The sequence below is a fragment of the Thermobia domestica genome, chromosome 12 (assembly GCF_964235325.1).
Source record: "Thermobia domestica chromosome 12, izTheDome1.hap1.1, whole genome shotgun sequence".
NCBI lineage: Eukaryota > Metazoa > Arthropoda > Insecta > Zygentoma > Lepismatidae > Thermobia > Thermobia domestica.
Window position 1 is genome coordinate 200,041,292 of NC_137465.1, and position 288,358 is coordinate 200,329,649.

At 34.7% G+C, this 288,358-nt stretch overlaps 1 protein-coding gene across 1 annotated transcript; it reads right to left on the bottom strand.

Annotated features, from left to right (window-relative positions):
- Positions 1-64,599: 64,599 nt before the first annotated feature.
- LOC145666236 (sodium channel protein Nach-like) lies at positions 64,600-200,721 on the bottom strand. Its single transcript, XM_081733302.1, has 9 exons — positions 200,690-200,721; positions 193,941-194,025; positions 181,392-181,674; positions 179,568-179,679; positions 142,354-142,460; positions 137,628-137,719; positions 74,985-75,097; positions 70,200-70,302; positions 64,600-64,620 (listed from the first exon to the last, which is right to left on the bottom strand). The coding sequence occupies exons 1-9, from the start codon at positions 200,719-200,721 to the stop codon at positions 64,600-64,602; spliced, it is 948 nt and encodes a 315-aa protein (XP_081589428.1).
- Between the last annotated feature and the right edge of the window lie 87,637 nt (positions 200,722-288,358).

Here is a 288,358-nt window from a genome sequence, read left to right on the forward strand (position 1 = left end):
TATATGTAAATAGTTCTTTACGGTTCTTAATTGTAGGCCGAAAAGCTATAAATTGTGCAATTTCTGTTCTAATTCTCTCAGTAGTAGCCTAGCCCAAGAGCCGAATATTTACTCAAGAGTATTCAGAAGTAACACATTAGTAAATATTCTAGATAAAGATAGATAGAAAAATTATACACTTATCTGTCGAGATTTCACCACTCTTCCATAGATTTAAGTAAGATCTTCACTTAACACTATTAAACTACACTTTAAACTACACTAGTAAACTACAACGTACAGCACGAACATTTGTTGAAGACACGGCAAACAATCGGACCCTTGCGTTGCAGTGTCGGAAATTTCGCGAGACGTGGCCATCTGTGAGCAACGCAAAGATGTCAATTCGTAGTGGAAGCTTCTCTTCAATGTTGTTTTTAGATTTTCCTTTTGTTTTTCTTTCTTTTTCTTCTTGTCTTATTTGTCGCTAAGTTTTGTTTCAGGAAAGAGGTATGTAGCAAATCTGAGAATTACTAGGTATAATGTATCAGAAGGAGTTGAATCTAGGCTTTTGTGTAATTGAAACGCATAAACCCAACAATGTACAGATGTTAAAGACATTTGATATAAAAGAACAATTTAGAAAATTTCCCCCAAAAATTCATACAAAATATGTTGTACACACATTTCCAATCGATTAAGATACTTCCCCAGACTTGGGAGCAAATCCCGCAAGTTGAAAACACTGATTGAGGAAAGAGTACTGTAACCCTCTCGTTTCCACTTCACCTCCCTGTGTATTTTTCGAAGGGTATGAATTTTTACATATATTGTTGGTACTGAAAGCTTTTACATGCCACGGGCGTTGTTGGGACCAGGACCTAAAAAACATAGTAAAACACTATATGGGATATCTTGGAAACTATTTCGTGTAAGCCACAGATGTCTCCACCATCGTCAAGAGAATTTAATGACAAAGATGTCCATGTAAGTTCAACTTCTCTAAAAGCATTATTTCTGGTCGAAGAGTTGGTCCCAACGAGGTCGGTTTGACAGCAAGTGACTGACAAGTTATGCGTTACGTATACGTGTGTATGTATGTATATGTGTGTGTGTGTGTGTATGTGTGTGTGTGTGTGCATACTGGCGTAATAATGGATAGCGATAAAACTTACGGAAGCAATTGTTGTACCACCAGTAAATGCATATGAATAAAGTACAGTGCCGAAATGAGTGGATTCTCCTCAGTACGGTAAGTTAATGTTTCCCTATTTTCCCATTTCATTCCATGTTTATTCATCTTTTTTCATTCTTAAAGGTATATTTAGTGCACTTTTTTATTTCTCTAAGGGTGCATCTTACATTCGAAGCTTTTTAATGCTTTTTCAAGTAGATTCAAAGGTTCACGGTTTTCCTTTTCATGTGTGGCTTTAAATTTATTCTTGCATGGAGCAAGCACTGCCGTATTTTTTTCTGTAGCACTATCTGAATAATTATTTCTTGACAGTTGTTGTATATTCGTCTCTTAATATGTAGTCGAATATACTACATATTACGAGCGGAATATATATTCTTCAATAGAGTACAATCCAAATAGTACAAAACTCGAAATCAACAAGACTAGGGCTGGTCAACATTATCTGCAAATCCCGAATCCATAGATAATACGAACATTCGGAGAAGCAAAATTTCCAAAATCTTGGTACAAACCAATCTAATTGGCCACAATACTTTGACGTTCCCAAATGTGTGCTTGAGGGAGGGAGGTGGTGCATTTCGCTATGACAAGATTTACTTCTCAGAGGCTATCCCGATCAGTTATTTATTACAATAACCCTGTTGCCTTACATATCTGGGATAGGAGCTTGTAAAGTATTATTATTGTATGTAGAAAATATAGCGATGGCGAAAAATTAAGCAGCAGCCTTAGGGGTACGTTTATTTTGATTGTTTCCACTCATAATAATAGTTGTCCAGTTGTTATTCTTCGACTTTTTTTAAAAAAAAGTATTGCTGCCAGAGATTAGTTCAGAACTGTTAGAAAAAAAAAAGTACAATTAAAAAAGAAGAAACAGCTAGGTTTTTGCTTTTCGATCATGTTTATTACAATTCTGCCGTAAACTGTGTGTATTTTAGAGTAGAAATTATTATTATTATTATTATTATTATTATTATTATTATTATTATTATTATTATTATTATTATTATTATTATTATTATTATTATTATTATTATCCAGTTCCAAATGTCCAAATCATCATAAATTATTGTGTATCCAGTTTTGATGAATCTGAATCCACGTATAGTAGAACCTTGATTATCGGACACAGTTTCTGGATTATTTCTCTCAACCACTCTCCAACTGATCTATTTCAAATTTACGAGGGCAAAACTAGATAGCCCTAGAAGAATACCCCCTGAATTTGGTACAAATCAGTTGAATAGGGCTGATAAATAGCCTGAAAACTTTGGTGGATAATCGAGGTCGTACACGGATTGAGATTCCTAATGTCAAAACTGCAAATACACATATACTAAATGGGTAAAACTCAATTCAAAGGTACACATCTGTTATCGTGATTTTCATCAGAAGATTTGCTCTTCCCTGGAGATCGTTCCACGTGAATGCCCACAGCACCCTCTGGTGAGTTCGTCATACTCGAAGCGACCACTTTCACGTGTTTGTCATAGTTGTTATCAGCACTTGCCCGCGGCGGTAAGACTTATACGACCCCAATTCAAGGGGATACATTATTAGAAATACAATTCTGAATTGGCAAAATTCCTATTTAATCTCTTTAAAATTGAAGAGGTAAAACGAAAGACGTGAGCGATGTGTTTTAGTATGAGTTTCATTCTAATATAGGTGCCGTGTTATTGAGTCTGTTATTGTTGGCCATGAATGATATTTTTTATTATCGTAAAAATTCGCTTTTGTAAATTTTCTTTTATAAAAACTACAAATGAAGGGATTTACCCTGAAGTCATTTTGTTCTTAGGGGCCGTGGTGGCTCAGTGGTACAGTGTTCACCTGTAGTACATGGGGTTCTTGGTTCAATCCCAGCTCGCGCCAAATGAGCTTTTCGGTGGACAAACACTGTGTGCCCAGATTTTCTCGGGTTTTCTAGTTTCCTCCTACTTTCTTCATTCCACCATTTCATTCAATTCTGATCATTAGCGTCTCCTTTAGCCTAGCCGGTATAATCGTGAGACGTAAACCTTAAAGATTACATTTCATTTTGTTCTGCTTAATGAGTTATATTTTCCCCATCTCTTTTGGATAATTAACAGATATTAATTCTACGCGTTGGCTACCAACGTCCCATATATGGGACACAGCTCATTTTACGAGGGACCGATTTATAGACATAAACCGCCACTATAGACCGGTCATAAGAAAATTACCTTACCCACAGAACATCTGCTAGAACGAGCCCGAGCGTCTCATATATGGGGCGCTGGTACTTGGTGAAAACCAATGCGTCCCAAATATATCTTTTGTGTCGGTAGCGAACTTGTTAAAGAGATAACATAATTGTTTTAGAAATAGGTATATTAGTGCGTACATTTAAAAAAAATCGTAAGTGAAAAACTAGATTCTTATCCGAAAGTATTATTGTAAAATTTGTTAATTAGATGCTTCTGTATTGTTCACGTATCACGTCTACTGGAACTCTTTCAGAGTATACGAACTAAATATTACTAATGAAAGCCAACTCATAGAAAAAATTACTCATATTCCGAGTAATTTGAATGGAAAAGTACTACTGCATCCGTGAAAAAAAATCAAACGATATATTTGTTCATGCTTCATACAAACTATATTTCTTTTTACAAGTTGACCTTTTGTTTAATATCAGGTATTTGATAAAGACTAGGAAATTATAAGTTACTTCTGAAAATCATTACGAGAGAAAGTCACTCATCGTTCTAGACTTATTTAATGAAATACTGCAATTATTTTTCACAACTGATACAAAATTTTCATTTTGATACACCTTATAAAATAAATATTATTTACAAAATTCTGCCTTATGTGAAGATCTTTGAAAAGCTACTTCCTATAATTTTTTCAGTAACATTATATTACAATGAATTACAATGTGCCATTATAGTGCAGTCAAATTAATAAAAAGTAAGGAGCAAATTAGTAACAAGCTAAAAATTTATATAGATGTTGGAAATGATGTTCTAGGCAACATACTAAAAGCTCCCTGCAATTCCACCCGATCTTCTTCCGCCATTTTGGAAAATGGCTGCTGGAAGTGTCAAATGAACACTACCCAGATAAAATAGCAATATCTTCGTTATCCTTGGATTGTGGTGGATTGTATATAATTGAATCACTGATTGGAAAAAGGGAATAAGTGCATCAGACCTAAGTTTTCAAAAACGCTAAAAAAACCTTCCCGAGGCGTTGTTTGTACTTGTTGCAAAAAGTGTATAATTGACTACTTGTAGCAAAAGAACTAACAACACTAAGACAAGAAGGAGAATCTTGTATTGTAGCACTCCAATTGGTTAAATAAGCTTAAAAATGGAAAAAACATTCCCTTTTTCCAATCAATTAGAGTTGGACGCAATTGTAATTGTGTGTAGGGCATGTAATGTGCAATTTATGATAGAAAGCTATGAAAATATACATGCTGAATACAATGTTGTATGTTAATCTTGGATATATGTATCCGAACTATCACGTATGTTAGGCTTCTAACACTGTTATTGTAACCGTTCGTTTTTTTTTTTTTTTTTTTTTTTGTAAAGCATATGTTATTCGTACAGCAAGAAAAGTAATACAATAGACAGCTGGAAAAATACGTAGCAAAATACGTTGTCAAAATAGAATGACTTTACATAGGGTCTTATCCGTCTGAATCTTCGTCTTCTGCAGTTTCTTGGGCAGTGGTTTTCCATGAACAAATCATCCTATAAAACTTTTTGTATTGGTCAGGTATGCATTTGATGATTTGTGAAGAATCGTTTATCTTTTTTCTGATTGATCGGGACTTGCCAATCGTATGCTTTTGACGTTGGCAGTGGAACTTTTGTGACATTACTTTTGAGTAATCGAAAAATATCAGTTCTTAGTTCATTGATAAACTTATGAGCTTGCACATAACGTAGAGATTCTGCTTTATAAACATTCTCTATATTTACTTACTTGGAATTTCACTGTTTTGTTCACAATGCTACCTGAAGATTTCTTGTAAAACGGTTACCACCAATGTTTAAAATCTAAGATTTCTTCATTGACAACTTCGTAAACCTGAAATGGAGTATCAGTATTTCTTGCATTGGTAATCATGAGGTTATACTGTGCTGGTAAATAAATGCGATTGTGTCGTTTGAGTTCTCGTTTGATTATAACAAAATTTCGGTCACATGGTAAAAACTGTGACCTCTGACTGGCAATTGTTGCTGTACAGTGGTAAAGCGTTATGACACGATCAGACTGAAAAGCATTAATGTCATTGTATGTTTCCAGTTTTGGTATTGTATGATCACCACTTGTTTCACTGAAAACACGTAAATCTGTAACTGATTGGGCCAAATATTTCTCTATAGATTGTGCAATGCGAAGATAATGCGAAGTATCGTAACATTAGCAGAGGGCTCTAATGGTTGTCTACATACACACAGTCTCACAGTTGTGGTGGTATCCTATAGTGATTGGAAGAATGAAATAACAAACGTAGTTATTCCCTTTTTCTAATCCGCGAGATATTTTGTCTTCTACATTGGTCATATAGAGTTGCCCAAACATTCCTATTTTCTACTCAACGATGTAACTATCTCAAAGGAACACATCTGCTATCTCAGGTTAAAATCGCAAAAAATTGTACTTATTCCCTTTTTCCAATCAGTGGTTCAATTATTGTTATCCTTCAAGTAGAAATAATATAGAATGGGAAGATGTATGCGCATAGGAAATACAAATTCAGAACCCAGTTATCTTCTTATTGCAACTTCCCTTCACACTGTACTCAAGCTTAGGACTAATTATGAATCAATTGTTTCTACCAAACTAGAAACAGTTTTTCCATTGGCGTGTTTAAGAGTTGCGAAAACATCTTATATCTTCTTGTCTGTATATGCTAATGGCAAAACAATTCAGATCCTTTTTAACGTAGCCTTCTTTTTTTGTGGGGGGGGTGGAGTTGTTAAATTCCTTGTCATTATTTTGTTTCATTTAGTTCATAACTTTACTGTGGATTGAAGTACTGCATGGCACGAAAGGAATCTGAAAAAAGTTCTTCAGTGTTGTAAAGTCTACTGCGCCATTCTCTTAAATTTGACTCAGTTCTTCTGATATTCATCCTCCCTATGGATCGTCGAATGTCTGGTTTTACTCTGGCTCAATAAAATTCAATCATTGATGGAGGTGTTGTATTGTCATTTGAATTAATAAAATTAATTTAATGCATTTATTTAACGAGTATTATAGATATTATTCTGAGCTACAATTGATGGCACAGCACCGGCACAGCTGTGATTTACTGTATCATGCTGGTATCCTAAAGCAGATATATTTGCTATATCCTCTCCAGCAATCTGTTTTTATAATTGTGATGGGTAAGACATGATTTGATATAACGTTTTCTAAAGTTGCGGCATTTCTTGCTTACACCAACACGATAAAAGCTCTTCTAGTTTGTTGGTTGATTCCTCCAACAACTCATTTGGTGCACATTATACAACCTCTGTTGTATTTGCTTTTGCCAAACACGCTCCTGTTCACTTCAACTTTGTGGTCCTTACCTCCAATTTTGGCACTGGTTTCTAACAGCCACATTACAAGGAGCTCTTTAAATTCATTTAACAGTTTTGAAATTGTATTTTGACTGAGACCCGTTTCACTTGTAATTACCGAGGCTGGGTATCGCAGAAACCACCCAAGTAGAACGTCAAAAAACAAGTCAAGTTTTACTTTGTTATCAAAACAAAGTGCCATGTCGAATAGAAGATTTCTTCCTACAGTTCCTATCTGTAGCTGAGTTCTTTACCTATTTTTTTTAAAGTACTGTAGATTGGTTGCTATTATAATTCTAAATTTGAGTTTTCTGTCGAAAAATTAAATATAGTGGTACATATGTTAAATATATTGACAAATATGTTATATTCAAAAAGAAAATACACCAGATTTCGAAAAGTAGTGGTGTTTCTACATTTATCTTTAGTTACTTTTTATAGTCACACATTTTTAAAGAACATGGTGGAAAATGAACTTTGTAGGTTATTAGAATATATATGAGGTCCTGGGTCTGGTGCTTGAGGTCCTGGGTTCGATCCCAACCCCCTCTAAATGAACTTTGTGATGGACAAATCCCGTGTGGGGTGGGGTTCTCCAGTTTCCTCCCACTTTCTTCAATCCACCATTTCATTCAGTTCTCATCATCAGCGTCTCCTTTAGCCTAGCAGGCATAACTGTGGAACGTAAAACTCAAAGATTTCATTTCATTTAATTTAATATTTTCCATAAATACTCATATGAGACCTAAAATAGCTCTCCATTCCCATTTTCAGAAATATTACTATTGCCTCTGCATGTACCACGGAACTTCAAACCTTGAATCAGATGCCATTTCAAAAGAAATTGTTTCAGTCCATAAGTGGCGATAGTTCTACATAGCCCTGTAATGCTTTTAAAGGTGTCCATGTTGACTGGCCTGTAAACTAGTTGACAACTGATTAAAATGTGTACCCTTGAAATGAGATCGTGTTAGTCTTACCGCCTAGGGGTTGGAGCTGATAACAACTATGACAACTGAGGGGGGAGTCACGTAGCATCTCGCGTGGGAAAATCAAGCATGACTAATTGGTCAGGTGGAACGATCTCCAGAAAAGAAGAAAATCTTCTGATGAAAATCACGATAACAGATGTGTACAGTTGAATTGAGTTTTATCCTACTAAATGTCTGATGGTTTTGGCATTTGGAACTGAAAAAAATCGTGTCAGATTTCCATGGCATTTAAAACAGCGATAAGCAAAGGTTGTAAGTGACACTTAAAATAAAGCATGGATGGTGAAGCTCGGCGTATTACAATAACGGGTGTACCCATGAGCGCTCTACCAATGAGCTTCATCATCAAGTTTGTATATTTAGCTGTAAAGAAGCTTCATACATCCATACTTTATTGTAAATGTCACTTGCACCGCCTTTACTTCTCACTGCCGAGGACGCCCCTTCCCAGCAGTGTCACATGAAGGAAATAAAGGACGTGAAAAATACGTGATTTACATGTGGAAATCACGTGGAAAAGAATATTTACACGTCATTTCTGTGACGTGTAAAAGACGTCATATTATGTGACGTGTAAAAGACGTCATAAAAATTACGTCATATTCCCGGACATTTCCACCTGGGAAAAGACGTGTAAATCATTCATGTTCGGTGTATTTTACTTTGTTTTACACCAAAAATAACACTTCCTCTTGACGTTGGTGTGCTGCTTGGCTGTCGATTTCAAAACAACACCGACAACATTTGGGAGGTGATTCCTGACACAAAGATAAGACAAAAAGCATAGGCTAACCTAGGTGCACAAATGCTTCCTTTCGGAGTTATAGGCTGCCTAAAACATGAAAAAAATTAATTTTAATGGTTCATAGCTCCAAAAATATGGGACCTACCGTAGTCGGGTCAAGACTGCACTTAGAAACTATTATGTGCCCTATCTAAATATCCATGTGTCAGAATCTTGCGGTACTTCTGCAACAATTTTTATAGAGGTAGTTGGTATGTACTTCAAAGTATATGCCCGTAGCGAAACTCACTATAATAAAAGTGTGTATGAAACTCACTCTGTTGCTTCAGTACCGCAGGATTCTGAAACATTGATATTTGGATAGGGCACATACTAGTTTCTATATGAAGTCTTGGCCCGACTACGGTAAGTCTTTTAGTTTTGGAGCTATGGACCTTCAAATTTCATTTTTCGTGTTTTCGGCAGCCTATAACTCCGAAAGGAAGCATTTGTTCACCCAGGTTGGTCCATGCGTTTTGTCTTATCTTCGTGTCGGGAATCACCTCTCAAACTTTGTCGGTGTTCTTTTGAAACACCCTATATACACACATACACACACACACACACACACACACACACACACATATATATATATATATATATATATATATATATATATCAAGGTGCTCTTCTTTGCATCATTAAAAATACAGAATTAATATCAAATTATTGAGATTTACAAAAGGAGTATTCTTGCTTAGGTGTTAGAAAACGCACTGAAACGAAGGCATCGTCAAAAAAGCATAAATGAGGGATTAGAAAAAAATCCGTTTTCTTTTGACGTAAAATTACTATCTCTAGAAATGTTCTAATCTATATCTTAATTAGCCTACTGAAATATGGCGGTAACAAAAATTTTCAGAGTGTGATTGCAGAAATATTCATCTTTTTTCATAACTCATGACGTTACATTTTCATCCTATGAAATTTAAGACACGAATAAAAGTGGGAAAATTTTCAACTACTGGATGCTGTTTAACTCTACATTCATAGCTCCAAAAAGTTTTTAAGGTGATTGAAGAGCTCAATTTCAAAAGAGTCAGACTAAAAAGTAAGGTTTTCAAGAGACGAATATTTTATGTGTGATACCATCCTTCTATTTTTGTAAAAAAGAAAAGTCATCTTCATAAAACAAAGTTGTTAATGCCTACTTTTCTTAAAATAACTGTGAAACAATCAGCTATAGCAAGAGATTTATATGTGATTTTAGGCATGCGATAGAAGATAAGGTCAGAGAATCGCCAGAGAAGAAAGGACAGAGAAGATAAGGTCAGAGAAGAAAAGGACATTTTGGAAAACAACGTTGTTTTCTTTTGCCTACAATTAAATTGACTTGTGGAGCTTTACGGAGACGCTGAAATAGAACTTAAAAGAACTAATATTTCAAAATTGACAAAAAATGACTTAGGCTCTTTTGTAATCCACCCTTCAATTATTAAGAGAAAATTTCGTGTGTCTTTGTAACCAATTCTGTTATAGCTTCTGTTCTGTTGTATGATTAAGGCCTTTCTGTAATTCAAATACAACTTTTTTTTTCTTTAATTATTTTAATGTATGTTGTAGTAAATGCTTATGTCGACAACTTATAAATTTCACCGTTAAATTTCAGGTGTTACCAGAGCCACAAATGGCAAGGATAGAAGCCTTATTAGGAAATTGTTACTAGTACGAAGAAGCAACATGAGCAACTAGTACTTTCGAAACGTCAAGTAACAAACTAGTTGAATTACATTTCATTCATAAGGCGAAAATGATGCCTGATTGAGAAAGAAATCAATCGACTCTTTCGGCTAGTATTCCATCAAATGACTGGGGTTAAATTCAATTATTATCAGCAAGCGACATTTATTCAATTTGGCTAATTGCTATAACACATATAGGTTTGGTGGTGTAGATAGTATAGTTCATATTGCTAACCTATATGCTCCAGAATCACGTAAATCACTCAGACCTACAAATAAAGCAGGAATTAGTTCCTTTCTAGGATTTCGTTTGATACCGAGTTATCCGAAATATTTAAATTCCTAGAATTTGAGCTCTCCTTTTCCAGGATGTGATGAAGAAAAAGATGCATCTAGGTGAAAAATGATAGGTTACAGTGAAAAGATACAAACTTATTGCTAAAATATTTTATACTTTTTTTTTGTTGTTGTTGAAGAACAATATCGTCTAACACTATCATAAGTAAGCATTTTGCACCTACTTTAGTCTGTTTATTCATTGGAATGGACATGTAGTAAAATGTAAATAAAAATATTTTCAATTCACAGTCCTTTGCATAATTTACAACTCTCTTAAATTCAGAAATCTGTTTCAAAGATTAGCAAAATGTCAGGTTTGAAAGCATTAACTAAATTATCATGATTTATTTTCGTTAAAATGGAATATCTTGTAAAGTGATTCCATTAGTTAAAAATTTTGATAAAGAAAAATATCAGTTTAAAGTGCTGAGAATCACTCACGCTTGTCGTGCTCTTGTTGGTTAAGATATGTCTTTTTGTAGCTGTTTCGAAGCACATCCTGTAGCACACTTGGATACAGAGTACAGAGTTCGAGAACCACCTTGAGTCATTTCTGTTTACTAGCTAGTCTGAGACTAAGAGTCATCTCTCTTTGTGTAGGCTGCTATATCTGAGTCTTCTGTTTGGTGCCAGTGCAGATCAGTCATTTAATCTGAGTCTTTGGTTTGATAGCAGAGTAGATAAAAATTCGAACCTCGGTCATTACTGAAGCAGCATCCAAATACAGATGATCTAAGTAATGAGCCGGGGATCTCTCACCTTCTAACTAGGACTAATCTCGTTAATAGTAGATGTACAATTATGTTTCGCTTCTCTGATACGTACAATATTGACAGCAAAAAATCAATACCCAGCTTTGCACATTGGTTTTAGGGTAGCGTTGTTTTCGGCAGTGATTATATGTAAACCGTGAATCCAAACCATATCAGCTCCCGCCGGGAATCAGACACGAGTCTCCCACGCCAAAGGTGCTTACGCTAAGCACATAGCCACGAGACAGCTCACTATCCAAGTTGGATTTCGTTATACTGGTTAACTGGAATGAAAGTTATTAAGATACATTTGAAGATGCCATATGTAATGTTGTTGAGTATCATTACATATTCTCTCTAACAGCGTACGTACATTACATTGCATTTAACATAACATTTAAGTACATTTAAGTAGAAGCATGTTTGATATTCTAGACAAGTATCTGCGTAAATTTTATTTCAAATTAAAACATTCTTCCACAATACCACGTTTAAAATCGAGATTTAAGATTAAAATATGTTGCATATTCAACTTCTTGAGAAAATTTTGAAGGTTTGAAAACATATTTTGTCGATACAAAGAACAATTCGTTTCCTAGCTGCTGGATTGAGGTTTACTAACCGTTTCAGGACCGAAATTGTATGAGACGTGAACCTGCAGTTCAACGTGATATCCAAGCCAGATAAGCAGATATCGAGAATCGAACCCTATTCTTTCGCAGCAAAGGCGAGTACACTAATTGGAGCCCTGAAATAACTTCACTACATCTTTTGCGGTTTTCGATTGTAATAGAAGATTCAGGGTATGCAGAGAAAGCCAACATATCATTGTAAGTATGAAATGATAATCGTCTTCACAGTTCTTTAATTGAGGTTGGATCTTATAAGTCATGTTCATATTGGTCATCAATATTTTTTAGTAAAACGACGATGTATTGATTGGTGCAAAGAGCAGGTTTTTTAACGAAATTTTTAATTTCCCGAGAGATACATATCTTTTCGTTGTTATCCATAATATTTCAGCTATAGAAAATGAAGTTGAATAGGTTTGATTATAAGATTTTTCCTGAAGTTGTTGCTCATCGTTTATAAGTTGACGATTTGGTAACTTTAACCTGCCTTCTTCCCTTTAAGTTCTCATCATTTTCTTGTTTGCAAAAAGAAAAAATAATAATTTTACTAGCTCAGGTATTACAATATTTGTTTACGGTTTAAAATATACGTGAGTCTTAGTGGATTGCAAAGAAGTTGTTGAGAAACAATGGACAATGCAAGGTAGTTTGAAAACTATTTCCAAGTTTGAGTATAAGTAAATTTGTTAAATCTAGTCACATCAAAAGTTAAATCTCAATATTAAATAACTATACTTTATAATTATTTATGTATAGCATTTCTCCTCTATTATAATACATAGTTGCAGAATGATATTTCAATTGATGAATTAATTTGCGCATGTTTCAATACATTTGAGAAATTGTGGTTAATATATTATGCTTAACAATATTGTCACCACCTCCAATTTTTATTGACTATGATGTGATTGAGGTTGTTAGTTTCTTTCCTTCACAGACTAGATGAAAATATTTTGTCAAGAATTCTATTGTAATTAAATTTTTATTCGTCACTCGAAAACATGGTTTTCGAAATGAAATGGGTTTACACTTTTCACACTGGGTGATACGTAATTCGTTGAAGTATTTCCATAAGAATAATTAATTTCTTGCTATCTTCCTTGGTAAGAATTTGATAAGACATTCATTATACAACGAGCAAATAATGCTCTTAAGAATCTGCCGTGGTTTGCTACTAAATGCTCCTTTCTCTTATGGAATGGTTTGGTTTTGACCACAAAGTAGCGAAGCGTGTTCTTCTAATGTTTGAATGCCATATATTGTAGCCTTTTAATGCTATTGCCATAACTTCTTATATTGTTTTACCAAGTCACATCATAGCTCACCGACAATATGTAGAAAATCTTAATGTTACCGAAACAAATATTTATAAGTAGGTAATAGTAATTCATAAATCAATGTATTTCTTTAACATCCGTTTATTTCAATATGTACAAGATTGTAGTATCTTATTTCAATAAAGAGGCTATCTGATAAACGCGTATGTTAAACAGTTAACAAAGTAGTCAATGCATAGTCAAAATACTTAACAGGTTCCACATTAGTACAAACAAATTAATCACAAGCTAACTCTGCTTAACAATCGATTATGTGTAACCAATGTAAAGCTATTTTCGCTATCTCATCATTCTCCTGGGGCTACCTAAAATGCAATGGAACATAATTACTAACATGCTTATTCAAGCCTTTTTTATCTGGTTGCAATAATTCTTAAGTTTTCTTTCTTTGTACTCAATATGCTCCGAAACCGTCAACATATCCAACAGTAACTAGTGCAATATATCATCCCTCTTTTTTTTATCTCTTCGGACAAATATCTCTCATTTCCTTTTACAGATTAGCTATTCGTTTTGTTTCTTTTCATCCTCAGACAAACATTTCAACACTTCCTGTTTACAGTTCTCTACTAACTCTTTCTCTCGAATTTGAACTTTCTCGGACGATAACTTGATGTTTATTTCCTTACTAGGACAATTATATTCACTTCTTCTTCTTCTTCTACTGATATTTGATCTCTATTGAGACCTTCTTCTTCAATTACCTTATCTACATGTACTCTATTATAGTTTTGGTGGCGCGGTGACTCAGTGGTAGAGCGTTCGCCTCCGGTGCTTGGGGTCCCTGGTTCGATCCCAGCTAGCGTCGTGTGGACTTTGTGGTGGACAAACACTGTGCTCGTGGGTTTTCTCGGGGTTCTCCCGTTTCCTCCCACTTTCTTCATTGCACCATTTCATTCATTTCTCACAATCACCGTCAATTTATCCTAACCGGCATAAGCGTGGGACGTAAAACTTAAATATTTCCTTTCATTTTTTCTATTATAGTTTTCTTTTTTGTTTTTTTGTTTCTAAATTTCATTTTTCGTTGTGTTTAGCCGATTTATTTCAACTGACGACAAAAGTTTACAATATTTAGTGATTTTTTATTGTTCGCGAACTTTTGAATCCTCTTCTTCTTCAAGGACATTGCAAGGTCTTCCTTCTTCCGTATACTACATTCTTGCTACTACGTCCTTCATCGTAAGTGAATGATCAATCTCTGGAACATAAGGTGGTAGTGTGTCCCCTAAATTGTTTACGCCTGAACCATGACATCTAATTTCTGAGCTGGATACATTGTCGACATTTCTAGACTATCGTTATATTTAACCAGAAGAATGGTGGTTATTAATTTTCACGTATTTGGTTGGTTATTAATGTTCCCATTATGAATAAAGTTATTAACTGCTACTTGAGATCTGTTAATATACTATATTCTTAACTGTGGCACTTTTTGCTTCTGCTAAAATGCAATCGGTAAATTTTTTGTCTGCAAGCTTGTGAGAAACGATTGTTCTTTTGACTGGCAAAACAGATTCCTGAAGACCAGGACATTGACAAAATTCAAGATAAGAAGTACAACGACGGAAGAAAACTTCTTACGTTTGGCCGCATTGCATACGTAGGCATTTTGTACCATTCGTGTCAAAGTTCAACATTTACGTCAAAGCTGTTGGTCTTAATAATCAGCTAATATCTTAATATAAAGTACTACGCAAAATAACAATAAAGTTCACTGCAGTAGTACAATGCATACCCTTATTTTTCATAGCAGAAGCACATTGTGAAAGCTAAACAACTCTTGGCAATCAACATATTTATAATCGAGTTACTTGATTATACCAAATAAATTAATAACACAATGCTACATGCTGATAATGTTGAAATCCATATTCTGAGGCTTGGTGCTGCAATATTTGTAAACATTTCATAATAATTTGTTCAACTTTCTGTTTCGGAGAATGAAATTAAATTCCATATTCAATTCAGTATATAAGGTGTTTCAAACCAACACCTACAACGTTTGGGAGCTGATTCCTGACACCAAGATAAGACAAAAAGTATAGTCCAACCTCGGTGCACAGGTGCTTCCTTTCGGAGTTATAGGCTCCCGAAAACATGAAAGAATAAACTTCAAGGATCCATGATTCCAAAACTATGGAACTTACAGTAGTCGGGTCAAGACTTCACTTAGGAACTCTTATGTGCACTATTCAAAATTACATGTTTCAGAACCTTAAGATACTCAAACAACAATTTTTATAGAGGTAGTTGGTGAGTACTTCCATTTATATGCCCGAAGCCAAACTCCCTCTATAAAAATTGTTGCGTGATACCTAAGGATTCTGAAACATTTATTTTTGGATAGCGCACATATTAGTTTCTACGTGAAGTCTCGACCCGACTACGATCGGTCCCATAGTTTTAGAGCTGTGGACTTTTAAATTTCATTTTTGCATCTTTTCGGAAGCCTATAACTCCGAAAAGAAGCATTTGTGCACCCAGGTTGGTCTATATTTATTGCCTTATATTGGTGTCAGGAATAACATCCAAACGCTGTCAGTGTTGTTTTGAAACTCCCTGTATACATACCGCAAATTGTCTTATACGCCAGTACTAGAAGCAACGATCCTACCGACTGGGCCATATTGTTTTGTTATTTTTATACATTCTGTCCAGGTAGTTTTCACAAAACTTAATCTTTTAACGCTTATAATGATTTGCCGAAATAGTTCACAAATCACCGTAAATATACAAACCAACGGCAAGTTACGAAAACAGCTATTTACAACTTGGTGATATTAGTTCATAAATCAATGCATTTCTTTAACTTCAATGTATTTTAATATGTACAAAATTATACTCATACTATCCACAAATCTTATTTCAATTTAGAAGTTATCTAATAAACAAGCACATTAAATATTCAAGAAAATATCAACACATAGTACAAATGTTTCCCTGGTTCCATCTTAGTACAAACAAATTCATCACGGAGTAACTTCGCCTATCAACTCATTAGAGAAAACTGAAACCAATTATGAATATTGCAGTAACAGTAGAGAACATTTATTCAAGTTATTGTGACCATTACATCAATAGAGAATCTACTAGAAGTTGTTAAGAATCTTACAACAGGAAAAACATAACTTCATATTTCCAAGAGTATTGCATCATTAGAAAAACCTTACACAAGTTATCAAAATGATTACATCACTAAATCACAGTATTTCAAAATCGTAAGGTTTTACGTCAATGGAAAACACTCTTATAAGTTTACAAGATTGTTTTATGTGTTGACATTGCTACTACAAGTTAAGATTGATACAATTTGGTCTTCGTACATTTTCAGCGAAATGTATAGACAATATCAGAAACAGTACACTACACTCAAATGCTGAGGTTTGAAACTTTGTGCCGTCTGTTGCTCCTGCAACACAGGAATATTGGTCTAATAAGTAAGAAGTAAACTATTTCACCCAAGCTAACAACACTAGCTCCAAGAAATAACGAAATAACACCGCCAAGGGATACTGTAAAAGAAAAAAATATAAGAGAAAAAATGCTAGACTGGTTCACTTCATTTGAAACTTATTTTAAGAATAAAGATATGTTTCTTTGAGTTGGAAACTGACGAACAAAACTCATGCTAAATCACTAACAGTGTCTGAATAAGATAGTAATGTTTGTGTTGTTTATGACTAGATGGTAATCTTTGTTGTTAAACTTTGTAGTTATACTTGTTTATGAGTTTACATTTTTAAAATATTTTATTTATCTGATGTTATATTATATGAGACTTATGAATAGAAAGTGAATTTCGTTTCTCAGATATACTTTTTTTTTTACTTAATGTGTTAAAGTCATATATATGCTGTAAAATAGTCACATTCTGGTCGCTCCTTAATGTGATTCAATTTAAACCTCAATAGTTCACGCCCTAATTAAGCTAGGAAGGTACTTTTGACATCAATGTGTTTCTGAAGGTTGAAGCTTTCGTCTTATATTTATTATTGTATGTGGACGGGAAGGTAACTACGTGTTTTTTTTTCATGAGGATTTTGGGGATAGCATTCCTTTCCACTTGGAAGTAAACTTATAAACTTTGGTATAGGAAGCAATAAAGTAGTCTACTATATGGTACCCCCAAGGTTGTGGCTTGATGATGGCAACTTGTATTCTTGGCTCTGATGATGCAAAACATTTTGTGTTCGCTGTTTAGCGATTTGAACAAAATCATAGACTTTCACGTTGGGGTCCCTGATGACATCCCTAATTACCACGAAGTCATGATTCATACAACGTTGGAAAGTTCATGGAACACAGATTCCAACAAAGTAACATTTTTGCAATTCTCCCCATATTCGTAGAAGTCGTCTTATATGGATACGCCCTAGAAAAATGTAATTTACGTCAAAAACTGATACTCAAAAAGTTGTCCAACTTTGCCCTTCACCCTCCTGCCCCATATAAGCAAGTAGTACACACACAGGGGTATTAGCATATAGTAAACTACTTCATTGCTTCACACACCAATTTTTATGAGTGTATCCCACTAGGGAGAAAGAATGCCATCACCAAAATCTTCATGCGAAAAACAAAAAATAGGTAGTTTCCCTCCCCCGTCTCCCAAATACATATCGGCGGAAAGCTCTATCCTTCACAATACATTGATATCAAAACTATCTTCCTACTTTAGTTAGGGGGTAAGCTATTGAAGTTTAAATTGAGTCACATTGAGAGGCCCCTGAACGTGACTATTTCACAGCATCAGACGGCTCAATGGCCATAACTATGTAACGATGCATTTTCTGATATATAGTCACATGAACCTTTTTGCTTGTCTACCCATAACGAAGCCACCTCTGAAATTTTGCCATGCATTTTACTATAACAGCCTATATATATATATATATATATATATATATATATATACAATTGATTTATGTTTATTTTTAAACTTTGATATCTGGAACAGCACCTCTAAATTTGGTACTTCATTCATATACATTTCTCTAGCAAGGTTAAATGTTAACAATATTAACTTTTTAATGTCCATAAAAATTACTTGGAAGCGATCACTGCTTACATTTTACTACTCTAAACCTTCCACAACATCCCAGAGATTGTAATTTCGCTCAGTAATTTGTCTATTCACTGACTCAAGAACCAGTGGTATATTGTAGTCAATAACTTCAAGTTCTGCATATGTGAATAAAATTATATTGTTCTGGAGAAATTATTAATGAAAAAGAGTAGGCTTTTACACGATTGAGATATATTTATTATCTTTGTAATTATTTTGTACTATAAACAAAAGGATAAATAACAAATTTATCAAGATCTTCGGTCCCTATAACCTCTATAAGGGAACTAGGTAAAGTACCCTTTCTTTACGCGGAGAGAATAGATTTATCTAAAAAACATGAAGTTCTTTACTTATTAGAAAATAATTTTCAATGAAAGGATAATCATGAAGGCCCCTAAGATTTTAGCGTATATTTCGAGCTCTTCTACACATTGGGATACATTCCTTAGTCAATATGACTTGAGAAGACCCTTGAGGCAGGAGTTAAGTTCCAAGATTCATTTCGAACTTTAAAGGTGTTTGGGTGCTTGCCATGACCCGAACACAAACAACAGACAACGTCTATGTGAATTTGGGGGAAAATAAATAAAGGAATTGCAACTTCTACCCCTTAAAACCGGAATTTTGGGAAATGCTGGTTCACGTGACCACTTATTAGTGTAAAATCATTTACATATTGTGTGAGATATTTGAATTGATGAGATAACCAGTGAGGAGAATAACCAATGTTGCCGTTGCTTAGCGAAAACATCGAAATTCATACCATCAACAATAATAATTATAACATAAAAGAATGAAAAAAGAAGAGCAAACTGATAAACAATAAAAGATGTTAAGGAGGTGGATACAGAAAATGATACCAATAAGAGAAAATTTGTAAGAGAAAAACTCAACTTGCTATTTACCACTTGCCACTAAAGGATCAGAAATTTCAACAAGAAAACTGGCTGAAATCTCTACTTTTTTCACGAGAAAAATAGCTTTATACAAAATACTTGAAAGGTATAATTGAACCCTTTCTCGCTCCCTTGGGATACGTATTTGAATTGTAGTGAACCAGCTCGCACTAAGTTTAACTACTTCCTTGCAAAATGTATCTTAAACAGTTCAAACACTTTTCCGTGGTCCTGAAGAGAGATAACTTTTTCATGTATTGACAAAAAATATTATAAAAATTGCCCCTTCTCTCCTACTCCTTACAAGCGGAATTTTCTGAAACACTGGGCACATTCACTTATTCAAGGACTTCATATTTGAAGTTTCAAATCTCTAAGTTCAGAGTTCGTGAGATGCTTTATTTCGGCGTACACTTTGAACCTTTACTTTCCTCTTAGGATACGCACGTTAGTCAAAGTGACATGTCAAAAATCCCAGCTCGATCTATACAAAGACTACTACAAGCTTTTCACCGTAGTTCTTATCGGTTCTACTTGTCGCCAACTAATTGCTTTACACGTAACTTCTAAATCCTTTCGAATCGTCTTATGAATGTTTAAGTCAAAAGACCCCATTCTTTTAAAATTCAAATAGACCAACGTCACCTTCCTGGTTATTTTAATCATTGGAGTAAATTTCACTGGGAATTGTTGTAAATTATCTTTAATAATAGTAATAATTAACACCACGATTCTTTGATAGTGTGAGGTCGCTAGAAGTAGGTATATCCTTCAAGTAGCTCATAGGAAAAATAATCACTTGGTGGTAAATTAGGGGAGCCTGAACGCTATTCAACGTCTTCGAAACTTTAGACTCCTCATAAAAACCATAAAATACGTGTCTCAACGTTTTCGGAATTATACTTCTAAGAAGGAAAGGAACAATATTTCCTAATATTCAAATTTCTTTCTTTTCTTTCACAACTTCCCGAATGTAAAGATTCACACATGTTAGAGGTGTGGAATTTTGTGTATCGGATTTTTTATAAAAACTGATGAAATATGTTTCAGTTTTTCATAAAAATCCGATTCTAAAGGTGCCGTTTCTGCATCTAAATTTCCCTTTCTTTGCTTTATTTTCAAACAACCGAAAGTAAGGATCCGTTTAAGATGAAAGTGTGAAATTCGGAACATACATTTTTAATTAAAAGAACAGAAATTTGTGTTTCATTGTTTCTAAAATTTTCCTTCTAAGAATGGCAAGTAATTCATTTCTATAATATCCTATAGTCCGTGTCATCCGAATTGGCGTGTTACAACAGCCAATAAGCTCGTAGAGTCTTGTTACTAATCCTTCAGGGAGGAATCTAATCATTCATATTTGATTTTAATCGTATTTGAGAACAATTATGAATAATTAGATTCCTCCCTGAAGGTTTAGTAACAGCGCACTGTGAGTATATTGGCTGATGGCCACAGGCCAATTCAGGTGTCGCGGACTATAATTTCCTTTTCTTTGTCCAGAAAATGATCAATCTAAGCATGCTCAATTTGGAGAATAAAGTTCTATATAGAAACTGTTTCTTTATTTCGAAAGTGCTCAATATTGAGATTAGCTTAACCTTGAACCTGCCGAGCTCTTTTATTCACCAATAGTAGGCGAGTGGCAGTAAATTCTCCCCCCCCCATTGTTATTTTACTTTTGTGATTAAAGTATTGTTCAGATTTATTGAGAAACTAATTTGTGGTATTATAAGACACTTAAAATAGGTTTTGATATAAAATATGCGGTAACAATGAAATAAAAAAAATAACCAAATTGCGTGACATTTTTTTATGTTTCATAGTTCTCACCAGGGGTAAAACCTACCCCACCGCGACCAGTTACGAGTTAAGTTAAAGGTATGCTCTTTGGTGCACAATCCACTCATTAAAGCACGTGGATCTCCATTAAAATATATATTTATATCATATTCGTGTACGCAGAAAGGCCACTTTTGTTAATATTTATTTTCTTACACAATGATCCCCCTTAACTGCAATAGTAACTCCAGGTGTTGCCAGTGGGGGATAAGACTCTCCAAAATACATAGCTTCACATTTTATTGAATGTATCCTTATATTATTGATTAATATGTGTATACTTCTTAAATTCGAGGCAGCAGTTGCCCGCATGTCCTCCAGAAATTATGCCCTTGGTTACAGAAATTACTTGAGACTTACTTCCTAGGATGAACATCTTTCCATATTTCTTTCTGTTCAACAGTAAACATTAGACTTAGGTGTATTCGGGTTTAGTGCCTCCTTCAACACCGAGGTTATATAAGACCAGGCCTATTAATTAACCTGAAATCCGAACCAAACGAGCTCCCACCGGCAACAGAAGATGGATCTCCTATTCCGGAGCAAACATTAGGGATGAGAGGAGATATAGTTTTAACTTTGCTTAATACATATTTTTAACGTACTATATTGCATAACACAAATATATATGTATCATGCATTCCGAAAAAAAATACTCTTTGCCAGTAAAATGTAGATTCCTTACTTACAAAAAAAGGGCTTGTATAGTGAGAATTCGAACCCATGTTAAAAATATATATTAACATACAAACCTATTGCATAATACACTAGTTCAAGAGAACATGATTAGTAACATTTTCAGTTTCATTCTGTTATTATTTTTGACTGTGTATTTGTCACATTGTTTAATCATGTGTTATGCCAGTTTTTACTTTTATCATTTTTTGTCATATTTAATAATTCTTTTCTACTTGGCATCTAAATATTAAGTTGAAGCCAATGTCCACGTTATCTATTTCTATTACGGAACACGTAACACACTGGAGGAAAAATATATTTAACTAATAAGGTGATCGGAGGGATGAAAGGATTTAACTTCAACTGTTTGAACTTAATCTTTGAAAGGCATTCCCACGTTTTGTGACCAGAAATGTACAACATTCTTACCGAATTTAATATGAAATCAAAGCTAGTTACATTAATAAAATATATTTTAATGAAACCAAAAACAAAACCAGAGTTCGAAAACACCTGTCCTCTAGTATTCTCAAAGACACGAGTTTTCACGATTATTATTAATTGTTTTCTGGAATACACTTATAGGAATATTAACGGTATCGACCAAAATATAGAGCTGAGTGAAACTCACAAAGTAGAAAGTGGATCCGATTGGCTAAGGTCGGAACCAAAGAGAGCTTTTGTAAACGCAGCGTTGAACTTTTGGATTCCATAGGCTAAATTGTTAGTTAGTTTGTATTAAAAATAGAGAAATATATATACATATTTACCAGCAATATCCAGTGAGTTTCTAATTACTCGAAGTCTGACTTTCTCCGAGCTTAATTTCATCTCAACTGACCATTTTACATGGGTAATACGAGTGTTTGGTTTAGCTCTGGAAGGAAATACATATATCAATTTTATAAAGATAGTAAATCAGTTACATATACTATGGAGTTTGGCCACATAAAAATGGTCCGGCGAGGTAATGCGGAAACATGTAAACACTTACGTTGCTGTATGTTACAACAGAAGCTGAAAGTAGCCATGGTTAACGTCGAGAAGTGTCAATTCATGTCAAAGCATATTATATGACAAAATCTGTATTTCTTCATGTGTGATGCTCCGGATTTTGTGAATAATATATGCTCCAGTTGAGCAGGGTATGTAAATTGTTACCATACACTGCTTTAAACATCTCCAGAGTGGGACACAATCCCTTGCTTAGCGTGTGCTCTTATGTAAACAGTTCGTGCACTAAAGTCACACATTCTTTCGAAGTGTTGTATGCCATTTTTCCGTCTTGCTAGAGGTAGTAGTATGATATTTCTTGTAGTGTCACTTCGTCAAAAAGTGCTGCAAATAGCCTCGAAAACTTCAATATCTACTGTTGAAATAAGAACACAAAACCCACTACACATATCCGCGAAACAGCACATTAAACAATTTAATTAATTAATTTTGCCATGGAGTGAATTTTCGTACAGGATATGTGGGTTCTCAACATTAATGCATAATCAAATGCACATTCACGTAACCGTTAATGGAGCAGTGCTTCATGTTACATGAAGTGCAACAGAGAGTTCAAACATGTATCTGCAAACATTGCAGTAAGCATGTACAGTACAGCTTCTTCAATTCCATGAAACATGTTACATATTATAATTTCAGTTTCAGAAACTTAAGCAAACGATGACTCGTTATCCGTGACAAACCTTACTGCTGCAATAGTTTCTAGGTAGATTGTCTTTCTAGTATTGTGTTATTTCCTATTAAACATTACAGATGGATAACATTTGGTTTTTGCATACCAATATTCACCCATGATACAGCTTGACGCCATATTTGCAGAAAGTTATGAAAATGGCATTTCGCAGGTAGTTTTGTTCACGGATATCTGGTAATAAAAATTTCTTATATATTCAAAATTGACTGTTTCCTCATATATCCTTCTATCAAAATTTGCTGACGTACAGAAGATAATAATCTCAAAACGACTTATCAGAACTTAAGAGATAAAGAATTCAAGCAAAACAACTGCACATCAGGTGGCATGCTGGTGTCACATTTCCGTACTAGATAGAAATATACCTACGAAAGTAAACTCAAGTGCGCATCGGGTGACACAGCGCCATCAGCAAGAATTATCAAGAGAAGTTAAAACAATAATTTTTCTTCTCTTATTTTACCCGGCTGGCTATTTTTATGTGGGTCACTCTGTTCCATATTTAATATTCTACTCTTATCTCATATCACCTGATAATAGACCTCTTAAAATAATCACATTGTGCGCTGACCTTCTAACTTAACCCCGCCATGGCTTGTCCCAAGCCCAAGCTGAGAAATGGAGAGGGACCCCCTCATCACACACCGGTTACCTCATGCCTTGCGGAGGCCAGGAAGCTTTGAAGGGGAGATAGGTTCGAGTGGTGGTTGTAACAGGTTACTATCTCAAATGTCCAACGTCTTCGGCCATACTTCCTTATAGACTGCCTTGTCTGTTGGACAACAACCTACTTGCGTAGGTGAGGCTTCGGCTATACCCCGAAATGGGTGACTAACTCGTGCCAATGGATCCGGGAGAGTACGTGTGACCTCATCACGTCCTCAATGAGGTAAGTACCTTTTGCTGTCGCCCCTGACGGCGGAGGTAAGGCTTCGGCTATGCTCCGAAATGGCCAATTACGCCGTGCCCTTGGGTCTGAGAAATAAAGCTACGTGGTACCTCAACAAGTATGAAAGAGTGGATAGTTCTTGTGTTCAAAGTGTGGGAGGATAAAACGCCCTACCGGGAGGATGATGTAGGTGCTACCCTGAAAGAGCGAGTAGTGCGTGTTCTTGGATCCGGGATGGGATACTTAGTATCCTAACGCACACTCGTGCCTCAGCAGTTCTGAGGAAATGTTACTCTTTGTCCCAGGTTTTTGTTGTACTCTACTAGGTGCAGGACAAACGACCCTCCTAGGGGATCCGCCGCTCCAAAATGGTCATTGACTTTAAGGAAAGACAGCCTACATCAGCCAATGGGTCTGGTAGTTACGGTGTACATCTACCGTAATTAGAGAAAGGTCTGTATTGTTTCAACGACCCTACCGAGGGAGAGTGTGGTGGTCCCTTCCAATGGTGGCCTACACGTAAAATTGGGTTCGGAATGTAGCTTAGTTACGACGTGTACGTGGTACTTAGACACGTAAAAGATAGGTATCCCCGTATTATTTGACCGGGCTTACCAGAGGAGATACGACTCCCAAATGACAATGTCTGACTCTAACAGACGGTCCACACCAGTCATTGCTCTGGTAATATACTGTGTATCTCTAACGTAATTAGAGGAAGTCCCGTATTGCTTGGACAATCCTATCAGGAAGGGAGTGTCGGATTCTTGCTGGATGAAGTACTGAACGAAGGCGGACCTCGCTGAAAGGAGGAAACTCAGTCGCATATGGGCCGGCACCAAACTCAGATGATGACTTAACACGTATCATGGAAACCAGGATGAGATACGGAAGTATTTCGACGTGTGCGTGGTGTCTCTACACGCGAAGGCGAGTACCAGGTGAACGTTAGAGGTAAGCAGGGCCAGGATTGAACAAGTTCCCTCGGACATGTCTGGGGCTCCCGGATTTGGGTTGGACTCTGCTGGGCTGTGGTCATACCGAGCGTTTTGGTACCACAAAATCTAGCTAATCCCAGGAATTGGAGCAACTAGATGGGTGTGGGGAAGGTGAGATTGCCTTGAAACGCTCTGGCGCCATACATGCAGAGTACAGTAGTACTGACTTGCTAGATGTATGACTCCACCAGTAAGTAATTGGTACCAATTACTTACTGGTGGAGTCATCCATCTAGCAAGTCAGTACTACTGTACTCTGCATGTATGGCGCCAGAGCGTTTCAAGGCAATCTCACCTTCCCCACACCCATCTAGTTGCTCCAATTCCTGGGATTAGCTAGATTTTGTGGTACCAAAACGCATGGTATGACCACAGCCCAGCAGAGTCCAACCCAAATCCGGGAGCCCCAGACATCTCCCTCAGAGAATGGGGATAACACGCTTAGCGTCAAGATTAGGGGAAAAATCCTGATGGTGGACATCGTGCACGAGGACAAAGGAGGAAAGCGGGTCGGGTGCATCAGAGCGGAACCGATCCCTTGAAATATGTCGAGTGGCGACAGCACTTTTTGCCAACGTGCGGTAAAGCGTGGAGGTAGACCATTAACTCTAATGTCCTTCCAGCTGTACCTTATTGAAATTGTTGTATTGCGTATATTCTTAGGATCTCCTTTCCTATGGAACTCTCCTAGAACAACTAAACCATTAATCTAGGTATAGTTTTATCTAATTACAATGAGTATTAGAAGGACAATTCTGTTTTGCAGGAGTATAAAATATATGCACGTGTTCACATTTCTATATTGTTATAACTGTCAAAGATCTTCCCACCAATATCTTGGAGCATGTGAGAAACTCTAGAGGTGGAGATTCTTCGTACATCAAACTTGTTCAAGCATGTACGGGAGACTCAGCAATAAGCTGCTAACTTTAAAGTACTTCATGTGTGTTCATCCAATATTGAAAGGAAAGTCGTCGAATTGCTCTTAGCCTGGACTGAAGGACAGTCTTATTTAAGATCGCAGGTGGAGCGACATTATTATCAACTTAAAAAATAAAAAGGCGCAGCGCATATTTGGCTTATTACTAGTATTTATACAGAAATCAATTTTGCAAATAACAAAATGTATATATTCGTATTTCATCTATACAAAAGAGGCTCACAAAAATTAATCCGATGTGGTGTTCGACTTTTGTTTACTTATCAACGTAGTGGAGATTTCTTCTGGTGTGTGTTATTCACTACGTTCACATGAATGTGAATACTTATATAACGTTTTCTCTCTCTCTCTCTCTTTATATATATATATATTCCTACAGTATATGCAATTGGATCTCTAATAGCTCAAGAATTAATTACAATAACTACAATGTATACGCAGAAATTGGCAAAGTACAAAAAAATAAAGTTAATATTTAATTTTAATACGACGTTGTGTTAAGAGTCCGATAATGATCAACAGTTTTCGTTATTGGTTCATTCGCACGAAGATTTACATTAATTTTAAAAATTATTATAATATTACGTTAATTGTTACCTGACAATAAAGTTTGATTGGAAGAATCTTAATTGATAGCTCAACTGATTTTATTCTAGGCTTTAGTAAGTCATATGTAGAACTACTAAATTATGTAAAATCTCCGTTTTGTTTTATACGTAGTTATCACTAAAAACAGCTTTAATAATACTATTACCAATAATAATAATAAATCGTTGGAATCAATAAGTAATATCTATAATATATAATTTAATGCACATCCTAAGAATTATTGTACTTCTTCTGGAAAATCTAAGGTGTGTGTATAACTCATGTTGTAACTACAGTTTATCCATCTTCATTTGAAATTAAAGTATAGTCCCTTAGTTTATACATAAATTGCATTCTAGACTTACGTTCGTAGATGATATAACAATAATAAATAAGCAGCTGTAAAATACAGTAAATCATGCAAATATTTTGTAAAGAATCTAACACATACGGTGTATGAGCTAAATGTTTGTGGATGTTTGTTTCTATGCATAGAAGACCACAACATATTTGAGTTATCACAGATATAAAAGTGTATAGTTATTCAAGGCCATATTTAGTTTTACTATGTTAATCAATTGAAAAACGGAAAATAAGGAGTTCAACACATTGAGGCTTTAGAAAAATACGTGTAGGGGAGATCAATCTTACTCAACAATACGAACGAACACATCCATTCCTCTTTTCTCCGTACAGCTTCTGGGGCAGTTACAGATAATGCCCTCTATTTCTCCATCGTTGATGTTCACTGCATTTAATTTATCTGAAATATACAATTATATTGTACATGGAAAAGAACACATCCCTTACGTATATAACAGCATTTGCAGTTAATTATATAGAAATAAGCGTGCGGCATTCCCTTTGATTCTCAATTGCCAAATTAATTACTTGTTAATATTTGATAATAATTTTGTCTCATGATGTAGAACAACTGGGGTTGTTCTTTTTATATTTATTACTTCTTTTCAAAATTTAAAATTAGGTCTAAATTAATAAAATTATGTAACATAAAGGTAAATGTCTTAAAATGACCTTAAGTTTGTTATATTTTTATATTTTCTTTACATTTACCCTAAAACTCGCTAATATAAATGTCAATAGAGACACAAGTATATATTACGAGGAATTATAATAAGTTAATTAGCTTTTATTGTTGCGTACTTGTCTTAAAACTAGATTCAATTTTTCTGGATCAAGCCTAATTAACAGAATGTATTACGTTTTGAACACAACTTCATGTTATAGTGAGATCTATTGTCAACTTTAATCTATTAGTCTTTGCTAAATTAATTAATTAAGTTGGTTCAAGACGGTAATTTGTGTGTTGTTTAAGAATCATAAAACTTTAATCATGTATTATACTAATACAGTTCTTCTCCATTTTTCTTGTCAAAGTTATCTTTTTCTAACGTAAGACCTCTGTTTCTTCTATGTTAAATCAATAGTATTTCAAAGGCACTGCTTGGAATTAACAATGCAATATTTATACAATAATGTTCATTAATTCAGATGGACGGTATGAGTTGAAGTATTTTTCAGTGATGGAAACAAACCAGATCAGTTATATTAATTCATGAGTAATTTGAAACACGGAAATTAAGGCTAGTAAAAATTGGTATTTAGAACTACTGCCATACTTGATGTTTGATATATTGAAGTCCTTTAAGCTTCAGAACAGTACAATATTGAATTAACATCTACTTACAACAATTGATCCACGTTAAATAATTTTGTTTTCTCCATTTGACTATACATATGGCTTGTATTTTTAACTACTTGAATTGATCTTTAAGCTTAAAGTAATTGGGATTCGGATTACGCAGCCAATGTAAAGAAACTAATTCTTTATGCTAAATGAAAGCAAAATCTTCCAATAACCATAAACTATAAGGCGCTTGACTTAGCAAATACATATAGAGAAAAGATTATTTACAATTTTCGCTGACTGTTTATTTTCTTTTAACACTTAAATTACCTTCAATCTTTCTTATACATAACTCGCCTTCTTTATTGCACTTCTTTTGATTCCCTGAAATATAAAATTATTTTATCAGGTTGGTTTGACCAATTATTCAACCATCCAAAAATGTTATTCCCCATAGATGTTTGAATTTCATTCTTAAAAAATTGAAAACAAACATAATTTTTTATTCCTTTATACTAAATAAACTGCGGCAAATACATATCAATCATAGAATCGACTTATTCGTTCATCAAAATTTTGTACTACAAAGAAAAATTCTGTCTCCAATTATAAAATTTAATCCCTTAATCATAATTAACATCAACTATGGAAGTTATCTGGTGAAATTTAAACCCTTTGTATGCAATAATTGAAATGTTTTTTTAAATCACAGCTTTAATCAGGTAAATATAAAATTCATGTATTCAATTCTATAATATATTTGATAAATGCAATATGTGTGTTTATTTATCGGATTTTATGATTAAATCAAATAATTTACCTGTTGAGTATCCAATCATTCTATCAGTGCAGTTACAGAGTTCCATCTTCTTTTCCACTTTGCATTGAGCGACACATGCAGTGTAACTATAGTACTCGAAAGCCCATAATCCTTCTGTTTCCTCTGGAAATTTACATTTTCTGGATTCAACCGGCATATTTCTGACGTTCTCATCAGAAATCTCATCAACTATAGTTGATAGGTAATACGATTCCGAAAGCTGAGGACCACCAGCAATATCCTCGAGGTGAAGAGGAACTTCTATTTCTGAATGTTGTGTACTCTAAAAAATGAAGAGTAAAATCGTCATGTATTAGAATGTTCTATAGGCCTTACTATCAACATGTTGCGCGCTAAAGAAAGTCATCTGATGTCACTACACATTTTATAAAATTAGTATACTTCCCTTCCACGAATACAAACAAATCTTAAAATAATATTTGTATTTATAATGTTTATAAGGTACGTACTACAGAGTTCCTGCTTAAGATCATCACAAACCTGATAAACGGAAAGATATAGAAGACAATGTATGAAAAATATTACATTTCTCAATTGTGTAGACGAATAACAAAACGTGCAAATCTAAATAACATGGTTGAGTGGCTCCCGGGAAGAAAATGGTAAGGTCTATCTTATCTGAAATTGGGTTGTTACCTGGAATTGATGGAATCAAACTACAACACTGTATGTAAGTAGTTTCAATTCCGAAATATACCACCAGATGGCAGAGAAAGTTTCTTTGGCATGTGACATTGCATTTTATTGCATTAGAAATCTTGAAATTTCTTTTCCGCTTTACTCGAAAGTTAGAAAAATGTAACATATCATTGTCTTTTCCGGAGCCGGTTACTTACACATTAATAATATTTAGTTTGACTATATTGTAAGGATCCCCACCTTCAGCGGAAGCACATGTTACAACAATATGCGCTATTATTTACAAACAGTACAAGCTGACGAGAAACTACAACAAAGACAATGGAGCCCGAGGACGATCAAGCCACCAAGAGACCATCTACAAAAGCGAAACCTGAAGAAGAACCAGATATCAGTTTGACCGCTGATCAAACAACATACACCTACTCCCGAGGTCGCTTTGGACTAAGAAGTTCACCTATACATAAATCCGAGGTCACTTTGGACTACGGATCCTAACCACAACTAAACCTTCCGAAGCTGCTTTGGGCTTAGGAGGTTTCCTGCAAGTATTCACCTTAATCCATGAAGATGTTCTGGACACTGCCATAAGCAAAAGGGACACCGTTCAAAACACCTTTCCCCTTCATCTTGGTCACTCATAAGGAAAGACAATATTAGATTGCTCTTTGTAAATTCGAAGATAACCGTATTTAGATTTTATAATAAAATTGGCGAAGGAGAAACACCCGGACCGTTATTGAATCTACCTCAAAGACGTTACAACATTTTCATATGCCTCAATAGATTATAGCTGTTCTTTATAAGCCAGAATATGTGACACGTGAAACGAAAAAAAAATATAGGAGACGAAGCAGATAAAGTACTTCTGCATCAAAAAAAGAGAAATATAAGATCCATTTCTCCTATAACAACGTTCGTGTGTTTCTGAACGTACCATAGTTACTATGTGTCACCTTTGTAAATCACGCAGAATTTGAGGATGAAAATGAAAACCTGTTAAAGAAACGAAACTAAAAATAAAAGATTAGTTGTCAGACATTGTTACACCTGAGCATTATAAACATGATTAGGAGCTCACTGAAACGACTCCACCAAACATTTATCAGAAAATGACCTTTAATATAGGTAAGCTCGCGCTTACGTAGATTTATTATTATTATATGGAAACAATAGAAGTATTTCTAAAATTTCTCACTTATCCACTCTGTTCGGCTTGGACTTGTTTTTGAAAATGTTGTATAAATATGTCCTTTGCATTATCATGAATTACAAATACGTAATAGACTATCGTAAAATATAAAATTGCTTACCACAATATTCCTTCCATTTGTTAGTACAAGAAACTCTAACAACACTTGGTCTTTCATTGTGAGATACTTTTCCATCATTGGTACCCTGAAAAAGATGCAAATATATATATATATATATATATATATATATATATATATATAAATACAAAAAAATGTACTCGTACGTCCTCTCTGTGGTCAACATTTTGTGGGTAATACTCGACGCTTTGTTTATTTCCCTGTGTTACGACCTATATTGTATTCTTGCACGTGAAAATAACATTTATTTTTGGAGAACAAACAGCTCTTAAATACATAATTCTATTCTTTCTATCCAATTTAAAGGAAGAGAATGAGAGATGAAAAAGTATTCGACCACTCATTCGGAGCAGATTTCCAAACATTGGTGTACGTAACAGGGAATGCAAATCCCGTGTTTCAAAATGAACCCTGATAACACATATAACATGTTTGTGCACCAGTTAAACTAATTATTTGAATTCTTTCTTCTTTCAGGTATATAATTGTTGGTATATAATTGCATGATGAAAGTAGAGGAAGCATTACCAAGTCCGAAATGCACATGAAACATTCGGAACATGTGTTGACCATGTACACAGAGTGCGTGTTGCGAGTGGAGTTTCACAATATTCCATATTTTACATAGACCAGCTTATAAAAATTGGTTAGTATATAATATAATTCTTTATGTCTTACATCTTCCAAGATATGATGAAAAATGAGAAAAAGTTTTTTTTTCGCTGTTCCTTATCTTATGAATTAAATTTCTCTCATACCAAATCTTATACTAAAATTCCAAGTTCTACGATCAGTAATTTCATGGTAATCTGATGATGAGTGGGTGAGTGATATATTAATCTATCAATCCTTTATAAATATATACTAAAAGATACAAATATACTAAATTGAATATCTTATATGCAGCAACAAATTGACGTTTATATTCTTAAAGTAACATCCTAAACGCATGCTTTTCCCCTTTTAGTTCTGTGCAGTTCTGACGGCAGTGTTGTAGAGTGAGTATGGCTATTTACTGTGAAGCTGAGTGGAAAGGGAGGACGTCATAATTCATCAAAGAAAGTTTGCAAATATAACGAAAAGAAACACACTACTACTACTACTACTACTACTAATAATAATAATAATAATAATAATAATAATAATAATAATAATAATAATAATAATAATAATAATAATAATAATAATAATAATAATAATAATATAAACCGAAACTTTTCCAGGCAAAAATTTTAAGAATGTTTTTTGTTCCTTCATTTTCAAATTTCGTATCTCTTCAATTATTTGTAATTGCATCTAACAAAAAAAAATAATTTCTCAAGCATATATGAAAATTTGCGTTTATTCATTCAGTTACAAAAGAAATAAAATATTATCGGTCACATCTTGAGCAATTTTACGAGATTCCCACTTTTTTTGATGATATAATAATAGTGTGTGTTCCTTCGATCTTTCAAAGTCCACAAAATTAATGTAAAATATTCCTTCTAGTGGAAGCCATTAGGCATTTCATATTATTTATTAATGTACGTTTGTCATATTGTTTTCAAATATCAAGTAAATTTATATAAAGTTATATAAAGTATCTAGGGATATTTTTCTTTTACAAAAGCAACAGAACTTATCTATTTTTTATTACTTTAAGTGTATATTTGCTGATCTCTGAAAAAGAAATTATTTAATAACTTTTGCAACAGTTCAGTAATTTACCGTTCTACGATTAAAAGATAAATATAATTATTTATTCACATTTATGATTAACTTAAGTTCAAAGAGAGTGTAAAGGGTTTACTTACCTCGTTTGCTTAGAATTAAATGAAAAACATGATGAAAGATCTGATGGAATAACATCAATATAAGAACAGCAATTAAATGGAACTCCATCCATAGAACATTTTACATAGACTTGTTGACAGGGCCTGCAAAACCAATATCAATTATAAGTCAGCAGGGTGAAAAAAAAACATAGGATCTTATTTTAGCTTTTCAGAGTACGCTAAATTTGAGTCTCTTACTAAGCAAATTTTCGCGTGTAACGCTGAATTCTGCCTGAAATATTTACAAAACTATTTCCTTCATAATCTTATTAAACACTTAAAGGGACGTGGATTTAGGAGTAAATACAGAGAAAACTAAATACACGGAAGTGCGTCGGGACCGTGATACAGCAAATTATGGATGCGCTGAAATATTAAATAATACTTTTGATAAAGTGGATACTTTCAAATATCTAGCCTAAATATTAATAGAGGAAAATAATATTAACGAGGTAATTAAATGTCGACTAAAAGCAAAGAATTCGTGTTATTTTCCAGTTCAAAATCTCTTGTCGTCGCGAATTGTGTCGAGGACTTTGAAGCGTAAAATATACAAAACGATAATCATGCCTGTTGTTTAGTATGGTTGCGAACATGGTCGCTTACTCTGAGAGAAGAACATAGACTGAAAGTATTTGAGAACAAAATCCTGAGACGAATATTCGGACCCGAGAGAACCGTTAATGGGGAGTGGTGGAAACTTCATAATGACGAACTACATAATTTATACGGTTTACCAAACATTGTTAGGGTCATCAAGTCTAGGAGGCTTAGGTGGGCAGGTCATGTAACTAAGATGGAAGAAAGTAGAAATGCCTTCAAAGTTTTGACTGGAAGATCAATCGGAAACGACCTTAGGAAGACCTAGGTGGGAGGGCAATATCAGAATGGATCTCGCAGGCAGGAATCCAAAATAGAAACTGAATAGATGGCTAAGGATATGAGTCTTTCTAATGGTCGTTGGCTAGGGATAGAAGTAAGCTTCATTGAAGTAAGCTTCAATGATGTGCTTTACCTTACAATCATTTCCGTATGTTACTAAAATTTATCTCTATTCAGTCAATAGGTGAAAAGGAAAAGAAATTCAACTTTTCTTCTAACTTCTTTTTTGTATCTCGAAAGTTAAACGATATGTTTGTTCAATTTTGAAGGAAAAATATGTAGGTTTTCCCATTATTTGTTTAAGGTAAGGTGAAATCCATAGAATATTCGTTTCAAGTCGACTATATACATTAACTGCTTTTTATGGTAATTGATAGTATCGCGGCCTAATAAATTTTCGTTCTTAGTATGTAATGCACACAATAGATGATTTTATTTCAAGCGTACTCATAAATCACTGCCTATTTTTTTTCACAACTTCCGGAAATCAAAAAATTTCTTAAAATATTATCCATGATATCATTTATTACTTAGCAAGCAAAAATTGTTTATTTTCGATTCGTTAACTGCGTCTAATAATGGGCTGCGGTGGCTCAATAGTAGAGCGTTCACCTCTGGTACAAGGGATCCGTGGCTCGATCCCAGCTCGCGCCAAGTGAGCTTTGTGGTGGACTAACACCTAGTGCGTGGGTTTCCTCGGGGTTCTTCCGTTTTCTCCCAATTTCTTAATTCCCCTATTTTATTCATTTCTCATTATCACTGTCTCCTTCGGCCTCACCAGCATAACCAACCGTAGGACGTAAAACTCCAAGATTCGATTTTTTCCTTTTTTGTGTCAAACAGTATGTCTTCAAATTACTTATTACATCGTGAGTCTGGGTAAGAACCAAGACCATTTGAAAAACATTGAATATTTTACTTAATGGTATATTTTGCTTACCAGAATATTGTGTAAAACTTATTAACGAAATATTGCTGTTTACAAGTTTGCATTTACTAGCAGAAGGGATATATCACTAAATTTAAGATTATGAACAGAAACTTACAAATTCATGATTTCTGGTTTGAAGTTACACATCGTTATCGTAGGCAAACTAGTGTTATAGTTGATATCATTTGTTTCTGTCTCATACGTTACTGCGTTGTTGTAATAAGTATAGCAGAGGATTCGGGTAGCTATACAACCAAGAATGAGAAATGTTATCCACATTGACATCCAAAAGATTCTGAAAAAAATATTAACTACGTTACAATATAATAACTAAGGCTAGAAATCATTGATTCTTCACCAACAGTAAGAGTTTCTGGAGTGTATCACTGAAATAATACTTCAAGTGAGTACATCATTTTTCAATATTAACATACAGAGTGGCCCAAAAGTAGGTATACAGTACCGTACTCCATCCATGACATTTATATCATTTACTTATTGTTGTCCATAAATATATTGACGTTGTTTCTAGTTATCTCCTCTTAATTTATTTTCATTTATACCTTAACGTTGGAACAAACCAAAGCAAATAAATTCATTGTCTTAATAAATTGAAATGTCGTACTTCATCGATGCTAGTGGTAGAGCGTTCACCTCTGGTGCTAGGGGTCTCGGGTTCAAACCCTGCTCCCGCCAAGTGAACTTTGTGGTGGACAAACACCGTGGTCGTGGGTTTTCTCGGGGTTCTCCCGTTTCCTCCCACTTTCTTCATTCCACCATTTCATTCATCTCTCATCATCACCGTCTCCTTTAGCCTAACCGGCATAACCGTGGGACGTAAAACTCAAAAATTTCATTTCATTTTTTCATCGATGCTAGTCTGTACACCTACCTTTGGACAACCCTGTATTTGAAATTCCTACCAAAATTGCCTTAATGAACAAACTCCGTGTCAAGAGCCTCTATGAACATCACTAAGAGAACATCAAGTTTTATCGAACAATTTTCAATTCACGTATTTTTTTATCTTTAGCACTTCGATCATCATGGATACGAGATAGAAAATTATGAGAATATTCACTTCAAACAACAGAGTAAAAATGTTGCTATAGTAGAGAAAACGTATAGTAAAATTTTCACTTTATCATTCATCACATTTATGCTCACTTTAAAAAAGAGAGCTCCTCCGTGGCTAAGCGGTTAGCGTACGCGCCTTTGGCGTGGGAGACCCGGGTTCAATTCCCGGCGAGAGCTCATGTGGTGCGGAGTCCACGTTAATCAGTAGGTCCACGTCTCATATAGCCTCGCTGCTGAACGGGACGTTAAACTCAAAATCAACTCAACTTTAAAAAAAGAATAAATGAAATTAAATTTTCTCGTTTCAGAAAAGAACAAAAGTCATTATTAATTTAAAAGAGATATTGCAAACTTATGATATTTCGGTCTTCTAGAGAAACAACTATTATATGTGTTCCTATATAGTAAATGATGTTTTTTTTTTTTTACAATTATTTACCGATTTTTCATCATGCTAATCTCTCTATCAGTTTCAATGTACTTCGATGATTTAACATCAAATTACTTATCAGATAGAAAAGTAGTCAAGAAATTGTGAAACGTGTTAAAAACAAAAAAGAGGTACATTATATCTGGCGTTCTAGAAATGACGCCCAGGGACCACAGAGTACTATTCTACAACTCAAGGTAAATGAAACACACACATACACACACACACACACACACACACACACACACATATATATATATATATATATATATATATATATATATATATATATATATATATATATATATATATATATTTGTATACCTTTCGGATCCTCGTCTGTTGACGCGCATTGGACTGTGTGGCAACGTCGCAAATGAAAAACATAGAGTAAATCTACCAATCTCTCAAATAGTTACATTGGTTCTTTCCAGATGGCAGTTAAACTCGATGTAACTGCATGGTGCATTCGTAGAGCAACGCTAATGATTCCTACTTATCCTGCGACGTTGCTACATGTTGAAATTTTATTTCCCATAGCTGTTGAAGGAAGCCGCGGAGGGTATAACTTCTTATAATAATTTCTCTTCATTTTACCTGTAGAATAGTGCTCTATGGTGCACTCGATATATATCTACAGTGGCGGATCCAAGAGGGGCTACAGGGGCTATAGCCCCCCCCCTCCTTGACGCTTAGGTATGCACTGGATAAAATGGGCTTCAATCCTGCTTTACACTGGATAAAACGGCAAAATGTTTTTTAGCCCCTCCCTTGATCATATCCTGGATCCGCCCCTATATATTACAATTTTATCAGATTGGAAGGGAAAGAGATGGAATGGAATGGAATTTTAAAACAGGTACCAACCTGGATGGTTTCAAGTGCGTGTTTACTTTTCCTTTCTTTTTTCATCTATTTTTTCCACACCCTATCAGATAAGTATTCCATCGAAAGAACGTATACCATATTTGTACATTGTGCGTGGTTATGCTTTGAAAACTCAGTGATGACTATTCATATTATAGATAGATAGATAGATAGATAGATAAATAGATAGATAGATAGATAGATAGATAGATAGATAGATAGATAGATAGATAGATAGATAGATAGATAGATAGATAGATAGATAGATAGATAGATAGATAGACACAATTTACTATCAGTGTACGTAAAAAAACATGTTCAACGACCACGTTTTCGCAAAATGAAATAAAAATTTCGTCCATTCTGCATAAAGAATGGAACGCGTTCACTTCAAGAAAGATGAACGTGGGAAGAACGAGAAAAGGATTTCTTTTTTTAAAAAAATACTTTTAATCTTTCATATATGAATATATATAAAAATTTAAATTAAGATATCTCCTTTCCTTTTATGACAGTTGAATCTACATAACCTTTTATATAACTGTGTGTTAGATGTTACCTGCCAATCCAAGTTGATGATTCACTAATATATTTCACTCCATCCATTGAAGAGTGAGAGAGACAGTCTTTTATTATTTGTCGGAGTATGTCATTTTGAAAAATATTACTCCTTGTCCTTGTCTTTTGTTTATGAAGTGTAGCCAAACTGTTAACAAAATACAAAGTTAGTTGATATTTTCCAATAAATATGAGAGTGATTTCGCTTAATTAATATTTATATCAAATGTATGTATGAAGTTGTTCAATCATTATTTTAAAGTGAAAAATAAAATAACGTTTAAGTAGAAAGAGAAGCGATATGATTTATTACATGTTTCAACAATCAACAGTATACGAAGAAGTCGCTATCATTGATAAATAAAAACGGATAATAAGTATAGCAAGATGAGTCCTGTGAAGAATTGAACAATTGGTCTAAATTAATAATATTAATATTAATTCTAAAAGTAATTACTAGGAAGAGCTACTACTACTACTACTACTATGACTACTACTACTACTACTACTACCACTAATAATAATAATAATAATAATAACTCCAATGTATCATTCTGTAAAATAAGTATTTTTGTTCTGGAACTAAGATAGAACACTACAAGCTTACAGTGTTTTGCAGTGTTATGATCGTCAAATAGGGAAATTAAGAACTGTGATGGCTAAATACTGTCATTAATTTAATTAATGGCTATTGGATTATACACATGTTTATCTACAGCGGGATTTGCTATGAACTCTTAGCTATGGACCCATAATGTAATTGAGGCAGATATAGAATCATAGGAGCTATATGGGATGCTACGACAGCATGAGTTTTAAAAGGTAACAACATGACCATTATTGCTTTCGTTATGAAGCTAACACTGTGAGATAATTGGGAAACAATATCCGTAAAATCTGTGAAATTAGGTTGTTACTCGGAGGTTGTGTTGAAAAAAGTCACATCAATGAAACGGACAGTTAATTTTTTATCACTATAAACTACGAAAAGAAACGTTCAAAAGGCTGTATAACAGAAAAAAATACAATAGGCAAGTTTCCTCCAGTAGTTTGTAACGACAAAATGTAAATTTTTACTGATGTGACTTTTCCCAAAAGCTGCTAGTGCTGTTGACCAATATCTTTATATGTAGATGGTGAATAACGTACATTCAGTATTATCCTAAAATTTTTCACAAATCGTTAACTTAATTTCACTGAACAAATGTTGAGTGCGTATTGCTTTTGTTGTATTGCAGTTTATCCAACCTGTTATTAATATTTTCCCTAAAATTTCTCTCTCAAGAGTAGGCTTGAAACCCACAATTCACATATGATACTTACCGTCTTTGATACCTTAGTTGTTCTCCATTAACGACTACAATCCTATTTTGAATGACATTCGCTTGTTGTCTTCTCTTTTGCACAGTGTCGGATATTCTCAAAGTTGCTTTTCTTCGAAACAGTTGTCTGACAGATCCAATGAACCCACATATACAGAAATACACTATTTCTACAATTGATAACAAGCTTCCTCCGAAGAACAGGGCACAAATGCCTCCGAAAGAAACTGAAATGAAACGAAAGGAGAATCAAGTATGGTGTTTCCATAGGTAAACATCAGAATGAAGTTATACAAAGCAAGGAAAGGCCAACTGATATTCAGCTAGTGAATAAGAAATGGTACATCCCATCTAATTTATATTAAATTACAGAGAATGCTTGCTACTTCTGTTTATTTTTTTTAAAAAAAAAACGTTTTACTTCTCTAAACCCATTTGTTTATATCTTTCAAAGTCCGATTTCATATCTTTTCGATTTTTTGATCGGGATGAAATTGTGAGCTAATATTACAATATATTATAATACTTTCAGAATATTATACTTTTATTCACAATAAAATAAAAACAAACTGAAAATTTATACACATTGATAATTTAGTATATGATTTATAATTTTAAATATTTTTGATAATGTTCAATATACACTCTTTGCATTGATAGCTTACTTCTTAAGTGTTTACAAAAATGCATATTTATAGTAAAAAAAATTAACAATTAATAATTTAAGAAGATGCAATTTCCTTACCAAGAAGTTCTAGTTTTCCAAACACTACATCTCGAATATATCTAAGCCGGGGAAACTTAAACATCATGTATGTTATGTATCTCTGAGACTTTGATCTGCAAATTAACGGAACAATTTATTAGATAAAGTATTCTGGTTTTTAACTTTGGTTTATTTAGGAAATCTCTTTAACTTTATGCCTGCTTAGTACCACGAATACATTCTTTGTTCCTTTCTTCGAATTTTACATCGTGATTTTTGTGAAGAATCGAAAAGCTCTCATAACGTTTCTTGTTCCGTAAGTGTATGAATAAAGTGAGTACCTAGCCAGCGGCTTGTTCTATTTCTTACTTTAAATTAAGTCACAGAATTTTTTATTGACCGACGAAAATCTTAAACTAAATAAGTAAAATTGTATGTAAAATTATTTGATGAATATATATATATATTTGGATTTTTATAGAAATTATGAATCTTAATTTTTGTACAATAATTTATTTTAATTTAAAAGTTTAAAATTTGTTAAATAATCTGAAATAATACAATATTTCTACTAATATAATGGAACCTAATCCAAGCCACTCAATTTTCAAATGAATCGCTGGTTTGAGAAACGTCATAAGTCAATAATATCAATAATACGGTTACGTCAATGATTTGATACGTTTCTCAACTCAGGAACACTTGTTGCAGCTCGATATTGCATGAACTATTAGCGTGACTTTTGACATATCACAACCCAACGGTGTAGCTATGGTTCAAGGATCAAAGCTGTACGCATACTCGTTTTCGGCATATGGCTGACTTACAACGTTTCTCAAATCAGCTATTCAAATGTGCTGTAAACTTTAACATGATACTCTTGTATGAACCAGTTAATTAAGCAGTTGTGCTCTAGCATCAAAAACTTAGATTTCATTCAAGTCTGCAACATAAGAAAGTTTCCTAATATTTAGGTCAATTTTGTGTTATGTGTTAGACTCTCCTACATGAGCTCGTAATATATATTTAGCAATTAAACTCTGCCTTGAGCCATTTTACCAAGAAACCTACACGTTATTCAACTTACTTTACATGAAATAAATTGATCTTCTTACTAAAAAAGAGTTCAATCTATTACAGATACAAGCTCGCAGTGATGATCACCAATATTGTATTCGGCAATAAAGAAAGTTAATGTAATAGCAAGTTATTTCACTTTCTCACTTTTTTGTTAGCTAATAGTTTCCTTTAAACATATATAGGTTTTCCCAAAGTCCTCTGACATAGGGTAACTTTGTTATTATCAGACTTACAACAAAATGTAAGAGGGGAAACCGTCTGTAGATATGATATTTTCCAGTTTGGACTGTACACTTTAATACGCCTAATGTTATTGGAAATTCAACGTTGCCATTTGCCTGAACCCACAACATAAATGATTCAAGTTACTGTTTTATTTACGCCAATGTGTCGATGGCCAGCCCCCATTTCAAACAGTAAATTTTCACTCAAGTTGCAGGATCAGGTAAATAGCAACGTATCATTTTCATTTAACATTTAACACATAAAGAGTGTGCAGCCCAAACGGCTCGTCAGATTTTAAAAAAATCTTGACTTTAGATTGAAAACATCATATTTGGAGACGGTTTTCTCCCTTACATTTTGTTGTAAGTTTGATATTAACAGAGTTATCCTACGTTGGGGTATTTTTGAGACACTCTGTATATAGAGGGGATGTCCGGAACATGGAAGTATTTCTAGCACCTATTGGAATTTTAAATAATTCGCATTTGGTTATTTCTTGTAATACAATTGGTTCTCATTTAACTAATGTGTCAACATTTTAAAATAATGTTAGTTTAACTTCCAAAAAATATATTGCTGTAGTAAGTTTTCTATGTACACTCATGTAAAATATTATTATCGCATATCTATAAATATGTTGTTGTAGGAATATAATTTGATAACTAATTTGGTCGATATTTCTTATAGTGTTAGTATCTGTATAATCGGGAAAGACATGCATGTGGGAAATTTCAAGTCGAAGGAGCAGTAAATAAGAATAACAAAATAAATAAATAAATAAATAAATAAAACTTTCTTGTCCATTTAGAAATATTTTGTTTTACTCATTCTAGTTTCCCTGTTTATAATTCTTTTCCAGTGAGAGTTACCACAAATATATATTTCCCGATTATACACATACAGTAGTATCAGTATTAAAAGTACCCTGCAAAATCATTATCAAATTATATTCTTACAAGAAGACAATTATAGATATGCGACAATAATTCTGAACATGAGTGTACATATAAAAATATTTTCCAAGTATTCTTAGCGATTTATTAAACAATAGCTCAAAATTTCTTAATATTATATAAATACATAGCTAGACACAGATGAAAATATAAAATCAGGAAATAATTTACTGTATTCTAATACAAATACTAATAAAATATAGTTTAAAAACGAAGAATAAAACTATGTAGCACAAATTATTACTACTTACTTATCTTCAAAAAATTGAGATGAACGTACGTTGATATAGTCACAAGTTGGAAAACAGTCGCAAGACTTTGTAACTATAGATAGTGCTGGAAATAATAGATACGCAATATGATTATCTACTTAATTTAAAATACAGAAGAGTGATATTTAATATTAACATATTATAACAACTCAAAAATTACTATTGTTAAAGTTTCAAAATTTGACTTTAGTACTTACTTCCAAGATGCCTAGACTGCACGGGAGAAACGGCATCAGTCAAAAATACAGGTTTTCAGGAGGTGATTTTTTATATTAGAAAACATAAGTATGAATCATTTATTCTAACAGCACCAAGACATGATTATTCAACTCAAGTGTGTAAGTGACTTATAACAAGCAGAAGTGGAGCATGATGCATGCATATCCAATTTTGATTTATCTCATTTTGACCAATTTCTCATTTATACTGTTTCTCCTGCGCAGTCTAGAATTATGAATATTGCGTGATTTAAAAAAAGAACAAAGTTGGAACCACTTATTTTCATTAAGGTTGATGATTCCATTTTGACCTTCAAAATATTAAAAGGAAGAAATTTCATTTAAAAACAAAATATATGACTTAATAATATTACCGTTAAACAATTAATTTGATAATTGATGAAATACGTACATTATCACGATATAAAAAGTATTCAAGAAATTGATTTACAAATAAAAATAAGGTAAGTAATATCAGATTAAAAGTATTCTTTGTTTTGGATTCCAATATTTTGCACATTGCAAACAATGGCAGAAAACTAAATATGTTGTGTATGTAATAGAGATATACATACCCAATTGTTTTGCGTAGCACATTATTCCACTTATTGTACACTCTTTATATTCCCCTAAAATAAAAATTAAACAAAATATGAATAATCAAAGTTCACTTTATATTATCTTGATATTTAATATTGTTATTGATCTTTAATATTATATGATTTTGATAGATAAAATAAATTTAGATAAGTGAACATAATTCACTTAATGATCTTGCGTACATAACGTTACATTTTACCTAAAGAATTTAAATTATTTTAGGCTCTTCAGTGCAGTGACTGATACAATTTTGGAATAAAAGCAATTTTATCTAAGAATGTTTCTAATCTCTCCCTTAGATTGAATATCGATAAATACTACATTTAATTTTACTTCATAATAGGTTCTACTTCTCCTTTAACGTTCAGAAATACTGCTTATGAGAATGACATTGGAAGTATAAACGACTATATAGTGGCTATACTATATAGTATAGTGCATGAAGTTAGCCGAATTTCAGCAAATATATTTCTGAGTAAATAAATTTCAATTATTCAATTTCCAATTCAAATATCTAATGTAATACACGTATAATATTTTATTATATTTTTATGTCTTGCAACAAATAATGAAATAATAGTAGATACAGTATGAAATCGTCAATATGCGTTTTGAATATTTTGCATTGTAAATATATTGTCTAATTATGAACAAATTCTTATTAAATTTACCTGAATCATAATATCCTGGCAAGTAACAAGCACATACTTTTATAACGTCTTCATATTTACATTGGATTTTGCAAGCTATATAGGAATATATACTGCTAATATCCAATGTGACTTCGTCTCTATAGGTGCAGCGTCGCTGAGTTACTGCAAGATCTCTAACTGAAGCTGTGGTCACCGTTTGAAACAATTCAAACTCAAAGGCGAATAAATTCTTATCTTCTTTATTATAGAAATAAGGAAGATAGTTACTCATTTCATTCGGTAATTCATAAGGTGAAGTCGGAAAAATCTAGAATGTAGACATAAATTTGTTTAGTTTTCTTTAATGCTGCAAATGTAAAACGTGTTTACTAAAAATTCAACAAAAGCCGTAGCTGGATAAGAGAGAGAAACAAAGTCATTACATAAATTTGGCCCATTTTTCTCTTTTTCTAGAAATATTAATCTTAGTCAAATGTTAGTTTAGAATTTCATGTTTTGGGGAAAAGAATTTTAAAAATTTGAAAGGAATTATTACTTTCATTTCTTTTTAACAAAAAAAAACTCTCAGACTCAATTCTTCGAAAGTTAATAATACAATGCTACTTAGTCTTGCCGTAGAAATGTCAATAGTCTCTTTAAGCAGTAAATACTCAATATATAGTGGAAACAAATTCGACACAAACGAGTTGAAAATGCTCAAAGAGCATTGTCAGAACAAATTTAAAATAGTTATTTTTTAAGAAATTTGTATACTATATAGTACTATACACTATCTAGTACTACCGGAGGACGTACTAAATTAGATATATTTAACTGTCACTTTTTATCCATGCATATATAGTGGAAATTAAGATATAATCAGCGGCCATCGATTACTATTTGATACCAAAATGTTCGTCATTCTCTTAGATATTGCTAAACACTAACATCACCCCTTATGATTCACGAGATATAGCTCCTTAAATGCCCCGAAATCCGAACACTTTTGGCCAATATATGAGGCAACCCTGCGAGAATTGGCCAGTGGTCACCGGTCACTATTTGGTAAGAAAATGTTCTCCATCCTATTAGGAAGTGATCAACACTAACATTATCTCTATGACAAGGTTCCCCGGGATATGGCTCTTTAAATCTCCTGAAATCGGTACCCTTTTGGCCAATATCTCGGGAACGGTAGGAGTAACGCGAAAAATTTCATGGTTTATTTGATATAGTTTTGTATCCTGTATCGAATGGAGGGCGCAAAATCAGGGGAGGATAACTTAACGTAACTGTAACGAAAATAGCTCGAACAAAAATTTGGTTATTTAATTTCGGTGGATGCAATTATATCACAAATTTTCGTTATGAATCAGTAACGTTACACGAGCGTGTAACGTTATTGTACCGTAAGAAATTGAAGAAACAAATCTGTTGTGGGTAGATCGTTTCACGCTTGTGGGGATAAAATCGAGAACTGGTACCACCACAATGAGATTCGTCTACGGGTACCTAAGGGAACGAATATGAACGAAGCAGATGCTATTTTGTTACAAACACTATTTGCCACCTGAGTAACACAGTTTAACAAACAGGTTTGGGAAAGGTATTGTGTTCATCAATTACAGATATTATCAGATCTTTGGAGAGCTCCTCGGACATGGTATCAATTGTATTGTTTTTCTGATTGTCATATTGAACATCGTTCTTCTGGTGGTGAAGCGGAACGAAATTTTTACTTTCATATGTTGTAATTGCAAATCTAAAGTAGAGACTGGGTGAAAAAAAAAACTGGAAGGGGAAGCAGGGTCAGGGGGTAGCATAGAGTGAGATAAAAGTAGCAAAGGGGAAGAAAAATAGACAACGTCTTTCGTTCTTTATTTTGATTTGTTTTTATAGCGCTTCTGTCCACAACAAGAATAGGATTAATTGATGTGAGAACTGTTCCATAAATGATTAACACAAGCCTGTGAAAATCATATTATTATTATTATTATTATTATTATTATTATTATTATTATTATTATTATTATTATTATTATTATTATTATTATTATTATTATTATTATTATTATTGTTATTATTATTATTATGTATAGTGAGCGTAGACTAGTGGTTAGCGTTCTTGCTTCACAAAAGGAAGATTCTGGGTGCAAAGCTTGTGGCCTGCTACCTTGACCGATTTCACCAGTTTTTTCGTTGTCCCACAAGCTGAATGTCAGGATGCTATCTTTAAGTTAAATCCTGCTTGATTTTCTTCTTCCTTCTTCCAATATTGATGTTAAAACATTCTATTTTAAATTGTCCTTAAAGGCTGCAAATGATATATTATTACATAAATAAATGAAGGTTAAAACATGCCAGGCACGCGCACAGATTTTTTTTTTTGTTTGGAGGGATTCGAAGATTTTTGCAGGCAGTAATTCTTAATTAGTGCATCCTATTAAAAATGTTAGGCTATATCAATTTTTAGGCTATATCAATCATTTCGATGTTAAACAAATACAGGGTGCGGCACGTAAAACCGGCCCGTAAAGTGAACACATAAAATGAAATGTAATGTATTGAATATGATTAACTACAACACATAAGTGAAATGTAATGTATTGAATATGACTACTCACCTTCACAGCAGGTGCTGAAAGTGTCCTCCGCCCACTTCAACACACATGTGAGCACGATTGAGGAGATTCATATATACCCTTGTCAGTTCTTGTGTTATAATGCTATTGGTGACATCCTGGATCCTGGTCTTGAGTTCTTCAAATGTGTGTGGATTTGTTTCGTATACTCTTCCCTTTAACAGTCCCCATAAGTAAGTCACACGTGGACAAGTCTGGTGACCGAGGAGGCAACAAGCCTTTGCTGATTGTCCTCTCTGGTGTAAACATCTCATGCACAAGGGACAATGATGCAGCTGATGTGTGACATGTGGCACCGTCCTGCTGAAAATAACATAACTGAGCTCCTCTTCGGTCAAGTGTGTATAAAACTCCTCCAGGATTCCCATATACACGTCACTGTTCACTGTCGTCTCAAAGAATATGGGCCCAATAACGCGTGTAGCGGAAATGGCACACCAAACACCAATCTTCTCATCATGCAAGGGTACCAGGTGGATTGCGAGTGGATTTTCTGTCGACCAATACCGGTTGTTTTGGGAATTTACGTACCCAGACCGGTGGAACCACGCCTCGTCACTCATGATGAGCATTAGTGGATCCAAGAAACCACTGGCAACATTGCTCAACAGCCATGGACAAAAATGCACCCTCTTCCGCAGGTCAGGCTCCTTCATTTCTTGCACAACACTTATCCGGTACGGTTTTAACTTCAGTCCCCTTAAAACACGTCTTCAACTTCTCTCACTCGCATAAACCTGTTGACTCAATCTTCTGGTTGACTTTCGAGGACTTCTTGTCATTATTTCCTCCACCTGCATCTTTAATTCAGGTGTGCAGACAGATGGTCGTCTGTTCCTGCGAGCATTTTGAACCGATCCTGTACGCCGCCATTTTTCAATCAATTCCTGAATGATGCTTTTTGCTGGCACAGAACGTCCTGGAAATTTCTCCCGAAACAAATTCTTTGTTTTCACAAAAGATCCAGTGAGAACGAACCCTTCAACAATGGCAACACGCTCGGGTATCGAATACGGCATTATCACACACTGACACTCACCCGGCTTAACACAACGAGGCCTTTTTCTCAACTGGTTTCGACAAGTTTCACTGGCTGCGGCTGCACGTGACTGCTGCAGGTCACGTAAGTCGACCCGACCTCGACACGCCATCTCTTGGTAGAAAGGTAGATTATTTAAGTATTGCCAAAAACACAATATACCAGAATATTATGACGGGCCGGTTTTACGTGCCGCACCCTGTATATTTCTATTAAGAAAGTTCACAAATGTTCGTCAAGTTACGAAGTTGGGGAGGAATGTGAATCCGGTGGATCCCCACGAAGGTACTGGTTTCAATTCCCATTGGGAGCTAAAGTATTTTTCGGTGTTGTCTCACCATCTTGAGACAATGGAAAAGCTTACGGTAGACGACCGGAGTTCTGTTACTTACTATCTGCTTTCATTTTACTTGCAGGGATAATGCTGTTGTTTAGAATTGCCACTCATCAAATATAAAAGGGAGAAAGGAGGTGGAGTTGGTAAAATCAATCTCATGTTGAAAGTTTAAACATGTACATAGAAGACAATATTTCAATATACATTATGTAAAATATTTTATGACAAAACTTGGTGTACATTTCCTTTGCCATCATGAACATCCCTCAGCTTGAAGTTAAATTCTGCCAAGAATAAAAGTGAAAGTTCACCTCTCCCATAAATTGATATATATATATATATATTAAGGTGTTCCTTATTTTTTATTTCTGAATTTCTTTTGACGAACCCAATAAAATGGTTCCATACAGTACTAAATTAAGTCAGAAGAAAAATTAGCTCCATTGAATAATATCAAATGGTGCTTCAAGCACCTTAAAGTTTTGAATCTGATTACAATACGTAGTATATGGGGAAATTCTGGAATAAACTTTTGTAACTTAGAAACTAGTTAAGGGAATAATAAGATTCCCTGACTAATGGAAATAGAGGAAAAACACACCTGATTTTTGTAGTAATCTCATAGCGGCCATCTTGAAATCCGCCATCCTGGATTTAGCTCAAAATTTTCAAATAGGAATGTCATGTGACATATCGCCTTGAGGTAGCGTTTCACCAGAAGCACAAATCTTTCACTTTGTTTAAGATAGCTTTAGTCGTGTAAGAATTATTACATGTAAAAAGATATATCAATAATTATTACAGGAGATGGTAATGAGAGGCTAATTGGAGTTCCCATTTTCTCATCATCAAGAGCAGAATATACTGCTTCTACTATAGTTCGCTTGAAGAATGGAACTTGGTCAAATTCGTGCAGGAGTTTGTTGTTGCACCACTCTGCAATATGGGTCATGTCAACGGTGTTTGAATTCTGCTATAGCAGAAGCTCCAAAATGATCTTCTATACTTTCCTTGCAGGCACCACATCTATAAATCGGTTTTAAAATGTGTATTTGATAAGTCTTGTGTTACGTTTGCATCTGGATCGGATGTTCCCCTATTGAAGCGTTTTCAGAACGAGTGACCTAAAATAGATTGCACTAACTTTATTCTAGGAACTAGGAACTGCTGATAATTTAGGAACAATATTTCCGATGTAAGAAATGAAGTGTTGAATTTTGTTATCAAACTTGTAGAAGCAGACACCGCAGAGAAGATTACAGGGAATTTCTAGAACTGACCATCTGCTGTTTAAAATATTTCTCTTTCGTCAACAGTTTCGTTTAACGAAGCAAATAGATACTTGTCTCCGGAGAGTATGCATTATTCTAATACGACAATATGTTCAAGCTTGGTTTAGGTATGATCAAGCATCCTATCCACCATTACATGACCTGTAATTTTTGAGAGGTTTGTAAACCTATAGACAAATATAAGCTGAATTATCTGACGTGGCTTTTTTCTAAATTTCCTCACCATCTCTGGTACTTAACAGAGGAACATAGCATTGGGATATTTTATGACGAGGTTAGCATAATGGAAAAACAAATAAAATTGGTTGAAGAAATTAAAACTGTAAGGGGAAACCGTGAAAAGGCAGTGAGCCTTGACGCAATATGTGATACCATAAAAATTCTTGTGAAAAAAGAAATCAATAATTTTATTACAACAAACACAAATTTTCCTCGGGAGATTTAAAATACCCAAAGGATTTCTTGAGTGTGATCCGATTTCATGGTCAAATAAGAATGACTATCTTCAAGGAAAGACAATAGTTAAATTCATCCACGTAACCAGCGATGCAGCAGAAAGGGGCGTGAAAGTAATACAAGAAACTGTTCCTTACAACAAAGTTCTTACGAAAAATGAGGAGCAGAAACAGTTTCTTTTGCAGATTTCGAAGGTCCACAGACAATCTTTTCCTAAATGAGACAAAAGTGAACTGTTTAGCAAATAAGATTTAAAACTTATCATAAAGCTACTACATAAATAAGGGATACTTCAATGACGTATGAGTTATAATTTTTCTTTTTCCTCATAATGGTCTATGAATCATCTTGAGGGAAACTTATTTGTAGTTCATAGCGAAACAAAGATTTAACTCTCTCTAGCAGTTTCTTTCAGTTTCTGTAAAAGACTTACAAAATTCTTACAAATCTGTGGTCTACTTTTTGTATAGTTTACAATAACATTACATCGAATAATTTCGTTTTTCAAACGTAATAACTCTTAAACGATTATAGGTAACTTGAAAATAATGCCAGATTTGTGCTTCTGGTGAAACGCTATCTCAAAACGATATATCATATGATCATCTTTCTATTTGAAAATTTAGACCTGAATTCATGATAATGCTATATAAAATTAGGTTGGACTCTCCCTCTAGTTCCATTATCCAAGATATCTTCCCATTCTCTTAAGCCGTTTCTAAATTAGAGGATATTATTACAGATTGCCCCATATACTATATATTATAAACGCATTCAAAACTTAGGTCGCTTGAGGCACCATTTAAAATTATTCAATGGATCTAATTTTTCTCCTGGCTTCATTTGGTCCCATATATAACCATTTTTAGGGGTTCGTCCAAAGAAATTCCTAATTTTATTTTCCCCACATAAATAATGAGTACCCTAATATATATATATATATATATATATATATATATATATATATATATATATGCTCAACGATAATATTTCTTAGAAAATATTTAATTTTGGCATAGTATGTTGTGGTTTTCTCTGAGGGTTCCCGATTATTCCTTATGCTGTGAGTTAACATCAGTAAGAAATAAGTTAGTGGAACCCCCTTGTAAAAGAACCCTTGAACGAAATGGCAATCAAATTTATGTGTTTTCCGTGATGCGGTTTCACGATTCTGTTCAGTGACAAGGGGCTGTGGTGGCTCAGTGATGAAGCATTCACGCCTGGTTCGTGTGGTCTTTGCTTCAATCCCAGCTCGCGCTAATTAAGCTTTTGTGGTGAACAAGCCTCGTGTGTTTGAATTCTAATGTTTCTTTCTACTTTCTTACGTTGAAGGATCCGCAGCGATAGTTTCTCCTTGACACAGAAAGATATGATTGATCACCTTTACCATAAAACATCATCATATCACAACCTTCTGCGGGTGGATGACAGGGAAGGATAGGCATCATTAGAAGGGCACGGGCGCTTTTCCCGACAAGGGCCATAAGCATTTCAATGTCACAAATCAAGTTGTGTAGTTGTCTTCTATAGTAATCCAATGTATTAACAATCAACAATTAACAAAATATAAACTTTTTTTAGTATATCATTCTGAATTGTTCAAAGTATTACAACAGTTCAAGGAAAACGTACCAAAATACAGAATTATATAGAATACCGATATTTAAAAAATAACTGATATTTTAGTGTATCACTTTTTGATGCTACAAGGTCTATCACTTTTCACATTCGAAATATTCTTTAGCGAGTTCTTTTCAAAAGACATCAACATAAATAATCCAAATGTTCCTGAGACGTGGTACTCTTTAAACTATTTTTAATATATTTCACCTTTGAAAAACTTCTTACACATATTAGTTCGTTTATGGGCAGTCAACAGAAATGTGTTTGATAGTAACAAATCTGGATGAGCTTTACTGTACAAATTATAATCCTGCAAAATTAAAAGCAGTATGTTGGATAATTTCTGCAACACGTTTTACACTCGCATTCCTTGTGAATAAATTATTGTTAAAATCCTGAATCACTTGCGCTATCAGCATGATCAGTCGCTTCCTCTCGGTTATACTCGTCAGCAAGAGTGATTTTCAAGGATTCTCACTTTCTTTATAGGTCTATAGTTCTTCTTTTATACGTAGAATCCTTGGAAACTTCTTTATTAAATTCTTTCAGAAGATGCTTAAGTTTATCGAAAGCCGTGCCTCAAACTTCTTACTTGGCTCAAATTTCAAGCATCCAAACAGGACAAATCAGCCGATAAAATATCTATCTTGCTTCTTGAATCTTGCAGATATACTCGAGATTACCGTATACAATATATGTTGAATAATTCGATGCTGAACATAGTCATTGGATAGGAAGCAGCTTGATCTGCACATTTATAGGAAAACATATTTTTCCATCTGCGAAGGAAAGTTGTCAGCAGGAAAGTAGAAGCAAAGAAATCACATTCTAATTCTGACGACCACATGTGTTAGATGATGAGGCCTGGAAAGTATCCACGGACGAGGACAGTTGTCTAACATGTAACGAACTGGCAGAAAGGTTCCTTCGTTCCACGGAAATAGCAGAATGCACCTGCATGGAATAGAGAAGTCGCTCAAGTCAGGGGTGGATCTAGGGGGCGATCGTCCCACCAGAATAGGAATCTTTCTTATAAATAAAACCCATCCCAGAGTTTGCAGCTTTCGGATAACTTTAAGTAGCACTATTACAACTCACCGCTTTCCCCAGAACTCCGCCCTGGATCCACCGCTGGTTCAAGTTAAGCAAGTGTGTACTACACACATTGTCGACAGCCAAGAAGGAACAACCAGTAACTTCCTGTTTGTCCTTGTTCACTCGGCAGCTAAACATACTCATTTTTGATCGCTGGCTCACTGGTGACGAAAACTGGGTCCTCTATGACACTCTCAAACGTACCAGGCATTGCCTCTTGCAACATGACCCTATTCTTCATACCTGCAGATCACCTCTCCATCCATGAAAGGTTATACTCTCTGTAGGGTCGAATTGTCACCAAATAGTGCATTAAAAACTGCTTCCACCTGGTCAGGCCATCACTATTTACCTCTACTCTCAGCAGTTGCAAAGTAAGCACAATAATGTCCTGTTCCTGCACATGTGGCAAAGAGGAACCGAGAAACCCTTCAGGAACTTGGTTGGAAGGCATTGCGACATGTACCATATTCACCGGAACTTGCGCCAGCATATCGTCTGTTTCATTTCTTCGGCAACCACCTCCGTGGAAGATCCATCACAAATAAGTTAAGTCTGCTGAACGCACTCACGGAATTGTTTGCATCCACGACTGCCAAGTTTTATCGTCAGGATATTGTGCATCTGCAGGAACGTTAGCAAAATGTGTTGGATGTTGATGCAGATTACTTCGAAACCTAAGGTTTGTACCGACCACTGTATTGCTCTTTGATTATTACAGCTCCAGAATGCACAACAGATGAAGAAAACAACTCCATTCGTTAGATACTAACGGGCCACCCAATAGAAACGAAGAAAGCATATTTCATTGTCTGTTCTCAGGTATCCAAAAATTAAGATTCCTGGAATAATTTTCAAAATAACCTAATTTTAAACGCAAAATAATATAAGAAGTTACGCTTACAAAGAGTCGTCGGAAGTGTTTGTGTTTACGGTCAGTATGGGCCTTACTTGAAAAAATGTTTCTTGGTTTCTACTGCACCTATTCTCTACATTTAAAAGTTGTTCCGTTCAGTTCGAAATTTGTGTTTATATGCCGCATCTAGAGGGCGCTTGGGTAGGGAGGCGCACCGGGGACTGTTTAGATTTAAATCAAATTTAGTGGCCGAGTATCCCATGACCTAAGGAATAAAGATCATTATATATTATGTCTGGACTCGGTCGGTGAGAGACTTGGCTCAACTTGCCTTGTATGTTGTATTTTACTTCTCGCTAACACTTGCCGTATATCATCGAAATTGGGTGGACAGGTAGCTCATCATCCAGAGAAAAAGGATTGCTATACTTCGTGGCATCGGCCAAGGACAGGCTCCGCTTGGCTCTCCTTGTGTATGTAACCTTATTTCTTAGTGGCTGCTGGCCGGATCTGCAGGAAATTTGGTGGACAAGTACCCCATCGTATATGAATAAAAATCACTTTATTTGGTGGTCAAGCCTGGCCATGTACAGGCTCGGCTCGGTAACAGAGGCTGTTTTCTACAGCTATACACGCTAGGAACTTCCGAGTTCGGATTTTGACTGTACTTCCCTTGTTATAATGTATCACAAAAAAAATAAGGATTAGTCATATTTAAAAAGATCCTGGAAGTTCTACATTTAACACTTCATAAAATTTCAATAAATTGTTATATTCAGTATCTATCAATCTCTTCTATCCTTTTTTTCTGTGACAAATGTATCAAATTTTACTAACATCGATTGCAAATAAAGAGCATTAAACAAAAAAATGTATGTTAAAATTAAATTATACCGTTTCTACGTTGCTGAGCTCCAGCTTAGCCGAATTGTTTATGTGTGCTACTTTGATGTGAAGGATCCATTACTCCTAGTGGTAACACTAAAATTATCCAGTGTTAGTTCAGTATTATGAGGGAATTGGGATGCTTTCTGAATCAAGAACTATCAAACTTCAGTCCAGGAATCAAAAATAATGGCCTTTTGGCGGTGATTGGCTAACTACGCATCACCGAGTAGATACAGCGCCATCTGGCCGGCCAGAGATTTTTACGGGATGTAGCGAAAGGAAGTTCATAACTTCCCTCTACCTGTAAGCAAATTTCATTAGTTTCTGAATACCGTGCAAGTAAAGAAAACTGAAAATAATGTTACTCTAGCCAGCCCTAAGGTACACATAAGTACCGGTGATAGTGGTCGGGCTTAACTTAGCGCCTAAGCTCCAACCTAGGGCCTCATATTTCACTCCCTCTCCTCCAAATTTTATATTAAAAAAGAAATTGGTCCATTTTACTACAAATTTCCTGTGTGGTGTTTCTGTATTACATGTTATAATACACTGTTATCTTATAGAGTGATCCGACCTAACTCATTCAAGGTGATATTTTCTGTAGTCGCGACTAAATGCAGAATTCATTGTGCCGACAATTTGATCATCGCAATTTACAACACAAAAACTACGAATATTTTCTTTGACGGAAGGGAGAGGGGCTGCAGTATAGTCTTGGGTATAAGAATTTATTCATTTGGTCCTGTACATGGCCAGTTATTCGCTTCAAACGCCATATTTCTGAACTTTTCAGGCCGGTATACATAATAACTTCTATATATTGCTTTGCTATATATTTCAGGCATGCGATGAAACCTGAGGTCTGAATCCAGTAACAAATGTTTGTAGCCAAACAGAAATATTCTGTCACCAATGGCGAACTGAGGATCAAAAGTTCGGACCTGGCGAACAATTTGGTACATAGGTGTACATGGTTTGGTCTTAAATTAGTTAGGCGTCAGATTCATATTTCTAGCTGTTATGGTGACCAGGCACTCCGAAATTTTCAACCCATACAAACACACACACACACACACACACACACACACATATATATATATATATATATATATATATATATATATATATATATATATATATATATATATATTGTGTGTGCCAGTCCCCTTGATGAGTTTCTCTCTACGCCACTGATGTCTGATATGTATTTGATCATGTATCTGAAAGATAAACTAAATTACTAGGAAGCAAATGAAATACCTTCCCCTCTTCCCTGGTGGCCAGTGAATGTGTAAATTTGGTGGATGTAGTCCCGGGTTTGATCCTTGGTGGGAAGTGAGCTCGAGCCTCAGTGACATTGGTCAGTGTAAGTCTGTTGTAAAATAGACATATCTGGCCACTACCGGCAGTGAGCCCCTTCGTGGCTAAGCGCTTAGCGTGCGCGCCTTATGCCTTGGAGACCCGAGTTAGATTCCCGCCGGAGCTCAATGTAGTTCGCATTCTCGTTAATCGGTATTTTTCGTCTCATAAAGCATCGCTGCTGAAAGGGACGTTAAACTCCAAATCAACTCAACTACCGGCAGTGTCACCAGAAGTAAATTCTTCTCAATAAGCCTAAGTTAAAAATTTCACTGTCTGATCATTTTCTTTTTCGTTTTTAAATACAGAACGATAAAAGCAATGCTATTCTCAAAAGACTTTTGCCCGGGGCCTAGTGTGTTCACTCAATCTTATGTATGAGCGGAAAGAAAGCAGACTGAGAAACCTGGAATGTACTTACTAGTATAATGGAGATTCTTTTTAAGCCCACCTTTGACCTCCTGTCACCAAGGATGTTTATAACGTTACTCAAGTGTAACTCCAAGACCATTAGAATTGAAGAAGAAGAAATACAGATACAAAAGGTACTCGAAAAAGGAAAGGAAATGGTACTCATTATAATGGAAATATGTCTAGTTACACAAGAATGTTTTACAGAATTTCAATACCTTTTATATCACTAAGATCAAGGAACAAAACACCTTGGATTCGAGAGAGAACTGGTATTTATTGGAACCAGTTTCATCTTAACAATCTCAAACAGGTACGACACACATTGGTATTTCGAGTAACGTTAATCCCTTGGTGACTGTAACTACAGTACCATATTGCAGAACGTTCCGGTTAATAACGTTATTCAGAGCATACCATTTTGAAAGTTACACTGACTAATAACATTTTTAACTACGTAATAGATAACGAATTGTAAATATTGCACATTTCGTTAAGTTATCCAACCTTGCTCAAAATTGAAAAATTCCCAAGTAACAGATACATACACACGCAAACATAAAGAATTCAGTATTGTTTGGTATTCAGGAATGGTATTGTTTTAATCAAATACTTATCGTATGTATCCCAATTATGTATAGCGAAAACCTCGAATTTCTTCAAGTATGCAACGTACGATTTTAAATATTTGATTAAAAATTAATATTTAAACTCATTGGCTTTTGAATGTGTTTCTTGGATTTCGTAACAACTCCTACTGTGCATGCCTCGCGTTAATTTTCAGCCACTTTCCAACTGTTACATAATGATTTACCCAACAGTTTTCACAAATAAACACTTATATAGATAACGGCAAAAGAAGGAAAATACAATAAAGTTCTGCTTTCTAATGCTTAATGTTTTCGTAAAATTTTTCACGTGTTTCAAAAGCAGTCTACACCGAGTTTAGCGGATGGCATGATTACGTGCAACTAACAACGTACAGTATAAGCAAACAAGCTACTCAAACACACAGTTAGCAGAACAACTCGGTTGCACAATTTGTGAAGAAGCGAACAGCATGCAACATATATGATAGAGTGAAGCATGAAGGACCTTAAGATATTTAGCTAGTGGCCCTTCGTAAATTCGATGGCCGTAATAAGAGATACATTTAATCTATAAAAGTTGAGTTTGCGAACCCTTCTTTTCAGCATTTTTACGTGTAGGCTTCGTATAAGTTTATATATATATATATATATATATATATATATATATATATATATATATATATATATATATATATATGTGTGTGTGTGTGTGTGTGTGTGTGTGTGTTAGACCTGCATGCGGAAAAACAATAATTGTTACCCAAAAAAAAAGTTATTTCTTTTCTTCTTCTTCTTTTTAAAGAGAAGATAATCTTAAATGTTTGTGTTGTACCAAAAGCCATTAAAAATTTACACTTAATAGATTCTTGTAATTACGATTAGTGAGGACAAATATTCAATTATTACTTTTGAAAATTTTGAAAGCTAATATTTTAAACTTTTCAAGTCTATAAGCAAACAGTTTACTGAATAAAAATTCAACTAAAAGTATCTTAATCTTTCTTATCTTGCTAATGGACTGTTATAGAAATATCTTTACACCATAATAACACGAACAACATATAGTGAAATTATTTAACTTTGATGCTCACAGAGACAGCCTTCTACTTTGGTATGAATGGCATCCAGGTGTTTACTTTTGTAAATTATCAGAAAACGTTTGATCGAAATTTGTGTTTCTAATGCAAGGTTGGTATAGTTAAACATATTATCCTAGTTCTAAAAATGATAGAAAAATGAAAAGGTAATTCAAGTTTAACGCCCCACAGTTGTGTCTTTCAGGATAAAGGAGACAGAATATTAGTGGAAGTGAATATTTATAAAATAGTTGATAGAAATATAATGTGGGACGAAAAGTGAAAGCCTATGGTCACACTGTTGTCCACCACAAACACTTGACCTAAGATCGAACCAGAACGCCTCGTACCACGGTTGAACGCTGACTATTGAGTCACCCTTCCCTTAGTAGTATTACTAATATCATCGGCGTAACCAATTGATTTGCTTATGTTGGCTGTTTAATTGATGAAAAAAATAGTGATTAAACAAAGAGAAAATACAAAGAAACTGTGAAACGAAGAGGTGCAAAATATACAAGTAAACGATTGCTAAATAGCGAGATTCACAGCTTTTAACAGAAGTTACTTGCACCGGTTACACGAATTGTTTCAATCACGACAAATGAAGTGGTAAAATAATACTGTACTAATTCGTTACTAGCATTTAAATAAAAGAAAGTCGCCGTTTGTAGAATGCGAATTTTTATTGCTTTCATTTCTTGTGAAAAATAGAAATAAATACATTATTATAGTGGGGAAAAAATGTAATAGTATTTCATGTATGAAGAAAGGAGAATTATAAGGACATGTTAAATGGTCATGTGTCGCCTTGGAGACATATATTTCCAGCTGACGAAACTAAATGCTGTCACTGTTTGTGGAACACACACATGCGTACGTGATAATGTTATGAGGAACATTAATCTGACGTAATTCAATGTTTTTGATTTTACACTTATATCCTTGTCCAAACAAACGATTCATAAACTTATCCTACATTTTGCTTTAAAAACGTAAATTATAATATTTTTGAACAAATTGTGTTAATGAGTAGTTCACTATTTACACCAATATAATCTTAGAAACTAATTTGCGTAGAAAGTGCGCTTTTTTCAACCAAATATTTTCAAGAATCAATAAAGTATTGTATGAATTTGAAAGTTTTCATGCAATTTCTAACAAAAAAAAACCTCATGTAAACAAAAAGAATTACCAGTGAGAAACAAAGATCAAAATTGACACATTTGAATATGAAGAGAAACATGATTGCATAGAAAATGAAATCAAATCTTTCAATTTACGTCCCACGATTACGCTAAAGGAGGCGGTGATTATGAGAAATGAATGAAATTGCGGATTGAAGAAAATGGGAGAGCCCTGAGAAAATTCACGAGCAAGGTATTTGTCCACCACAAAGTCCACACGGCGCGAACTGGGATCGAACCACGGACCTCAAGCACCGGAGGTGAACGCTCTACCATTTTTTTAAAATTTATTTCATGATGTTCTGAAATACAAAGTCCAGGTTACAATACTACATAAGAACCATGGGTGTTAAACCAGTACATAATTATGAAACTAGAATCTATACATGAGAAATATATGTAAATACAAAGAGTCAAGACGTTGTACTTGTATGTTCACACTGCTAGGAAAAAAAAGTTTACTAATCAAATATGACATGTAAAAAAATCGCGAAATATTTGTTTTTCTCCACCCGACGCCGTACTTTCCACCGGGAACGTTGCAAATAATCAAAATATTCAATTGCTGTACAGTGAGGTCTAGTGTGAAGCAAGTAATAGAGAGTAGTCCCGAGGAGCCAGGTAACGGTTGTGTTCCGAGTTGGCGGAAACCATTGATAGTCAGGGAAAAGAAAAATGTTCGCCGTAAAATACTGTTTATGTTTACGGCAGATGAGTGCCAGCCAAGTAATAAGGTGGTTCCAAATTGGTCTAGCATCTAAACATTCCGAAAGGCGATTGTGTAAGGTATCTCTGTGTCCACAAATAAGACATAAGTCAGTATCACTTCGATGAATAGCGTATAAGCGTTCATTGGTGGGAATCGAATTATGAATTGCTTGGTACCACAGACTCTTCACTTCACTGGTGAGGAGAGGATGATTCAAATTCTGCGAAATCGCGGGCCAGTTGTGGTGTGAATGGTGCATGATGATAGAAGCAGTTTCAGAATTGTCGTGCTGTTGTTGAAGTATGGTGTATAAAATGCGTGTATTACCAGCTTGTTCTGGGGACAAGTTGGGCAAATATGCCCAGTTTAAGATGAGGTCACGAAGATAGGATGGACAAAGATTTTCATGGCGTAAGTGAGGAGGGTTATTTCCATGAAGGCGGGCTGTCCAGCACGTTAACCACTGTGCAATGTGTGAATGTGCATTTAAAGACTGTACATGTATGTTTTTTAACAGTAGTGCTTTAGCTTTCTTTCGAATATTAACCAAATTGAGACCACCGTGAGCATATGGGAGGGACAGAACCGACCGTCGTACTCGGAAAAGGCATCCTTTCCATAGAAACCACCCAATGAGGGAGTCTATTTTCTTGGCATACATTTCTGTTAAAGGAAAATTTTGTGCCACATACCAAAGTTTGGAGCAAAGGTAGGCGTTAGCATACCATACCCGTTGATGCAAGGGAAGTGCGCGTGGTTTATCTGCTTGACTTTGTATACGCATTTTGGTTATGGTCGGGTTCCATACATGCTGCTGTTGATTTTTGACATCATTAGTGAATGTAATACCAAGAATTTTAAGAAAGGAGACCGACTGCACGTTCCAAGGGTTCGGCGGGGAATCCGGACATTGCTAGTTATGAAACAATAATTGCTTAGATTTATGTGTATTGAGCATTTGTCCACTGAGCAAGGAATACCGCTCAATATGTTGCATTGCTTTCTGAAGATGAGAAAATTCAGTACAGAGCATTGTAACATCATCTGCGTATGCTTGGATATTAAGCTTGTGAAAATCATGTAATAGTGGATCCTGATCCCTCGCAATTTTTTGTAGTAGAGGGTCAAGTCCGAGACTGAAAAAATATACCGAAAGTGCGCAGCCTTGTCTGATACCACGTTTAAGGTTTATAGCAGGTGACAAATGACCATTTAAATGAATTTTGGAGGATGCATTGTTGTATAACGTAGTAATGAGGCTGATGAAGGATGGAGGAAATGCATATGCCTTAAGTACCGCGTAGATATATTGATGGGTCATACTGTCAAAAGCTTTCCGAAAGTCAAGTGAGACTACACAGGCTGAGAGACGTTTAAACTGGTAATATGAAATAATATCTCGCAGTTTTGATAGTGCTGCTTGCATATTATACGTAAGATTGAGTGCAGCTTGATAGAGGCTAATGAGCTGACTACAGATGGGTTTTAAGCGGCTAGCAATCCTTTTGGTCAATATTTTAAGATCGGTATTCAGAAGCGTAATGGGACGAAAGTCCTCAAGAGAAAATCGTCCGGATTTTTTAGGAAGGAGTATCAAGATACCATCATTCTGCGGAATATTAGAGGCGTGCAATAATTCATTCATTATTTCAAGTACTGTCTGACCCACAATATCCCAATATTGCTTATAGAATAGGTATAGGAGTCCATCATTCCCAGGGCTGGAGATATTATGAGACTTCTTCAAAACACTCACCAATTCCTCGATCGAAAAGGGGTGCATGAGGGAATGCAAGGCGTCGGAAGGGACATGCGGTAAAGGAAAATCTATAAAGTCTTGTATGTCCATCAACGTATCCTGAGGTGTGTCATACATTTGCTGATAATAACGAACAAACTCATTTTGAATATCATCAAAATTGTAGAGGGTTTGTTCCCCACCTACATTAACACAATCTATATATTTGGAGGTATTACGGTAAACATTGCGCATATAATGATAGAAGGTGGTCTTTTCATTTTCCAGTTGTTCACCAAGATGTGTGCGGCTGTACAACTTAGAAAAAAGTTGATGTTCCACTTGACGTAATTTTGCTTTAATGTAGTTCATGAGAGTAAAATTTTCCGCTGTGCTCGGTTGTGACCATATGTCATGCAGAATTTTGTAATAATATTCCTGAGTATGGAGAAGATCGGTCTTTGTTTCGCGAGCTAGCCATTGAAAGAATGAACGAATTTTATGTTTTGCGTAAGCTACCCACCACTGATTAAGGCTGTGGTAATAGCGCTGTTGTTTACACTGCCACTTACGAAGGAACAAGTTTTTAATATCAGCGCGGTTTAAAAGTCGAGATGGCAATTTCCAATATGAGCGACCAACAGATCGACTCACAGCTTGTGGGAACTTGCAGGTAATGTATACGGCTACATGATCAGAAAAAGTGGGGATGAGCAAGGCCGCTTCTGTAATATGTTGCCGGCATACGTCTAATATATAGATCGTATCTAAACGTGATTGTACTCGGGCGGAGCGGTAGGTCATTTGTCGTTCTGCATGACATAATAACCAAACGTCGCGTAGATGAAGCTGTGAGATAAGAATTTGCATAGCCTTACATGGTATATAATGTCCTGACGTGTCTAATGGTGATTCCACCGCATTCCAGTCTCCTGCCATGATAAGTTTGTCTGTTACTACTGGTAACAACGGCACTATGTCTTCATTATAAAACTGCTCCCTGCGTAAGCGGTTTTGCGTCTCAGATGGTGAATAAATGTTAATAATTGTGAACCCCTCTGAGCGACAACGAATTGCCTGCCCGGAAGGTAAACATCTTACGTCGTCCACTTGTATACCTTTCTTGTACAAAATAGCAGTTCCCCGTTGATGTTCACCTTGATTAATAATAGCAGTATATGCCGGTAAAAAGGAAAATGAGGAGAATGCCACTTCTTGAAACAAAAGAAAATCGGCATCAATTTGTGTTACAAATTGTTGCAGTAAGCACTGATTTGAGAAGTTGGATATAGCATTTAAATTGAGTGTACAAAATGACCGCGCATTAGGCAGAGGCATATTACTGTTGGAAACAATAATACTACAACTGCAAAAAAAAAAAGATAAAGGCAGACAAATGGCTGAGGGTAAGAAAGTACAAGGCCAATCAACATATCGATGCACACTACTTAGAAATACGCTATGGAACTGACTCTGGACCCAGACTATTTTGTCGAGTAGGTAAATTCAACAGGCAACTGATTGGCATGTTTTTCTACTGTTTCCACTGATGATACTGTTTCTACTTGGTCATTAGATGTTATGGAGGAAGTATCTAAATCATAACTAAAAGTTTCGGTTACAGTTTCACACACATCACTCGAATGTAGGGAATCAGCAAGATTCGGCTTTCGTTTCTTACCTAAAGGCAGCGAATCAGCTTCCTCGTCTAATATATGCGTGGCACTTAATTGTTGTTCGTGGGTTTTAATATTTACTTTGTTTACTCGCTGGGAAGACGATTCACACATTTCACTTGTTTCAGAAGCGCGCACTGGCGAAGGTAGTTCTTGAGTAGGCCCAGAGATGGCAGAAGGCGTCACTTCACTCGCTATCGCTGGAGATGCTAAGGACGAATGAGATGCATCAACGGGTTTGAGTAAAGCCGGAAATGCAACTTCATCATTAAGAGGAGGCACACTATTATCACTTCTCGGCAGTTCATTTGGCGGGGTTCTCATTGGCGGTAGAGTCTCAGCAACTTGCGCATTCGCATATCGCCTGGTAGATGGAAGTGTTCCTTTAAATATTTCCGTCATCGTCACAAGGAGTTCCTCAGCATGTTGCGATGCGGGTGATTTTACATTTCTCTTCTTTGGGCAAAAGGACTGGACGTGTCCGGAGGAGGCACATATCCAAAACGTTGTTTGTTGCCCCTGGTACATCACCGTGACTTTCTGGTTGTCAAAAAACACTTTGGAGGGAATGGTTTTTTTCAGTTCCATGGAGATAATACGCACTCCATTATAAATAGGGTATGGGAGATATGCAGGCCATTTTTCATGAGTAACGTTATGTACAGTTCCATATTCCTTTAATACATTCACTACCCTCTCATCCGGCAATTCCATAGGCAAATCCAAAACGCGTACACGAGTCAAAGCAGAGGCGGCGTCTGTAATTCGTACTTCACTTATCAGTCCATCACTGTGGCGGAAATTCACTGTTCCTGGGTTATTCGACATAAATACGTTAAACTTATGAACATCACCTATTTTCACATATATACAATATTCCTCATTATGCAGTTGTATGGCCGTTGCCTCAGTTAATAAGTGTGCGAAGTTCTCACTTAGCCATTTATGTATCTCAAGTGCTAATGGCCGCCTTGATCTTGTACTCTTATCGAGTTCGAATTTCACAGTATTCGTACGAATATTCTGGGACATATTGATATCAATGCAGTATATGCAGTATCAACACAGAAACAAATCTATATATCACTTCTATTTATCTATCTATATATATATATATATATATATATATATATATATACAGATAGTGAAAGGCACTAATAGTATATCAATAACCAGTACTACGAAGTTCAAACACTCACACCACAAAAACCGCACCAGCGACAAAGCACGTCCTCGCGGTATGTCCTTTGAGCCACCGCGCCCCATGCATAGAAAAGGACAAGAACAATAACTGTTAACAAGTAATTAGAAAGCCTTAAAGCTAATACTACATCTTGAAGATAATTTTGATGGAAGACACTTTTCACAGATGATACTTATATTCAAATTTAGTATTAATATTATGTTTTGCTGCTTAGAGTTGTAGTTCTTAACCTAATAATATAGAGTTACTTACAGTAAACAATCAGACTTTTTTTGTCAAGAAGAACGTTTGAAGATCCAGGAAGATATAAAGTTGCTACCATTACAGAAATATGGCTTGTTAGTGCCAGAGGCGGAACCTCGGTAACAGAAAAACTCCTAAGTATTCTTCTCCAAGTCTCCTTATCCCCAAATTTTCCTAGTACTTAGTATGAATGGCATTATTTCCTCATATTGTGTTAATAAATAGAAATTTTTAATTATTATCACAGTTGAGAGATAGAAAAAGAGAGAGAACAAATACAAGGAATTAAGTTTCACTCCATACTTGGAGTTACCTGTGAAAATAAAAATATGTAATACAAATAAAAATTATCCTAGTTAGTTCATAGTTCATTTAAATTCCACATCCATCTTTAACAGATATGTACTATTAATTAGAACGTGTATTTGGTTTTTACTATCCTACAATGAAAATTTTGTTCTGAGATTATAGAGATATAGGGTTTAAAAGTCGAGATAACTCCTAGAAACCTATACTATTTAATTCCATAAGTAATGGCAAACATCTTAACCTGACGTAACTTACCCAATTACAAGCTTATCAATGGAAACAACAAAAACAATGATATAAATAAAACTTTACACAGTGATAAATAATCCATCAACACAACATAATATCCCTCCCCGCTGAATTAGTGTCTCAGGCGTGTGCCCTTGTTGTATGTAATTCCACATTTGACATGCGGTGGGAAAGCACAAATATTTTTTTCAGTGATTCACTTTCATAAATCATCAATCTCCTTATAGTAAATGGCATAACCATATAATGTTAACCAAAAAATAATATAACTAACCATACTACAATAACATATGGTAGTGTAGAGGCGATACTTTTTCCTTAGCTGCTACAGTAGATATTATGGATCTCTCAAGGTAACTTATATTGGATGCTTGAATTAATTTCCACTGTTGTTTATACCGCTGATAAATAGTCATTCCACAAGAACAGAACAATATCTTCTCCTGAAAGTACTGTCCCTCGGCAGCTACAGCCTCTTCCCACTTTTCGGGTAACAAATGTATTCCGCGATAGAAAAATTGTAGGTTCCTGTGAGACAATCCACACATCAAGCCAGTTTTGGATATATTTGACAGTTCTTAAGAGTTGGTCAGAAAGGTCATGCTGCATGGATCGAAACAAATGGTGGTCGGAATGGGCGACGTCTAGTGAATATAGCGGGTGGAGTAAGACATCCCATCGCAATCCTTCTAAGGTTTGAAATGAAATGAAAAGAAATGAATTTTTTGAGTTTTACGTCCCACGGTTATGCCGGTTACGCTAAAGGAGACGGTGAAGATGAGAGATGAATGAAATGGTGGAATGAAGAAAGTGGGAGGAAACGGGAGAACCCCGAGAAAACTCACGCACACGGTATTTGTCCACCACAAAGTTCACTTGGCGGGAGCAGGGTTTGAACCCTAGACCCCAAGCACCAGAGGTGAACGCTCTACCACTAAGCCACCGCGGCCCCCCTCTAAGGTTTCTTTCACTACATTTGCAACATGTGGTCTGGCATTGCCATTCAGCAGAATCACCTTGTCATATCTCTCGGCATAATCCTATTGTTTTTCTTGAAGTACTTGATTCAGATGCAGTAGTTATATTCAGGGACTTATGCAGGGAGTGGGTCCTGGGGGTCCGGACCCCCTTCCACCGGAAGTTTGACTTTTATGTAAATTTAGCCTAATTTTAGTGGCAATTTGTTTTTTTTTAATATAAAATACACTCATATTGAGTTTGGACTCTCCCGAAATAAATTCCTGCGTACGCTACTGGTTATATTCGGTCAGCATTCATGGTTCGAACCGGTAAAAGCAGCTATAATAAACCACACTCTCTTGATCCCACCAATTCACAGCATGTCTTTCTTTGCATGAATGTTCGGTTTTGGTGTTGATGTTGGTTATCCGGGCCTCACCCATGAATTTCTGTGCATGGGATTGTCGTAATGAATCCATTTTTCATCACTTGTTACAATGCGATGCAAAAATGAGTTCCGTTTATATCCTTGAAGCAGCACTTGTGCCGTGTCGACTTCGTGCGTAATGAGGCCGACGAATATGGACACGACACAAGAGTATTCAATCGAATGAAGGACAAAAACTCTGTAAATTAGATTGAGTTACTCATATTTCATTGTAAGGGTCACTTTAGTATGTGTAAGATTCATTGGTTTGCTTATTATTTTCTTCTTTTGAAATTATAGAAAAAGTAAAAAATGTTGGAAAAGAAGGAAGAAAAAGTATTGAAACTATGTTGAAAATTTAAGTAAAGACAGTTGGAAAGACTGTTAGAGGATAAGATTGCAGTCGCGAATAGTGGGCGTGGTCATCGAAACCGAATCTACAAGCTAAAGTGGGCCCCGTGCCTACTTTACTTGTGTTCGTATTGTATAGCCGGAATATTGCTCTGTTCGTATTGTATAGACGGAATATTGGTAACGGGAGGATTGTTCAGTCTATGGAGTGTAGTTTCGTTTCGGCAGGGTTTCTCTTAATTGAGAATTGTTCACCGTTGTTATTCCTTTTGGTGTGAAGTGTATTATCGACGTCTATCGATAAAATCACATTGGTGTTATGTCAGTTATATAAGACGAAGTGATCAGTGGAAAAAGGAATGTTTTATTCCTTCACTGTTCAATTCTCGCAAGCAAACTTAGTGACAAGTCAAACGGGCTCTTTTTCTTTCCTCGTTTTGTGGCTGCTAAGTTATGAAAGTGAATCAGAGAGTGAAAGCTTCCTTTAAGAGTGTGTTTTATGCTTGTGAATTGATGGCACAAATAGTTATATGCTTTGTAAGCTCATTCTTTCTTTTTTCTGTTAAATCTGTGCAGAGAAATAGTGAGTTTAAAGGGTAGTGTTCAGTGGGGCCTATTGTGCCAAGTGAAAGCCCGATTAGATCACGTTCTTAGTAATTCCTATTGGGCATTAGCTGGTTTAGTTGGCTTAAATACCAGTAATAACTCTTTCTTGCTTTATATTTTCGTTTGGAAACTAAGGCACAGGAAAATTTTTGTGAGGAATTACATTACATTAGAAAACTGACGTTTTTCCACCAATCTATTTTTACTCGAACACCAGAAAAGCTGAGACGGAAGCCATATTACCTGAAGAGAGAGAGGGTTGCACATAGAAGGTAAATCCATTTTCGAAACAAGTCAAGGTGAGTGTAATTTCTGACTTTTTCCAAGTAGGGCTGTGACTTGTTTAATTTTGTGTTTTGTGCAGTTGTCTGAGTTGTGATCCACTCCAGGTTGTATTGCTAATGCAATTCCAACGTTTTTTCACCCTTACGGAAATTAATAGATTTTTCTGCAATTTTCATCTTTCGCGGAGTTAAGTAGTAAGAGGGGACAAAACCGACCTTTTTTGGAAAATCGTAATAATTCCAATATTTCCAGTTTAATTTGGCTTCTTTTACAGTTTACAGTTAATATTGAATCCATATTGAGTGTTCAGAGTATTTTGCCGTTAAAAAAACAGACTGCAAATATTTTTCCTCTAACGTTCTCATTCCACGTTTTATTGAAAAGAGTAATAAAAGTTATTAATATAGTATTGACTGAGAATTGCGTGAAATGTTGAATAATATATGTATAATCAAGATTTGAAGTTTCAACATTTTCATTCCACTATTCTAAAATGTGAAACTGAGAGTTCAAATGAAAGAATAATTGTTTAATACTGCATTAGAGAGATTATATATACTATTTTCTTGAAATTCATTATTTCAGTAACTTGGATATTGTTAGAATTCGTAAAGATAGAGAAATTTTTGTAGCGCACTAGTAAATTGTTAAAATTTTGCTTAACTTTAGGAATTCAGATTTTGAGTAACATTGATAGAATTATTATTGAGAATCTTTGATATTAAGAGTAAATTAACGTAACTTATTCCTATTGTATTTGCTTGACAAATAGAATCTTATTTGAATAATAATTTTTGAAAGCATATTACTATTTTGAAATCAAGAATACTAAAGGAACTTAATTGCATATTAGTATCACTCCGATAATTTCGTTAAAATATTTTTTTTAATAATTTATTCTTGTATTTTTTTGTTAGTGTATCTACATTATTCTAACGCAATAGTGTAAATGCACAACCCAAGTTTGTTAATAAAATTGTTATTTAAAATTGAATTTCTGTTGTCGTTATTTGTTATATATATATAATTTATTTCCTATTTATGTTGGAATTTTCTGTGGTTTATTGGAAATATTGGAGTAATAAAACTTTCACACTCACGAGTTGTACGATGGAGAACTAAATCTTCCGGTCCATGTCCCATCGACTAGGTGTTAATCGGATTGCATTCGGTCTGACGATTGTTATTATTATTATTATTATTATTATTATTATTATTATTATTATTATTATTATTATTATTATTATTATTATTATTATTATTATTACTTTGAATGATAATGATTGTTGGACTGGAAGCTTTCTGTGTATGCTAGGTGGAAGGGGCGTTACACACTTCACAAATGGTCAAACTTTTCTCTTTCCATCAATTCATATGGCACCACGTTTCCCACTTTCTGGATCATTCCGATGTATTGTAAACACTTACTAACAGTTGATCCATCAAAATTTATAGCGTGAGGCAACTGTTTAAGCATCTGAAATAAATATTCTTCCAGTAGTACATTTTCGGCTGACCACTTTGTCGCTCAGGTCAAAATCATTCTTTTGGATTCGTCGAAACAACTCTCTACACGTACTTTCCGATAGAGCATGATCTCCATACGCCTCCACTAGCAAACAGTAGCTTTCTGCAGCAGATTTCTTAAGATGGAAGCAGAAGAGTAGCGCTTCCCGCTAATGTTGTTTTTTAGGCACACAGTACGCCATGTTCAAGGCACTGTAAACAAATGTTCTTTTATCTTCGCTCGAATGTCAAATAGTGTTCTGATAGCCCAAGGATAGCACTTCCAAATATGTATCCTGACACAGTCCGCTGTGCTGCAATAGCACAATTAATGTCCTCTCTTCATCAACAGCAAGAATTACTTAGTACTCAATATATATAAAACAAAATTTTTGCAGCAGTTTATGATCTTAGAGAAAGCTCAGCGTGTAAGTAACGAGGTGGTCATTTTTTAAAGTATTACTTATATATTATTATTTTGGAAATAATAGAACTGATGTATCGACTTCTCCGTTACTTCTGTAGTCCCAAAAATTGATAATATCAAATACGAGGTGCTGCAAACCATTATGCTACTGCTATGATACTATTTTAATAGTAACTTTTCTCGATAAGAAAAGAACGCAAGTGATTGACGAATATTTAGAAAACAATGAGAAAATAAATTTGAATAGTTGATGTAGCATTCTGGCAGGAAGTCATTGTATGTCTTTATCTACACATAAACAACCGTGTGTATCACATACTCTAGCTCATGCCTAAATTTTATTCATATGTACATGTACTTATATTTAAAGCCTCGGATACAGCTAGATAAAAAAAATTAAAATGCTTAGAATAGGACCATGTTGAATATCTTCAATTAATTTGTTTCTATTATTAATAATTTGCCTTTTGAAGTGTTTTCTCTGATTAGCTACTACTTTTATCTTTTTAACCGTTAATTCACAACATTTTTTTTCAACCTAGAAAATGTTTCTCGTAATTTCTTAATTTGTTTATTATTTAAAAGTTCAAGGGTCTTGTTTATCACATTCAAGGAAACCCTCGCGATTCAAGATTGAGAGGTTGTGAAAGAATATTTCCAACACTGCTCTACAGAAAATTACCATATATTTTTTTTTACCAAAGTAAGCATAATGAGTGAAGAAGTTAATTTAAAAATATTGAAACACGTTCTGGTAAGTTGACGAACTCACCTTTGATTTCTCCCTTGGAAAGAACATATTAAGTCTGACCAATTCCTCTCGACTATCAACAGACTTAATCTTAATGTCATCATTAGTCCCATTACGTTTGCTTCTGCAAGCAGAACAAAGAAATAAAGAAATAAGTAAAATTTTATTGTGTCAAATAAAAAGTAAAACAGAGGTGTAGATGTACTAGAGACTATTATTAGCAAATAAATATCCGGTCGCCCCGCGCCGTCGGAGTATCCGGTTTCGAAATATATTCTAAGAGTCTACGATCCAACGATCTAAATCTATGGGATTAATATACTTATGCTAATATACTTCTTATTAAAGTTAAGAATAATATGATTTGGTGAATTTATCACGCGGAGGGAACAGACAATCAGTAATAAGTTGGTGGAAGATGGAATTCCTAATGACAACGGACCGAAAACCGTGTGGGAAAGAGCACATAATGGGAAATAGAAACTTAATCGCATAGGGCGGTGAAAATCAGGAAATGCACCATGTGACATTAAAAGAAAAAACAAAAGGTTTCCTGTAGGGATATCAAAAGTGTGGGTAACGTGACAGTCTGTAAGATATGCAGCACAATGTGATGGCTTGCTGAGGATGAGATTATGAATAAATGATTGTGTTTGATTTGTCACTTCATGTCAGTGTCACCCTGAGATCAGATATGGATATTGAAATCATGTGATGGTGTGCAAACTTTCTATCGAGCGTTTCTCATACAGGAACAACGGAATCGTTCAATATCCTGAGTCTTAAAGTTCATATCCACTACAAGACCGACGGAACCCTTACCATGAAACCAGATCTCACTACACTCCCGAACAGGGAAAAACATTGGTCCAGAATGTCATTCCGATACGTTACCTGTGATATATTCCGTAGAAGAGACGCAAGAAGTCGGAGACTAGCGGATGATCCCACCTCATATTTCTCTTCTCTGTAATGCTCCAGTGGTAAAGCTCAGTAATGTTAGTGTCGTGTTCCGGGCTATGTCTAAATGAATACATCGAGAATCACTGATGAGAATGAACCAGGACTCATCTGTTAACAGAACAAGACTATTGCTCCTGACTGGATCAACGCAAGATGCATACATCAATACGAGGAGTCTGTTTTTCGCAGCTGGGTAAATGAAACACCTTGCTGATCGTCTGACATACAGGTGTCCTTCAGCTAACCATCTGAATACTGTAAACCTTAAAAGGGTGCCCTCTAGAGCAGCTGCAAGATCCCTTCCAAGATCTCAGACGGTGCTGTGAATGTTGCACCTGATTTTTAGTATGATTACGTCATAAACGGTTTTGTTGGGCACTTGTATTCCTTGGCCGGCCTACGCCAATTCTTCGCGAGAAGTTTCTGTTCTGCTGAATTCGTCGCAAGACGCTTGAGATGACACTGTGTGCTACACCAATTTCATACGACATTTCGAAGTAGCTCTGGCCCCTCTCCATTTCGATGATCTTTCCTCTCATTACATGGTCAATATGGTTTCATTGCGTCATTCTCCGATTCGTGAACTGGTAATAAGACGACAACGCTGATAATAAGGGTACAACTGTGTACGCTAATATGAATTCTCATATACAACCGATGGCATGTTAAAGGAGCACACATCACATACCCATCAGTGGGTGTATATAGCCTCGTGAAGCTGTAAATCGGGAATCATGTGAGACAAATAATCAATGACTCGTCTTCGGAAAAACTGACTGCAGTTACGACTGTTTCCAAAAACACTTATTTCTGCAATTTCGCACTATTCTTACGTTCTGAACATTAATGTTTTGACTCTAATAAATTACCTATGTCATTTATGTTATTTAATATATGTATACTTACTGTTGCTTATTAAGTATTTACGAGGATTATATTTTTATGGTAAAAAGAGGGATGATTATTTTCATCATTGTATTACTTATGTTATCCACGGTACGGATACAATTTTAATTTAATTATTAGACAGCATCAAACTTAGTCGGTTAAAATTAATTTGCCGTTTTTTCACAAAGCAAACTCATAAAACCTGTTTAAAGTTATGCAATATATTCTCCCAATCAGTAGTGGGTCTGTCTAACGAATGTTTAGTTTAATGAAATCATCTTTGTTATATGATAGAAACAGCATGTGAACATGCTTGTCAAGACAAAGTTCATGTTCACATAAAACTGACTTGTGAAAACCTTCAAAAAATAGTTTTAGCAATTGGAACTTTTCCTCAAGCAGCAAAATGCTCCAAAAATAGGAAAATAAAACAGACGTCTGTAACGATAAATGCTTTGTGTCATTCTCATTTCGCTTGGTACGGTATAGAGTGGGGTGGGGGACTCTGAACGGCGGGCGACTTTGAACATATTAACGTTTGGCATTTGTTTCCAAAAACCGCCACTTTGACTTTGATAGAAAGTGGTAGAATTGGAAGACATTTGTGTGGTGAGCTAAATATTCGTGCGAGGCTTCTCATTTCGAGTTAATGTCATCATCTGTTAAAGCTTTCGTAGACGTCTCTTTGTCTGTCACATTTGCAAACACCCTTTTTATGTTTTCATCTCTTCTTAGCTTGATTGTGTTCCATCTTTTTGATGCTACCACGTGTTTCCTCTTTAGTCTGAGTTCACCCTTCATCAAAACTAAATTATGGTCTGAGTCAACGTCTGCTCCTGGGTAACTCTTACTGTTCTTCACTTGATTTCTAAATGCTTGTCGGACTAGTATATAGTCTTTTTGATAACTTTCTTTGTCTACTGGTCTTGTAAACGTGTAGCTTCTTCTTAGTGGTTATTCGAAGATAATGTTCGTTTCAGTCAGTTTATGGCATTTGCAGAACTCAATTAATCGTCTACGTCTCGCATTCCTTTCTCGTAGGCCGAAATTTTCAGTTACATTCTTTTCCTTGCCTTCGCCGACTACTGCGTTCCAGTCATCCATGATGATTAAATTGTCCTGGTCTTCAACTTTCATCAATACTTCTTCTATTTGCTCATAGATTGATTCTAATTCATCATCTGTGTAGCTTGATATATGCATATATACTAGGATTATCGACATATTTTTCGATTCGGTTCCTATCTTCAACATTATTATCCTCAGATTGTATTTCCAACTGCTAATGACTTTCTGTCCTATCTTCTTATTCAACACAAATCCGATTCCTGCCGTACCGTAAGCAGCTCCTGAGTAAATCATTTTGAAGTTCCCGCTTCAGATATCTCTTCCATCAGGCCATCTAACTTCGCTGATTCCCAGGATATTTATGTTCCTGCGTTACATTTCTTTCTTCAGGTTTTCCCATTTTCCACACTGTAACAGCGCTCGCACATTTCAGGTTCCTATTCTGCAGGGGTTTCGTTTGATGACGACCAAGAACGCCCTGCTGTGTTTCCTTCCACTGCTGGGGACGCCCCTCTGTGGAACAGTAGTGAAGTATTCCCTAATATTACATTCTCTTACTTCTCTTTCCATCTTGTTTTCAAGGGACTGAGTAAAGTGGTGGTGACCCAGATCCTTCCACCTCTAAGTGAAACAGCATAGAGGACATCTTGTCAATGCCTCTTTTTGTTCACATCTGAGCCTTGCCGATGTCAATCATCTTCAGCCTCAGTGTGGCAATGGTAGAGCTGCTGCCAACTCCCATAATATCCCTCTTCATCTGACTTCTACCCCTAAAGACCTGTCCGGCATGGGAAGCCCTCTGATAGCGAAGCTATCTCCGGCATAGCTCTTGGGATCGTTAGAGCACGCAAGCCCCCAACGAGGCAAGGTGTAGATATTTACATTGTATATATTGTACATGTAAATAAGTGTGATTTAAACGGTACTATTTAATTTAAATAATTTTAATTAAAATATAACTGCAGTTGAAATTTCTTACGAAGACCATAATAGATGAAGCTGGGCGTTGGACTATTATTACAAGGATTCCTCATTCACTGAAACTGTTTGGCTCAGTGGAAAAGTCAACTTCTCGCTTCAGTTAACCGTTTCGCCATCAGAATTATAGACTGAAGTGACCTTATACCTGACGTAATGGACGCCTCTAACCCATGCAGCATATACAATTGCATGCACTGTAGGCAAAACAGCAGTGCGCATGCATACGCTTGCTACGTATATTAATGTGGTTGCTTCACACAGAATGTACACGTACGTAGCTATATGTACACCTACTCATGTGTAGCACAAATGCTGCACAAATATAGAGTAGTCTTATTACCTATAGTATAGGTACTGCACACGTAAAACTTTATACATCTGTGTTTTTGTACCCGTGCAAGTGCAAGTGTTCTGTACCTGTGAAAGAGAGGAGTACACATGAATCACATTTATAGCACATATTTTGTACTGTCTGGGAAATAGACTGTTTCAGACTAGCTACTGTTGTGCGAAATATGTAAAAAGGCTTATTAGATATGTATTTATCGATACAATCTTCAGTTTGAAAAAGTTGGGAAACAGATGTTGATTTTAAGTGACATGGTCTGTAGAATTTAGGGAATGAGTAATACATTTTAGGGGATGGATACATCTGTTTATCTTTTCCTCTGTACTATAATATTCTTCTGTCTTGTCTTGGTCATTTCGTATAACTATCACTGTAATTTTAATTGTGTTTTTTTACACTTTTGGCTAAGTCAACACATATTTCTATGTTGTCATCAAAGATACCACATTTATAGTGATCGGAAAGTAGGAAGAGGTGAAGGATTGATTACATAATTCGACCTAGATGGATATAGTAAATAAACAAAATCTATAATAAAAATAACTTTTCATTCTGACCTTGTAAACGCTGTGTTGAATGCAACGCACAATCCATACTCCGTGCCTAGTATAGATTTTTCAATCGCTGCTTTAGTTGCGTGTTCAGACATGGTGGTGCTTTGATCCATTACCTACGAAAAATATAAGATTTAATTTCTAGGAAATAGACGAGGTACATTCATTTTATTGAATCTGTGTTGGATATTTTGAAAACATCAAGATCATTATTTGTGATTCATTTTGATTTCTCATAACATATATTTTAAAAATAGAAACAGCATGCATAATTAGGACTTGTTCTTAGTATGTTCACAGAAAGTTATAAGTTAGCTCAGTGAAATACGAAGGTAAGATGTGGTAATTTTCTGTAATAGTAATAAATGTACGAGCTGGGTCAGCCTACCTAACGAACCCAGTTTTAACTGATGTGAAGTGTATCAGTTTGTGGTAACTGTGGGATATGTAGCGTAGAATATATGAAGGTCAAATCGCTGTTTTAGCATTATTTTGGGGCGGAAATCAAGTCCTTTGTGAATGACCGCCTTCTATGTCGAACAACAGGAACTTTGAAACAAATTGATAGAGCTTCTAATTATATAAGATCCGGCTGTCCAAGATGTGCACTGACAAGTAAAATTGTTAACGTGGATCGTGTAAGAGTTCAACACAATCATTTTCGGAAGCAATGGTTTTGTTTCCTGATATGAACATTGCTACATGGACTATGTGTCACGTATTTTGTCCGAATATATACATGTTAGTGCAAATAGAAGTTACACACGAAATTTGTAACGGACAAAATAAGTGAAATAGGCCACTGAGGGGTTAGAAAACAATGTTCCAGAGTTTATTGCAGCTACTGACTGTCCTAGTAGACATCCAGACTTAAATCCACTTTAGTATTATCTGTGAAAGCAGCACCTTGCCATAATATCAAGGTGTTAAACACGAATTGTATTATTTGTCAGGAAAGTAAATGTACACCTATTTTTCGAGTCTGGCATTCCTGCGCTCCATCCGTGGAGAGTATGAGAATTAAATCAATCAAATGTTTACTGAGGGGCAAATTGAAAAGATTAACCTGAATAAGACATTGCAGAGGGACACAAGCTGTGAATACGAATAGTGCATAATGTAAATAAAAGAAGACACCGAAAGAGAAAGCCAGAAACAGTGTTAAACTTAGAAAAAAAGAGTAAAAATTGTCGAAGTGGGAACATAAAACACAAATACAACAAATACGTCGACAACTAAATGTTCACCATGCCATGATCTTGGTGTGGTGGTTAAAGTGCTGGCTTACAAATACGAAGGACGTCAGTTCGAATCCCCGACAAGGACTTTTTTTTTAAAATTTTTGTTAATAATACATACAGCTCATGAGAGATGGTAAAAGAGGTCGTATTTAGTTTTTCGTAGCAATTATTATTCGTAATGTTTAGTACTGATAATACGTTTTGTCTTTGCGTATTGCTTTTGTTCTTTTCTTCATTTCAAAAGAGAAGAATATCCGAATAAATGCCACTAAAATTCCTCATATTTTGAATGTAAACGCCATTTGCAATTAGTAAAGAATAAAAATTGAACGTTCCGTGTAGCTGCAAAAAGTAAAAAGAAAAACATGGAATTGGAGTGTTCGAATCCATACTCATGGTTATTAAAAATACAATTTCTACATGCCGTACACCTCCCGACCACGTTTCTACGTTAGCAAGTAAAAGGTTTGTGTTTAGGTTAGGCTGGTCAATACGTTTTGCAAAAGGGTCCGGTTTAGCTCTGACGCACCACAGATGCGAGAAGGGAGCAAAACACTTTTTCTCTCTCCCTCTGTGTGTCTATTTATCTATCTATCTGTGTGTATATATAACGTTATTTGTGAATGCCATAACCACCCTAATTTTCAGCGGATTGAGACGAAACTTGGCACAAACATTAATAGTTGAAATATCTTGAAGAGGTCGTTAACCAGAATAATCAGAAGAAAATGTTCAAAATGGCAGCCCTTCAAACTCTTAAAAACTTCCAAGGGAACCAAATTTCGCCCATAAATAGGTATTCAAAAAGTTTGAATAACTTTCCTCTTTTACTGAAATATTTGTGTGCAGGGACTTATTGAAATATTGGACTCGATTAATCGCATAAAGAAGGTTCACGCCCTTTCGCTACGGTCAGGTTTTTTTTTTTTTTGCAGGAGGGGGGTTATTTTCCTATCGGAACAAGATGATTGTTAGTGATGATATGAAATTACACATTGAAAGTGAAGTAACTTGTGAAACGTGTTATTTGAAAGAATAATATAATAAATGTGCTTACCCCTAACACAGAGAACTGTAAATCATGTATTTCATGTTCGGGAGCGTGAATTGCGAGGAGTGGTTTTTGATTTGCTTTTAGTAACATATTGCATTGCAAATAAAGGTAGGCAACATTAGTGGTTAATAATAATAATAATAATAATATAATAATAATAATAATAATAATAATAATAATAATAATAATAATAATAATAATAATAATAGGTGTTGTTTGTGGCAAGGCAATATCTTCCTCAATTCTTCTTCAAACGTAATAATTGTAACGCCATATCTCCCTTACAAACAAAATATTAGCAATTTATATCGAAAGAACGGGAAACTGTTGAGTGATGGGAGCAACGTTGCACAGTATGCACTCATAGTACTCAGAAAAATAAGCGATTTCAATGCAAAATGAACGAAGAGTCATTGTCATGTGTAGTCATGGAACCACGGCAGAGCCCTCTTTAGGCAAAATGTCGATAACTTATATCGAGAGAACAGGAGGTGTTAGTGAGATGGGACCAACGTTGGACACCGTGGACCCATAAGGCGCATCGAAAAAATTAGGGGGGCGGGCGCCAGCCAGCCTTACTTATTTCCTCATAATAAAATAAAATTATATTGTCGAAATACACACACGAGTTAGCTAGTAATATTTCATATTATGATTATTATTATTATTATTATTATTATTATTATTATTATTATTATTATTATTTTAATTTTTATTATTATCGACAGCGTCTTTTCATTACGTGTGCATGTTTGACATGAAGCCAAAGAGAAGATCTATCATTCGTAGAAAGAATAAGAATTGTCAGTTACTTTAAAGACTAGATAGATTCGAACTCGCATGAACGGCGCGAAAAGTCAGTGCTTTGTCCACTTTTTTTTTTTAAACTGACTCACCGAACGTGTTTTAGTAACTTACTTATTGCTAATTTTACTTGCTTCACTCGTTTAACTTGCTTTTTCTAATAACTTATAACAACAGGGACACGAACGCAGAAACATCGAGGACAGTTAAAAATCATAGATGCTCTCCCGCCGGGAAACGAACCCGGGACACCATACACCAAAGGCGCACGAGCTAGCCACTAGACCAGCGGGGAGGGCACAGCTCACTCTCTGTGTCGATAGGGATTACGACCACTGTATTGCCAGCTATCACTTCTGTGGGTTGTATACTATGATCACATGTTTCTTCTTTGCTGGAAGAGTTAAACCTACATTCTATGTAATACATGAGGTATTTAGACCTACATGCTCTTCATATAATGTAATAAAAGGGTCATGCTGGGAATAAGAAAAAGAACATTCCTTGGACAAAACGGAACCTATTGGCATCAGAAATATTTATCTAGGAGGCATGCGCAGTAGTATATTTCAGAATAGTTACTGTTTAGTTCAGTAAACGAAGAAAGGGGTATAAAAAAGCAAATATGTCGCGTCAACGAGATCGACCACAGTTGATAGAGGCGGAAGCAGATGTGTGGTAATACAACTTGGTTAAATTGATAATTGATTCTTTATTCTGTAGTAGATCGTATCACAACTTTACGGGAGAACAGAGAAAGACTTATTAACGCTGTCATATTGTAAGCTTTAGTAACACGATCATATAGACACAAATGAATGTAACTGTGAGTACTACAACTTGGATTTAACGAAAGCCGTTTAGATATTCAGTGGTTTGCAGGGTTGTATAAGACACAAAAAGATAAGACACAATACAATTCTTCATACCTCAGTTTCCAGTAACTAGATACATACAATTTCTGGATAGACACTGAAACTGCTGTCGGATTTTAATACATGACGTATTGCAGGATAAAAATGCTTTGCATTACTTGTTTGTTTGTAGACAGCTACTAGCTTAGTGTTCTGAAAGGTTGTGTATAAACTAGGGATAGTCAATTCCGGAATTATTACTTTTCGGACTCCCGAAAGTAAAAGTGGACAAATTCCGGAATTCGGAAAATTCCGATTTTGGAATAATTCCGGAATTCGGAAAAATCCGGAATTTAAAAATTTCCGATTTCGTTAACATTCCGGAATTCGAAAAAATCCGATTTTTTTTCGAAATCCGGAGTTTTTCTCAATTCCGGAATTTTCTAAATTCCGGATTGTTTCCGAGTTCCGAAATTCTTCTGAATTCCGGAGTTTAACTGAATTCCATAATTTTCCGAAATCCGGAAAGTGAAAGTTCCGCTTCCGAAAAAAATGAATTTATTTTGGTTAATATGAATCGTGGTGGAAATAAGTCTTTGATCAGGCATTGGCGACTGCTTTGAAAGAAATGGGGTGTATGAGAATTCAATCTATCATATTTGTAGTTTCGTGTGGAGAAAAAACAAACTTGTGAACCATGTTTTAAGAAAAACTCAAGTTATCAATGTAAGCTTCTCCGACTTCATAAAAGAAATACGAAAGACATTTTGAATCGAAGAAATATACAAGTTTGCAAACGGACACAAAGAAACCTAACGTAACCAGACTAAAAACGAATCTTTTACCGCGTAGCGATCGCGGTTCAGTGGTCAAGGTGCTTGTGCGAATGCATATTGTATTTTTTTTTTTACTTTAGGATTTTTGATGGCGATTGATCGGCGATAACATACGTTTTATTATATTCAGATATTTGAGTACTCGGATGTTTCAATACTTAAACTATCAAATCTTCAGGAATAATAATAGTAATAATAATAAACTAATAATAATAATTATTATCTCGTAGAAGATTAAAAGCTAGAAGCTAATTATCGCTCAGGTCATACTATTACAAGCAGAAACGTGACATTTGGAAAGAATATTTCGGTTTGGTTTAATGTTGCTCACGTGAAGAGGAGTTTCTCATCTCGTTTCTAAAACAAATAAAATAACATAAGAATTAACATTTTACTTTCGAGACGGTTCAAGGCTAACTCAAAATTTTCGTCTCTCTTTGGAGATGAGAATCGAGACGAGACGAAAAGTATGGTAAACATTTCCCGTCTTCTCTCGATTCTCGAAATAGTGTATGTCCATTCTTTAAGTAACAATTGCTCTGTAGACTGAATCTCATAGGCTATTTCCTTACATTATATTTCATAGCTCATTGAATTATGCTCTGTGTGGGTATTTTGTAGCAAAGCTTTTATATTTACCTCTGCATTACCTAAAAATTAGTTTATTATATGCCTTACTGTTGCGTGATATTCAGTTATTTTTATAACAGTTATTTTCGTTAAAACATACAGTAGAATACTTTCTACATGAAACTTCATTGGAACGCTCTAGTTTAAAATTTTGGTAGTTGCAGAGATGTGTCTTGAAGGTACGGAACCCTTTCCCCGAAATCTCTACTTTTAAGTAAGTTTTGCCAAATTTCAACGGCAAGGTTAAAACTTTTATTATTATTATTATTATTATTATTATTATTATTATTATTATTATTATTATTATTATTATTATTATTATTATTATTATTATTATATCAACACCGTGTATAATCTTTAAAATATATACGGTTTGTATCTGAATAGTAAAAGCTAATTGACTGTCGATCTCGGTCGTCGAGAAGTCTTCAGGAGGGAAAGACATCTTTCACGTTCTTGGTTTGAGTTCCGAAGGGACAAGTATTTGGGCTTGAGCCATATAGGCTTCAGCCAAACATGTTCAAAACAGCTGGGACCGGGTTTAGGCTTCTCAACGGCTCGAGCGGCTCGGCTTACAGCTCATTCACTATTGAACCGAACCGATAACTGAGCCGAGCCAACAGCTTACCCAACCGAGCCGATTTGAGCCATCGGCTTAGTTGAGCTGAATCGAAACGTGCCAATGGACCAGTTTCAACTTAGCTGGCTTGAACCGGTTCACATGAGCCGAGTAGGGGACCCATCCCAACCGAGGAAGCTCGAATCATCGGCTCAATTGAGCTGAGTCGATGGCTCGTTCCAACTGAGCCGGCTCGGGTCATCGGCTCATCCCAACCGAGCCAACTCGAGCTGTTCGCTCAGTTGATACGAGCCGAGCCGGTTGATATCACTACCCGAGTTGGTCTTCTGCTTGGGCTCAAGAATTCGACAGTGCAGGTCTCAGCCTTGATTTTAAGAACCACAGTATATACTTCTATTGATGATTACGACATTTGAGGTTGTCTCGTAATAATAAAAAAAATCTTGTCTTCTCGTTATCTAGACGAGACGAGATACACTAAAATTGCCCCACGAGATGCACTAAAATTACGAGACGAGACGCACCGCTGTCGTGAGCAACACTAAAAGCATTCCACATTACTGCTTACATTTCTCATGGCTTTCGCTTTCCAGTCTAATCAGGCCATTATGTCAAAACGAGTTAAAACGAGCTGAACGAGCGAGCGAGCTGTTATGAAACTCGACTCAACTCGAAACTCGCCCTCGAAAACAGCTTGACATTGATCGCTACGCGGTAAACGATTCGTCTTTAGTCTGGTTACGTTAGGTTTCTTTGTCTCCGCTTGCAAACTTGTATGTTATATTTCTTCGATTCAAAATGTCTTTCGTATTTCTTTTACGATGTCGGCAAAGTTTACATTAATAACTTGAGTTTTTCTTAAAACATGGTTCACAAGTTTGTTTTTTCTCCACACGAAACTACAAATATGACATTGAATTCTCATACACCCCATTTCTTTCAAAGCAGTCGCCATTACCTGGTCAAAGACTTATTTCCGCCACGATTCATATTAACCAAAATAAATTCATTTTTTGGAAGCGGAACTTTCACTTTCCGGATTTCGGAAAATTATGGAATTCAGTTAAACTCCTTAATTTAGAAGAACTCCGGAACTCGGGAAGTATCCGGAATTCAAAAAATTCCGGAATTGAGAAAAGCTCTGGATTTCGAAAAAATCGGATTGTTCTGAATTCCGGAATGTTAACGAAATCGGAAATTTCTAAATTCCGAATTTTTCCGAATTTCGGAATTATTCCAAAATCGGAATTTTCCGAATTCCGGAATTTGTCCGGTTTTATCTTCGGGAGTCCGAAAAGTAATAATTACGGAATTGGCTATCTCTAGTTTATACACAACCTTTCAGAACACTAAGCTAGTAGCTGTCTACAAACAAACAAGTAATGCAAAGCATTTTGTATCCTGCAATACGTCATGTATTAAAATCCGACAGCAGTTTCAGTATCTATCCAGAAATTGTATGTATCTAGTTACTGGAAACTGAGGTATGAAGAATTGTATTGTGTCTTAACTTTTTGTGTCTTATAGAACCCCGCAAACCACTGAATATCTAAACGGCTTTCGTTAAATCCAAGTTGTAGTACTCACAGTTACATTCATTTGTGTCTATATGATCGTGTTACTAAAGCTTACTGTATGAAAGCGTTAGTAAGTCTTTCTCTGCTCCCCTGTAAAGTTGTGATACGATCTAGTACAGAATAAAGAACCAATTATCAATTTAACCAAGTTGTTGTATTACCACACATCTGCTTCCGCCTCTATCAACTGTGGTCGATCTCGTTGACGCGACATATTTGCTTTTTTATACCCCTTTCTTCGTTTACTGAACTAAACAGTAACTATTCTGAAATATACTACTGCGCATGCCTCCTAGATAAATATTTCTGATGCCAATAGGTTCCGTTTTGTCCAAGGAATGTTCTTTTTCTTATTCCCAGCATGACCCTTTTATTACATTATATGAAGAGCATGTAGGTCTAAATACCTCATGTATTACATAGAATGTAGGTTTAACTCTTCCAGCAAAGAAGAAACATGTGATCATAGTAAACAACCCACAGAAGTGATAGCTGGCAATACAGTGGTCGACACAGAGACACAGAGACACAATCCCTATCGACACAGAGAGTGAGCTGTGCCCTCCCCGCTGGTCTAGTGGCTAGCTCGTGCGCCTTTGGTGTATGGTGTCCCGGGTTCGATTCCCGGCGGGAGAGCATCTATGATTTTTAACTGTCCTCGATGTTTCTGCGTTCGTGTCCCTGTTTATAGTTATTAGAAAAGTTATTAGAAAAGGTTATAAGTTATTAGAAAAAGCAAGTTAAACAGGTGAAGCAAGTAAAATTAACAATAAGTAAATTACTAAAACACGTTCGGTGAGTCAGTTAAAAATAATAGTGGACAATGAACTGGCTGTTCGCGCCGTCCATGCGAGTTCGAATCTATCTCGGCTTGATTTCTTATCCATTTGAGAAAAAGTATGCACTCATAGTACTCAGAAAAATAAGCGATTTCAATGCAAAATGAACGAAGAGTCGTAGTCATGGAACCACGGCAGAGCCCTCTTTAGGCAAAATGTCGATAACTTATATCGAGAGAACAAGAGGTGTTGGTGAGATTGGACCAACGTTGGACACCGTGGACCCATAAAGCGGATCGAAAAAATTAGGGGGGCGGGCGCCAGCCAGTCTTACTTACTTCCACATAATAATATAAAATGATATTGTCGAAATACACACACGAGTTAGCTTGTAATATTTCATATTATTATTATTATTATTATTATTATTATTATTATTATTATTATTATTATTGTTATTATTATTATTATTGTTGTTGTTGTTGTTGTTGTTGTTGTTGTTTTACTTACCACTAATGTTGCCTACCTTTATTTGCAATGCAATGTGTTACTAAAAAGCAAATCAAATAACAATACTCACCATACACGCTCCCGAACTCGAAACACATGATTTACAGTTCTCTGTGTTAGAGGAAATCACATTTATTATATTATTCTTTGAAATAACACGTTTCACAAGTTACTTCTTTTTCAATGTGTAATTTCATATCATCACTAACAATCATCTTGTTCCGATACGAAAGTAACCCCCTCCTGCAAAAAAGAAAAAAAAAAGCCTGACCGTAGCGAAAGGGCGTGAACTTTCTTTAAGCGATTAATCGGGTCCAATATTTCAATAAGTCTCTGCACACAAATATTTCAGTAAAAGAGGAAAAGTTATTCAAACTTTCTGAATACCTATTTATGGGCGAAATTTGGTTCCCTTGGAAGTTTTTAAGAGTTTGAAGGGCTGCCATTTTGAACATTTTCGTCTGATTATTCTGGTTAACGACCTCAAGATATTTCAACTATTAATGTTTGTGCCAAATTTCGTCTCAATCCGCTGAAAATTAGGGTGGTTATGGCATTCGCAAAAAGCGTTATATATATACAGATAGATAGAATAATAGACGCACAGAGGGAGAGAGAAAAAGTGTTTTGCTCCCTTCTCACACCTGTGGTGCGTCAGAGCTAAACCGGGCCCCTTTGCAAAATGTATTGACCAGCCTAACATAAACACAAATCTCTTACTTGCTAACGTAGAAACGTGGTCGGGAGGTGTACGGCATGTAGAAATTGTATTTTTAATAACCATGAGTATGGATTCGAACACTCCAATTCCATGTTTTTCTTTTTACTTTTTGCAGCTACACGGAACGTTCAATTTTTATTCTTTACTAATTGCAAATGGCGTTTACATTCAAAATATGAGGAATTTTAGTGGCATTTATTCGGATATTCTTCTCTTTTGAAATGAAGAAAAGAACAAAAGCAATACGCAAAGACAAAACGTATTATCAGTACTAAACATTACGAATAATAATTGCTACGAAAAACTAAATACGACCTCTTTTACCATCTCTCATGAGCTGTATGTATTATTAACAAAAATTTAAAAAAAAAAGTCCTTGCCGGGGATTCGAACTGACGTCCTTCGTATTTGTAAGCCAGCACTTTAACCACCACACCAAGATCATGGCATGGTGAACGTTTAGTTGTCGATGTATTTGTTGTATTTGTGTTTTATGTTCCCACTTCGACAATTTTTACTCTTTTTTTCTAAGTTTAACACTGTTTCTGGCTTTCTCTTTCGGTGTCTTTTTTTATTTACATTATGCACTATTCGTATTCACAGCTTGTGTCCCTCTGCAATGTCTTATTTAGATTAATCTTTTCAATTTGCCCCTCAGTAAACATTTGATTGATTTAATTCTCATACTCTCCACGGATGGAGCGCAGGAATGCCAGACTCGAAAAATAGGTGTACATTTACTTTCCTGACAAATAATACATTAACTTAGTTAACTACCAATTTCTAGCGAAAACGATTTGCGCCTTTTCAACGAGTTATTTCATCGTCTTCGGCATTGTGTTGGTGCATCAGGTGGACATTTCGAATAAATGTATGCTCATTCTATAGCATTTTATTTTTACTTCCAGATTGTATGTATATTACTGGGTTAAAATAAGGACCTGCTACCAGTCCATATGCTACGACTAAAACCCTCTTGAGCTCCTTTGTGGCTAAACGGTTAGCGTTGTGCCTTTGGCGTGCGAGACCCGGGTTCCATTCCTGCCGGAAGCTCGTGTGGTTTAGATTCCACGTTAATCGGTAGGAGCATGCCTCATATAGCCTCGCTGCTGAAATGGGCGATAAATTAATATCAACAAAATCAACTATACTAAAATACTCAAAATATATTAAATGAGGTGAGAATCAATAAGTATAGAAGGAATTAAGAAATTCTGAAACAAACATAATTTGGGCTTAAATGGGTTAAATTGAGATCCACGTCTCATATAGCTTAGGTGCAGCAAAGGGGTGCTAAACCTTAAATTAAACATCAACGTGTCATTGTTAAATATTTTCTAATTAATGAGATTCAGGAGTTTATATATAAATCCGATCTTACCATTCTGAGAGTTAAACATTTTTTTCATAAACATTATTTATTAGTCATTACCCTAAGAAAAATAAAAGTAATAAAAATTACCTTAAAATAAAAAGCCGTACATTGTTACCACAACTACTCATCTACTGATTACATTTGTATCACACCTACTCTTAAACGCTCGTACCCTGATTGAATGGTTCAACACATTTACTGAACGCCCTACTATTGCAATACACTTGTTTGATTTTTTAAAACAATAATATGACCATTGCTCTAGTCTAATCTGATGATGCGAGGGACGTTAAAGTCAAACTGGTTTTTGAATTTTTAAAACATAAAAAGGGATGTTGGTTTAAGGTTATAGTCCGCGTCACCCGAATTGGTATATAGCATCAGCCAATAAGCTCGCTGTGCGCTGTTTCTAAACCTTCTACGAGGAATCTAATCATTCATAATTGATTTTCTTCGTATTTGTGGACAATTATGAGTGGTTAAATTCGTCATTGAAGGTTTGGTAACAGCACATTGAGAGCTTATTGACTGACGCCATACCGCAATTCGAGTGACGCGGAAAAGAGTACTAGCATTAAGATTAGGATTTAGATTTCTAGACTACCTGCTCACGTGTCCATGTTAGCCCATCATATATTAGGGATAAGACACCTTGCCGTACACACTATCCCTACAATTGGAGAGGAAGAAGGAATAGGGAAGTAAGTAACCGGCTTGGGAACATTATGTTAAATATCATCCCGGAATTTACTTGGTGTGGATATAACAAACTCAGGAAGATCTCACTCATCTGACCTGGAAAAACTTTAAAATATTTTCTAGAATAAAGGCGTTAATAAAATGAAATTTCTTGTGAATAAAGGCGTTAAAGGCTGATGGTGAAATGGTGGCCCGCGAACAAGAAATGAAAAACATTCCCTTTGTTTCTATTTTTAGCTTTATGCGTAACAGTAGATGGCCATCATGATTTTAGTTTTAACTCCGAAAATATTTTCTTTAAGTAAGCACTTGGTTAGTAAGTCCAATAGTGAGGTTAGGCAGTTAGTGTGGAATAAATCCTTAAAACAGTCCAACCTCTTACAGATGCTTTCAAAATTTTGTAGTTCAGGTATACGCATGTGAAACAGAAACAGCACACGCAGAATAAAATAAAAGACTCAGAAACAGTATAGTACACATGTTTCGCGAACTTTTGCCACACGCAAGATGCAAGCCGGTAGCCAGCCCAAAAATGCACGGGGTCTGGATGAAGTTAGTGAGCCCGAACCAACCATATTATATTTCATTTGCAGGTCTACCGTGAAAATTTTAGGGAGAACCGGTAAATATTTAGGGGGGCTCGGCCCCTAGAGCCCTTTGGATACGGGCCTGGGAGGATGTAATTGAATATATTTTGCAAGCACGCTTCTTACTTTGCCTGTACCGCCCTACTGTGCATTTGACCGTTACTACCATGAAATATGCGAATATTTAAAAAAAAAACATTTCAAGCAGAGCACGCTGATAAAACGCTAAATGCTATAAAACTTTGAATGGTGTAAACATTTCAAGGATAATTGAACTACTGTCAGTGACGAGAACTGTGGTTTGTAGACAACATCTGTCATTCCCGTGAACATTCAAAGTGTAGTTCGGTTGATCTAGATGGTAATTGATGCCTAATCTATTGCTCTATCACCCTTTCACAAGACAAGAATTTATCTGTAAAAACGAGGAATCCAATTCTATTCAACCATTTGAATATTCGAAAACTTAAGATATGATGTGATTTTTCTCCCTTGTCCCACAAAGAAAAGTTGAAGCAGTTCTGAGCAATTTACATGATCCCTGAAAAAGTTCTTCTGTGATCACCATTTCACCACTTCTAATATATATAGGTGGTTATTCCTGAATTGTTCTGCTGTACTGATAAATCTTTCTGCAACAAAATTATTCAGTCATTAATACATTGATCGCTATGTGTATCACAAGTGATACACACAGCGAGTTCCGCCTGAGGTTCGTGTATCATTTGCGATATCCAACGAACGTTCTTTTATTGCCACGTGTATATGATCTGATACACAGGCTGGTATATTTAACCCATCTTACCTTTAGTCAGGGCCCTGGAAAATCATATTGCAGCAATGATTCTGGCGTCACTTAAATACTTCCCTTATTCCACCTATGCTTCGTGCATCATTTCTAAGACAAACCGAGATCAATGTGTTAAAGGATTGGAAATGTAAGTGTGTAAATTTATCATGAAAGTTTATCGAAACACAAATGCAATTTCAACTCTTTGGAATGCTCTGCCATTGTATGAACTCAAAACTCCACGTTTGAGTTCAATACATGTTGTACATTGCGTTACATATTAATTCGAGTTTCATTTCTGCAAATTAAAGAGATTAGAGAAAGATATTAGAGCATTTAATATATCGTATATTAGAATACACTATTAAAAGTCAACTAATGGCAGCATAACCCTGTATTGCTTAGCATTTTGTATGTAACATAGAAATTATAAACTCACCATTAACTGCATTTCACTTAATGATGTGTTAGGTATACGTGAATCACCCTCATATTTCTTGAACTCTTGTAGGGTGGAAGGCCTAATATTTAAAAGTGCTTGGAAAAATTCGGAGTAAAATTTTCTTTCTTGCTTTTATATCTTTCCCAACAAGCTGCAAAAAATACAAACGAAATCAACAACAAACAACTTCTTGAGTCTCCAAAACTAGTCTACGATTTTATATTTAGATCAAAATTATCATTATTATAGTATTCAAAACTCGTGTAGAAAAATATAATTTTGGAAGGAAGCTTTGTTTAGGCATCAGCAAGTTATGCACAAGAATGAATGTGTTAATAAACGATTGCGTCCGTTCGTCCGTTGACAGATATCTAGAGATCATAAGTTTCCACAAAATAATGTTTTGGCATGGACACAATGTTGCAAGCCTATAATTTATCATGGATCCACAAAAAACTGTGATAAAGATATTTTCTAAAAAAAAAGGAATAAGAAATATTGATTCAGCATTAAAGAACATATTATATTCCTGCAATTATCAGTGTTTTTAAACCACAAATATTACCTCTTTAGGTTATAATATAGTAATCCTTCTCCACACAGCAGAAACAGTAAGAATAAAAGAAAGTTGCTCGAAATGATTCAGCGTCTGATGATAAGTTCTTTTGTGTTAACTTTCTGTTCAAAGCAGAGGTGACGGAATTTCTATTTCCAGCATAAAATTTAGAATTGTACATTCAATACATCTCCGCCATAGCAAGCAAATATCCTGTATTTAGAAAGGGAAGAGAGGGCCAAATTGTTCCGAGGGTCACCATAGTCTAATCACCTCTGAAGTCAGAAATTGTTATGAGCAAAACATCGGAGACATCATTGTTCAATTGCATCGCTCTCCTTACGGAGCAAAGTGATGCAAGATGGACTTACATGTAAGTGGTGGTGAGAGACCCACTATCGCGGAGATGAGAGTATTTGTATAACAACTTTCGAAACCACAGGATGCCATTAATACGGACCTTTGGGATCAAGATAATACGTGATACCCCAGCAAGAGATTTGAACGATCTAAAGTGGACAGTTATTGTCATCCCTATCGAAAAAGATTTCAGCCTGTCAAATAAAAATGTCACCTGCTTTAACGGTGTCTCCAATTTTCCTACATACTGTTCAGAGTTCATTATCTGTTCAAAGGATATAATGAACACATAAATTGAGATTTGGCTAACAAAGTATAATGTTATGAATCCAGTGGTAACGTCTTCAGCACCTGTGGGTTGTCACTAGTCCATACACAAGAATTTTTAACATTACTGTGTTCATCCTGGTAAGAAAATCATGTCTCACTACTCCAGAAGGAACCATTGATTTCCTTCTCTTCTGGCATGACAGACAAATTAAACCAACAAAAGTAGTTTTTTTCAGGCATCATTGTCTTCAAACATAAGTTGCTCTAACTTAATAAGGTACAATTTCAAACACTTGCGCAAATGGTATGTACGCTGCAGATGTGTCAAAAGCTGTCGCACTGATTTCTTTTACCTATAACATATTTAGATCGTACATCTATGAATTTTCTTCTGTGAAAACCCTTAGCCAATTGTTTTTCAGTGTATCTACTATACTACCTGTCTCGTTAAACTTTTCGTACAGCTGCTTGATGGAGTATTTCTTCGAAGCATCTCTTCGTACTTCTCTGCGTAGGTTCTATGAAGAAAAACATAACTACTGGTGCAGATGCAGTCTGTCACAATGAATATATGCTGTTGGAATGTACAGGAAGGATTCCCATAAAATTGCCATAGGAGTGTGTAATTTTCTCAACAGGCTTTATTTCACTAGGTCTTTCTCCAAACTGTAAGTCTTAAATGAATTAAGGTTTACATATTTGTATTACTTTTAGAGCTATATTCTCTTACATTATAAACAGAATATCTATAAAATATAACACATCTAATGAAGATTTGATACACTTTACTTACTCTCTGCTGTATCTTTTCATAGTTCGGTCGTGAACCAAGTTTTCTGGGCACATTATAAATGCCGGAAGAGGTAATTTCCATTCTATATAGTTTCTTTGGATTGTAACTACTGTTGGATTTTCCTGGTATTTCGTCCAACTCTCCCAGATGAATGAAATGGTACAAAATAGGCACACGATTATTATAGTTGGCCAGATAAACCTATAACAGTAATATATATAATAAAGAAAAAAGTGAAGTTCCTTAATTGTGGCATGAAGAAGAAAGAATAAATTTCAGACATAACATTTACTAGCTCATTGAATAAAATAAGATGTGGTGTAGGATTTTTTTCAAAACTTAAAATTGTTAAGAACATTTTACTGTTCTATATCTATTATTTCTTTCTGGTTATCAATATACATTTTTAATATTCAGTTTCGTTGTTATCATAATTTACTATAATAGACTTTACTTAGGTATTAGAAAGTTGGGAGACTTTTATTTCTTAAATTTATCTCGTTAACTGGATCCACCCCGGTTAGGAATGATAATGTGTATGCAGATTTGTCTCTTAAAACTGAACAGTTTCTTTCACGAATTGGAGTTTTAGGTTTCCTTTCAACATTGCGGCTATATGTGAAACAAAACCTAGTTCGTGATAAGAATGAGGCCAGTTCCTTAATTGGTAGAGTTCTAGGTAATTGGTGTCTTCACACGAAGCTAAGTATGTAGTAAGCAAGGCACGTTTAGAATCTTGCTCATATGTTAGAACTTGCTGAATGGAATTGCTCAGGCAACACACCTGAAGTTTTCATGAGTAAATATAAAACACCATTTGGTTAGTATTTCCATTCGATACTTGTGACACCATATCTAATAGCTCGAGTGAGGCGAGCAATTTAAACAGATAAATAACAATGAGTTCGGGTTGGATACTTAACTCAAAATATAGCAGTTACATTAGATATAATAATTACATTGAAGAAGTAGTAGAATGCAAATCACCAATTCCAGTTTATTTAACGCCTCTTGGTAGAGTTTGATGTTTTCATTGAAGACAGTAATTAAACACTAGTATTGTTATTATCAATCGTAACTATGACTTTTAAATCTACAATGTTAGTTTAAGGTTAAGTAGTAATACCGAAGTACTTTACATATTTTTTTAATTTATATTTAATGTAAGATAGAATTGTGTTTTTCAAAGAGTATTTCGTGAACCACCAATGTTGCACAGGGCTGTTAAAGTTGGACGGTGAAGTAATGTAAGTGAAGAACCATTCTGTAAGGTGACCAGAGATAAATCTTCAGTCATAGACAAATTTTTCTCATTTTACGTTTATTGAAATTCGTCTCTAAAGTTCATCCTGCCATTGTTAAATTGGTACCTAGGTTATAAGGGAGTTAAAATTGTTGGAACAATGTTTATAAAATAATCGGAAATAATTTTAGGAAGAATTTTGTTCATTTATGGTAAAACAGTAAGATTATTTGTAAGAAACGATAATTATGGTACTCTTTTATGGATATACGTATTAAAATATACGTTTGTTGTTACAATATTTTTAAAATCCTTTATAATGATGGTGCTATTGAAATATAAACTTTGAAGCAATTGTAAAAATATTTTTTTTTAAATCTGCTACAATGTATCTCAAACGTGGCGCTACATACCACTACTAATATTATATAATAGCAATAAATTTACCTTAGTTTGGAATAAATTAATATCTAAATTCTACTTTGTGTACTATTTAAGTTGTACATGTTTAATTATTTTAGTGGAAATTTTACGGGTGGCCATATTGATGACCCCGTTACTTCGTGTCAAATGAGATACAACACTGAGAAAAAACCGTTCTCCAGACATCGGTATATTGTACAAATATAGGAAATCCTTTTGCTTACTACAGAAATCAGTAAGGAGTATACTTTATCCGTATGCTACATAGGCGCTGCCCTTAGATGTCACATCATGACGTTGCAGTATGTCTGATATCTAACAGTCTTCCTTATATTACATACATATATGTATGTTACCTTGGTGAGCTATATGTTATATACGTCCACTTGTATGTCAGATCCTGACAGCCTATATTGTTTCATACGGAAAGTACGTACAGATTTATACAGAAATTATTATAAAACATCCGTTTTCAGTTAAAGGTCTGGTGTACGTTAAATCCAAGAACTACACGGTTTACAAATGTAACATACTATTTTACGTACACCACTTGCCATTTTTTCTCACTGCTTTTTCATTCACCTTAAATTATAAGCGTATATGATTAAAAGAATAAATCTACAGTAGAGAAGAAACTTCTATATTCACGATAACATTCGCTTAATGTTTCATACCTACTATTATTAGTCGCTGTGAGATAAACTTCTATTTATTGTAGTTACTGAGATTAAAGCATTGTAAGCTATAATTATAATTTTACAACTGTAAAAATGCCAAAAACTTGCACTTTTCACTTAGGAATTAAATTTCAATGTTTATAACGTACCTCATCCAACATGACTCTCCTTTAGTTGTAATATGGGAAAAACCATGAAGAGATGTTTGTTTCAAATATTTCCTAATAAAAGTCATTGCTTTAAAATTCATTCAAACAATGCATAACTATTTATATTATTGCTGCTTTTCTGAAAGAAAATTCAAGGTTACTTATGGTAAAAAATATTATCTTACACAGTACAAAATATATTATTGGATGGATGTTGATAACTATGGTTAATTATTGACATCATCATAGCTCGGACAAAGAATTAGACAATAAGTGTTCAAATAGATAATAGAACAATGACATGAAACTGACATATTATATTGATTATAAGATAAATCTTACAGACAAAATGCACAGTTTGACTGTAGATAACATGGAAAAAGGTATGTATTGCTCAATACATTAAACACAACAATTTATTTTTGATATCAAGAAATAACTTAGGCAAATAAGAGAGCACCGATACTAAAAAAATACTAATACATAATAACACACTAAGCAAGGCTATGTGATACTATGTAAGAAACAGTATCACGTAACAGTTTCAACATAATAACTGTGTCTTCATCAGACATCCACTCCTTCTGACTGCTTGGGAGTTGGTCATCACTTATACATACTCTTCAGAGATCAACTTGTAATTAGGCTCCGCCCCTTCACTAAAAAGTAACACTTTTGTGGCTTTCACTTTCACTTTTTATCTAAGGAAAGGATTAGTGACATTGTGAGAGAATGGATACTGCATAATCAGAGACAGGATTGTTAAAATGAAGGAAGGACTTAATATAGGATCTTGTTTGAATCCAGTACTATCAGATATAATAATGAAACGATGTCAGAAGGAGACGATAGAAAGAGGAGGAGAAAGACTGCTTCTTTTTTGCCGTTATGTGGACGATTGTTTAGGAATATGGAAGGGAACGAAAAGGCAGCTGGAGAAATCCATAAGGGTCTTGGAAGATGAAAAGGAAGGGATTAGACTAGAAAATGAAATAGAAGTAGACAATAAGATAACTATTTATATCTGAAATTTAAGAAGTCGGAAGGACGATAGTTTATTACATCCTGGTACCAAAAAGAGTGTGCTGCGGGAGTGTGTTGATGTGGATGATGATACAAAGAAGAATTTCATAAAAAGCATGGGAGAAGGAATAGGAGATCTAAACACAAATGAAGAACAGAGGAAAACAGATTTAAAGAAGTTCTGGACACAACTGAGAAGAATAGGATGTAACAAAAAGCATAGGGTCACAAGAGATATAGCAAGAGAAAGAAAGAAAGAGGAAGAAGACAAGAACAAAAAATGGTTTGGAACAGAAAGCCTAGGCAAAGAAACAGAGAAGATAAAGAGAATGCTTCGGACCGTCTGCTCAAGGTAGACATTGTAATTTGGTAGGCGTGTCTCCTCAGCCCCTAGGGAGTCGTTTCTCCCCTGGTAGGCCCGACCAGCCCCGCCCCTGGGCTACCTATCTTTTACGTGTTTAGGTACCGCGTACAAGTTGTGGCTAAACTACTTGTCCGAAACTCAATTGTACAGGTAGGCCAACTTTAGAAGGGACACCCACACCCTTCCTCGGTAGGGCCGTTCAAGCAATACGGAACTACCTCTTATTACGGTAGAGGTACACCGTACATTACCAGACCCAATGGCTGATGTAGACTGTCTACCTTTAAAGACAATGTCCATTTAGGAGCGACGGCTCCCCTGGTAGGGTAGTGTGCCCCTGCACCCAGTGAATGTGTAAGCCTGGGACGAAGGAGCGACCCACTTCTTCAGCACTCCTGAGGTACGAGTATGCGTTAGGATACTGAGTATCCTATCCCGGACCCAAGAGAACGCTTAGCACTCTCTTTGAGGACAACATAAATCATCCTTCCGGTAGGGCACTGGATCCGCCCTCAACCTTGGACACACCAGCTATCCACTCTCTCATACGTGTTGGGGCATCACGTAACCTTATCTCCCGGACCAAAGAGCACAGCCTAGTTACCCATTTCGGAGGATACCCGAGGGCTCACCTCCGCCGGTAGGTACGACAGTCAGACTACCTACCTCACTGAGGACGTGATGAGGTCACACGTACTGTCCCAGATCCAATGGCACGAGTTAGTCGCCCATTTCGGAGGATTGCCAAGACCTCACCTCCGCTGGTAGGTTGTTATCCTGATTTCCACCGACAACTAAATAATCGCTGCCAGATTTTAGCACAGGATAGACAAGAGTAAAGCGTGTTTCTACGCTGGTCCCGAAACCCTATCTCCCCCTGATGGTTACTGGGCCACCACAAGGCATGTGACCTGGCAATACACAGGGGGTCACTTCTCCTTTCTTAGCACGGGCTTGGGACCGGCCACGGCGGGGTCTTGATAACAATCGACATCCAATGCTTCGGAGGGAAGTTGGAAGTGTTAGGAACCAGCAGCTACATGCTTTTTTGTCTACGGAATAATGACTGATGCGATGTATTCCGTCACATCATATTTCACATTTTCTTCACTTATAAGTGTGAAATAAACCATTGCAGTATGCGTTTTCCCGAGTAATTGAAACCGTGCTGCTGACAATCCTTAACACTTCCGACATCGCGCCAAAGAATTCTGTGTTCACTCCTATCAAGGCTTATTGTTTAGCTACTTTGGACCAATCATAAAATTAGAGGATATCTCAATATTCTGTTGATGGCACGTTTGGGAATTTCACCCTGTATGTAATACTCTGTACACCCATTGTGTATTGTGTATGCATGACTTCCTTAACGCTGACAAGGACCACCATCTACGGTTTCTGGTATTCGAAATAGGCCCTATTGAAATTTGGCTTTTTGCGAATTTGGACAGCCCTAGCTCTGAAATTATGCACTTTTCTTCACAGGTCCATATGAACTTTTTCTCTTATCTTGATGTAAGGAATCACCGACATTTGACCGATCGTCAGTACGCAATTTATTTTGTCCCTATATCATATTTTCTCCGTATCATCATATAAAAATTTACTAAAAATTATGAGGAAATATTGCAGTTACAAAGTAATTTTGCGTCCTGGAAAGGATTTATTTGTAGCTTTAGTGCATAATTCGCTACACACTATAAAACTATGTAGCTCAGCTACAGCTACAAGCTACAGGTTTAGACTTGTAGAGCAGCTAGATAGAGCTACAAAATTTGTAGTTAGCTATTGTAGCTTCTCTACAAATAGCGCGCTACTTCCTAACCGACTATGAGTTCTACATTAATAAAAACTATCGAGTTTAATACTTTTTTTGTATTAACGTTAAGTGCTAAGTATGAAGATTTCTTCTGATTTTTTTTATTTTTACAGCTTTTTGTCTAAACTGCAGCATTAAAATAAATATAAATAACTATTTTATTCATACTATTTGCTAATTGAATACCATTGTTAAACACAAGCAAATTACAAAGTGGATGCGTATTGTATGGACTGATTGTTCATAACATAGATTCCAGGAAGGGTTAAACAATGCAGACCCGCGACAAAAATCTCTATGACAGATAGTATTGTATTATTTACCCACACAAGACGCTTCTTTTAGATTTCAGCGTAATTAATTAAATGGCCACCAAGATACAGGTTTCTATGGTAGAAAATAAATATTGTGTAACATTCAAGATTTCTTGAAAATGGTTGTTGTAACAGATACTTAGCTATTTAGGCCTTCATTCTGCAAACCGAAAGTTTCAGTTAATTTCCGATATATTTTGTAAATCAAAGCTTTATTTCCGTTCTTTCTCCCAACGACCACAATTTCATGACAGAACCCTCAAGTTGGGAGACTTGGGCAGTAGTAAAAGAGTACTCAAGGTGTTATAGGCACTAGGTTAGAAATACGGGGGTCATGGATTCAAATCTATGCAAAGTTAACTTAATACTCTTAAATTAAATTTGTTCTTGCAAGGTGTATGATGACTTCTCTTTGCTCAAAGTTCTCCATCTAGGGATGAGTTGCAAGAGTCCTACATATGTTAGCCGTTAGAAAGAGAGAGTGTAGATATCTCCACTTGAAATATTATCGTAAACATTCGTCCATATGCATATTTGATTATGTTTTACGTCATTTTTATTTATTCTTCTTTAAGAAATTACAGTTCTCTTTTACTTAAAATATAGCAAGAGATAGTGAATGATACATTATGGCGTATTACAAGAGAGAACTCGTATTCTTTTGATATTGTATATACTTCTAATAAGTACATGCGTGGAGATTAAATTACACAAATTCATGTTATGTGCACAGAAAATATGAATATTTGTCATATTTAAAACATATAACATGTTTTTTACTTATGAAATAGTTTTTGTAAATTGAACTGGCATGCTGCACATCTTACTTTCTTACTTTCTTAGCTTGTCTTTCTTTTTCTTTTTCCTTTGTATTTATTTCTCTTTTCTGTTTCATTTTCCGAACAAGCTGGAAACCACTAATACAACACCAAAAATATTGTAGTTGGCTTTAATGTGTAATTGAATAATAATCATAATGGTACATTTTAAATGGTTTTGCTGATTAAGAAATATTCTCACAAGACAAAGATGTAGGTCAACATACCTCAACCTGATATTTTTTCATAAAGTTTTAGTAGAGATAATAAAAACTGATAACTAACGAAACTGAAGGTAACATTGAAACGAATAATGTAAAATATTTGAGATTTTACAAAATGCTGTAACATGTGATATGAAATGAATGTTTGACCAACATTGGGTTTTCCTTGTGTATCTAAAGTTAAATAAAATTTCCCTATAACTCTCTAATGATATCAATTCCACTGTAAATATTAAAATGTGTATTCTAACTGACTTTTTATTCATCGCAGAGGTACGGATATTGTTCTATTTTTTGAAGTTTGCTACACTGGCATGTTTCGAACAAACTAGAACACTTGTAAATGCCTTGTAGTTCTCAACCAGCGAACCTTAACAGTATTGTTGGTAGTGTAACGTTGCAGGATATAAAAATTGGAAGTGTGAATGCACTTTTGCTCATGAGTTTACGGCTAGATATCCTACCTGCAAAGAATAAAACGTCTTTCGTGCTAAAGCGTTGCTTGTTCTCTGTCATATAAGCCCTCTCAAGTAAAATAGTTAAGTAAATATATCATATATTTACAAGTTTTGTATACAAAGAAAAAGATGGATAAGTACGTTACATATAATAAGAAAATACACAGCAAACCGGGCGGCACGCGATATGAAATACTAACTGAGATAGATATCTAGTATGATATGTTTTCCAACTACAGAACAATCTTATAAAATAAAGGACAGAAATAATTACGCGTAATAATATATTACCATTGTGTGTAACGTATTATACCACTTTTAAAGATATTTTCTGGGTTGACATAGTAATACCACGAAAAAATCTTTGGATGTACATATTATATTCCACCAGTCTTATTCGAGTCCCTAGAAACCTCTTCACAATGTTTGTGTGCTGATTTTATCGGATTGTTGATACAACATTTCTCTGTATGTGTTGATCTTACGTTTATGTCACACAAACTCGCACTAGAGTAATTTTTAAGGGAAAGATCGAAATTAATATTTCCATATACACATTAAATGTTAAAGTACCTTTCCTATCTCAAGGAGACATGTTTGTTAATACATTATTTTATTCAAAAATGCACGGCTTCTAATAATTATTGTGATTCTAAAGAGTACTAATATCAAATCAAAGAAGTATATTTTACTGATTTAATTCACAAATTGTAAGACATTCAAAATCAAAAAAATATGTTTATATTCTTCTCTCCTAACCAGCAAATCAATCTCTTTCCAATACATAATGTTCAAATATCTATTCTCGAAGACACTCTTAGGAAATATCAATTAATTGTAGCTATTGATAGAAAGTTTCTACAAATTTATTGTACCATATGATCAATTCTTATGCTGTTACTGAAAATCATATTTCCCCACAACTAAGGGTTTCCATTTTGGCAAATAGTTCATATTTGGACATTTTCTCAGTAAGAGATATCCTACTGGCTATCAGCAATCAAAATGCATTATAAATCTTCAATCAAGGATGGAAAATAAAATGATTATTGTAAAAACGCTCCGGACAGGTTCCTGAACCGCTTCTGGGTTGCGATAGTTGTTCAGAAACCATTCTGGTTTTTCAGGAAGTGATTTCCGAACCGGTTGTCAAATATTAAGGGCAGAGAGAAGTGGTTCTTGAACCGGTTCTGAGACATCAAGAAAAGGAAGAACTGGTTCTGTGACCGGTTCCGAGATGTTAGGAAAAAGGTAGAACCGATTCTGGGAGCGGCTCTTCGCTTCGGTTGTCCTTCATGAACCGTTTTCATACAAAGTGGTTTTCGGCCCAGCTCTGAGAATTAAGACAGAAGAGTTTCTTGAACAGGTATACTGATATGATAGAAAAACAGCAAACTGGTTCTGACAGCGGTTCTTAAATGTTTGTGAAATATATATATCAGTTATTTGCTTTATCACATATTTATTCTTTCTTTTTTTGTACTATAAATTCATGCATTATCTCGACATGATCGTATATTGGAGCTTTATCACAAATTTACCTTTCTCAAATTCTTAGCGAATTTAATAATTGTTTATTATTTAATTTACTTTCCACTAATCTTAGTTTTTTCTACTCTATAACGCGCCAAGTAAGCTTTGTGGTGGACAAACACCGTGTGTGTAGGTTTTCTCGTAGTTCTTCCCTTTCCTCCCACTTTCTTAATTCCACCATTTCAATCAGTTTTCATCATCATCGTTTCCTTTAGCCTAACCGGCATAATCGTCCGACGTAAAGATTTCATTTCCTTTTATGTTCTATATTATCACATATAATAATATATAGTTAACTAATTCATGTAATTTAATTACAGCCATTATATTATTATATTGTACACAAATATATCATATATTTATTTGTATAGAAAGGTAAACTGTGCTCCTTCTATAACTGGAGTTATAAAGTGAACTGAGGAAATAATTAAAAAACTAAATAATGTAACAAATAAATAAATCAGTATATCATTGCCTACAGAGGAAACAATGTCTAGTTGAAAAAGCAACGCAAGGTACCATTGACTCTGATTACCTCTGACGACAACCATGTTTGAACAATATGTCTGTCCAATTGATCAACCTGGCTAGTTGCACACGAAATAAATATAATTCACCGCTAATAAAAATAACAGAAAGACTTTGTAAGACTTAGTAACTCTACATAATTGAAGCTTATTTGGTCGATGCGTTATATGCGGTTCTCTTATTCTCACTAGCTTCATCTTTTGACGGGCTTCTCAACTACAAACACACACACACATACACACAATGAAACCAAAACTGCTCCAATTGCATGAGACAAATTCAATTATTCAAATGTGTTTCATTGCATTTTCATTAACATTTCTCAAGCCTGTCACTCTAATAGCATAGAATATCGTAATGGCGTCTCGAGGATATCCTATGGATGTCACGACTTAAATAGAATGCCCATGGGACATCCCCAGTATGTCTTACCTATTGTCGTACGGTATCCAAGGACCAGTATCGACTGTTGCAGAATCGGTTTGTTGTTTGATTTTGAGATCTGGAACAAACACTTATACTTTCTTCTTCTCACTTCACAGAAAGAGCATCAGTAAAAGTTTTTGGATTTTCCTTACATTTAGAATCCGGATCCGCTTTTACCTTATGTAAAAGAGTAACACAAGAACCAGTTTCTGTAGTTTCCTGACATCTCAGAAGGGATCTGTCTTTTTTTATATTCCAGAATCGGTTCAACAACCACTTCGTAATAAACCAAACAGGTTCTTGAACAGGTTCCAGAACCATGGTCAAAACGGACAGTCGGTTTTTGAGTTACACTTGAAAGTAGGCAATATGTTGAACCGGTTTTGGGAGCAGTTTCTAAAATTAACAAAGCAATAAAACCGGTTATGAGAGTGGTTCTTAAATTCAACAAAACAATGAAACTCGTTTCGGAACCTGTCCTAACTTTACTATGAGTCATCGGTTCTTGAACCGGTTCTAGATCAAACACAGCGGTTCTTTTTCCATCCCTGCCTTCAACCAACAGTGATAGCAATAGGCAATAATAAGATTACTATTGCCATCACAGGATCTGTCATGCTTGGTTGTCAATTTCGTTCCTTTCCTGTATGAGAGATTCCCATCCATGTCATAACAAATTCTTAAATGATAAAATTCATTACTCAGAAGTGTCCGGTCAAACTGTTAAAGACGTTATTCTTCAGGTGATTTTCGATTGAATTGATCCAATTGTAAAAACAATAGAGTTACATGACCATCAATAGTTGTTGACACATTTATCATATGCAGTTACTTTATTGAATAAGTCTTGAAAGCAAAAACGTATTACCTGCAGGTGACCCTGTCGCTCTTTCAATCACCACCTAAGCGACATGTCACCTAAGACGTACCTGGAAGATCAAAAATAGTGCCTATCAGCGTCGATAACCTTCTGCCAACGTTCCAGATTGCCGTGGATTCCATCGCGGTAGAACTTGGTGGTCTTTGAAGTGAAGAAGGTATCAAGAGGATTTCGCACCTTTACTAGGGATTTCAACTGGCGTCATCTAAGATGATTGTCAAAGGAATAGCACAGGTGACAATCGAATGATGCAATGTACGTGGAGTATGGCGGATGCAATAATGTTTCTTATCCAACACATATAATAATGTCCCGGGTCATCCTAGTCACGTGAGTAATCGTCTTGTCCTGTAACAGAAGGATTCCTTTACAATTCAGAACTACTGGCTTCAGAGTTTTGAGTTTTTCTTGAACACGACTCAACTGCTGACAGTACACTGTAGCATTAATGCTCTGACCAGCTGGTATCAGTTGCCGATGCACGATGAAGCAAAGAGTCCACCAAACACAAAGAAGGACATTTTTCTGGTGCAGTGCTGGTTTCGGCTGCTTCAAAACCGGTTCATGGGATGCTAACCAGTTATGATGGAGCCATGGAGCTTCGTCAAGGAAGCACTTTGCATCACATGTCAACACCCTATCCAGAAAAAGTTCCTTTCTCTGACAAGACAGTGAGGAAACACAGGTGTCTGCTCGTGTTGCCTTCTGGCCCGAAGTCAAATCATGTGGGACCCAACTTGTAGTGCTTTCCAAGTTGATGGAGGTGCTGGAGAAAGATTTCTCCACTCACACTGAATTGTAGTCTCAGTTCCTCACATGTCTGGGTACTGTTCGCCTCAATTGCTGCCTGAAGATCTTCATTTTGTACATGTGTTGGTCTTCCGAAACGTGGTGAGTATTTCATCAACGTCCTTAAACTTGTTAAATCATAATTGCACTGCCCGCTTACTCACGACGTCCTCACCAAAGGCCTGTGATACATTCCGCTCCGCTGCAGCGAACTTTGACCCCAATTTGAACTGTATACACACACTTATGACGCTCTGAGGAGGTTTCATGTTCACTGTCTTTACGCAAGTTCACGGTGTAACTGAACTGCCACAACCAGGTAGTATGTTGGATATACCCACACCAAGAATACAGCAGCTTTATGGATTTGTAGGATTAAATGTCCTTCATCACATGTCAGTATTTTGTAAGGTAAAGCAGGAATTCAAGAATACGAAATCCTGGCTAAACGAACCAATATATGTTCCAGTAAAATAGTTTAGAATGATTGAGCCCCTGGTGTGATGACCACAGTATTTCATGTCACAGACCCCCCCCCCCCCTTCACGAAATCCTGGCTACGTGTCTGATCGGAGCACATGTGCTCTGCATTCCTTCTGTCTACTTTTCATATCCGTACAAACCAGATACAAAAAGAAATATAAAACTGTCATTATTTGTGAGAGTAGTAATATTATTCTCACTTTTTGGATCAAAAGAGCTAATATACTTGTGGCAAAAATATTTTATAGGCCTTATATGTGGAGAAGTACATACAGGATAGCCAAACCGAAACATTCACTTAATCGCTTAATTAAGACCACGAATTATTACGTTTTTTTTCCTAAAATTATGATCACGAATATATTCGTGCAAAGAAAAAAGATGTGAATATAAATTTAAATGGCGATGCCCTACGTTCGCCATACCCACCTGAATATATGGATGTCCGCTAGATGTGGGTACGATCAAGGGCGCTGATTTGTCTGTAAATTTGGGGGGTCCACTCAGACGCAGAATGTGTACATATGAGGATGTTAACACAAATTGCATTCAAATTATGCCAAATATTGTATATTGATAAAAACAATAGGGGAGCCGACATGAGCTTTGGAGGGGCTCGGGTCCTCGCACCCAACAGGATCGGCTCCCTTGCGTAAGATTCATTTAACTATTTTTGGCTAATATTTTGCTATGGAGGTCAATGCTTATTGACGTAATGACGGAACTGAAGTAGCATATCTACATGGTACGCTCCGCATCACAAAAATTGCGACAGCTAACGCCGTGCAGCTAGGCCAACCAATGTACACCTTCTTATCCCATAATCGTGTCTGGTACAGAGACTCCCTCCCTTTCTTCCTTTCTTCTCTCCCATACTAAAATTAGCTAACAAGATGAACGCAATTCTAATTTCAAACTACACATGTATTAGTATCAATAAAATGAAATGACAAAACCGAGACGAAACAAGATTCATAAGTTCATTTAGAAAGAGACACATAAATAAGAAACACATAATGAAAAATTGAAACCAACGGATGTCTATTTCACAGAGGTTCAGAAACGAGGCAGAGAGAAAGAGAGAGAAGGGGAGAAAAGAAGAAAACGAAAAGAGAGAACAGATAAAAATGTGGAATTTTAAACTTAGTAACAAAACAATCTGACATTATAAAGTTCCGTTACCAGAAATCCAACAGTAATATAGAAATAACGTTTATTTTTGTATACTCTTTTCAAGACTGTTCGAATATATAGAGGCTGCTTGAAACATTCATTAAGTCACTTTCAGAAAGCATAGCATACTCAATTTCCAGTAGAATTGTAGATCTCACAGACACATCTAATATAACGTCAAAAGTTTAACACACATGCTTTGTTTCTGCGTGGTTCGGTTGTAAATTCGGTAGTGTTCATTGGACCTAATGATACAAACTGCAGTCTAATAAACCGAATAGGTAGGGTAGGTCATATCTTCCATTCCAGACTACTAATGCAAAGGGAACAAAAAAGAAAGAAAAAAAGAAAAGAAGAAGGAAGAAAGAAAGAAAGATAAAATTGAATGAGTGCTATTTTACTACTAAATATTTATCACAAATATCCAATATTAAAAGTCTAAACCATATCATAATGAAAAGTTCAAATGTTCAAATGGAAAATTGTATGTTCCTTATAGATTTAGCAGCCTTTGCATGTTTGAAATTTCAACGTGAATAAATCACATTGAATTATAAGATGGAATCAAATTTGTGTCGAACTAGTATAAATGAATTTTTGTTTCCAAATAACCAAAGATGTTATCATTTTCCAGTCTTTTCCGAAGATTTATCTGTACTGAACATCCAGCATCACTTTCATCTCTTGCGAATATAACGTTGTAATTTACACAGACAGAATGAACGCGCCAGAGCTCAAACGGATCATAGTGTCAGTCGGATGATGTTGGTTATCTTATGGACCACCACTTGGTCGAGAATTGAAACCCGTAGTGACCCGGTAATTCGACTGAGACTCGATAACCAAGATGATAACAAGATATTTTTCTTATTCCCTTGCCTTTAAACATATTTCTTTCAGAGATGACCAGGACTGGAGATGTTGTGTCCAGAGCACGAAAAACTCGACGCTGCAGTTAGGGAAACGTCAAAAAACTGTGTGTGTGAGAGAGAGAGAGAGAGAGATATTATTATTATTATTATTACTAGCATCAATTGGCCGCTTCCCTCCGTTATTCAGTCACTTTTACTATTACTAAAGCGCTGTTTGATATCGGTCATTTTTAATGAGTTTTTTTTTATTTCCCCTCCCCTTCCCATGTTGCGAAGCACGGTATCTTCAGTGCCATTGTTCATTTCATCCACCCGAAAAACTATGAATTCCACAGTGATATTGTTATTTTGATCATTTTTATGTGTCTGCCCCTCCTCCATGTTGCGGCCTGAATTTGGATTTAAACGGCAACAGGTGTGTCACTGTTCATCTCAGCGACTCCAAAAATTATAGATTCGATACTAATATCGGTCATTTTTCGTTTTCTTTTAAATGTTGCTATCCCTCCTCTTTTCTTTAGTTACAACATGAAAATTATATGAGGAAACTATCTTTGGTTCGTACTTCATCTAGGTTGAAAATTTTATCTAGATTGGTATGGTGGTTCAAGACATTATATTTTACTTATATGTATATCTATCTCCCGTTTGCATTCTCCTTCTCTAATTTCTAGCGTCAAAGTGAAATAATAAAAAAAACATATCAGGCCCGAATCTCATCTATGTCAAAAATTTGATCGAGATATTTCGCGTGGTTCAAGAGTTATTAAGTTATATTTATTTTTATATATCTTTCCCCTCTCCACCACTCCCCTAAGGTTTATCGTCAAAGTGATATGATGGAAACCACTCCAGGCTCGAACTTCATTCATGTTGAAAATTTGATGCAGATATTTCCATGTGTTCAAGACTTATTAACTCATTAACATGGTCACTTTTATTTTAATTTACATTGATTTTTGTATATCTCCCCGTTCTCCCCTTCCCTATATTCCACCATCAAAGTGAAATGATTAAAAGCATTCCACTGCACAAATGTAATCTATGTTGAAACTTTCATCCAGATTGGTCGTTTGATTAAAGACTTATGAAGTTTTCTTTATTTTTTTATGTTTTTCATCCTCCCTCTGCCCTAAGTAACACGATCAAAACGAATATATAAAAATACTCCCAGATACGAACATTATCAATGTTGAATATTTGATCGAGATTGGTCGGTTGGTTCAAGAGACCATAAATCACAGTCCCTTTCAATTATACAATGTACGTTATTATTACTATTATTATTATTATTATTATTATTATTATTATTATTATTATTATTATTATTATTATTATTATCATTGGCGTACTTTTGAATTTGCATTGGGAAATTACTGCATAATATGTTTTTTCTGTATTTTTTACTGGATTGAATGTGGCTTACTTTATTAGTGGACACTACTTTCTCTCTAGGTCGTCGAATAAATGAATTTCGTTGTGTACATAGGTGCAAATAAACTTACAGGAAGAAAATTGGTGGTTTTAATAATCAAGGCTAAAGTAAGTAATATTTGGGTTCTTGGTTCAGGTGGCATGTTAGTATAGCGGTAACGTAACGGAGTTACGACTAATACAGCCGTCCAGCATAGATTCGAATCCTGCTTACGCCAAACTTGCATTTTTTACAAAGTGACAATAAAAAATCGATTTCTCATATTCGACATGCAATGCTTAAGAATGTGGAAGCAAATACCTTTATCATGATAAAGACAATTTACGAATGTTGGTTGGGAAAGGGCAAGGGATTTACCACGACATTCGAAACACTTCATTGATCTGCAGTAAACACTTTTCGTGTTACCGTTCTCAGAAAGAAATATTACAGCTTTTCTTGAACAAAATTTGGGTAATGTAATCGGTGGTCTAGTGGTAAAGTACCAGATTTTCACGCGGAAAATCTGGTTTCGTTTCCCCACCAGGTAGTATAACCTTTTCGCATAAAAAAATGGCTGCAAACAGACATTTATTTCTTGTTGGGAGAACTTACAAAGCATCACTGGCGAGAATTCGAATATACAGTGTGTGCGTTCTTTATCGTACATTGTAATGATAAGTATGTTTCATATTTATATTCGCCTCTCTCTCTCTCTCGCTCTCTCTCTGTATTATTTGACGTTTCCCTATCCTATCATTGCATCTTTCACTTCTCCCCCTCTCTCTCACGTACACACGCACTTCATGTGCGTGTGCGTGTTCCAAAATTAAAACGGAGCAAGAGACCGATAGACCTGGTCTGGAGAATGTAATTAACTGACAACTGCAGCGTCGAGTTTCTCGTGCTCTGGACATAACATCTCCAGTCCTGGTCATCTCTGAAAGAAATACTGTTTAAACGTAAGGAAATAAGCAAAATATCTTTTTTATCATCTGGGTTACCTAGTCTAAGTTGAATTACTGGGTCACTACGGGTTTGAGTCCTCGACCCAGTGGTGGTATATAAGCTAACCAACACCATCTGACTGAAACTATGATCCGTTTGAGCTCTAGCATGTTCATGCTATCTGTGCAAATTACTTGTTATACTCGCAAGAAATGAAAGTGATGCTGGATGTTAGGTACAGATAAATCTTCGGAAATGACTAGAAAATGGTAACCTCTTTGGTTATTTGGAAACAAAAATTTATTTATATTAGTTCGACACAAATTTGTTTCCATCTTATAATTCAATGTGATTTATTCACGTTGAAATTTCAAACATGCAAAGGCTGCTACATCTATAAGGAACATCCAATTTTCCATTTGAACATTTGTAACTTTTCATTATGATACGGTTTGGACTTTTAATATAGGATATTTCTGATAAAAATTTAGTAGTAAAATAGCACTCATTCAATTTTATCTTTCTTTCTTTCTTTTTCTTTATTGTTCACTTTGGATTAGTAGCCTGGAATGGAAGATATGACCTACGCTACCTACTCGGTTTATTAGAATGCAGTTTGTATCAGTACGTCCAATGAACACTACCGAATTTACAACCGAACCACACGAAAACAAAGCACGTGTTAAACTTTTGACATTATCTTAGATGTGTCTGTGAGATCTACAGTTGTACTGGAAATTGAGTATGCAATCATTTCTGAAAGTGACTTAATGATTTTTTCAAGCATCCTCTATATATTCGAATAGTCCTGAAAAAAAATATAAAAACAAACGTTATTTTTATACTCGTGTTGGATTTCTGGTAACGGAACATTATAATGTTAGATTCTTTTCTTACTAAGTTTAAAATTCCACATTTTTATCTGTTCTCCCTTTTCTTTTTCTCCTTCTCTAGCCTTCTCTCTCTCTCTCTCTCTCTCTCTGCATCATTTCTGAACCTCTGTGTGATATACATCCATTTGTTTCAATTTTTCATTGTGTTTCCGTTTCTCCCTAAATTAACATATGAATCTTGTTTCGTCTCGGTTTTGTTATTATATTTTATCGACTGTGTGCGTTGGTTTTCTCCCGTTTCCTCCCACTTTCTTCATTCTACCATTTCATCATTACTCATCATCACCGTTTCCTTTAGCCTAACCGGCATGAGCGTGGGACGTAAAACTCACAGATTTAATTTCATTTCATTTTTCATTTTATCGATACTAATACATGTGTAGTTTGAAATGAGAATTGCGTTCATGTTGTTAGCTAATTTTAGTATGGGAGAGAGAAAAGGAGAGAGAGGGAGTATCTTTACCAGACACGATTATGGGATAATAAGGTGTATATTGGGTGGCCTAGCTGCACGGCGTTTGCTGTCGCAATTTTTTTGATGCGGAGTGTGCCAATGAATAATTTGTGTCTTGTTTCTCTTTGAAATAATAGTATTTTTTGCAAAGAGAATACAAAAATTCGTACTAGATTGAATGGAGTATCTACTAATACTGTACTCATTTTCCCCACTGTTTCGCTTTCTCAAGATGCTAGTGTAATTTGGTAATGTTTATTGTGGAACGTACGTATTCAGAATTTTAATATTTCTTGCGAGAAAATTGAAATCTCAATTTTGATCAGTTTGAAGTTCAAATAAATTCAACGAACTGAATAAAACATTTTAAGAGATTACTCGTCGCTTTATGTACACAAAAAGTGTTCAAAAAAGTAAGACTAACAATAAGATCCATCTGCTTTTATTACGAACAAATATACTCGTGGTTTTAAAATCAGTGATTTTCAAGTGCCTAATTCGGGCCTAAATTTTAACTTTTAGTAATGTTTGCTTCCACGTATCTCTAGCTTCAACGTCGTACAACAAAAATAGCCAATTTTTTTAAAAAAAATATATAGAACTTTTAACGACTTTTGCGAAAAAATATAAGTATTGAGGTTAACTCAGTATAATGTGCTTATTCCGCAAAAATACAAAAGTTGATTTAGGAACCGCTCAAATATTTTGTGGTCCCTATTATAAAAATTCAAAATATTTCATTCAATCAAACATTTTCTTGTACGCCCCATATCTGGACAACTACATATAGTGTAGTCAAACCCAAAGTATCATTTATCTAAGTATGATGTGCTTATTACGTAATAAAATACGAAAGTTTGATTTAAAGGCCGTTCGGAAAACGTGTGGCTCCTGATCCAAAAAATCCAATATATTTTATTCAATCAAACATTTTCTTCTACTAATTATATCTGTAGAACTATTTATAGTGCAGACAAGCTCAAGCTATTTTTTAACTCAGTAAGATGTGCATATTTCCTTTAAAAAATACGTAAACTCGATTTAGAGGCAGTTCAAAAATTTTATGGCTCCTAACATTAAACATCACAACATTTCATTGAACCGAACATTTTCTTCAACGCCCCATATCTGGAGAACTACATATAATGTAACCAAACCCAAACTATCTCTTAACTCAGTATGATATACTTATTTCGTAAAAATACGAAAACTCAACATAGGAGATCGTTCAAAAATTTTGTGACCCCTGATCTTAAAAATCCAATATATTTCATTCAATCAAACGTTTTCATGTACTATATTTGGAGAACTAAATATAATGTAACAAAACCGAAACTATCGCTTAACCCTGAGTGACGTACTTATCCCTTAAGAAATACGAAAACTTGATTTAGGGGCTGTTTAAAACTTGTGTGACCCCTGATCAGAAAAATACAATATATTTTATTCAATGAAATATTTTCCTGTACTTGCCACATCTGCAGAACTACATATAATGTATCCAAAGCCAAAGTTTCACTTAACTCAGTATGAATTACTTATTACGCAAAAAGAAGATAAAAAGAAAACTTGATTTAAGGGCCGTTCAAAAATTTTCTGGCTCCTGATAAAAAAACAATATATTTCATTTAATCAAACATTTGAATAAAATAGGGTATAATTATTTGTTCAAATATTTGTTTTTGTACAATTAACAGTAATTTATTGAACAATTATAAACAAAACTGATATTGTGTATAGAAGACACAATAATCTTTCAATAGTTCAAGTTTCTAAAATATAAATCAACTGACAAAATCAAAATAATAGAATATTAATTATTGTCCGTAACTAATTATTGTGTGATCGAGAATAAATATAATAATTATTGTATTGTCGATTCATGGTCGGAAACAAGAAATATTAAATCAGAAATAATTATGTAATTATAACGTCAAAAGAAAAACTATAGTCCCTCAGAGTATAAACACTTCATCCAGTTCCTTGCCAGGTGGTAAAGCGCCCAGGACCGACGAGACGTTACCACGTTCGATAGAAACGGATATCCGCTGTATTAAATAAGATGTGGAGCGAACTTTGCCGGAAACACAAGAAATGCGTCTTCCTACCTCCCTAATGAATTTAAGACTTCGTGCACCCCAAGCACCACTTGTTTCAATAGCGATTGGAGTGAAAACAAACTTTTCGAGAAGGTTGTTGTATTTTCTTTGCTTTTCAGCTTCTCTGCGATTAGCAACAGCTCCAGCATTCAATATTGACAGAGGGAGACTTGAATGAGCGTATGTATCAGCGCATGTGAAGTCCCACAATAAATATTTACCTCTCATCCATGGAACCAGTGTCATCCCATCCCGTATTGAAGGAAATCCAGCTGTGTTGAGGGCTCGTAGTATTATATCATTTACAGAGGAATGTCGGGCGAATCTACCAGCGCTTTTCATGCATGAAAGGCCATGCAGGCCACGTTGGTTAACCTCATTCCCACAAGCTGGACAGCGATGAGGCTCACAAACTGCTAAGCCTAAACGTAAGGCTACAGCAATTCGAAAGCTTTCATTTGACAAATGAAGGCCTAAAGGCGGAGAAGGTATCGCCATCAACCATGCACCCGCTTCGGGAGACGAGGCAGCAAGAAGCCTAGCTTTATCTTCCGGAACAGCAACAGATTGTAACAAATGATTATGTAATTGACATGCAATTGGTGTATACCATGATGACTGATAACACTTTTTGTTAATCTAAGGGAGGCTTGTATCTGCCAAGTTTGCCCACTTATTAGAGCCTTCTTGAACTGAACCACCTGGGTCCAAACAATAACCCTGTGGAAGGAGAGCTTCGATTAAACGCAGAGATCCGTGGTATGACGCTAAGAATGTAGGAATCGCCATATCCACAGCTCGTCGAATACCAAGACCGCCCAAACCAACAGGTAAACATGCTTGTGTGCAAGAGGTGTCATTTAAGGAGCAGTTCAGAATTGATTCAAGGCCAGTTTTCAGGACAGTATCATATTTTTCCAGCAAAGAACTCTCATGCCAAGATGGAAAGCGTCGTAAAAAATAGGTTAAACGAGGGATTGATAAAGATGCTCGTAAAAGGAAAAATGCTGAATGGGCTGAAATTGAGGGAAGTCGAGACAAGAACAATTCTAAAGTAGATATTTTTTCAATAGCACGTTAGTGAGTGCTTCCGACGTGAGAGCAGCACCTAGAAGACAAGCATTCTGGATTGTTTGTATGGCCTATATCTGTAGAACTACATATAATTTAGCCAAACTCAAATTATCAATTAACCGTTTGACTGCTAAATTTGTTCTCAGGGCCAAAAAATATATTTATTGTTGTTTCTGGATTGTTTGTTAGTCATACTAACATAATATGGAAAAGATTTCCTAATTTGTTGCGTAAGAAATTATACGCTAACATTTGTAAGGGTTGCCACTTACGGTGCACAAATGTCTATTATTTCTAAGAAAATACTTTTCATTGCATTTTTCTATACTTAAACTCTTTTGAGTTGCATTTTTGTAAATAAATAAACTTATTTCTACAGTTTTGCCTTACATTAGTACCCTTTACTCAAAAATTGTTTCATAATATCGGTGATTAAACTATTTTCCACCTCAAAGCATGGGATAAAAGTGAAGGGAAACGCGGGGAGGCTTCCAAAAAGTATCTATGGCCTTCCCTCACTTTCTAAACAATTACAATGGCCAAAGATAGGCACGGAGGATGGTGTGATGTCAAGCCTACCTACCGGATGTACCTTTTCTGTTCTACTTTTACAGCTACCTGAAAGACATATGTATATAACATATGTGATTGCAATGCGGAGTATACACATATTTTGAAAAGAACAGGTTTCTTCTCTTGGCGTGGCTCTTGAGTGGAAAACTATTTATAGACAAATAGAATTTGCTCACACATTGAAAAGTAGTATCTGGAGTTGTTATGTGCTGTAGTTACTCCAGATCACTCCAGAGGCTTGCAATTGTAACAATTATTATTTCGATGGTTACAATGTCAACTTGTAAGGGTCGTGTGAATGAAGAAATATTTACTATATACCAATCAAAAGCAACTAGGTGAGAAGACCTCGAACACCACTACTACGGAGAGGAAGAAAAAGCAATACATTTCAATACACAGTGCTAAGATTCCGTCAAACATTATTTGTATTTCCTTTTGTATGACTGTACAAAACAAATACAAATAAAATTTTACACGAAATTACTGAGTTTGTACTAGTAGCATAATTTAAAGAAAAATCCTCCGAATGATAGAAACAATATTGATTCTGTTATTTTCAAAAGATAGCAAAATCTGCTTTTTTATAAACAAAGAAAAAATAAATTTCTAGATTTTTTGAAATCAAAACAGGTTACCTTTAGTAGCTACCCTCACAATTGTTGTGGTCAAAATTTACGACTTTGCTACCAATCTCATAATTACTTTGGAGACATAGTAAATTGCCCTAATGAAGAAATAGCTTTTAATTCACAATAAAAGGGATGTATACTTATAAAACACTTCAGATGATGAATAATATTCCAATCTATCATCTATGGTTCATATAAATCTATGGCTCTCGAAGGCTTTCTTCAACTCCGCAGAATACACTATTCATATACGTTGCGATTTCCAGTATATTTAACAGATACCTATTCAGTACGTGACAGAAATTTTCGTTCAGGCATTCAAAAATGTGCTTGTAGATAATTTGTGTACTAAAAGCCTTTGATTGGTATTTTTTGCCCGAGTGAAAATAACACTCACAATTCTGGGAGTATCTGCTGAAAGGGTTAACTCAATATGATGTGCTTATTCCGTAAAAAAATATGGAAACTGGATTCAGGGGCCGTTCAAAAATTTTGTGGGCCCCTCATCTAAAAAAAACCCACATATTTAATTCAATCAAGCATTTTATTATATTCATTATATCTGTAGAACTACATATAATGTAGCCAAACACAAACTATCACTTAACTCAGTATGATATGCTTATTCATTTGCAAATCTTGATTTAGGGATCGTTCAGAAATTTTGTGGCACGTGATTCAAAAACTAATTATTGGTCGAGATTGCAATATTTTGATTTGTTTTCTGGATCATTCCTAAAATTCTTGTTATGTAAGATGTCATGGTTAATTAAGTATAGCTTTCATCCTCTCACTTTTTTAGTTTAATGTCTCTCGTTTATGCAGTGAACATGGTCATGATGAGATAGATTATAATGGTGGCATGGAGGAGTAGGCTGAAACAGAAGAAACCCAACGAAATGCACGTGCATCTGTTTTCCCAACGAACAGTGTCCTTGGGATCAATACAGGAACATGACGTTATAGAAATGGGCACTCTGCAACTGAGTCACCGCGACCCCTCATGTGGTTTTGTCATTATACTTCCCAAGGACTGCAAAAACTTGCAGTTAAATACATTATATCGTTCTTCCCATTTCATGAGATTTAAAAATGTAAGAAGAGTATGTGGCTTAAATACTATAAAGATATCATTATAAATCTTTAGAATAATTACGAAAATAGTTATTTTCCATAAACAGTTCAAATTTGTTTAGAAGACTTTCATTTTATGTTGCGTACTTTCTGTAATAGCTAATATTTAATGGATACTACTAATAAGAGCTTATACATTTATAGAATATTAAGTTATCTAAAAGAAAAAAAGACATTCTATTGAATTGTGTCTCGCTGAAATATGCGTTCAGTCACCTGAACATGGAATAATTTCACCGAATATAAAAATCTTCAAACCTATAACAATATGAAGATTATATTATTAAAACATTTGAAACTATAGTATTTAAGTGTATTTGTACTATTAGATATCTTACCCATGACGAATAATGTATCCTTCGTTCTAAAACGAATGGTGTTCTCTGTTATATAAGTCTTTTCAAGTGAAGAAGTCGACAAATAATATAATCTGTTTACAAGTTTTATGTATGAACAGAAAGAGACAAAGGTATATCACATATAATAATAGAGTACGCAGCAGGCTTGGCAACACGCGATGTAAGCAACATACTGGGATAGTTGTCTAGTGTGACATGTATTTTCAAACAAGAATACGACCTCATGTAATGAAAAACCAGAAACAACTACACGTAATAATACACTACCATTGTGTGCAGATACAAGTACCAAACCACAATCAAGTATTTTTTTCTGGACTGAATACCACACAAAACTGTTTTTATGTATCCTTGTCGCCATAAGTGCCTTTACATCACAGTGACGGGTATGTGACCGCGCAATACTCCAAGGAAGGGATGGTTGTATAAGAATTTGTGATTAATTTTGAAGAGTTTTTATTTTGACTAGGGAATTAACATAGGTGAAGGGAGAAAAGACACAGATTTGAAGCATCAGTGCACTGTTATTGAGGCATCAGTGCACGAAAACATTCGTATTCTCAGTTTTTCTATTTATTGTTTTATATGTTAAGTTAAACACCACAATATGTATCACTGATATCGCAGATCGTATTATTTTTAAAATCGTGTTTGTAACCTATTGTCAAAACATTCATCTCCAGACATGATGTAGAGAGAAGAGAAAGAGATACGACATCTGTAATATATGTATATGTGATTCACTAAGTAACTGTAGAAATTAGTTAAAGGACACATAAGAGAGCGAAAAGCAGGTCTAGAAGTCTGAACTTCTTAAAAACGTCCTAGATAGGTGAAAATATAGTTAAAAATTGCGAAAGGTATCATGTAATTTACCTTTCTTTTCTAGTATACTTTTTCTTTCACATCCAAACATCTCTATTCAGAATTACGAGATAAAGGTGAGGAGAGAAACATTTCCATTTCAAGAATTATATCAGGAAAAAAAATCTTTTGACTTAGACTAGTTTCGAACTCGCAACACTTGAATCCATAGCTCAGCGCTATACCGACTGAGCTAACAACTTCTGCAGGAAAAGCCTGATTTCTACAACTACCGGTTGCTGAATGGTGTGTATTAACCAAGTTGGCCGAGATAATTGCTTCACATAGCTATTGCAATAATAATAATAATAATAATAATAATAATAATAATAATAATAATAATAATAATAATAATAATAATAATAATAATAATAATAATAATAATAGTAATAATAATAATAATAATAATAATAATAATAATAGTAATAATAATAATAATAATAATAATAATAATAATAAAATCATAGCCATACCTTTATCAGAATTTCAGGCTTAGTCAATAAATGAATACAACGTGGTCTCTATTCGAAGTTCTATTTAATCGAAACCGATAGGAATACAGAGAGAAACTTCGAGAACAAGTAAAAGAAAAATGTTACTTTGGTGGGATTGGAAGTAACTTTTACAGTGCCCGAGAATTATCCTGGCAGTGACGTAGACTTCGCTCTAGTTCAAATGCTATCCCACTGGTTAAAGCAGACGCTTCGTTCAATTTAACGTCCAATCCCAGGAAAGAGAAAATGCGCGAACAGAAATACCAACTTAAAAGCACGCTCCGTTCTCTACAACAGGAAAGCGAAAGGAAATGAACCGAAATGGGAGATTCGTTTTTGATAAATATACTTCTCATCTTTGTATAACGATAACTGGAGTTCGAGGAGACATAAATGCTACATTTTTTGCTATTATATTTATATAATTTTCATGAAGAACATGGTTATTTTATATTTGAATTTTATATTATAAGTATGTAGAAAATAATTTTAAATGATAGCCATTTATGTTTCTTCTGTTCTAATAATACTCAGATTTCAACATGCTACAAACTTTCGTTCTATTGAAGATAGACACAAACATGCTGTGGACGAAATGAGAAGGGGGAGTCCAAAGTTCATTTTAAAGAAACTCCCATGTCTTTACCTATCACGGTTCTTGAGTTAGAGGATGATATATGAATGTGTTTCCTGGTCGCGGAAACAGAGCGTGGGGGTTAGTGAGTGTAGCTTCGAAAAGTATAACATTTACCAATAGGACATAAGAACAGCATTCCAGGAAAAACACACAAACAAATTAAAAAACAAAAGCGAAATGAAATGAACTGAAAAGCGCGTGTTTTCTTTGTGTAGGGCTGTACAGTCTATGCTGACTGGTGAAAGTTGTCAATCCTTTGTTTTATTCTCGTTCTCGAAATTTAGTGTATAAGAATGGGTGATAGTACCTTAAAGAAAGGCAAGCCGTTGCATTGTGATGCAGGAGACATTGTTTTTAATGTTTACAACTTTTCTTGCAGCAAACAATAATAAATCTGACAGTGTTCATGAAACCTCTCGAGCAACATGTGTCAGTGAGAGATCCGTGTGGCGAATTGTGAAAGAGAAGGAGTAAAGTCTGGACAACCCGTCGTAACACCCTGTAAAGCAAGGCCAAATATACAGAAAAGACAAATAAATTTAGATTCTTTCGATGAAGTAGTAGTTCGTAGAACAATTCACAATCTCTATGCTGAAGACATTGTCGCCACCTTAAATAAATTATTGTGCGAACTTAAGAAAAGCATTGACTTCAAAGGTTTTGAGTGGGCATTACAACAAATACTGCGCATGTTGGGATTTAGGTTTTTTTAAAAAAATCTATTGGAAATAGAAAACTGCTTTTTAAAAGGAAAGATATTGTTGTTTGACGACATAAATATAGGATCTAATCTTATTTTTTCTATCTTTGTCGTAACAATGCACATATATATGCTACCATTATTCAAATACATTGTTATCTAAATTCTCTCTAGTTCGCTACCAGCATTATTTTACGACGTGGCGTGCGAAGCGTACCATCTAAGCACTATTTGTGAATAGCGTAAGTTGGTAGCCTTGCAACTGAGAGCGTTGACGTCACTGCCAAGATAGTTCTCGCCGACTGTAGGAGCTCTTTACAATTTACAAACAAATGCCTTACACAGTTTTTTCTTTTCGTTAAGTTAACTTATTCACCAAACGTATCTGAGTAGCTTGTCTCTATTTTCTACTCGGTTATATATGTTTTACAATCATTTCCGTTAATCTTGAACGACAGGAACAAGAATACAAAAACATCTAAGAGAATTAAAATTCCAAACTCCCCCACCGGGAATCGAACCCGGGACCCTATACAACTAAGGCACACGTGCTAGCCACTAGACCATCGGGGAAAGCAAGTAAAATGCATTTTGTAGTATCTGAAGTTTACACCTATTTCATCCTGCTGTAATAATGTTTACCGTAGGTTCTCTTACGTATTCGTCTGTAAATATTATATAAATTATCAGAATTATTCATGATCTTTCATGGAAATTCACTGGTGCATGCGCAGTAGAAACAGAAGAATGCAGTTTACTGATATTAGTCAGAATGCAAATTTCTAACAGGCTATCAGAATTCCTTATTGGAAAGTAGTGGTTCCCAACCTGGGGACGCGCAGCTTCCTCCTGAGTAAGCATGAAGTGGGAGTAAGGGGGCGAAAGCTACTGGCAGAAATGAATTGTGAAATAAATTATTATTATTATTATTATTATTATTATTATTATTATTATTATTATTATTATTATTATTATTATTATTCATACCACTAAATCAATTTCTTCACTGCTTTCTCGTCGCAACCCAAAACCCAAGCGATCTGAATGAGAGTTTGTTCCACTTTTACTCGACTATAATTTCTCCTCGCAGACTAACAGATAGTTCTCTACAGCCTTTAGAGCTAGGCATTTTGACAACTTGTAGAAATTTGCATTGCGATTTTTCTTTCTGTTTCTTCTGTGCATAATCAGCATCATTATATCAGAAGTATTCCGCCATTACCAGCGGTCACTTACCGTAGCTGAGAAGCTGCCATGCTCCACAATCTTCTGTTAACCTCTCCATCTTCACATACGATTTTTCTGTTTTGATATCGCCAATAGCCTAATTATGTTTCTATATAGTCTAATTCGTCCCCTCCATCTCCAGCACATCCCTCATGATACAGTTCCTTCCTAACCAATATTCCAACCAGTTTCTCTTCCTCTTCTTAATAATATTTTTTTCTTTCCATTTCCAACCATCTCATTCGTTTTCCTCTCGACCCAGCTATTTCTCTCCATTCTTCTCCACGCACATATTTCGAAAGCCTCCAATTGTTTCTCATCATTTCTGAGTAATGTCAATGTTTCTGTCCTATAACACAGTAAAATACAGTACACGAAGCATTTTATGAGTCTTTTCTTTTCAACTCTAAAGCCCCACAAAATAGTATTTTCTTCATCCTAAAGGCTTCTTTCACCATTTCAATCCTTGCTTTTATTTCACGTTCGCATGTCATATCACTAATAATACTATTCAGACATCAAAAAATAGTCACCTGTTTTTTTTCCCCGCTCCTACTTCTATATTTGACACCGATCGCTTCGTTTCTATCACTATGGATTTTGTCTTTCTAACATTTATTTTCATTCCATATTCTTCAGAAGCCTTTCTCAAGTTTTCTACATCTTATTAATTTTCTTTGTAGATTCTGCAACAACTATCATATCAACCCCAAACCGTATACACCTCATCATTCTATCTCCTACCGAAATTCCATCTTCATTATGAAAACTCATTTTTTGCTATCTCTTCTACATAGCTATTAAATAATGTGGGCGAAATATATAATATCTGTTGAACTCACCTTTCAATTACACTGCCTGTCTACTGTGCATGCGCCAGTGAATTTCCATGGAAGACCATGAATAATTCTGATAATTTATATAATATTTACGGACGAATACGTAAGAGAACCTATATGAATAACATATATCATTCCTCTAAGTAACGAATACGGTAAACATTATTACAGCAGGATGAAATAGGTGTAAACTTCAGATACTACATAATGCATTTCACTAGCTTTCCCCGCTGGTCTAGTGGCTAGCAAGTGTGCGTTAGGTGTATAGGGTCCCGGGTTCGATTCCCGTTGGGGGAGTTTGGAATTTAATTCTCTTAGATGTTTTTGTATTCGTGTTCCTGTCGTTCAAGATTAACAGAAATGATTATAAAACGTATATAACCGACCAGAAAATCGAGACAAGTTACTCAGATACATTCGGTGAATCAGTTAACTTAAAGAAAAGAAACAAAGTGATTAAGGCATTTGTCTGTAAATTGAAAGGAACTCTTAAAGGTTAGTTCCAGTCCCACCAAGGTAACATTTTTCTTTTATCTGTTCTCGAAGTTTCTCTCTGTATTTCTATCGGTTTCGATTAAATAGAACTTCGAATAGAGACCATGTTGAATTCATTTATTGACTAAGCCTGAAATTCTGATAAAGGTATGGCTATGATTTTATTATTATTATTATTATTATTATTATTATTATTATTATTATTATTATTATTATTATTATTATTATTATTATTATTATTATTTAAAGTACGAAGTTGCAAATGAGGAGATGAAGTATTTACGTAAACAAAATGATAATTTATTTGATAATATTCACTAGTCCACTATACATTTGCGAGATTTTGCTTTGGGAAATGTAGTGTATACAACATTGAATAGTAAAAGTATTACAATAAAAATATATTATTAAAAATATTGATTAAGTAATTGGAGTTAAACATACTTTCCAGTAAGAATTATATAGAGAGAGGATTTACTTTAAAGTGCGATGCAAACGAATATTCGAGTTTTAATCTGATTAGAAATCTATAACTTACACAAGAATATTTACTTCATTAGTTCTATAAATCTTTATGTTTATCGTATTATAATTCACTTTAAAATTATGATTTTTCCATTTCAAAACGTAGAACGAGAAATAAATGTAATATTCTATTTGTTAAGGAAACCTTTCAAACAGTGATGATTTCAGGGCATGACCTGTGGGAGAATTTGAGACTCTGTCGACATAAATTTCCCCCTTCGTGGCCATAAGTTATCTTCGATCATGCTCAAAGTGGACTAATAATGTTTTATCAGTTTTCTCTCATTCATATATTGACCATTACCGGGGGAGAATCTTCTGAAATCGTCAATGCTTATAGTTAGTTTTTCATTACAAATCAAAGGATAATAATGAAATATTGAACATAATATTTTGTTCTCAGCTGTGGATTTTAGATTTGCAATTCATATAATGTTCCCTTCTAATGGAATTTGAGAGAAAAGTAGTTGCCAAAGATTTATTTAAAGAAATGTTCTCAGTTCTCTCATGAAAATAGGAACACACTTTTAAAAAAAGCAAAAAAACGAATACACACTTCACGGTTTGAACACATAAACTTGTAATTGAAAGAAGAATGACCCAAACCGCTCAACCCGTTCCTATGTCTTCAGTGCGTCTCTTTTGACTTTTGGGTAAAGTAGTTTCCTGCTTCACACTTCTTTTTGTTTATGTCGATACGACTATAAGTTTGTGGTGAATATTTGGCAGTTACAGGTCTTGCAATGCATAAAAGTCTTTTTCGTATAAATTATGTTCAATTTTACGTCCTAATAACTTATATACAACAGGTTGAATCTGTGAAATGATTGGGGTTAGAGTGATCGTAAATGTTTTCATAGTTAGGAGCCTGGATATGCAAACCCGCTTAACGTGGGGATTTAATTTTGAGAAATTTTGTACTCAAAAGCTATGGATTTAACATTAATATAGTTCATTTTCGATTATTTTTACATGTTCCTGTGTCTCCCATAATAGAATTAGAGGTGATACGGGTTTCGATTCTCGTCAGGAGTCGTGTGGTTCGGGTTTCACGTTAAGTCGTAGATGCACGTCTTGTATAGAGTAGTAGCTGAAAGACACGCTGAACTCTATATCACCTCACCTCGTGAGATATTCTACGTTTGCATAATTTCTAAACCACTTTTCTGTCTTTGAATCTCCTCCTTCCTCTTAGGACACGCATAGGTTCAAACCGAAACATTCTTCACGGTTGGAGGACGCAAGGCTACGGTACCATGCGCGTACAACCCTTATGGGTCTACGGTAGTGAGTTGCGCAGTTTGAGTAGCATGCACGAATAAACCACGCTTACATTGATTATATATAATTAATAAAATCTCACATTAGGACTTACTCTGCACGTCAAACTTTTAACATATGTGACTTTTTAAATTCTGTTCTTCTGCTTTATATTATTATTATTATTATTATTATTATTATTATTATTATTATTATTATTATTATTATTATTATTATTATTATTATTATTATTATTATTGCAATAGCTATGTGAAGCAATTATCTCGGCCAACTTGGTTAATATACACCATTCAGCAACCGGTAGTTGTAGAAATCAGGCTTTTCCTGCAGAAGTTGTTAGCTCAATTGGCCGGTGGGTGTAGCCGAGCGGTCTGAGGCGTTAGGCTGATGATCGCGAGGTGAAGCCCATTGGGGGTTCGAGTCCCTCTGTAGTAGCAAGGGTGGAATTTTAACTGTCCTCGATGTTTCTGTGTTCGTGTCCCTGTCGTGTCTAGTAGTCCTGAAAAGTGGTTGAAGTAGAAAATGTCAGGAAGAAGTTTTAAAAAAAAAAAAAAAATCGGTATAGCGCTGAGCTATGGATTCAAGTGTTGCGAGTTCGAAACTAGTCTAAGTCAAAAGATTTTTTTTCCTGATATAATTCTTGAAATGGAAATGTTTCTCTCCTCACCTTTATCTCGTAATTCTGAATAGAGATGTTTGGATGTGAAAGAAAAAGTATACTAGAAAAGAAAGGTAAATTACATGATACCTTTCGCAATTTTTAACTATATTTTCACCTATCTAGGACGTTTTTAAAAAGTTCAGACTTCTAGACCTGCTTTTCGCTCTCTTATGTGTCCTTTAACTAATTTCTACAGTTACTTAGTGAATCACATATACATATATTACAGATGTCGTAACTCTTTCTCTTCTCTCTACATCATGTCTGGAGATGAATGTTTTGACAATAGGTTACAAACACGATTTTAAAAATAATACGATCTGTGATATCAGTGATACATATTGTGGTGTTTAACTTAACATATAAAACAATAAATAGAAAAACTGAGAATACGAATGTTTTCGTGCACTGATGCCTCAATAACAGTGCACTGATGCTTCAAATCTGTGTCTTTTCTCCCTATACCTATGTTAATTCCCTAGTCAAAATAAAAACTCTTCAAAATTAATCACAAATTCTTATACAACCATCCCTTCCTTGGAGTATTGCGCGGTCACATACCCGTCACTGCGATGTAAAGGCACTTATGGCGACGAGGATACATATCATATTCTACCAATCTTATCCGAATCCCTAAAGACTTCGTCACTTTTTCTCTTTATTGGTATTATGAGATTGTCGATATAATATGTATTGATCTTACGATTGTGTAATACAAACTCACACCACAATTATTTTTAAGAGAGATATCGAAATTATTATTTCTGTATACGTTAAGTATTAAAATACTCCTTACTTCTCAAGGGAGACATCATTGTTAACATTATATTATTTTACTCAAAAATGCACGCTTCTCTTACTAATTTTGATTCCAAAGTCACCATATATCAAATCAAAGAAGTGTATTGTGCTGATTTAAAGTTGTAAGACATGGAATATGTCTTAAAAATGATTATTAATTTGCAAAATCAAACCATCTTCTTCCAATGCATACTTCAAACTTCTGCTGTATTTGCTAATGCTGTTATTAACATGTTTGAAATAACTGATACGTAGTAATTTCCTCTTCAAGTTCTACAAAATATCTTTATTGATTATATAGACATCTTTGTTTAGGTACCTTGAGGGAAAGAAAGTTCGCAAATGACACATCTGCTGAACGTGGAAGATATAACCTTTTCCAAATGCTCTAGCTACCGAACCTACTCGCGTAATTACTGTATGGTCCCATCTGACGTATGTACGCGATAAGTGTCAGATAATTCTTTCATCTTGATTTCTCCAACCTCTATTTTTCCTACAGTTCTCACTAATGACATATTAATTGACTCACGTTCATTGTCCACGAGATATATGTGATTAAAATATATTGTAATCTTTGGTATATTTTCATTCCTAAACTACCCAATTTTCCATTCATTTCTTTGTAAATACTTTAAATGAATCCTTGTTATTATAGCATTGTGCCCTCCGTAATTTTCTCTGCATCGTCAACCATTTCTTCTACATGAAAGGCACAATTGCGACCTTTGTGTACTGTATATACACACTTTCAATTATTAGACATGAGTTACAAAAGGTTAATTCTAACGAAGTAGTAATGTACAACATATGTTAATAAAATAATGATATTTTCAACACTGTGCAAGAATCGGCAATGCTGGTGACGTAGGATTTGAAGCGGAATTGCATAAATCTATGATACGTCAGCAGTGTAAGTGGAAACTCGCTAGCTGGAAGTTGGTTATCCATAGCGATTATTTTCGTGAAACAGGTTTTGCTTGTGCAATCCGGCAATTAGTGACATTAATGTCTAGCAACATTATGCGATCATGTTTTCCTTCAGACTTGATCACAGTCGTACGAAACCTTTTGCGAGACTTTGTCAGGCCTACGGAGACACTGTTTTGTAAGAACCCAGGCATTTCGTTGATTTGAAGTGTTTACAGAAGGCAGAGAACAAATTGAAGATGAACCATGACACGTTCCAGAAAATGAAGATTATTAGCAGTCAACCTGTCCCTCTGCATTTCCTTTTGATCCATTGTGAGGATTCACGGAATCAGTTTGTAGCACACTTTTTACATCTCCAATTCAGTAGTCAACAGCTGAAGAAAAGTGGTATGGCACAGACTCAAGTCTGGCCCGATCATTCTGACTCTTAGCCGGTATCCGAAGATCGTCCGCTGAGAGATTCATTTCAGTGGACTCTCTTCCCTTTACAAATGCCTTAAACCAAAATGGCCCTTGAAAAAAGAAACATTGTCTCCGTAGGCCTGACGAAGTTTTGCGAAAGTTTCCGTTGCACTATGTCCAAGACCAAAGCCAACCCTGGTTGCGTAACGTTAACGCAGAACAAAGCCCGCTTTATTACACCAATCATTATGGACAACCAACTTGACGCCAGTGAGTTCTCAACTACACTGATGGTACATCACACGTTTATACACCTCCCCTCTACGTCCTTCGTCACCAAAGTTGCCAATTAGTGGGCAATATTGCCAGTCTTATTACTTTATGTACATATGTTCATCCCTGTTAATCAACTTCTAAAGAAATACATTTCTAACGTGTACTTCTCTGCTAGGCTACACTGCTACAACACTTTCTATTTTAACATCGCAAGAATATGTACATAGGGTGATGACGATGATTATGAATGAAATAAAGAAATGGGAATAAATAGAACAACACTCGTCTTCGATGTTTGATAAAAATAATGGTCACTTGGCAGGATCTGGGATCGAATCCATTATCTTAAGAATCACCACCGATAAGTACTGTCGTGCGAATCATTAACCTGTTTATATAATAATTAATCGCTGTGAATTTTTCCTTGTAGATTTTGTGAAGTTTTTCTATGTTTGATGGAGTTAACTTGATGGTTCCTGTTAACAGTATCTGTGAGAGGTCCTTGGTTGTCATTTAATTGTGCCCGCAAAGATGGCTTGAATTTACTCCATCTGTTATTTGTTAGATTGGTGCTTAGTGTCTTTGTGATTTTCGTGCTAATTACTCCGTTATTATGTTCGAGTTTTTAAATGTTATACATGGATACTCACTTTGTCCCGGTGCCAACTTTGACTGTAAGTTAGAAGTAGACCATCGGTAGGAAGCTGGGAAAAGCAGAGGAAGTCAATATCCATAAGGGTAAAAAAAAAGCAAATATCTGGTGATTTTCGAGGAAATTATAGTATTAAGCTAGTGGGTGTAGTCGACTTCATTACGGTGCTGGGAAGTAGAAATATGTTCAATTTAATTTGCTTTCAATCACAGAAAAGCCCCTTATTAGTATCCACAAGTTAAGCGTTAGAATGTTTGAGAATTTCGAGGAAGTTAAAATTGGGCACCTCACAACAAAAATTTCTATCTCTGTTTGAAGTAATCTTTTGGTTTTTACATTAAGATTGGTTGAGTGGTTGTCCAGTATTCATTGAATTACCTCCCTTTATATGTTTTATTCAATTTTATTTGAAATTTGATTAAATCTCTCTCACGTCGTTATTTGACTGTCTAGGGTCCAGCGAGGGTTGAATGTAATGATTCTTTTATACGAAAATAAGAATTTTTAGTTTAATAGGCATTTTCAATAAGCTTACTACGACGGTTGTGGAATTCTAAGTATTAGTTTATCACCTAAAATAAGTAAATGTCTGGAATTTGATAAATTGCACTTAATCGGTTTGATTTTGAGGCTTGGTAGTAACTAGAGGTGGAATAAATTCAAGTAAATTTAGATTTGATTAGCATATTAAACCCGAAACACAGGATTTGTGCTGATTTCATAGAAATTTGTAATGTTATCAATTTTTGTCTCTAGGGCAACATTGAGTTTATAGATCTCTTGGCTTCATATGTACTTGATAAACTTAAAGAAAGGGTTGGAAATATTGATTATCCGCAAATTGCGTTATTTATGCATTAAATGTGACTACATTTAGACGATGTGTATTCTTGTATGATGCAGAATTATGATAATGAAGAGTTGTCTCGTGTGCAACACTTACAAGAATGGTATTTCAGGTTAAATCCGATACAAACTAGATTTTATTTATTGTTAGTATATATATATGCGAGTGTAAATAAGAATTCGATATTGAGATCATATCTTTGCAAGGAAAGCATTAAAAAAACAAAAGAACGAAACCGATAAATGTCTAGAATTGTGTTGTTTATTCCTTGAGAATTTTGGCGTTATCTATACTTGATGAGCTCAGATTTTTGACAGAATTTGTATGCTCATCATATTTTGAAAATATTACTTTGACGTGATACTTCTAGTTAAAAAAAAAGAATGAAAGTAATAATGATGAATAAGTAATAATGAAAGTAAGATCTCCGCTTTTTCGAGATTTTCTTAAATTCATTTCTTAACTTTTGGTATTTAATTTTCAGGGCGACCCGCATTTTATTTATTTTTTTATTTTTTGGTTAGTGAATACTAGTTCATCTGGTGCAAGTGCGAATATTCACCACCCTACAGTAATATATGTTCATCTAATGAATGCGCAGATAGTCATGACACTTTCTCGTTTCTCCTTTTTTTCTTAAATTTACATTGTGTATGCCCAACCTAGAGTGAATACTGGATAATCGTAGGCAACTCGACAGAAACTTGAGCAGTGTTAAATCACCTGCTGTAGTCTTCTCTTCGGTGAAGTTTGGGTAAGTTGGAGAAAATCCAATTTTCTTCGTTAGTGACTTTTTTAATCACCAGATCTTCTAGGGGAACTAGCGTTACAATAGACAAAGACACAAGTCCGATTTTTTAAAGTTTGTTGCTATAATCTAGTCCAACTATACTAGAAATTTTTCGCTTATGATATATATATATATACAGGGGCGGATCCAAGGGGGCTATAAGGGATATAGCGCCCCTGAGCTCAGGTATGCAACGGATAAAATTGGCTTCAATCCTGCTTTACACTTAGTAAAGCTTCAAACTAAGGTTTAGCATCTCCTTTGATCATATCCTGGATCCGCCACTGTATATATATATATATATATATATATATATATATATATATATATATATATATATATATATATATATATATATATATCTTAACTGGCTACAAAAGTTTTTATAACCTCCACCTACTGATTGTGATTTAATGTCTGGAAATTTTGCAATTTCGATTTGATTAGTGTTTTTCTTGTATGGGTTATTTCGATTTGATCACTAGTTGTTTTTAGATTTGGTAATAGTTTGTTTGCATGTTAGTTATAAATAGAATTATATTGTTTACATTTGTATTTACATTTTTTTGTATGTCAGCGATTGGTAACATTAATAATGAAAGAGAATACGTTAGTATAGACATGCCTTATGATGCCTCAGGTTATATAACCATAGATAGGACTGGTCATGTTGCTTTAGATCAACACTCGAGTTTCGGCTATCCTAATATGTCGCTAACACGTCCAACATATAGATGCTTATATATCCGCTTCTATTGGGGCTATGGCAATAGTGGTATGGCACAGACTCAACACTGGCCCGAACATTCTGACTCTTAGCCGATGATCGGAAAGCACAAGCTCCCGAACTCTCTTGACATTTGTATCCGAAGATTTTCCGCTGAGAGGTTCATTTCAGTAGACTGTCTTCTTGCTACAAATGCCTTAAACCAAAATGGTCCTTGACAAAACATTGTCTCCGTAGGCCTGACGAAGTTTTGCGAAAGTTTCCGTTGCACTATGTCCAAGACCAAAGCCAACCCTGATTGCGTAACGTTAACGGAAAAGGAAAGCCTGCTTCATTACACCAATCATTATGGACAACCAACTTGACGCCTGTGAGTTTCCAACTACACTGTTGGTATATCACACGTCTATACACTTCCCCTCCAAGTTCTTCGTCACCAGTGTTGCCAATTAGTGAGCAGTGTTACCAGTCTTATACATTCTCTTACATATCTTATACATTCCTGTTAATCAACTTCTTAAAAAAGACAATTCTAACGTGTACTTTTCCGCTCGGCTACACTACAACAACACTTTCTATCTTAACATCACAAGAATATGTACATAGGGTAATGACGATGGTTATGAATGAAATAAAGAAATGGGAATAAATAGAACACTCGCCTGCGATGTATGATCAAAATATAGGTCAGTTGGCGGGATCTGGGATCGAATCCGCTATCGTAAGCACCAGTCATGGGCGGCGATTAGGGGGGAAAGAGGGGGCAGTTGCCCCCCACTTTTTTGAAGTGACCACGTAACTCTTTTAAATTATATCATCTATTTTTCGGTGATAGACTAGAATGTTCATTATTCAATTTTAAAAAAAAGTACCAAAAAAAGATTTTGCTTCTGTTTTTTTCTCAAGCCTGGAAGGCATTGTAGAGCACGTTACATATGCTTTCGCGCCTTTCTGAGTCGAGACGTAGAGTGTGATGACGTCATAACTAAAAAAATATTTTTGTTATGACTTTTGTATTAATTTTGCACCTAGAAGACTGAAATTTTGCGCACACATTCAGTGTAGCCCTTAATATTTTCCAGATTCTTTTCCGATTTCTGTGATAAAACACGGAGGTCCAGAGAGGCAAAGAGGTAAAAAAATGAAAGGTATCTTTTTAACAAAGATCCCTTTTTTCGCAATTTTCCCTCCTCAAATACATGATGGAGACATGTGAGTGGTACCGTTTGAAAGGCTGTTCTGTTCTAAAAAGAATTATGTACGAACCATGATCCTAGTATAAATAGGGATGATTCAGGGAATTTTTAACAGAGATCCTTTTTTTATACTGGAATCTGGAGTATTGTGGAGATATAATTTTTGGCGGGCTTACTTTTGCACCTAGAAGATTGAAATTTTGCACACACATTTAGTACACCCCTTAGTATTCTTCAGATTTGTTTCAGATCTCTGCGTTAAAACAGGGTGTGTGCAAAAAAGTACAAAGAAGGAATTTTTTTAAACAAATTATCCATTTTTTCATGATTTTCCCACCTCAGCTACAGGATGGAGACATGTGAGTGGTACCGTTTGAAAGTATGTTCTATTCTGAAGGGAATGATTACGAACAATGATCACAGGATAAATAGGGATGTCTCAGGAAAATTTTATATTACATCTGGGACATCTGGGTCATTGTGGAAATGTTTTTAGCTCATTGGTAAACATTTTCCCGCACTTAGTTTTCAAGATAGAAGCTTGAAATTTTTATACACATTTAGTACACCCCTTCATATTTTTCAGTTGATTTTGTGATCTGTGCGTTAACATAGGGAGTCCAGAGGGGACCAAATTTGAAAAAGTCAGAAAAAATCTAGATTTCCCTCAAACTTGCTCGCCTTAGGAAGATGATAGGAAAACGTAAATGGAACCGTTTGAAAGTTTGTTCTATTCTGAAGAAAATGAGATACTAACCATGATCCTAGGATAAATAGGGATGATGCTATAGTTGATTGACTGAAATTCAATAATTTACCTTTAAGAAGCCATAATTTAAAATGGTTAATGTATATAGTTTCATTTGGAAATGTAAAGTTTTTGCATATATTACTGGTTCATAGAAAAAAATGTTAGCATATAATATTTGTCGTTGCGTAAGTGGGTATTGGTTATTTATCTTCTCATGGAGTTAAGACAGCTACAGGAATTGCAATTCAAAGGAATTAATATTACAATTGCGTCGTAGCATATGCTTGTAGTATTTACTGCCTTTCATTTTCTAAGAATAATATCATACATTTAATGGCAAGTTTGGAATTAAAAATGTAAGTTGTTTATTAATCCCCAGTTTCAATATAACCTACAAAACAAGCCTCATTATTCATTAGTATGATTAATAATATTCTTTCTATTTATTTGTTTTGCAAATATGGTGTTAAATAATCTGATCATACAATTTTCCAGACAGAATTTTAAGATGTACACGAGCAAGAAATCAGGGGTTAGTACCTAATGTACGTTGCCCTTGTCAATTTACTTAATTAAATATGAAACACGATATACGCTATTTAAACTGAAAAAGACAGTATCCTATTAGTTATACAACCTTTCGTCAAACAAAGTGTTAGAAAAAACCAGGAAAACTAACATTGATATACAAATATTCAGATCATATCTTGCCCCCCCCCCACTTTTAACGTCCAATCGCCGCCACTGGCACTGTGCCATTATATCGACATACTTGTGGTACTTATGTGTGTTATTTATATTTTCACATACTTGTAAGGTCGGCATTTTCTACTAGTGTGTTTTATTGAGAAATCAATTCTTTTGTGATTGGTTGTAAGATATCACGTGACCTAATCGCGTGGCATGACGTCACTGAAGATAGACCCACTAAGTTTTATTTCAAGAGTACGTTGTTTCGCCCTTCTCTATTACTAGGAGCAGTGCATTGAACCACTCCCGCAATTCGGAAATTTCCTAACCTAAATATTTGATATGTTTGTATAGTACTGCAGTATGTAACTCTGAAGGTGCGGGTGGTTAATTTCGTTTTTTCTATGGGTAGAAAATTGCCATAAGTTCAACTTTTAGAGTTTTACGTTTTAATGTATTCTTTTGGAAGAGGTTTTATCATTTTACATGGTTCTACGTATGACTATTACAGTTCAATTTCTTTCTCAGGACATGGATATATTGACTCATCTCTCTTAAATTTCGGGAGGAGTACATAGGATCACTCCTTAAATCTGCGTATGACAAAAACTAAATATGGTAATTTTTATCTAGGAACCTAATACATAGCTACCTACAGTATGTAACTTAGAATGACACTTCTTGTCTCATTCATTGATAAAAATAAAAATTCTAAACATAGAGAGGAACCAGAATTTCTCTTTACGTTCGAACTAAATGCACGTGACAAGCTGAGATAAAAATATTTAAAACTTGAAGCTTCCATCCTAATTATTGATATGGCAACAGAGCTCCTCATACGAATTGCCACTCGATTCCTGCGTAAGTGACACGTGATTGACCGCGGTGAGAGGAAAATAAAGAATGTGGGTTAACCAGTCCATTGTCTTTCCTTTCCGTGTTTAGTGAAATGAGGCAGATAGCAGTGACTTCAGTTTGGAGGAGTTCTTATTGGGAAGTGTGTGTGCCCATGAACTGAGGCATGACAACGAAAATATGCCGTAAATAATATGGTAAGTTATAGTGCCACCAACTTGTCAATCATAGATCATACAGGAGATTAATGTATTTTGCCTGGAAAGTGCTTCAGGAGTTAGTGTCCAGAAGTTAGTGCATCAGAATACATTTTCACAACATGTGGACCACAAAGCGTTCTGCAGAACTTGAAATTACAAGGAGCATAATACAGCTCCACATGAAAATGGACTAGGGCTGCACGCATTCCGGCCAATGTCTATCAATGAATTAGCCGTTTATGATTTAAGCTGCCAGTAAGAAGCATGGAGGATCTTTTTTGGAGGCCTTCCCCAATTCCTGCTCTGAACTGTATTCTTTTCTCTGACGAGTCTGCTATTTATAGGAGTACGAGGGATACGAACGTCTTCATATGGGCAAAGAAACCCATATTTTTATCAATAAATTTAAAACAATCTTCCGCAAGTCATATTTTTTGGGGAAAGATTGAACAACACATCTCTGGCCCGCACTTCGTTGAGGGGTTAATTATCTGGAGTTGTTGAATGAGTGGCCTCCTCTACATCTGCGAAATCTGGGTATCAAATTCACGGTTATTTACCAACACGATGGATCTTCCGCCATTTCGCACTTACTCTTCGTGAAAGTCTGAATGCACTGTTTCCTGAACGGTGGATAGGACATGAGTTCTAAAATGTACCAGTCCCCTACTGTCATTTTTCATTTCGGGGCAGTCTCAGGAAGACTTGGATGCCTAGCTGTTAATAAAGAAGAAAGGTATAAAGAGTCATAATTTTAGTGAAAATTTTAGTTAGAAATTAAATAGTTTTTCAGTAATGTACAATATTTCTAATTCATTTATTTGCTTACATTTTAATCGAAAGCTTAGTCAACCAATAATAATAATAATAATAATAATAATAATAATAATAATAATAATAATAATAATAATAATAATATCATTTGAAGCTTTTTGTCAGACCATTTGTACCAGTTGAAAATTTGTAAAGGTCTTAGTGGAATTGAAATGCAACGCATAGTTCCATTTGCAGGAAATATTCTTTGAAGGTCAGGTAGTACTTGTGATATTTTTGCATGTAACATCGTGTTTTAAAATGGTGAAACAGCATAAATATTTAAAGGAATATCTCTTGATTCACGAAAGGGAATATGAGATTCATAGGTGTATGTTTTACAAGGAATATACTGTAGATACAAAGTTATTGTTTATGCAATTTTATTGAACGTTCTGCATGTTATACGCTTTGAAAGAGAATACGTTTTGGAATAGTAAATATTATTACTATGTATTGAAGCATTTTTAAACGCTGCGGGTAGGGCCTACATAAATATTTTAAATCTCATTGACTTTTATTATAATGCATTGCATGGACGGTGCTTATCACAAATTTGTTAAATGTTGAATGCATTGCCGCATATGGGCAATATTTATGAATGTTATTAACAGTGTTTAAACTTACGGTATGACGAAATACTGTAGAATCAACTAGAAGAGTATTTAATCAAAGAACAAAGTCAGTATTATTTCAGTGATGTTTTATGTGAATTAATGCATATCAGAAATCTGTATTTATACAAGTGAGTTTGACTAATGAATGCTTAAAAAATATAATATATGAAACGTGAAAATAAAATAAAGCCAACTACAATTATTTAGTATTTTATGCAGAAGTTTATTGAACATCGAGTAATGTATATTAAGTATTAATGAACATTTCTTACAGACGTCAAGATTTTAATGCCTAACAGCAAATTTATTGACCTTAAACTTAGCATAAAATCTTGAATTTTAAAAGATTGGTTTACTGAAATATTTGGTACGCATTTATTGCAATAGCTCTTTACATCAATATTGTTACATTGGGGATATGAAATAAATATGAAACAAGTACTTACAAAGATTGAAATTTTGGATCCTCTGCATTTTTGCATTAACGAAGATATAGTTATGTCAGTCTGCGAAACATTTGTTATGAAATTATCGTCTCAACTCCAATTTTTGAGTTTTAGTATGTTGATTAACACCCTAATCACACATTATTTTTTTAGAATCACTGTAATTCTATTATGTATCTTTATTCATGCAAGGTCATGTTATTATATGAACCAAATATGCATCAACATGCATATTAAACATTTTAAATATTTTGACTACTCAATGTTCACTTATCACTTTGGCATATTTTGAAATTTTTATTCGAGTCAATATACTTACTTAGTGTTTTGTCCACGTTTTAAATTTTGAATTTCAGTTTTTTACATTTTGCAATATTTTATTGTGCATTCATACTCAATTTCTCTAAAGCGAAATGTTTTTGAAATTTAATAAACCAAAGCAACAACAATTGATTAGAAACACTTAAGAACTTTTGACAAGAAATAATTTAATATCTAACAGTATCAAATACTCCGATTGATCAAGAAGATATTATGAACCTTTTGAAATAAAATTAAATTATTAAGATGTCTTATAGACGCTTTTATAAAAGTGAGAAACTTATATACATAAATTGTCATTTATACAAATAAACAAAATATATAAAATGTTAATAATACTAGAGCTTTAAAGCAACCTTATACGCAAATCGAGAATGTGTGAATTTTATCAGGGTTTTCGCTGAAGTAAAAACTTTAACCACAGCCATTATACTCCTCTTCAAGAAAAATACAAATATTTCAACAACTATTATAGATTATTCACAGTGGAAGTAAGAATTCACGAAAATAAAAAGACATCGTTGGAAATGAATTTTTCAATAAGGAACGTTTAAATACTTAAAATAATCTAGGAAAACTTTAAAAGAATGGGGAACAATTGAGGAGTTCGATGTAATAAGAGCGTCAGCGAGTTTACGCCCATTTTGCATCAAATGCAATTGTGGTTTTTGTCATGCTTGTTTAGCCTTCTGGAATAAAGTTGAGTTGATTTTAGTTTAGCATCCCTTTTAGCAGCGAGGCTATATGAGACAGGACCTACTGATTAACGTGGAATCCGAACCACATGAGCTCCCGCCGGGAATCGAACCCGGGTCTCCTACGCCAAAGGCGGGTACCTTTCTGGGATAAAATGCTACTAAATATTACACTATAGCATATAAAAACACTACTTAAATTTTCAACAACGTTTTTCCCGAACTGCATGTTTCAGACTTACGCCCTTATTGGATCAAACTCTTCAATTGCACTTAAACTTAGCTTAAAATTTGTTTGATGAGAACTATAACTTCTATGACTTACACATTTTCATCACCGACACAGTTTCTTGATCATAACAGCTTCAAGTACTCTTTTCTTAATGTATTCGACAAAAGTATATGCTTAAGTGTAATTCTCTTCTCAATATTTCAGAACAGTCAGAAATATTTCAAAATCAAACATTACTCAATGTATTTTTATAAAACAGTATTTCCAGTGCTAACAAACAAGGCTACTAATGTAATAAAACTATGTTACAAACTTCAAATATTTTTCAGTGAAAAAGCTAAATTTTTGAAAAACTCATTTTTTTTACAATTGAATAGCAGTGTTCTCAACATACGCATAGCATACTCATAACACCTTGATCACATGTCAAGAAGTCATATATATATATATATCCATTTACTAGTTTTATAAGTAATTTTCCAAAATGGTGTGTGTAAACTTAGTTTTCAAATCTAAAATCATTTTATAATACCTTTTTCCTTTTGTAGGAAAGAGACAATTTATATATTCCAGCAAAAATGAATAAAGAATTATAGTTTCCTTTTCGCCCATTGAACAGTATGACTTCCTTCTTAAAGCTAAAGCCACAGTGGTGAATTAACGACCGATAGGCGACAACGTTACCTTGAACAGTGCTTCCTTTACCGTGATCAAAATTTCCTTTCTCATGCAACCATACAAAGAAACTTAATCACAATGTGATCATCATTGGTAGAGTACTTTGTTCAATTTCAGAGTGCACCTGGCTGGGTCAGGTAAACTCACAGTCACCAAGCAATATTTTATTTCTCTGAACTGTTTTGCATATGTACAACACATAAACGTTTTAGTGATATAATTGTATTTTTGACAGAATGGGACTGAAATACTTTCTCCTTTCAAATAAGAAAGTTGAATACCTGACAGAACAATACGTTTCTTTCTTTCATTGTTTCTTTTAAACATAAACATGGACAGCTCACGTTTCATTTTCGTCTGGAATGTAACGTCACACTGCAGCTCTCATGAATACCATATATTATTATAAATTAGCAAAGTGTCATATGATGACTGTTATCAACTATGAAGAGCTGCATTTTAATTTCTAACTTGTGACAGCTATTTCCAGTCGTTGGCGTTGAACTGTAATAAATTTTCGCAAATAACAAATATTTTAATTACATTATTTGACTTGGATTCCTACGAATCATATCTCAATTACCTGGAGCAGAGGCGCATTTAATTACTGTTTCCGAGCTCAAGCCCCTCCGAAATTTTATTTTCTATATTAAACTAGATGAAATATCTTGTAGAATTTTCACATTTCCAGAAATAAAGTTAGCAAAGCCCCCCGAAACAAAATCGTAAATACGCCACTGATCCGGAGGATCTCTTATAGATAGATTATACTTTATCTGTCTCCACCAACTTCCAAAATGAATAGTGAATGTGCAGTTGCATTATTTACATAAATCACTGTGGAATATTATAAATAGATGAGAAAAGGCAAAGTGCAGTATTATAATATAAAACCACTGTAACTTCACATACACAGTTACAAACACAATGTGAACACAACATCGTTCATTATATAAAGTATGTGCTACCAACACAGACTCGTATGACACATTATTATAACTCCTTACACAAGCAAAATATGTTACTTGCTACTACAACACTTTATAACCAACACCTCTTGGTTATTCAGTATTTTGATAATATGAGCAAGTAATGACGTTGATTTTGTGTGAAGTTTAGTATACTAGTTCTCTTCAACATGGATATTAACAAGAAATGTTCGTACCAGGTATTAATTTTTCATTTACCTTGTACATATCCTTACAACTTCTGAATTCAATACGTCCTTATAATAATATATTTCTAAGCTAATTATTTTATCTGCTCGAGAGATTTGTTCTCTAAGATCCTGTCATCAGGAAAATAAAAACTTTGTTCATGTCCGGATTCATGAATAGTAATGTCAAATGTCACAGTAGAAATAATCATTGAATTACTTATTGTATTTTAAGTAATATGAACTCGAGTGGGAGAACAATTTTAGGATTATAGATGAACTAAAAAACGGTAGATTAAAATTTGTCACCTTCCAGGGACATCTTGATATTATCCTTGTGAACCTGTGATATTGATGACAGTTCTCATATTTCATTTCAAGGGTAAGGGGAAAAAACAAGGAATGTCCATATATGTGGTTTATCGGGTGCTTTGTCCTATCTGTTGGTGACTCTTGGTACTATTTGACTGTATATGGCATGCATGCGTAGATGTAAAAATGTCCATGTCGAAAGAGGCAAAAGATTTAAAAACCCTATTCTTTTTACGCGGTTTTTAATATTAAAAGGCCGTTTTCTTGAAAGTGCGGTTTTGTGACATTCCTTCTTTTTTTCCCTTACCCTTCTCTCAAATTTTAGCCAGTTTCTTGAATTTACGGGCGCTTTATCTCGAATTAAAATGCATTCGCTGTTAAAATAAGATGATTTTGCTACCTAGAAATATCAATACCATTTTTGGAAACATCTTGGATTTGCAAACACTGTTGTTGTAGAAATAACAGATGTCCCTTCCCTGCTTACCAGAATACAAAGTCGAGAGTCGATGCAGGATTTTCCCCTTGCTGGAAATGATAATAAAGCAAGATGTACCGGAGTACAGTAGTTTCATAGAAACCTCGGAAAGGCCACATTTAAGGCTAGTAGGAATACTTTCCGATTCTCATCACGTTGAAATTTTAGACTGTCCATCTGAATTTGGAAAGATACATCTTTTAGTATTACCAAGAACATATGAATTTAAAAAGAAGGCACTTTTGCACTTCACAAATAAATTTATATAGCTTAACAAAGATGTTAAAGACATAGCGAACCATAGGGGATATTCTACAAGTACTTTGGGATATATTCACCTATATGAAATGAAGATCACAAATAAATAGTTTCAGAGCAATTTGCACATTCAGTTCTCTACCTAAATACAAATTGATTTAAGTAGATGAAAAAAGAAGGCACCATGTGTAAGAATTCTTTTCTTGGACAATTCATAGGGAGAGAATCATATGTAAGAAAAAATGTCATATACTTAATATAGACCTCTTGTGTCCATGAATTTTCTAGATCTTCCCACATTGAATTTTAATTTGTGTTATTCTATACACCTACCAAGTTGATAGTTTACTATTGTAGATGGATATCAATAGTATCAGAATTTTTAAGCCAAAATATGCCATATATAATGCTATTCCGTGGCTACCAGTAAGACAATCTATATGTTTCTAATACTATTACAAGTTCCACTTCGTAATTTTAAATTGCGAAGTACATGTAAGATCGCAATAGGTGTACTACACACAAATCTTAACTTTTCGTCTTCTGTTGTTCCTATAACATACGAATATCGGCCTCACAAGCAAGAAGTAGAAGACTTCACCCAAAGTAACAACACTTGCTCCAAGAAACAACGAAATGACACCGCCAAGAGACACTGTAAAAAGAAACATGTCATTTAAAGAGTCGTTAAGAAGTTATTAAACATTGTTAGGTTTATAATGTATTCTAAGTATAGATATTTTTAATGGGATTAACCCCCAGGGGAATGCTTAATATATAGGGTTACCACGCTTCAGCATTAAAACAGAAATGTCCAAATATTGAGAGTAACGATTCCCGTCCGTGTATATATCAGTACCCACAAATAAAAACACCAAGAGGCTTCCACCAATTGCACTTAACATTCTTGATCACAGGTAAGGAAAGGTTAGAACCTGTCCTAAAGTAAGTATCTACAGGAATTCACAAGTAAACTTTTACACTGAGACCTCATTGTTTAAAGCTGCAAGTAATAATCTAATTATTATTAATTAAACATCAATCTAAACATGAAAGCTATAAATAGCATTAAGGTACAAACATGGAATACTTGTGAGCTGAATTTAAGAAATGACCTTTCAAATTATTTGATAGAATATTAAGTATCTGTAGGATTAGATAGCGAAAGCGATTTCCAACTAACAACAAAGGTTATAATTTCAGAATATGCAATACGCAGAACAAAAAAACAAAAAAGTTAGAATCAAAATAAACGACCTCTCCAAGGTTAACCTCTGCAAGTTAATACTTGTGGTACAAAGCTACGAACAGAGAATTCGCCAAATTAATGCAAAATCTGAAATCTTTCAAAGCTACAAGTAATGACAACATATACGGCATATTTGCCGAAGAAATTGTCAGAAAAAGTCACCACCCTCCTCACTCAAACAATAAATGCGATAATGACAATAACCTACTTCCATGTAGAATGGAAACTAGCTAAAATAAAGCACTATCGAAACCAGGAGAAGACAGTAAATGTTCACAAAATTATATATCTATCACCCTCTCCTAGATCATGGCTAAACTCACGGAATCCATAATTCTAAAGAGACTTTAAAAACACAAAACAAATTTTTAATGAACAATTTATGTTTAAAAATAAACATTCAATAAGTCATCCGTTAATCAGACTTATTCAAAACCTAACGGAAATTTTCAACCAAAATCGAAGAAGATCGTAGTAATTTTAGATGTATAAAAGGCCTTCGACAGGGTGTGAGTCAAAGGCATAATGTACAAACTAATAAGCATAGTATTCCAGAAACGATTTCAAGTTACTACATTCATATCTAACAAAAAGGAAATTATGCATGTCTGTCTGAGACACTCCCTCAACCCATAGAACCTAGAAACGCAAGTCGCACAAGGATTACTGCTAGGCCTAATATTATTTAAACATAAAAACATTCCAAAAATAATCCTGAAGCTAACTTTGAGTATTTTCAGATGTATCTTTAAATAGTTGAAAGCTATATATATATATATATATATATATATATATATATATATATATATATATATATATATATATATATATATACTAGGACATGCCTACATTAGAAAATAGGTTTATTAATTATAAACAAAAGTGAAGGAAGGTAGTTCACCAAACGAAAGCAAGGATTAACAACAAACATCCGGTACAATGGATAAATAAAGTAATATACTTCGGTGTAATTTTAGACTGAACATTAAAATTCAAGAGCCACGTAAGTAATCAACTGGGAGAAGCAACTGGTGGATAACATAAATAGAAACCTTTATTTGAAACCTAAATATGTTTGAAATCCATATTACATAGAATGTTAATCAGACCAATGCTTACATATGCCGTACTGTTTTGGAGTCACGCACTAAAAGCAAACATGTAGAAATTGCAAATATTCCGAAATAAAGAAGCAAAACTAATAACAAATTACCCAAGGTACACGTGGTTAATATCGTTGCAAACACCAGTAAACATCCTGCCCATAACGAAAGGAGTTATTAAATTAAGGAATCAATTTTATTAGCAGCTGATGTATTAGTAACAGGACTATTCAACTATGACATGAGTGTACGACAATCATATAAATATCATACAAAGAACATGTACAAATGCTCACATAAATGCACACTTACCATAAAATAAGTAGAATATATAAGCACAGATAACAGTTGTAAATAAATAAATAAATAATTCCTAATCAACCTAACAATGGGTAAGTAAGTGTGTAAGTGGATGTGAGAGTAAATGTATGATACATATGTGTGAAAGGAGGAATGGAATACAAGGGTTTAATTCAACGGAGGTCGGCTGCCCAAAAAACAAAATAAGGGAAAATAAATAAAAGTAAAAGAACATAGATTAAATTACAAAGTAGCATATATGAAGTAAATTATACAACTTATACGACTATAGAACGTCGTGCAAAAGTAACTTATACGACTATTAGAAGAACATTTATAATGAGTCTGTGCATTAACAACTTACTAACATACCGCAAACCTTCATTCTCTTTCTGGCTTCAGAATCCCAGATAGAAACAGATGACAACCTGGCAATTCCAAGAACCAAGGCCAGTGGTCGCCAAACTCATGAAGCTTCTGAGCCTCCGTTCCATTTTTATATCCTACTGTGACCTACCAACCAAAAGAATTCCAAACTTTTTTTAAAAATCTTACTTTTTTTATGGAGGAATCCGTGGAGGAATCAAGGATAGCAAACCGGAGAGTTAATGCTATCTACTGAAGATGTCCCCGCGAGCTACTAGTAGCACGCAATCGACATTCGGCGATGACTGATTAAGAAAATGGCTAATTTGCATGTCAAAAATAACAGATTCCCACTAATGGAACACAACCCTATTACAGGCAAACAGACGTATTTAATTAGCAGACTTTATTAAAGAAAACAATTAATTTATAAAGATACTTTCTACACACTCGTTTGCATGGAGTTTGACCTCAACTTCTTAGTTTGTTTCTGTTATGTAAACTTATTCATACAGCATGACTAACAAAGGGGTTTATCCTGGTAACCCAGGATTTTGTCCCTTTATCAAAGGAACCAAAACAACCATATATATATATATATATATATATATATATATATATATATATATATATATATATATATTGCTTTTCCATTTTCTATTTTAACATTCTTTCTTCTCTAGTTACACTTTTCAGATTCCTGGTATGTTTCACATAGATACTAAGAGCGACATCTCAACCCCCTACCGACAGATGTTTTAGGTTACTAACAGCATGGAGAGGTATTTAGTAAGATGGTGATACGTCACTCTCTCAATACCGGGGGGCTTCCCGAGGAACTTTAAAATTTATAGACTTTTCATTTAACAGTCATACTTACTCTGAGGAGGCTGGTAAAAGCATAAGAGAAAAGATCATCGATTTAGAATTACTGTAAAACACACAACGTATAGCCTGAGATATTCTGCACTCTCCTCGTTAAAACGTAAAGCAATGAATTGGATATACTCGTAGCAATAACGAAATTAGAATGAGATATACCGTTTATTGTTGAATTTTATTGGATATTATAGAAAATGTTTGCTAGTTTCATAAAAGAGGTTGTTCCTTTTCATTATCAGTTGAAACATTCATTGTGAAGGTGAACTTTTAGTAAACGTTTAATAATATTTCCTCATAATGTCCACTTACTCTTCTACATAAGTTTAAAAGAAACTGACTATTGAGTAAAAGAATCAATTATATTTCTTTTTTAATTTTTCCTAGTACTCATACTAATGTTTAAAATAAATTTATTAAAATGGTTTAGAGAATTTCCTAATACAAAATTAGTGATCAAAGTTATTTCAAATTATATATTTCGATATCTACAGTTACCACTTCGTGTTACATTCTATATTTATCCATGAGCCTGATTTATTTTGAATTGTAAATTTTTGAATTTATAATATATATTCAGTACTTAATACTGATTAACGTGTTAATTGTAGAAAAACAACAGTTTATGGCACTGATTTAAAATTTACTAAACAGATTCTTAGAAAATAAAGCAAATAAATTCTAAATAAGAATATCACAAAATCTGAATTTTGAAAGAAGCCTAAAACGATTATTTTAAATCATGCATTTTATTTTGCAACAAATGATTCAGTCTACAATACAGAATTGATTAGTTTTCAATATTATTAAATAAATCTAAATTTTTGCGTTATGTAGGTATTTGGTGTTAATTTTACTACTAAATCTGTTACTTTTATGTCATTGTTTATCGAATTATGTTGAAGATTAAGTATTTGATTGTTTGCATCGATGATCAATGGATATATATAAATATATATGTCGGTAAATATCAACATGATACTCATGAAATAATTCGCGTTCGTCTATAATTTTGGAATCTACTCACCGATATTTTAGTAGATAGTTAATAGTCCTTCTACAAGCTTCATACACAGCATAGTTTATTCGGTAAATGATAAGAATGATAGATTTATATGAAGAGAGATATCTACGTTCTTCATATTACAAAGCTTAGAGCGCTCGCATCTGACGCATGGAGTTTTAGATTCGAGTTCAAGTGAAGTAAAAATTAAATTTGAATGCGCTACAGTGATTCGGACTTCATCTTAACCTGTTGGTCTCACCCTCAGAGAGTCTTACTGCTGAAACAGGTATCTAAACTTCAATAATAACAACATACTTTAAAGTTTTTGATTTGAACTTCCAAAATATTTTTTAAATGTACTTATACTTGAAATATTAAACATTTACCAGTCATATCTAGTGAATCTCTAATTACTCGAAGTTTGACTTTCTCCGAGCTTAATCTCATTCCAAATGACCACTTCGAATACGTGACAGGAGTGTTTTCAGCTGCCCTGAAAAGAAAATTTATACTTGAATTAAACATTGAATAACGGTTAATAGCGATGATCTACAATAGAATCTCAGGCTACGAACTTAATCCGTTCTGTAGTGCTGTTCTTGAACATAAATGTTCTTGAACCGAAATTATTTTTACTAATGGACTAATGTAGCTAGGTAAATACAATGAATATACTCTAAGTACAGGAACACTGTACTGTATGTATTTTTATGTTTAAATAGTTTTCTCTGATAAAGAGCACAAAATCAAAATAAAATTGTACTTAATTAGGGACAAATAAGTACACTAGATTAAAAAAACAAACAAGTTTTTCCACTTTTACTCCTCCAAATTTTGCTTAATGAACATAGTCACTACTTTAGCCACATCAACTGTTGTTATTACTTCTTTGTTTTCTTGTCGATTTCGTTATATTCCCTTGCTGGGCAATGTCGAAAACACAAGCGTCATTCTCATATTATTCAAATTTTGTTTTACTTGCTGCTATCACTAACAATTTTCTTCTCTTTCTTTGGAGCCACAATGTGAGACTAACAACGTCATCTAAAATGTGCGAAAAAGAACAAAACAGTAGTTTATGAATACATCATTGTGACATATAATGATTGCTGGAAATATGCGAAAGCACTACTGAGCGCGTAGAATATGCGGGTACAAGGGTGTGTGTGCATTCATATTCCGAAATATTGTTCGTGAGCCTAGGGAAAAACAATTGTTCAAAAAACCAACCAACGAACCAATTTGATCGTGAAGAGGGGGGTTTGTGAACTGATAATCCACGGTATCAATACACTACCGTAATTTAAACACTATGTTTAAAATAACTTTACTATTACATTAAATTGTTACCAGACAATAGGCTATGATTACAAAAGAAAACTTTGCCGATAGTACTACTACGATCACTTCATGCTCTGGTCAGTCACATTCAATTCTACTAAGTTTATATTTGCTTCATGTTTAATCAGGATTAAAAATAACGTTTTGTAATAATAATAATAATAATAACAATAATAGTAATAATAATAATAATCGTCATCATCATCATCATTATTATTATTATCATAATAATAATAAATAAGCTTAAAGCAGTAAACAATACCATGAATGTTTATTTTATAGCACGTACTAAGTAAATGCTCTTCTTCTAGAAATAATACGGTGTACGAGGGTCATCCAGAAATATAGATCGTTTAGTTATATAAAATGACAAATACAATATTTATTTAAGATACAATTCTGTTACATACTTGAAGCTTCATTCACTTCTCGATATAATTATCTTCTAAATTTAAACATTGGGCGTATCTGTTCACGTGCTTCAGAATTCCAATGCTATACCCTTCTGTCGTCAGTTCATTAAGCCAGAGCCTCATGGCGTTTAAACGAAAGACCGCTATAACATTTCCGCTGCGCACCTACTCCTCTTTCTCTTTACAGGGTGAACTGGCTTCAGTAATAACTGTCCTTATAACACTAGAAGTGAAGGTTGCGCAAAGTCGGTCTAGTGCAGTTGGGCTGATCAAAATAAAGTACGTGATTGAAAATCCCGCCGATTGTCAAACATGGAATGTTGTTCGATTTCTGAAGGATAAAAAGGTGAAACCGGAAACTGAAAGCAGTGCATGGTGATAATGTAATGAACGGAATAAATGTGAGAAAATTGTGTGAAGTGTTAAATAATGAACGAACAAATGTGCACGATGAAACTTGATCTCGTCACCCATCATTCCTCACAAGAAGACCTGAAGACTGCAGTGAACAACACACTCTTAAAAGACAGACACGTGACTCTCACCGAATTGCACTTCGTGTTTCCACACATTTCTCGTTCTTTGCTTGATGAAATTGTCTCCTAACACCTGCAACAAAATTTGTGCAAGATGAGTTCCGCAGCAACTGAGTGACCAACACAACACGCAGAGAATAGGCTCAGCATTAACATTCTTGATACGACATTGCACTGATTGAGACTCCTATCTTGATTTGATTGTGACTGGTGATGAGACATGGATATCTCACAAAACCCCATAAAGCTTGGGTGACATCATTCCTCATCACTTAAAAACCGAGAAAACTCAAACAGGCTCTTTTAACACGAAAGGTCATAGTAGCCGTGTTTTGGGATCGTAAAGGTTTTCTTTTAGTGAATTTCTTGCCAAGAGGTCATACGATCAATGCAAATCGTTATTATGAGACTATAAGAGACCTACGGTTGGTTGAAGTTTGCTTTTTACAACAATGTTAGCCCTCACACTATAAGAGAAGAATTACTTGATCAATTTGTATGGGCAATCTTTGATCATCCATCGTATAGTATTCACCTTTCTGCTAGCGATTTGAAACTTTTGCTAAGCTTGGTGGTAGAAGTGCTAAAGAGTTGGAGAATCAGTGACAACCAGGCTTAAAGAACTTGCGGCAAAACACTATAACATTGGAATTCTGAAGCTGGTAATCAAATACAACAAATGTTTAAATGGAGGAAGTGAATATGTTCCAGGTATGTATTAGAATTATTTTTTCCAATAAATACTGGTTATCATTTTGTATAACTAAACGGTTTTTATTTTCTGGATGATATAGATAGATAGATAGATATAGATATGGAGGGTGAGTGCATATGTGTGTATTATGAAAATTAATGTGTAAAGTGTTTATTTTGTCCACCTTGGTTTGAGGTTATGTTATTTTTCCTTAACCTAAAGATGAAGTTCACTCCAAAGTTACGTTCACAGATGATATAATATAGTGACAATTAAAATCATTGCGAAAATTTAAGAACAAAAAGTAAAAAGTTAATTACAAAAAACAGTGTGTAAGTTTAATGCAAGCGTATATGTATTTATGTTACACAGTAGGTTAGCTACCACCAAGACTCGTATTTGAACTCTGCATTAAAATTCTTGGTTTTCAGAAACATGTCATACAAATTTTCATGTAAAGCAATAAGAAAACGAGTGGGTTCCGTTTCACAGTTTGAAACTTCAATGTACTTTCAAACTATGCGAATTCAATACTCAAGCTTAACTACTTTAATAGAGGAATAACATCAAAAATCCTGTTCTTCGGAATCTGAATCCATTTTCAAAAGCCTTTATTCGCTCTCTCTTACTCTCTTTGTTTTATAAAGATAAGCATTAAAACCGGAAGTCATAATTAATGTTTATCACTTCCGGTTACAATAGAAAGAAAATCAGAAGTGAAACATTTTTGGTACTAAATCCATATCAGAGAAACTAATTATTGTTAACTATTTCCACTATTACGCGATTAATGTTGTAACTGCAAAATTGTAGGTTTTCATCACATACGGTCTCAACAGATATATCGAGTCTTGAGAGCATAAATACCGTATGTCCAATTTTCCTCAACACTGACGTTGTCAACTATTTCGATAGCTTGATATGCTAGCATGCTTCAAACTATTTCAGTCACGATTCTGATTTTTGCCAATATTTTGAAACTTCGAAACACTCTCCTGAAAAATTTATACAATTGGACATATGACATTTGTGCACTCAAGACTCGATTTAAAAGTCGAGAAGACAAAACTCATTCTATTGATGCTGAATCTCTGTCAAAACCATTTTCCGATATCATTTACCGTTTTTGCTCTATGAAAAACAGTATTGATACCGAAAATAGGCAGTTGCTATTTCGGTAGAATGTTGCAGATGATGATATGTTGTCTTGAGATGTTCAGGAATTAAAAAAATGTGGTTGCGCTATTTGTTACCGTTAATGTTATAGGACAAAAAAGTAAAAACAGCAAGCGATTGATTTCTACCACCTCTAGTTTGGAACAATATGTAATATATACTTGTTACTCTGAATGAATTCCATAAATGCATTTCTCGATATCTCTTATTGTTCCTGTTCTATACAAATCAACACTGAAACCGGAAGTACTATTAAAGTTCAGCCACATTTGGTATCCATCGAGTGTTTCGGATAGTAGTGTGTTCCCTTAACACGCTGAATCGATTGTAAAATGAAAAAATCCCATGCCGCTATTTATTACGGTTTATGATTTATATTAATACACCTTGAAAAAGGGGACGGTTGATTTCTGCAATTTCCGGTTCAAATAAACAGTTAACAGATTGAGTTTCACCCACTTTCCGGATGCCGAATGGATTGCAAAAATCTGCCTCTAGAAATACTATACTGCTTTTGCTCCTTGAAAATCAGTATGGAAAATAGAAGTATTAAATTTCAATTATTTCCAGTCTCATGTTCTCTTGAGAGCTTGAACTGTTTTTAGAAACCGTTTGTTGCTATATTTTACCGTTTTTGTTCTATAGCGATAAACTTGGAAACCGAAAATGGGTGTTTCCTAACACTTCCAGTTTAAATAGAAGGTTAGCCTTAGATATGGAACCTATTTTGGGGACGCTGAATTTTTTGCATAAAATAAATAAATAAATAGCTTGTTATTTATTATGATTTCTTTTCTGTAAAAATGGACGTCTTTTGGTTTAAATAGATAGTTAACAGAGGCGATAGAATCGAATTTTTAAAAATCGGTTCGCAAAATCATTTATCATTTTTGCTCCTTGAAAGCAAAAGGATGAGAAAGGACGGTAACACACAGATAGAAGACCAGATAACACAAAGACAGAAGGAATACATAGACGAACTGCATAGAAGGTACAAACTAAACGAAATAGTGATAGAAAAAGATGCTGAAGTAGACAAAGAGTAATTAGATTCATCTATTTTAAGAAGTTAATTGGACAATGCAGTGAAAAATTGAGAAACGGGAAAGCTCCAGAAGTTGACGAAATACCGTCGGAGGTGCTCAAGGATCTCCAAAAACAGGCAACTAATGGCAATAAATCATATCTTACTAACGAAATGTATCTGACTGGAAAAGTGCTAAAACACTTCCAAAAAAGTGTCACGATCTGTATACTAAAGGAAAACGGGAGCGATAAAATGTGATGGACATGGAACACTTAGTGTTATGTCACACGTGACAAAGTTTCTGTGCAGAATTATTGGACCAAGTTTGTTGAAGAAAGCTGGAGAAAGACTGTAGAAGTATCAATTTGGATTCACAAGGATCAAGGCAAGCAATACTTAACTTCAGCATCTTCTCAAGATAAATAAGCAGGTGCTGGTTATTTTCATAGATATTGAGAAAGCATTGGATAATGTGGATTGAAGAATCATATTTAGGGCATTGAAGAATTTGCAAGTGGATTATAGGGACAGAATAATCATATTTCAACTGTAGAAGAACTATAAAAAGAGAAAAGAAAGAAAAACTGAAAAGGAAGAAAAGAAGAAAGTAAGGATGTGGATTGTCTCACTATCATTAAACAGAAGATATGAAAGAATCATTGACTAGTAACGAAAAAGGCAGTGAATTAAACGATCATATTTTCAGTATAATTAGTTTTGCGGATGATATAGCACCTTATTCGACTCAGACTGGGTCAACGTATTATTGGAGAAAAAACAGAAGGAAGATTGGGAAGATGAAGACAAAGAAAACAAACCCTTGATGAGATTAGGAAGAAGATACATATTTATTTCTCAAATTGCTGTCAAAGATGAAAAAGGTTTAAATTATCCAAAGTGCCCCATTAACATATACTTAAAGAGAGAAGAATGTCTTTGAAAACCAGTATTAAAACCGGAAGTATTACTAAATTTCAGCTACTTTCAGTCTTGGTAGAGCGTTGAAGATGGAGATTACATGTTCTTTTGAAACGATTGCAAAAAGCAGCTTGTTGCTACCCACAAATGGTAATAAACGTGGAAACTGGTTGGTGCTTGCCACTTTTCATTTTAAATAGAGACTTTACCTACAATATGGAAGCTAGTTTCGGGAAGCTGAGTCAATTGAAAAAATCGCTTGTCGAAATTTAATACTGTGTATGTTCTGTAGCGATGGACGTTAAAACATGAAACGATTGATTTCTACCACTTGTGATTTGAATAGAAGGTTAACGGAGGAGGTGGGACCTGTCCTTAGAAAGCTGAATCGATTTAAATGAAATATTTAAGTTTTATGTCCAACTCTTATGCCGGCTAGGCTAAAGGAGATAGTGACGATGAGAAATGAATGAAAAGGTAGATGAAGAGAGTAGGAGAAAACGGGAGAATCCCGAAAAAACCCACGCACACGGTGTTTATCCATCATATTAACTTGGCGCGAGCTGCGATCGAACTAAGAATCCCATGCACCAGAGGTGAAGGCTATATCACTAAGCCACTGCGGCCTTAACAATTTTTGAGAAGTATGCTCACTAAAATATGTAAAAAGGTATTTTAGAATCTAGGCTGAAGAACTATGGATCCTGCAAGTTTCGTTACAATCGTCCCAGTTCTTCTAGGCTAGCCCCGACTTATAGGATTTTATCAGGTAATATGCCCACTGCACTCCCGCCAAATACACGAAGAAACATATTTTAAAATTATTTTCATTCTCAAGATATTAGTGAGATTAAATTTTACAAGTTTTAGGCCTATACCATTTGGACAATTTTTGAGGAGTATGTCTCCTGTCACTACTTATATATGTAAATATTTTTTTAATTCTAGGTCCGAGAACTATGGAACCTGCGAGATTCGTTCCAATCGTCCCAGTTCTTCTAGGTTAGCACTAAGACCCAATCTATAGGATTTTATCGGAGAATATGCCCCCTCCACACAAGTCAAATAGAGAACGAAGATTATTGGAAAATAATATTCGTTCTAAGACATCAAGGGGATTAAATTTCGAAGTTTTATCACATTCGGATAGTTTAGATATATGCCTCTGTCACCTTTTATATATGTAAATGCAATTTCTTCGGTTCTTAATTGTAGGCCGAATAGCTGTAGATTCTGCAATTTCCGTTCTAATTCTCTCAGTAGTAGCCTAGCCCAAGAGCCGAATATTTACTCAAGAGTATTCACAAGTAACACATTAGTAAATATTCTAGATAAAGATAGATAGAAAAAATATACACTTATCTGTCGAGATTTCACCACTCTTTCATAGATTTAAGTAAGATCTTCATTTAACACTATTAAACCACTCTTTAAACTACGCTATTAAACTACAACGTACAGCACGAAACATAGCACGAACATTTGTTGACGACACAGCAAACAATCAGACCCTTGCGTTGCAGTGTCGGAAATTTCGTGAGACGTGGCCATCTGTGCGCAACGCAAAGATGCCAACCCGTAGTGGAAGTTTCTCCTTAATGTTGTATTTCGACGTTTCCTTTTGTTTTTCTTTCTTTTTATTCTTTTCTTATTTGTCGCTAAGTCTTGTTACAGGAAAGAGATATCTAGCAAACTCTGAGAATTACTAGGTATAATGGGTCAGCAGGAGTTGAATCTGGGCTTCTGTGTAATGTAAACGCATAAACCCAACAATGTAAGACGTTAAAGGACATTTCATACTAAAAAAAACAATTTAGAAAATTTACGAATAGAATTTAGAAAATGGTTACGAATAACGGGTGATGCACAGCTGAGTAATTCTTTTCCTCTTTTGGTCTTTACTCCGTGTCACATTTCACAATTGAATACTAATGTTGCAAACCTTATTAATGACTTACTATTAGTTTAATGTTATTAATTTTTCTTGTTTTCATTTAGATGTTTGATTTTAAGATTTTAGTAAAAAATTACGTCACATACGTAGAGCGACCGTACTTATCCAAAAACGGTTTGAAATCTTGGCGCGATTTCCGTACCCTCAGCCAGTGTGAAGATGTTTTGACGTTATAATATATTTCTATTGTTTTTTTAAGATTTTTTTAAAAATTCTTTTCAGAATCCCTTCCCACTTTCCAAATTCTTAAGCATGTTATCATACGTATGACTCACAATTAATGTTTGATTTTCTTTTTAGATTTTTTCCAGAAAGATGTCCAGGTGCGCAGGATCAGAAAATTTTAGTTGTTACTTATCTATATAGTTGTATGTTTATAATTAAAATTTAGTATGTAATCACATACGTAGAGAAATTGCATTGTCCAAAAGCAATTTGAACTAGTAGCGCAGTTCCGTATCTCAGTGGGAAGTGGGAAGATGTTTTGTCCTTATAACATATTTTTATTAAAAGTTTTAAATTTTAAATTTCTTTTTAGGATCCCTTCCCACTTCCGAAATTCTTAAATACGTTACTACGTGTTATTTACAATTAATGTTTGATTTTCTTTTTAGAATTAAAAAAAGTATCGAGATGCCCAGGATAAGAAAAATTTTAGTTGTTAATTATACGTACATTTTTACATCTTTTATTAAAACATAGTACATAATCTCATGCGTAGAATATGGAATTTTATAATTATCAATGTTATTTTTTAGTGTTAATCTTAGATTTTCTACTTTCAGTAATCCATAATTAAGTATGTATATTCTTAGGTTAAATATTTTGAGTATATTTTATTGTCTAGTAATATTCTAGCGAATATCGTAATGTTTATGAACCGTAATTTTATTATGTGGATTTGTATGCTAATGTGTTGTAATGTTTTTTTTAATTTTGAGAAAAGTATACTTTAGTTCTAGTATTTCCTAGAAACTATTCGAATTAGATATAGATCCTGAAAAATAAACTTATTTTCTTTCCAACAGCATGAAGCCATAATGTTTTATGAAAATTACTTTGTCAATTATTTCATATGCTCGACGACTTTGAATTTTAATGTGTTAATAAGACCATTTTGAATATTTGTAGCGAAGATGCCTAAGAAAGTTTAATTGTCATGGAGCGACATAACTGTTTTGTAGGGAATCTAATTGGATGTTTTCAGATCGACCAGAAAGTTGCAATATCGTTGATTATATTTTTGTTTGTAGATCATGTTTTTCTTTTAATAGGTCTCACGTGTTTTGTCTTATAAAGACATATTTTACGGTGCTACGAGAGCATTTGTATTTTGTATGTTTACACATCTATTCTGGGTGGAAGACGTACGTTATGTTCCAGGGAACATAGCGTAGTTTACTGAATATTAATGTTTATATTTCAGTTTTGTACAGAAACATTTTGTGAGTGCCTATGGTTGCAGGCCTTTTCACGTTTCTAGTTTTGCCTCGCAGGTGTCGATGGCATATTTTGTGTGTAAGTACGTGTAGTATTACACATTTTTCCCACCTATGGTTTTGGTCAATTCATGACGTAATGACCATTTATTTTCAGGAATGTTTGGACTAGAGAGTCAACTTCCTTGATTTAGACCTTTGAAAAACTTGGATCAATATTGAATAGTTTTCAACGCTTTATTAATAAGTTCTATGGCAGATAATACCAACATGTTCTGGTAACCCTACAATGTTTACGTGTTGGAAGTGAACAACAATCATTATTCTAGGCCTAAGCTAATAATAACTTTGTTTCAGAACGAAACCATTTGTTGTATTGAGCATTATCGAATTAAAGTCTCGATTTTTTCATGATGAGCAGAGTCATTTTTACCTTATGGCGTGCCGAATTTTCTTCATACATGTCAGCGAAATCACGATCTTTTCTTTGATATGCAAAATCATGCTTATTTCTTGGATCGGTATGAACGTCATCTTTGACAATTATTTCTTTTATTATTTTTGAAAAAACGATTTTTCGTTCTTTTCTGCCAAACAACACGAGGCACAGTTAAAAAGAAAGACATACAGGTGAAAACCTTATTTTGTTTGTATATTGTCAGTTTATCATGTGTTTACATTTCCATTCATTTTACTTTTTCAAAGATTTTCATATTTTTCAAATATATTATAGTGATATCGAAACTTTAACAACAATATTAATATTTTACTACCTTTAATATGTTTGCTATTTGCATATTCATTCATATTCCAATATTTTAAATGCAGCTATTTTAAAAAGAAGACATTTACTAATTTTTATTGAGATGTTTGATAATTCTTTAAGTCGATGTTTTTTTTGAAACGTTATTGAGTGTGCATATTTACTCCATATTACACAAAATATAGTGATCGAAACGGAACACCTAAAACATTTTACGAAAAGTATTTACAAGTATTTAAGAAAAAAATATATTACTATTTTTAAAAAAATAAGAATTTTAATAGCCCTACAAACGCTTTTTGCGCAGTTTTAGTGATGTTATCATACAGGTGTTATAACCATACCTCGCTTCTCACACCAGTGTTAAAAAAATATCCCCTTCCCTCTCATCAACTCATCGTTGGAGGACCATGGAGGATACTCAACATAGGAAGACAGCATGGTTTCAACATGTGAAGAAACGGAAAATAAGGAAACCCAACTGCGTCAAACGTTCAAGAGGATCTAGTAGTAGGCCCCCCCGTATGGCGAACCGAGTCAGCAAAAATTACTCGATTCTGATTGGCTGGGAGAGGTCACGTGACATTAGGCCCCGCCCACGCGGGAAATTCAAATTTTCAGGTCACGTGGTATGACGTCATGAGTCACCCTGCGGGGAAATCCCTCATTCTCTTTTATGACCGGGATTTTTGAAATTTGTTCCCTTTTACGGGTAAGATGTGTGATTCTGATTGGTTGAGAGATATCACGTGATTTTAGACCCTGCGATATTTGAAATTCGTTCCCTTTTACGGGTAAGATGTGTGATTCTGATTGGTTGACAGATATCACATGATTTTAGACCCTGCGATATTTGAAATTCGTTCCCTTTTACGGGTAAGATGAATCCTTTGGTACCACGATGCTGATTGGCTGATAGAGGTCACGTGATCTTAGGCTCAGGGATTTTTTAAAATTCGTTTCCTTTTTATGGGTAAGATGAGTGGTTTGGTACCTTGAATTTGATTGGTTGATAGCGGTCACATGATCTTAGACCCTGGGATTTTGAAATTTGGGTATCCTCTTTGATGAGTACTTTGGTACTACGATACTGATTGGCTGATAGAGGTTACATGATCTTAGACCCGCTACACGGTGAACAGGTCACATGGTATGACGTCATGTTTTACCCTTGCGGGGAAATCCATCACTAATTCGTTTCCTTTTACGGGTAAGATAAGTGCTTTGGTACCTTGATTCTGATTGGATGATAGAGATCACGTGATTTTAGGTCCTAGGATTTTTGAAATTAGGGTGTCCTTTCTGATGTATACTTTGGTATCTCGATTCTAATTGGTTGATAGAGGTCACATGATTTTAGACCCGCCACACAGTGAACAGGTTACATGGGAAAACCCCTTACTTATTTGTTTTATTTTATGTGTAAGATGCGTGTTTTGGTACCTCAATTTTGATTGGTGGATAGAAGTCACATGATCTTACCCCCCCCCAACAGCCCATGAGTGAAATATAGAGCGATATGTCGGTGATCACCCTAGACCTGGATTTTTTTTAATGGTTATGCGTAAAGTTCCCATGAAGGGTTCAACCTCCTCCTTAAATAACCCTTTTTTGGTATCATGATATTGTACTGAAGTTTACATTAAATATTATCGTTCTCTTTGACAGATAAGATGATTACCAGCTTTCTTACCTTGATGGAGATCCTGTCCTTGAATTAGTAGCCTGTCTCTGGAAGTAACAATGGTGAAAGAGGGGTGTCGCTTGTAGATTTCTTATAACACATTGTTGTGAGTTTAAGCGATTTTTTAAACGCTCAGTAAGCGCTTCATTAATGGAAACAGTGTTGCCAGATTTGTCTTACCTAAACTGCTCCGATTCTTTTCGAAACGGTTCCGCAGAGTGCAAGAAATTTTAAACTAAAATTTTTTCGAACTAAAAAATTTTAAACAAAAATTTTCAAACAAAAAATTTTCGAACTAAAAATTTTGAAACAAAAATTTCAAAAAAAATTTCGAACTAAAAAATTTAAACTAAAAACTTTTGAACTAAATTTTCAAATAAAAACATTTTCGAACAAAAAAAATGTAAATTTTCGAACCCCAAAAAATTTCGAACTAAAAAAATTAAAAATTTTTCGAAAAATATTTTAAACTAAAAACTTTCGAACTAAAATTTTCGAACCCAAAAAATTTTCGAACCAAAAAAAAATTTCGAACTAAAAAATTGAAACAAAACTTTGTCGAACTAAAACATTTTTTAAAAACAAAAGTTTCGAACTAAAGATGTAAATCACATCTAAAAATTTTCAAATCAAACTTTTTATCGAACTAAACTTTTAAAATTTTCGAACTAGAAATTTAAACCAAGTTTAAGAAAAAATCCTAAGAAATGTTTTTCCAGGAATCGAACTCAGGTCTTTCAAACCAAAGATGTGTATGCTAACCGCTTAGCTATGAATGAATTCGGTTTTTAATCGATCTTGGTGGGTTTCGAACCATGGTCCTTGAAAAGGATACACTTATACTTTAAGAAAATAAATCTGACAGTGTAACGCTTCCGTTCGTGGATTAAAATAAAATGCTGATAGACTTCTTTGTGTGACGACATAGAAGCACATATGATTGAAAATGCAAACGTCAGCGGATCGCATCACTTTAGTTTTACTACGAACGTGTCAGCATGATTCATGAAAAAAGCAAACATTGACATTCTCGTATAGAATATGAGGAAAATGAAATGTCGTCACAGTTACGACAAGTAGTGACATGATCCTGGCAGAAGGGAATTGGCATCGGAATTGCAATACTATTGAGAAACGTGAATGACGTCACGATCGATTGTTACACATCGTTTTGGTTCGTGATTCATGACAAAAGCAGCGAGCGTTTTGATTGGTTCGTTGTGATGTCATTTTATAAATTTCCTCGTTTCTGATTGGTTGATGATGACATCGTTTTCGCAGTGACCTAAATAAAAATCTAAATTTCATTTTTCAAATCCTACACCGCTCTCAACTATCGTGTGAGAAGGTTTGTTTTTTAAAAGTGTCTTCATTTAAGAAGCTTTACTGCACCGACTTTTTGTTCATTGAATTTGAGGTAAGTTCAGTGAGATTTTATTTTTCACACAAGATTCGAAAATCATTTTTATTTTATATTTGTGGGCGGATCACGAATACACTGTTTTACTTTTAGTACGAAATATTTAGACTATGAAGAAATTAGTGGAATGGGAAAGTGGGAGTACGAATCAGGAACCCCCACACATTAGAAGTAAGCACGATAAATGATATGGTTTAGCGACCCTTTAGCGAGCACCCGTCGGGAATTGAACCATGGCCAGAAAATGTGTGCGCTTAGTTTTGAAAAGAATGCATTACAAAATTTCAGAAACTATGCCTGAGAACAATATGGTTCGATTCCCTTTGAAAGCATTAGCGGCCCCTTCAGCTTAACGTGATATTCGAGCAACCGCCTGGGATTGAACCAAGGCCAGAGGCGTGTACGTCAATCATTTAACTTAGTTTTGAAAAGAATGTATGATAACGCATGAGAATATTAAATTTCAGAAAAGGCTTGACAGCGATCCGATGTGAAAAGCAAACCCCACCGAGGATTGAACCAGAGCCTTCCACGTTAGAAAGCATGTACGCTAACCGCTTAAATAAAAAAGAGTGCATGAATATTTGGTTAAAAGATTTACGCTATACAGATTTTGTTTTGACAATTACGTATGTGTAACGTTAATGGTTGGTGAATCTCTTCAACTTGCAAACGCATCATTTAAAGGTCGTTGTGAGTAGAAAAAATGCTTACGCGTACTTTATCACATCTCAGTACTGTTGAAACATTCATTCATTTCATGCATTCTCTTTTTATCACTATAGAATGGTAGGTCAGTTACATGCTGATGTAATGGTTTCGAGTTTGACAGCAATAAAACACTCATTTCAGTAACATAATTATTTAAAAAAAACTTTGATTTCTAGTACATGTGCTTTCATAATGAGATTCTGAACGTCACCGCCAGGGAATCAAACTCAGGACCTTTACATGAATTGCTTAGTTAAGAATTTATCATGAATGTTATGATTTCCTGGGCTAAGCGGTTAGCATACGTGCCTTTGGCGCGGGAGACCAGGGTTCGATTCCCGGCGGGGAGCTCATGTGGTTCGGATTCCACGTTAATAAGTAGGTCCACGTCTCATATAGCCTCGCTGCTGAAAGGGACGCTAAACTAAAAAATCAAAAAATCAACTCAAATTCACGCTGCTCAATTCCTTTTTTCCCATTACATATTTGTTTTACCGTACCTGTTTGTTGTTTTCATTTTTTAATCATGGCCGAATCGGGTTTTACTGTTCGGAATGAAATCACTCGTCATTATAGACGATTTATGTACGTTTATGTATTATGAGGTGTACGTCAACCATTAAGCTTAGTTTTGAAAAGAATGTATGATAACGTGTGAGAATATTAAATTACAGAAAAGGCTTGACATGCCCCGACGTGGAAAGCAAACCCACCGAGGCTTGAACCAGGACCTTCCACGTCCGAACCATGTACGCTAACCGCTTAGTCACAATAATAATAAAAAAATACGCTATACAGATTTTGTTTCGACAATTACGTATGTGTATCGTTAATGTTTGATGAATCTCTTCAACTTGCAAACGCATCATTTAAAGGTCGTTGTGAGTGGGGGGAAAAAAAATGCTTACGCGTGCTTTATCACATCTCAGTACTGATGAAACATTCATTCATGCATTCTTTTTATCACTATAGAATGGTAGGTCAGTTACATGCTGATGTAATGCTCTCGAGTTTGACAGCAATAAAACACTCATTTCAGTAACATAATTATTTTTTAAAAAAAACTTTGATTTCTAGTACATATGCTTTCATAATGAGATTCTGAACGTCACCGCCAGGAATCAAACTCAGGACCTTTACATGAATTGCTTAGTTAAGAATTTATCATGAATGTTATGATTTCCTGTTTATCAGGTGATTAAGATTTTTTCTTTCTTCTTTTCTTTTGTAGTAAATTCACGCTGCACAATTCCTTTTTTCCCATTACATATTTGTTTTACCGTACCTGTTTGTTTGTTTTCATTTTTAACCATGGCCGAATCGGGTTTTATTGTTCGCAATGAAATCACTCGTCATTATAGACGATTTAACATTGAGGGCAGAATGCTCGAAATTCAATTCAACGCACCACCCGTAGGAACCGATATCATACAGTATGTACATAACAGTTTCCAAGCAATGCTGGACCATTTATTAGCCAATGTCGACGATGAGGCGATGGTTGGTTTATCGGTAATATCACCACGCAACACCAATAAACCATTTTGGGTGAGTTTTCGCCAAGCACGAAACTTGACACTGGAAACGATGTGGGCCTCGTTCGAAAGAGTTTTACAAAGTAACAATGCATTTCTCCTGCACGAACCATTCACCGTGCATTTTCATCGTGTGGATATTCCAAGAGGATACGGATATGGAGATCGTTTAGCACAAGGAATACTTCAAAATGAAGAATTGTTACGTTGCAAGCGAGGGATTGTAAGCGTAAAAAATCAAGATTCAAGGTGCCTGGCGTACGCCCTTGTTATTGCTATTGGCCTGAAAAAATACAAGAATGTAGATGTAAAACGACATACACAGTATCAACATCAATCGAAATGTATTGTGGACCAAGAAGTCGATGCGTTATGTGCAAATGCAGGAGTCAATTTGGATCATGGTGCCAGTGTAAATGAAATTCGACAATTCCAGGCATACCTCAAAGAATATAAAATTACTGTGTATACTAGTTTCACAGGCCGTGACATCATGTACGAGGGGCCCAACGACGAAAATCGCACTCCCATAAATTTGATTTGTTTGGCTGGCCATTTTGACATCATTCAATCTTTAACTGCTTGTTTTGCAACCAAGTTCTACTGTGAAGCGTGCCATAAAAAGTATAGTAAACGCAATGAACATGTAAAAAATTGTCCTGTAACATGCTCCAAATGTTTACAGAGACCACTATGCGACAAGAATCAAACACCGATATTGTGCAACGACTGCAATCGTCAATTTTATGGGGAACAATGTTTTAACAATCATCGTAATATTGTATATCATCGTGGGGAACCTGTATGCAAAATGGTGAAGCAATGTACTAAATGTTACAGAGTATATTCTTTTGTGCATACAGGACAACGACTTCATGATTGTAATGCGATCTTTTGCAATGTTTGTAAGAAGATTGTTCCAGGATCCCATCAATGTTTTATGCTTCCTGATCGACAATGCTTGAAACCAGGTGTTCCTTCACTCATGCACGCAAAGAAAGCCTTGTTGATATTCTATGATATAGAATCAATGCAGGACACGAATATTGACGATAATACGTATGTACACATTCCAAATTTATTGGTTGCACAACAAGTATGTTATGCATGTGTTGAAAACAATAATATCCAGCAGTCTTGCAGTACGTGTGGTCAGCGCCAGCATATTTTCCAAGGAGAGGATCCAGTTTATGATTTTCTTCAGTACTTGCGGGAACGTCGTCCCAATATAAATAGGATTTTCTGTGTCGCGCACAACGCTAAGGGATACGATGGGCATTTTATCCTAAAGACCATGGTAGAACAATGCCAATGGAGACCTGACGTCATATTAAATGGAACCAAGATACTGAGTTTAACGTTGAATAATCTGACGTTCATTGACTCGTTGAACTTCCTACCTATGGCATTAAGTAAATTGTCAAAAGCGTTCAATTTACCCGCAACCAAAGGCTACTTCCCGCATTTCTTCAACACCAAGGAGAATCAATCGTATATTGGACCACTTCCAGAAACAAAGTATTATGGTGCAAATGAAATGGCCGTCGAAGACAGGAACAAGTTCATGCAGTGGTACAACGATCATCGTAATGACACGTTTGATTTCCAGAAAGAAATTCTCAAGTATTGTATTCAAGATGTCAATGTACTGCGACAAGCATGCGTTTCGTTTATGACGTCATTTGAAACAGAAACCAAAGTGAATCCCTTCTTGGAGACGATCACGATTGCCAGTGCTTCCAATTTAGTATTCCGCCGGAATTTCCTTAAACCCAACACCATTGGAATTCTACCGGCACATGGCTATCGATGGAGAAGTACGCAATCGATCGCTGCAATGCAATGGCTGGCCTACATTGAAAAAACCGAAGAAAAACAAATCTTACATGCGGCCCGACAAAAAGAAGTGTTTATTGCGGGATTCCATGTTGATGGCTACTACCAAGATCCTGAGACGTTAGAGGAGCACGTCTACGAGCATGCCGGCTGCTTTTATCACGGGTGTAAAGTATGTTTTACTACAGGCCGTAATCAGCCCATCTACAGCAATCCAGAAGACACCATGGAATTCCGTTATGAACGAACGCAAAGAAAAAATGCAAGACTGCGTGAATTGGGGTACATTGTACATGAAATGTGGGAGTGTGAATTTAATCAATTCTTAAAACAAAATCCTGCAATGGCGACGTATCTGAAGAATCACCCGTACATGAACCGCAGACCATTAAATCCAAGAGATAGCTTTTTTGGAGGAAGGACCAATTGCGTGAAATTGTACCACCAAGTCGACGAAAAAGCAGGAGAAGTAATAAAATATTTCGATATTGTCTCGCTTTATCCTTACATAAATAAGTGTGCTAAATACCCTGTAGGGCATCCACGAATTTATCTACAGGGTGATGAAAATATACCACCAATAAATAAAGTCAATGGTCTAATCAAAATGTCGATATTACCAAGTCGCCATCTTTATCATGGTCTCCTGCCTTACCGATGTAACAAGAAACTACTCTTTCCACTGTGTGCTGCGTGTGCCGAAGAAATGAACCCAGACTCTACAGCAACGTGTACACACAACGACCAGGAGCGATGCCTCACTGGAACATGGGTATCATATGAAATACAGAAAGCAGTAGAATTAGGATATCAACCAGTGGAAATTTTTGAAATTTGGGATTATGACATTGAACAATATGATCCCATCACGAAAACAGGTGGCTTGTTCACGGAATATATCAATACATTTTTGAAATCAAAAATGGAAGCGTCTGGCTGGCCCAGTTCCTGTGTCACCGAAGAAGACAAATCAAAATTCATACAAACCGTCCTGGAGCGTGAAGGTATTGCATTGGATCCGTCCAAAATTGAAAATAATCCTGCACGAAGAAGTTTATCTAAGCTTTGTGTGAACTCATTATGGGGAAAGCTTTGTCAGCGTTCAAACTTTAGCCAGACCACAATTATTGATCGGCCGGAAGAATTTTATGAAAAACTCACTTCCCCCGACATTAAACTCCATCAAATTGTACCCATCAATGATACGATGTTGTATGCGTTCTGGGAGTACAATGAACATGTGCCTGTTCAAAACCGAAACACCAATGTCGTGTTAGGTGCATTTACAACATGTCAGGCACGTCTGGAACTGTACAAGTACCTGGAAATGTTGCAGGAACGTGTTTTATATTTCGACACGGATTCTGTGATTTTTACAGAAAAGCCCGGGGAGCCAACCATTGAATCTTCAACGTACTTGGGATGCTTATCGAATGAGATGGAATCTTACGGCCAACGAGCATACATCAAGACATTTGTCAGTGGAGGACCAAAAAATTACAGCCTAGAAATATACAATCCGGATACCAACGTCACCAGCTACATATGTAAAATTAGAGGATTTACATTAAACTACAATGCAGGACAACAATTAAATTTCAATACGCTAAAAGAAATGATAACAAATCAATGCCGTGGACAAGTCACCATCACTATCCCCCATAAGATATGCAGGACTAAAGACCATACCATCGTCACACGAAAGGAAGAAAAAATGTACAGCATCCGATACACAAAACGTCGATTTAAAGAACTCAATTCCTACGATACGGTTCCGTACGGGTATGTTAAAAAACAGAAGATGGAACTGGAAAAAGAAGAAGATGAAGAAAAAACTGTAAACACCCAATAAGGCCGTCATTTCTTTTTTCCTTTTCCTTTTTTTCCACTCCTTAATCACAAAACCAACACCAAGAAGAAAATGAAGTACCCAGAAGAGTTTATAAACCATCACCAACACCATCAGTGGAAGAAATGCAGAATCTCATATTTCAACGGGGAACCTTTACCATAAAGCAGCAACACCAAGAAAATGCAGTACCCAGAAGAGTTCGTAAACCAACATCAGTGGTAGAAAAGCTGTCATCTCGTACCCGAGGAGGAAGATGAGCCTAAGCAGATCCATCATTTACGAGTAAGTTTTATTTCTCTCTTATCAATATTGACTCGTTTTTATTGTTTCAGAAAAAAAAAAGAAATTCAAAAAGTAATCCATTGTTTCTTCTTTTTCTTTACAGGATACGTCTACAACATTCGAAGATGATGACACGTCCAACATATTCATTAAACTAGATCCTGTATTTATTATGTTAATAAATTGTATGAGAAGAGCACATACCTTTCGTTAAAATACAACAAGTTGAAAAAAAAAATATGTTTTATTATTTCTTGAAACCCTGAACACTTGTTTTCAAATAAATGGTAATCTTGAAAATTTAAGGTGGAAAATATATCCAAGATTTGGTTTACATGATTAGTTTGAAAAATTAATTAAAGAATTTTTTAGTGTCCAAAATTTGGTTTTTAATTTAGTTCGAAAAATTTGGATTTGAAAATTTTTAGAAGTGGTTTACAACTTTAGTTCAAAACTTGTTTTTAAAAATTGGTTCGAAATTTTTTTAAAATTTTTAGTTCGAAATTTTTTTGGGTTCGAAAATTTTTGTAATTTTTGTTTCAAAATTTTTAGTTCGAAAATTTTTGTTTAAAATTTTTTAGTTACAAATTTTTTTTAGTTCGAAAAATTTTTTAGTTTAAAATTTCTTGCACTCTGCGGAACCGTTTCGAAAAGAATCGGAGCAGTTTAGGTAAAAAAAAATCTGGCAACACTGTTTCCATTAATGAAGCGCTTACTGAGCGTTTAAAAAATCGCTTAAACTCACAACAATGTGTTATAAGAAATCTACAAGCGACACCCCTCTTTCACCATTGTTACTTCCAGAGACATAGGCTACTAATTCAAGGACAGGATCTCCATCAAGGTAAAAAAGCTGGTAATCATCTTATCTGTCAAAGAGAATGATAATATTTAAGGTAAACTTCAGTACAATATCATGATACCAAAAAGGGTTATTTAAGGAGGAGGTTGAACCCTTCATGGGAACTTTACGCATAACCATAAAAAGGGAACTAAATTCTAAAATCCAGGTCTAGGGTGGATCGTCGTCATAGCACTCTGAATGTCTAGCATTGGGGTGGGTGTGTAAGATTATGCGATTTCTATCAACCAATCAACATCGTGGTACCAAAGCAATCATCTTACCCGTAAAATGGAAACAAATGAGTGAGGTGTTTTCCCACGTATTCTGTTCACCGTGTGGCGGGTCTAAGATCATGTGACCTCTATCAACCAATCAGAATCGAGGTACCAAAGCACTCATCTTACTCGTAAAAAGGGAACGAATTTCAAAAGTCACAGGGCTTAAGATCACGTGACCTCTATCATCGTGGTACCAAAGGACTCATCTTACCCATAAAAGGGAACAAATTTTAAAAATCCCAGGGCCTAAGATCACGTGACCTCTGTCAGCCAATCATAAACACTCATCTTACCCGTAAAAAGGGAACGAATTTCAAATATCGTAGGGTCTAAAATCACGTGACAGCTATCAACCAATCAAAACACACATCTTACCCGTAAAATGGAACAAATTTCAAAAATCCATGTCATAAAAGAGAATGAGGGATTTCCCCGCAGGGTGACTCATGACGTCATACCACGTGACCTAAAAAATTTGAATTTCCCGCGTGGGCGGGGCCTAACGTCACGTGACCTCTCTCAGCCAATCAGAATCGAGAAAAATTTTGCTGACTCGGCTGCATATAACGGGGGGACTACTACTGATCTTATTACCTTATGGAACACTTGGATTGGACACTGCTCATGCAGGAACCTCATCATGTTGTAGTGAGTGAACAAGTTATTTAACTATTTTAAATAGGCCTTTTTCAGGTGAAAAACCATTTATGCACGTAAGTCTCACACCATATCACAGTGTTGCCAACTAACTAATTTTAAATTTTTGGTGAAAAACCTAATTTTACTCATACTTCCTCATACGGCCAAGGGTTCTCAACAAGTCTACGTGTGCACTTGACAGGACCCCAAATCTTGAACCGCCACCAGGTTATAGAAGGATTTTTTTGTGAACACTCTGTATATTTCGTAAAGACAATAATCATTATTTTCGATTTATACTTTATTGTGCAACGCATATAAATTCTGTCTTCGGTGGGAATTGCTTCTTTCCCACACAATTGGACATAGAAGTCTTTCATCGTTTTCTGATATATATATTTAAACATTGCTTTTGCTGAGAACACTTCAGCTAGTGACGAACCATTACAGTGTTTCTCCCTGACTTATTATATTCACAGTATATATTTTATAGTTATTGGGAGCTGAATTAAGTGTTTTCTTTAATCGCTTATGGAAACATTATAATAGATTAAAGAAATACGAGCTGACCAGATGTTCAGCAACCAAAGTGGCACCAACTGTGTTGTTTCGTACTCGTTATCTGTACTTTCTCACGCCAAAGTTATCGCCGTTACTAGTGCATTATGGGCAGTTGACTAAAATTAATCTAAATTGCTTTCCCTATTCTGTTTGTATGTGCATACAGGTGAGTTAACTGAGTGATTTTTGAAATGAACTGCCAACACTTTTAGTTGATCATTGCAACCTTGAGTTTTGATGCTCGGGGAGTTTGACTCCAGGTCTGGAAGCCGTAACCACACATCTCGCGTCGAGCTTCAAGTCTAACATTTTGTTAAGGGGCACAAGCTATTTAGCCGGTGAAGGACGTTTTCTTACGCCTAGCCCCAACTAGTGAAGTCCCAGGTCCGCAGACCTTGTGCGTTTAAAATGTTATACACGCGCCCCCCAACATCAGCATTCCACTGTGGAGACCTTTTTTCTAATTTGCTGAAGACGCATCTTTACGCTTTAAAATTGTTCGCCGTAAGCACTGGATTCATTGTGGGACGATCCAGACAACTTTTCCCCAGTGCTAATTCCCCAAGTGTGTCAATGGTGTGAGAGAAGCATTTGTAGTGATATCTGAATTATAATCATATATATAAAGGGGCTATATTGCCTGAAAAGGGCAAAGTGTGATTTCGGCGACGAAAATTATACATATTCAGTGTTCAGTGTTGTGTCCATCCCTCTTCGCTATTTTTATATATATGATAGTATTCTAATAAATAAGTATAGTGTTATTTAATCCAGTGTGTTTTCGTTGTTTGTATGAGTGATGCTTGTGTGCGTTATGGTCTGGATGACCGTCTGATCGTCCGTGAGGTTTTCGAGACGAGACACCCGAACCTCTCGGCGCCTAATGATCATCTCATCATTGAGACCGACGAGCGATTTGGGAACAGTTTGTAACTCTTCTTGGAGAGGTCCTTCATTGTCCTGTCCAGGTAAGTTCCAGTTTCAGTAGAATACTTATTGGTAGGACCACGAACCACGAACAAGGACCAGATTACACGAAACGGTTACAAATAAATGTTCACCCCAGATAGAGACCTCGAACTGAAGTGGTTACAAATAAATGTCCGCCCGAACAGCGACACGAACTTCAGTTGGTTAGAAATAAATAGCTGCCCGAACATGGACCCTGAACTCAGAAGCGATTACATTGTCAAGAATTCTATTGTAATTAAATTTTTATTCGTCACTCGAAAACATGATTTTCGAAATGAAATGGGTTTACACTTTTCACAGTGGATGATACGTAATTCGTTGAAGTATTTCCATAAGTATAATTATTTTCTTGCTATCTTCCGTGGTAAGAATTGGATAAGATATTGGATAAGACATTTATTATACAACGAACAAGTAATGCTCTTAAGAATCTGCCGTGGTTTGCTATTAAATGCTTCTTTCTCTTATGGAATGCTTTTATTTTGATCACAAAGTAACGAAGCGTGTTCTTCTAATGTTTGAATGCCATATATTCTAGCCTTTTAATGCTATTGCCATAACTTCTTATATTGTTTTACCAAGTCACTTCATAGCCCACCGACAATATGGAAAGAATATAATGTTACCGAAACAAATATTTATAAGTAGGTAATAGTAATTCATAAATCAATGTATTTCTTTAACATCCGTTTATTTCAATATGTACAAAATTGTAATCATAATATCTTATTTCAATAAAGCGGCTATCTAATAAACGCGTAAGTTAAACAGTTAACAAAGTAATCAATACATAGTCAAAATACTTAACAGGTTCCACATTAGTACAAACAAATTCATCACAAGCTAACTCTGCTTAACAATCGATTATGTGTAACCAATGTAAAGCTCTTTTCGCTGTCTGATCATTCTCCTGGGACTTCCTAAAAATGCAGTAGAACATAATTACTAACATGCTTATACAAACCATTTTTATCTGGTTGAAATAATTATTAAGTTTTATTTCTTTGTCCTCAATATGCTCCGAAACCGTCAACATGTCCAACAGTAACTAGTGCAATAAATCATCCCTCTTTTCTTATCTCTTCGGCCAAGTATCTCTCATTTCCTTTTACAGATTAGCTATTCGTTTTGTTTCTTTTCATCCTCACACAAACATTTCAACGCTTCCTTTTTACAGTTCTCTACGAACTCTTTCTCTCGAATTTGAACTTTCTCGGACGATAACTTGATGTTTAATTCCTTATTAGGACAATTATGTTCACTTCTTCTTCTACTGATATTTGATCTCTATTGAGACCTTCCTCTTCAATTACCTTATCTACATGTACTCTATTGTAGTTTTGGGTGGCGCGGTGGCTCAGTGGTAGAGCGTTCAACTCTGGTGCTTGGGGTCCCTGGTTTGATCCCAGCTAGCGCCGTGTGGACTTTGTGGTGGACAAAAACTGTGCTCGTGGGTTTTCTCGGGGCTCTCCCGTTTCCTCCCACTTTCTTCATTGCACAATTTCATTCATTTCTCACAATCACCGTCTCCTTTATCCTAACCGCCATAAGCGTGGGACGTAAAACTTAAAAATTTCCTTTCATTTTTTTCTATTATAGCTTTATTTTATGTTTTTGTTTCTAAATTTCATTTTTCGTTGTGTTTACCCGATTTATTTCAACTGACGACAAAAGTTTACAATATTTAGTGATTTTTACTGTTCGCGCACTTTTGAATCCTCTTGTTCTTCTTCTTCAAGGACATTGCAAGGTCTTGCTTCTTGCCGTATACTACATTCTTGCTACTACGTCCTTCATCGTAAGTGAATGATCAATCTCTAGAATATAAAGTGGTAGTGTGTCCCCTAAATTGTTTACGCCTGAACCATGACATCTAATTCCTGAGCTGGATACATTGTCGACATTTCTAGAGTATCGTTATATTTAGAAAGAAGTATGGTGGTTATTAATTTTCACGTATTTGGTTGGTTATTAATGTTCCCATTATGAATAAAGTTATTAACTGCTACTTGAGAACTGTTAATATACTATAGTCTTAACTGTGGCACTTTTTGCTTCTGCTAAAATGCAATCGGTAAAACTTTTGTCTGCAAGCTTGTGAGAAATGATTAATCTTTTGACAGAAAAAACAGATTCCCGAAAGCAGGACATTGACAAAATTCAAGATAAGAAGTACAACGACGGAAGGAAACTTCTTACGTTTTGGCCGCATTGCATACATAGCCACTTTGTACCATTCGTATCAAAGTACGGCATTTACGTCAAAGCTGTTTGTATTAATAATCAGCTAATATCTTAAAATAAGTACTACGCAAATAACAATAAAGTTCACTGCAGTAGTACAATACATACCCTTATTTTCCATACCAGAAGCACATTATAAAAGCTAAACAACTCTTGGCAATCAACATATTTCTAATCGAGTTACTTGATTATACCAAATAAATTAATAACACAATGTTACACGCTGATAATGTTGAAATTCAAATTCTGAGGCTCGGTGCTGCAATATTTGTAAACATTTCATTATAAGTTGTTCAACTTTCTGTTTCGGAGAATGAAATTTAATTCTATATTCCAATTCAGTATATAAGGTGTTTCAAACCAACACCTACAACGTTTGGGAGGTGATTTCTGACACCAAGATAAGACAAAAGTATAGTCCAACCTGAGTGCACAGATGTTTCCTTTCGGAGTTATAGGCTCCCGAAAACATGAAAGAATAAACTTCAAGGATCCATGATTCCAAAACTATGGAACCTACCGTAGTCGGGTCAAGACTTCACTTAGGAAATATTATGTGCACTATTCAAAATTACATGTTTCAGAACCTTAAGGTACTCAAGCAACAATTTTTATAGAGGTAGTTGGTAAGTAGTTCCATTTATATGCCCGAAGCCAAACTCCCTCTATAAAAATTGTTGCGTAATACCTAAGGATTCTGAAACATGTATTTTTGAATAGCGCACATATTAGTTTCTACGTGAAGTCTCGACCCGACTACGATCGGTTCCATAGTTTTACAGCTGTGGACTTTTAAATTCCATTTTTGCATGTTTTCGGAAGCCTATAAATCCGAAAGGAAGCATTTGTGCACCCAGGTTGGTCTATACTTATTGCCTTATATTGGTGTCAGGAATAACTTCCAAACGATGTCGGTGTTGTTTTGAAATTCCCTGTATACGTACCACAAATTGTCTTATACGCCAGTACTAGAAACAAAGATCCTTCCGACTGGGTCACATTGTTTTGTTATTATTATACATTCTATAAAGGTAGTTTTCACAAACTTAATCTATTAACTCTTATAATGATTTGCCGAAATATTTCACAAATCACTGTAAATATATAAACTAACGGAATGTTACAAAAACAGCTATTTACAACTTGGTGATATTAGTTCATAAATCAATGCATTTCTTTAACTTCAATTTATTTTAATATGTACAAAATTATATTCGTACTATCCACAAATCCTATTTCAATTTAGAAGCTATCTAATAAACAAGCACATTAAACATTCAAGAAAATATCAACACATAGTACAAATGTTTCCCTGGTTCCATCTCAGTACAAACAAATTCATCACGGAGTAACTCCGCCTAACAACTCATTAGAGAAAACTGAAACCAATTATGAATATTGCAGTAACAGTGAAGAACATTTATTCAAGTTATTGTGACCATTACATCAGTAGGGAATCTACTCTAAGTTGTTAGGAATCTTACAACAGGAAAACATAACTTCATATTTCCAAGAGTATTACATCATTAGAAAAACCTTACACAAGTTATCAAAATGACTACATCACTAAATCACAGTATTTCTAAATCGTAAGGTTTTACGTCTATGGAAAACACTCTTATAAGTTTACAAGATTGTTTTATGTGTTGAGATTGCTACTACAAGTTAAGATTGATACAATTTGGTCTTCGTACATTTTCAGCGATATGTATAGACAATATCAGAAACAGTGCACTACACTCAAATGCTGATGTTTGAAACTTTGTGCCGTCTGTTGCTCCTGCAACACAGGAATATTGGTCTAATAAGTAAGAAGTAAACTATTTCACCCAAACTAACAACACTAGCTCCAAGAAATAACGAAATAACACCGCCAAGGGATACTGTAAAAGATAAAATATAAGAGAAAAAATGCTAGACTGGTTCACTTCATTTGAAACTTATTTTAAGAATAAAGATATGTTTCTTTGAGTTGGAAACTGACGAACAAAACTCATGCTAAATCACTAATAGCGTCTGAATAAGATAGTAATTTTTGTGTTGTTTATGACTAGATGGTAATGTTTGTTGTTAAACTTTGTAGTTATACTTGCTTTATGAGTTTACATTTTTAAAATATTTTATTTATTTGAAGTTGTATTATATGAGACTTATGAACAGAAAGTGAATTTCGTTTTTAAGATATACTTTTTTATTTAATGTCTTAAAGTCATATATATGCTGTAAGATAGTCACATTCTGGTCGCTCCTTAATGTGATTCAATTTAAACCTCAATAATTCACGCCTTAATTAAGCTAGGAAGGTAATTGTGACATCAATGTGTTTCTGAAAGAGAAGATTTCGGCTTATATTTATTATTGTATGTGGACGGGAAGGTAACTACATGTTTTTATGAAGATTTTGGGGATGGCATTTCTTTCCCCTTGGGAGTAAACTTATAAACGTTCGTACAGGAAGCAATAAAGTACTCCACCATATGGTACCCATAAGGTTGTGGCTTGATGATGGTAACTTCCATTCTTGGCTCTGATGATGAAAAATATTTTGTGTTCGCTGTTTAGCCATTTGAACAAAATCATAGACGTTCACGTTGGGGGTCTCTGGTGACATCCCTAATTACCACAAAATTGTGATTCATATAACGTTGGAAAGCTCATGGAACACAGATTCCAACAAAGTAACATTTTTGCAATTCCCTCCATATTCGTAGAAGTCGTCTTATATGGAGCCGCCATACAAATAAATGTAATTTACGTCAAAAACTGATACTCAAAAAGTTTCCAAATTTGCCCTTCACCCTCCAACCCATATAAGCAAGAACTACACACACAGGGGTATTAGCATATAGTAAACTATTTCATTGCTTCACACACCAATTTTTATGAGTGTACCCTACTAGGGAGAAGGAAGGATATTACCAACATCTTCATGCAAAAAACAAAAAATAGGTAGTTTCCCTACCCCGTCCGCCGTGGTACCTCCACATACACCAAATATATATCGGCGGAAATCTTTAACCTTCAGAATACATTGATACCAAAACTATCTTTCTACCTTAGATAGGGGGTGAGCTATTGTAGTTTAAATTGAGTCACATTGAGAGGCCCTTGAACATGACTATTTCACAGCATCAGAGGCTCAACGACCGTAACTATGTAACGATGCATTTACTGATATATAGGACATGAACTTTCTTGCTTGTCTACCCATAAGGAAGCCACCTCTGAAATTTTGCCATGCCTTTTACTATAACAGCCTTAGATAGATAGATACACAATTAATTTTGTTTATTTTTAAACTTTGATATCTGGAACAGTACCTCTAAATTTTGGTACTTCATCCATATACATTTCTCTAGCATGGTCAAATGTTAAGAATATTAACATCTTAATGTCCATAAAAATCACTTGGAAGCGATCACTGCTTACAACTTATTACTTTAAACCTTCCACAACATCCCAGTGATTGTAATTTCGCTCAGTAATTTGTCTATTCACTGACTCAAGAACCAGTGGTATATTGTAGTTAATAACTTCAAGTTCTGCATATGTGAATAAAATTATATTGTTCTGCAGAAAGTATTAATGAAAAAGAGTAGGCTTTCACACGATTGAGATATATTTATTATCTTTGTAAATATTTTGTCCTATAAACGAAAGGATAAGTAACAAATCTATCTAGATCTTCGGTCGCTATAAGCTCTATAAGGAATCTTGATAAATTACCCTTTCTTTACGCGGAAAGAATAGATTTATCTAAAATACATCAAGTTCTTTACTTATTAGGAAATAATTTTAAATGAAAGAATAATCATGAAGGCCCCTAAGATACTCTGTTTTTAGCGTATATTTCGAGCTCTTCTACACATTGGTATACATTCCTTAGTCAATATGACTTGAGAAGACCCTTGAGGCAGGAGTTATGTTCCAAGATTCATTTCAAAATTTAAAGGTGTTTGGGTGCTTGCCATGACCCGATCACAAACTACACACAACGTCTATGTGAATGTGGGGGGAAATAAATAAAGGAATTGCAACTTCTACCCCTTAAAACCGGAATTTTGGGAAATGCTGGTTCACGTGGCCACTTATTAGCGTAAAATCATTTACATATTTTGTGAAATATATTGAATTGATGACATAACCAGTGAGGAGAATAACCAATGTTGCCGATGCTTAGCGAAAACATTGAAATCCATACCATCAACAATAATAAATATAACATAAAGTGGTGAAAAAAGAAAAGCAAACTGATAAACAATAAAAGATGTTAAGGAGGTAGATACAGAAAATGATGTCAATAAGAGAAAATTTGTAAGAGAAAAACTCAACTTGCTATTTACCACTTGCCACTAAAGGATTAGAAATTTCAGCAAGAAAACTGGCTGAAATCTCTATTTTTTCACGACAAAAAAAGCTTTATGCAAAATACCTGAAAGGAATAATTGAACCCTTCCTCGCCCCCTTAGGATACGCATTTGAATTGTAATGAACCAGCTCTCACTAAGTTTAACTACTTCCTTGCAAAATGTCTCTTAAACAGTTCAAACACTTTCCCGTGATCTTGAAGAGAGATAACTTTTTCATGTATTGACAAAAAAATATTATAAAAGCCGCCCCTTCTCTCCTACTCCTTAGAAGCGGAATTTTCTGAAACACTGGGCACATCCACTTATTCAAGGACTTCATATTTGAAGTTTCGAATCTCTAAGATCAGAGTTCGTGAGATGCTTTATTTCAGTGTACACTTTGAACCTTTACTTTCCTCTTAGGATACGCACGTTAGTCAAAGTGACATGTCAAAAATCCCAGCTCGATCTATACGAAGACTACTACAAGCTTTTCACCGTAGTTCTTATCGGTTCTGCTCGTCGCCAACTAAGCGCTTTACACGTAACTTCTAAATCCATTCGAATCGTCTTATGAATGTTTAAGTCAAAAGACTCCATCCTTTAAAATTCAAATAGACAAACGCCACTTTCCTGGTTATTTTAATTATTTGAGTAAATTTCACTGGGAATTGTTGTAAATTATCTTTAATAATAATAATAATTAACACCACTATTCTTTGATAGTGTGAGGTCACTAGAAGTAGGTATATCCTTCAAGTAGCTCATAGCAAAAATAACCACATGGTGGTAAATTAGGGGAGCGTGAAGGCTATTCAACGTCTTCGAAACTAGAGACTCCTCATAAAAAACACAATATACGTGTTTCAATGTTTTCGCAATTTCACTTCTAAGAAGGAAAGGAATATTATTTCCTAATATTCAACATCCCGAATATATAGATTCACTCATATCTAGAGTGTGGAATTTGGGGTATCGGATTTTTTATTAAAACTAATGAAATGTGTTTCAGTTTTTCATAAAAAAACGATTCAAAAGGTCTCATTTCTACATGCATATTTCCCTTGCTATGCTTTATTTTGAAACAACCGAATGTAAGGATTCGTAAAGATGAAAGTGTGAAATTCGGTATATACATGTTTAATTAAAAGAACAGAAATTTGTGTTTCGTTGTTTGTAAAACTTCCCCTTCTAAATATGGCAAGTAATTCATTTCTATAATAACCTATAGTCCGCGTCATCCGAATTGGCGTGTGTGTCATCCGAATAGTGTCTTGTTACTAAACCTTCAGGGAGGAATCTAATCATTCATATTTGATTTTTACCCGTATTTGAGAACAATTATGAATGATTAGATTCGTCGGTTTAGTAACAGCGCAATGTGAGCTTATTGGCTGATGGCCACAGGCCAATTCAGGTGACGCGGACTATAATTTCCTTTTCTTTGTCCAGAAAATGATCAATCTAAGCATGCTAAATTTGGAGGTATAAAGTTCTATATAGAAGCTCTTTTCGAAAGTGTTCAATATTGGGATTAGCTTAACCTTAAACCTGCCGAGCTCTTTTATTCACCATTAGTAGGCGCGTGGCGGTAAATTTCCCCCCATTGTTATTTTACTTTTGTGATTAAAGTATTGTTCAGATTTATTGAGAAACTAATTTGGGGTATTATAAAACACTTAAAATAGGTTTTGATATAAAATATGCGATAACAATGAAATAAAAAATAACCAAATTGCGTTGCATTTTTTATGTTTCATAGTTCTCACCAGGGGTAAAACCTACCCCACCGAGACCAGTTACGACGTCAGTTAAAGGTATGCTCTTTGGTGCACAATCCATTCATTAAAGCACGTGATTCTGCATTAAAATATATATTTATATCATCTTCCCGTACGCAGAAAGGACACTTTTGTTAGTATTTATTTTTTGCACAATGATTTCCCCTTAACTGCAGTAGTAATTACAGGTGTTGTCAGTGGGGGATAATACTCTCCAAAATACTTTCCTTTTCATTTTAATTAGTGTATCGTTATATTATTGATTAATATTGTATACTTCTTAACCTCGGGGTAGCAGTTGCCCTCCTGTCCTCCAGAAATTACGCCCTTGGTTACGCAAATTACTTGAGACTTACTTCCTAAGATGAACATTTTTTCCATATTTCTTTATGTTCAAGAGTAAACATTAGACTGAGGTGTATTCGGGTTTAGTGCCTCCTTCAACCCCGAGGTTATATAAGACCAGACCTATTATTTAACCTGTAATCCGAACCAAACGTGCTCCTGCCGGCAACAGAATATGGATCCTCTATTGATCCTCCGGAGCAAACATTAGGGATGAGGGGAGAAGTAGTTTTAAGTTTGCTTAATACATACGTTGTAATGTACTATATTGCATAACACAAATATATATGTATCTTGCATTCCGAAAAAAAATACTCTTTGCAAGTAAAATGTAGATTTTTTACTTACAAAAAAGTGCTTGTATAGTGAGAAATCGAACTCATGTTAAAAATTTATATTAACATACAAACCTATTGCATAATACACTAGTTCAATAGAACATGATTAGTAGCATTTTCAGTTTCATTCTGTTATTATTTTTTGATTGGGTATTTGTCAGTTTAACTTTATAGTAGGCCAGTTTTTACTTTTATCATATTTTGTGATATTTAATAAATCTTTTCTACCTGGCATCTAAATATATAGTTGAAGGTAAAGTCCACGTTATCTATTTCTATTACAGAACACGCACATTACTCTGTAACACACTGGAGGAAAAATATATTTAACTAATAAGGAGATCGGAGGGATGAAAGGATTTAGCTTCAAATGTTTGATCTTACTCTTTGAAAGGCAATCCCACTTTTTGTGACCATAAATGTACAACATCTTACCGAATTTAATATGCAAACAAAGTTAGTTACATTAATAAGATATATTTTAATGAAACCAAAAACAAAACCATAGTACGAAAATACTTGTTCTCTATTATCCACGTCGACATGAGTTGCCACTATTATTAATAATTCTTTTCTGGAATACGCTGTAAGGAATATTAACGATATCGACCAAAATATAGAGCTGAGAGAAACTCACAAAGTACAATGTGGATCCAATTAGCTAAGAGAGAACTTTAGCCGGAACAAAAGAGAGCTTTTGTAAACGCAGCATTAAATTTTTGGGTTCCATATGCTAAATTGTTAGTTAGTTTCTATTCATAATAGAAGAAAACTATATATTTACCAGCGATATCCAATGAGTTTCTAATTACTCGAAGTCTGACTTTCTCCGAGCTTAATTTCATCTCAACTGACCATCTTACATGGGTAATACGAGTGTTTGGTTTAGCTCTGGAAGGAAATACATATATCAATTTTATAAAGGTAGTAATTCAGTTATCAATACTATGGAGTTTGGCCACATAGAAATGGTCCGGCGAGGTAATAACTAGCCGAAGTACGGAAACATATAAACACTTACGTTGCTGTATGTTACAAGAGAAGCTGAAAGTAGCAATGGTTAACCTCGAGAAGTTTCGATACATGTCAGAGCAAATTATCTGACAAAATTTGTAGGTCTTCATGTGTGATGCTCCGGATTTTGTGAATAATATATGTTCCAGTTGAGCCAGGTATGAAGATTGTTACCATAAACCTACTTTAAGCATCTCCAGAGATAAATTTCTCAGGAAGTTAAAACCGTGAATTTAGTGGGACGCAATCCCTTGCTTAGTGTGTGCTTTTATGTAAACAGTTCGTGCACTGAAGCCAGACATTCTTCGAAGTGTTGTATACTATTTTTCCGTCTTGCTAGAAGTAAGAGTATGATATTTCTTGCAGTGTCAGTTCGTAAAAAAGTACTGCAAAAAGCCTCGAAAACTTCAATATCTACTGTTGAATCAAAGAGCACACAACCCACTACACATGTCCGTGAAACTGCACATTAAATACTTTAATGAATAAATTTTCCCATGGAGTGATATTTCGTAAAGGATATGTGGGTTCTCAACATATTAATGCGGAACCAAATGCACATTCACACAACCGTTAATGGAGCCGTGCTTCATGTTACATGAAGTGCCGCAGAGAGTTCAAACATCTATCTGCAAAAATTTTCAGTAAGCATGTACAGTACAGGTTCTTCAATTCCATGAAACATATTACATATTATGATTTCAGTTTCAGAGAATTAAGCAAACAATGACACGTTGTCCGTGACAAACTTTACTGCTGCAAGAGTTTCTACGTAAATTGTCTTAATAGTATTGTGTCATTTGCTGTTAAACATCGCAGATGGATAACATTTAGTTTTTGCGTACAAATATTCACCCCTGATACAGCTTGACTTCATACTTCCACAAAGTTATGAAAATGGCATTTCTCAGATAGTTTTGTTCACGGATATCTGATAATAAAAATTTCTTATATATTCAAAATTGACTGTGTCCTCACATATTCCTCTATCAAAATTAGCTGACGTACAGAAAACAATAATCTCGAAACGACTTATTTATCAGAACTTATGAGATAAGGAATTCAAGCAAAACAACTGCACATTAGGCAGCATGCTGATGTCACATTTAAGCACTAGACTGAAATATACCTACGAAAGTAAACTCAAGTGCGCATTGGGTGACACACCGCCATCAACAAGAATTATCAGGAAAAGTATAAACAATTATTTGTCATCTCTTATTTTACCCGGCCGGCTATTTTTATGTGGGCACTCTGTACCATGTTAAATATTCTACTGTTATCTTATATCACCTGATAATGGAATTCTTTAAATAATCTCAGTGTGCACTGTCCTTCCAACTTAACCTCGCCATGGCTGGTATCAAACCCAAGCTGAGAAAGGGAAAGTGACCCCCTCAACACATACCTCTTACCTCATGCCTTGTGGAGGCCAAAAAGCTTTGAAGGGGAGATAGGTTCCAGTGGTGCTTGTAAACAGGTTACTATCTCAAATGTTCAAAGTATCCGGCCATACTTCCTTATAGACTGCCTTGTCTGTTGGACAACAAACTACTTGCGGAGGTGAGGCTTCGTCTATACTCCGAAATGGGTGACTAACTCGTGCCATTGGATCCTGGAGAGTACGTGTGACTTCATCACGTCCTCAATGAGGTAAGTAGCTTCTGCTGTTGCCCCTGTTGGCGGAGGTAAGGCTTCGGCTATGCTCCGAAATGGGCAACAAGGCCGTACCCTTGGGTATGAGAGATAAGGCTACATGGTACTTCAACAAGTATGAAAGAATGGATTGTTGGTGTGTCCAAAGTGTGGGCGGATAAATCGCCCTACCGGGAGGGTGATGTATTTACTACCTTCAAAGAGCGAGTAGTCCATGCTCTTGAATCAGGGACGAGTTACTTAGTATCCTAACGCACACTCGTGCCTCAGGAGCTCTGAGAAAATGTTACTCTTTGTCGCAGGTTTTTGTTGTACTCTACTAGGTGCAGGACAAACGACCCTGCTAGGGGATTCGCCGCTCCAAAATGGTCACTGCCATTAAAGGAAGACAGTATGAATCAGCCATTTGGTCTGGTAGTACGGTGTATGTCTACCGTAATTAGAGAAAGGTCCGTATTGATTGTACGACCCTACCGTGGGAGAGTGTGGTGGTCCCTTCCAACGGTGGCCTACACGTACAATTGGGTTCGGAATGTAGCTTAACTACGACAAGTACCTGCTACCTAAACACGTAAAAGATAGGTAGCCCCTTATTATTTGGCCAGGCTTACCAGGAGAGACACGGCTCCCAAATGTCTATCTCTAACAGACGGTCCACATCAGTCATTATTTCTGGTAATGTACTGTGTATCTCTACCGTAATTACAGGAACTCCTGTATTGCTTGGATTATCCTACTGGGAAGGGAGGGTCGGATTCCTGCTGGATGAAGTAATGAACGAAGGTGAGGAGGTACTTATCCCAGGAATCTGGATAACAGCTTTGACCTCGCTGAAAGGAAGAAACTCAGTCGGATATGGGCTGGCACCAAACTTAGATGGTGACTTAACACGTATCATAGAAACCAGGATGAGATACGGGAATATCTCGACGTGTGAGTGGTGCAAAGGCGAGAACCAGTTGATCGTTAGAGGTAAGCAGGGCCGGGATTAAACAACTCCCCTCGGCATGCCTGGGGTCCCCGGATTTGGGTTGGACTCTGCTGGGCTGAGATCATACCAGGGGTTTCGGTACCACAAAGCTAGCTAATCCCAGGATTCAGGGCAACTAGAAGCGTGTGGGGGAGATGAGCTTGCCTTGGAACGCTCTGGAGCCATACGTGCAGAGTATGGTTGGACTGGCTTGCTAGCAGTCTGACTCCACCAGTAAGTAACTGGTATGTGGGGCTTCGGCTCTGCCGCGCAGTGGGCGTATTCTACTCCCTCAGAGAATGCGGATTCCACGCTTAGGTGTCAAGTTTAGGAGAGAAATCCTGATGGTGCATATCGTGCGCGCAGACAAAGGTCCAGATGGAGGAAAGTGGGTCGGACGCATCAGAGCGGAACCGATCCATTACAATAGGTCGAGTGCCACAGCACTTCTAGCCAACGTGCGGTAAAGCGTGGAGCTAGACCATTAACTCTAATGTCCTTCCAGCTGTACCTTCATGAAATTGTTGTATTGCGTATATTCTTAGGATCTCCTCTCCTACGGAACTATCCTAGAACTATCCTAAGCTATTAATCTAGGGATATTTTTGTTTAACTACAAAGAATATTAGAAGGACAATTCTATTTTGCAGGGGTATAAAATATATGAAAGTGTTCACAATCCTATATTGTTATAACTGTCAAAGATGTTCCCACCAGTACCTTGTAGCATGCGAGAAACTCTAGATGTAAAGAATCTTCGTACATAAAGCTTCTTCAAACATGTACGGGAGGATCAACAATAAGGTGCTAACTTTAAAGTACTTCATGTGTGTTCCTCCAATATCGAAAGGAAAGTCATCGAATTGCTCTTCGTCTGGACTGAAGGACAGTCTTACTTAAGATCGCAGGTGGAACGACATTATTATCAACTTAAAAAATAAAAAAGCGCAGAACAAATTAGGCTTATTACTAGTATCTACACAGAAATCAATTTTGCAATTAATGAAATGTATATTTTCGTATTTCATCTATACAAATCAGGCGTACAAAAAGTAATCCGATGTGGTGTTCGACTTTTGTTTATTTATCAACGTAATGGAGATTTCTTCTGCTGTGTTATTCACAATGTTCACATGAATGTGAATACTTATATATATATATATATTCCTACAATATATGTAATTGGATCTCTAATAGCTCAAGAATTAATTACAATGAGTACATTGTGTACGCAGAAATTGAGAAAGCACAAAAAATAAAGTTAGTATTTAATTCCAAGACGACGTTGTGTTAAGAGTCCGATAGTCATCAACAGTTTTCGTTATTTCCTTCATTCTCACGAATATTTACATTAAATTTAAAAATTATTATAATATTGCGTTATATTATGGTTACCTGACAATAAAGTTTGATTGGAAGAATCTTTATTGACAGCTCAACTGATTTTATTCAAGGCTTTAGTAAGTCATATGGAGAACTACTAAATTATGTAAAATCTTCGTTTTATTTTATAAGTAGCTATGAATAAAAATATTTAGTTTTAATAATACTACTACCAATAATAATAATACACCGTTGGAATCAATAAGTAATATCTTTAACATATAATTTAATGCCCATCCTAAGAATTATTGTACTTCTTCTCGAAATCTAAGGTGTATGTATAACTGATGATGAAACAACAGTTTATCCATCTTGATATTAAATTAAAGTATTGTCCCTTAGTTTATACATAAATTCCATCCTAGAGTTACGTTCCTACATGATATAACAATAATAACTAAGCAGCTGTAAAATACAGTAAATCATGCAAACGTTTTGTCTAGAATCTAACACATATGAGTTAAATTAAATGTTTGTTTCTATGCATAGAAGACCACAACATATTTGAGTTATCGCAGATATAGAAATGTATAGTTGTTCAAGACCATATTTAGTTTTACTACGTTAATCAATTAAAAAATGGAAAATAAAGAGTTCAACACATTGAGACTTTAAAAGAATACGTGTAGGGGAGATAAATCTTACTCAACAATACGAATGAACACATCCCTTCCTGTTTTCTCTGTACAGCTTCTGGGACAGTTACAAATAATGCCATTTATTTCTCCATGGTTGATGTTCACTGCATTTAATTTATCTGAAATATACAATTAATATTGTGTATGGAAAAGAACACATCCTTTTCGTATATAACAACATTTGCAGTTAAACATATAGAAATAATTGTGAGGTATACACTTTGATTGTCAATTGCGAAATTAATTACTTGTTAATATTTCACAATAATTTTGACTCATACTGTAGTACAACTAAGATTGTTCCTTTTTTATTTATTTCTTCTTTTCAAAATTTAACACAAACCTAAACTTAGGTCAAAGTTAATAAAATTATGTAACATAAAGGTAAATGCCTTAAAATGACCTTAAGTTGGTTATATTTTTATATTTTATTTACCTTTACCCCAAAACTCGCTAATACAAATGTCAATAAAGACACAATTATATATTACGATGAATTATAACAAGTTAATTAGTTTCTATTGTTGCGTACTTGACTTAATAATAGATTCAACTTTTCTGGATCAAGATCCATTAACAGAATGTATTACCTTTTGAACACAACTTCATGTTGGTAGTGAGAACTATTGTCAACTTTAATCTATTACTCTTTGCTAAATTAATTAAATAAGTTTTTTCAAGACGGTTATTTGTGTGTTGTTTAAGAATCATAAAACTTTAATCATGTATTATACTAATACAGTTATTTTCCATTTTCCTTGTCAAAGTTATCTTTTTCTAACGTAAGACCTCTGTCTCTTCTATGTCAAATCATAGTATTTCAAAAGCACTGCTTCGAATTAACAATGCAATATTTATACAATAAAGTTCATTAATTCAGATGGACTGTATGAGTTGAAGTTTTTTTCAGTATTGATAACAAACCAGATCAGTTACGTTAATTCATGAATAATTAAGAACACGGAACTTAAGGCTAGTACAAAATTGGTATTTAGAACTACTGCCATACTTGATGTTTGATATATTGAAGTCATTTAAGCTTCTAAATTTATGCAGAACAGAACAATATTGAATAACATCTACTTACAACAATTGATCCACGTTAAATAATTTTGTTTTTTCCATTTGACTATACCTATGACTTGCATTTTTAACTACTTGAATTGATTTTCAAGCTTAAAGTAATTGCGATTCTGATAACGCAGCCAATTTAAGAAACTAATTCTCTATGCTAAATGAAAGCAAAATGTTCCAATTTGCTTTACTTAGCAAATACATATAGAGAAAAGTTTATTTATAGTTTTCGCTGACTGTTTATTTTCTTTTAATACTTAAATTACCTTCAATCTTTCTTATACACATCTCGCCTTCTTTATTGCACTTCTTTTGATTTCCTGAAATACAAAATTATTTTATCAGGTTGGTTTGACCACTTATTAAACAATCAAAAAATCTTATTCCCCATAGATGTTTCTCCTTCATTCTTAGAAAATAGAAAACTAACATAATTGTTTATTTCTTTATACTAAACAAACTGCGACTAATACATTTCAATCATAGAATCGACTTATTCGTTCATCAAAATTTTGTATTACAAAGTAAAATTCTGTCTCCAAACATAGAATGTAATCACTTAATCATAAGTAATTTCAATTATGGAAGTCATCTGGTGAACCTTAAACCCTTTATATGCAATAATTGAACTGCTTTTTTAAATCACAGTTTTTAATCAAGTAAATATGAAGTTCAGGTATTCAATTCTAGAATCTATTTGATAAATGAAATATGTGTGTTTATTTATCGGATTTTATGATTAAATCAAATAATTTACCTATTGAGTATCCAATCAATCTATCAGTACAGTTACATAGTTCCATCTTCTTTTCCACTTTGCATTGAGCGACACATGCAGTGTAACTATAGTACTGGAAAGCCCATAATCCTTCTGTTTCCTCTGGAAATTTACATTTTCTGGATTCAACCGGCATATTTCTGACGTTCTCATCAGAAATCTCATCAACTATAGTTGATAGATAATACGATTCTGAAAGCTGAGGACCAGCATCAATATTCTCGAGGTGGAGAGGAACTTCTATTTCTGAATGTTGTGTACTCTAAAAAAATTGAAGAGCAAAACCGCCATGTATTAGAATGTTATCTAGTTTTTACTATCAATATGTTGCGCGCTAAAGAAAGTCTTCTGATGTCATTAACATTTTATAAAGTTAGTATATTTCCCTTTCACGAATACAAACAAATCTCAAAATAGTGTTTGTATTTATAATGTTTCCAAGGTACAACTATGAGCAAAATAAATGACGCGTCTCTTTATTTTGAAGTTTTTGAAACTAACACCATTTTCCTTATATGCGAGAAATTTCTGAAGGTTTCCCCAGCAGGAAACGTCAATAACAAACCGTTTTTAATATTTGTGTTAGATATTAGCTTAATATAAATAAATTAGAAGCAAAAAACATTAAACCGACCGAAATTACGAGAATTACCTACTCTGCTAAAATGGAAAATTTTTAAGAACGCAAGGGAATTCTTCAGTTCAACAAGAAGCAATTACATGTATGTCATTGAGAGAAATGTGATTAAATCTACAAACAAAAATTTTAACAAAAAAGTTCTAATATGTCTTATTACGTGCATTATCTGCGAACTCCAAATATATGAAATTACACTAAGTATTAACGTATAGATAGAGCAGAAAGTGGAAATTGCCTATTGTAAAGGACTAATTGGTAGCACGATTGTAATCAAAAATCGTCTTTACCGTAGGACAGGTTCAATTCACGTAAGAAAAGAAATAGCTCAGTTAGTTAAGGCAACGAGTCTGTATGCCGGAGTTAGTTGGTTGGAACGCCATAGAAGTGCAACCGTCATTTCTATTATTATGGTTATTTTATTTATTTTTATGTGGGAAAGAATCAAATTGTAACATATGTGTAAAACTCATGAGGCTACCAAAAAAGAAAAAAATGTCGTTGTCGCACTTGAATTAGTGCCCCTAATTTTTGTTTGAAAACAGTTTCGTAATTATTTCCCCTGTGCTCACTGCTAACTACATGCTCACTGGTGCATAACGAATGTTTTCCAGTAAATGTTAATTCTAATTTGGAAATTTTATAAAGTTTCACTAGATAGTCTGTTTTCCAGTAAATGTTAATTCTAATTTGGAAATTTTATAAAGTTTCACTAGATAGTCTTCTATTTACATTTTTGTACACTTTGATAACAGGTTTTCCTTTTAAATGTTTAATTTTCCTTATATATATTTAATTACGTAAAAGGTTTACAATGTATTTGTTTTAAATTGAAATTATTTTGAATTTACTACATGAGATAAGCAATCCGAAGGAGAAGAACTCACGTAACTGATATTCTACGTAAAAGCAACAAATTGTAGATTGATGATGCTTCTTAACTTCAGCACATAATCTTTACATTAGAGATTCAGACAGAAATTTTTTTTTCTCCCCTATGACCACCCGTCTTAAATCACTACATACCTTGGTTCGTCTTACCTAATTTCGGTGCTCCAAAGACATTCATATAATAATAATAATGTTTGAAATATGTTTATTACAAGGAGACAGCAATACAGCCACAAGTGTCCCTTGCAAGAAAAAAATGTTTTACATAGGGCGCATGCAAACCGAATAACATCATACAACTGATTATACAAAAATGGATGAAAAAAATAAAATATTTGTTAAAAAATAACAAAAACATGCAGTATCTATTACAAACTGGAAATACAAAAATAACAATAGTGAAAAAGAAGCATGATTAACATGCATATATAAAAATGGTATAGCATATAGGATTAATATACAAAGTGAAATTCAAAAATAGATTATTATTAACCATGTAGTTATAACAGTTTACAAAAAAAAGAAAACAGTAAAAATCAAAAATACACTTTGTAGCTGTTTCCATAATATAAATTTTTTTTTTGAAGTGGAACGCTTCGGTAAAATACACAGATTAACAAGGCTAATAATGCTAATGACGAAAAAAATAATTTAAAAAATCCTATGCCACAAATAAAAAATCCATTACTTAGTTTTCCTTCTTACTGTTTTCATTATTATTATTTTTAATGCAGTATACGTAGTAAAGAAGGAATTAAGCATAGAGGAAAAGAAAAGATGATAGGAAAATGAAGACGATGAACAAAAAAATAAAAGAATCTTGCAAATGGCACGTTACAATCTTTACTAAGTGACATCCAGAAATATAATAAAAATAAGAAAAAAACATGTGTGTCTGTTCATAATTAAAAATTCTTACAATTTGACTTTAAAAAAATACAAAATATATATATGAAACAAATCCATTCAATATTCCGAAGAATACAAAACCAAATTAAGAGAAATAGTTGCTAGCCTAATGACGTTAAGAAATTTCATATTTTATTTAAAAAAATTAAAAAGTAATTCACGCACCTTCTTGAACTTCTTATGAAACAAATCCAGAACTGGATAAAAGTTATTAGCTGTTTCTATACTTTTATATATAGAAGACCTAGTTAGATATTTACTAATAAACGGAACAAATTTCCTAATGTTTCTGTGAGGAATTTTTAAAGAAAAAAGTTCTCCAGAACAAAATCCCCATGCATAATTACATGAAAAAATTTCAAGTCAAAGAGCCGACGCCTGTCAGACAGAGGGGTAAGATTAAGATCCATCCCTATGTCTGACAAGCTGGCCCCTCCTTTTTCTTTAAACTTCCATTTTAACCAGGCTAGAAATGAATTTTGAACTGATTCAATTGAAGAACTAAAATATTTTGCTTCACTGTTCCAAATTACCGTACAATATTCAAGATGAGACCTGACATTGCACATATAGAGAATTTTGCAGGTGTTAACATTTGTAACATTTCGACATATCCATTTAATCATTGTTAAATTCCCGCTAGCTTTGGAGATAACAACCTGAAGATTTTTCTGAGAAAGCAATTTCTCATCAAATATTACTCCTAAATCTCTAACATGCTTAATGAATTGGATATGTTGATTTCCTATCCTGTATTTGTAGATGAAAGGGTTAATTTTCCTCGAAAATGTTGTTCCTTGCGTTTTGCTAAAGTTTAAGGTTAAGGAATTCTCTTCGGACCACTTGACTATGATGTCTATATATTTCTTGCAAAATATCTTGATTTTGTTTGGACTTAATTTGACTGAAAATTTTAATATCGTCAGCCCATAACAGATATTTACAAGTTAAATCAACACAAATGTCATTTATATACAGCAAAAACAATAGTGGACCAAGATTAGAACCCTGAGGTAAGCCGGAGGTATTACTATGAATAGCAGACAGTTTCCCTTTATATTTTACGATAAATTTCCTACAATTTAAATATGAAGTCAACCAATCAATAACACAGTTAGGCAGGTTATATCTTTTTAGTTTGTTTATCAGTAAATGATGTGGTAAGTTATGAAATGCCTTTGCAAAGTCCAAGTAAATAGCGTCAATTAGACCACCCGCCCAAATAACTGGAAGGGTATAAAGCATAAGACTTGCTAAATTAGTTATTACACATTTACCAGCCATAAATCCATGTTGGTTTATATTAATGTCATTCTTCACTTTATTATAAGCATATTTATAAATTATTTTCTCAATAATTTTCGGAATTACCTTCATTACAGAGATTGGTCGAAAATCATTCGTTCCACTAGTTTTAGGTATGGTTGTTATAGATACCAATTTCCATACATCAGGATATTTGCAAGTGGATAGACACCAGTTAAACAAAGAAGACAATATTGGTGCGATTATTTCACATATTCCTTTAATGATAAAAGCTGGAATTCCGCCTAACCCACATGACGATTTAATCTTTAAAGTTCTGATAGCTTCCAATACATGTTGAGGAGTAATTTCTGGGGGTTTAACTTGACCAAATTCTTCAAATGAACATTGCTTATTAATAACACTAACCCAGAAAGTCTGAAAGACAGACGAAAAATAGTTGGCAAACTTTTCCTCCAACATACTATTATCGGCCAACAAAACTTCGTTGTCAATAATACCAGATATTACCTTATTTTTTAGGGCCACTTACGTATTTCCAAAATTTTTCAGGAGCTATTGTAAGATCATTTTCAATTTTACTAAAATGAATTTGTCTTTCCACATTTAATTGCTTTTTGAAAGCTCTTCTACAATTAGAAAAGACTACATAACCTTTTTCACATTGAGAAGTTTTGTATTTTTGTGAGCCTGATTTTTTATTTTCAATAAAGAGATCCATTTTTTTGAATACCATAAGGAAAATTAAGATTTTTTAGGCCTAGATTTAGGAATATTACATTCCATTGGAGATTTAATAACTTCCTCTAGTTTGCAAGCTGCTAAATTGAGATCGTTACTTAACAATATTACACCAATCAGCATTAGCAATTTGAAGATACAAGGATAACTAGTCACCTTTAGAATATAAAACATTTTCAGTGGACTCATATACTTTACAAACAATGGATAAAAATACTTTAGTTACAATCGAATAATGGTGTACATCAGGAGCTACCATATACTCATCGTGTCTTTTGGACACTATAGATGCGTTAGTTAAAACTAAATCCAAATCTGATACCATTGGTTCAACACTTAGATTCGTATTATCCATAAAAGTTGACAATAACTGAAACCTGACTTTCGAGTAATGGTGTATTCCTGGTAAAGGTTCTTTATTTAACCAATCTATTTTGGATATATTAAAATCTCCAAAAAAAAATAATACATCATTTTTCAACAGATCAAGTTTACTGGAGATACAAGTTAGATAGTTCTCAAATACTTCAAGAGGATAAGTTGCATGAAAATATACACAAGAAAATAGAAGATTTTTTTTTGATTTACACCTTAGTTCAATCCAAACACATTCATTTACACCTTCCAAATCATATCTTCGAAACACCTGAAAATTATTTCTGACAGCAATTAAAGAACCACCTCCTCTTTCACCTCCTTCCACATCGTAACACCTGTTCGGTTTGAAACAAGTATAAGTATCTGGAAAATAATCCCGATCATCATGAATTTCAGATAACCAAGTTTCAGTTACAGCCACAATAGCATAGACAGAACTAGAAATTGTGGAGACAAACTCATTACTTTTAGTACGCAGTCCACGAACATTCTAGTACCAAATTTTAAGACTTTCCATGCTTAGCATGAGAGTCAATATTCCTACGAAGTTCATCCTGATTCCGTAATTTTCCAACGAAAGGACCAATTAAAAGATCTCTAGGCCACACCTCAGGATCACTTATAATAGAAGTCTTGTTAATTTATTATTATTATTATTATTATTATTATTATTATTATTATTATTATTATTATTATTATTATTATTATTATTCCTTAATATGCCACCCTTACATAATGTAGTAACCTTACACATCTTAGTTTAAAGTGCTTTCTTTAGTAATAATTTGAGCAACCACGTAACAAAATTTAAAATATAGGAGAGGCACGAGGTTTTATTCCAAACACCCTTCCAAAAGAAAATATTTAATTTCTGATAAGCAGGGTAGACAAAACGAATAAAAAATATATTTAGAGCATTCTTTCCTCCGTGAATGGAATATCACGTAGCATTTCTTATTCTGCCGAAGATGACCATAGTCCGTTATGATTAGGTAACAAAAGAAATACGTAATATATTTATAACACCCCTTGGCTGTAATATTACAGCATCTTTATTTGTTCGAGGGAGCCCTATACAACCAAGAGTGACAAAAAAGAATAGGAAAAGTGTCTAAAAATTACAAACATTTTATATTTTTCCAGAAGCATGGCAGTGTATACACAGCATTGCTTTCGTTAACAAGTGTTTTGCTTATAAAATTAGGCAGAATAAACTATTGCCGTTCGTTGCTCTAGAGGGATTTGTCCAGGATAGTTTGGTGTCGGGCTAATAACGATGAGTATGTTTATTTACATCACCGTTAAGGAAATAGCAAACTTTCTGGAAGGAACTTACTTAGGAAACACCAGATCCTCCTTATACTTAGCCAGAGTCCATTCTGGGAAATTGCATCTGGTGTTCTGGGTGAAAATTCTATGGGACTATCAGAAAAATATATTCCCGTTTCCACGCTGATGGTAGAATTTCTGAAAGATTTATTGAATTACGTTCGAAGCATAGGCGTACATACCGCCCCCGCAACCCTGTGGCATGGGGTCCGCACAAGCTGCAAACAAAAAAAAAAATATATAGAAAGTACGCAGGGGCGGACCAGGCCAAATTTTCATCCTGGCAAAATGACTTTTTGGCGGCCTCCCCCGAGTACTAGTCTATATTATACATTTTATCATAGTCTTTTTTAATAGTTTATACCCATTTTTAAAAAGACATTCATTACCTAGGAAAACTTCACAAACAATATGGCCCGCTATAAACAATACGAACTCCGCCCCCCATTTGCTCTAGTGGCCAGCCCGCCTGCCTTCTGTGCTCCCTGGTCCAATCCCCGATGGGTTGCTATTGAACGATAAACGTGGTTCGGATTCCACTATAATCAGTATCCACATCTCCTTTGGCCATTAAGCATAACCGTGGAACGCTAAACTCAAGCAAGCAAACAAACAATAATTACTCCTCCTCCACTCTTTATTCTACATGTCATCCCTCCATTTTTCGATAGAGTCCCCTTAGTACTATGAAACTCTCTTCTTTCATGGTGAAATGGAAAACGATTATGTAATTGCCGCTACTTTACAAGAATATAAAACAAAAAAGTCAGTAGAAAACACATTATAAAATTTACCTTGTGAGGCTCGTTTTGGCGCACCTATGACTCTGGCGCTCCGGGCAGTCGCCCGGGTTGCCCAGGCCTTGGTCCCCCAGAAAGTAAGGACGCATAACTAAGGGCTGCGGAGGAGAGGTTCACCTTCATGTTATGCCACTAGTTTGACGTGTTTGAAATGGTCAGTAACTGATCGGTTGCTTAAATAATTTCGACGATTACTGATATTGAAAGTTTAGCTAAGACAAAGTTACCTAACCAACTACATTTGATATCGCGATGTCACAATTTCATTTTTCCTCACGTAGAAAAAGAGAAAAACAATAGTAATACAAACCCTTACTCGTATTGGGCTCGAACTAACAACCTAATTCGTACAGACTAGTTGCTCTAACCAGCTGAGTTTCGATTTCTTACGCGAAAGAAATCTGTTATATTATGCATGCTTTTCATTATGATCGTCCTGTTAATTTATTCTTTCGATAGGTAATTTCCACTGTTTGCTTTATCTATATAAATAAATGTATAGAATCATATATTAAGAGTCTTTGGGTAATGTTGTGTAGTAATTTTGCGACAAAAATACTTGCTTAAATGTATTGCATGCTATGATTTGCCCTGATTGTCTATTCCTATGCTGGTTGGAAAACATACGTCAAAACTGTTGGAAGTAATACAAACACGGCTTAAGAACACGTACTGAAACGACTTATCACTCGATTGACATTCAGGGTAAATCACCAAATGGTAGCTATAAGCGAAATGTCAGCATGCATTTCTGTGGAGTTCTGTTCAGTATCACGTTTGTTCTTAGGAGTGTTATTTTACAAACCTAACCTTTCGATACAGCGCAATGGCAGAGAACCAAAGGAAAGGAATTCTTGCCCTTGTTAAGGTGGGGTACCGCCATGTGCAATAAAAATATCGCGTCTCCTTGAAGTGATACTTTATGGAAAATAATTCGTTTTCCTTTATATATTCGAAGTTTCTGAGGGTTTCAAAATGAAGAAACGTTACTGACAAACAAGGACGCATTTACGGATGGGTTCAGGGTGTCCGGACCCCCTCTGAAACCCCAACTTCTCTGTAAATTTAACCTAAATTGGGGTTTATTTTAAAAATTTTATTATAATTTATTCTAATATTGAAATCAGACCACCCAAATAGCTTTGGACCGCTCCCGAAATAAATTCCTGCATACGTGTCTGCTATAAAAATATATTTTCAATATATTCGTTAAATAATAAAGTAACATAACTAAATTAGGAGCAAAAATCTTCAACACGGGCTAATTTTTGTACACTACCAATATTGTTAGAAGGGATATTAAATACAAAAATTTCTAGTCAATGCTGAACCTTGGAACTTCATTCTGAACAGCAAATATATTTTCGAAGTACACTCAGTCCTAGCCAGAAGGTATTGTAAGCGTGTCACGTTTGCCAACATCATACGGAAACAAATGAATGCTGAATTGCATTTTAACCGGTTCGTACTACTTTTACTACTACTACTTTTGCTATGGATCTGTAAAGTACAAGGGCAAACTTATTTTAATTAAAGACGTTTAATGAAAATTTTAAAAAATAATCGTTAAAACACTTTTTTAATATTATTTATAATCATTTTCAAAGAAATATGTGTTATATTTTTTTTAATAACTCTCTTTAGACAGGGTATGAACGCACACCGAAACCAATCTTCCTTACTAGTATGTCGCGCTAGCTCACTCGGCTACGAGATCCGACAGTATCTGACGTTTACTTTCTGCCATATTTAGGGTATGACTCATGATGTCACCAACAGGATCACGATATAGACGTCAATATTTTTCCTACATTGCAGAACCCCACGAAATTTCATCATTGTCTACTCGAACTGAAATTGTCATTTGGAGCAAACACTTAATATGTAGCCAAAAATTTCTATAAAATAGACGAAAACTTTGAAATTTTTAAGAATTTTATTATTTTTGCCTTTTCACATAAGAGGGTTATACCCTCTAAACCGAAGACCCCCCGAGATTTGATCATTGACCACTCGGACTAAACTTCTCATTTGGAGCCAAAACTGTAATATGAAGCCAAAAATTAAACTTTTACATCAATTTGAACTGACTGGGTTTGGTTCATCCCACTATTATGTTTAGTTTAGTTAAGTGGTAATTTGTGACAGCTTCACATTGTCAAAAGAATCTTTCACTTCGCCGTCCCCCCCCCCCCCCGCAGAAGTAAGTGTTGGATCTGCCACTAAAATCAATAGACACTTTTCCTATTCTTTTTGTAACCCTTGGTTATGTAGAAGCTCCCTCGAACAAATAAAGTAGCGGTATATTACAGTCAAGGGGCGCTATATATTAGATATTTCTTTAGTTATCTACCGCTAACCGCACAGAGCCATCTTCTTTAGAATAAAAAAAATGTTACGTGATATTCCAATCATGAAGGGGGAGAGAATGCTATAAATATATTTATTTTCATTTTGTACGCACTGCTTATCAGAAATTTCTTGCTGTTGGGAGGGGCAAAATAAAACGTCGTGCCGCCTCCCACATGGTTGCTCAAATTATTACTAAAGAAAGCATTTTAAACTAAGATTCTAAGGTTAGGCATTAGGTAAGAAAGCATTAGGTAAGGATGGCCATATTCAGGATTACTATTATTATTATTATTATTAATATTAATATTGTTGTTGTTGTTGTTGTTGTTGTTGTTGTTATTATTAATATTAATATTGTTGTTGTTGTTGTTGTTATTATTATTATTATTATTATTATTATTATTATTATTATTATTATTATTATTATTATTATTATTATTATTATTATTATTATTATTATTATTATTATATGAATGTCTTTGGAGCAACGAAATTGTGTAAGACGAAACATGGAATGTAGAGATTTAAGATGGGTGATCATAGGGGAGGGAAAAAGGATTTATTCTCTTTGATTCTCTAACGTAAAGATTATGTGCTGAAGGTAAGAAGCATCATTATTCTACAATACATTTTACGTAGAATATCAGCTATTTCAGTTCTCCTCCTTCGAGCTACTTACCTTATGTGGTAAATTCAAAACAATTTCAATTCAAAACAAAACACATTGTAAAAGTTTTCCGTAATTAAACATCTAGGGAAAATTAAACAAACAAGTAGACAAACAAGTAGATGGAAGACTATTTAATGATAAACATTGTGAAACGTTATAAAATTTCCTAATTATCATTTACTGGAAAACATTCTTTATGCACCAGCGAGCATATTGTGAGCAGTGAGCACAAGGGAAATAATTACGAAACTGTTTGGAAACAAAAATTAGGGACACTAATTCAAGTGCGACAACGACATTTTTTTCTTTTTCTTTTGGTATCCTCATGAGTTTTACAAATATGTTACAATTTGATTCTTTCCCATATAAAAAATAAATAAAGTAACCATAGTAATAAAAATGAAAATTAAATTTCTATGGGATCGAACCAGCTACCTGCGGCATACAGACTCGTTGCTTTAACTAACTGAGCTATTTCTTTTCTCACGTGAATTGAACGCGTTCTACGGAAAAGACTATTTTTCATTACGATCGTGCTACCAATTCGACCTATTCCATAGGTAATTTCAACTATTTGCTCTATCTATAAGTTAATACTTAACATATATTCACATATTTGGAGTTCGCAGATAATGCACGTGATAAGACATATCAGAAATGTTTCGTTAAAATTTTCGTTTGTAGATTTAATTCATATTTCTCTTAATGTCATAGGTGTCCCTGCTTCTTTTTGAACTGAAGAATTCCCTCGCGTTCTTGAACATTTTCCACTTTAGCAGAGTTGGTAATTCTAGTAATTTCGGTCAATTTAATGTTTTTTGCTTCTATTTTTTTATTTTAAGCTAATATCTAACACAAATATTAAAAACGGTTTATTATTAACGTTTCCTGCTGGGGAAATCTTCCGAAATTTCAAACATATAAAGAAAAGGGAGATATTTAAAAAAGAACATCAAAATAAAAAGACGAGTCATTGATTATGCTCATAGTAGTATATACTAAAGCGTTTCTGCTTAGGATAATCACAAACATGATAAACGGAAAGGTATAGAAGACAATGTATGAAAAATATTAAATTTCTCAATTGTGTAGATGAATAACAAAAGGTGCAAATCTAAGTAATATGTTACATGATTGAGTGGCTACGGGAAGAAAATGGTAGGTGTACCTTATGTGAAATTGAGTTGTTACCTGGAATGGATGGAATCAAACAACAATACAGTATGTAAGTAGTTTCAATTCCGAAATATACCAGCAGATCGCAGAGAAAGTTTCTTTGGCATGTGACATTGCTTTTGATTGCATTGGAGATGTTACTCGAAAATTATTTAATAGAAAAATGTAACATATCATTGTCTTTTCCGAAGCCGGTTACTTATACATTAATCATATTTAGTTTGATTATATTGTGAGGATCCCCACCTTCAGCGGAAGCACGTGTTACTACAATATGCGCTATTATTTACAAACAATACAAACAGACGAGAAACTACAGCAAAGACAATGGAGCCCGAGGACGATCAAACCACCAACAAACCATCTACAAAAGCGAAACCTGAAGAAGAACCAGATATCAGTTTGACCGCTGATCAAATAACCTACACCTGCTCCCGAGGTTATCTTTGGACCTAAAGCCGAGGTCGCTTTGGACTACGGATCCTAACCACAACTAAACCTCGCGAAGCTACTTTGGGCTGAGGAGGTTTCCTGCAAGTATTCACCTCAAACCCTGAAAATGTTCTGGAGACTGCTATGAGCAAAAGGATCACTGTGCAAAACACCTTTCTCCTTCATCTTGGTCACTCATAAGGAACGACATTATTATATTGCTCTTTGTAAATTCAAAGATAACCGTATTTAGATTTTATAATAAAATTGGTGAAGGAGAAACACACTTACGGTTATTGACTCTACCTGAAAGACATTACAATATATTTCATATGGCTCAATAGATTATAGCTGTTCTTTATAATCCACAATATGTGACACGTGAAACGAAAAAAATATATATAGAGGAGGATGAAGCAGATAAAGTGCTATTGCATCAAAAGTAGAGAAATATAAGTGGCAGTTCTCCTATAACGACGTTCGTGTACTTTTGAAGGTACCATAGTTACTATCTGTCACCTTTGTAAATCACGCAAAAGTTGAGGATGAAAGAGAAAATGTGTTAAAGAAAGGAAAAGAAAAAGAAAAGGAAAGAAGAGATTAGTTGTCAGACATTGTTACACCTAAGCATTATAAACATGGTTAGGAGCTCACTCAAACGACAAACTCAAACGCTCAGGAAATTATCTTTAACATAGGTAAGTTCGCGCTTACTTAGATGTGTTGTCATTATAATATAAGAAGATTAATATTATAATCTTATAGAAAATATTATAATATATATAATATTATATATATTATAGAAACAAGAGAAGTATTTCTGAAATTTGTCACTTAGCCACTTGGTTCGGCTTGGACCTGTTTTTGAAAATGTTATATATAGGTCCTTTGCATTATCATGAATTACAAATACGTAATAAACTATCGTAAAATATAAAAGTGCTTACCAGAATATTTCTTCCATTTGTTAATACAAGAAACTCTAATAACACTTGGTCTTTCATTGTGAGATACTTTTCCATCATTTGTACCCTGAAAAAGATGCAAAAATATAAAAATACAAACAAATGTACTCGTACGCCCCCCTGTGGTCAACATTTTGTGGATAATACTCGACGATTTGTTTCTTTCCCTGTGTTGCCACCCATATTGTATTCTTGCAAGTGAATATAAGATTTATATTTGGAGAACAAAAGCTCTTAAATACATAATTCTATAATTTCTATCCAATTTAAAGGAAAAGAATGAGAGATGAAAAAGTATTCGACCATTCCTTCGAAAGAGAATTCCAAACTTTGGTGTACGTAACAGGGAATACAAATCCCGTATTTCAAAATGAACCATGAAAACATATAAAACATTTCGTGTAACATGTTTGTGCACCAGTTAAACTGATTGTGTAGATTCTTTCTTCTTTTAACCTGGGATAGGTTGGTATATTACTGCATGACGAAAGTAGATGAAGTATTACCTAGTCCGAAATGCACAGAAAACATTCGGTACATGTGTTGACCAAGTACACAGAGTGCATTTTGCGAGTTGAGTTTCAAAAAATCCCATCTTTTACACAGACCAGCTTATAAAAATGGTTAATATATAATGTAATTCTTTATATCTTACATCTTCCAAGATCTGATGAAAACATCTTCCGCAGATCCTTATCTTATGAATTAAATGTCTCTCATACCAAATCTTATACTAAAATTCCAAGTTCTACGATCAATAATTTCATGGTAATCTGATGATGAGTGGGTCAGTGGTATATTAATCTATCAATCCTTTATAGATATATAGTAAGAGATACAAATATACTAAATTGAACGTCTTATATGCAGCAACAAATCGACCTTTGTATTCTTGAACTAACATCCTAAACGCATGGTTTTCCCATTTTAGTTCTGTGCAGTTCTGACGGCAGTGTTGAAGAGTGGGTATGGCTATTTACTGTGAAGCTGAGTGTAAAGGTAGGACGTCATAATTCAGTAAAGAAAGTTTGCAAATATAACGAAAAGAAACGCACTAATAATAATAATAATAATAATAATAATAATAATAATAATAATAATAATAATAATAATAATAATAATAATAATAATAATAATAATAATAATAAACTTTATTTTACGTGCTGAGAACAGCTAAAATACAGCAAAAATATAGCACTTCGTCTTATTCTACATTATTTTAGCAATGAATATATAGTACTAGTGATAAAATTATGTTTACATCTATATCATAAATTATTAATAATAAAAACATTGACAGTGTAGTGTACGTCAATTATTAAAACAAAGAAGTGTCAAATATTAAAAGTAAAAAATATATATATAAAAATAAAAACTACTAAGTGATATTTAAAATTCTAAAATAAAGTCATATTTTAAAGTATGCATTCATTATAGCTTTCTAAAATCCTACAGATTAAAATATGTTTTCTATTATGCGGTTGCAATAAAATTTTTGCCCTTGCACCATATGTTGGAACTTTAAAATCAACATTTTTAAAAATATAGTCTGAGGTATATTGGTTGTCAAGTAACTTTCCTACAAATACAGATTCAATTAATTTTCTCCTGTCAGCCTGTCGTTCCAAATTAAAATACGTTATCCAATATTCATACGCGCTAGAATAATAGTCAAGTCCTAACTTAAAACAAAGTATTCTAATAAAACACTTTTGCACCATCTCGAGTTTGTTTACGAGAGTTTTTGTTAGGCTGTTCCAAGTCACTGATGCATATTCTAGTTTCGACCTTACCAGTAATTTATAGAAGAGTACATATGTATTTGATTGACAGAAAGCAGGCCATTGATTAAAGAGGTAACCGATTATTTTTCTTGCTTCATTACATACATTTTGTATATGATCACCAAAGCGTAGTGACCTGTCAAATGTTACACCTAAATCCTTTATTGTGTCAACTTTCTGTATTACAGTACCTTGTATTTCGTATTGACTTACATAGTATTGCGATTTGTTACTGTAGATCATGCACTTAGTTTTCAGACAATTGATACTCATACTATTATCCTTACACCACTCATAATGATTTTATTTAATTCATCTTGTAGCCTATCGTTGTCCTCAATATTATTTACTACACTAAAAAGCTTAATGTCATCAGCATAAAAGAAAACATTTGAATGATTTAAGACTGTTGGTAAGTCATTAATAAAAATAGAAAAAAGTAATGGGCCCAGAGGAGAACCTTGAGGAACACCGTTACTAATGCTGGCTGAAACTGACATGACATTTCCGATTTTAATTTTGTATGTTCTACCAGTCAAATAGCTTTCAAAAAATTTTAGGTACAAGGGTGTTACATCTGTATTTGACAGTTTTTTTTTAACAGTAATCTATGGTCAACTGAATCAAAAGCTTTACTCATGTCAATGTATGTGACATCCGTTTGTGATCTACTTTTCATTGCATAGTAGATAAAATCCGTTATTTCACAGAGATTGGTTAGAACTGATTTCCCTTTATAAAAGCCATGCTGTGATTTTTGCAATATATTTTTTACATTAAAAGACAAGTGTTTCTGAATGATGGTTTCAAAAATTTTAGAAAATATGTTCAATAAGGTTATCGGCCTGTAGTTGTTCGGATTTAACTTGTCATTATTCTTGTAAACCGGTACCACTTGTACATGTTTCCATTTAGATGGGAATGACCCTGTTCTTAATGAGGTATTGTATATTTTTGACAAGACTGGCGCTATTTCTTTCGAACATGCTTTAAGTATATAATTTGGAAAGCTCCCAGGTCCTGAAGATGCTAATGGCCGAAGTTTACCTATTACTTCAGTAACATCATTTTCACATATTACTTGAATCGTTTTATTATTGCTGTTCAGATTACTAACTACAGCACAGTCTAGGGTATTAACTTTTAAATTAAAATTATTGTAAAATACATCTTTAAAAACTTCAGCAATTTGCCTTGTCCCTGTAATGGTGGTACCATTGAACAAAATTCTATTTGGTACACTTTTGTCTTGAGACTTTTTAAAGTTATTCCAAAAATACACTTTGTTGGTACAAATACTCTTCTCCAACTGCTCAAAATAACTTTTTAAAGTTTATTGTACATTCTTTTAACATTTTTTCTTAAAACCGAAATTTTTTCATAAATGACTAAATTACCAGTTTTCTTAAATTTTACAAAATATTTTACAATATTTGACAATTTTACAAAATATTTTGTTTTTTTTATTAATTAATGCTTTTAACTCTTTAGTAATCCAAGGAGCTTTGTATTTCTTCTTTTGTATAATATGCTTTCTCGGTACATTTGCTTTAAATATATCTTCCAAACAATTATGCAATATATTGTTACATACATATATTCTTACATACAATTATGCAATATATTCTGCATTTACATTTCCTGAAAACCTATCTACTTTCATCTCATTTTTAATGTTCTCGTATAATTGATAGAAGTCTGCTCTTACATACTCATATAACTCACCTTGAGCTAGAGCTGTATCTGCATTTAAGAAATTTAACTTTTCGTCAACCTTCCATTCGAATACGAAAGGTGGATGAAACCTATCTACCTTGACTAATGGTCTCACATCAAACCATATTGAGCATTCAGTAATATCAGTTAGAACAAGATCCAATATATTATACGGCAATAATAATAATAATAATAATAATAATAATAATAATAATAATAATAATAATAATAATAATAATAATAATAATAATAATAATAATAATAATAATAATAATATAAAACCGAAACTTTTGCAGGGAAAAATCTTAAGAATGTTTTTTGTTCATTCATATTCAAATTTCGTATCTCTTCAATTATTTGTAATTGCATCTAACAAAAAAAATAATTTCAAAAACTTATATGAAAATTTGCGTTTATTCATTCAGTTACAAAAGAAATAAAATATTATCGCTCACATCTTTAGAAATTTTACGAGATTCTCACTTTGTTTGATAATAAAATAATAGTATGCGTCCCTTCGATCTTCCAAAGTCCACAAAACTAATGTAAAATATTCCTTCTAGTAGAAGCCATTAGGCATTTTATATTAGTTATTAATGTTCGTTTTTTATATTGTTCTCAAATATCAATTAAATTTATATAAAGTTATATATAGTATCTAGGGATATTTTTTTCTTTTACAAAAGCAGCAGAACTTATCTAATTTTATTACTTTAAGTGTGTATTTGCTGATCTCTGAAGAAGCAAATTATGAAAAAAAAATGTAATAACTTTCGTTACAGTTCAGTAATTTACCATTTTCTGATTAAATGAAAAATATAATCATTTATTCACATTTATGATTAAGTTCAGTGCAAAGAGAATCTAAAGGGTTTACTTACCTCGTTTGCTTAGAATTAAATGAAAAACATGATGGATTATCTGATGGAATAACATCAATATAAGAACAACAATTAAATGGAACTCCATCTATAGAACATTTTGGATAGACTTGTTGACAGGGCCTGCAAAACCAATATCAATTTTAAGTCAGCAGGGTGAAAGAGGAAACCACAGGATCTTATTTTAACTTTTCAGAGTACGTCAAATTTGAGTCTCTCACTAAGCACTTTCGCGTGTAACGCTGAATTCTGCCTGAAATATTTACAAAAGTAGTTGTTCATAATCTTTCTAAACGCTTGAAGGGACGTGGGTTTAGAAGTGTAATGCAGAGAACACTAAATACATGGAAGTGCGTCGCGAACGTGATACGGCAAACTATGGATGCGTTAAAATATTAAATAATACTTTTGATAAAGTGGATACTTTCAAATATCTAGGTTGAATATTAACAGACAAAAAAAAATATTCACGAGGAAATTAAATGTCGACTAAAAGCAGGGAATTCGTGTTACTATTCAGTTCAAAATCTCTTGTCGTCGGGAATTCTGTCGAGGAATTTGAAGCTTAAAATATACAAAACGATAATAATGCCTGCTGTTCAGTATGGTTCCGAAACATGGTCGCTTACACTTAGAGAAGAACATAGACTGAAAGTATTTGAGAACAAGATCCTGAGACGAATATTCGAACCCAAGAGGACCGGGAATGGGGAATGGTGGAAACGTCATAACTACGAACTACATTTTATACGGTTTACCAAATATTGTTAGGGTCATCAAGTCTAGGAGGCTTAAGTGGGCAGGTCATGTAGCTAGGATGGTAGAAAATAGAAATGCCTTCAAAGTCTTGACTGGAAGACCAATCGGAAACGACCATTAGAAAGATTTAGGCGCAGGTGGGAGGACAATATGAAAATGGATCTCGCAGAGATAGGAATCCACAGTAGAAACTGGATAGATGGCTAACGATAGAAGTCTTCCTAATGCTCGTTGGCTAAGGATAGAAATCAGTGGAGAGCTTTTGTGAACGCGGCATTGAACCCCCAGGTTCCATAAGCCATAGAGTTAGTTAGTTATTTAGTTCTTCATAATATGTTGTTTCTTACTCAATAATGTAGGTTCCATTTATATATGTGTAAATTTAAATATATACTATGAAAGCAACTTGTTATTATTATATTTGTTTCGTTTGTTCATATTTACTTGTAAATCTTAGGAGCTATTTAATTTGAATTTCATCGACCAATACAAGAAAAAAAATGTTGGGCTGTGTTAATCTCCAGTATCATGACCTGCATCTCTATGATAAACTACAACAATGTCTGATCATATGAGTCACTCAAATGAATATGTTCACTTGAATATAATATATGTTTTTTTACTTCAATGTCCTGTATATAGCATGAATATGACCTTGATTGAAGTAAGCTTCAATGATGTGCTTTACCTTACAATCATTTCCGTATGTTACTAAAATTTATATTTATTCAGTCAAGAGGTAAAAAGGAAAATAAATTAAACTTTCCTCCTAACTTCTTTTCTGTATTTCGAAAGTTAAACTATAGGTTTGTTCAATTTTGAAGAAAAATATGTACGTTTTAACATTATTTGTCTAAGTTAAGGTGAAATCCATAGAATGTTCGTTTCAAGTCGACTATATAGATTAGCTGTTTTTTTATGGTAATTGATAGTATCGCGGCCTAATAAGTTTCGTTGTTAGTATGTAATGTACATGATAGATGATTTTATTTCAAGCTTACTCATAAAACACTGCCTATTTTTTTCACATCTTCCGGAAATCAAAGAATTTGATCAAAATAGTATCTATGTTATTATTTAGTACTTAGCAAGTAAAAATTGTTTGTTTTCGATTCGCTTACTGCATCAAATAATGGGCCGCGGTGGCTCAATAGTAGAGCATTCACCTCTGGTACATGGGGCTAGTGGTTCGATCCCAGCTCGCGCCAAGTGAGCTTTGTGGTGGACTAACACCTCGTGCATGGGTTTCCACGGAGTTTTTCCGTTTTCTGCCATTTTCTTAATTCCACCATTTCATTGGTTTCTCATGATGACTGTATCCTTTGTCCTAACCAGAATAACCGTAGGACGTAAAACTCCAAGATTTGATTTTTTCATTTTTCTGTGTCAAACAATATGCTTTCAAATTACTCATTACATCGTGGGTAAGAGCCAAGACCACCTGAAGAACATTGAATATTTTACTTAATGGTACCTTTTGCTTACCAGAATATTGCGTAAAGCTTATTAACGAAATATTGCTATTCACAAGTTTACACTTATTAGCAGAAGGGATATATTACTAAATTTAAGATTATGAACAGAAACTTACAAATTCATGATTTCTGGTTTGAAGTTACACATCGTTATCGTAGGCAAACTAGTGTTATAGTTGATATCATTTGTTTCTATCTCATATGTTACTGCGTTGTTGTAATAAGTATAGCAGAGGATTCGGGTAGCTATACAACCAAGAATGAAAAATGTGATCCACATTGACAACCAAAAGATTCTGAAAAAAAATGAAATATAATCATGCGGTTTTAATTAAATCCTGGAAAGGAGGAAAGAAAGAGTACGAAAGCCCAACTAATCAGTGAACTTTAAGGGTAGGATGAATAACACAAGGTGTGAGCATGAAGTAAAAACACTGAAATCGTTGGTGAATGTGTATCAATAATCCCTTTGCAATATAATCAGAATCCAGATATTAATTAAAAAGTAAATAACAATAAGTGTAAACTAAACAGGAGGAAAGACGCTTCTAATAACACAATAAAACATATTCATCAGACATTAAAGTTGTTCACAACGTTCTACACAACGTACATTTCATATTTTTATTCTTTAAAAGACAAGAACATACTAAGATATATGCTTCATATTTCTGAAGCACTTGCTTTCCTACAGAAGTATTAACTTTGTTTTATTTATGTCACGGGGATTAGAAGAAAAATTTAGTAATAGAAGCAAATGGATCGTCTCTAAATCAGTACAACGTTTGCTTAAGATTTTATATTATTTTCTCGGAACCTTTTAACCCAAAAATTATCCTTAAAGGCAAATATTAAAGGGTTGCACCAACTTTATAATAATAGGCAAATTCTAATAATGCCTTTGGTGCAAATGATTCGGATTCAATTCTCAGTGGGGGGGGGGCTCCTGTGTACTGGATCCCACGTTAAGCTATAGGTCCACGTCTCAAATAGCATCGATCCTGAAAGGGACACTAAACTTCAATCAACGAAAATTCACTATCAAAAATGTTTCTATTGGCAATTTATTATTTTAGGGTAGATTAAGCTATATTTTATGAAGATTCAAGTATAGGAGGTGAAAATTTGTTTTAGTATTATACCCGGTTATAATGCATGTACATACTTTTATTTTACAAAATGAAATTATTTTTTTTTCAGATGTTATATATATACAGGGTGTCTCAAAAGTCCCCTGACATAGGGTAATTCTTTTATTATCAGAGATACAACAAAATGTAACACGAGAAACCGTCTCCCAATGTAATATTTTCAATCTAAAGGTAAGGAATTTTTTAAATCAGAAGAGCCGTTTTTGCTGTACAATCTGTATGCTCTCAATGTTAAACAAAAATGCAACGTTGCCATTCAGCTGGACTCACAACATAAGTGAATGAAATTACTGTCTTTTACGCTAACGTATCGACGGCAAATCTCCATTTCAAACATGCCCCATTCACCTTACTCTTAATAAATTTATCCACCTCCTGCCCCACCTTCCCTTCCCCAAGCCCCTCTATTAATGGTAACGTTGCATTTTCGTTTAACATTGGGCGCATAAAGAGTGTACAGCCGAAACCGTTCGTCCGATTTAAAAGCTTCCTTTCCTTTAGATTGAAAACATCATATTTGGTTACGATTTTTCCTCTTACATTTTGTTCTAACATTTTGTTCATATAACAGCGTTACCCTTTGTGAATTAACTTCTTAGACACCCTGTATGTAAGTATCATTTAACTTAACTACGTCACAATATAATAACTAAGGCTAAAAATCATTAATTCTTCACCAACAGTAAGAGTTTCTGGAGTGTGTCACTGAAATAATACTTCAAGTGAGTCCATTATTTTTCAATATTAACAAACAGAGTGGCACAAAAGTAAGTGTACAGTCTCGTACTGACCGTCCGTGACATTTATATCATTTACTTATTGTTATCCATAAAGATATTGACGCTGTTTCTAGTTACCTCTTCTTAATTTATGTTCATTTATACCTTAACCTTGGAACAAACCAAAGCAAATAAATTCGTTGCCTTAATAAAGTAAAATGTCATACTTCATCGATGCTAGTCTGTATACCTACTTTTTGACCATTCTGTATATGAAATTTTCATCAAAATTGCCATAATGAACAAACTCCGAGTCAAGAGCCTCTAAGAACATCACCGAGAGAACATCAAATTTTATCGAACAGTTTTCAATTCATGTATTATTTGTCTTTAGCACTTAGATCATCATGGGTACGAGATAGAAAGTTATGAGAATAAACATTTCAAACAAGAGAGTAAAATTGTTTCTATAGTAGAAAGAAAGTATAGTAAGATTTTCACTTTATCATTCATCACATTTATGCTCACTTTAAAAAAGAATAAATGAAATTAAATTTTCTCCTTTCAGAAAAGAATTAATGTCATTATTAGTTCATAAGAGATATTGCAAACTTACGATATTTCTTACTTCTAGAGAAACTTCTATTATGTGTATTCCTATATAGTAAATGATATGTATTTTTTGACAATTATTTGTAGATTTTTCATCATCTTAATCTCTCTATCAGTTTCAATGTATTTATGATATAACATCAATCATTTATCAGAAAGAAAAGTGGTCGAGAAATAGTGAGCCGTGTTAAAACCAAAAAAGAGGTACACTATATCTGATGTTCTAAAAATGACGCCCACGGACCACAGAGCACTCTTCTACAAGTCAAAGTAAATGAAACATATATATATATATATATATATATATATATATATATATATATATTTGTATACATTTCGGATCCTCGTGTGGTGACGCGAATTACACTGTGTGGCAACGCTGCAGATAAAATAAAAACAGAGTAAATCTACCAATCCTTCAAATAGTTATATCGATTTTTTTCCAGATGGCAGTTAAAGTCGATGTAACTGCTTGATGCATTCGTAGAGCAACGCTATTGATTTCTAGTTATCCTGCGACATTGCCACATGTTGTAATTTTGATTTCCTATAGCTGTTGAAGGAGGCCGTAGAGGGTATAACTTCTTATAATAATTTCTCTTCATTTTGACCTGTAGAATATTGCTCTATGGTCCGTAGCAGCCACTTTTAGAACACCCGATATATATATATATATATATATATATATATATATATATATATATATATATATATATATATATATATATTAAAATTTTATCAGGTAGGAAGGCAAAGAGGTGGAATGGAATGAAGTTCTAAAAATGTGCCAACCTTAATGAACAAACTCCGAGTCAAGAGCCCCTAAGAACATCACCGAGAGAACATCAAATTTTATCGAACAGTTTTCATGTATTATTTGTCTTTAGCACTTAAATCATCATGTGTACGAGATAGAAAGTTATGAGAACAAACATTTCAAACAAGAGAGTAAAATTGTTTCTATAGTAGAAAGAAAGTATAGTAAAATTTTCACTTTATCATTCATCACATCTATGCTCACTTTAAAAGAATAAATGAAATTAAATTTTCTCCTTTCAGAAAAGAATTAATGTCAGACTATTAATATTATATATATATATGGATAGATAGATACATATATGGATACATGGATAGATAGAATTTACTATCAGTACTCCTTAAAAGCGTGTTCCATGATCTTGTTTTTGCAAAACGAAATACAAATCTCGTTTATTCTGCATAAAGGTTACGACGAATTGAACTTTCACTTCATGAAAGATGAACGTTTGAAGAAAGAAAAAATGTATTTTTTTTAAAAAAAATAATACTTTCAATTTTAAAATCTATATGAATATATATAAAAATTAGTATATATAAAAATTTAAACAAAGGCATCTCCTTTTCTTTTATGATAGTTGAAACTAGAACTATACCCGTTTATCTAACTGTGTATAAAATGTTACCTGCCAATCCAAGTTGATGATTCACCAATATATTTCACCCCATCTAATGAAGAGTGAGAGAGACAGTCTTTTATTATTTGTCGAAGTGTGTAATTTTGAAAAATAATATTCCTTGTCCTGGTTGTGTTTTGTTTATGAAGTGTAGCCAAACTGTTAATAAAATACAAAGTTAGTTGATATTTTCCAATAAATATGAGAGTGATTTGGCTTAATTAATATTTATATCAAATTTACGGGTAAAGCTGCTCAACCATTATTTAAAAGTGAAAAATAAAATAACATTTAAGTAGAGAGAGAAGCAATATGATTTATTACATGTTTCAATAATCAACAGTATACGAAGCAGTTATTACCATTGATAAATAAAAACGAATAATAAGTATAGCAAGAGAGTCTTGTGAAGAGTTGGTCTAAATTAATAATATTAATATTACTTCTAAAAGAAATTCCTAGGAAGAAGAGTTACAACTACTACTACTACGACGACGACTAATAATAATAATAATAATAATAATAATAATAATAATAATAATAATAATAATAATAATAATGTATCACGCAGTAAAATAAGTCTTCTGGAAGTGTCAAATAGGGAAGTCAAGAACTGTGATGGCTAAATGTTGTCAGTAATTTAATTAATGACTATTGAATTATATACATGTTTATCTACAGTGGGATTTGCTACGAACTTTTAGCTATGTACCCCTAATGTAATTGAGTCAGATATAGAATCATAGGAGCTACATGGGATGATATGGCAGCAGGAGTTTCAAAAGATAACAGCATGGTCATTACTGCTATGATTATGAAGCTAAAACTGAGATAATTAGGAAACAATATCCGTAAAATCTGTGAAATTAGGTTGTTACTCACAGGTGGTGTTGAGAAAATAATTTTTATTAATATTATTATATTCCCTAAAATTTCTCTCTCAAAAGTACTCTTGAAATCTACAATTCTCATATGATACTTGCCGTATTTGATAGCTTATTCGTTCTCCACTAGCGACTCCAATCCTATTTTGAAAGCCATACGCTTTCTGTCTTATCTTTTGCACAGTGTTGGATATTCTGAAAGTTGTTTTTCTTCGAAACAGTGATCTGAGAGATCCAATGCAGCCACAGATACAGAAATACACTATTTCTACAATTGATAAGAAGCTTCCTCCGAAGAACAGAGTACAAATGCCTCCGAAAGAAACTGAAATGAAACGAAAGGAGAATCAACTATGGTGTTTCCATAGCTAAACATCAGCATGAAATTAAGCAAAGTATATGATTTATAATTTTAAATATTTGTATAATATTCAATATACACTCATCACATTAATAGCTTACTTCTTAAGTGTTTACAAAAGTACATATTTATAGTAAAAAATTTAACAATTAATAATTTAAGAAGATACAATTTCCTTACCAAGAAGTTCCAGTTTTCCAAACACTATATCTCGAATATATCTAAGCCGGGGAAACTTAAACATCATGTATGTTATGTATCTCTGAGACTTTGATCTGTAAATTAACGGAACAATTTATTAGATATTGGTTTGTAACTTTATTTTATTTAGGAAATCTCTTTAACTTTATGCCTACTTAGTACCACGAATACATTCTTCGTTCCTTTCTTCGAATTTTACATTGTAATTTTTGTGAATTATCGAAAAGCTCTCTCTGATAAAGTTTCTTCTTCAATAATTGTATGAATAAATTGACTACCTAGCCAGCGGCTTTTCTATTTCTTACTTTAATTTAAGTCACAAAAATCTTTATTGATCGATGAAGATCTTAAACTAAATAAATAAAATTTTATGTAAAATTATTTGATGAATATATATTTGGAATTTTAAAGAAATTGTTATTCTTAATCTTTCTACAATAATTTATTTTAATTTAACCGTTTAAAATTTGTTAATAATCTGTAACAATACAATATTTGTATTAATATGATGGAACCTAATGCAACCACTAAATTTTCAAATAAATCCCTGGTTTGAGAAACGTTATAAGTCAATAATGTCAACAATACGGTAAGTCAATGATTTGTGACGTTTCTAAACTCAGGAACACTTGTTGCATATCCCGACAATGTCGCATATCAATGTATTAGCCCGACTTCTGACATATCACAACCCAACGGTGTAGCAACCCTTAAAGAATGAACGCTGGACGCAAACTCGTTTTCGGCATAAGGCTGACTTACGACGATTCTCAAATCAGCTGTGCAGTGATCTCTAATATGGTACTATTGTATGAACTACTTTATTAAGAAGTTGTCCTCTAGCATTAAAAACTTAGATTTCATTGATGTCTCCAAAATAAGAAAGTTTGTTTAATGTTTAGAGTATTTTTATATGTCTTAGACTCTCTTACATGAGCTTGTAATATATGTTTAGCAATTAAACTCTGACTTGAGCCATTTTGCTAAGAAACCCACACGTTATTCAACTTACTTTATATGAAATAAGTTGATATTCTTACTAAAAAAAAGAGTTCAATCTATTACAGATGCAAGCTCGCAATGATGATCGCAATATTATATTCGGCGAATAAAGAAGTTAATGTAGTAGCAAGATATTTCATTTTCTTAATTTTAGTTAGCTATTAGTTTGCTTTAAACATATATATATAGGTTGTCTCAAAAGTACTTTGACATAGGGTAACTTTGTTATTATCAGAGTTACAGCAAAATGTAGAAGGGGAAACAGTCTGCAGATATGATATTTTGCGGTTTGGAGTGTACACCCTTAATACACCTAATGTTAAATGAAAATTCAACGTTGCCATTTGCCTGAACCCACAACATAAATAACACTAGTTAACAAATTTAAACTTTTTGTTTGTTACATGAGAAAAATCACCTGATCTCAAAGGAACTTTTTGCGCTGAATTCGAATATGCACTCGGCTTCTCTCCATCACGTACAGTTTTCCCGTAACAGAGGGATTTTCGGGAAATTCCCTCAAAAATTTCACTTTTTCAGATATTTTATTCCCTTAGCTCCTGTCCCCTTACATATAGTAACATAGAAATTATACCTAAGTATACCTTGATTTATATTTAATAAACCCTAAAAGTTTCGTAAAAATCGCTTTTTTCTTTCCATAGAAATAAATATACTTGTATGTATACTGTGTGCACTGTTTATTGCACCTGATAGTAATGTTTTCAGATCTCCTGAGTTGGGGTAAAAACGATTTGCTTTATTACTACAAACACATACATAAAAATGAATATTTACAATAGTCAACAACCCACTTGTATTGCTCTCTGTAAATTAGAAACGTGTATAAAAGTAGAATGTAGTTCCAACGTATATTTTTTTTAAACGTACAGTATATGTATATCTTAATACATATATATACAATTCTCCAAGTTTTTTCGTTTTGTTCATGAAATGGTTATCAATATTTGTTATCAAATGTAACAGAATGCAAAAGAAAGAAAGAATGGAATACAGACTCATTGTTGACAACAATGAACTAATGCAGTCTGAATTTTCCACTACGGTATCGTTTCCCCCTCCCCCCGCGCATTTCTTTCCTTCTTGTGTTCTTGACACCTGGTGAGGGAGTTTTGTACATTTTTATATTGACGTGTGGTTTAACACTACTTCACTTTCAAAGTTGTCTTTGCTGCTAAGAGTGCTTTCATGTTTGATCTTAACGGCATTATACCCAACTAAGACCAGAAGTTTAGTTTGTGATCGGTACAATGGCGACAAGAGGACGGCGTTCGTGTGTTAACTCACCAAATAGCTTTTGTTATGTGTGTGGCCAGTTTGTAGTTAAAGAACAGTGTAGATCCATTACGCCATCGGTGAAACTAGCATATTATATATATATTTCGGATGTCGTGGGGGAGATCAGGACAAAACTTGGGCACCCAACATAATTTGAGCGTCGTGCTACGTCACTTTACTTGCATGGGCCAAAGGGAAACGGAGGTTCATGAAATTTGCTGTACCAATGGTGTGGAGAGAACCCACCAACCATCTGGATGATTGTTATTTTTGTCTCACAGTAGTTAAGGGAAATTCTAAAAAAAGCAAATACACAATAAGTTATCCCAACGTTAAATCCGCAATTAGACCTATTCCGCACGGGGATGAACTTCCACTTCCCGAGCCCCCTACCAACTGGGAAGAGATATGGCCAAAAGACTCTGATGATGATCATGACCTTGATGAACCATCGACATCAACATGTACATCCAAGGATCCAACGTTCATCCCTGACTGTGTTCGCGAGCCACATTTCATCCGACAATGTGAACTTAATGACCTAGTCCGTGATTTGCACCTGACAAAACAAGAGGCGGAACTTCTGGCATAAAGGCTCCAGCAGTGGAACTTATTGTATGCAGAAACGAACATATCAGTGTACAGGAAAAGGCATGTTCAATTTTCAAGCTATTTCTCAATGCAAGATAATGTGTGCGTATGTACGGATATAAATGGGTTGATGGCGGAGCTAGGAATTCCTTACGTTCCAGAAGAATGGAGGTTATTTATTGACGCGTCAAAGGTCAGCCTTAAAGCTGTCCTTTTACATTATGGAAATAAAAATCCTTCTATACTACTTGCGCACTCAGTGAAGATTAAGGAATCCTATGACAACATGTCAACTTTGCTAAATCTTATAAATTACAAGGACCATTGTTGGCAAATATGTTGTGATCTCAAGGTAGTTGGTATTTTATTAGGACTGCAGTGCGGTTACACGAAGTACCAATGTTTTTTATGTTTATGGGATAGCCGAGCTGATGACAAACATTATGAAGTGAAGGAATAGGAACCTAGAGTGAATTACGTACCTGGACAATGCAACGTCAAATACGCTCCTTTGGTAGATCCTAATAAGATATTACTACCGCCACTTCATATCAAGTTAGGAGTTATGAAAACCTTTGTCAAAGCCATGGACACATCTGGTGAAGGTTTCAAGTATTTGCGAGATAAGTTCCCTAACCTGAATGATGCTACGATTTCAGCGGGAGTGTTTATTGGTCCCCAAATTAGGAAATTAATGCTTGATGATAGCTTTGACAGCAAGTTAAACAGTGCTGAGCTAGCTGTCTGGACAGCATTTAAGTGTGTTGTGCGCAACTTTCTGGGCAATAACAAAGCTGAGAGTTACACAGAAATCGTACAGGACATGATACAGAAATACAAAGAGTTGGGTTGTAGGATGTCTTTAAAAATCCACTTTTTGCACTCCCACCTCAGCTTCTTTCCTGCTAACATAGGTGCTCTCAGCGACGAACAGGGGGAAAGATTCCACCAAGATATAATGGCAATGGAGAAAAGGTACCAGGGACGATGGGATCCTTCAATGATGGGGGACTATTGTTGGGGTCTTGTTAGAGAATGCAACATTTCTTACAAAAGAAGGAAGTAGTGTACGTTTTTGTAACCCAATGGAAGTTTCATATATTGTGATAGTTTTGATTGTCTTTTCATGACCTTTTGGTACATTTGTATTATTGTTTATTGTAAATTGTCACACTTGTAAATTATATTGTATTATATTGTATATATGTGTTTGTGGTAATAAAGCAAAACGTTTTACCTCAACTTAAGAGATCTGAAAGCATTACTATAAGGTGCAATAAACAGTACACACAGTATACATACAAACATATTTATTTCTCTAGAAAGAATAAAGCGATTATTACGAAACTTGGAGGGTTTGTTAAATATGAATCAAAGTATACTTAGGTATAATTTCTATGTTAGTATATGGAAGGGGACAAGATGTTGGGGTGTAAAATAAACGAAAAGGGAAATTTTTGAGGGATTTTCCCGAAAATCCCTCTGTTACGGGAAAATCGTACGTGATGGAGGAAAACCGAGTGCATATTCGAATTCAGCGCAAAAAGTTCCTTTAAGAGCAGGTATTTTCTTTTATGTAACAAAACCTTTTTTAACTAGTTGAAATTACTGTTTTTTACGCTAACGTGTCAATGCCCAGTACCCATTTCAAACAGTAAGTTTTCACTCATGTTGTAGGTTCAGGTAAATGGCAACGTTTCATTTTCATTTAATATTTAACGCATGAGGAGTGTGCAGCCAAAACGGCTCGTCTGATCTAAAAACTCCTTCACTTTAGATTGAAAAAATCATATTTGGAGACGGTTTCCCCCTGTTACATGTTGTTGTGTGTTTGATATTAACAGAGTTATCCTATGTTAGGGGACCTTTGAGACACCCTCTATATAGGGGAGTGTTTGAGACATGGAAGTGTTTCTAGTAACTATTAGAATTTTAAATTATTCGCATGTGGATGTTTCTTATAGTACAATTGATTCTCATTTAATTGATATTTCAAATTTTAAAATATTATTTAGTTTAATTTGCAAAACATATATTGCTGTAGCAAGTTGACTATGTACATTCATATCCAAAATTATTGTCGTATGTCTATAAATATGTTGTTGTAGGAATATAATTTGATAACTAATTAGGCCGGTATTTCTTATAAAGCTAGTGTCTGTATAATCGGGAAAGATGTGTATGTGGCAAATTTCAAGTGAAAAGAACAGTAAATAGGAACAATAAACCGAAAATAAAATTTTATTGTCCATTTAGCAACATTTTGTTTTACTCATTCTAATTTTGGTATTTATAATTATTTTCCTAAGAAACTTACCGCAAATATACGTTTCCCGATTATACAGATAGTATTAAAAGTACACTGCAAAATCATCATCAAATTGTATTTTTACAAGAAGAAAATTAATATGTGACAATCATTTTGGACATGAGTGTTCATATAAGAATATTTTTAAGTATTATTAGCGATTTATTAAACAATAGCTCAAACTTTCTTAATACTATATAAATATATAACTAGACCCAAGATGAAATTCTAAAATCAGGAAATAATTTACTGTATTTTAATAATTATACTAATAAAATATAATTTAAAAACGTAGAATAAAGCTATGTAACACAAGTTATTATTACTTACTTATCTACAAAAAATGCAGATGAACGTACGTTGGTATAGTCACAAGTTGGAAGGCAATTGCAAGACTTTGAAATTATATATAGTGCTGGAAATAATACATACACAACATGATTATCTACTTACATAGTTTAAAATGCAGAAGAAGGGTATTTAATATTAGTATATTATAACAACTAAATGATCAAAATGACTATTCTGAAAATTTCAAAAATTGATATTAGTACTTACTTTCAAGATTTCTAGACTGCACGGGAGAAGCGGCATTAGTAAAAAACAACAGGTTCTCAGGAGACGATTTTTTATTTTACCAACCATAAGTATGAATTCCTTATTCTAACAGTACCCGGACATGATTATTTCACGCAAGTGTAGAATTGAATTATACCAAGTTAAGGGGGGGGTGGAGCATGATACGTAGATCTCAAAGTTTGCCTTATCTCACTTTGGCCAATTTCTGATTTATACTGTTCCTCCCGAGCAGTCTAGAATTATTAATATTACGTGATTAAAAAAAAGAGAACAAAGTTTGAACTGCTTATTTTCCTTAGTGTTAATGATTCCATTTTGTACTTCAAAATATTAAAAGGAAGAAATTTGAATTAAAAAACAAAATATATAACTTAATAATGTTATAGCTTAACAATTAATTTGAGAATTTCTGAAACAATGTAAAAGGCAATTGTTTCATTTGTTGTTCAACAACACAATATATATTGATAAAAGGATATATATTGTTGTATTGTTGAAATCGTTCATTAAGCCGTTGACGAGCTCTGAGGGTTTTACGGTGTGGAGCAATAGATAAACTTGTGATAGTGAAAGATATCTGTGTGCAATGTGAACATGAAGCTTGGGAGAAGAAAGCGGTGAAATCCGTTTTCAAATCGGTTCGGAAATAGTGCTAAAATTACCAAAAACTGATTTGGTTTTAAGAACAGAAGCAAACTTATGCATCGTCCAACAATGAATACAAAATTAACGGTTGAATTTTTAAAACATTGCCATTATAAGTTAATTAAAATTTATATAATTGAAACAAATCTATGTAATAAATTAAATTAATGGAATCATCAAGTGACGGATGTGCTTCACAAGCTGGAAAGACACCAGCTTTTACAATCAGTGATTCAGTGTCAAGTGCTAACAATGGTAGCTGTTCCTTTGATGTTTCTAAAAGTGCTAATGTATTGCCTTGTCCTCATTGCGGAAAGCATTATGTGAGTGCCAGAGGTTTATCTATACATATTGGTAAGAAACATCGGGTTGTGCGTGATGATGATGTTTGCTCTGATGTCACTTTTAATGCCTGCCTTCAGAGTAAAACTGCAAATGCTGCCGACACTAACAGCAGTATTAACACGAAAGATTTGACGATTTCTAACCTGGGCAAGATATTACTATCACTAAGGTGCTCGACACAGATATTAAGACGTGTTCCAAGAGGTGCTCGTGCAACGGTGGCTGACGCACTCGCAGAGCTGTTAAACCATATAGCAACTTCAAATGATGCAAAAGACTGGATCAACCTTTGCCTGTTTCCATTTGTTGCTTTAAGTGCTCCCAAACAATCAGATAAAGTTAAGAATCTAACTACTTGGGTGAAGCAGCGAGTTCGCCTCTGGTGTAATATTGGCCATGACGCCTTAACCTGGCCTTCAACTAAGATGAACAAACCTCGATTATACCACAAATTTTCTAATTTGAAGGTTGTAGAGAATAAACTTGCCGATGGTGACATCCGTGGAGCAGCACGTCTTTTAATTTCTGATGATACGGTTGCGACTCCGGATACCTCTGTACTGGAGACCCTGTTGGAAAAACATCCTGCCCACCCTGGCAATTTCATTGCGCCGGATCTTCCTGATGGTCAACACACTTTTCAAGGAGTTTCGATTATGGAGGTTCAAAAAGCAATTAACTCCTTTCTGTCAGGCAGCGCGGGAGGTCTAGATGGGCTTCGTCCTTCAATTCTTAAAGACCTTCTTTCTTGACAAATACTGGAATCGAAGGAAAAACTGCTAAAATCCTTATGTGATCTATTTAATTTAATCATTTCTGGAAAAGTACCAACGGAAGTTCGCCCACTGTTCTTCGGCGCCAAACTTACAGCGCTAAGAAAAAAGGATGGTGGTATTCGGCCAATAGCGGTTGGGAATGTTTGGCGCAGAATATCTGCAAAAATTGTATGCTTTAGAATACGTGAGCCAGTTAAGAACTTTTTATCCCCCCATCAGCTTGGTGTTTGTGTTCCTAATGGTGCCGAGGCAGCTGTTCACGCAGCCCGAGTTTATTTCTCTTCTACTCACAGTGCTACTAAGGCGATTGTAAAATTGGATTTTCGTAACGCATTTAATGAGCTTCGCCGGGATACTATGCTTGCCGCAGTGATGAATAATTTTCCTTCAATTTATCCATATGTTTATCAATGTTATGTTCAACCAAGTGATCTGTTTTTCAACGGAAACACTATTTCTTCTCAGAGAGGTGTACAACAAGGTGATCCCCTGGGCCCAGCACTTTTCGCTATTACCATTCACTCTTTAGTTAAATCACTGAATACCGAATTAAACATTTGGTACTTAGACGATGGAACAATTGGTGGTGACCCCGAGATAGTTCTTTCATCTTTAATAGAAATAAATAAGAAGGCATCACTTCTTGGCTTGCGTCTTAACTTTTCTAAATGCGAGGTGGGTTGTCTTGGAACAGATGAAACCGCATTCGACGAAATCTTTAGAAGATTTAATGAGGCTGCACCAGGCATACGCCCTCTAACAATCCAGAATGCATGTCTTCTAGGTGCTGCTCTCACGTCGGAAGCACTCACTAACGTGCTATTGAATAAAATATCTACTTTAGAATTGTTCTTGTCTCGACTTCCCTCAATTTCAGCCCATTCCGCCTTTTTCCTTTTACGAGCATCTTTATCAATCCCTCGCCTAACCTATTTTTTACGATGCTTTCCATCTTGGCATGAGAGTTCTTTGCTGCAAAAATATGATACTGTCCTAAAAACTGGCCTTGAATCAATTCTGAACTGCTTCTTAAATGACAACTCTTGGATACAAGCATGTTTACCTGTTGGTTTGGGCGGTCTTGGTATTCGACGAGCTGTGGATATGGCGATTCCTACATTCTTAGCGTCATACCACGGATCTCTGCGTTTAATCGAAGCTCTCCTTCCACAGGGTTATTGTTTGGACCCAGATGGTTCAGTTCAAGAAGGTTCTAATAAGTGGGCAAACTTAGCAGATACAAGCCTTCCGGAGATTAACAAAAAGTGTTATCAGTCATCTTGGTATACACCAATTGCATGTCAATTACATCATCATTTGTTACAATCTGTTCTTGTTCCAGAAGATAAAGCCAGGCTTCTTGCTGCCTCGTCTCCCGAAGCGGGTGCATGGTTGATGGCGATACCTTCTCCGCCTTTAGGCCTTCATTTGTCAAATGAAAGCTTTCGAATTGCTGCAGCCTTACGTTTAGGCTTAGCAGTTTGTGAGCCTCATCGCTGTCCAGCTTGTGGGGATGAGGTTAACCAACGTGGCCTGCATGGCCTTTCATGCATGAAGAGCGCTGGTAGATTCGCCCGACATTCCTCGGTAAATGATATAATACTACGAGCCCTCAACACAGCTGGATTTCCTTCAATACGGGAACCTTCTGGTTGCTGTCGTTTGGATGGAAAGCGACCGGATGGGATGACACTGATTCCATGGATGAGAGGTAAATGTTTATTGTGGGACTTCACATGCGCTGATACATACGCTCATTCAAGTCTCCCTCTGTCAGTAATGAACGCTGGAGCTGTTGCTAATCGCAGAGAAGCTGAAAAGCAAAGAAAATACAACAACCTTCTCGAAAAGTTTGTTTTCACTCCGATCGCTATTGAAACAAGTGGTGCTTGGGGTGCAAGAAGTCTAGAATTCATTAGGGAGGTAGGAAGACGCATTTCTTGTGTTTCCGGCGAAGTTCGCTCCACATCCTATCTAATACAGCGCATATCCGTTTCTATCCAACGTGGTAACGTCTCGTCGGTCCTTGGCACTTTACCACCTGGCAAGGAACTGGATGAGGTGTTTATACTCTGAGAAGAATTGTCTTTGTAGAAGAACGTAATCAGAATCTAATTGCTTGATATTGTAAAGATTTTAAATATATTTGAGATGACAGGAAAAGGTTTTGTAGCTGCTGGTGCTAAATGTAATTTCCTGTTGGTTGGTTTATATGACGTCCTTATCCCCCCCTTTCTAAAAGTAATTTTCTATTTACAATTTGTTTCCAAGGTCAGCATGTTAAAGGGAATATAGTCTGAGTGAAGCATGAACGAATATGTCATTTGATTTCTACCTTTCTATTAGTTTCGTTCTTCTACGGATGCAAGTGTTCTTTTATTGTATTTTTTCTCATCTTTCAGAGGATTTCATTTCGATTTCAATATTTTTGTTGTACTGATTATGCATGTAGATGCTTCCGTTGTTATATAAAATATATACGTCTTTAAAAATTATATTTACAACAATGTAAATAAATAATATTGTTACATAAAAAAATGTAAAAGGTATCACAATGTGAAAAGTATTCAATAAATTGATTGACAAATAAAAGTAAACGGAAATAATATCAGATTAAAATTTTTCTTGTTTCGGATTCCAATATTTTGCATATTGCAAACAATGGCAGAAAGCTAAATATGTTGTGTATGCATTGGATATATACATACCCAATTGCTTTGCGTAGCACATTATTCCATTTATTGTACACTCTTTATATTCCCCTAAAATAAAAATTAGACAAAATATGAATAATCAAAGCTCACGTTATATTATCTTGATATTTAATATTATTATTGATCTTTAATATTATATGATTTTGATAGATAAAAGAAATTTAGATAATTGAACATAATTCACTTCATGATTTTGCGTACATAACGTTACATTTTATCTAAAGAGTCTAAATTATTTTAGGCTCTTGAGTAGACTGACTGACACAATTTTGGAATATAAACAATTCTATCTAAGAATGTTTCTCATCTCTCATTTAGATTCCATATCAATAAATATTACATTTACTTTTACCTCATAATAGGTTTTAAATTACTTTTTTTCTTGTACGTAGATCGTCATTGGCTTTGTTTTTTACTTTGGTGAAAAAAAAACACATATACATTATTTTGTTTCATTTATGTGAAAGCACAGGCAAAGTTCTATAATTTAGAAATATGGGCTTCTCCATTAACGTTCAGAAATACTGACTATGAGTATGACATTGGAAGTATAAACGACTATATAGTGGCTATACTATATTGTATAGTTAGTCGAAGGTTAGTTAGCCGAATTTCACCAAATATATTTATGCAATAATCGTATAAAATTTTATCATCATTTTATGTCTAGCAACAAATAATGAAATAATAGTAGATACAATATAAAAGCGACAATATACGTTTTAAATATTTTACATTGTACATGTATTGTCTAATTGTGAAGAAATTCTTATTAATTTTACCTGAATCATAATATCCTGGCAAGTAACAAGCACATACTTTTATGATGTCTTCATATTTACATTGGATTTTACAGGCTACATAGGAATATATACTGCTCACATCCAATGTGACTTCATCTCTAACAATGCAGTGTCGCTGAGTTACTGCAAGCTCTCTAACAGAAGCTGTGCTCACCGTTTGAAACAATTCCAACTCAAAGGCGAATAAATTGTTATCTTCCTTATTATAGAAATAAGGAAGATAGTTACTCATTTCATTTGGTAATTCATAAGGTGAAGTCGGAAAAATCTAGAATGTAGACATAAATTTGTTTAGTTTTCTTCAATGCTGCAAATGGAAAACGTGTTTACTAAAAATTCAACAAAAGCTGTAGCTGGATAAGAGCGAGAAGCAAAGTCAATACATAAATTTGACTCATTTTCCTCTTTTTCTAGAAATCTTAATCTTAGTCAAATGTTAGTTTAGAAAATCAGTTTTTGGGAAAGGAATTTTAAAAATTTGAAACGAATTATTACTTTCATCCCTTTTTAACAAAAAAATCTCAGACTCAATTCTTCGAATGTTAATAACACAGTGCTACTTAGTCTTGCCGTAGAAGTGTCAATAGCGTCTTTAAGCAGTAAATACTCAATATGTAGGGCAATCAAATTAGACACAAACCAGTTGAAAATGCCCAAAAACCATTGCCAGAACGAACTTAATTTTTTTAAGAAATTTATATGAAATTACATATTAACCTTATTTCATTAAATTCCATAGATGATACGCTTACATATTTGAAACCTGCGTATTAGGGAATCTACTGAATTATATATATTGACCTGTCATTCGTTATCCCCATATATATACTGGAAATGCAGATTTAATTAGTGGCCACCGATTACTATTTGGTACCAAAATGTTCACCGTTCTCTTAGATATTGATCAATCTATTAACAATATATTTTCTCTCTATCATTTACGGTTCTTGAAATATGGCTCTTTAAGTCTCCTGAAATCGGCACTTGTTTAGGCCAATTTCTCGGGAACGGAAAGAGTGACGCGAAATATTTCATTACTTCTTTGAGATGGTTTTTGATGCTTTATCGAATGGGGGGCTCAAAATTGAAAAATTCTCAAATAACATACACATATGCACACAAACATAAAGAATTCCTTAATTTAATTTTTTTAATTCGTTGAAAATAGTTCCAATTATACTTGGGAAATAATGGCATTGTTTTTATCAAATTCTTCTTGCATGTATTTCAAGTACGTATAGGGATAAATGTCAAATTTCTTAAAGTATACGAGTTGAAATATTTGACTAAAAATTTATATTGAACACATTGGCTTCTGAATGTGTTTCTTGGATTTCGTAAAAACTATGTAACGTTATTTATGATTCCTTTTGTTACATATATTTGCCCACAGTTCGAGTAAGTCAACACGATTCAGTACCTTAATTTATACACTTAATTGCAAAACTAACAATTGCATACCTTGGAAAATAGGCTCGTCAAAAATATAGAACAACTTACTTTATTCTCAAAACTCCATGAATAATATTTTTTTCTGTTGGCATAGCAACACGAAACAAACAATTATCTCTAGTTATAACCACTACCATTACATGAATATCAATCTATCTCAACATATATTCTACATTTTTCTTCTTCTTCTTCATAACATATTGTGCACTTTTAAGCACCGTTACCCAAAATAGCTACAATTAGAAATGAACGTAATTTACAGATGTCAGATATACAATATCGTTGTAACTACTACTGTGCACGGCTCGAGTTAATTTTCAGGCATTTTTGCAACTCTTACGTAATGATTTACCCAACAGTTTTTACAAATAAAAACTTCTATAGATAACGTTATTTGTGTTGACAAGAGAATGGAAAAACGATACACTTGTACTTTCTAATGTTTGACGGTTTTTTAAAAATTTTCCACATGTTTCAAAGCAGTCCACGCCGAGTTTAACGGAGAGTATGATTACGTGGCAACTAAAAACGTATCAGCAAACAAGTTGCTCAAACACACAGGTAGGAGAATAACTTGAAAAAGAAAAAAGAAGTAGGTAGTGTGTATTGTATTTTATGTACTGCATATGGATAGAATGTAAACCCAAGATCAACTCATGAATGGGAACCTTTCACCCCTTGTGGGGATGATATATCATTATCTTATTAATTTAGAGTATTCTAGATTTTATCTAAATAAAAGAATTCTTATTATCGGACTTCCGAAGAGAAATAAAATGTAATAAATATATGACCGTGTTTATTTTAACTTGAGTTCCCAGTCACGACTCCCTTTTTCAGTTTTTTTTTATTTTTGAAAAGAAGAAAGAAAAGAAGAAGAACGAGGTGAAGAAAACAGGAAGAAGGGAAAAGAGGGAGAGTAAGAAGATGGAGGAAAGAGGAAATCTGTTATTGGTTAATTTAGGGGATATGGTAAAAGGAAGTTAAGAGTTGTCGAATTGAAATCGGTTTTAAGGATTATTCAGTAATGATTTGGTATTCGATGGTCGAAATAGCCACATGTCAATTCACACACACCGGACCCAGCACCAAGATGACCACTTTTTTTGGGGTCACCCCAGGCTAGCGCCGAAATCAATGAGAAAGTTTATATTATCATTTCAAAACTGTTCGAAGTTAATTCAACACTTGAGGTTTGAATTCTGAGATCGATTGTACTGTTAAACTGGTCGCAGGAAAAAAAACATATTTAATTGGTCTCTGAAGATTCAATATTCTAAAATATTAATAAACAATGGTTAGTTCCGGCTTCTCTTGTTCTCTTCGCTCCTCTCATAGAGCCATTTCAGATAGAATCAGTGTTTTCATCAGTATGTATTAGTAATGGATTGCAGCCATTGACTACCATTAATCAGCAAGTCTACATATAGGTAAACACAAATGTTTCAATTCAAACTAAATCTAATGTCCAGCCACACACACACTCATACAGGACAGCGTATAGGATTTGTATATTTAAATTAAACTAACCTAACTACGATTCACAAAACAGTTTATTACATCTATAAAAAAAATTAATTTAGCAGAACACAGGAGGGTAATAAGTACATAGGTTAGAGAAAAAAATCGCCATCAATATTCACATAGATAGGATAGTCTGGAATACTACATTATATGCTCACACATCAATGAATTTAAATACATTGAAAGCAAAAGAAGAATGAATAAAAAAAACATAATGGTACTACAAGTATTGACAATAGGGTGTCAACATACTTAAATTTTCGTGAAATGATAGAAAAATTTAAAAAAATCTTTCGTTGACCATTTTAGAACGTTGGGTAATTAAAAAAAATGTTCAAAAAAAATAATCTTCGATGAGTTTGGTTCTTTTTAAGCCAAATTGGTTCAACATTTGAGTCCTGTCTCAAATAACTAACTTTAATTTATGTAACGAGACTCACTTGCACTAATCAAAGCGTCCATATTTATCTTCCGTGGTCTCTAACTAACTAACTAATTATATATATATATATATATATATATATATATATATATATATATATATATATATATATATATATATATTATTGCATCACTCGACGTCTATTATACGAAACTTTCAGTTCATATTTTTATTTTTATCATATAAATGTTAAGATCACTAAATTTCGAAGTTCAACTTCTCATCCCCAAACATAGGGATCATATCTTTCAAGGTAAACTATTTTAATGAACTAAGTCCTCGGACCAATCCTGGGTCTCTCATACTAACTTAACATATCAGATAATTCATGTCAACATTTTGTTGCACCAAAACAAATTTATTCCGTGAAGTTCGTGGAGATTCGCACACGCTGGTAACATTCAATAGTTTCACTTTTAAGACGTACCGGGAGGATTTGGGGCACACTTTCAAAATTTCGAAGTTCGTAAGTCACAGGAAAGAAAACTATAATATCATCGAATCGAAGTTTAAAAAGATTTTAGCTACGACCTGCCATTTGAATTTCAGTTACATGCAGATTCAATTTACAGTGAGATTAGTCAAAACACACATGCATATTAATACATTTACCACAGATTATCAATTCTACATAACGCGGCAATCCACAGCAAACTACATTAATATCGGGTGTCCGAAAACTATGGCAACCTAAGACGTCAAGGGTAGATACCGAGCCCATACTAAATATATTCATTAATATATTCCATATAACTACTTATTATATTCATTATTACTTAAAATTCAATAATTATATTATCGTCGATAAATATATTTCATATACATACATACATATACATACATACATACCCACATATATTCATGTCAATATTCACTAAACATTCACATTTCTCTCTTTGGCTCACATGACCCTGACAAAACACATTTTTTCCAAATAGGTTGCAAACTTTACAAGAAATTCCGACAAAATAAAATTTTCATTAGTATCCGCGTATAGAATGATATTTAATATTCCAATGTTAATAGATATTATGTATGTATTCAGAACAAATTATGCAGGCACGTAACATAACAGGCAAGATGGACATATATACACATGCATGTACAAAGAAGAAAAAATCAAAGATTGTTAAAATTAGTGGGCCCAAACTACAAAAATGTACACTACATGCAAAAATAAAGTCAATTAAAACGAAATTATAATAGGCAACCACTTAGAGTATTGCCTAATCAGCAGAAAATAATCAAACTATTGAAAATCAGAAACGATAATGTACCCTCCCAGCAGTCACTCCTGTAATCGATTGAGAATTACAATAAACGGTTCGATGTTGTTTTAGAAAACGGAGTACCTCCATGAATTATACCCTTCGAAGTCTCAGTTAGTACATTTTGTCAAAATCAATAGTATAGTTGATTATATATTTATGAGCTTCAGAAACTAGGGGGGGAAGCTTCAAAAATTAAAAAAAACTCGAAGGCTAAGAGAGAGAGACAAGATGAAGTAATGACAGCAAGAAAAGTAGAAGAAAACGAAAGTACTACCACTACACAGATGAGTGGTCGGATTTCAATATTTAACGACTCATAGCCAAAATCTTCATGTACACCGAAAAAGGTGGTCTAATCAAATACATAGACTCAACATATACTTCCCAGCCTACAACTAGTCCGTGTCCTAAATGAAATTTCCACAAAGACAATGGCTTTAAGGGAATTTCACTACTCGCTGAAATCCGGTTGAATTCTGGGAAGCCCCGGGATCTCCCGGAAAGCTAGGATGGATCATAATTTGGAAATTTCTAAGAAAAAAAAACTCATCCAACCTTCTCAGAAACTAAGAAATCAGAACAGTAATGAAACTATAGTAAGAGGGATAGCTAAGAAGTCCCTAACTTATAAGTTGCCAAAATAAAAATAAATAAATAAATAAATAAACTTAATAGCGTACTGGTGATTTTCCCGCCAAAATCTCACCAGTGGCGTACCCGTTCGCAAGGTTCGCTAAGCCTTGAAGGTGTCATTAATTTCTATAACTTTCTAGTTTTCAAAACTAAGAAAAGAAAAGATAGACTCCAAGGGAAAATAGGTTCGACACCTCGGATACGAGAACTTGAATAATTTTGAGGCTATTTCAGTAAAATTTGATTTCTGTTAGGTCTATTTACTCTGTGAACATTGTACAGAAACGATATAACCAATGCGACGAAAAAAAATCATCAACAGTAAATGGATATGGAAAATGCCACTGATCAAATTATAAATCTTGGTGGTCTAACTTTTAGTTTTTTTTTTTTTTTTTTTTTTTTTTGTAATAATTCCGCGAATATCTGGGACTGATGTTTATATGATGTTGCTTTCCACTCTCAGATAGTAGGATATTGACTAAACTATAAAGTAGCATGATCACGAAGCAAACATAACTTCAACTTCCACATAATCGTTCCACCAATTAGATCGAACAAACGTATGAGGTTAAGAGTCGAAGGATAGGGTATCATTAACTGTATTCATATTATTAATACGTACGTAACGAACACTGGGCTAATGCATTTTCACTTAGGAGTCTCCTCAACTTATTCATGTTTCATTATAATCATATATATATTATTATTATATTACTACACTTATTCATATATGTATTTCATTTAATCAACCGACGCACTATATTATGGACACCTTATTCTTTATTTTTACCCAAGCCACTCATACAGTACATTACACAATATACAATAAAACTACTAAAATTCCTACTCTTAGACTCTCAACTGAGACATTTTTTCGAACTACGAACCTCTTCACTCGTTCCAGGTTATATTCACTTCGTTATTTTAAACAAAAGTGTAAATACGTTTACTGAGAGTATAGATATTAAGGATTATTCTATTTCTGATTTGATAAAATCAACAATGGCCTCTTCTGTAGTTATAGAAAGGCGAGTTTTATAATGAAAAGTTGACAGAAAGAAACAACATGTGAATTTATATTATTTAGTAAAATAGGTGTTCTTTATTCTTTTGGATATTTCATCAGATAATTGGAATCGAAAAATTGCAAACTTTATGACAGAAAGGGGGAAAGACTGTTCTCTACGAATATGTATTTATTTTGAATAGAAACTACATTCGATGCTTATAATTTCAAAATAAAGGGCCAAAACCTACTATTCTAATTCACTAAGTTGTGCGATGACGTCACACGAACCAGATGATTAGTTACGGTATTCTACCGCTATGGCGTTGTAAACATGAGCAAACAACTGAATATGTAAACATTGGCCTTGCGTTTAGATTAATAATACGGAACTATATATTTTAACTATATTCAATAAATTGAACTCATCGTAACAACCAAAATACACTGTCCTTAGTTTCTCATCACACATTCATACCCACTTATTCATCATACATAATACTAATTATTACACACATTCAACTACTAAATTCATAACTTAACCAAAACATTAGTGATATGCACACTTCATATACTAATTTTTACTATCAACATTTTTTACCATTTGAGATTACTCTGTAACGGCTCTATTGTACTGTAGGGAAAGAGACGAAGGGTATATCCAGGTCAAAACCGACCTAGCAAAATCTGAAATTATATGTTTACAAATATTAAGTGCCTGAAGGGCAGGTAGTTTAGAATATGGGAGGGGCCCGTTTTTCCCCCTGAAGGGGGGAAAAAGGTCCTAACTACCACTGCTTATTAATTCAGGACACTGGAGGGAATTTAAATTTGGGAAGAAAAATACGTCCCCCCGAAACTGTTTTACACTTGCATATTCGTGGCTTTATGTGACATTTCGAAAACCTACTCTACTACCCTTATACTGAATAATAATAAGGAAAAATTTACACTACCGATATAAACTGAAACTAATCTAGACAGGCTGTATATATTTCTTCCAAATAAGTTTACTAATTATCGGAAGTAAGGGGCTCAAATTATTCGTTCATATCATCCTGCCCGGTCTAGAGCAATATGGCGGAATCTACCAAAGGAGTCCTGTCACTAAATTTGAAGATTTCACTCCTGCACTATTCCTGCTGAAATGCTAGCCCATATTTGCGTCTATCTGATCCTTGTGGCTTTAGAAATTGATTAGTCTATATGTTACCTTACATATTAAACAGCAAACTCCCATCTCCTTACAAATTACTGCAGGGAAAAACGCAATTCTGATCACTGTAGGTGTTGAAAGTAAAAAGCCGAATCTGTCCGCCGAAAACAGGCAAGGTTGAAGGTATCCTCCAATCAGAATAGGGTATTCAGGGCGGGTGAAATAAAAGCAAATGAAATTTGGACAAAACTAGTTATAACTAGATCTGAAATTAGAGATGGACTATAGAAGGGAGGTGGGGGGGAAGTTTAGATACCTGGTAAAAATTGATATTGGTCTGAGATTCGAAAAAATGATACCCAATGAGGGAGTATATTCGAGAATGACGTCAGAGCCGCAATTCTTTTGCTGATTTAAGTTGTATATTGAGAAGCGAAATATAATTATGAAATATAAAGTAATTTAGATGTAAATGAAAAGATTATTTCCCGAAAGTAGCTTTCTGATGGGATAATTCGAGTTGCCACGTTAATTTAGACACAAAAGAATATATACGCATTAGAATTTCCCGAAAAATGAAATATAAAAAATTACACTAGGTACAGTCCTGTAAAAAAAATTACCAACTGTAGTGGTACGATACAAACTCGCTTGCACAATTTGTGAACAACAGAAGATCATGCAACATATATGATACAGTGAAGCACCTTAAGATATTTAGTTAGTGGCACTTAGTAAATTCGATGGCCGTAATGAGAGACACATTCAAGCATGCTATTTGAAACTATACATTTAACACCGAATGTACAATTGTCGACCATGCAAACCCTTCTTAGTATTTTTATGTGTACGCTTCGTTAACTTTTGGATTTAGGTATATGTCAGTACCTAGGTACTACGTGCGGAAAAAAAATAAATGTTAACCGAATAAAGTAAGGTATTTCTTTCTTTTTTTTAAAAAAGAAGAAGATAATATTAAATGTGTGTGTTCTATCAAAAGCCATTCGAAGTGTAAAATTAATAAATTCTTTTAATTACGATTAGTGAGGGAAAATATTCAAGTTATAGTTTTTTTAAAATTTTGAAAGCTAATATTTTAATCCTTTCAAGGCTATAAGCAAACAGTTTACAGAATAAACATTCAACTAAATGTATCTCAATCTTTCTTATCTTTCTAACCGTCTGTTATTTAAATATATTTACACCATAATAACAAGAACAACAAATAGTGAAAGTATTTAACTTTGATGCTCACAGAAGCAGCCTTCTACTTTGACATGAATGGCATCTAGGTGTTCACTTTCGTAAGTTGTCAGAAAACCTCTTATCGAAATTTATGTTTCTAAGGCTAGGTCAGTATTATTGAATTTATTTCCCTACTAGTTCTAAAAATACTAGGAAAATGAAACGAAATATCTAGTTTAACGCCCCATAAGTATGCCTTTCAGAATAAAGGGGACACAAGATTAATGGAGATGAATATTTATGAAATAGTTGATAGAATTATAATGTGGGACGAAAAGTGAGAGCCTATTGTCACACTGTTGTCCACCACAAACACTTGACCTAAGATCGGACGAGAACGCCTTGTAACTGGCGTGAACGCTACACTACTGAGCCTCCGTGCTCTTAGTAGTATTAATAATATCATCACATATACAATTGATTGGCTTATGGTGGCTGTTAAATTGGTGAAAGAAAATAGTGATTAAACAAAGAGGAAATACAAAGAAGCTATGAAACGAAGAAGAGCAAAATATACAAGTAAACGATTGCTAAATAGCGAGGTTCACAGCTTTTGACAGAAGTTTCTTGCACGGGTTACGCGAATTGTTTCAATCATAACAAAAGAAATGGTAAAATAATACGGTAATACTTCCTTACTAATACTGAAATAAGAGAAAGTCACCCTTCGTAGAATTCGAATTTTTACTGTTTTCACTCATTGTGAAAAATAGAAATAAATACATTATTATAGTAATGACATAAATGTAACGGTACTTCATGTAGGAGAAAGGAGAATTATAAAAACATGTTAAATTCTCAAGTGCCGCCTCGGAGACATATATTTCCAGCTGCCAAAACTAAATGCAGTCACCGTTTGTGGAACATACACATACGTACGTGATAATATTATGAGAAACATTAATCTTACGTAATTCAATGTTGTTGATTTTATACTTAAATCCTTGTCCAAACAAACGATTCAGAAACTTATCCTACATTTTGCTTTAAAAACGTAAATTATATTTTTTTTACAAATTTTGATAATGAGTAGTTCACTATTTACACCAATATCCTCTTAGAAACAATTTTGTAGAATGGGTACTATTTTCAACCAAATATTTCCAAGAGTCAATAAAGTATTGTATCAGTTTGAAAGTTCTCATGCAATATCTAACACAAATATCTCATATAAACAAAAATAATTACCGGTGACAAAGAAATACCAAAATTGACATATTTGAATATGAAAAAGAAATATTATTGCATAGAAAAGGAGAAGAAGAAAAATTGTTAATAAGTAATTAGAAAGACTTAAAGCTAATACTACATCTTGAAGATAATTCTGATAGAAGACACTCTTCATAGATGATACTTATATTCAAATATAGCATTAATATTATGTTTTTCTGCTTAGAGTTGTGATTCCTAACCTAGTGGTATAGACTTACTTGGAGTAAACAATCAGACTTTTTGTCAAGAAGAAAGCTTGAAGATCCAAGAAGTAATAAAGTTGCTACCATTACAGAAATATAACTTGTTAGTGCCAGAGGCGGAACCTTGGTAACAGAAAAACTCATAAGATTCTTGTCCAATTTTCCTTATACCCAAATTTTTCCTAGTACTTTGTATGAATGACATTATTTTACCATATTGTATTAATAAATAGATTTTTAAATTATTATCACAGTTGAGATATAGAAAGAGAGAGAGAGAGCAAATACAATGGATTAACTTTCACTCCATACTTGGGGTTACCTGTGAAGACAGAACTATGTAATACAAATAAAAATTATCCTAGTTAGTTCATAGTTCATTTGGAGAGCACATCCATCTTTAATAGACATATACTACTAATTACAACGTATATTTGTTTTTTACTATCCTAGAATGAAAATTTTGTTCAAGATTATAAAGATATAGGCTTTAACAATCGAGATAACTGTTACAAAATTATACCAATTTATTCCATAAGTAATGACAACCATCCTAACCTGTCGTAACTTACCCAATTACAAGTTTACCAATGGAAACAACAAAAACAAATATATAAATAAAACTTTACACAATGATACGTAATCCATCATCAGTACATAACATCCCTCCCCGCTGGACTAGTGCCTGAGGCGTGTGCTCTTCTTGCACGTAATTCAGCATCTGATATGCGGTGGGAAAGCACAAACACTTTTTTTCAGTGATTGACTTTCATAAATCATCCATCTCCTCATAGTAAATGGCATAACCACATAAAGTTAAACAAAAAATATTAATTAACCATAACAGAATAATATGTGGTAGTATAGAGTTGATATTTTTTCCTTAGCTGCTACAGTAGATATTATGAATCTCTCAAGGTAAATTGTTTTGGATGCTTGAATTAATTTACACTGTTGTTTATACCAATGATAAATTGTCATTCCACAAGAACAGAACAATAATTTCTACTGAAAGTACTGTCCCTCGGCAGCTACAGCCGTTTCCCCCTTTTCGGGTAACAAATGTATTCCGCGATAGGAAATTGCTTGATCCTGTCAGGAAATCCATCCATCGAGCCAAGTGTGGATATGTTAGACAGTTCTGAAGTGTTGTCCAGAACGGTCATGATGCATGGATTGAAACAAATGGTAGTCGGAAGGGGCGACGTCTAGTGAATATGGCGGGTGGGGTAAGAGATCCCATCGCAATCCCTCTAAGGTTTCTTACACTACAACATGTGGTCTGGCAACATGTGATCTGGCATTGTCATGGAGCAGAATCACTTTCTCGTGTCTCTGGGCATACTACGGTTATTATCTTGAAGTGCTTGAGTTATACTCAGTCAGTGTTCATGGTTTAATCCGGTAAAAGCAACTCATAATAAACCACACCGACTTGATCCCACCAAATGCACAGCAATATTTTGTTTCCATGAATGTCCGGTTTTGGCATTGATGTTGGTTCTACGGGCCTCACCCATGAATTTCTGCGCTTGGGATTATCGTAATGAATCCATTTTCCATCGCATGTTACAATGCGATGCCAAAACAACTTCCGATTATGTCCTTGAAGCAGCACTTCACAAATGGTCACATGTTTCCGAATATATATTTCCATCTATTGATGTGGCACAAAGTGTCTCAATTTCTGGATCATTTCGATGGATTTTAAACACTTACTAACATTTGATTTATGAACATTTAGACCTTGAGCCAACTGTTTAAGCATCTGGAATAAATCTTCTTCCAGTAGTACATTTAAGTCCCAATCTCCAAACCTTTTCGGCTGACCACTTTGTCGCTCAAGTCAAAATCATTGTTTTGGATTCGTCGAAACAACTCTCTACATGTTATTTGCGATAGAGCTTGCTCTCGATACGCCCCCACTAGCAAATGATAGATTTCTGGGGAAGATTTGTTAAGATGAAAGCAGAAGAAAGGCGCTTCCCAGAAATGTTGTTTTCTAGGCACATAGTACGCCATGTTCAAGGCACTGAAAAAAATTTTCTTTTCACTTCCCTCGAATGTCAAATAATGCTCTGACAGCCCAAGGATAGCACTTCCAAATATGTGTCCTGCTACAGTCCGCTGTGCTGCAATAGCAGAATTAATGCCCTCTCTTCATCAACAGCAAGAATTAGTTAGTACTCAATATATATAAAAAAAATTTGCAACTGTTTATGATCTTAGAGAAACCTCAGCGTGTAAATAACAGGGTGGTCATTTTTTAAAGTATTACTTATATATTCTTATTTTGGAAATAATAGAACTTATATATCGATATTTCCATTTCTTCTGTAGTCCTAAGATTGGTAATAAGATATCAAATACGAGGTGCAGCAAACCATTATGTTACTGCTATGATAGTCTTTTAATAGCAATTTTTCTCGATAAGAAAAGAACGCAAGTGGTTGACGAATATTTAGAAAACAATGGGCAAATAAATTTGAATAGTTGGGTATCATTCTGGCAGGAAGTCATTGTATATCTCTATCTACAGATAAACAAACGTGTGTATCACATACTCTAGAATATGCCTAAATTTTATTGATATGTACATATATTTATATTTGAAGCCTTGGATACAGCTAGATAAAAAAAACTTAGAATCCTTAAAATAGGACCATGTTGTATATCTTCAATTAATTTGTTTCTATTATTAATACTTTGCCTTTTGAAGTATTTTCTCTGATCAGCTACTACTTTTATTTCTTTAACCGTTACTTTACAACATTTTATTTCAACCTAGAAAATGTTTCTCGTAATTTCTTAATTAGTTTATGATTTAAAAGTTCAAACGTCTTGTTGATCACATTCAAGGAAAGCCTCGCGATTCAAGATTGACAGGTTGTGGAAGAATAGTTCCAACACTGGTCTACAGAAAATTACCATTTTTTTTTTTTTTTTTTTTTACCAGAGTAAGCACAGTGAGTGAAGAAGTTAACTGAAAATATTGAAACAGTTTCTGGTAAGCTGACGTACTCACCTTTGATTTCGCCATTGGAAAGAACATATTAAGTCTGACCTTTTCCTCTCGACTATCAACAGACTTAATCTTAATGTCATCGTTAGTCCCATTACGTTTGCTTCTGTAAGCAGGACAAAGAAAGAAAGAAATAAGTAAAATTTCATTGTGTCAAATAAAAAGTTAAAACATAGGTGTATATGTACTAGAGAGTAGGATTAGCAAATAAATCTTCGGTCGCCGCTCGGAGTATCCGGTTTCGAAATATATTCTAAGAGTCTACGATCCAACGATCTAAATCTGTGGGATTAATATACTTATGCGCAAAAGTTAAGAATAATTTGATTTTCAAAATATATCACACAGAGGGAACAGAGAATCAGCAATAAGTTGGTGGAAGATGGAATTCCTAATGGCAACGGACCGAAAACCGTGTGAGAAAAAGCACATAATGGGTAATAGAAACTAAAACGCATAGATCGGTGAAAATCAGGAAATGCACCAAGAGACATTAAAGGGAAAAAAACGAACGGATTCCTGTAAGGCTATCAATAGTGTGGGTAACGTGACCTTTTGCAAGATATGCAGCAAAACGTGATGGCATGCTGAGGATGAGATTATGAATAAACGATTGTGTTTGATTTGTCACTTCATGTCAGTGTCTCCCTGAGATCAGAAATCGATCTTGAAATCGTGTGATTGTGTGCAATTTTCCTATCCAGCGTTTCCCATACATACTCTAATGGGTCGTAGTTGAAGTCGGATGATCGACAGGGACAACGGAATCGTCTAATGTCCTGAGTCTTAAATTTAATATCCACTACAGGACAATCGGAACCCTTATCATGAAACCAGGTCTCACTACACTCCCGAACAGGGAAACACAATGGTGCAAAATGTCATTCCGGTACGTTACCCTAGATATATTCCGTAGAAGAGACGCAAGAAGTCCGAGACTCGCGGATGATCCCACCTCATATTTCTCTTCTCTGTAATGCTCCAGTGGTCCAGCTCAGTAATGTTAGTGCAGTGTTCCAGGGTAGCTCTAAATGAATACATCGAGAATCACTGATGAGAGTAAACCAAGACTCATCTGTTAACAGAACAAGATTATTGCTCCTGACTGGGTCAATGCAAGATGCTATCTACACCAATCCAAAGAGTCTGTTATTCGCAGCTGCGTAAATGAAACACCTTGCTGATTTTCTGACATACAGGTGTCCTCCAGGTAACCATTCGAATACTGTAAACCTTAAAACGGTGCCCTCTAGAGCAGCTGCAAGATTCCTTTAAGATCTCAGACGGTGTTGTGTCTGTTGTACCTGGTTTTCCAGTATTGTGACATCATAAACGGTTGTCTTGGGCACTGGTACTCTTTGGACGGCCTACGCCAATTCTTCTCTAGTAGTTTTCATTCTGCTGGATTCGTCGCTAGACGTTTCAGATGACACTATGTGCTACACCAAGTTCATACGACACTTCCAAGTAGGTTTGGCCCCTCTCCAGTTTGATGATTCATTCTCCTATTACATAATTAATAAGGTTTCGTTGCGTCATTCTCCGATTCGTGAACTGATAATAAGACGACAACGCTGATAATAAGGGTACAACTGTGTACGCTAATATGAATTCTCATATACAACTGCTGGTATGTTAGAACAGCACTCGTCACATACTGATCAGTGGGTGTATATAGCTTTAAATCGGGAATCACGTGAGACAAATAATCAATGACTCCTCCTGGGAAAAACTGACTGCACTTACGACTGTTTCCATTAACACTTATTTCTGCAATTTCGCATTATTCTTACGTTCTGCACATTAATCTGTTAACTCTTATAAATTACCTATGTCATTTATACCATTTAATATACTTTATACTTCTTGTTGTTTATTAAGTGTTTACGAGGATTACATGTTTATGGTAACATAAGGGATGATTATTTTCATCATTGTATCACCTATGTTATCCGCGGTACGGAAACTCTTTTCATTTAATTATTAGACAGCATGAAACTTAGTCGGTAAAATTAATTTGGCGTTCTTTCACAAAGCAAATGCATAATACATCTTTAAAGTTATGCAATATATTCTCGCAATCTATAGTGGGTGTGTCTAACGAATGTTTAGTTTAATGAAATCATTTTTGTTATATGATAGAAACAGCATGTAAACATGCTTGTGAACACAAAATTCATGTTCAGATAAAATTGACTTGTGAAAGCCTTCAAAAAATAATTTTAGAAAATGGAACTTTTCCTCATGCAGCAAAAGGTCCAAAAACAGGAAAATAAAACAGACTTCTGTAACGATTAATGTTTTGTGCCATTTTCATTTCGCTTGGTACGGTATACATATAGTTAGTGTAATAGTATCAGTGTTAGTATTTGCTAATAGTGGTTGTAAGTTGTAGAAGTAACGGTAACAGTAACAATCAGTAGTTTTTGGTGTCAAATCAGTTTTCCCAATTACGCAAATATCGCTGATCTTCAAAATTGCCTTCATGTCAATCTGGTAGTCCTAACTCTCAGTTTAGTCATCCCCAACTGGTTGATGTACAAGGTGGAGCAGTAAGGCTGGGAGCAGTAATGTAGAGGAACATATTAAATGAGGGGGAGAGGCGACGCAACATAAAAATATAGAGAAAGGTTGGCAATGTGTGAATAATCATGGGTGTACGAATAGCGTACCTGCAAGACCAAAGATTCCGCCACTAATTTCTAGTTTAATTGTCACCACTGTCACTGATCACTTCTTTATCAGTTTCTATGGTGTACTAAGAAAAGCAGGACCAAACTGACCTCAGGTAACATGCTCTTTAATTTGTTGAAATCTAGTTTCCCTTTTAAACGAAGCTGTGTGACACTGGATCTACAGTTTAAGGTGGTATCCAAATTACTGCAAAGAATTCAAATTTACACCGGGGTTCAAATTCTGATAGCGACACATCAGTGTAATTTGAGGAGGGCAGGGGTAATTGCTCCCTTGAGTTTGAAAATCCATACATTTTAAGTAATTGTTTACTAATATAGTGACACAAAGTGAAATTCTTGGATTGGTGAGTTTTTAGCCACTTTGACAAAATCTAAAATGACACTATTGATTTGAACCCGCGATCCTATACACCAGATACGGAGCATCAACTTGTAAATTACGATCTTAACATATCCTATTTCATTTAATCAAATATATAAAAGTTAGAAGGAAGGGTATAATGGCACGTATACTCTAGTTTTCAAAACGTACGAGCGAATACCTTACAAATAGGCTAGCATTACATCAGTGGAGTAGGACAACTGTCAAATATTTATTTATTTATTTATAATAGGTTTCAGATACAGCACTAGGCCATTCTACACTGAATTATTTTAACAATTTATAACATAACAATAGAATAAGAATTTGAAATCAAGATGGTACAGTTCTATGGCAACATTACAAAGATAGTTTATTTATAGAGAAACTGAAGGTATGATCATTTGAAAAACTTCTGCCGTCTCTGGTTACTGATTATACATTATAACAATTCGGTTTAGAAGGGACCTTTAGATAATATTAACTCTCGCAGCTTGAACATAGGATAAGCCATAAGTACAAGGGCACCTTCTTGACTTGAAATAGAAGAGGCATCGGAGAGTCCGATTTTACCTTGGAACCGATTTTACCGAAATACGAGAAGTATTTTTGAGGATATTCCTGATTTATGACTGCCATCTTTAAATCTGTCATATTGAATCGAAGTCGATTATTAAAATAGAAAAGGGTAATATGGATTGTCAAATACCAAATGGCACTACAATTTTTTCTAAAATCCATTTATATATTGAGATTTATATACATGTTTTCATTAGAGACTTGTGATCACGATGTAACACAACTTCTCACAAGTAATTAACGATTCCACTGACAAGATACACAGGATAGAAGTAGTTTTAATGTCTGAGCTTTTACATGCCATTAGTAGTAACTGAAACAATTGCCATCTAGTACACTACTTTTACATATAATGATTTCATCCCTAATAGTGAAATTCCGTGAACTGGAAATGTTATGGAAAAACCACGTAGTTGTACGACTGAAATTGCTACCGACGACGGAATATCAGGAATGATTTTAGGAAGCGTTCGCAAAGATGCCAACGCTCAGTATATGGCACCTGTATAGCTAGGCCTAAGCCAGACACAGTGGCGGCGGTTGGACGTTAGAAGTCGGGGGACAAGACATGATCTGAACAGTTGTATGTCAATGTTAGATTTCCTGATTGTTTCTAACACTGTTTCATGAAATGTTGTATAACTAATAGGATACTATCTTTTTCACTTAAAATGCCGTATATCATATTTCTATTTTATTAAGTAAATTCATAAGAGCAATACAGGTAGGTACTAGCTCTTTATACTCTTAAACAACGAAAGTGTAAAAAAGATTTGAGTTCTTGCTCATGAACATCTTAAAATTCTGTCTGGAAAATTATGTGATCACATTATTTAATAAATTTGCAAAATAAATAGAAGGGATAATATTAATCATAATAGTAATGAATAATGACGCTTGTTTTGCACAAGTTATATTGAAACTGGGAATTAATGAACAATTTATACCTTTAATTCCAAACTTGCCATTAAATGAATGTTTTTACTCTTAGAAAATGAATACAGTAAGTACTACAAGCATATGCTATGACATTTAAAGAAATATGAAATTGCAATATTAATTGCTTTGAATTGCAATTAAAACGCAATTCATGTAGCTTTCTTAACTCTACGGGAAGACAAATATCCAATACGTACTCACCCAACGGCAAATATCATATGGCACCATTTTTTTCTATGAAACAGTAATACATACAAAACCTTTACCAGGGTGTCCACACTCTGGAAAATAAGTGGAATTCAGGGAGAGGTCAGGGAAGTAAAAATGTATCAGTTGAAGTCAGGGAAATGGCAGATTGGTCAGGGAAAGTCAGGAGAAAATCGATTTAGGTCCATTGTTCAATTATTGAATTTATGAAATAGGGCTGATTCTTTACTATTACTGGATGCAAAATGTGGTATTCTCAATGATAATATTGAGGGAGTCAGTGTTCTCTGATATAGTCGTTGAAACTAATTTTCTGCGAAAAACACATCTAACTACATCCTGGTATATTTGCTCAAAAGGGTAGACGCTGTTCTAGAAGAATTGCATGGATATCTGGACAAGTGGCTGAGAACGCGAAGAAATAGTATTTCCAGCTCACAGTGAAAGCTCAGACTGAAGAATTTAAGTAACACTCGAATGAATTCATAGCCAATGATAGAGATGGTATTGGACTTGGTGAGTTTTTTACTTAGTTTTAGGAAATGGGAAGAACTTCGTTGACTTACGGTCAGTTATGAAATGTGTTTTATCTTCTTTCACGGAAACGCATTTGTTGAAAGTCGTTTCACAATAAATAAAATTCTCATTGTTAAGAACTTACAAGAAGAATCTCTGGTGGCTCAACGGATCATATATGATTCTGTGATGAGAATGGGTGGATTATCAGGATTAATAATTACAAGAGGTATGATAAATTCAGTGAGAAGTTCAATGAGACAGTATCAGCTATATTTGGAAAAGAAAAGGGAAATAAATGCTGGAGACGAGAAGAGGAGAGAGAAACGGAAGATTCAGCAACAACTAAAGGAGCTGGAGGAAGAAAAGAAAATTAACCTGCGAAGACAAGGACATTCAGATCAATGAGAAGAAAACTATGCGAGAAAATATGAAAATACATTTCTAAATTTGTTGCATTTAACAACTGCTCCAGCAAAAGTTGTTATATAATGTGTGTTTTTTTTAATAATCAGTAAATCATGTATGAACTGTTTATTGCTATAGGCAATATTATAATGCTGTGTAATTGGTATTATAATGTGTAATTTTTTTCATATCTTAAGTACTCTTTATACTGCACACTTTCGTTTGTAACTTTACATTTTGTGTAATATGTAGGCCTAATGAATAATGGCCTAATGCACATATTTGTAAAATTTACATTCCTTTGGAAAGAAAATTGAAAAAGAAAGAAATAGAAGTGGAATAGAACAAGGCCAACTATGGGGAAAATGAAGGATGGGGTTTCTTTCCTTTTTCTGTATTTTCAAGTTATTCAGGGGTAAGGGAAATCTGCAACTTTTGTCATGGAAAGTCAGGGAAAAGTCAGAGATCTTTTCTCCAAATTGTATGGACACCCTGTTTACATTTCCAAATGAAATTATATAAATTAGGGCACTTCAAAAAAGTGGGGGGGCAACTGCCCCCTCTTGCCCCCCCGAATCGCCGCCCATGGCCAGACATCAAGTAAATATCTTTTTCTTCTTATTCACCCCCACCATAGGTTGGTGGGCAATATGGAAATTTTAAAACTTTCCTCTTGCTAGGGATAGCTGTTTTATACTTTGATAAGGCCTCTTCTTCATAACTGCATATTATATCCTTGGTCTTCTTCTTCCTGGTTTTCCTTCTACCTTTCCTTCTATCAGCACAGTGATTCAATTGGATTGTCGAATAAGATGGACAAGCATGTTGTTTCTTCTTTTTCCTATTATCTTCATGATTTGTCGTCCTTCATTTGCTTCCTTTAGTACGTCTTCATTCCTTTTCCTCTCGGTCCGTGATATGTACAGCCTTCTGGGCCAACACCACATTTCAAATGCTTCCAGCTGGGATATTTCAGTTTTTCTCAATGTCCACGTCTCTGATCCGTACAGCGCCACGCTCCATACCAATGCCTTAATAAATCGTTTACGAAAGTCCAGGGACACATTTCTTTATGTTCGTGGTCCTATTTTCCTATTAAATGCTTGTTTAGCCTGTGCTTTTCTAGAACTTATGTCTTTTTCACTTCTTCCGTCCGAGGATATTACCAAATAGAGAAACTTTTTAGCGTCTTCGATTTTCTCTCTATCTAGCCATACGTTTGCCCCTTCCTGTCTTACGCTTGTGCACTTAATCACTTACCTTTTCTTCTCATCTATCTTCATTTTGTTTGTTTTTTTTTTTCAGTTGGTCGTTCAACTTCGAAAATACTTCCTGCATGTCCTCATCGTTCTCCGCTACCAATGCTATGTCATCTGCAAACCTTATTCTGCTGAATACCTAACCATTTACTTTTACGCCTTTCTCGTTTTCATCCAACAACTCTTTCATAGCAATTTCTATATAGACGTTGAAGAGAAGAGGTGAAAATCCACATCCTTGCCTCACTCTTTACTTATTCTTGCTTCCTTCTGATCTCTTTCTATAACAGCTGTCTGGTTCCTATAAGATTGGTATATTATTATTCTGTCTCTGTAATGTACTTTCTGAATTTTCAACGCTCTGAACATGATATTTCAATCAACGTTCTCAAAAGCTTTTTCTATATCTACAAATGCTACGACAATTGATGTGTTTATTCTGATATGTTGTTCCATGATCAACCGTAGACTCAGTATTGCTTCCCTTGTTCCTCTTTTCCTCCTGAATCCAAACTAGTCCTCTGATAACCATTCTTCGATCTTCCCCTCCATTCGTTGTGCGATAATTTTGCACAGAATTTTTGATGCGCGGGAAAGCAAACTTAATGTTTTTTGTTCTTCGCATTTCCGTATGCTTTTCTTCTTCGGGATAGGTACCAATATACTTTTCTCGAAATATCTTAGTATTTTTCCCGAGATGTACATTTCGTTAATAATTTAAATAGTTTCTTCCTCGTCGCTATTTCAAGATTCTAATATCACTTCCGTTGGTACTTGATCTATTTCTGGTCCTTTACCATGTTGCCTTTTCTCCAAAGCATTGTCAAATTCGCACTGTAAAATTGATGGTCCTAATTCATTTTCATCCAAGTTTCCTTCCTTCTCTCTCTCTTCTTCGTTCACTATGTCTTTTTTGTACAGTTCTTCAATGTACTCTTTCCATCTTCTTGTTATCTGCTTCTCTTCTATCTGCGTTGTTCCTTCCTTGTCTATGATAAGGTCTGTGTGTTTCGTTTTCTCACCGAACTGTTTTCTCACCTTTATATATCGTTTCTGTGCTGCCTTTGACTACATTTTCCTCAATTTCTTTCCATAAATTGTTTATCCAGATTTCCCTGGCCTTCTTTACTTTTCTGTTGATGTTATTTCTGCACCTTATGTATTCCTCTTTTTCGTTTGTTATCTTGAACTGTCTTCTTTGGTCCATCATTTTCAATATTTATGCGGTTATCCAGGGTTAATATAGAGTTCTCATTTCTCTTCCTATGTGTTCGTCGGCAGCGTTCGTAATCTCTGCTTTCATGGCATCCCATTTCGAGTTGATGTCATCACCTGCTAAAGCTAACGTAGACGTCTCTTTGTCTGTCGCATTTGCAAATTCCCTTTTCATGTTTTCATCTCTTCTTAGCTTGATTGTTCCATCTTTTTTTGGTGCTACCACTGGTTTCCTCTTAAGTCGGAGCTCGCTCTTCATCAAAACTAAATTATGGTCTGAGTCAACGTCTGCTTCTATGTAACTCTTACTGTTCTTCACTTGATTTCTAAATGCTTGTCGGACTAGTATATACTCTATTTGATAACTTTCATTGTCTACTCGTCTTGGCCATGTGTTGCTTCTTCGTCGTGGTTGTTCGAACAGAGTGTCCGTTTCAATCAAATTATGGCTTCGCATTCCTTTCTCGTAGGCCTAAATTCCCAGTTACATTCTCTTCCTTGCCTTCGCCGACTACTCCGTTCCAGTCACCCATGATGACTAAATTGTCCTGGTCTTCAACTTTCATAAATACATCTTCTATTTGCTCATAGATTTATTCTACTGCATCATCTGTGTAGCTTAATGTAGGCATATATACTAGGATTATCGTCATATTTCTCGGTTCGGTTGTTATCTTCAACATTATTATTTTCACATTGTATTTCCAACAGCCTTTGACTTTCTGTCCTACCTTCTTATTCAAGAGAAAACCAACTCCTGCCGTACCGTTTGCAGCTCCTAAGTAAATCATTCTGAAGTTCCCACTTGAGATGTCTCTTCCATCAGGCTATCAAACTTCGCTTATTTCCAAGGTATCTATCTTCATGCGTTTCATTTCTTTCTTCACGTTTACCAATTGTTCACACTGTAACAGCGATCGCACATTCCAGGTTCCTATCCTGCAGAGGTTTCGTTTTATGACGAAGGAGAACGCCCTGCTGTGTTTCTATCCACTTCTGGGGACGACGCTCTTTGAAACAGTAGTGTCGTATTCTCTAATATTACATTGTGTTATTTCTCTTTCCATGTTGTTTTCAATGGACTGAGTAAAGTGGTGGTGTAAAAGGTTCTTCCACCTCACAGTGAAACAGCCATGGAGAACATCTTGTCCCTGCTTCCTTTTGAGCACACCTGAGCCTTGCCGATGTCAATCATCTTCATCCTCAGTGTGGTAATGGTAGAGCTACTGCCAACTGCCATAATATCTCTCTTCATCTGACTCCTACCCCTAAGACATGTCCGGCATGGGAAGCCCTCTGATAGCGAAGCTATCTCTGGCAGAGCTCTTTGGATCATTAGAGTACGCAAGCCCCTCACCGCGGCAAGTTGAACATATTTTCATTGTATATATTGTACATGTAAATAAGTGTGATTTAAACGGTATGATTTAATTTAAATAATTTTAATTAAAATATAACTGCAGTTGAAATTTCCGACGAAGACCATAACGGATGAAGCTGGGCGTTGGACCATTAAGACAGGGATTCATCATTCCCTGAAACTGTTTAGCTCAGTTGTAAAGTCAACTTCTCATTCTCAATTCAGTCAGAATTATAGACTGAATTGACCTTATTCCTAACGTAATGGACGCATCCAACCCATACAACTTATACAATTGCATGCACTGTAGGCAACACAGCAGTGCAAATGCATACAGTTGCTACGTACTTTAATATGGTTGCTTCACACAGAATGTACTCATACGTAGCTATATGTACACCTACTCATGTGTAGCACAAATACTGCACAAATATAGAGTAGTTTTATTACCTATAGTCTAGGTACTGCACATGTAAAGTTTTATATAAATCTGTGTTTTTGTACCCGTGCAAGTGCGTGTGGTATACCTGTGAAAGAGAGGGGTACACATGAATCACATGTATACCACATATTTTGTACTGTCTGGTAAATAGGCTGTTTCAGACTAGCTACTGTTGTGAGAAATATGTGAATTTCAACTACAGTTGATTAGATATGTATTTATCGATATAATCCTCAGATTGAAAATGTTGAAAAACAGATATTGATTTTATGTGACATGGTCTGTAAAATTTAGAGAATGAGTAATACATTTTAGGGGATGGACACATCTGTTTCTCTTTTCCTCTGTAATATAACATTCTTCTGTCTTATCTTGGTCATTTCCTATAACTATCACTGCAACTTTAATTGTGTTATTTTTACACTTTTGACTAAGTCAACACATATTTCGGTGTTGTCATCAAACATATTACATTATAGTGATTGGAAAGAAGGAAAAGGTGAAGGATTGATTACATAATTTGACCCTGATCGTTATAGTAAAAAACAAAATCTATAATAAAAGTAAGTTTTCATTCTGACCTTGTAAACGCTGTGTTGAATGCAACGCACAATCCATACTCTGTGCCTAGTATAGATTTTATAATCGCTGCTTTAGTTGCGTGTTCAGACATGGTGGTGCTTTGATCCATTACCTACGAAAAATATAAGATTTAATTTCTAGAAAATAGACCAAGTAAATTTATTTCGTTTTATTGAATCTGTGTTGGATATTTTGAAAGCATCAAGATCATTATTTGTAATTCGTTTTGATTTCTCATAACATATATTTTAAGAATAGAAACAGCATGTATAATTAGGGCTTGTTCTTCGTATGTTCACACAAAGTTATAAGCAGTGTTGGGCAAAATCAATTGAAATCAATAGCAATTGATCAATCAATTGAACGTCTTTGCTCTGAAAATCAATTGCAATTGATTTAAATTTGTAATTGGCATTTAACTTCAATTAGAATTGAATTCAATCATAAAATTTGCAATTAAATTTTCGTCAATTGTTAATTGTTAACTGGTCACCAGGCAATTGAAATTTTAATTCTTAATTGTCAATCGCAAAGAGTGCAATTGAAACATTTAACCCTTATCCGGGCAACCGGGGCCTCCCAGGCACAGTAGCTTCATTTTTCTAAAATTTCTCAATAACCATACATATTTCGAAGACATAAAATACTGAATTCTTCTATCTTTCGTCGAAGTTAAAATCATGAACATATCGAGTTGGTAAAGCTAATGTTTTTTTTTTAAATTTGAAAATCTTTTCCTGACGTAACCGGGCAACCGAGGGCCTAGGAGGCCCCGTATAACTTTAGTGAAATTCCTGTCAAATATTAGATCAAATTGTCACATAACTATATATATTGAACACGTGACTATTGTAACCTTTAGTCGGAACAGTATGCGGCAACAGACATTGAATTTTGAGTGTTCTGCACTTAAAATATATACTGGGCCTGACAGGCCCCGGTTGCCCGTTTACGTTACAAAAATGTCTGGACCGGATTTGCTATTCTGCTTGGCTTACAAAAGCGTGACAGGAAGTTTCGCTACTTGACAAAAATATATACAGGTACATTCTAGACTAGTCTAAACAGTAAGTGACAATAGGCATTGATTTTGTGTATTCTGCACTTAAAATATATACTGGGCCTCACAGGCCCCGGTTGCACGTTTACGTTACAAAAATGTCTTGTCCGGATAAGGGTTAATTGTTAATTGCAATTGACAATAGAAACGTTTAATTGTTAATTGTAATTTTAAATTGCAATTGAAATCAGCAATTAAAACTGAAGAAAGAAGATCTGTGTATATTGTGTTGTCCACTTGTTACTGTTTTACATATTTCAAATAAGGTACTTATACGAAATGCTGAATAACTACCATCCCTTCGCCCCCTGGGAAGAAAGCCATGAAACTCTGTATTTTTAAATATATTGTTTATGGTACTATCCCCCTCGAAAGAACTCTCTATGCCCGTCATAGATACAATAGGTATGGACACGAGCGAGTTTTCTTTAAAACTCGACTCGACTCGAAGCAGACATGTTTGAGCTCGACTCGAGAACACAGCTCGAAAATTTCCCCCCAACTCGAATCGAATTCGGGTCGAGTTTCGAGTGGACATACGAATATAACGAAACAAGCTAATGCTGTTCCGCCACCAACGAATTTGAAGGGCATTCCCTTTATACCGTTTAGTGTGTGTTTTGTATCCTTCTTTCCGTCTATTTCTATGTTTTGAGCATCACCCTAAATGCCTCAAAATGGTCCATCAAGGTGTGAGGAAAACGTGCCATTGGTCTGCCACTATTGAAATTGGAAATCTATTCTTTCGCATCGTATAGTGCCTGTTTTGTACCGTTTTGTGCGTCTATTTCCACTTTAGTGCGACTGCGAAAATGGATCAAAATCGTCTACAAGTATAGCAGATTAAGTTAATCCTGTTCCGTCACCATCGAATGTCGAGATCGTTTCCTTCACACATTTTTTGTGCGTGATTTGTATCACATGCGTAGGTGGAAGTGGGCCAAAATGAGCCTTGAAAGTGGGGTGAATATGTCTTTTTCTGACATATTTGTAGGTCCTCTTTGGCCCACTTTCGGTGCCGTGCAAAACGTGAAAATATGCGCAGAAACTGTACAAACATGCACTAAACAATGCAAAAAATGAGACCTCGAAATTCGATACTTGTGGGACAGGGGGTCATTGTTCTTCCCACATTGAATGCCCATTTTGACCCACTACCATTGATTCACAAAACGTGGAAATAAGCTTACAAAATGGTAGAAAACACGTACAAGATTATGTGAAGGAAAGGACCTCGATATCGTTCCTGACGGAAGAGCATTAACTTTTTCCCCCATATTTGTAGAATAACATTGACCCTTTCCGGTGACTCATAAAACGTCGAAATAGCCGCACTAAACGGCACAAAACAAGCATGAAATGATGTGAAATTAACGACTTCGAAATTTCATAGTGGTGGAACTCTTGGTCGATTTCGTCGAATCTTGGAAGCTTATTTTGACCCACTTCCGGTGACGCACAAAACGAAGAAATAGGCGCAAAAAGCCACAGAAAACAGGCACTAGGCGATTTGAAGGAAACGATCACAAAATTCGTTGATGGCGGAACAGCATTAACTTGTTCCAAAATTTTTGTAGGCCTGTTTTCACTCATTTCCGGTGACGCACAAAATTTTGGAATAGGCGCACAAAACGGCAGAAAGCACGCACAAAACGATGCGAAAGAATGCACCTCGAAATTCGTTGGTTGCGGAAAAGTGGGTCATTTAACTCCCACTTTGAAGGCCCGGTTAACTCACTTCCGGTGGCGCACAAGACGAGGAAGTAGGCGTAGAAAACTTAAAAATATTGGAACTAAATTATGCGAACGAAACGACCTAGAAATTCGATAGGGGCAAAACAGCGGGTCATTTTATTCACACTTTGGAGGTCAATTTTGACACACTTCCGGTAACGCACAAATCGTCGAAATAGCTGCACGAAACGGCACAAAACAGGCACTAGTCGATGCGAAAGGAAGGAATTCGAAATTCGTTAGTGGCAGAGCAGTGGGTCATTTTCGTTCCACCTTCGAGGCCCATTTTGACCCATTTCCCATGACGCACAAAACGTGGAAGTATTCGCACAAAACGGCATAAAACGATGTGAAGGAAACGACCTTGAAATTCGTTGATGGCAGTACAGCAATAACTTTTTCCGCCATATGGGTAGGCCCAGTTTGACCCACTTTCGCTGACGCACAAAAAGTGAGAATAGGCGTACAAAATGGCAGAAAACAATGCAAAATAAACCATCTCGAAATTCGTTGGTGGGAAAAGAAGTTGATGACGCCGGTGCTCACGGCATTTGATTTTGTCTTGTTATACAAATCTATAGTCGTTTTGCAATAGAGAGGAGACGAGATGCACTAAAAGTACCTCTCGAGATGCAGCAAAAGTACGAGACAAAATGCAACCCTGTCGTGAGCACCACTAAAAGTATTCCACATTACTGCTTACATTTCTCTTGGCTTTTTCTTTCCAATATATGCAGATCATGATTTCAAAACGAGTTAAAACGAGCTGAACTTGGTTGCTGTGTGTCAAACTCGGCTCGACACGAAACTCGACATCAATTTATGGAGCTAAAAATAAACAGAACATGTATTTGCATTTTTTCAAAAATATCTTCATAGAAGGGGGAACTTTCTACGTATGGGGAATTGGTAGTGGTTTGATTTGTAAAAATTAATCGAAAACGATCGATATTAGTTGAGAAACAAAAAATACAGTTCGCATTATATATCCACTATTTTCTATTATAATAATTGCTGAAGCTTGTGTTTAGCGTTCAAAGCACAAGGAAATCAAGTTGTGAGAAAAAGAGACATATAATTTGCACTGTAAGCTTAATTACATGGAAATTTTAAGTTTGTACGGTACGCTTAATTATATTTATACTTTTTTTCCTTTATGTTGGTCTACTTTACGTTGATTTGAGACTTTCAAATTTTATTATTTTTACACTGAAAAAGTATCTATAATTCAACAAAGAAATAATTATCAATGATAATTATAATAATTATCTATATAATTGAATTCATTATAATTTGGTCCATGGCAAACACTTTACCATTTCGTACTATGTTGTGTGACTAAATTTATTTGTTCTCAGAAAAAAAGTAAAGTCTCAGCAGAAGTAAGCCTCTGGGATAGTCAACTGTCTTAGGAGTTTACCAGCTGGCTACCTTGGCTCATGACTGTTCAGTTTAAGGTGCTGCCCTCTACAAGCTTTCGTGGTTGTACAGCTAACCTCCCCTCTTCAGTTATGAAAGTCAGGTAAGCATAGTTAAACCTACTTTTTCGTTTGTAGGCCATTTTCATTACCGAAGCATGTTATTTCTTAGAATTTTGTATTATTTGGTGCTGCGTGAGAATTTAAAAGTGAAAAGTGATTTGGATTTGTGAAATGAAAAGTTTAAGAAAGTTGAGTTTTGTAAATATCGAAATTGGAAAGGAAAATTGTTACCCAAACCTGTTTGACCTACCGATAACCAAATTGAATAGGACGATTAGATGTTAAGACAAGAGGACATTTGGTATGTATTCTTTAATTTTCTATTATTGGCATGCAGACTAGAAAGGAACATTAATTTGGAGTTTATACTATCCAATGAGATAACATGCTACCCAGATATTTATTTTATAAATTGTTGTTTAATTGAATTTGCAGTCTATTTTGTTTGATATTTAACCTGAAATTGCTTGAGTTATTAATCTCTTTTTTGAGAAGTTGTTTTCACATTTGTTTTCGATTTTTGAATTCTAATAAAATTTGTTATATTTGTTTAGTTGAAAATCTCATCTTTGCTTCTATCTATAAACCTGAGAATACACCACGAAACGTACTATCCGAGCGGTTTAGTATTAATTTACTTAGATACCGCAATAACTAACTGTTATGCCCGTTTTTCGCACGGATCAGATAAAATATAAATGCAAACGAACTGAACAACTGAAGAACAATTAAGAAACATTTCTAAAAATTGGATATATTTTGTGTGAATATATATCCAAGAATGTACATGTGCTTTCATTGGGAAGGCCGATGGGGGCTTAATTTGAACATAAACATTATCGGGGGTGTCAATATACATCTGAGGAACCCCGATAAATATGGATTCGACACAAATATTGGTCATTTTCTACTACTTGTACATGTACCGCTAAACGCCCCCTGAGACCCCCTTGGTTTGAATTGTAACAAATCGCCACTGGTCCCAGCCGATACAGCAAAAACTATGATTTTGACACTAACATCTGCCATTTTCTACTACTTTTACATATCCCGGTAAAAGCCCCTATGATCCTCTGATTCCAATTTTGTTAAAACAACGCCTCTGACCCGTAGCCGATGGGGGCAGTATTTGGAAGTCAGCGCCTGTGGGAGTATCACCATTCATCTCAACGACAGCGAAAATTATGGGTTTGACACTAATGTAGGTCATTTTCCATTATTTTTACATGTCTCGCAATTCTCCACCCTCAATGACTCCCGGCCCGCATATAATGGTGGCTGAATTTGAAAATTATCGCTAATGAAAGTATCGCCATTGATCCCAGCGACCGCGAAAACTATGGATTTGTCACTACTATCGGTTAGTTTGGATTACTTTTACGATTCGGTACCCTCTCCCTTCCTCCGTTGACCCCCAGTCCGCATCCGAATAGGGTGAATTTGGAATTTATTGCAACCAGAGTTTCACCATTGATCTCAGCGACCGCGAGAACTATGAAATCGACACTAATATCGGTTATTTTCTACTAAATTTACGTCCCGGTAAACGTTCTCTTGAGACCCCCCTAGTTCGAAATTTGAAAAGAAAACTCTTCGTCTTGATCTTGGGCCTAGACCAAGCTGCCCGGGACCAAATTTTGAAAACTTTCGGTCCACTCGTCTGGTCCACAGGCCGCCCACAGACACAAAAATAAACTCTTTATTTTATTTATAATAGAAAGGTCAGATCCACCGTTATTTCAGTTTTACGTCCCGCGTTTCCACCGTTTTTTGTTATAGAGCGGTGCTCGAGCGATTGATTGTAGAAATTCAAACTCCGATGAGTGATAATTTCATAGTCTTGGTTTATTACAACTTTAAACTCTTTAGTCAGTAGAGAAGAGGGCATGGATCATGGGTCAGAGTTGATGACAATGGGTTTTGGTGGGTCTGTGGGTCACAATGGGTCACGATGTGTTGTGGGTAACGATGGGTGTTGGGTCAGTTGGTCGTGGCTAAAGTTTTCAATGTCCCACGCCCTCTCTAAACTACAGTGTTGAAAGTTAATCAGTGAAAATCAATTGCAATTGATCAATCAATTGAAAGTAATTGCTGTGAAATCAATTGTAATTGAATTAATTGTTAATTGTTAATTCAATTGAAATTTGCCCAACACTGGTTATAAGTTAGGTCAGTGAAATAGGAAGGTAAAATGTTGTGATAATTTTATGTAGTAGTAATAAATGTACGAGCTGGGTCAGCCTACATAACGAACACAGTTTTAACTGGTGTGCAGTGTGTCACTTTGTGGTAACTGTGGGATATGTAGCGTAGAGTATATGAAGATCAAATCGCTATTTTAGCATTATTTTGGGGCGGAAATCCAGTGCTTTGCCAATGACCGCCTTCTATGTCAAACAACAAAAACTTTTAAAGAAATTGATAGAGCTGCTAATTGTATAAGATCCGGCTGTCTAAGATGTGCACGGACAAGTAAAATTGTTAACGGCGATCGTGTAAGAGCTCAACACAATAATTTTCGGAAGCAATGATTTTGTTTCCTGATACGAAAACTGCTTCATGGACTGTGTGTCACGTATTTAATCCGAATATATACATGTTATTGCAAACACAAGTTACACACGAAATTTGTTAACGGACAAAATAAATGAGGTACACCACTGAGTGGTTAGAAAAAATGTTTCAGAGTTTATTGGAGCTACTGACTGCCCTAGTAGACATCCACACTTAAATCCACATTGGCATTATCTGTGACAACAGTGCCTTGCAAAGGACGACGCAATATCAAGGTGTTAAACACTAATTGTATATTAAGTTAGTTAACTACCATATTCTAGCGAATACGATTTGCGCTTTTTCAACGAGTTATTTCACCTTCTTCGGCATTATGTCGGTGCATAAGGTACGCATTTCGAATAAAGGTATGTTCATTCTATAGCATTTCATTTTTACTTCCAGAATGTATGTATATTACTGGGTTAGTACATATTTATTTTATAGTCATATGCGTTCAAATTACCGACAGAACTTACGGCCGTACTGTGTATATGGTTATAAAAATTATACTTTCCTACCAGTATTTCTTCCAGGCACGTTTTGGGGGACACTGTCCCCGGAGCTTTGAAAGTGCCCTCGGACAGGACAAAAATAATACCTCTATAATATAATAATAAATAAAATAGTACCAGCAATACCCCCAAGAATACTACGTGTGAACCCCCTCAACACTTTTTTCAAAGACGACTGCTTCCTTCTGTATATGATTTACAGATTCTATTATGGTGAGAGCTCATGTACTTCAGCTTTCACATTAACCCTTTTAATCCCACTGTTCCCAAATAGGAACAATTTATTTTTATCAATTTTTGTCTGTGGATTTTTCGTTTTTTACAATAAGGACCTGCTACCAGCCCATATGCTACTACTAAAACCCTCTTGAGCTCCTTTGTGCCTAAACAGTTAGCGTAGGACCTTTGGCGTGGGAGACCCGGGTTCCATTCCTGGTTGAAGCTCATTTGGTTCGCATTCCACGTTGATCGGTAGAACCACGACTCATATAACCTCGCTGCTGAAAGGGACGATAAACTAAAATCAACAAAATCAACAATACTAAAATCCTCAAAATATATTAAATGAGGTCAGAAGCAATAAGTATAGAAGGAATTAAGAAATTGTGCAACAAAAATAATTTGAGATTAAATGGGTTAAATTGAGATCCATGTCTCATATAGCCTAGGTGTAGCAAAGGGGTGCTAAACCTTAAGTTAAACATCAACGTGTCATTGTTAAATATTTTGGAATTAATGAGATTCAGGAGTTTATATATAAACCCGATCTTAGCATTCTGAGAGTTAAACATTATTTATTAGTCATTATCACATGAAAAATAAAAGTAAAATAAAAGTAATAAAAATTACCTTAAAATAAAAAGCCGTAAATTTTTATCACAACTACTCATCTACTGATTACATTTGTATCACAAATACTCTTAAACGCTCTTATCCTGATTGAATGGTTCAACACACTTTACCGAACGCTCGTACCATTGCAATACACTTGTTTGATTTTTTTTAAATAATAATATGACAATTTGCTCTAGTCTAATCTGATGATGCGAGGGACGTTCAAGTGAAACTGTATTTTGAATTTTTTAAAACATAAAAAGGGGTGTTGGTTTACGCTTATAGTCCGCGTCACCCGAATTGGTATATAGCATCAGCCAATAAGCTCGCTGTGCGCTGTTACTAAACCTTCTGCGAGGAATCTAATCATTCATAATTGATTTTCTTCGTATTTGTGGACAATTATGAATGGTTAGATTCGTCAGTGAAGTTTTGGTAACAGCGCATTGCGAGCTTATTGACTGACGCCATACCCCAATTCGACTGTCACGGCCTATAGTACTAGCATTTAGATTTCTGCTCATGTGTTCATGGTAGCCCATCCTATATGAGTGATAAGACACCTCGCCATGCATACTATCCCTAGAATTGGAGAGGAAGAAAGCAATTGGGAAGTAAGTAACCGGCCTGGGACCATTATATTAAGTATCATCCCGGAATTTACCTGGTGTGAATAAGAAAATCTCAGGAAGATCTCACTCATCATGGTTACCCTGAAAAAAATCGTTAAAATATTTTGGAGAAGTTTCTCCACCGGGAGTCGAACTAAATCTAATACTAAGTGGCAAGTGTGTTCTACTACTTATTGGGGCACAATGGCAGACAGAATGCTTGCATGAAACAGCGTGTGCTCGTGAAAATTCTTGTGAATAAGGGCGTAAAAGACTGATGATGAAACGGTGGCCGGCGAATAAAATATGAAAAATGTACCGTTTGTTTCTATTTTAGCTTTATGCGTAACAGTAGCTGGCCATCATGATTTTAGTTTTAACTCCGAAAATATTTTCTTTAAGTAAGCACTTGGTTACTAATTCGAATGGCAAGGTAAAGCACTTAATATTTAGTAAATTATTAAAACAGTGCAACGTCTTATAGATGAGTTCAAACATTTGTATTTCAGATCTACACTTATGAAACAGAAAATGGACACGCAGAATAAAATAAAAAAACTCAGAAACAGTATAGTATGCGTCTTTCGCGAGCTTTTGCCTCACTGAAGGTGCAGGCCGGGAGACAGCCCAAAAATATACGGGCGTCGGTAGAAGTTAGGGAGCCCGATCCAACCATATTATAGTTCATTTGCAAGCCTACCGTGAAAATTTTAGGACAGACCGGTAAAAATTTAGAGGTGCTCGGTCCCCTAGACCCCTTTCTGTACGGGCCTGGGAGGATGTAATTGAATATATTTTTCAAGCATATATAGTTCTTCCTTTGCCTGTAGCGGCGTGCTGTGCATTTGACCATTACTACCATCAAACATGCGAATATCTGCAAAACATTTCAAGCAGAGCACGCTGAAAAAACGCTAAATTGAAGTAAGAAGTTTGAATATTGTAAACATTTCAAAGATAACTTAACTACCGTCAGTGACGAGAACTGTGGTTTCTAGATAACATCTGTCATTCCCGTGAGCTTTCAGAGCGTAGTTCGGTTGATTTAGATGGTAGTTGACGCCTAATTTATTGCTCAATTTCACAAGACAAGAATCTATCTTTACAAACGAGGAATGCAATTCTTTACAACCATTTGCATATTCGAAACTTAAGGTATGATGTGACTTTTCTCCCTTGTCTCACAAGGAAAAGTTGAAGCAGTTCTGTGAAATTTACATTGATCCCTAAAAAAGTTCTTCTGTGATTACTATTTCAACACACTTAATTTATAGGTGGTTATTCCGGAATGGTTCTGCTGTGCTGACAAGTCTTTCTGCAACACAATTATTCAGTCAGTATTACATTGATCGCCATGTGTATCACAAGTGATACTCACAGCGTATTCCACCTGAGCTTCGTGTATCATTTCTGATACACAACGAACGTTCTTTACCGCCACGTGCATATGATCTGATACACAGGGTGGTATATTTAACACATCGTACCTTTAGTCAGACCCTGGAAAATCATATTGCAGCTATAATTCTGCCGACAGTTGAATACTTCCCATATTCCACCTACGCTTCGTGCATAATTTCTAAGACAAACGGCGAGCAATGTGTTAAAGCATTGGACAAGTAAGTGTGTAAATGTATCATGTAAGTTTATCAACAAATACAATTCCAACTCTTTGAAATGCTCTTCCATTGTATGAACTCAGAACTCCAAGTTTGATTCAACACATGCTACACATTGCGTTATATATTAATTCGAATTTCATTTCTGGAAATTAAAGATATTAGAGAAAGCTCTTAGAGCATATAAAATATCGTATATTAAAATACACTATAAAAAGTGAACTGATGACAGCGTAACCCTGACTTGCTTAGCACTTTTATGTAACAAGGAAATTATAAACTCACCATTAACTGCATTTCACTTAATGAGATGTTAGGTATACGTGGATCACCCTCATATTTCTTGAACTCTTGTAGGGTGGAAGGTCTAATATTTAAAAGTGCTTGGAAGAATTCGGAGTAAAATTTTCTTTCTTGCTTTGGTATCTTTCCAAACAAGCTGAAAAAGTTACAAACGAAATCAATAACAAACAACGTCTTGATCCTCCGACACTAGTCTACGATTTCATATTTACATCAAAATTATTATTATAGTTTTGAAAACTCGTGTAGAAAAATATAATTTTGGAAGGCAGCTTTGTTTTGCATAAGAATGAATGTGCTAATAAACGATTGCGTCCGTTCGTCCGTTGACAGATATCTAGAGAACACAAGCTTGCAACAAAATAATGTTTTGGCATGGACACAATGATCCAAGGCTCTAATTCAACATGGATTCAGAAAAAAACTGTGATAAAGATATTTTCTAAAAAAAACAATAAGAAATATTGATTCAGCATTAAAGAACATGTTATATTCCTGCAATTATCCATGTGTTTAAACCACACATATTACCTCTTTAGGTTATAATATAGTAATCCTTCTCCACACAGCAGAAACAGTAAGAATAAAAAAAGTTGCTCGAAAAGATTCAGCGTCTCAAGATAAGACACTTGTGTTAACTTTCTGTTCAGGCCAGAGGTGACTGAATTTCTATTTCCAGCATCAAATATAGAATTGTACTTTCAATACATCTCCGCCATAGCAAGCTAATATTCTATATTGAGAAAGGGAAGAGGGGACCAAATTGTTCCGAGGGTCACCATAGTCTAACCACCTCTGAAGTCAGAAATTGTTATGAGCAAAACATCGAAGAGATCATTGTTCAATTACATCACTCTCCTTATGGAGCAAAGTGATGAAAGATGGACTTACATGGAGGTGATGGTGAGAGAGCCACTATCTCGGAGATGAGGTTATTTGTGTAACAACTTTCGAAATCATAGGATGCCATTAACACTGCAGTAGTCGCGCTTTTCAGATTACCTGTTTGGTCGCGCGGATCGCTTGTTTTCAAACGGTTATATTTATAGTACTGTTATTATATGGTGGGCGGGAGTATAAAGCAAGGTATAACACACATTTTAATAATTTTCTTTTTATTATCTAAAAAAACGCACTTATTTATAAGATATTTTGTAATTTTAACAAAAATCATAACAAACTTATATCAAAACTTATTCATTTTATTGTCAATCAGGCAAGAAAACGTCCCAACACGTGTACGAGCATTTTTAGCATCACCCTAAGAACCAGGTGTATGAAAAGGAGGTATTATATTGTTATATGGAACTCTAGAAGTACGTGGCAGTTGAGGCTTCAAATACCAGCTCTCTTTTCTTACCTTTTCCCCTATCTATGTAAAACTCACGCAAACCAAGAGTAGGTAGTTGAGAGTATCCTGTAAGAATTGCTTCTACTGGAATATCTTCCTTTGCTACTTTTGCAGGTAGTGGAATCCTCTGTTTCTTCGTTTTATTGAACTGCATTACTGTCGAATGCATAAGACACCTCGTTATCAATCAAGAGGTCTTCCTGTACTTCGTCTGGGTCTTCTATACCAACAATGCTTCGCAGTCATTCTCTGTTTCATTTAACTGATCACGTATCTGTTCACTGCCTCGGTCCGTCATTTTAAACAATAAATATACGCAACATATAGAAAACAAACACAGTTATTGCAAAAACCAAAATGGGTTAAGTTTTAAAAAATGTAGTCCGTGTTTGGTCGCGTGGATCACAATAGTGATCCAGCTACAGAAACGAGTACTCGATAAGTGCTCTTTTGGCAGCAGAAAAGCTGTGACAACACTGGTCTGTTCCACAAGATGTGGGGGGAAGGTAGATGGCTCTTCAAGGACAAGCGTTATATCAATTCCTAGCGGCGACAAAAGATATCCTCCTGGATCACAATAGTGATCCGCGCGACCACTGCAGTGTTAATACAGACCTTTGGGGTGAAGATAATACGTGATACCCCAGCAAGGGACTTGAACGATTTAAGTGGACAGTTATTGCCATCCCTATCGAAAAAGATTTCAGCCTCTCAAATAAAAATGTCACCTGCGTTAACGGTGTCTCCAATTTCTCTACATATTGTTCAGAGTTCATTATCTCTTCAAAGGATGTAATAAACCCGTAAAGCGTGATATGGCTCACAATGTAGAATTTTGTGAATCCAATAGTAAATTCTTCAGGACATGTGGGTTGTCACTAGCCCATACACAAGAATTTTAAAATTACTCTGTTCATCCAGGTAAAATAGCATGTCTCACTACTCCATAAGGAACCATTGATTTCTTTCTCTTCTGGCATTACAGACAAACTAAATCAACGAAAGTAGTTTTTTTAGGCATGAGTGTCTTCAAACATAAGCTGCTCTAACTTAATAAGGTACAATTTCGAACACCTGCGTAACTGGTGTGTGCACAGCAGATGTGTCAAAAGCTGTTGCACTGATTTCTTTTACCTATAACATATTTAGATCGTACATGTATGAATTTTCTTCTGTGAAAACCCTTACAAGTAAACCTTACGTTTGGGTGAATCGAGTTGCTGACTGAGACACATATGAGAATGTAGTACTAAATGTGGTCAGTATTTCAGTGAAGTTGTAGGTGCGAAGCTCCAGGGGTTTAGAAGATACAGCTGCCAGAACATCACATGGAAGTACAGAACAGTCTTCATACAGTTGGAGGTACAAGCTCTGTAAGACCTCTTGTAACGACAAAAGGTGAATAACAAATATATGGGTACATATTAGGACTAGGGGGAAGTCATATAGCAAGGGTATACCTGACGGCGGCCATCTTAAAATCCGCCATTTTGAATTAAGGTTAAGTTTGTAATTACAATCAATATGTAGTTCAGAAAAGAGTGCATGACTTTCACAAATGCTCTGCTCACAGTAGCACACCTAACAAAGGCAATCGATTTGAACGTGGCCGCCATCAAGGCAACTCTTACCATAGACCTAATATTTATCCACCTGCTTTTTATTTAATTATTATCATTAACGCAAAATTTACAAGGTGAGGTAAAGGACTAATACATATGCTACAACAATATTTAATTTCCCTGTAAGTTTTTACAACGTCACAATTGTTCTTCTGATTAAATTTGCGCCTTAAATCATGTATAACATGATCCTATTCCTATTTTACAAACTTAACCTTAATTCAAAATGGCGGATTTCAAGATGGCTGCCGTCAGGTATACCCTTACTATATGACTTCCCCCTAGTCCTAATATGTACCCATATATTTGTTATTCATCTTTTGTCGTTACAAGAGGTCTTACAGAGCTTTTACCTCCAACTGTATGAAGACTATTCTGTACTTCCATGTGCTGTTCTGGTAGCTGTATCTCCTAAACCCCTGGAGCTTCGCACCTACAACTTCACTGAAATACTGACCACATTTAGTACTACTTTCTCATATGTGTCTCAGTCAGCAACTCGATTCACCCAAACGTAAGGTTTACTTGTTAGTCAATCATTTTTCAGTGTATCTACTATACTACCTGTCTCGTTATACTTGTCGTACAGCTGCGTGATGGAGGATTACTTCTAAGCATCTCTCCGTACTTCTCTGCGTAGGTTCTAAGGAGGAAAGCATAACTACTGATGCAGATGCAGTCTATCACAATGAATATCTGCTGTTGCAATGTACAGGAAGAATTCCCAAGAATTGTCCTAGGAGTGTGTAATTTTCTCAACAGGTTTTATTTCACTAGGCCTTTCTTCAAACTGTAAGTCTTAAGTGAATTTAAGGTTTACATATTTGTATTACTTTTAGAGCGATATTTTTTTACCTTATAAACAGCATATCTATAAAATATAATACATCTAATGAAAATTTGATACACTTTACTTACTCTCTGATGTATCTTTTCATAGTTCGATCGTGAACCAAGTTTTCTGGGCACATTATAAATGCCGGAAGAGGTAATTTCCAATCTATATAGTTTCTTTGGATTGTAACTACTGTTGGATTTTCCTGGTATTTCGTCCAACTCTCCCAGATAAATGAAATGGTACAAAATAGGCACACGATGATTATAATTGGCCAGGTCAACCTATAACAATAATATATAATAAAGAAAGGAAAGTGAAGTTTCTTAATTGTGGCATGAAGTAGCAAGAATAAATTTCAGACATCACATTTACTAGCTCATTGAATAAAATAAGATGTGGTTGTAGGATTTTTTTTTCAAAACTTAAAATTGTTGAGAACATTTTACTGTTCCATATGTGTTATTTCTTTCTGGCTATCAATATACATTTTTAATATTCAGTTTCATTGTTATCATAATCTATTATATAAAAGAGAACGCACAAATCCTTTGTTAGCTCATCACGCTAATACGGCTGAACCAATTTCTTTCATTTTTGGGGGGTTATTAGGATTTGGACCCTAGATGGTTTTTATCATATCACTTTAATTTTTAATTACCAGTGTCTTGAGATAATTGACCATTCAAGTGTCCATAACGTACAAATCCTTTGTTAGTTCATCATAGGTATAAAAATAAACGTATTTATATGCAACCCGCATGACTGTGTCACTCGGCGGGTTAACATAAATGACAGGCGATATAATGTTAACATTTACTGCAACTTGAAAGCGAAAAAGTAAAAATTATCTAAGTAACAAAGTTTATTGCGTTCCGGGGTGACCGCAGCGAAGCGGGGTGAACGCTGCTAGTTTACTATAATAGAATTTACTTGGCATTTGAAAGTTGGGACACTTTTAATATTTTTAAATTTATCTCGTCAACTGGATCTACCCGGGTTAGGAATGATAATGTGTATGCAGATTTATCTCTTAAAACTAAACAGTTTCTTTCACGAATTGAAGCTTTATGTTTCTTTTCCACGTGGCGGCTATATTTGAAACAAGACCTAGATCGTGAAAAGAATGATGGCAGTTCCTTAATTGGTAGAGTTCTAGGTAATTGATATCTTCAACACGAAGCTAAGTATGCACTAAGCAAGGCACGTTTAGAATCTTGCTCATACGTTAGAACTTGCTGAATGGATTTGCTCAGGCAACACCCCAGAAGTTTTCATGAGTAAATAGACAATCATTTGGTCAATATTTCCACTCGATACTTGTGATTCCATATCTAGTTGCTCGAGTGAGGCGGGCAATTTAAACAGGTAAATAACAATGTGTTCGCGTTGGATACTTAACTCAAAGTATAGCAGTTACATTAAATATAATAATTACGTTGAACAAGTAGTCGAATGCAAGTCACCAATTCCAGTTTATTTAACGCCTCTTGGTAGGATTAGATGTTTTCGTTGAAAAGAGTAATTAAACGCTATTATTATTATTATAAATCGTAACTGTGACTTTTAAATCTACAATGTTAGCTGAAGGATAAGAAGTAATACCGAAGTACTTTACATAATTTTTAAATTTATATTCAATGTAGGATAGAATTGTGTTTTTCAAAGAATATTTCGTTAACCACCAATGTTGCACAGGGCACTTAAGGTTGGACGATGAAGTAATGTAAGTGAAGAACCATTCTTTAAGGTGACCAGAGATCAATCTCCAGTCATACACAAATTGTTCTCATCTTACTCTCATTGCAATTCATCTCTAAAGTTCATCCTACCATTTTTAAATTGGTATCTAGGTTATGAGGGAATTAAAGTTCTTGGAATGAGGTTTATAAAATAATCGGAAATAATTTTAGGAAGGATTTTGTTCATTTATGGTAAAACAGTAAAAGTATTTGTAAGAAACGATAATTATGGTACTCTTTTATGGTTATACGTATTAAAATATACATTTGTTGTTACAACAAAATTTTTAAAATTCTTGATGATGGTGCTATTGAAATATAAAGTTTGAAGCAATTGTAGTAATATTTTTTTAAATCTGCTACAATGTGCTTCAAACGTGGCGCTAGATACCACACCGAATATTGTATAATTTGCTATAAATGTACCTTAGTTCGGAATAAATTAACATCTAAATTCTACTGTGTGTACTATTTAAGTTGTACGCGTTTAATTATTTTAGTGGAAATTTTACGGGTGGCCATATTGATGACCCCGTTACTTCCTGTCAAATGAGATACTAGACTGAGAAAAATCCGTTCTCCCGACAGCGGTACATTGTACAAATATAGGAAATCTTTTTGCTTACTACACAATCAGTACGGAGTATACTTCATCCGTATGCTACATAGGTGCTTCCCTTAGGTGTCATATCATGATGTTGCAGTATGTCTGATATCTAACAGTCTTCCTTATATTACATTCATATATGTATGTTACCTTGGTCAGCTATATGTTATATACGTCCACTTATATGTGAGATCCTGACCGCCTATATTGCTTCATAACGAAAGTAAGTACAGATGGAACACTTATACAGAAAGTACTATAAAACATGCGTTTTCAGTTATACGTTTGCTGTACGTTAAGTCCAAAAACTACAGGATTTACAAATATAACATAGGATTTTACGTTCCCACTTACAATTTTTTCTCACTGCTTTTTCTTTCACCATAAATTATTAGCGCATATGATTAAAAGAATAAATCTACAGTAGAGAAGAAACTTCTATATTCACGGTGACGTCTGCTTAATGTTTCATACCTACTATTATTAGTTGCTGTAGATACACTTCTATTTATTGTAGTTACTGAGATTAAGACATTGTAAGCTATAGTTAAAATTTCACTACTGTAAAACTGCTAAAAACTTCAACTTTCCACTTATGAATTAAATTTCAATGTTCATAACGTACCTCATCCAACATGACTCTCCTTTAGTTGTAATATGGGAAAACCCATGAAGAGATGTTTGCTTGAAATATTTCCTAATACAACTCATTGCTTTAAAACTCATTGAAACAATGCATAACTATTCATATTATTGCAGATTTTCTGAAAGAAAAATCAAGGTTACTTATCGTAAAAATATTACCTTACAAAGTACAAAATATATTATTGTGATGGATGTTGATAACTATGGTTAATTATTGACATCATCATAGTCAATACGGACAAAGAATTAGACAATACGTGTTCAAATAGACAATAGAACAATGGCATGAAGCTGACATATTATATTGAACATAAGATAAATCTTAATGACAAAATTCACAGTTTGACTTTTGATAACATGGAACAATTTATGTATTGCTCAATACATTAAACACAACAATTTATTTTTGATATCAAGAAATAAATTAGGCAGATAAGAGAGCACCGTTACTAAAAAAAAGTACTAATACACAATAACACACTGAGCAATTCTATGTGACAATATGTAAGAAACAGTATCACGTAACAGTTTCAACACAATAACTGTGTCTTCATCAGACTTCCACTCCTTCTGACTGCTTGAGAGTTGGTCATCACGTATATACACTATCCGGAGATCAACTTTTAATTAGGTTCCACCCCTTCACTAAAAAGTAACACTTGTGTGGCTTTCAGTTTCACTTTTTAGCTAAGAAAAGGATTAGAGGCATATTGGGAGAATGGATATTGTATAATCAGAGACAGGATTGTTAAAATGAAGGAAGGACTTAATATATGATCTTGTTTGAGTCCAGTACTATCAGATATAATAATGAATCGATGGAAGAAGGAGACGATAGAAAGAGAAGGAAAAAGACTGCTTCTTTTTCGCCGTTAGGAATATGGAGGGGAAAGGCAGCTGGAGAAATTCATAAGGGACGTGCAAGATCAAAAGAAAGGGACTAGACTGGAAAATAAAATAGAAGTAGGCAAGGAGATAAACTATTTAGATATGAAAATAAAGAAGTCGGAAGGAGGAGAGTTTACTAAATCCTGGTACCAAAAAGAGTGTGCTGCGGGAGTGTATTGCCAGAAAGTCGGAAGGAGGAGAGTTTACTAAATCCTGGTACCAAAAAGAATGTGCTGCGGGAATGTGTTGCCAGAAATGAAGTGATGTGAATGAGGGTACAAAGAAGAATTTCATAAAAAGAATGGAAGAAGGAATAAGTTACCTAAACACAAATGAAGAACAGAGGAAAACAGATTTAAAGAAGTTCTGGACACAACTGACGAGAAATGGATACAACGAAGAGGATAGGGTCACAAGAGACATAGCAAGAGAGAAAAAGAAAGAGGAAGAATAGAAGAACAGAAAATTGTTTGAATAGAACGCCTAGGCAAAGAAACAGAGAAGATAAAGAGAATGCTTCGGAAAGTAGGAATTAAAACGTACAGGAAAGGAGAAAGCAGAATAATTGAACTAGTCAAAGGAACCAAGAGAAAAACAATACCAGACAAAGATCAAAGGGGAGTAATATATAGAGTAGGATGCGAGGAGTGTAACATAATTTACATATTCGAAACAAAAAAGAAAATGCAAGAAAGTATTAAACAGCACCAGGATGATGTAGGATTGAAAAGGGACAACAATGCGATATACAAGCATCACAAAGACAAACCACAGGATAGGGTAGGAAGGTGCAGAGGTCGCAGAAGTAGAGAACAGAACTTTGGTGAGAAAATGGAAGAAAGCTAGGAAGATTGTGAAGGCAGGTGACAAGGTGATGAATTGGAATGCAGGATTCTCGATAAATAAAGAGAGGGAGAAGATTCTGCTTAAAGAAAAAGAAATGAAAAGGAAGAAGAAAGAAAGAAATAATTAACAAGGAAAATAAGGATAATTAGAGGACAGAATGTATCCAAGAAATAAAGTAAACTTTTAATTGAACACGTGTACAGCTAAAAAGTGAAAGCGAAAGCCACAAAAATGTTACTTTTTAATGAAGGGGTGGAGCCTAATTAAAAGTTGATCTCCGGAGAGTATATATAAGTTATGACCAACTCCCAAGCAGTCAGAAGGAGTGGAAATCTGATGAAGACAGCTATTGTTTTGAAACTGTTACACGATATTGTTTTTTTACATATTATCAAATAGTCTTGCTCAGTGTGTTATTGTGCATTAGTACAAAATGGAAACAAGGCCTGATAGAATAGTAAAAAAAAATATATCTATATCTAAACTAACTCTATGGTCTATGGAACCCGGAGGTTCAATGCCGCGTTCACAAAAGCTCTCCACTGACTTCTATCCTTAGCTAATTGGATCCAGTTTCTACTTTGTATTCCTATCTCTGCGAGATCCATCTTAATATTATACTCCCATCTGCGCCTAGGTCTTCCTAATGGTCGTTTTCCTACGGGTCTACCATTCAAGACTTTTAAAGCGTTTCTACTTTCTTCCATTCTAGCTACATGACCTGCCCACCTAAGCCTCCTAGACTTGACGACCCTAACAATGTTGGGTAAACCGTATAAACTATGTAGTTCCTCGTTATGAAGCTTCCGCCATTCCCCATTCTCGTTCCTCTTGGGTCCGAATATTCTTCTCAGGATCCTGTTCTCAAATACTTTCAGTCTATGTTCTTCCCTCAGAGTAAGCGACCATGTTTCGCAACCATACAAAACAACAGGCATGATTATCGTTTTATATATTTTAAGCTTCAAATTCCCCGACAGAATTCGCGACGACAAGAGATTTTGAACCGAATAGTAACACGAATTCCCTGCTTTTAGTCGACATTTAATTTCTTCGTGAATATGATTTTCGTGTGTTAATATTGATCCTAAATATTTGAAAGTATCCACTTTATCAAAAGTATTATTTAATATTTTAACGCCTCCACAATTTGCCGTATTACGGTCCCGACGCACTTCCATGTATTTAGTTTTCTCTGCATTTACTTCTAAACCCATGTCCCTGCAAGCGTTTAATAATATCTCTGCATTTATTTCTACTGTTCTCCTATCATCCCCTATTAAATTTACATCATCAGCATATGCCATAACCTGGTGAATGCCGTTCAACTCTAGGCCCTGGTTGCTATCTTTGATTTTCCTTACGGCGTATTCCAGCACAAAGTTAAATAATAATGGCGACAACGCATCTCCTTGTTTCAGGCCATTTTCGACGTGGAAGCTCGTGGACAAAAATTTTCCTACCCGCACTTTACTTTGGGATTCACTTAAACATATCTTAATTAATCTAATTAGCTTTCTCGGTATTCCAAGCTCTGTAAGAACGTTGTATAATGTTTCTCTCCTAACCGAGTCGTAAGCCTTTCTAAAATCAATAAATAGTTGATGTACCGGGGTATTGTATTCCCACTTCTTTTCGAGTATTTGGCGAATGGTAACTATTTGGTCGATAGTTGATCGATTTCGTCTAAATCCGCACTGATAATCTCCAATAATTTCATCTGCGTATGGGGTCAATCTTGCTAACAGAATATTTGAAAGGATTTTATAGGATGTTGACAGAAGAAAAATGCCTCGATAATTATTACAGTCAGTTTTGTCGCCTTTCTTGTGAATTGGAACAATGATTGACTCTTTCCACTCTTGTGGCAATTCTTCCTTGTTCCAGATAAGGAGAATGAGTTTGTGTATCTTGTTCCACAATTTTTCGCCTCCAGCTAAAATTAACTCAGCCGGAATTTCATCTACACCCGGAGATTTGTGTTTCTTTAATTTCTTTATAGCGGCTTCCACTTCTATTCGATTGGGTTCTGGAATATACGGTTCTGCGGTGTGTATCTCCTTTTTTCCACGCACATTAGTTTTTGGCTGCGTGTTCAGCAAATCGTCAAAGAAATCTTTCCATCTATTTAGGAGGCTATCCGTATCAGTGAGAACTGTTCCGTCAGATTTCTTTAATATATAAGCACGAGGTTGATAGCCTTTCTTAAATTCGCTGATCCCCTTATACATGTCCCGAATATTTTTATTTTTGCTATTATCTTCAAGTTCCTTAATTTTAGCTTTCAAAAAATCCCGTTTCTTTGTTCTAAAAGTTTTGGAAGTTTCCCGCCTGATATCTGCGAAATTTTGTGTAGTTATTTCATTCGGATTTTGTAGCCACCGTAATTTTGCCTGTTTTCTCTTCTCTACTAGTTTAATGCATTCTTGGTCGAACCATGGTTTGTTCCTACGTATTTCCGCATGTCCCAATTTTTCTATTGCTGAACTTTTAATGCTATCTCTAATTTCAATCCAAGTATCCTCCACACTAGTGCACTCCGAGTCTTCTAAAACCGAGAATCTATTCGAAACTTCAATCTGGTATTCCTCTCTTACCTGGCTCTCTTCTAATTTCTTTAAATTAAATCTCTCCGTTTTCGAGCATTGAGTATTACATTTATTCAACGATAATCTCTCCCGTATTATCGCTGCTACCAGGTAGTGATCAGTGTCACAATCAGCCCCTCTAAACGACCGGACGTCAATTATGCTAGATTGTCTTCTTCTATCTACTAAAACGTGATCAATTTGATTATGTGTTTTTCCGTCTGGTGATGTCCAAGTGTATTTATGAACGTCGTGATGTGGGAATTTTGTACTCTTCACGATTAGGTTTTTGGATGTTGCAAAGTTCACGAGTCTAACACCGTTGTCATTACTTTCCTTATGCAAACTTTCGTTCCCTATAATCGGTTTGAAAATATCCTCTCGTATTACCTTCGCATTGAAATCCCCTAATAGAAAATGAAAAAGTAGTTGTTTACCATGACGAAAAATTGTGAACAGTTTGGTATTATTTTCAACATAGTTAACGCCTAAATCGACTTGAATTGTTGTTACATTATTTTAACTAAAATGCGTGTCCTAATAAAGGAGAGGGGCCAAAATGTGTGCCAAAAATATAGTACCTTACGTTATGGAGATAAAGTTCGTATATAAAATTCCTCTGAACAACGAGTAGGCATGTGTAAAAATGTTTTTAGAAATTTCAATATTACGCAGGAAAATGTGCCATTTTTAAAACATTCACTTAATATGTACGAATGATGACATCGAAATCATGTGTCCTGTCATCACAGCAAAAATGATGAACCACTTGAAATGTTTTTTTTTTTAACTTACTGTACTTAGCATTTGGTTCCAGTTGGGTTTTTATCGTGTTACATTCATTAATACGTACTACATAAAAAGGAGAGAGATTTAAGTTGTATGCAGAGAATAAAGTATCTATCGAACCTCTTTCATAGAGAGGTGAAAATATGTGTATAAACATCCAATTGAAATATGTGAGCACATCCTCCATCGTCTTCAAAAATCCACTTTTAAACGGAAAAGTGTGCACGTTACAATATTTGGTCAATATGCAAAACTAATATCGTGTTTCGCTGTTTGATCATCACAGGAAAACAAATAAACCATTTGAAATGAATTTTTGAATACATTTAGTACCCATAATAAAATTGTTCGCTGATGTTCACTGGAAATTTCACACAACTTCGGTACAATTTAGAGGATTGTCAACTGTGCCTAAATATAAAATTTCAGGTGGAAGTGAACATGATGAGAGAAGTAATAATGTTTTGAAGTTTAACATTGGAAGTCAATGAGAGGGAGAATGTGATGCTCACAAACGAAATGAACTATTATTTATCCCAACCGCTTGGCTATTTCTTATGAGTGTCTAAATGGTTTAGCTGCGCTCTAATTAGTGCTTTGCAATTACATTTGCAACAAATGGAAACTTTGTATTTAGTTTTATTTGATCATTCTCTAATTTGTGTGCAAGTTAGATAACGGGTGCCAGCTCGCCATTTCTTAGCCCTTTATATTACTTTCATTACAATGCATATCCAAAGCAGGAAAAGGAGGAAATTAGTTTCTCACGAATCTCTCATAACAGGAAGATGAAACTTGGCATTCATTCTCCTCATTAAAGACATATGACCAAGAGCTAAACCAATTTTGAAAATTCCGCCTGTTGCAGCAAAAGGGGCAACTGCTACAATATTTTAATTTCCCATTTTGAATTCACAAACTGGACAAGTAAGAAAACGCTTTAAATATTTAAAATGAATCTTGAGAATAGGTAACAGTCAGATTTACTTGTATCTTTATCATTTCACTTTTATTGAAATGCTATCTTATTGGGGCAAGGGCTTTAAGTATTTTGCAAATAACATTTCCATAAAGTTATTTTTCTCCTTTAAAGGATGGGAATTTCAGCTACTCTGTTTCTGGCTTTCAAGTATATCCAAAACAATATACAAAAGGAAATTATTTTCAGAATATAGTTAAGGGTCTCTTGAGAAGCACAATTTTGAGTATCTAGAAGTCCGAACTTTAATTATTGGTCACAATGGTTCAATTATATTTCAACTTCTGTACCCAGATTTGTGCTTTGATCCATTTTTGGGTTTACGTGGAGATTTCTCCATGCATGGTTTTTAGATTATTGAGACCATTCACGCATCACAAATCAATTATCTTCTCTGAAACTTATGAACTCTAAAACTGATAGGTTGATTAGCTGTGAGTTTGGCATCCCTTTCAGCACTAAGGCTATATGATACGTGTGCCTGCAGCTTAAATTGGGATAACGATCTAAATAAACACACCAGGTATCAAATTCCTGGTGGGATTGACTTCATTGACATGTTTCATATCTTTTTAATCTCACATGAGTATTTAAAAAAATAATATGAAGTTCCAGGATACACACTGTCTTTCTACTTGGTAAGAATGCACTGATAAAATAGTGAACATGTTTTCTTTTTTCCACATACTGAAAGATCTAATAATAAGAATAGAATATACTAATGTTTATTTCCCCCTCATTACATAGAATAGTATTTCATTGATTACAAAGGTGGATCATGAATACAAAGGTCTAACATTGTTTAAAGTGTATATTGGTCAAACTACAAATTCTAAGTATTTAACAAACAATTTGGACCTCATTGAGAAAGCGGAAAGAGGCTTGGTGGATAGAAAAAGAAGGGAATGTAAACTTAATGAATTGGACCAAAGGTATCAGCATTAATAAAGAATGGAGAAATATTATTGGTAAATACAGAAAAATGTATGTGAATTAATGTATTCAATGATTGTTTGCTCCTTGTTGTTCCTTTCTGGTAGAATGTTATGTTTTCCCATTGGTCAGTTCAGATCAGGAACGTGTAGTCCATATTACCGCTGTTACCGGCGGTAACGGTAAAAATATGACAGTTTTCCCTTGTTTTCATATGTCTCTAAATTTCATCATCAAGATGGGAAGATGTTTACATATTTTCCTTTTCTTTCTTTCTTTTTTAAAAAAAGTTCAGACGGCCTATGCCGCATTTACAATGTGAATGAACACAACATGCCAGCGCCAAATAGGAACATACTGTTGTTGATACCGCAGAATTCAGAGGTAACGCGAAGCCCGATAGCGGTCATTCGCTTCAGAAGTACCTTTCAGCGTGCTAGCCAGAAGCATCCTGCGCGCTCGTATTTGGACTTTTCGGAATGGTCCTTATGTTACCGTTCGGCTGAGTGATCAGGTAAACGTAGGAACGTTCCCTGTTAAAACAAGGAGAATCTAGAATATCATCAGCATGTTTATTCTACCCGCTCTCCTCTCGCTAAATAGGATCGAGCTGGTAGTGATTTTACTATACTGTTTTGTTTACTTTCCCATTCCAAGGACGGACATTTGGCTGTAATATCAATTTTCGTAAGGTTATTATTTTGTTTTAACAGTAGACTATACAATTTCAGACAAATATAAGTAGCAGGTTTTTTCATAGTAATAGCATTGAACACCTGCCACTGTGAGGCTGTATGTTTCGAAGTGCATGACTTATATGTTAAAATATCATTTTCGCATGACTTTGTATATTAATATGTTATCTTTAAATTTGAATAGTATACCAATAGAGAACAAGAATATATTTCATAGGATGTTCTAACAAACAAATTTAATATTGTCACCGTCCTACAGCTCATTTTTTGCGATTTGAAAGGAACATTGAGAAAATAAATTTATTCTGAACTTTATTTACCAACCCTCGTATAAACCCAAATGTTCTAGAAACTCTTTGTCATCGCTTTGGAATGTCTGTTCATCTGTGTTAGTAGACTTCCGTTAGATTTCGTAACCATGTATGGACATACGTTGCAGAGACAGTGATTTCCTTTGTGAACGCTCTCAGTCCCGAAAGGAACGGGAAAGTCGCAAAAACACTTTACTTCTTGTCATTGCTCAACACTGATTTGATTATTTAAAATGTCCGCACTTCTTCAGCCAAAGAGTGTGAACTTGGTAGTATACGTCATCATCGGGGCGCTCTAGCACCAAGAACTTATACACAATAGCTGACTGGACAAAGGGGTCAGTTGCTCAGCGTACGATCGACGAAAGACTCGTCGACACTTACTCGTGCACGGCGCGCCTTCTTTTTTCTAAGAGCAGCGCTTCAGCTGCCTACAATTATCATATTACTAAAAGGTTGTGTACGTATAAATATTTTGTCGACGCGCTCAGTGTTAAGCCAGAATAAACGAAGTTTTCTGAATATGACAGTGGTAGTTCGTATTTTCGTGCAGTAATATTCGCATGAGTGAGATTGTCCGATGCAATAGTTATATGAGTGAAGTTGTCTGATATAACATTTACATGAGTGAAATTGTCTGATGGTCGATAACTACCTTAGGGAACAGGACTTACAATCATCACAAATGTTTGGAACTCTCACCGAGGATGCAGTGGTTAAGAGTCAACTTTAGGACTTCATCTTCAAAACTACGCATATATTCGAATACAGGACACCGGAGGAGTAGCATCGACAGGCTAGCCGAAGAAACACGTGAGTCGCTTAATATTTTGTGCCACCACGTCGTTTATTATTAAAGTCAAGCCACCAGCGTATCAATAGTATTAAATTGTCAATAATGAACATATTGGAAATATAAAAGCATGTAGTATTTGTGCTCTTATAGTAACATTATATTTCTTTTATCGAAAAGTGATTTTATCATTTGTTACATGCTTAACATTTAATTTTCTTTATACGTGTAGCTTAACAACAAACCTTACGTTGCTTGCATTTCCATTGACCTTGCCCCCCAGTCATCGTAAGTGGAACTGCAAGCATGGGAAGTGGTCGTTCACGTCATGGCGTAACTGGGAAACATAACTAAGAAAAAGGGGAAAATATGAGAAATAAAAAGTTGTTCCGAACCACGGCGTAAATAACGATCACACCCGAAATGGCGACCGTGACAGGACATACTTCAATCTTCGGATAGAACTGCATTTAATTATTTCAGCGTTTATTTATTAAAATACGAAAATAGTAAACATTTGAACCACGTAGTTACAGATAGCTAACTCAATACAGAATCATGCGCAGATCGCTTCAACTTGTGAAAAGAAAGAAAAGAAAAAGAAAATAATGAGTAGGATTTGAAAAAAGAAAAAACAAAGTAAATATAATTACCACGGAAATATAATTAGTACAATTTGTTTTGTAAGAAATTAAAACATTTTGTTTGTTCGCGAACTTTTCTTTCGCTAAGTTTTTCATAGTATGTATGAGCGAACATGTCGAACAGCTGATCACACATACACACACACACACTCATAGTAGTATGCACCTCGATAAAATAATGAATGAATAATAATTTGTTTGTTTATGTTAACTGTCTATTGAAACACTTGTACAAAATGAAATTTTGAAGCAAAATAAAAAATTTTGTGTAACTGACATGATGTAATAGTTTGAGAAAGGTGTTTGTTTACATTGTTATTTACTTCAAGTGTTTGTTGCTGCATGTTTTGTATTGTGATTTGGTTTGTTTCAAGTTAAGTAAATATGGAAGCGAATATTTTAGAACAATTTCAGGCAATGTTAACAGAACAATTAGAGAAACAGTCTGAGAAATTAGAGCATAAAATTGACACTAATAACGAGCGAATAAAGGAATTGGCAAACGAGTGCGCGAACAATAAGTTAGAGCTAGGAAATAAGTTTGATTGCAAATTCGATCAACTAAGTACCGGTATTACAACCACCAATAATTCCATTATCGAGGTACACTCTGGACTAATTGATGTGACCAATCAAGTTGAGGCAGGAACTGTTGAGTTTAAAAATAGTGTAGCAAAATGTAAGGAAAGTCTCGTTGAGTTTCATGAATGCATGCAGACGGCACGACTTGAATGCAAAAAAGTGCAAGGCGAAAGTGAAATCGTAAATACTCTTGAATTCGCGCAGGCCCCCATTGCGGAAGATAGATGCCTCATAAGTCAGAGAGTTAGTTATAGTCAGGAAAAGGAAATACGTAGTGTGGAGGTAGCAGTAAGCAAAAGCTTGTTATGCGTATCCGTAGACAATTGTGATTCTAGTATATTTAGCGTTATTGATTTACCGGCTAGGGATGCCGATGGCTCACACACAACGAATGGTAGCGTTGGGAATACGCGTACTCATCCTCTCCAAGAAGTCAGGGAAGACTTGAGAGTTGAATTGTTGTTTTTGTGTGAAGACGCAGTTACAGTGTTGTCGTTTTTACGTCGCGGGCAAGTGGTCTTGCGCGACTTAACAGATTCAAATTTGTCTTTGGTACCATACACGGCCAACGTGAATTGCATTTTTATGCTGCAGATCCATTCCGACTTTACTAATTTTGAATACGGTAGTAAGAAACAGCTCCAGATTGATAGTTTGAAGTGTAGGCCTATCCAGCGAATTGTGTTTTACGCGATAAGCGCTTTATTTGTGGATAACTTGTCAGAAACGTTTACGGTAGTCGAGCCTAAAAGTAACATAGTGAGATAGTCCACGGTAACCAGTTGAGTTTTGCTGATTTGGTAGTTTATCTGAATTCGGTCTCAACGCGCACCAATAAAAACATGCTGTAGAAGGGCGTAAATTAGATTCTAGTATGGTCACCTTTTATCAAGCTAGTACGTCATCATTGCGAAATTGTCGAAAACGAAGGTTCAAATGTAAATCTACTCGAAAACAGCTGATCGTTCGTGATTATGTTCATGCTCGTCAACTTCAATGCAAAGTGTATTTACAGCGCGCACAATCCCGCATTAGGTATGCAGCGAACAGCAGGGCAAAAGTAAAACAAAAGCGTTCTCGAAAACGAAAGTTGGCACAAAGTAATCGTGGGAGAAAGAAATTTAAGTGTAAATCGAAGTTAGTGGCATATCAACAAACTCGTGAGAAAGCCAAGACGCGAGAAAGATGTACGTCGACTCCGAAGAATGCTAAAAGGCGAAAGCGTAAATACGCGCGAGTATTGTGCAGCAAATTACAAGGTGAATACAGCGATAGTAGGTGTAAACGTAAAAAGAAATCTGTGCATGAATCCGTAAGGCATCGTAAATTTAAGCGCCGTAAACGAAGACGTATTATTGCGCGGAAGCTCATTAGATGCGTTGCAAAGAGGAGAAAAGCCCCTCAAGTCATAAGAAGTAACTGGAAGAGTACTCGTAAGCGCATAAAATTGCAGGCGTACAAGTGTAACAGACATCGGTGGAAGATTAAAAATTCAAGCGCGACCTAAGCGTGAACTTTGCCCGAATTTAGACTGAATCCCGGAAAAGAGACGAAAATTAAATATCGAATTTGATTCGTTAGATTTTATAGAGAATGAAAATAAAGATTATTACTCTTTTACTTCAATTATTCCCCCTCGAATCTCGAAAGTTAGGAATTTCTTTTCCAGCTTCAAGTGTGTGCATACCGTCACCGACGCGCGCATTCAGAGAAACCACCAATATCCATCTACAAACAAGTACGTTCATTTAAATACCATGTTTTATTGTTTCTTTACAGTTTTGGGAGATGAAAGAGGAATGTGAAAAGCAGAGGAAGGACAGTATTGGAAAATTTTAAATAGGTAATTAACTTAGATCGCGATTTCGGACTTTGAAAGTTTAAAATGGCCCCACCACTTTTGAAAATTATGGTTATCCCGTTTTGGATACAGAACTTCTGTATCAAATTTTTGTTAGGATGTTTATGTTTTGTATGTCTTATTTCTTTTCAGATGCTTCCAGTCTTGGGAATCAAATGTCATTAATAAAATTTTACTATTTTATTTTCTTTGAGTTTTTACTCATTTACCTTGTATGATTATATGAACATTTAGCTGTCCCCATACCATCATGCATTTAGAGAAATGTTAGGTAATTAGAGATACTTAAAATTCAATTAGAGAAATACTAATGAATGTTACAATTGATTATGAAATTTGGATTTTGAAAAAAAGAGGGTGTTTTTCAGTTAATGAATCTTTTCATCTGACTTTGTCATTAAGTATGTCCAAGAGCATATTGAATTTGTGATATAAAACTGGTTAGGCGTCGAAATACTGAAAATTAAATAATACTTAGTATGGTTTTGTAAGTAATTGGAAATAATGTTGAATTTAAGAAATCTGTTTACGAATTTATTCACGTATAATGTTCGTTATGTAAAGTCAGTGGGTATTTGTTACGACATTAATGAAATTTGAAACTTAATTGAATTTAATTATAAAAACTGTTTTACAAGTTAAGAAGAGGCAAAAGGTTGAAAAATATGATTCAACCCTTAGAGGCGTCACTACTATCCTCTTTCAAAATTAAAGTGACGAAATCGGAGTAGCGTCCGGTTGGGCCTCAGCTAGTGTGTGAATTTGGCCTTTAGACACACACACTTCTAAATTTTATTTCGGCTTGTGACATTCTAAATCTATTTATTTAAGAACAAGATATTTAATTTGACGCTTAAAATTTCACATTTTATTAGATATTCATTTTTAATTTGACGAAAATGAGATCATAAATTGCGTTTATTTGGGTTTTGGGCAAATAACTTTTTCTCTTCTTTTCTTCCTGTAGTACGCTTCTCAAGAAATATTACGTATAATAATGTTCCTTGAGAACTGTACTACCAATAACAACCGATACAATTTGGTATCGAAGTAAAGTGTTTGTTTTGTTTAGGTAGCATTACCTATAATATATTCGGTACATTTAAAAGTAAAATATTTTATTAAAAGTGAATAATATTTTGCATCGTAAAGAATTCAATGTTGAAGTATTCTCGTTATTTGTTTAAGCTTCCATTAGAAACTTGTTTCAGTTTAGTGAAACAATTTGGCAGTTAGTTTTGTTTAATTTGGAATGCTTTGCAATGTTTTGAAAAAAAAGACGTATAGTGGCAGTAAGTAACTGAGATATGCAAGACAAGAGGCTAGTTGTAATTTAAGAACTATAATTGGGCAAAAATGGAATAAGGGCTAATAAGTAGTTTCCACGTTGCGGGTTAATGCCGGTGTCAAAGGCTATTTTGAAGAGCGACACCGATGTTGCGTTTCAGGATACTAGCGATAACATTCGCATAGAGGGCGATAATTGCGTATAAGGCCTATAGAGAGGCAGACGCTTATACTGAGGACCACATATATATTGCGAAGTATACACGATGCAAAGGGCAATGAAAGGCCGCATCTGTGTTTTTCGAGGTTGATTTTTCCCTCGTTATCGTTGTTAAGTTCCCAGCCAAGGGTGCTGGAGGAGGCAAGAAGCCTATATTTTGTGTGTTTATATTACTAGATGACAATGGTCCACAAGGTTGATATGTATATCCCTTTATGTGCGATGTTGTGAATGCTCAGAAGATATTTCTAAGAAACGCCCATGCTTTGAGGTGAATTCATCCCTCTTATGTTGTGTAAAGTGTCTTTTTAAAGACAACCGCAATATGAATTATTCTAGCTCAGTTTTGCAGGTGCCCATAACCCAGTTAGTCGCCATTAAACGTCCATTACAAAATTGTTGTTAATAAATTGTTATAGCCAGGTTAAAATAAAATAAATAAATAAACTTAAGATGTTAAGTTGGGATTTCAAGCAATGTTTTTTCAGAATTAAAGTTATGAGAATACATCAACTTTATTACGTAACAGTAGATGCTAAAATGTATTAATGTTTAATGAGCAAATTATAAACATTATGGAAATTTAATAATTGAATTTATCATTAGCTTTGAATTCATTAACATTATTGGTTTGATTTTGGACAAAATTTGATAAACATTGTTTTAAATTTTTGAAATGAGCATATTTTAGAAATTGAGGAAATGCGAGTAATAATTATTAAAGTAAAATTAATTGAATAACGAATACGACATTCTGATTGTAAGTGATATGGTCACCACCCGATATGGCTAAATGTATTGACTTATTCCCGATTGTGACTCTAATCTCTGCTATGACTTATTCCCGGATGTGACGATATTACTGATGTTGATAAGTGCATTTTTGCCAGGAGGCCGGCACATTTTTGGGCTAGCGCTCTTTAAAGGAATGCAATTGTAAACCTACTAATTTTTGTAGGTATGAGCGGGCCTAAAATAACTAATAGTTATTGAATGGTTAATGATATTGAGATGCAGGGCTGTAGTATCGAACTTCCCCTCCCCTAGGGTATTCTTCTTGTCCTTTTCATATTTTTTTAATACCTTCTGCAGGTCTAGATACTGGCAGCCCAATTGGGGTTGGAAAATTTTACCCGATTATGACATAGCTACGATGCGTAAAGCATCTAGCTGGGAGGGACAAGGATTTGGTGCAGGAGCGATTTCTTCAAATCGTCGGGGAGTTCGACGACCCCGCACACTCCAGTTATGTGAGAAAATAGTAAGTCGGTGCCTTTTGGTCTTCGGGACCAATTCATTAACCTATATTTTTGTTTAATTAACGACTTACAACCTGTGCTGTCAACCAATAACACGCAGGATGGCACTATGTAAGGCTTAACCGCCGTTTAATCTATGTAGATATATTAAAATGTTTAAGGTTTACTAGTTAGGTTATGTAATGCAAATATATAGATTGATATTTTAATTGTTTTGCATATTACGATACAATACGTAAAAATGTTAATATACAGGTAAATTTTGTTTAGTTTTGAACTTTACTAGTTTATGAATAGATTTTGTATACTTAGTGAAAAAAAATGTAATCAGAATTTGAATTTTGTTTATATATCGTATCATATTTACATAGTATATTCGTATAATTCGAATCATTATTTCGGAAGATAGATATTTAAAACGAAGAAGTAGTTTTAATGTGGAAAACATATTAAAAAAAAGTTTGCTTTCATAGTTTTTTACAAGTTTACCTATTGCTCAACGACTCACACCCAGGGGGGAATACCTAATTTAGCTTTGTTTTGTCTTAAATAATTCATACAGGTGGAAAAATTCAGTTTAATTCACTTTGTTAGAGTTTTATTCATTCTAATATGAAAAAAGTGTTAGTTGAAGCTTTCGCTACAGGCTTCATTTGAATAACATGATTATAATTAACGAATTATTTTGTTGTTCAACCGATTATTCTTATGTTCGAAAGCTTGCAAGGAGAGAAAATACCGTTTCTCATCACTTGTCAGAATCAGCACTTGTCAATAAACTCACACAACTATAACGAAAATTTAGGTTGAGTTTGAGCATTTTGAGAGTTGAGAATTTGAAAAATAATAATATTAATAATAATAATAATAATAATAATAATAATAATAATAATGGAAAGAAATTGGTTTATTGTACAATTTAATAGTAACTGATAGATTCCATCGCTTATAGTATGTTGAGGCAATCAGATTTAAATCTATTTGGCACGTTGATATTGATAATGGTCATCGAGCGAACAAAATGATTGTGTGCAAAGTATTTTGAGCTGTATACGTTTGTGTTCAACTGAATGGCAATTGAGCAGTACGAATGAATTAGGGCTATATTTAAGATGCCAAAGGCTGTATAGAGCGGCATTCTTATTTGAATTTATTGTTACGGCATACGTGTACTTTACTGTGAAACCAAAGGCCATTAGAGGGCGGTTCATGTTTAGAGATGAATACTCCTTGAATACCTAGCTTGGGAATGCTAGAAGAGTAGAGAGAGTTTATTCTAAGTGTTTAATGCGTTTAGAGGTGGATTGTAAATCCCTCTTATTATGTTTGCGTTTAATGCCCGTAAAATAGAGTTGTAAGATGCCTTTGCCAATAAGATGCTTGTTGAAAATGAAAATAGAAAATGATTGTATCAGCCAAAGGTCGTATGTTCGCCAATGTTATACAAGTTTCGTGCACTAGTGTTGATGCTCGCATACTTATTGCAATAAATAAATAAGTAAAATAAAAGTTTACGTTTGTTGTAATCAATGCTGATAATTAAAAAAAAAGTGAGTTGACATGTGATTCTAAGTTTATTTGAAACAAAACAATGAATCTTTTGTTTGTTGTTTGAGCAATACGATTATTGAGACTTGATAGTATAATTGATTTTGCATTCTTTTAGTACTCTTGATGTTGAATAAGCTAAAATACAGTATTTTGAATAATTAGTATGTGAATTATGGTATACTTATTTTACAAATTTCTGTTTTGAAAACTCTTTTGGATTAATAATATTTTGCGTTTATGAATATATATTAGTTGATATAATCATTTTGATGTTATGTTAGATTTTTATGTTTGATAATTGAATGCTATAAAAACTATGAATAAGAAAATTTGAGTATTAATTAAGTTTATTGTAAAAGGTGCATATATACACACACCACACTACACAATACCTATACTAGGAATTTCGATATTACCGTTTGTTACGTTGTGAGGCTACACTTTCGAAATCGGTACACACATTTTTCTATTGTTTAGTAGTAAAGCATTTTCTATATTAATGTTCATTTGTACATTTATTTGGATTGACATGTTTAAGTATATCATGTGTTTTGCAAAAGATGATTGAAAAGTGAATTAAGATACATTGAATTATAGTGAGAAACCAATGTTAAAAAAAAGAATAAACAAATAACAGGAACTATAAACTGAAAATATAAATAAATTAACAATGAACAATTTACTAATGGTGGCATAAAGGTGGCTTTGTTTGAACAAAAGGTGGCTTAATTAAGACTTAAAAGTGGCTTAATTCGGACTTAAAGGTGCTTCATATAAATAATAGGTGGCTTTAACAAAGGTGGCTTGTTGTCATACAGGGTGAACAATCTCACAGTTAATAAGTGAAGTGCAAAATATACAGTGCAGTCCCAATATGTCGAATTTTCATAGTGAGTCCCCAACGATTTTCAATTTATATACAGAGTGTTCCATAATATAGTGATTTTCTATTAACACTTCGTGAACCAGTAAAGTTTATTGTACACAGTGTAGTCCCGATATACTGAATCTTTATGGTGAACTCTCAGTGACAGTTGATTTATATACAGGACGTTCCCAAAATACAATGACCATTAAGTGACATTCCAGTATAGACTATTAACCCTTCAATGGCCAGGGTTCTCTTCACAAATTGAAACAATTTGCTCGGACACTGCTCGGGCCCCAATAGGTTGTCACCGTCCTACAGCTCATTTTTTGCGATTTGAAAGGAACATTGAGAAAATAAATTTATTCTGAACTTTATTTGCCAACCCTCGTATTAACCCAAATGTTCTAGAAACTCTTTGTCATCGCTTTGGAATGTCTGTTCATCTGTGTTAGTAGACTTCCGTTAGATTTCGTAACCATGTATGGACATACGTTGCAGAGACAGTGATTTCCTTAACACAATATGTTTGCTTTGATTCAAAGTAAAGTTTCTTATTGACTGTTAATTTGAGCTATGGGAATGTATTATTATTATTATTATTATTATTATTATTATTATTATTATTATTATTATTATTATTATAACTGAGATTTTCTAGCTGTTTAAACGCTAGAAACAATTAGATGGTAGTTGTCTCGTGCCTTAAAGAGCAAAGATATTGTCAGCCTCTGAAGCGTGTCATTAAATATACAGGAATGCCCATCGATGAAACATATTGTGCTATATGTGAACTGTTTCAAGATCAAGGGGGGATAGTAATGATAGTTAGAGAGAAGTAGAAATGTTTCCGGTGCTCTTTCTAATTCGAATACTTATTATTATTTAGGATTTACGCTAATTGAAAATAATTTGTTTTTAATTTAGTATAAAATACTTTCTATTCAGCAAATTTGCAGTTCAAGCCTAGTAGTTGAATTTGCACTTTTATGCAGTTTGATGTGTTTGAAAAAGAAACGGTGCAATTGTCTTCATCATGCCGTAGTTTGACTGTCCCAAATTGTGTTTGACTGTCTGACTAATTTTCAATACGAAAACCTTGTTGCTCAAACAAAAGATGGAGCTTCGGTTATGGTTGGTGAGGTAGAAGTCTATTTTTTTCATTGTTATGCCCATAGGCTTAATTTATTTTTAGAAAAGTTCGTTGACTGTACAAAAGAGTGTAAATTTTTTTTAACTATGTCGTGACTTGCGTCTTTTTTCTCGAAGTCTTCAAAAAGAACAAATGCTCTGCACTATATGTTCAACAAAAGTACCCCAACAGCCTCAAACACAAGGTGGAACTATAGAAGTAGAATAAATGATGTGCTGTATATCTTAAAAGATGAACTGCTAGGACTGTTTAAATCCATGACGAAAACATCGGTAAATGGAATTCTCAAATCAGAGTTCGTGTAGCAAAATTCTATTAAACCCTTCAAAGTTTTGACTTCAATTTTTTACTTGAACTGTTTTATGTTATAGGATAAAGTAAGAAATCTTGTTCAATATCTTAGAAAAGAAAATTCATTATGTAAGCTACTGTAGAAAGAAAATAGATGACTTTGAAGAATATCTAAGATTATTGAGAGACGGATTCGATTCTATCTAGTAAAAAAAATAGAAGAACCTGAATAGCCACATTTTTCAAAAAGATCAAGGTAAATAAGGTGAGATTTGACCCCCTCCTCTAAAAAAAATTGATGCCAATGCCTATAGTTTCAAATGGTTGCTACACTAAAAGAAAAAAGTACTAGATTTTCTGATATTGAAAAAACTAGAGATACTTGTAATATCAACAACCGGTAACAATCGTCAAAGTGTTACGTCACGCCACTGGTTCAGTTAGATTTCCACGCTTCTGATTGGCTGTTTGAACAGGCCAATGAGAGAGCAGATAGGGAGATTAATGGTGTATATATACTTGAGTAGTTTTTTGTATCACTCAGTGTACGTCTGATGAGGATCTTGGCTAGAAGATCGAAACGTCACGTGCAAATGTGTTATTATTAAACAAGAGCAGTCTTGTTCAGCAGTGTGTTTATTTTTCGGATTTTATTTGCAAGACGTATGACTATGATTGTGTCTCATTTTTGTAAGACTTATTTCTCCATTGTCTTTTTTTAAAGAATATAAAATCGAGCTTGAGTTGTACAGAAGTTCCCGTTATTTCACCACTAAGCAGAATAACACATCACTATAATTTAACTAACATTGTATATTTCACATGGATCCTTTTCCAATACAGTAATACATTGTATATTGTCAATAATTGTTTTCAGGAAATGTTCACAAATTTTAAAAGCACATTGTTAGAAAGCCTATTTGCATGGTATTATATTTAGTCACAAAAACTTAAGGTAATGAACATGTGTAACAATGAGAAGCAATATAGATTTTCTAGTCTAAACAATAATAAAATATACGTCTTAAAGAAATGCATATGCAAAATGACAAATTATATAATTCAGTTTTACATCCTATGACAATGATGTGTATTCCTAAATGAGATGGGCTATAATTGAAAATGAACGAATATTAAAAAAAAAAGTGGTAGAATGAGAGTACGCCTTGCAATGGCGGGCCATTTTTAAATGAAGAATCGTATTAGTTGACAGAGAGAAAGCTATCAGTTATTCAATGTTATAAGTTCGTATATAGAGGCTGTCCTACTAGTGTGTACAAAAAATTTAAGGGTAGATAGCTGATGTCAAACCAATATAAAAAGTCCTGAGCAACTTTGGCCAGAAGTCCACAGTTTCGGAGATATAGGGTGCTGAAAGCATGGGAAAATGAACTTTAGAGATTTATCTTCACTATCCTAAACGATAGAGCAAAGGAGGTATGGTCAAGTCAAAGATATCGAATGTACTCTATCCAAAAATGCTTATGCCGCAATCGTGAAACCCGTGTGCAAGGGATTCCCCAAAGGATGTGGGGAATCGTCGTCAGTCCTCTTGAGGAAGAAAGGTCTAAATTAGCGTGATTCGAAGGCTATAAAACAGCAAATTGTAATTCGTTGTCGGCAATGTGATACCTTCAATGAACTAAACATGGCGCGAGAATTTTGTAATTAGCTATGTGAGGTCGCATAACTGCTACATCAGTATGAGGTAAAAATATAAACTTTAGTTACTATAAATGTGTGAGGCTGGCCATTCGAGATGAATAGCATCAGCACAGTGTGTGTATACCTGCAATAGGAATTGGCGTGGGAACATAAAAGAAAGGAGGGTGCAGTAACCAAAAACATAGGGAATATGATAAATTACTAAAAAGAACATGCACATGAACACCATAGTAAATACAAAAATAATAGAAATGCATATCCAGTATGTGGTAAAATAAATGAATAATTGTAAATAGACTGTAGCTGCATTGTACTAACCATAAGCAGGTTTTATTTGCCAAATTGCTGTTCCATATATCCAATATCCGCCTTAGTCGTTCCTGTGTACTCGTTCTATGTTCTCAATATGTCCTCCACCAACTCGCTCACACGGATGGGCACGACGCAGTAATGACTGACGGGCATCATCGAGTACTTCGGTCTATCACGAATCGACTGGAAAGTAGCCTGGATACGTTGTTTGAGATCGTCTATATCATGTATTTCTCTTGCGTAAAATATTTCCTTAACATGACCCCACAAATAAATATCCAATGGATTTAAATCGGGAGAACGAGCAGGCCATACATATTGACTACCCCTTCCTAATCATCTGTTTGGAAATGCAACATCAAGATGATCGCGAACTTGCCTTTGAAAATGAGGAGGAGCCCAATCGTGCATGAAGCACATGGAACGTCTTACTTCCAGTGGTAGATCCTCTAGACGTTGTGGACAATCATGCTGTAGCAAATTGAGATACAGCTCGCCAGTTAAACGCCCTATGAAGAAATATGTCCCTAAAAGTTGATTTTCGATTATGCCTGCCAACATGTTTACCTAAAGTGTCTCTGATGGAGGCCTACGACAATTTGATGCGGATCTTCCTCGGTCCAGAAATGGCGATTGTGTAGGTTTACGACGCCATCTCTCGTAAAGCCAGCTACATTTGTGAAAAGAATTAAGGATTGAAACATTGGGTTGCGCGTGCACTTCCTCAGTATCCACCGCCAAAATCTTCGTCGTGAGGAATAGTTTTTCATTTAAAGAGCATTTACACGTTGTAAGTGCCATGGATATAACAACTCCAGAACACACCTCTCCAAATATCAAAATTTTAAACGAAATTTTCCACCAAAATTTCATGTAGAAACTATTCTAGTGTACGTTTAAAAAAAATAACTGTAATAAAAATAACTGAATATCACTTAAAAGTAAGGTATATAATAAACTAACTTTTGGAATATGCAGAAGTAATTAGAAAAGCTTTGCTATAAAAATACGTACACAGACCATTATTTCATAAGTTTACAAATACATAGTAAGAAATTAGCGTTTAAGATTCAGTTTAAAGAGCAATTGTTACTTAAAGAGTGGAGATACAGTACTTTCGAGGACCAAGATAAGATGAGAAATGGTTACGATCCTTTTCTTCTCGTCTCGATTCTCATCTCCAAAGCAAGGCAATAATTTGGGTTAACCTTGTCCCATCACGAAAGTAAAATGTTCTTTCTCGTCTCGATTTTGTGTTTTCTCTGTTAAAGGAGATGAGAAAATCCTTTTCTCGTGCGCAACACAAAACGAAAACAAAATGTGCTTGCCAAGTGTCATGTTTCTGCTGGTAATGGTATAACCTAAGCGATAATAATCTCCTAACTTTTAGTCTTCTACGAGATAATAATAGTAACAATAACAATTATTATTATTATTATTATTATTATTATTATTATTATTATTATTATTATTATTATTATTATTATTATTATTATTATTATATTTGAATATTGGTAGTTCAAGTATTAAAACTCCGTACATTCAAAATCTGAAACTAAAAAAAAAATGTGTGTGATCGCCGATCAATTGCCACCAAAAATTCTAAAGTAAAAAGAAACACTTACCCTACGTGTATCAGATCCGACGATCTTTAGATTACAGGACGAGCGCCTCGACCACTGAACCACAATCATTACACGGTAAAAGATTCGTCTTTAGTGTGTTCACATTAGATTACTTCGCATCCTGTTACAAAAAAAAAAATTCCGTTTTACGTCCTACGATTATGCCGGTTATCCTAAAGGAGACGATGATGAGAAATGAATGAAATGGTGGAATGGAGAAAGTGCGAGGAAACGGAAGGACCCCGAGGAAACCCACGCACACTGTGCTGGTTCACGTCCGGTTCCAAAGTTCTATCTTTTTTTTTTTTTTTTTTAATTTCGAAAGGTCCTTCGTATTTCTTTTATGATGATTTAAGTCAAGAATCTTTGGATAGCTTCTATTAATAACTTGAGTTGTTCATTCTCGATTTCGTTTCTTATCCACACCTAACTACAGATATGATATATTTAATTCTCATACTCCGCATTTGGTTTCAAAGCTATGCCCATTAAATGCTCAAGGAATAATATATCCGCTACTAAACAAATGTTTCTTCAACGTACTATTGAAACACATGAATTACGTGGTCACATCCAATTTCAAATGACCGAATTGTTGCCTTCTATTTGTGGTTCTTTATAAACAAGCATAAAAAGGAATCATAACATAGCTGCGGCTGAGGTTCGAACGCAAGACACCTAACGATTATCTCACTGTTGAAGTATGTTATCCACTCACCCAACGATACACAGAGAAACATAATATGTCGGGCTAATTATGAAGATTTGTGCTGATATTTTTTATTTTTACAGCTTGTTGTCTAAACTGCAACATTAAAATAAATATAAATAACTATTTTATTCATATTTGCTAATTGAATAGCTTTGTTAAACATAATTACATTACAAAGTAGCTGCGTATTGTATGGACTGATTGTTAATAACATAGATTCCAGGTTGGGTTAAACAATGCAGATCCGCGACAAAAATCTTTTTGACAGATAGTAATGCATTATTTCACCACACAAGACGCTTCTTTTAAATTTCAGGGTAATTAATTAAATGCCCACAAAGATACACAGGATTCTGTGGTAGAAAATAAATATTGTGTCACATTCATGATTTCTAGAAAAGGGTTGTTGTAACCGAGACTTGGCTACTTAAGCCTTCATTCGGCAAACCGAAAGTTTCTCTTTATTTTCGTTATTTTATTTTATTTTATTTTTTATTTTATTTTATTTTATTTTTATTTATTTGTTTATTTATTTATTTATTTGTTTTTGTAAACCAGAGTTTTGTTTCCTTTCTTTCTCCCTCCGGCCATTATTTCATGACAGAACTCTGAAGTTGGGAGACTTGGGCAGTAGTGAAAGAATAGTCGAGGTGTTATAGGCACTAAGTTAGAAATACGGGGGTCATGGGTTTAAATCTACGCAAAGTCAACTTAATACTCTTAAATTCTTAAATTTAATTTGTTCTTGCATGGTGTATGATGACTTCTCTTCGCTAAAAGTTCTCCATCTAGGAATGAGATGCAAGAGTCCTGCGCATGTTAACCGAGAGAAAGACAGAGTGGAGATATCTCCAATTGAAATATTGTCCTAAACATTCCTCGATATTCATATTTGATTATGTTTTAGTTCATTTTTATTTACTCTTCTTTAAGAAGTTACAGTTCTCTATTACTTAAAATATAAGAAAAGATAGTGAATGATTTATTATGGCGTATTACAAGAGAGAACTCGTATTCTTGTGATATTGTATATAATTCTAATAAATACAAGCGTGGAGATTAAATTACAGATATTCGTGTTATATGCACACAAAATATGACTATTTGTCATATTTAAAACACATGACATGTTTCCTACTGATGCAATGGTTTTCGCAATTTGAACTGACATGTTGCACATCTTTTTTTTTTTTTTTTTTTTTACTTTCTTAGGTTGTCTTTTATTTGCTTTTTCCTTTGTATTTTGTTTTCTTTTCTGTTTCATTTTCCGAACAAACTGGAAACCAGTAATACAACACCAAAAATATTCTTGTTGGCTTTAATGTGTAAATGAATAATAATAATAATAATAATAATAATAATAATAATAATAATAATAATAATAATAATAATAATAATAATAATAATAATAATAATACATTTTAAATTGTTTTACTGATTAAAAAATATTCTCACAAAAATATTCTCACAACATACCTCAACCTGATATTTTTTCATAATGTTTTAGTAGAGATACTAAAACGGGAAAACTAACCAAACTGAAGGTAACATGGAAACGAATAATGTAAAACATTCGGAGATTTTACAAAATACTGTAGCTTGACCAACGTTAGTTTTTTCCTTGTATATCTAAAGTTAAATAAATTTTTTCTGTAACTCTCTAGTGATATCAATCGCACTGTAAATACTAAACTCTGCATTCTAACCGATTTTTTATTCATCGCAGAGATACCGATATTTTTATATTTTTTGAAGCTTGCTATACTGACAAGTTTCGAACAAACTAGAGCACTTGTAGAATGCCTTATGTAGTTCTCAACCAGCGAACTTTAACCGTATTATTTGTTGTCTATCGTTGCAAGATTTCAAAATTGGAAGTGTGAATGAACTTTCGCTCGTGTGTATACCACTAGATATCCTACCTGCAAAGAATAAAACGTCTCTCGTGCTAAAACGTTGTTTGTTCTCTGTCATATAAGCCCTCTCAAGCAAAAGAGTTAAGTAAATATAGATATATATTTACAAGTTTTGTGTGCAAAGAAAAAGATGGATAAGTACATTACATATAATAATAGAATAGACAGCAATCCTGGCAGCACGCGATATAAAAAAACTTACTGGGATAGATGTATAGTATGATATGTTTTCAAACTACAGAACAATCTTATGCAATAAAGAACGGAAATAATTAGACGTAATAATATACTACTGTTGTGTGTAACGTACTAAACCACTTTTAAACATACTTTCTGGGTTGTCAAAGTAATATCACGAAAAAAATCTTTTGATGTACACTCATGTCCAAAATGATTGTCGCATATCTATAATTGTCTTCTTGTAAGAATATAATGTAATAATGATTTTGCTGGGTACTTCTAATACTGATACTATGTGTACAATCGGGAAATGTATATTTGTGGTAAATTTCATAGGAAAAGAATTATAAATACGAAAATTAGAATGAGTAAAACAAAATGTTGCTAAATGGAAACGAAAGTTTTACTTTCGTTTGATTGTTCTTATTTACTGCTCTTTTGAGTTGAAATTTGCCACATACATGTCTTTGCCGATTGTACACATACTAATATTATACGAAATACCTGGTGAATTCGTTATCAAATTATATTCCTACAACAACATATTTATAGACATGCGACAATAATTTTGGACATGAGTGTACATATTATATTCCACCAGTGCTATTCAAATCCCTAGAAACCTCTTCACAATGTCTGTATACTGATTTTATCGGATTGTTGATACAACACTTCTGTGTATGTGTTGATCTTACATTTGTGTAACACAAACTCATACTAGAGTATTTTTTGAGGGAAAAATCGAACTTAACATTTCCAGATACACCTTAAATATTAAAATACCCCTTCTATCTCAAGAAGACATGTTTGTTAACACAATATTATTTTATTGAAAAATGCGCGGCTTTTAATAATTATTGTGATTCTAAAGAGTAGTAATATCAAATCAAAGAAGTACATTTTGCTAATTTAATTCACAAATTGTAAGACATTCAAAATCAAAAAAATATCTTTTCATTCTTCTCTCCATTCCAGCAAATCAATCTCTTTCCATTACATAATGCCCAACTATCTATTCTCGAAGACACTCTTAGTAAATATTAAATTATTCTAGCTATTGATGGAAAGTTTCTAGAAATTTATTGTACCATATAAACATTTCTTATTGTGTCAGTGAAAATTATGTTTCCTAGCAACTAAGGGTTCTCATTTTGGCAATTAATTCATATTTGGAAATTTTCTCAGTAGGAGATATCCTATTCGCTATCAGCAATCAAAATGCATTGTAAATCTTCAATCAGGAATGGAAAATCAAATGGTTATTGCGAAAACGCTTGGGACAGGTTCCTGAACCGCTTCTGGGTTGCAGTAGTTGTTGAGGAACCATTTTGGGTTTTCAGGAAGCGACTTCCAACCGGTTGTGAAATATTAAGGGCAGAGTGAAGCGGTTCTGAGACATCATGAAAAGGAACAACTGGTACTGTGACCGGTTCCAAGATATTAGAAAAAAGGTAGAACGGATTCTGGGAGCGGTTCTGAGCTTTGGTTGTTCTTCTAGAAGCGGTTCATGAACCGTTTTCATACGTAATAGTTCTCGGCCCAGCTCTGAGAGTGAAGACAGAAGAGTTTCTTGAACCGGTACTGATATGATAGGAAAACGTCAAACTGGTTCTTACAGCAGTTCTTAAATGTTTGTGAAATATATATCGAAAAAGAATATGAGCCCAGTAATACTGATACCACATTTCAGTATGAATACATTTATTGACTGACAACCATTCTTTTTAATATTACTTTGAATGTAATTTGTCTTATATTGATATTATGCATCTGAAAATCAGTTCTTTGCTTTATTACATTTTCGTTCTTTTCTCTTTTTTTCTTTTTGGACTATACATTCATATACTATCTCACATCATTGTATATTGGAGCTTTATCACAAATTTAACTTTCTCAAATTTCTGAAGTTACGTTTCTCAAATTCATAGCTAATTTATTAATTGTTTATTATTTCATTTACTTTCCACTAATCATATTTTTCGACTCTATAACGCGCCGAGTGAGCTTTGTGGTGGACAAGAACCCTGTGCGTAGGTTTTCTCGGAGTTCTTCCCTTTCCTCCCACTTTCTTCACTCCACCATTTCATTTATTTTTAATCATCACCGTTTCCTTTAGCCTAACCAGCATAATCATATGACGTAAAGATTTTATTTCATTTTATATTCTATACCGTTAATTCTATATTATCATATATAATAATATATACTTAATTCATGTATTTTAATTACAACCATTTTATTATGCTATTGCACACAAATATCTCATATATTTATTTGTATATAAAAAACTATACTCCTTCTATAACTGGAGTTATATAGTTGACTGAAGGCACAATTAAGAAACACAATAATGGAATAAATAAATAAATAAATCAGTTCATCATTGCCTACAGAGGAAACAACGTCTGGTTGAAACAGCAACGCAAGGTAGCATTGACTCTGATTACCTCTGGTAACAAGCATGTTTGAAAAATTTGTGGGTTCAATTGATCAACCTGTCTGGTTGCACATGAAATAAATATCACTCACCGCCAATAAGAGTAACAAAGATTATTTAAGACCTAGTAACCCTACATAATTGGAGCATCTTTGGTCGGTTCGTTGTATGCGGTTCTCTTATTCTCACTAGTTTTACCTTTTGATGGGCTTCGGCGTCTCCACTACAAACACACACACACACACACACACACACACACACACAATGAAATCAAAACCACTCTAGTTGCATAAAACAAATTAAATTATTCAAAAGTTTTTCATTCCATTTTCAATAATATATTTCAAACATGACGCTCTAATAGAATAGAATATCCTAATGACGTTTCGTGGATATCCCATGGACGTCGCAACGTAAATAGGATGTCCATAGGACGTCCCCAGTATGTCTTACTTGCTCTCGTACGGTTTCCATGGACTGGTACCGACTGTCGCAGAATGTTCTGTTGTTTCATTTTCAGCTCTGGAACAAATACCGGTCCTTTCTTCTTCTTACTTCTCAGAAAGAGCATCAGAAAAGGTTTTAGATTTTCCTTACATTTAAAAACCCGGTCCGCTTTTACCTTACATAAAAGACTAACACAAGAACCGGTTTCTGTAGTTACTTGGCTTCTCAGAACAGGATCTAGTCTTTTTCATATTCCACAACCGGTTCCACAATCACTTTGTAATAAACCAAACAGGTTATTGAACCGGTTCCTGAACCACGGTCAAAACGCACAGCACTTAAAAGTAGGGAATATGTTGAACCGGTTTTGGAAGCGGTTTCTAAAATTAACAAAACAATAAGACCGGTTGTGAGAGCGGTTCTTTAATTCAACAAAACAATGAAACCCGCTTTAGAACCTGTCCGAACTTTATAATAGGTTCTCGGTTCTTGAACCGGTTCTAGAACAAACTCAGCGGTTCTTTTTCCATCCCTGTCTTCAATCAACAATGATAGCAATAGTCAATAACAAGATTACTATTACGATCACAGGATCTAACATGCTTGGTTGTGAATTTCTTTCCTCTCGTGTATCTGAAATTCCCATGCATATCAACAAATTCTCAAATGAAAAAATTCATTACCCAGAGATATCCAGATCATACTGTAAAAGACATTATCTCTTCAGGTGATTTTCGATTGAATCAATCCAATTGTAAAAACAATGGAGTTAGATGACTATCAATATTTTTGACACATCCATCAAAAGCATTTACTTTATTGAATAAGTCATGCAACCAAAAAACTCATTACCTGCACATTTATAAACATGAAAGTTGTGTCGCTCTTTCAGAAACCACCTAACCGATATGTCACCTAACACGTACCTGGAAGATCAAAAACAGTGCCCATCAGTATCGATGATCTTCTGCCAACATTCCGGAATTCCATCATCGCGGTAGAAATTGGAGGGCCGTGAAGTGAAGCAGGTATGAAGTGCATTTTGCACCTCTACTACGGATTTAAAATGGCTTCGTCTAAGGTGATTGTCAAAGAAATTCAACAAGTGACAATCGAACGATACGATATACTGGGAGTATGGCGGATGAAATAGTGTTCCATATCCAACACGAAGAATAGTGTTCCTAAGATGTCATAATTAATTAGCTAAAGATTGCATCATCTCACTTTTTTATAGTTTCATGTCTCATGTTTATGCACTAAACCTAAGAAAACCAGAGATGATGGGATAGGTTATAATGGTGGCATGGAGGAGTAGGTTGAAACAGGAGAAAGCCAACGAAATGCACGTGCACCTGTTTTCCCAATGCACAATGTACTTGGGATTGATACAGGAACCTCACGCTATAGAAATGAGTACTCTGCAACTGAGTCGCCGTGACCCCTCATCTGGTTTTGTCATTATACTTTCCAAGGACTGCAATAACTTGCAGTAAATACATTCTATTTTTCTTGTCATTTCATGATATTTACAAATGTAACAAGAGTATGTGGCTTAAATACAATAATGATATCATTTTTAATCTTTAGAATAATTACGAAAATATGTATTTTCCATAAATACTTAAAATTTGTTTAGAAGATTTTCATTTTATGTTATGTTCATGTATGTATGTTATGTTCCGTAATAGCTAATTGTTAATGAATAGTAGTAATAAGAGCTTATACATTTTAGAATATTAAGCTATCTAAAAGAAAAAAGACATATTCCATTGAATTGTGTCTCGCTGAAATATGCATTGAGCCACCTGAGCATGGAATATTTTCCCTGAATATAAAAATTTTCAAACCTATGACAATATGAAGATTATATTATTAAAACATTTGAAATTATTTTATTTAAGTCTATTTGTACTATTAGATATCTTACCCATGAAGAACAAAGTATCCTTCGTTCTAAAACGTATGGTGTTTTCTGTTATATAAGCCCTTTCAAATGAAGAAGTTGACTAAGAATATAATCTGTTTACAAGTTTCATTTATGAACAAAAAGAGACGAAGATATATCACATATAATAATAGAATACGCAGCAGTCTTGGCAACACGCGATGTAATTAACATACTGGGATAGATGCCGTGCAAGAAAAAGTCAGGTACAATTACACGTAATAATACACTACCATTGTGTACAGATACAAGTACGAAACAACTATTAAGTATTAATTTTTGGGGACTGGCCTAGTAATACCACAAAAAACTGTTTACATATACATATCATATTCCG

Excerpts from the sequence above, each read along its gene's own strand:
- LOC145666236 (XM_081733302.1), bottom strand. The coding sequence starts at position 200,721 with ATGTGTAACTTCAAACCAGAAATCATGAATTT. Across the intron at positions 179,680-181,391 it reads ATTGATTGGATACTCAATAG|ATAAATTAAATGCAGTGAAC; the intron begins GTAAATTATTTG and ends TGTATATTTCAG. Across the intron at positions 70,303-74,984 it reads TTCAACACAGCGTTTACAAG|AAGCAAACGTAATGGGACTA; the intron begins GTCAGAATGAAA and ends TTCTGCTTGCAG.